The following is a 288,358-nucleotide window of genomic DNA, read 5'->3' on the forward strand; positions in this document are numbered from 1 at the left end:
TTGAGTGGGAAAACTTGCCCTATTGGTGGCTGACTAAATACTTTTTTTCCCCACAGTATCATCCGTGATACTGAAGCTAATTCAATAGAGTTTGATCATATACACAGACCCTTGGGCCCCAAGCCATTATCAGAGACACGCCCTAGAGACATTATTTGCAGAGTTCATTACTATAAAGTCAAAGATGCCATCATGAATGCTGCAAGACAAAAAGGGATTATAAAATATGCTGACCAGCAAATCTTATTGCTCCCAGATCTGTCTAGGCTTACACTACAACTATGAAGAGCCCAAAAACCACTATTATCAGACCTAAAAGAAAAAAGACAACCCCTACACGTGGGGTTACCCCTTTCAATTAATAGCTTTTAAGGGAGGGAAAACAGACATATTTCGACAAATTGGAGATCTGGTCTACTTCCTCGGAACTTTTGAACACCCAATGATAGATCTCCCCGAATGGCCGCAAACTCCACATCTCCCAGATGCACCTCCAAAATGGCACAAAGTTCAACAGGCTAAAAAACAGAAAAGACACGGAACGCCTACCAATTCAACCTGAAGAGAGATCTTTCCGTCTATTAATGTTATTCTCCTTCTATTTTGCCTCCCCTTTGACTTGTATTTTTCGTTAAAAGAAGGGGATAGTGGTGATCGAGCACTGAAATGCTCGGGTCGAGCACATTGGAATACTCGGGTGCTCGACCCAAGCAACGAGCTCAATGTAAGTCTATGGGAAACTCGAGCATTTTTCAGGCGGCTCCCCCCGGCGGTCTGCAGTTGGCCTAAAAATTGCCCAAATCGATGGGAACAGTGCTCAAATGACATGGGGACAGCATGGGGAACACTCCTGGAAGCATTTCTGACTCCCAGGCCACTTTTGTCAACAATGTTGTCAGAGTATTACGCCACTTTTACTGACTCACAATGAAACATACCAAAATGGATTTTCCTGGGAAATATGTTAAGGAACATCCTTTCCAGGGTAATGACTTGTATATAAAGCAAAATAAATAACCAAAAACAAAAATACTCTTCCATACCTTGGGCTATGTTCACACGTAGTGTTATTGATGCGTTTTTTCACTTTTGCATTGCTTTCAACCGTGACAAATGCATTCACCAGGAAATGTCATTTTAAAATTTTACAACCTTATCTGGCCATGTGGTGTGTGAGATATCATCAGACACATTGTGTTTCATTTATGAAGGAGGGACTCTGAAAGTCACAAAGCCTATTTTTATAGGGCCATCAGGCGGCCTTTACTATTCTTAAAGGACCAGCAGTCGGCCCTCACTATTCTTAGATAGCCATCAGCTGGCTATGTTTTATTGTTCCCATTACTAAAGAGTGGGTCTCCTATACTGTTATTGCGTATGCAGTGAGTGCCAGGGCTGCCCAAAATTTGGACGCACCCCAATACCACTTTTAAAATTTGAATGCACCCCAATACCCCTTTGAAGAGACTTAGAGGAGTGCCTCCTCAAAACAATGTTCCCATTATTAGGAAGTGGGTCTCCGTCTCCCATAGTGCTGGCCTATGCAGTGAATGCAAGGGTTGCCAAAAAATTGGAGGCACTCCAATGCCCCTTGGAAGAGACGTGGAGGAGGGCCTCATAAAAAAATGTTCCCATTAGAAAGGAGCGGGCATACATACCGTATAAAAAAATTTTTTTACGGGCCTTGCCTGCCTTCTGTCTGCGGCCACCACACTGCTTCTTCCTGCCTGTTGGGGTGCTCTGCCTCCCTCCCCCTGTGTGCTGCTGTTCTCGCTCTGCATGTCCTCCTGCCAGGTTGGGTCAGTTACTATATCATCCACCACCTCGTCTTCCACTTCCGCACTCTGGTCCTCCTCCTGACTTTCTGTGACCGTGGCTGCTCAAATATTTGGGCATCGCTACACGCGATCTCCTCTTGCCCCACTTCAAGTGGACCGGGCGAGAGGCCTGAATCTATAAATGGAAAAGTGAACAGCTCTTCAGAGTGTCCAAGGGTGGGATCAGTTGTCTCCGGGCACTCGGCATGGTGGGAGGAAGGAGGATCAGGGTGAGGAATATGCAGTCCAGACTCACGGCTACTGAGACTTGACCGTGTGGAAGAGAGGGTGGCGGTGGAGGTGGTGGCAAAGTGACTGGAAGCATTATCCGCTCTCCAACCAACAACCTTTTGACACTGCTCTGGGTTCAATAGTGGTGTGCTGTGGTTCCCTAGGAATTGGGACAGGAAGGTCAGGCAAGAAGATGTGGGTGTTTGTTGTGACACAATTTCAGCTTGCCCACGGCATGGGCCTCGGTCTCTGCATGCACCATCACCATCACGTCCAGTTCTCCGTCACTTGCCACGCGTCTTGCCCATTTTAAATGTAGGACAATATATTCCACGCTCACAAAAAATGGCTGAATTTGAAGTGAAGTTATATGTGATCTGTGTGACAGACAAACCACAGTGTTAAATACCTGGCCTGTAGGTAACTATTTTGAACAGCAAACCGGTGTCAAAAACTTCGCTGACACACTGAAAAATTTTTTTTATGGAGGCCAGAAATGGCAGAATTTTCTGAAAACGTGTATGTGATCCGTGTGACCGAGAAACCACAGTTTTAAATAGCTGGCCTGTAGGTAACTATTTTTAACATCAAACTGGTGTCAATAGCTTCACTGACACACTGCAACAAAATTTTAATGGAGGCCAGAAATGGCAATATTTTCAGCGCAATTATATGTGATCCATGTGACGGACAAACCACAGTTTTAAATAGCTAGATTTTTAGCGCTGTAATATGGAAAGGACCTGGCTGTATTCTGCAGCGCCAACAAGCAAATGGCGCAGATAAACGGTGTTCTCTGGATTGCTTTTTAAGCAAATAATGATGATTATGATTATGACTTTCGTGTTTTCATTGGCTGTAAGCCATAATCATCAACATTAACAGAAATAAACACTTGAAATAGATCACTCTGTTTATAATTAGTGTTGAGCCACCCCTGTAGTGTTCGGTTCGGTTCGGTTTGTCGAACACCTTAGAACACCGTCAAACACCGTTAAAACCAATGGCAGGCAAACAAAAACACATAGAAACACATAGAAAACACCTTCAAATGTGTCCAAAAGCTGACAAACTGCTCAGAAGACACTCTCTTTAAAAAAGCCGGCCGGCAATTCAGCAGCGGCATACAACGGTACCCGACAATTTAGAAAAGAAGGAATAGAGCATCACACATAGATTAGATAGATAGAAACATGTCAGTCACATATATAAGAAGTACAGTGACAGTGTTGGTTACTGTACTTGTCATTTAGTGTAAAGGATTTATTAAAAAAAATAATAGTGTTTTCATGCACCGTCTCTTTAAAAAAGCCGGCCGGCAATTCAGCAGCGGTACCCAACAATTTATAACACAAAGAATAGAGCATCACACATAGATTAGATAGATAGAAACATGTCAGTCACATATATAATAAGTACAGTGATAGTGTTGGTTACTGTACTTGTCATTTAGTGTAAAGGATTTATTTAAAAAAATAATAGTGTTTTCATGCACTGTCTCTTTAAAAAAGCCGGCCGGCAATTCAGCAGCGGTACCCGACAATTTATAACAGAAAGATAGAGCATCACACATAGATTAGATAGATAGAAACATGTCAGTCACATATATAAGAAGTACAGTGATAGTGTTGATTACTGTACTTGTCATTTAGTGTTAAAATAAAGGATTTATAAAAAAAAAAAAATTGGCGTGGGGTTCCCCATAATTTTAGTCTCTAGCGGAGGTTAAGCAGACGGCTGGGGCAGATGTTTGAAGCCTGGGAAGGGGGTAATACCCACGGAGCTTCCCAGGCTACTAATATCATCCCCCAGCAGAATACCTAGGCTTTACTAGCTATTAAAATGGGGGACCATATCAAAAAATTACGTGGGGTCCCCCCTATTTTAATAGCTAGCAAAGGCTAGGCAGACAGCTGGGGGCTGATATTAATAGCCCAGGAAGGGTGCTATGAATATTGGCCCCCTCCCAGGCTAGAAACACCAGCCGTCAGCCGCCCCAGAAATGGCGCATCCATAGGATGCGCCAATTCTGGCACCTAGCCTCGCTCTTCCCACTGCCCTGTAGCGGTGGCAGTGGGGTAATAGGGCTGGGGTTGATGTCAGCTTATAATGCCAGCTGACATCAAGCCCAGGTTAGTAATGCAGAGGCGTCTATAAGACACCCCCATTACAAACCCCATAGTCAAAGTTAAAAAAGACACAAACACCCAGAATAAAGTCCTTTAATTGAAATAAACACACAATTCTTTATTGTTCTAAATTAAACCATACTTACCATCACGCCCATTCCAGCTGAAGCCAACGATCTCCTGCAATAAAAGTAAAATAATAAAGCAGCATCATCCTTACCTTTCCATGGTTCCCAGGACAGCTTCAGCTCTGCTACATCGAGATGACAGGCTGGACCGCAGCAGAACGCTGCCATCCAGCCTGTCATCCCGCAGACACTGAGAAGCGCAGGCATGCTTGTGCTCCTCAGTGTCTGGCTGTGACGGCATAAAGATGAGCCGAGGTCATGTCCAATGAACTCGGCTCACCTCATGCACGTCACTGACAGCGTGGGAGAATTCTCCTGCACTCAGCGCTTCAGCGTGAGAATTTTCCCACGCTGTCAGTGACGTGCATGAGTAGCACAGTAGTGTTTAACTTTGGCGGCAAGGTCAGTGATTGGTCGCGGGTCAATCACCATGGTGTTACAAAGGTCCGGACATTTGTGTTAAAAATCGCTGATTGGTCGCTGGCGCTGCCCGCGACCAATCACCGATTTGGGCGCCAAATTTAAATATCGGCCGCGACCAATCACCCATCTTGGCTCCACATTTAAACACCGTTGTACTGATTGGTCGCGAACGCTATTTAAATGTGGCGCCAAAATCGGTGATTGGTCGCGGCCGATATTTAAATTTGGCGCACAAATCGGTGATTGGTCGCGGGCAGCGTCCGCGACCAATCAGCACAGTAGTGTTTAACTTTGGCGGCAAGATCAGTGATTGGCCGCGACCAATCACCGATTTGTGCGTCACATTTAAATAGCGGCCGCGACCAATTGGATGTCAGCGCCGCTCCCTGGTCCTCCCTTCACACCCTAGCCGCATCGATGTCAGCGGCGCTGCCTGTGCGGATACTTCCGCTGCGAGAACCCGGGACATGAGCGGGCGCTCGGAGCAGAAGTATCCCCACCCGCAGCACCGCTCCCCGGTCCTCCCTTCACACCCTAGCCGCTGATGTCCGCACAGTATCCGCATGGTGTTACAAAGGTCCGGACATTTGTGTTAAAAATCGCTGATTGGTCGCGGGCGCTGCCCGCGACCAATCACCGATTTGGGCGCCAAAATTAAATATCGGCCGCGACCAATCACCCATCTTGGCTCCACATTTAAACACCGCTGTACTGATTGGTCGCGGACGCTATTTAAATGTGGCGCCAAAATCGGTGATTGGTCACGCCCAGCGTCGGCGACCAATCAGCACAGCGGTGTTTAAATGTGGAGCCAAGATCGGTGATTGGTCGCGGCCGATATTTAAATTTGGCGCCCAAATCGGTGATTGGTCGCGGGCAGCGCCAGCGACCAATCAGCGATTTTTAACACAAATGTCTGGACCTTTGTAACACCAAGCGAATACTGTGGGGACATCAGCGGCTAGGGTGTCAAGGGAGGACCGGGGAGCGGCGCTGCGGGTCCAGATACTTCTGCTGCGAGCGCCCGCTCATCTCCCGGCTTCTCGCAGCGAAAGTATGCGACCAGGCAGCGGCGCTCCCCGGTCCTCAACAATACGATTCGCTGATTGGTCGCGCTCTCCGCACGCGACCAATCAGTGATCTTGGCGCTAAAGTTAACCACCGCTCTGCTGATTGGTCGCGGACGCTGCCCGCGACCAATCACCGATTTGGGCGCCACATTTAAATAGCGGACGCGACCAATCAGCGAGCTTGGCGCCAAATTTAAACAACGCTCTGCTGATTGGTCGCGGACTCCAGCCGCGACCAATCAGCGAGATTGGCGCCAAATTTAAACCCCGCTCTGCTAATTGGTCGCGGATGCCGGCCGCGACTAATCAGCATTATTGGCGCCAAATTTAAACACCGCTCTGCTGATTGATCGCGGTCGCTGGCCGAGATCAATCAGCAATATTGCCGCAAAATTTAAACACCGCTCTGCAGATTGGTCGCGGTTGCCGGTCGCGACCAATCAGCAGTATTGGCGCCAAATTTAAACCCCGCTCTGCTGACTGGTCACGGTTGCCGGCCGCGACCAATTAGCTATTTTGGCGCCAAATTTAAACACCGCTCTGCTGATTAGTCGCGGCCGGCGATTGCGACCAATCAGCATTATTGGCGCCAAATTTAAACCCCACTCTGCTGATTGGTCAAGACCGCCGGCCGCGACTAATCAACATTATTGCCGCCAAATTTAAACACCGCTCTGCTGAATGGTCGCGGCCGTGACCAATCAGCGATATAGTCTCCAAATTTCAACACCGCTTTGCTGATTGGTCGCGGTTGCTGGCCGCGACCAGTCAGCGATTTTGGCGCCAAATTTAAACACCGCTCTGCTGATTGCGCCGGGTCTGCCGCATACATATTCTAGAATACCCGATGCGTTAGAATCGGGCCACCATCTAGTTTCATGAAATAATTTTAAAAAAAATTGACGTGGGGCTTCGCACTATATTTGTGTCCAGCCAGGTACAGCAGGCAGGAACAGGCTGCCCCCAACCACCAGCTGCCTATTTGTACCTGGCCGGACACAACAATATAGGGAAGCCCTTTTTTCTTAATTATTTCCTGAATTTCATGAAATAATTTAAAAAAAAAATACGTGGGGCTTCGCCCTATTTTTGGGTCCAGCCAGGTACAACTAAGCAGCTGGGGGCTGAAATCTGCAGCGCAGGGAGGCCCAAGCTTTCTGGGCCCTACCCGCTGCAAATTGCAGTCCGCAGCCACCCCGGAAAATGGCGCGTTCATAGAAGCGCCATCTTCTGGCGCTGTACCCAACTCATCCAGGGCCCTGGTGCGGTGGCTCACTGGGTAATAAGGGGGTTAGGGCCAGCTTAGCATTATCAGCTGGCCCTAAGCCCGAAATTCATGGGGTCACGCCAATATTAGACATGACCGCCATGAATTTCTAGTAAAGTATTTAAAAAAAACACAACACCCAGAAAAAAGTCCTTTAATTGAAAAAAACACACAATTCTTTATTGTTCTAAATTAAACCATACTTACCATCACGCCCATTCCAGCTGAAGCCAACGATCTCTTGCAATAAAAGAAAAATAATAAAGCAACATCATCCTTACCTTTCCATGGTTCCCAGGACAGCTCCAGCTCTGCTACATCGAGATGACAGGCTGGACCGCAGCAGAAAGCTGCCATCCAGCCTGTCATCCCGCAGACACTGAGAAGCGCAGGCATGCTTGCGCTCCTCAGTGTCTGGCTGTGACGGCATAAAGATGAGCCGAGGTCATGTCCGATGAACTCGGCTCACCTCATGCACGTCACTGACAGCGTGGGAAAATTCTCCTGCACTCAGCGCTTCAGCGTGAGAATTTTCCCACGCTGTCAGTGACGTGCATGAGGTGAGCCGAGTTCATTGGACATGACCTCGGCTCATCTTTATGCCGTCACAGCCAGACACTGAGGAGCGCAAGCATGCCTGCGCTTCTCAGTGTCTGCGGGATGACAGGCTGGATGGCAGCTTTCTGCTGCGGTCCAGCCTGTCATCTCGATGTAGCGGAGCTGGAGCTGTCCTGGGAACCATGGAAAGGTAAGGATGATGTTGCTTTATTATTTTTCTTTTATTGCAGGAGATCGTTGGCTTCAGCTGGAATGGGTGTGATGGTAAGTATGGCTTAATTTAGAACAATAAAGAATTGTGTGTTTATTTCAATTAAAGGACTTTATTCTGGGTGTTTGTGTTTTCTTTTAACTTTGACTATGGGGTTAGTAATGGGGGTGTCTTATAGACGCCTCTCCATTACTAACCTGGGCTTGATGTCAGCTGGCATTATAAGCTGACATCAACCCCAGCTCTATTACCCCACTGCCACTGCTACAGGGCAGTGGGAAGAGCGAGGCTAAGTGCCAAAATTGGCGCATCCTATGAATGTGCCATTTCTGGGGCGGCTGACGGCTGGTGTTTCTAGCCTGGGAGGGGGCCAATATTCATGGCACCCTTCCTGGGCTATTAATATCAGTCCCCAGCTGTCTGCCTAGCCTTTGCTAGCTATTAAAATAGGGGGGACCCCACGTCATTTTCTTGGGGGGTCCCCCATTTTAATGGCTAGTAAAGGTTAGATATTCAGCTGGGGGCTGATATTAGTAGCCTGGGAAGCTCCGTGGGTATTACCCCCTTCCCTGGCTTCAAACATCTGCCCCAGCCGTCTGCTTAACCTCCGCTAGAGACTAAAATGAAGGGGAACCCCACGCCAATTTTTTTTTAAATAAATCCTTTATTTTAACACTAAATGACAAGTACAGTAATCAAGACTGTCACTGTACTTCATATATATGTGACTGACATGTTTCTATCTATCTAATCTATGTGTGATTCTTTATTTCTTCTATTCTAAATTGTCGGGTACCGCTGCTGAATTGCCGGCCGGCTTTTTTAAAGAGACAGTGCATGAAAACACTATTATTTTTTTTAATAAATCCTTTACACTAAATGACAAGTACAGTAAGCAACACTGTCACTGTACTTCATATATATGTGACTGACATGTTTCTATCTATCTAATGTATGTGTGATTCTCTATTCCTTCTATTCTAAATTGTCGGGTACCGCTGCTGAATTGCCGGCCGGCTTTTTTAAAGAGACAGTGCATGAAAACACTATTATTTTTTTTAATAAATCCTTTACACTAAATGACAAGTACAGTAAGCAACACTATCACTGTACTTATTATATATGTGACTGACATGTTTCTATCTATCTAATCTATGTGTGAAGCTCTATTCTTTCGGTTCTAAATTGTCGGGTACCGGTGTACGGCGCTGCTGAATTGCCGGCTTTTCATGTTTCACTGTGAGCACACTTCCCATCGATTTGGGCAATCACTCTAATGCCACAACCACCATGGCTGTGGCATTACAGTGAGTGGCAGACAATCCCTGCATGATTGGTGCTCTAAATAGCGCCAGACATGCAGGACACGCTTTTGGTGCACGAACAGTTATCGAACATAACCTCGAACAGCTGAATTTTTTGCAAATCGTTCGGGTTCGTCGAACAACTCGAACACCGCCCAAAACAGCTCGAATTTGAGATTGGCGAACAGTTCTAGTCGAACACCGCTCGAACACCGCTCATCTCTATTTATAATGACTCTATATAATTTATGAGTTTCACTTTTTGTATTGAAAACCTGAAATAAATTAACTTTTTGATGATATTCTAATTTAGTGAGATGCACCTGTATGTAATGTCCCAAAGCCATTGGCTGGGGACGTAATAGCAAGTGCGCGCGCTGGCCGTTTTAGAGGGCTGGAGCACTTGCATGCCCTAAGGACAGAGCTCAGAGAAGGGAAACGACGGCCGCAGCATGGGTGAGTGAAGTGACACGCCGGAAACCATGTCTGTCAGTGCGGGGATCCAGCATGGCGCTAACAGTACCCCCCCCCCTTTACACCCTCTCTACTTCAGGACATCGAGGAAGTTCCGGAGGAGAATCGGAGCTTGAATGTTCTCCTTAGGCTCACAGGACCTCTCTTTGGGACCAAATCCCTTCCAGTCAACAAGGAAGAAAGTCTTGCCTCTCACTTTCTTCATGGCCAAGATGTTCACCTCAAAAACATAATCTAAGGAGGTTAGCGCGGGCGTGGTATCAGGATCCTTGAATAATGAGCTCAGGACGACCGGCTTCAGCAGAGATACATGGAGAGCATTCGGAATCCTTAATGAAGAAGGCAACAAAATATGTTTGATGAAGCTATTACACTGTGTTTCAAATTATTATGCAAATAATATTTTCTCAGATTTTCCCAAATTACCTATATGAATTGCAGTCATTGTAATTTTCCAGTCAAATAACTATTAGAGTACAATTGAAAGGTTTTTGTACAAACTGCCTATGATAACAGTATATTTTTAAAAAAAATAAAAAACTCAAACTGCACTCAAAATGCATGTTCCAAATTATTATGCACAGCAGAGTTTTCAACCTTTTCATTTTAATAAAGAACAAAAAAATGGTCATTTTTGAAATTATAAGCATTAGCAGGTTATTACAAACTGAAATCAGTTTTCAACTCAAAACTTTATTCTAGGTGATGTTACATTTGCACATAGGACCCCTTGTTCGAAAGGAGCTTCTGAACTCTCTCATCCATTGAATTTGTCAGGTTTTGGATGGTTTCTGCTTTAATTGTTTTGCATGAGGACAGAATACCCTCCCAGAGCTGTTGCTTAGATGTGAACTGCCTCCCTCCTTTTGATGATGCTCCAGAGGTTCTCAATGGGGTTGAGGTCAGGGGAGCATGGGTGCCACACCATAAGTTTGTCCCCTTTAATGCCCATAGCAGCCAGAGATGCAGATGTGTTATGTGCAGCATGAGACGGGGCATTATCATGCATGAAATGATCTCGATGGTCCAGATGGATGGAGTGGAGGATGGCTGGTTGATGGACACCCCATGCAAACACGGCTACGGCGCTAACAAGCAGGAGGAGTAATGTTTTGGGCTGGAATCATAGGGAGAGAGATTGTCGGCCCTTTTAGGATCCCTGAAGGGGTAAAGATGAACTCCATAATGTATGTTGAGTTTCTCAAACAGCACTTCCTTCCATGGTTCAAGAAGAAGAACCGTGCATTCCGCAGCAAGATCATTTTCATGCATGATAATGCCCCGTCTCATTCTGCACATAACACATCTGCATCTCTGGCTGCTATGGGCATAAAAGGGGACAAACTTATGGTGTGGCACCCATGCTCCCCTGACCTCAACCCCATTGAGAACCTCTGGAGCATCATGAAAAGGAGTGTCTATGATGGCGGGAGGCAGTTCACATCTAAGCAACAGCTCTGGGAGGGTATTCTGTCCTCATACAAAACAATTAAAGCAGAAACCATCCAAAACCTGACAAATTCAATGGACGAGAGAGTTCAGAAGCTCCTTTCGAACAAGGGGTCCTATGTGCAAAAGTAACATCACCTAGAATAAAGTTTTGAGTTTAAAAATTTTTGATTTCAGTTTGTAATAACCTGCTAATGCTTATAATTTCAAAAATGACCATTTTTTTGTTCTTTATTAAAATGAAAAGGTTGAAAACTCTGCTGTGCATAATAATTTGGAACATGCATTTTGAGTGTAGTTTAAGTTTTTTATTTTTTAAAAAATATACTGTTATAGGCAGTTTGTACAAAAACCTTTCAATTGTACTCTAATAGTTATTTGACTGGAAAATTACAATGACTGCAATTCATATAGGTAATTTGGGAAAATCTGAGAAAATATTATTTGCATAATAATTTGGAACACAGTGTAGTCAGTTCGGGAGCAAATGGAAGAGCAGACAACGGGGTAAAATGCGCCCTTTTGGAGAAGCGATCTACTACTACCCAGATGACGGTGCAGCCCTCGGATATTGGCAAATCCGTAATGAAGTCCATTGCTCTGTGCTGCCACAGATCAGACGGTACGGGTAAGCGCAGGAGAGAACTGGTAGGAAGTCGTCTGGGAACTTTATTGTGAGCGCAAATCGCACAAACAGCCACATAGGCATGGATCTCCCTCCTCATAAATGGCCACCAGTAGTGACGAGAAATCAATTGTAGTGTCTTCCGTTGTCCGGCGTGACCAGCCACCTTGGATGAGGGGCCACATGACAAAACTCGCCCCCTCTCGAATTTGGCCACAAGGGTTTTTCCTGAGGGAATTCGTGACAGGCTGACTGGAGCGACAGTAACCATCTTGGACTGTTCGATGAAAAATTGAGGATCTTCCTCTTGGTCCCTGGATAGAAATGAGCTAGAGAGGGCATCAGCTCTGACATTGTTTTCACTGGACCTGAAATGTAACAAAAAGTTAAAGCGGGCAAAAAACAAAGACCACCTGGCATGGTCTGGATTAAGTCTCTGGATGGACTGAAGATACGCCAGGTTCTTATGATCCGTGTAGATAACCACCGGTACACTGAGCTCTCCAGCAGGTATCACCACTCTTCCAAAGCCATCTTAATGGCGAGTAACTGACAGTCACCGATGGATTAGTTACTCTCTGGAGCGGAGAGTGCCTTAGAGAAGAAACCGCAGGACTCTCGGCAACCTTCGGAAGACTTTTGAGTGAGCTCATCCCCGCCCCTAACGAGGATGCGTCCACCTCTAGGAAGAACTGTTTGTTCAAATCCTGACAATGCAGAATGGGAGTGGTGGAGAAGGACTGTTTCAGAGAGCAGAAGGCCTCCTCAGCCTCAGAGGACCAGTTCTTTGGATCTTCTCCTCTTCGGTTCATGGCAGAGATGGGAGCGTTAAGAGTGGTGAAGTGAGGAATGAATTGTCGATAATGGTTAGCAAAGCCAAGAAATCTCTGAATAGCTTTGACTCCAATGGGCAGAGGCCAGTTAAGAATGGAAGAGACTTTCTCAGGATCCATCCTGAGTCCGGTATCCAAGATAACGTAACCCAAGAAGGGAAAGGCGGACTGTTAAAATACACATTTCTCATACTTGGCATAGAGTCAATTCTCCCTAAGATGCTGAAGAACTTGCTGAACTGCTCGTCTGTGGGAGGCCACATCCGGGGAAAATACCAAATTATCATCCAGATACACAACAACGCAGGAATAAAGCAGATTTCGGAAGATGTCATTGACGAACTCTTGAAAAATTGATGGTGCGTTACTGGGACCGACGGGCATCACTCTGTATTCATAATGCCTGTCCCTGGTGTTGAAGGTCGTCTTCCACTCGTCTCCCCGGTGAATGCGGATTAGATTGTAAGCGCCTCTTAAATCTAATTTGGTGAAGATCCTGGCACCCCTTAATCGATCAAATAACTCAGGGATTAGTGGGATAGGGTATTTATTCTTCACTGTGATCTGGTTGAGACCCTGATAGTCTATACAGGGTTGGAGAAATCCGTCTTTCTTCTTGACGAAGAAGAACCCGGCACCGGTGAGAGAGGAGGACTTCTGAATGAACCCTATGGCCAAATTCTCCTGAATGTATTCCGACATAGCTTTAGGCTCAGCTGGGGATAGTGGATAAATTCGGCCTCTAGGGGGTGTAGATCCGGGAATCAAATCGATAGGGCAGTCATACGACCTGTGAGGCAACAAAGTCTCTGCTTCCTTTTAACCTAATACATCAGCAAAGGACCAGTAGGTGGCCGTCAAACTGGCCAGCAATGCTGGAGAAGACAGGGCCTTAACTGGACATACGGGGGTCAGACAATTATCATGACAGGAATGTCCCCAGAGGAGCACCTCTCCAGTCCCCCAAATCAACATAGGTTCATATTGTCGTAGCCATGGTAGTCCTAAGAGAAAGGCATGAGACATGCGGGTAAGGACATAGAAGACAATGTTCTCAGTATGAAGCATCCCGATACGGACCTTGAGTGGCTCAGTGATCAGGCGAACTGTCTCCCGAAGAGTTCTCCCATCGACAGATGTTATTGCCAGAGGGTTTTGGAGCAGACAAACTGGGATTTGGAAGCGATTCACTACAGCCTGGAGGATAAAATTTCCTGCTGCCCCAGAATACGCAGTCTCAATAAACTGAGATTCACTGGTTGTCATGACAGTAAGGGTCAGGGGAAGAGACGTGTCTATTCCTTCTAGGGAGACCTCTCCTACCAACCCTACACGCTGGAGTTTTCTGGCCTCACTGGACAGGCACCAATGAAGTGACCCATGTCTCCACAATACAGGCACTGGCCTTTAGCGCAACTATCCCTCTGTCGCTGACTGGCGAGGGCAAAGCGGTCGACCTGCATGTGTTCAGGTGAGGCCTCGACAGGGGATGCCGGAGGAACAAGCAGCCTTTGGAAGGACAGAACCAGGCTCCGCAATCCTCTCTCACTTACCACCTCTCGGGAACGCTCTCGGAAACAAAGGTCTATATGGATGGCGAGGGAGATCAGGTCCTCGATGGTAGTTGGTAGGTCTCGACCAGCTAGGTCATCCTTAACATTTCCGGAAAGCCCCTCCCAGAACGTTGCCACCAAAGCTTTGGTATTCCATATGAGTTCGGATGCTAGGGTGTGGAAACGTACCTCATATTGTCCCATAGAAGAATTGGACTGACGTAGACGGAGAAGAGCGGAAGCCGAAGAGGCGGTTCGCCCAGGTTCATCGAATACTTTGCGAAAAGCCTCCAAGAATACTGGTAAATTGGAAATGATTGGGTCCTCTCTTACCCATGCCAGGGCTTCACCTCCAAGGTGCGACATCAGGAATGCTATTCTTGTTTGGTCCGATGGGAAGAGGTGAGGAAGAAGTTCAAAATGTAGCCGGCACTGATTGATGAACCCGCTGCAGAGCTTCAAGTTGCCATCAAAATTTGGTGGAGCGACGAGTCGAGGGCATGAACCTTGAACCAAGCAAACAGACTGAGAAGATCCCAAAGAAGACACGGCTGCTTGAGCATGAGGGGACTCTGGAGAGATGTTTAAGACTTCCAACTTGGTAGTCAGTGACTATAACTGCATCAACAACTTTCCCTGCACATTTTTCTGCCAGCAGAGCTCTTGATACATGGTTTAATCAGACAGGATAAGGGGCCAAGTGGAGACCATGGCCTGAGCAAACTGTCACGGAAGTGTTTTGTGGAACCACTGTGCCACGGACCACAGAGAGCCTAGAGGGGTGTGACTAAGCGAGCACCGGACTGTTCGCTAGATTCTCTGACGATGAGGTTAGACTTGGCTCCCAATGAATGCCAGGTGCCACTCCAGGACAGACCAATGGACGCACAACAGCTGGACCCAGTAGGATAGACTGGATGGTGCAGCAGGCTGGGTTTGTACCAAGGACTGGTACTCAACCTTAACAACATAGACTGCAGAACAGGAAGGTTGCTCAGGCACCTCCCCAGTTGGGAGGATGCAATATATATGTAATGTCCCAAAGTCAATGGCTGGGGACGTAATAGCAAGTACGCATGCTGGCCCTTTAAGAGGGCAGGAGCTCGCGCGCGTGTGCAATAAGGCCATGACTGGAAGCCCTGTTGGAAGCAGGCTGAGCAAGGGGGAGGGAAGCATTGGCCGCAGCGCGGGTGAGTGAAGTGATATGCCAGAAACCCTGCGTGTCAGAGAGGGGATCCGGCATGGCACTAACACTGGAGCAGGTAATGACTCATAGAGCCAAAGATACTCAGGGGTGCCTCAGTATGAACAATGGTGTGGGGGCCTCGGTATGGTGAATGTGATGGTCCTTTAGCATGGAGAATGGGCAGGGCTTACTATGGAGAATAGAGAGTAGTGCTTGATATGGAGAAGGGGTAGCATGAGGGGGCTCAGTATGGAGAAGGGGTAGCATGAGAGGGCTCAGTATGGTGAAGGGGTAGCATGGGAGGCTCAGAATAGAGAATGGGATAGCATGGGGAGGCTCAGCATGAAGAATGGGGTAGCGTTGGGGCCTCAGTGTGGAGAATGATGTCGCATGAGGAGGCTTGGTATGGAGAATAGGGTAGCATGTGGGCTTGGTATGGAGAAGAGGTAGCATGAGATGAGAAGGCTTGGTATGGAGAAGGGATATCATGGTGGGGTTCGTCATGGAGAATGTGGTAGCATGAGGAGGCTCGAGATGAAGAATGGGGTAGCATGAGAGGGCTCAGTATGGAGTATAGAGTTGCATGAGGGGGCTCATATGGAAAATGGGGTAGCATGAGGATTCGGTATGGAGAGTGGGATAGCATGAGGGGGCTTGGTATGGAGAGTGGCGTAGCAGGGGTAATATTCAGGTGGTAATATAAAGACAATGTTATTTTTAATGGCATATTTTAATGCTATATGAAGCTGATCGGCAGTCACATAATAATAATCTGTTTACACAGGATGTCACTTTGCTTTCATGTGCACAGAACAATTATTAACATAATCGTCCTGTGCACAAAGAAAATCATTGTTCTCAGCAGTACATGTGTACAAATGACATTTAAAGGGAGTCTTTCACTCCTAAAATGCCAATTAATTTGCATGCATATTTATATTGGGGATATAACCCAGGTGTTAATTTAATATTTCAATTTTTAGATGCAAATGAGGGCGCTTATGTGCACCCTTGGCTTGGCCTATGTCTTGGTGGACCGTTACACCCTACCATTTTCTGATTAAAGTCAGTCCCTTGTCTTGATTGACAGAGGTCCTTTGGTAATGCTGCAATATCGTACTTAATGTCCAGAAACTCTCTGAATAATATCCTTTGCTTCTACGATCAAAAAGTTGAATAAATTCCGCATCTCCTTAATACACGGAAAGTGTAAATGTGACTACTCCGTGCTTCAGAGAGATGAACCCTTTGAATATTTTTAGTCACCGCCAGAAACAATAAGACTGCACATGAGGTTTTTACAGTGCTCCTCTAATAAGCTCACGTTTATTACGTTTTCTCCAATCAGATTGATATATTGATGGGCATAAACAATTTGACCTTTCATCTTTTCTCCCAAAAACTGCAGGATTTCTAAAGTAGACCAATGTGTATCCGGGTGCCCGTGGAGCAGATGCCAAGAAGCCGACAGGACCTTGTCAAGTTGTTGAGTGGAAAATGCTCCAAGAATGTAATTTGGGAGATCACTGAGGCCTCCAATATACAAATTCAGTCCATGTAACTCTTCTAACAGTATGTAGGGAAGCTGAGCTTTCATGTGCTCATAGGGATGAGCTAGTGAACTTTCTGTCTGTTTTGAGGAATCCTTAAACCTGTATAAAAATACTTAATGTAGAATCTTTGTGCACTGGTTTCTGATTTCTTCAGCCTCATTGTGAATGTTATTTACTTGTCCAAAGTCAAAAGAAACAGGCTTTGCTTATCTTTCAGGTGCATTTGTTTTTTTGCCACAGCAATCCAAACAGGAGACTGGTGGCTTCCACAAGGGAAGTCCCAGTCACCCACTGAAAGCCAAAAACCTCTACCTTCGTCTGGGATGGATCAAGCTTCAATAAGAGCCTCTGTAAGCAGCCAGCCAGCACCTTTTAAAGAGATCTAGTGCTAATCAGTCCAGAATCCTAAAGGACCAACTGTGGATGCATCTACAATAGTGACGAGCGAGCGTGCGCCCGAGCATCTCACTGTTTGAGATGCTTGATGAGTACTTTCTGGATGCTCGGACAGGAGCTCGAGTCCCCGCCCCGCATGTTTGGCTCTGTTTACACAGCGAGTAAACATACAGGGATTGCCTGCCAGTCACTGAAATGCTGCAGCCATGTTGGTTGTGGCATTACAGTGATTGGCTGGCCGCATAGTGTCATCAGGTCTATATAAGAACCGCTGACCCTATGCTCGTCACAGTCTACCCTTCAGACAGGCAAAGTAGGGAGATCTGCAGCTGAGTGAGGGAGAGAATTGGCGGTTTATTTAGTGAAGCATTCCACAGCAATATATATCTAAACTAACAGTCCTTCTAATAACTAATCCGGATGCATATCAATCCTGGTGATAGCAGGAGTTAGGCAGGCATAGTTTGTGGAGAGTGTATATGTGGCGCCCATGAGGGTTCGGTCGCCACAGAGGTATTGCATCTCACCCAGAGGTGTGGTATCTCACTCTCAGGTAAGGAAGGAGTATGGCTCAGGACCCTAACACTAATCCACTACACCACATTTCCGGGGGACAGGGTGAGAATGCTCCTATGGGAGAGCACAAGTGTCCCTGATCCCTGGCTGGAGTAGGGAGGAACCACTTAGAGAGGGGGAACTAAGTAGTGGATGGGTGGAGGACGTAGATCCTGGGTGCACTGAGTAGGAGCATATAAAAGAGAGTAGCCATCTTAGATCAGATTTCAGTCAGAGGAGGAGAGTGTAGGAGCAGGGTCTCTGTAGGAGCTCTGCTCCACAGGCGGGCCAAGTCACGAGGCCTGAGCCTGGGAGAGAGGAGAGGGAGCAGGACGGCTCCAGGAACGAGGAGAGAAGGGACCCTAGGGGTACGGGCCGTGCAGCAAGCCACCCGTACGCCCGCCACTGCCAGGAGGTAGGGGGGTCAGGCCGAAGAAGGGGAACCGGGTCCCCCAGCCAGCAGAGACTACAAGACTCAACTGGGAACCGGAGACTGCAGCACTTCAAGTACAGCAGGCCGTCCACACCAGCCACAAGGAAAGTAGCCACATAGGGCCAGGGGACGGAACACATGTCGCCCGCCAAGGCCTGAGAACACTGGACAGAGGTGCCGCTAGGTGTGAGGTACAAGGAGAGAGGCCAGAGAGAACACACAGAAGGGGGTCCTGCTAAATGCTCCAGAGATACCTGAGGGTCGACCAAGCCCCTTACTGCGTGAGCACAGGACGCCGTGGGCTCTTACACTGGCCCTGTAAGTGGAACTGCTTAAATCGTGAGTAAAGGATCTGGGACTGCATCGTGTGGACTCTGTGATTATTCTTGCACTGTGTCACCTTGCACCATCACCACCATCATCCCTACACGCTGCCCTGAAGCTACACTCTTCCTGTGGGGAGTCACATCACCTCGCTGCACATACCACCAGCTTCAGCAGACTGCTCCGCAGCGGCGGTTCCCAATAACCGCATTCCACAGGTGGCGTAGTCGGACTATATATAACAGACAGACATAGACTACCCTGGTTTGACCGCCCTGGGTCACGGACTGGGTCGCCGCCACGGTGACTACAACCCCCAGCATCTACAAGGCCCGGCTCCGGGTTCCTCCACGGCCCAGGGGGCGCGTCATATAGAACAGAATAGGGTCCATTGCACATTCTGTCTGCTGCTATTACTGATATCCATAGCCCTAGATATCACGGCTAATATTGCTTTTGCTCTGAATCCTGATTATTTGCTTGAAAAGCAATATAATACACCATATTTACTGCTCAATTTGCTTGTTAGCAGTATACAGACAGATTTGTTTGATTTTTTTTTTAATATATAATTTTTGTTAGCTTTTTTAAAAAGAAACAAAACATACCAGATTAAGGTGATAATCAGATAACTGTTCGCAGACAGGGTATAAAGTGATATTTCTTACATATTTGATTGGTAAAGCAAAACAATATAATATAAGAACTTAATAACAATGTAACTTACATCAGTTTAATTAACATGCAATCCAGTTGATACTCTGATTTTTTGAAGCCATCTTGTTAGATTAGACCACCTATGTTAGTATTATAGACCTTCACAAAATTATCCCTCTATTCCACTCTCTCCTCCACCCCTCAATCCAGGCGTAATGGACCTAGGCTATCCCCAAGATCTTCCAGAATGTACCACATTGTGGAAGTGAAGGGTTCCACCATTTTCCTTTTTTCATTTAATAAGCAGCAATTTACAATAAACTGTTTCCATTTCGGAAGAAATTTGCCAGCTTGCGTTTCCTTATTGCTAAGGGCGTCTTGTTGCTCTACTCCCATAAAATGTTTCATTTGAGCTGTTAACTCTTCAATGGGGGAGGGGGGGTGTTGGGTTCTAACCAATATTTAAGTAATTGTTGTTTTGCCAGGATAATTAGGGTGTGGAGCATTTTCGGAGGGTTTCCCCTCTTCCCCTCAGGGTTTTCTGTGTTGTTACAAAAATGTAACAAGGCTAGATAAGGGGAAAGAGTTTAACCCGGACCCCGTATGGTGTCGATCATAGCTGATACTTATCCCCAATATGAAACTGAAGCCGGGCATGACCATAGGCCGTGCATGAGGTCGGATAGTGGAAGGTGGCATTTAGGGCAAGCTGTTAGGCTGGGTGCCCACGTAGCGTTTTTCAAGCGTTTATGCTGCGGAATTTCCGCAGCGTAAACGCTAGTTAAACGCTAGGTAATCCGCACCCCATGGTCCCCAAGGGGATTCCACATGTTCTATGCACATGCTGCGGATTTTTCCGCAGAGTTTATGCTGCGTACAAAAATCCGCAGCATGTCATTTAATTTTGCGGAAGCGCAGCGGAACTCCCGCCATTGACTTGCATTGAGACGCATAGAAACCGCGACTGTACATTTGTACAAGCGGCTTCTAGGCGTCTCTATGTGCGGATGGTACCCAGTTCTGGAGGAGAGGAGACTCTCCTCCAGACCTGGGTACCATTGTACCTGTAAAAAAAGAATAAAATAACAAATAAAGTTATATTCACCTGTCCGGCGGCTTCTCTCTGAATGCCGGCATCGCTTGAGGACCTGCGGTGACGTCACAGTCATGTGACCGCAGGCCCTTCACCGCTCTGTCTCGCGATATGCCGGCAGCCGGGAACCAGCCAGGAAGCAGCGCTGCAGCCACGCTGGGGCCTCGGGGGTGAGTATAGCTTTATTTGTTTTCATTTTTACGGTTCACACTGTATAAATCCATGCTGTTTGCATGGATTTATACAGTGTGACCTAGTTGTCAAGCACTTTCCAAGTGATGCTATCGCCTGGAAAGCGCTTGTCAATCTGCATGCGGAAACGCATGTGAATCCGCATGTGGATCCGCATGTATTCTGCAGGAAAAACGCATGCACAATCTGCATGTACAATCTGCATGCGTTTTTTCTGCCAGGGAGATGCAGAAATGCTGCAGAAATTTTCTGCTTCATTTCTGCATCGGGGGCACGTAGCCTAAGCCTATTTGAAAGCGGATCTTTTTTAGGTATGTTAAATGCATAAATGGCACCATGCATGATTTTATATTGCGTCTCTTTCCATGCTTCATTTATAATGTGTTTTCTTATTAAATTCCAGCCTGACCTGATCTTATCAGAGATTTCCACATCCTCCAACTGTTGTCTCCAATATTTGAAGAAAGTATCTGGGTGAACTCCTAGTAGATTGGATCTCATTACAGAATAAAGGACAGAAATTGAAGGGGTACCCATTGGAGACAACAGAATGACATCCAAGACATTTTGGGAGACGTCAAAGGTCACATCTTTTAAATTGTCCATAATGGATAGTTTGATTTGTTCATATTGGAAATAATGTTGGGGAGGTAGATTGTACATGTCATCCATCTTTGCTCACTTGAGTGGAGAAGATGGGATGCATTGTCTACACCTGTGTGTCACCATTTCAGAAATAGTTTATTTTCATACCCTGGGGGAATTCTGGGTTTTGCCATATCGAGAGGTGCTTTGAAATCCTGAAAGAAAGACCGTATTTTTTTTTCTGACTGCCTTCCATGCGGAAATGGTGTCCCTAATGATTGTTGACTTTTTACCTCCCTTCCCTTGGCAGGTAAATTGAGAATGAAGGACGGCAACCAGGGTATGCATAATCTGCTTCAAACGTGTAGTCATAATATGTACGTCTCTTATGGAACCAGTCTATTATAGATTTGTTTGATTTTAATAGCATTGCTGTATTGTGGAAGCAGAGAAATTTGTCCATCATCTCAGGTGATCCGATAATACTGCGGTAATAATCCTGACATTTTTGGGAACGTGACAAATATTATACTCCTTTGAAAGTCTGCCAGTTATTATTATTATTATTTATTATTATAGCGCCATTTATTCCATGGAGCTTTACATGTAAAAAAGTGGGTATATACCAAAACCAATTACAAAAATCTTGAACAAAAACGCAACGACAAACTGGTACAGGAGGAGAGAGGACCCTTCTCGCAAGGGCTCACAGTCTACAAGGGATGAGTGAGTATACAGAAGGTGAGGTTAGAGCTGGTAGTGCAGCGGTGTGGTGGAGCAATGGTTACTGCAGGTTGTAGGCTTGTCGGAAGAGGTGGGTCTTCAGGTTCCTTTTGAAGGTTTCCACGGTAGGTGAGTCTGATGCTTTGGGGTAGAGAGTTCCAGAGAAAGGGGGATGCATGTGAGAAATCTTGTATGCGATTGTGGGAAGAGGAGATAAGAGGGGAGTAGAGAAGGAGATCTTGTGAGGGTCATAGGTTGCGTGCTGGTATGTTATGGGCTACTAGGTCACAGATCTATGGAGGAGACAGGATGTGAAAGGCTTTGTATGCCATGGTTAGGGTTTTGAACTGGAGTCTCTGGGCAATGGGGAGCCAGTGAAGGGATTGACAGAGGGGAGAGGCCAGGGAATAGCGAGGGGACAAGTGGATTAGTTGGGCAACAGAGTTTAGGATAGATTGGAGGGGTGCGAGAGTGTTAGAGGGGAGGCCACAGAGCAGGAGGTTGCAGTAGTCGAGGCGGGAGATAATGAGGGCGTACACTAGTGTTTTTGCAGATTTGTGGTTGAAGAATGTGCGGATCCGGTTGATGTTTTTGAGTTTGAGTTGGCAGGAAGTGAAAAGGGCTAGGATATGTGGTTTGAAGGATAGAGCAGAGTCCAGGATTACCCCGAGGCAGTGAGTTTGCGGGACTGGGGAAAGTGAGCAGCCATTAATTTTGTTGGATCGGTCAGATGGGGGGGGGGCTGAGTAAGATGGGGGAAAGATGATGAATTCAGTTTTAGAAATCTAGCAGAGAAGAAGGATGAGATAGCGGACATACATTATGGGATTCTAGTTAGTAATGAGGTGATATCAGGACCAGAGAGGTAAATCTGTGTGTCGCCAGCATAGAGATGATACTGAAAGCCGTGGGACTCTATGAACTGTCCCAGGCTGTGGGTGTAGATAGAGAAGAGCAGCGCTCCTAGGATTGAACCTTGGGGGACACCGACAGATAGGGGACGAGATGAATAGGTGGTGTGTGAGTGAGAAACACTGAAGGTCTTGTTTGTTAAGTATGAAGAGTTCCAAGATAAGGCCAAGTCTCTGATGAGATGAGAGAATCTGTAGTAAGAGGGAATGGTCCACTGTGTCAAAGGGAGATAACAGGTCCAGGAGGAGAAGGACAGAATAGTGTTGCTTGGATTTGGCGGTTAGTAGGTCGTTGTTGACTTTAGTCGGGGCTGTTTCAGTAGAATGGCGCTGTCAGAAGTCAGATTGTAAGTGGTCAAAGAGGGAGCAGGAGGAGAGGTGGGCGGATAGTTCAAGATGGACGTGTTGTTTGAGTAGATTTGAGGCAGAGGGGAGAAGTGATATGGGGTGATAGCTAGTCAGAGAGGATAGGTCAAGGAGGGGTTTTTGATGATGGATGTGATCGAGGCATGTTTGCAGCATGAGGGAAGACATTAGTTGTTAGTGACAGGATGAAGAGGTGGGTTAGAATTGGGATGAAGACTGTAGCAAGGTTAGATATGAGGTGGGACGGGATAGGCGGGGAAGCTGGTTTTGGAGGTGGATGATTGAGTAGATATGAGAAGGGGCTGTGGGAACTTTAGGCAAAAGCTTTGTCTGATGGTATCAATCTTCTGTTTGAAGAATGAGGCAAAGTCCTAGTCTGAGATGAGAGGAGAGGGAGGAGGTGCTGGGGGACGGAGGAGAGAATTGAAAGTGTTGAATAACTGTTTAGGGTTGTGTGACAGGGAGGATATGAGAAATAAGAAGTATGTTTGTTTTGCTGCAGTGAGTATGGACTTGAAGGTAGTGAGGGATTGTTTGAATGTGATGAAGTGCCCGTTGGAGTGGGACTTTCTCCATCTCTGCTCAGCAACCCTAGAGGTTCGTCTCAGTTCTTTAATCAGCCTGGTGTGCCAGGGTTGCCTGTTGATTGTGCGAGCATTGGTATGTGTGAGGGGGGGCGACCGAATTGAGGGCTGCAGCTGTTGTGGTGTTATATAAAGTGCCAGCAAAATCTCTATCATGTAAGGAGCTTATGTCTCTAAGAGGGAGAAGGAATTCAGAGAGTGAGTGTAGGTCGAGGTGTTTTAGATTTCTACAAGGGTATGCAAGTTTGTGAAGTGAGGATTGTTCACCTGGGGAAGAGAGTGTCACGCCAGGTGTGATTGCAACACAGAGAGTCACACCAGGTGTGAGTGCAACACAGAGGGGAAAGGGAGCCCAGACACTAGGGAAAGGGGGAAGAAGTAACCTCCTAATCTGGACTAGCGTCACCCTGTCTCCCCGTAACGTCCCTATACAGCCTCCGCAGCTGTCGCCGATCACGTGCCTCGCCCTACTATCCCTGGTGTAAGGCTATAGCTGGGGGTGGAAGGAGATGAGCACTAGTCTACCTCCGCTAGCACTCTAAAGACAAAACGGGAAGACAACACAAGGGAATAACAACTTAGCTTTCGAAGAAACTCCAACAGGGCACACGACCTAAAGACCCCCAGAGAGGATGTGCTGCTGCTTCAGCCAAGTAGAAATGGGTATAACCGGCGACGCCCACCTAGACTCACCATGTATATATACACCCAGACTAAAGGTAGGTAGTCGCTGGGTCCTAAACACAGCCTCCTATCTAGGCAGCTGTCTGCATTGCCAAACGTGGAGATCTCCTGCAAACCACAGCATGGTGACTGTCTGTCACCTCTGACACACCAGTGACAGAGAGGGAAGAGAATGTGAGTAGGTTGTGGTCAGATAGAGGGAGAGGTGAGTTGGAGAGGTTAGATAGGGAACAGAGGCGGATGAAGATGAGGTCGAGAGTGTGGCCATCTTTGTGAGTGGCTGCGGAAGACCATTGAGCAAGGCTGAAGGAGGAAGTGAGGGATAGAAGCTTAGAGACAGATGAGTGAGAAGTGTCAAAGGGGATGTTGAAGTCGCCCATGATGATAATGGGGATGTCAGCGGAAAGGAAGTGAAGCAGCCAGGTGGTGAAGTTGTCAGAGAAAGTGGTGGCTGGCCCTGGGGGGCGAAAATGACAGCTAGCTGGAGGTTAGGGGGGAGTAGATGTGCACACAGTGTGCCGCAAAAGTGGGGAAAGTAACAGAGGGCGGCAATAGAATTGGGGAGAAGGAGCAATTATCTTTCAGGGGGATACCACCTCCTCCGCCATGCTTGCCACTGGAGGGGGGTGTGTGGGAAAGATGGAATCCACCATAGGAAAGTGCAGCTGGAGAAGCTGCCTCGGAGGGGATGAGCCAGGTTTCTGTGATGCCGAGGAAGGAGAGTTTGTTAGTAATGAAAAGATCATGTATGTAGGAAAGTTTGTTGCAGACAAAGTGTCGCGCCCAGGGGATGGGGAGGACTCGGAGCCCGGGCCTAGTTGTCAGCTTTGGGGGATATCGCGGCGGTCGGCTCCCGGGCCCGTACCCTGGGCCTCTCTTTTAAAAGGGTGGTTAATTATATGGAAGTTCGTGACGCCACCTGTGGTGTCTGGTGAGGATCACCAGGGCTGCGGCAGCCCTCTGAGGCCGGTGTTAAGGCAGCTTGATGGTACAGCTCCCCACAGGTGGACCTAGGCCTCAGGGCAGCGCATGTAGAGGGGATGCAGGACAGAGGTGACCCAGCCGGGACTATGGAAGGATAGGCAAACACACAGTTCTCTTCAGTACCTTTTACTGATGGAAGTTCAGGCACATCAGCACTGTAGGGTGAAGGGTGCATTTCAGGATTCTCCCCAGGGAGCGGGTATAGGGCCTCCTGTTTCTTTCCTTTGCGTAGTAAGTTTCTGACCTGCCTGGAGCTAGGCCTAACTTTGTCTCTGTCCTGCACCGGCTGACTTTGTGGTAGGGCCTTCTCTTGGAGAACACGCTCCCAGCTTGCGGGGCCTCTGTGACTCCTGGCTCTGGTACGTATCAGCGCTTGGGCGATCCTGGGACCTGAAGTCTTCCAGGGGTCTCCGGTTGTCTCTACATGGGGGTATACGGCCCTGTAGACGCGGACCCGGTGTCCGGTATACGTTTTCTGGGGTGAGCTTGTACAGCTCCTCTGTCCCCAATGCTACTCACTCCTCTAGCCTTCGACCTCACTCGAGGCCCTAACTAGGCTAAACACACTAGGGGCAGCTTGCCGCGCTTCACTGCTCTTATGGCGTCGGCACGCCTTGGCTCACTAACCTGAGCTAGGTGAGTCTGGACTGTGCTGCACTGCAGGCTAACAATTGCAGGAGCTGGAACTGGCTCTGTCCCCTGAGGTAACTCTTCTCAGACTGAGCTCGACTCTGTATTCAGACCTATACTTGCTGAACTCTCCAGAGGAACTGAACTGCCTAGCTCCACCTTCCCTATTTATATCCCTAACGGGCTCCCTCTGGTGGTCTGAGGTGGAAGGTGGAGGTGTGTGAATGTTTATGAGGGCCTCTTGTGGAGGAATCCGTTCATGCACCCTTCTAGGATCTGTGGTACCAAGTGCAGCTGGGCGCCACAAAAGCGTGCGTTCCAGAGAGCTTCTGTTAGTGGGACTAGGGAAGCGGGGGCTGGGCGGATGGGTATAAGATTAGAGAGATTACGGAAATTTGTGTTAGATAGTGGATGAGAGGCAGAAGGGATTGTGGGGATGTGGCAAGGAGGGCCAGGATTTGGAGAGATATCGCCAGCAGTGAGGAGAAGAGAAAGTGTTAGTAGGTGGGAGCAGGAGAGAGCTTGAGGTGGCTGTCTGTGTTTTGGAGACAGAGGATTGAATATTAAAGAACAATTCTGAGGTGGTGAGATGGAGGGGTAGGATAGATGGAGAGATGAACAGTTCATTACGAGGTGTAGGGGTTAGTAGAAAGTGGAGGACTATAGGGGAGGGAGTGAAAACATATAGAAACATTGCTTAGTCTGAATGTGTACTATCTTTTCGGTGCGTAGTTAAAAATGGTATAACGTATGATTACCTTACTCCTGCAATGACTAACTGCCAAATGAAATAACTGCCCACACTTGGCTCCAATGACACTTAGCGCAAGAAGACACATGCATGCAACCCACACACATGCACCTCTTAAGCAGCTTCTGAATTTATAGGAGAGACTAAATCATCAGATGAGGGGCGTTGTGGGAGCTGCTTGTGGATGAATTAGCAGCTGGTCAGATCTCCAGGAGATGGCCAGTTGATCAAAGACAGAACTAACACCATGCCCCGCTGTACAGTATAACACCTTCCACCATCAGATAGTGTCTGCAATGAGGGGGGGGACAGACAGTGAGTATTGAATGGAATGTAAAAGGTGACATACAATATAGCAAAGATCCATAAAGCAGAGATATTGTACCTGTGTGAAGATAGAAGATGGGTGTCCAATTGCTAAATGAAATAACTGCCACCACTTGGCATCAATGACACTAGTTATGACACACAGTTGTGTGTTGTTCAAACCTATTCACACTTAGTCGCTAACCAATGCCATACTATAAGGCCACTGCCTAAAACCGTGGTAATCCGACGTGATCCGATATTACTGCGGTAATAATGCTGACATTTTTTGGAGCATGCCAAATATTTTACTCCATTCAAAGTCTGCCAGTTGTGTGTTGTTCAAACCTATTCACACTAGCTCGCTGACCAATACCATGCCTTAAGGCCATTGCCTAAAACCGTGGCCATCAGACATGATCCGATATTACTGCGGTGATAATCCTGACATTTTTGGGAATGTGACAAATATTATACTCCATTTAAAATGGGCAAGGCATGTGGTAAGGGACTGGGAAGTGAACGTGATGGTGATGGAGAACGCAGAGGCCAAGGCGGTGGGGAAGCTGAAATTGTGCCTGCTCAGGGAGCACAACAAGCACCCACATCATGTCGCTCTATCCTTCTGTACTACTTTGTAGGGGGCCGTGGAACAACACTATTGAAGCCAAAGCAGTGTGAAAAAGCTGTTGGTTGGATAGCAGATAACGTTTCCACTCAGTTTGCCACCACCACCACCCTGTCTTCCACACGGTCCAGTCTCAGTAGTCGTGAGTCTGGAACACATATTCCTCACCCCTATCCTCCTTCCTCCCACCATGCCCAGTGCCCGGAGACAAGTGATCCCACACTTGGTCACTCCGAAGAGCTGTTCACTTTCCCATTTATAGATTCGCCCAGCCCGCTTCAAGCCGGGCAAGAGGAGATAGTATGTAGCAATGCCCAAATATCTCAGCAGCCACGGTCACACGACTGTGGGAAAGTGCAATTAATGCTGCAAACGGTGGATGATGATGATGAGACACAATTGCCAGCAAGTCAGGAGAAGACCCAGGGTGCGTACGTGGAAGACGAGCCGGTGGACAATGAAGTCATTGACCCAACCTGGCAAGATTACGTGCATAGCGAGCACAGCAGCACAGAGGGGGAGGGAGGTGAAGCACCACAACAGGCAGGAAGAAACAGTGGCGTGGCCACAGGCACAAGGCAGGCAACTGTTCCCCAGAACACCAACTCGAGGGAAGTTGCCAGCCCAGCTGTTAGGTCTTCCAGAGTCTGGATCTTTTTCAAAGACTGTCAAGTTAACCCCAAAAAGGCCAATTGCAACATCTGCCATGACAACCAACAGCAGGGGCAGCAAAACTACCAGCCTGACCACCACCAGCATGCTCAGGTACTTGACAGCAAAGCACTGGACTAGTTGGGTCCAGAAATAGTGTATGATGGTGACACCACTGCCTGTTGCGCTGTTGTGCGTGCACGCCAATCCTCTGTCCATGGCACATTCGAATATGCCTCCCGCCCTGCACCTGTCTTTGCACGCTTGTAATCACCATCATCAGCAACCACGCCCACGTCCTTGTCCCAGTGCAGCGTCTCTAAAAATATTTTCTATGGGCATCATAAACACCGTTAAAATTATGTGGTTGTTGCATCACGGTCACCCTGGTGACGCCCTCTGCTTCCTGCCCGACGCTTTCTCCCTGACACAGGCACGCACGGCTTGATGATGTCAGCATGCAGCGCGTGCCTGTGTTAGAGTAAAAGTTACAGGCAACAAGGGTCGTTGATGATGATTTTTATTCCATCTAATATCTCTCTAGTAGCGCAATTACCCACAGCAATGAATGGTAGTTAAACGAAAACAGAATATGAATATTTTAATATAATATTCTTCCTCTATCCGATTCTAAACAGTTGACTAGTTTCCCACATTTTTCCTAAGAGGGTTAGACAAAATGGAGAACCAGGGAATGGTGATGTCTTTGCCACCGAGTAAGATCAATGTGCAGGAACTTCAAGTAAAATTATTTTATTCACACTAATATAAAAAAAATAAAATAAAATAAAAACTATACTTGGTTGCTTGCAGCCTTCTTTAGGTGAATGGAGAAAATTAATTCCACCCTTCTTATATAGCCCTTTCCCAGAGTAAGAGAGGGAGGGTACACCTTATCCGAGCACGTTCGCTCAACACTAATAGTTTTCTGAAGGTCTTTTGCAGTTAAGCGGGGGTTTTAATTTGCCTCTCTAGCAATCCTACGAGCAGCTCTCACTGAAATTTTGCTTGGTCTTCCGGACCTTATCTTAATCTCCACTATTCCTGTTAACTGCCATTTCTTAATTTCATTTCAAACTGAGGAAAGGGCAACTTGAAAACGCGTTGCTATTTTCTTATGGTCGTCTCCTGCTTTGTGGGCCTCCATCATTTTCAGTTTCAGAGTGCTAGGCAGCTGCTTAGAATATCCCCTTGGTGCTGTTTTTTGGCACAAAGTTAGAGGAGACTCAGGGTTTTTTAAAGCTGTGAAATTTACATCACCTGGCCTTTCCTAACAATGATAGTGAACAAGCCATAACCCTAATGGTCTAATTAAGGTTTGAAACCTTGGCCAAAGGTATCTTAGCACACAAATCTCCAAGGGGGTGCAAAATGTTGCATGCCACTGTATGCAATATGGCAAATGATTAAAAAGTAGAGTATTAATTTGAATTTTCTGACTTTATGATAACTCAGTGTTAGTAAAGGTTCAATTCTGCAATGAAATATAAACCTTTCAGGATACGTTCCCACAATGAGCTTTTGGTGAATTTTTGATGTTGCAGAAATTCTGCACCATTTCTGTACCCATTAAGTAAATTGGGTTACTTGCATTTTTTCAAAAATACACAGAGTAAAGAACTCACCAAAAACTCTTTGTGGGATTGTAGCCTTAATCTTCAGTAGTTTACTTTTCTCTGACAGACTGAAAAAACAGTGCTATAAAAAAAGCTTGTAGAATAACATATAGCCAACTTTAGACATTTTGCACTGATAATTTTTAAACAGTATATGTGGTCATGGCAATCTCTTATGTTACACCTGTAGTGTTCACATAGTTGATAGATAAGTTTTCTCTTTAAACACGCTTGATAAATTGATTGGTTTCTACCAGGTCACATGTTATTATGAAGTGTACTATATTTTTGAAGTTTGGTGAATCACGATTCATCATTACGGAAATGATACAACATAGGGTTACAATTGCCTTGCTCTTTGTGTGTCTACTACTATGCTGCGAGGTTGCTCAATCTGGACTCCTGTTCAATCTGGTAAAGTTCATTATATTTTAGATTTTGTATCCTGCCTTCTTTATTTTAATTATTTAGATAGCTCGGGCCTCTTTAGTACAGTGTATAAATGTATATATATGACTCGCCCCCTGGGCCAGTGCTGTAGTGCGGCGCGCGTGCGCGCGGGGGATACCCGGAGCCGGATCCGATGGGGGTAGTAGTCTTCGTGTGGCGGTGACCCAGTCCGCGCCCAGGGTGGTCAAACTAAGTGGCAGTTATTGGTATGATGGTATTAGTGTCCGACTACGCCACCCGTTGAATGCGGTTATGAAACCGCCGCTGCAGGGCAGACCGCTAAGGCCGGTGGTATAGGTGTGCAGCAATGTTGATATAACCCCCAACGGGAGAGGTATGGCCTCAGGGCAGCGGATGTGGGTGATGTTGGGAGTGATGGTGTGGATGTCCCGGCACTAACGGTGCGACAAGGAAGCACGGAGACGCGAGGGTACAGTTCAGGGCCTTTACTGATGGTACAAGGCAAATTCCCCCGGGAGTACTGGCTAGTAGTTGGGGCCTGGTTAGTCTGCGAGTAAGCCGGAGTTCCCCTGGCCAGGTGGAGTTGTAGGCCTTCCCGTTAGTCTGTACCCTTCCTGGCTACCCTGCTTTCAGCGGTTACAAGTAGCCCACGTCCCTGGGTATACCGTGTGGTGCTCACCCGTATGGCTGGTGACCTGGGGCCTCCTGTTAGCCTCCGCTCCGGGATGGCGGTGCTGGTCCCTTCGTTGTGACTGAGCCTCCGGGCTTTTATGGCCAGAGGACCTGGAATCCCCTGCCGGATGGATTCTGCTGCTGGGTATATCTTAGTCCCCACAGCCTCGGACTCCTGTGTCCGGTTTTAGTACCTTCTCCCAGGGCGAGCTCTGCACAGCTCCAGCCCCTGGCGCTTCTCCTTGGCTCCTACAGAGCTCCTGATGTCTATCTGTCCCTGTTTCTGCGTGTCCAGACCAGACTCCGTCTCTGTCTGGAACTCCTCTCTCTAACCCTGCCTCAGCCCCAGTTTTTATAGGGGAAGTTCTTCCCCTCCCAGGACTGGGCAGGAGGTGTGGCATGCTTAGGATTCCTGCCCAGGAGACCTCCCACCTGCTCACAGACGTAATACTGCTATTACTGTGGAAACCAGACCCCTGGGGTGCCACATTCCCCCCTAGTGAAATTTAGTACTCCCGGACTAAACATATTTTTTTTTTTTTTTCAAAACATAACAGGGTATAAACAATAACAATTAAATACATGAGATGGTCACGGCGTGTCCGTAACCGGGAAGCAATAAGGGTGTCCATTTCACCAAAGAACAGGGAGCCGTAACCAGGTAGGGGTCTGTTCTGCCCCGAGTCTTAAACAGTCTTTAGTCCATTCCTGGGTTACGCTCCAAACATATTTACAACATAGTTCCGGTTACTCACTGTCCATAACCTGTCAGTCCATATAAAGAAATCTGTAACTGAAAAACATAATTAGCAACGGCTACAACAAAACAGGTAAACATAAAATAGTTAAAGCAACTAGCCAACTTAGATTCTCCAACGTACGGGCATCTGGCCTCTGGTAACCCTAGTGGACCTACGGAGCTCACTAACTGGTCCTGCACTACAGGGTGTAGGAGGTGTTATGGGCAGGCTGGGCAGCTTTCTGCGCACTCTTTGGCTCACTAGGGGCACGGCAGGCTCACTACTAGCAGAGGGTTGATCCTCCTGTACTGCTGGTGTGGACTCTTCTGCCTCTTGGGCCGGCTGCTCTTCCAGCTCTACTGGTTCTTCTGTAGGCACTTGCGGGGCTGGCTGGAGAAAGGTGAGGACGGGTACCACGACAGCACCGTTTACTTGTGTCCAAGACCGGGGGAAGTCTCCGAGTACAGTCCTGATCATTTCTTCCCTTTCCTCTGCGGGTCGAGGGTTTTCTTGATCCTCTTCTTCAGGGTTTTGCAGCTGTTCGGGACACTTCTTCAGGTGGTCTCTGGAGACAACAGCTGTGGTTTCTCCCCCATCCTTACTGATCACGCAAATCTTTGGGTTCTCATGGCTTGATGGCAGTACGGTGTACGGGTCCTTCTCCCACTGGTCGTCCAACTTGTGGAGCCGTCTTTTCCTCTTCAAGACCTGCTCTCCAGGTACCAGGGGAACAGCGGGAGCATACTGATTATAAGCCCTCTCTTGCCTTTCTCTAGCTTGAGACAGACTTCGCTCGACGCTCTCCTGCACTTTCCGATACTGCTGCTGCCGTCCTGTATCCCAGTCTGCCTCTGGCGAGGTGTCCTCGGGCGTCAGGACTCCCATATCCAGGTCGATAGGCAGCTTACCAGGTCTCGCTCTCATTAGGTAAGCCGGGGTACAGTTGGTAGAACCTACAGGGATGTGGTTGTATAGGTCCACCAGATCAGGCAGCTTCTCAGGCCACATACTGCGTTCTTCCAGGGGCAATGTTTTCAGGAGGTCTATCACCACCTGGTTCATCTTCTCGCAGAGTCCATTAGTTTGTGGGTGATAGGGCGTTGTTCTTATCTTCGTGCAGCCATACAGGTTGCAGAACTCCTGGAAGACTTCCGCTTCGAAGGCTGGCCCTTGGTCTGTCAGCACTTGGTCCGGGTACCCGTGTGGATGGCAGAAGTGCTGCTGGAAGGCTCTAGCTGCTGTTTGAGCCGTTAAGTCCTTGACCGGGACCACCACCAGGAACCGGGAGTAATGATCTACGATTGTGAGGGCGTAGACATACCCAGATCTGCTTGGAGCCAGTTTCACATGGTCCAGGGCTACCAGTTCCAGTGGCTGTCTGGTGATGATGGGCTGCAGGGGAGTCTTCTGGCTGGCTCGGTCTTTTCTTCTCAGGTGGCACGGGCCACAGTCTCTGCACGACCTCTCAATGGCTCCTCTCATGCCTACCCAGTAGAACCGTTCACGCAACAAGAACTCCAGCTTCTTGCATCCGAAATGCCCTGCTCCGTTGTGGTATGCCTCCAGAACCATAGCCGCGTCTCGTCTTGGGACCACTACCTGCCAGGTCAACTCATGTGTTCGAGAGTTAACCATTCTCCGGCACAACTTCTCCCTGTAGAGGAACAGCCTACTTTTCTCCTTCCACAGTTGCTTAGTCTCTTCTGGGGCGTCTGGGTCCAGACTGGCATCGGCTTGGGTCAGCATTTCCTTCACCAGACGGACTGCAGGATCACTGTCTTGCATCTCCGCCCAGTTGTAGTGGGGCAAGGGATTGAACGTCGCGGAGCGCCTGTCCTTCACACGGTGGGAATACAGGGTAATCCCATGACGGTGGAACGCATGGAGCTCAACTTCTTCCAGATCTTCTGGATCTTCCCCTATGTCCGGTAAGTTCGGCATTCTAGACAGGGCATCCGCGTTGGCATTTGAGCGTCCTGCCCGGTATTTGATGGTGAATTCAAAGTTGGACAGGCGAGCCATCCATCTCTGTTCCAGAGCACCGAGCCTTGCAGTGTCCAGGTGTGTCAACGGGTTGCTATCCGTGTACACAATGAATTTGGAGGAGGCAAGGTAATGCTTGAAACGTTCGGTCACTGCCCACACTACTGCCAGGAACTCCAGCTTGAATGAGCTATAATTCTCAGGGTTCCTCTCGGTGGGTCGTAGCTTTCGGCTAGCGTAAGCGATTACTCGTTCTTTTCCTTGCTGGATCTGGGACAGCACGGCTCCTAGCCCGATGTTACTTGCGTCCGTGTGGAGGATAAAGGGCTGGCTGTAGTCTGGATATGCCAGGATTTCATCCCCCGTGAGGGCCATCTTCAGCTGGCAAAAGGACTCCTCTTCCAGCTTTTCCCACCTGAAGGGCGGCTTCTGGTTTTTGGCTTTTCGAGATTGACCTATCAGGAGGTCCTGCATAGGGGCTGCCATTTTGGTGAAACCGGGAATGAATCTTCGGTAGTAGCCTACCAACCCGAGGAACTGCCGCACTTCCTTTATGCTGGAGGGTCTTGGCCAGTCCTTAATCACGGTGATCTTATCAGGGTCAGGAGCCACTCCGTCAGCACTCACCACGTGTCCCAGGTATTGCACCTTTGATTTCAGGAGGTGACACTTGGAGGGTTTCACCTTTAGGCCGTAGTTTGCCAGAGCTTCGAACACTTCTGCCAGGTGTTTCAGGTGGTCCTCGTAGGTCTTGGAATAGACGATGACATCGTCCAGGTATAACAGGACCGTCTCGAAGTTCCGGTGTCCCAGACAGCATTCCATCAACCGTTGGAAGGTTCCTGGTGCGTTGCAGAGCCCGAACGGCATGCAGTTAAATTCGCTGAGACCCATCAGGGTGGTGAATGCGGTCTTCTCCCGGTCTGCCTCTGCTACAGGAACCTGCCAGTACCCGCTAGTGAGATCCAAAGTAGAGAAGAAGTTAGCAGATTTTAATGCAGCTAAGGACTCTTCTATCCTTGGTAACGGGTACGCATCTTTGTGTGTGATACGGTTGACCTTCCTGTAGTCTACACACATTCTCATAGTGTTGTCCTTCTTTTTCACTAAGACTAGTGGAGCTGCCCAGGGGCTACAGCTGTCCCTGATTACCCCAGCCTCCTTCATGTCTCTAAGCATCCCCTTGGCGTGTTGGTAGTGTGCAGGGGGTACGGGTCGGTATCTCTCCTTTATGGGAGGATGGTCTCCCGTGGGGATGTGGTGTTCTACCCCCTTTACTCGCCCGAAGTCTAACGGGTGTTTACTAAACACTCTCTCGTACTCTTGAACCACCCGATAGACTCCTTGTTTCTGGTGTGAGGGAGTGGAGTCAGTACCCAGATGTAGTTGTTGACACCAGTCCTCCACTGGATTCTTAGAGCCGTTACCTTCCTCTGGTTGAGATGGAGGCAAGGGTTCCACAGCCTGTACAGAATTCTGGTTTATGGTGAACAATTTAGCTAGCGTGGCATACCGGGGCAGGTGTACTTCTCTCTCACCGATATTTATGATGCGAACGGGCACCCTCCCATGGCGTACATCGACCACCCCCCGTGCTGTCAAAATGGTGGGCCTACTGTCTGAGTAGACGGGTTCTACCATTGCTTGGTAGTCTCTACCTCTTAGACCAATAGCTGCCCGGCACCAAATCATCATCTCACTTTTTGGGGGCATGGCAATAGGGAACGGGTCACACATTCTCACGCTACCTATCTCACCACCAGATAGTTCCACCTGTTGCCGCTTCATCAGTGCCCGGATCTCTTTTTGGAGCACACGCTGCTGGCCGGAACTGGCGTTCTTGGCAACCTGCTGTAAAATGAGAATCACCTCTGCAAGACAATTTTCAATTACATTGGTTCCCAGGGTGATTCTAGGGTGACTCTCATGACGGTCTATGTCCACTATAATCAGTCCTTGTGCCGCCAGTTCGACTTTACCGATTTTAATGGTCACCTCCTTGAATCCCACCTGCGGCACGGGCTGACCATTGCTGGCGATGATACTCAGGTCGTCGTCTGGGTAGCGGGTTATGTCCAAATCATTCCAGTACTGCTTGAAGAGCACGTACGGGATGGTGGTGACCTGTGACCCAGTGTCTAGTAGGGCACTCATAGGAATGCCATCCAGTACCACAGGCAAGATTGGACGTCCCCCTACGTATTTATCACGCCAGTTTGATGGGCCTGATGGTCTTATGCCTGGGGGTTGGCCCTCTACCCCAGGTTGTGCCCGTTTAAATGACAGTACCTTGCCACATGTCCGGGTTGATAGCAGCGGCGGCAAATAGGTCGTCCGTCCCCGTTGTATCGATCGCTGGGTCTTCCTCTGGCCGGTGGGGTCCTCCTTGGTCGGCGCCACGGGATGTCCTCCGGTCCGGATGCCAGCTCGATCTTCCCTGCAGTAGAAACCTGTAAAGACTGCACAGTTCGGGTTAGCGCGGCAACGCTTTTAGTTAGCTCTTGGACCTGATGGTGCAGGTCTGTAGCCGGGTCACTGTTTAAAGCCTGCGCATCAGCTCCCACAGGCCCTGCAGACAAGGGCGCCGTCTCCTGGTGATAAGTGATAGCAGGGCGCCTGTGGGTCACAGCGCCACCTGGTGCCGGTTCTCGGAGCACCCGGATGGCTCTGTCCTTGAACTGTGCAAAGTCCAGGTCAGGGTCCTGTAAGGCCATTGCCCGCAACTGGGTTCGGTGGGCATTGCACAGTAGACCCTCAATGAATTGTTCAGTCAACAGCTTATCTTCATTTCCCACGCTGTCAGGGTCTGCCTGCTTAATGGCTCTCAGGGCCTCTTGTAGGTTTAGAGCATAGTCTCTTATACTCTCATGTGCCCGTTGTTTGCACCCATAAAATCTTAGTTTTATTTCGGCTGAGGTGCGGGTGTCAAATGTGTCTTTCAGCCGGGTTAGTATGTCTCTGACAGTCCTCTTCCTCCCAGGTGGCCAGGACTTTACCTCCCTTTGGGCTGCCCCGATTAATTGGGCCACCAGGATGCTCACTTTTTGCGCCTCCGTGAGGGGATACACCTGGAAGAGGCTATCCAGCCTTTCTCTGAAGTCATTTAGGGTATGTGACTCCCCTGAGTACTGGGGTAGCCAGGCTGCCCCCGGGATATAGGGCATGGTGAAAGGCATGACCGCAGCAGCGGTGGCGCTGGCGGCGGCTGTGGCGGTGAAGCTCTCCTCCGTATCCGACATCCTCCTCCCCCCTAGTGGACCGTGGCCTACCTTGCGATGATCCTCTTCCGTAGGCCGCGGCTCCGCAGTGGATCGTCAGGGTTGAGGACCTTCCGTCGCGCTCCTGTGACGTCGGCGTCTGCTGGGCTCCTTCCAGGACCTTACGCAACGTCCGGACGTGAGGCGGGGCTTCAGTTCTCGCGGGCTTTCGGAGTCCACGCCCCTCTTCTTCCCACGCGGCGCCCTCAGGATGGCGTCCAATGGCGGGAAAACTCCACGGATGGCGGGAAGAAGGCAGCAGATGGCGTCGGATGGCGGGAATCGGCTCCAGATGGCGGGAAACGACTCCGGACGGCGGGAAACTTCACCACAGGTAAGTATAAAAGTCTCTTTTTCAGGCACGCAGTACCCGGTGGTTGCGGGCACGAAATCCTGCCGACTACGCCAAAGTTGACTCGCCCCCTGGGCCAGTGCTGTAGTGCGGCACGCGTGCGCGCGGGGGATACCCGGAGCCGGATCCGATGGGGTAGTAGTCTTCGTGTGGCGGTGATCCGGTCCGCGCCCAGGGTGGTCAAACTAAGTGGCAGTTATTGGTATGATGGTATTATTGTCCGACTACGCCACCCGTTGAATGCGGTTATGAAACCGCCGCTGCAGGGCAGACCGCTGAGGCCGGTGGTATAGGTGTGCAGCAATGTTGATATAACCCCCAACGGGAGAGGTATGGCCTCAGGGCAGCGGATGTGGGTGATGTTGGGAGTGATGGTGTGGATGTCCCGGCACTAACGGTGCGACAAGGAAGCACGGAGACGCGAGGGTACAGTTCAGGGCCTTTACTGATGGTACAAGGCAAATTCCCCCGGGAGTACTGGCTAGTAGTTGGGGCCTGGTTAGTCTGCGAGTAAGCCGGAGTTCCCCTGGCCAGGTGGAGTTGTAGGCCTTCCCGTTAGTCTGTACCCTTCCTGGCTACCCTGCTTTCAGCGGTTACAAGTAGCCCACGTCCCTGGGTATACCGTGTGGTGCTCACCCGTATGGCTGGTGACCTGGGGCCTCCTGTTAGCCTCTGCTCCGGGATGGCGGTGCTGGTCCCTTCGTTGTGACTGAGCCTCCGGGCTTTTATGGCCAGAGGACCTGGAATCCCCTGCCGGATGGATTCTGCTGCTGGGTATATCTTAGTCCCCACAGCCTCGGACTCCTGTGTCCGGTTTTAGTACCTTCTCCCAGGGCGAGCTCTGCACAGCTCCAGCCCCTGGCGCTTCTCCTTGGCTCCTACAGAGCTCCTGATGTCTATCTGTCCCTGTTTCTGCGTGTCCAGACCAGACTCCGTCTCTGTCTGGAACTCCTCTCTCTAACCCTGCCTCAGCCCCAGTTTTTATAGGGGAAGTTCTTCCCCTCCCAGGACTGGGCAGGAGGTGTGGCATGCTTAGGATTCCTGCCCAGGAGACCTCCCACCTGCTCACAGACGTAATACTGCTATTACTGTGGAAACCAGACCCCTGGGGTGCCACATATACACTGTATATTATTTATATATATTTATTTTCCTGCACAAATATAATAGAATTTTCAGCAACCTAATTGCACGTGTTAATTGTACAATCTAGCCAATTGTTGTGCAGTGCAATCATCTAACAATATGTCTGCCCAAAATGAATATCCTACACTTCATTCTTTCTTATCTTTTTACAAATACCCGGAAGGGTGTAAGGCGGAAGACCGGGGTGTAAGTGCTTTCAGATCAAGGGATCCTGAACTGCCGGGGCCGTACCTCTTGTTGCAGGGGGAAGACAGACTGCAAGCAGAGGAGTCATGTGACAGGGAAGCAGGGGGTGTGTTGAGAGAGAGAGCTGGGAGGTCAGGTGACAGATAGACTCCTGGTGTGACGAGAGAGAGGGAGAGACGAGGACGTTTGTGCGGGAAAGCGGAGCTGAGTCCTGCGGAGCAGAGTAATGTGAGAGGGTCCAGGCTCCTGGCTAGAGGACTTGGAGCAAGGGATCCGAGGGCAGTGGACCGGAGGAGTCAAGCTGACTGTAGGGAGAAGAGACGCAGGGTCCGTGGAGCTGAGCACGTGAGGTGCCGTGTTGTGGACTAGGGGCTCAGAGGGTAAAACCGGAGACCGCCCGCTGCCGCCAGAAGACGGAGCATTGTTTGGACGGGAAAGCCTGAAGACAGCGTCACCAGCACCAGCTGGCAACTGCCTTGTAGAGGATACAAGTCAGCTAAGTGAAAAAACTGTCGTTTGTTACCGGTTTGACTCTGCTACATCTAGTGAAACTGTAAACTGTCAGTTACAGACTAATACCTGCTATTTCCCCATATTTTCCCCTGTTACTTCCTGCGTGGAGATTCATCTTGTTATCATAAACTTTCCCTGTTTATTAACCCTGTATTGGCTGCTCTGTGCTACTGTGTCACTGCATCTAAAGTACCTGTGTTACATTTGGCGTAGTAGGCAGGATGCAGTCGTTAGACACAGACACTGCAGAGCAGTCCATCCTGGGAGCCCCTAAATCTAGCTTGCCGCTGGGAGCTATGCTCAGCAATCTCCCAAAGTTCACCGGGGACAATATGATGCTGTGGGACTGGATTGAAAGAGTTAGGTGTATGTTATGTATGTGACGCGCCCCCTGGGCCATATTCTTTAGGGGAATACCCGGAGCCGGATCAGATGGGGGTTGTAGTCTCCGAGTGGCTGTGACCCGGTCCGTGCCCAGGGTGTCAAGCTCAGTGTGTGGCAGTCCTTACTGATGTTACTAAAGTTCTTTATGTCGACTACGCCACCCGTTGTATTGCGGTCACTACGGCCGCCGCTGCAGCAGGGTCCGCTGAGGCTGATGGTGTTGGTGCAGCTTTTGATAGTATAACCCCCAACGGGTGGGGTATAGCCTCAGGGGGTCAGGTGCAGAGGATGGGGGTTGTGGTGGTGCAGCATAGATGGTAATTAAAGACAGAGTCGGGTTGTGCAGTTTAGGGTATTTACTTACTGCTGATGTTCCGGTCACTCCAGCTTCAAGTGACCACCCGAGCCGTGCTGCGTCCACCAGGTCCTGGATTCAGCCAACCCCCAAGCAAGTCCGGAGCGTGACCCTGAGCCCTCCTTCCTGTCCTGTCTTCTGGCCGTCCCCACCAGGGATCCACCTAGGTCCAGCTCCCTCGGGCCTTCTGTTGGGAGACCCTTGGCCTTGGGTTCCCTGACCCTACACGTGGTTTGCCTTCAGGGTGGATGTGGTGGGTGGCCGTGGCAGATCCTGCCCACGGCCTCCGGTCTCTGGCTAGGGTGTGCTTTAGCCCCCACCAGTTTGGGATCCGGTACCCAGTTGCCAACTCTTCACCCGGTGATGGACTTTGGGTTCTCAGAGTCCTTTTCTTTCACCCCCTCTGGGTCTTTCTTCCTTTCTCCTCTCTCACTCTCTTGGCCTGGGGCTTCTCTGCTCCTCTGCTTTCCTCCACTGCTCTGCAAAAGACTGACAGACTGACTGACCAGCCTCCTACAAAGACTCCTCTGCAAAGACTCACAGACTGACCCTGATCTTAGATGGTGCCCACCTTAAATACTCCCTCTATGTGTGAGCTCAGGTGACCAGCACCCAATGAGCTCCTATCTTTACCCAGGCTGCTCCCCCTATCTGCCCCTACACTACTGGGATGTACCACCCCCCTCCCACTCCAGCCAGGAACAGACTCGGTCGTACCTGCACATTTCTAAGTGGGAGTACCGTTGGTCTGTTCCTCGGAAATGGGATGTGTGTAGTGCATGCAGCTCTCCGGGCTCAGATCCACACTCCATCCTTACCCGGGAGTGGAATATCACACCTCTGGGTTGAGGTGCAATACCCCTGTAGCAGCCGAATCCTCAGGGTGCTACATTCCCCCCTGGTAAATCACAGCACGTCCTCGGGCTGTAAAAGATAAAACACCACAAAACATACAATTTTTGCATAAACATATAAAACATATAAAACATTATATATATATATATCAATAAAACTTTTCATATAAAACATTCTTGTAGACTTTTCCTCGCTTCTGTTCCTCCTCCGGTCACTGTGCAACTGGTGACCGGGCAAAGCGCGACAGTCTCTTTTCTTGGAAGTGGTTTTCCTGTAAAACCAGTAGGGGGCGCTTTAGGAAGCGCAACTATATACAAAAGGGAAGGTGGCCGCTCTCAGTCCTCGGCCAGGTATTAGGGAGGAATGACCGCTCTCAGTCCTCGGTCAGTGGGAATGGGGACACACGGGGTTAACAGTTTAGTTCTCTGGTCCCAACGGGTACTATATTAGCAGCAACGGTTCACTGTGCCCCGACGGGCAACTATATACAGTCTCTCTCTACCGTACTTCAACGACGGCGTCCTCCTGCTCTTTCTTTGTGGACAGTTTCAGTTTCAGACCCGTCCGGGCACGTATGCTGGGCAAATAGATCCTCACCCAGGTGCGGTACTCTTGGTTTTATGGGCGCGGTGGTGGTAGCGGCGCCCGGGTTAACCAGGCCTTGCGGCCAGGCCTGGGGCACCTGGAAAGTGAAGGGCACCGTAAGGACGGCGGCGCCCTGGGCTACTTGGCCCTGCGACCAGGCCGGTGGCTCCGCGGAGGTCGGGGGCGCTGTTGGTATTGCGGTGCCCGGGGGTACTAGGCCTTGCGACCAGGCCGATGGTACTTCCTGCTTGGTCACGCTCGGGGTCGAGGCGTATGACGTCACAGGGGTCGCGGCTCCCGTTTGAGGCCTAGTCTGCGGCGGTGACGTTGCGGTTACGGGCACGGCAGGGGGTACTTCGGGCTCTGCGACGGGGAGCTGGGGCAGGCAAGCGGTTTCCCGGTTTGGGGTAAAGACGTCCCCTTTACCTGCCATCTTTCGTTTGGCTCCCTTCTCGGCGCCGTCTCCGGCCTTCAGTCCTCCTGCGCCATCCTCAGAGGCGGTCTGTCTCCTCGTCTCGGGTGGCGTGCTCCGCTGACGAGTCTCGGTCTGCTGGGCCATCTCTCGGCTCCACTCCGCCAACGTCTCTCGCTGCACCCGGGCCATCCTCCGTGCGAGGCCCTCCAGCGCGGTCTGTGCACACTCCCGATCTCGGGGGAGCTGTGCAAGGACCTCCACTAGGCCTAGTGGGGTCGTTACTTCTAGCAGGCTCCTGACCAACGGGTCGGTGCTGCTCTGCTCTCCTTCTGCTGTTTCCGGCAGGCTCCTGGCCAGCGGGCCGGTGCTGCTCTGCTCTCCTTCCATCTCCGGGTAAGCTTCTTCTGGACTCAGCTCTAGGCTTCTTGTCTCCGGGTGCGCTCTCTCCAGACTGCTCCAGGCGACACCCATCTTTGCTCTCTTGTTCTCAGTCCTCCCACTTCGAGGGCGGTCCCGGGGCAACTTGGTGATTGTCAGCTCCAGGGGCAGTTCTTTCACGCTGACAGACACCTCTAGCATCACAGTCTCTGTTGGTGGGGGCGGTTTCCACTTTTGGCGCCATTTTCGGTCTTGGCCCACGATGGGAGGCGGCCTCTTGCCACCCTCTGGCACGCCCATAATGGCGTCCGCTCTTCCAAGGCGGGAAATCTTCGGAAATGGCGGGAATCGTCTCCCAGTGGCGGGAAACTCTGCAGATGGCGGGAAAAAGCTGTTGATGGCGGACAACCGGCGGGAATCGACTGGTGATGGGGTCCGATGGCGGGGACCCTCCGGAACCGGCAGGAGACTTCTTTTTGAGGTAAACTTGTTCTTTTCTTCAGGCACGCAGTACCCGGGTGTTGCGGGCACGTAATCCTGCCGACTACGCCAAAGTTGACGCGCCCCCTGGGCCATATTCTTTAGGGGAATACCCGGAGCCGGATCAGATGGGGGTTGTAGTCTCCGAGTGGCTGTGACCCGGTCCGTGCCCAGGGTGTCAAGCTCAGTGTGTGGCAGTCCTTACTGATGTTACTAAAGTTCTTTATGTCGACTACGCCACCCGTTGTATTGCGGTCACTACGGCCGCCGCTGCAGCAGGGTCCGCTGAGGCTGATGGTGTTGGTGCAGCTTTTGATAGTATAACCCCCAACGGGTGGGGTATAGCCTCAGGGGGTCAGGTGCAGAGGATGGGGGTTGTGGTGGTGCAGCATAGATGGTAATTAAAGACAGAGTCGGGTTGTGCAGTTTAGGGTATTTACTTACTGCTGATGTTCCGGTCACTCCAGCTTCAAGTGACCACCCGAGCCGTGCTGCGTCCACCAGGTCCTGGATTCAGCCAACCCCCAAGCAAGTCCGGAGCGTGACCCTGAGCCCTCCTTCCTGTCCTGTCTTCTGGCCGTCCCCACCAGGGATCCACCTAGGTCCAGCTCCCTCGGGCCTTCTGTTGGGAGACCCTTGGCCTTGGGTTCCCTGACCCTACACGTGGTTTGCCTTCAGGGTGGATGTGGTGGGTGGCCGTGGCAGATCCTGCCCACGGCCTCCGGTCTCTGGCTAGGGTGTGCTTTAGCCCCCACCAGTTTGGGATCCGGTACCCAGTTGCCAACTCTTCACCCGGTGATGGACTTTGGGTTCTCAGAGTCCTTTTCTTTCACCCCCTCTGGGTCTTTCTTCCTTTCTCCTCTCTCACTCTCTTGGCCTGGGGCTTCTCTGCTCCTCTGCTTTCCTCCACTGCTCTGCAAAAGACTGACAGACTGACTGACCAGCCTCCTACAAAGACTCCTCTGCAAAGACTCACAGACTGACCCTGATCTTAGATGGTGCCCACCTTAAATACTCCCTCTATGTGTGAGCTCAGGTGACCAGCACCCAATGAGCTCCTATCTTTACCCAGGCTGCTCCCCCTATCTGCCCCTACACTACTGGGATGTACCACCCCCCTCCCACTCCAGCCAGGAACAGACTCGGTCGTACCTGCACATTTCTAAGTGGGAGTACCGTTGGTCTGTTCCTCGGAAATGGGATGTGTGTAGTGCATGCAGCTCTCCGGGCTCAGATCCACACTCCATCCTTACCCGGGAGTGGAATATCACACCTCTGGGTTGAGGTGCAATACCCCTGTAGCAGCCGAATCCTCAGGGTGCTACATATGCACCTGATGACCCCAGCTATGCAAGCCGAAATAGCCTTACTGGCCCTGGACGGCGAGGCCTGACAGTCTGTGATGTACCGCCCTCCCCATGACCGGGATACTGTAGAAAAAGTGGTGCGGCTACTGGAGAAAATGCATGAGGATCCCACCAATGTAGGAGAGCTGAGGATACGACTGTTTCACCAAGTGCAGCAGGAGGGGGAGACTGTGACACAGCATGTTAATGCCTTACAGAGGGTGCAGGCCTATATCACTTGAAAAGAAGACATGGGGAATTTGGGAATGGGCCCCCCTGACGTGATCTTAAGGGACCAGTTTGTGGCAGGCCTCAGGGATGTGCAGCTGAAGCAGGCCTTGTGGGAGCGCCTGTGCACCAACCCACGTATGACTTTTCTAGTAGTGGGGGCGGAGGCACGTGTGAGAGAGCAGGAGATGGGGGTGACTGCCCTGGCAGGGATGGTCCGGAGTAATGAGGTACCCACCCCACCTGCAGCTGAACCGGAATGGGCTCGAGAGATGCGGAAGGAGATACAGGAGATGCGGGATGAATGGTCCAGTCTCAAGAAGACCCCTGCCCCGACACCAGAGATACCCAGATCGATTGCCCCAGTTATGGAAAGAATTGAATTCAGGACCCCCCCCTGCAGGAGAGTTCCATAGAGGAGGGAGGCAGCCCTACACAGACAGAGACACGACCTGCTGGAAGTGTGGAGGCGCAGGACATTACGCCAGGGGCTGTGCTAGCCGAGGGTGGCCCCTATCGCGACAGCCATTAAACTAGCGGGCTCCGTGTTCGGGGGACACAGCACGGAGCCTGAGGAAGGGGAAAGAAAAAAAGTAAGTCCCAAGGACCTAGTTTCCAGCAGCCCGACTGTCTGGGCCGTAATAAGCGGTCGGGCTGTTCATTGCCTGGTTGACACGGGATCCCAGGTGACTACGATGACAGAAGCCTACTTTCAACAGCGATTTCCAGAGATAGCGCGGCCTGAATAGGGACCAGTAATTAGACTCACGGCAGCTAATCAATTACCCATCCCGGTCGCAGGGGTGGTGTGGATGAAGATACGAGTGTGTGGAAAAGATGTGGGAAAAAAAGGAGTCGTCCTGGTCGCAGGGGGAACGGGAAGTGGACCCCCGGTGACCCTCGGAATGAATGTGCTGAAAGAGATAGGGCAAATTCTGCTTAGTGAGCCAAAGGAGATTCCTCTAGACCAGTGGGACCCGTGAACTCCCCAAAGGAGGGTCTTTCAACAACTAATCCGAGCTGCCCAGGCTAAGGAGACGTCGAGTGAAGGGAAGATCCTGGCGAAAATAATAGTGCCAGCAGCTACGGCGCTCACCTTACCGCCCGGACAAACTGTACTCACATTACCCACATGGGCCTGCACACCTCTTGAGGGGGTCGAAGTTCAGATAGAACCAACATCGATGGACAAAGTACCCCCCGGACTCTTGGTGGCTTGGACACTGGCCACCGTCCAGGGTGGCAATGTTATAGTGCGGTGTGTTAATCTGGGCGAAGATGATCTCACACTCCCTCCCAGGGCGGAAATAGCCCAGATTCTGGGAATGCCAGAGAAATTGGTGCGACCTGATGTGGTACAGCTGTCCGCTGTACGAGGAGATCCCTGAACTCTGGCGGTCACCGTGCCGCCGGAACCCCACCGGGCTAGTGCGAAGGGGGGACGAGAATCCTAGAACGAATGCGGGCTGAATTGATGGGACTTACACCTTGACAGGTGCAGCAGGTTGAGGATGTGCTGGAGCGGTACCAGGAAGTCTTTGCTCGCCATGAGGATGATTTTGGTTGCACCGAAGCCATTACCCACGAGATTTCTACTGGGAGCGCTGCCCCAGTGTGGGAGAGATACCAGCAGATACCTCCCCAGATGTATAAAGAGGTTAAGGAGATGCTAGCCCACATGTTACAGAATGGTGTGATACGGGAGAGTCAGAGTCCGTGGGCAGCCCCGATTGTCCTGGTCCGGAAGAAAGATGGGACCCTGCGGTTCTGTGTGGACTATAGACGACTGAATGCCTGTACAGTACGGGACTCTTACCCACTACCCCGAATCGAAGAGTCCCTGTCGGCCTTAGAGAAGGCAAGATACTTCTCCTCCTTGGATCTGGCCAGTGGGTACTGGCAGATGCCCGTGGCCGAACATGACCGTGCTAAGACGGCATTCATATTACCCATGGGACTGTTCCAGTTCAATCGGATGCCCTTCGGCCTGACTAACGCCCCCGGGACGTTCCAGCGTCTGATGGAGAGGTGCCTGGGCGATTTGAACTTCGAGGCGACACTGATTTACCTTGACGACATAATTGTCTATGCCGCCACCTTCGAGGAGCACCTCCAGCGACTGGAGCAAGTACTGAGTCGCCTACAGAGTCATGGCCTAAAGGTGAAGCCCCAGAAGTGCCACCTGTTCCGCAAACAGATCGAATATCTCGGTCATACTGTGTCCAGTGAAGGAGTCAGGCCCACCCAGGAAAAGGTGGCCGCCGTACAGGAGTGGCCTAACCCGAAGACAGTGAAGGACGTTCGGGCCTTCCTGGAACTTGCCGGATACTACCGAAGATTCGTGAAGAACTTCACCCGCATAGCCAACCTATTGCTGGAGCTACTTAAGGGAGTGCCGGTGGGCTCCAAGAATCAGGCGATTTGGTGGGGAAGCAGCCAGGAAGAGGCCTTCCATGCCCTAAAAATGGCCCTGACCGAGGCCCCAATACTTGCCTATGCGGATTTCTCCCAACCCTTCATACTCCACACTGATGGGAGCCTACATGGTCTGGGAGCCGTGTTATCCCAAGTACAGGAGGGGAAAGAGTGCGTGATTGCGTACACCAGCCGCTCCCTTCACGACTCCGAGAGGAACCCAGATAATTATAGCTCTTTCAAATTAGAGTTGCTGGCTCTGGTTTGGGCAATGACCGAGAAGTTTGAGGAGTATTTGTCCGGGTCCGAAGTACTGGTGAGAACAGATAACAACCCGCTGGCCCACATGGAGAATGCGAAATTGGGGGCCCTGGAGCAGTGGTGGGTGGCCCGCATGGCATGGTACCGGTATAAGATCGCCTACCGGCCTAAGGCAGAGAATACTCACGCCGACGACCTCTCCAGAGTGACATATGAACGGCCTGATCATGACCGCGATGAAGATTTGGAGGCGGATGAGACCCCTAGCTTCCGAAGTTTTGTGGGACCCCTGACCGCGGCGCAGGTACAGATCGGAGAGACGTCTGAAGAACAAGTACTAGGGTGGCCAAGAGATGACTGGATCCGACTTCAACAGACTGACAGAGAAGTTGCTCCATTACGTCAATGGGTGGCTTTGCGGCAAGTCCCCAGTCGAGAAGAGAGGAGTACCCTGTCCTCGGGAGCACTGAAAATGCTGGGACAATGGGAGAGACTGTGTTTGCGAGAAGGGCTGCTGTACCGATGGGTGCAGCTACTGTGAGAGTTCGGAACCACCTGGCAAGTGGTGATCCCAGAGAAGTTGGTCGGAGTAGTGGGTAAGGAGGCTCATGAACGAGGGGCTCACTTCGGACCAGAGAAGACGTTTCAGTGGTTGCAGAGGCTGGTGTATCATCCCCGACTGCAAGCAACAATAGAAGACACTTGTCGAAGATGTCGGAGCTGTGAGCTGGTAAAGCCCGCGGAGCAGAGGGTCCCCATACAAACTAGTGTGACTTCTGCCCCCTTGGAGGTGCTGATGATCGACTATTTGACTGTTGGACCGGCGCATCTTGGGTATGAACATTGCCTGGTAATGACAGACCACTTCACCAAGTTTGCGGTAGTGACCCCGACCAGAGACCAGACCGCCGAGTCAGCTGCGCAGGCCATCTGCCGAGACTTCATTCGGGTGTACGGCTGCCCAAAGAGGATTCATTCCGATCAAGGCACCTGCTTCCAAGGCCGGGTGATGGAAGAGCTGCACCGGTTGTACAAGACTGAAAAGTCACGGACTACTCCTTACCACCCTCTAGGAAATGGGGCCTGTGAACGCTTTAATCGGATACTGATCCAAATGCTCCGCACGTTGGAGGAAGATCGGAAGGTACGATGGCCTGAGTTTGTGGCCGAACTGGTGTGGGTCTACAACAACCGAGTGAATAGTACGACGGGGTTCACTCCTTATACCTTGCTGTTTGGACGAAATGGGCGAGAGATCACCGAGTTAGAGCTGGACCCCGAGGAGGACTACCCACGGACGGGGGTGTCTTCCTGGGTCCGAGAACATCGGCATCGACTGCAGACCCTCCGACGGTTGGTACAACAAAAGTTTCAGGAGCTCAAACAACATTGCCTCTTCGAGGGACAGCTCTGAGGCCCAGGGAGCGGGTGTTGGTTCGGGACAGGTGGCTCCGGGGCAAATTGAGTAGGCGGTGGGAACGGACCCCGCACCGAGTGAAGCGCAGGATTGGCGCTGAAGGACCTGTGTATGAAGTTCAACCCGAGGGGGCTGAAGGAGCCCCTACCAGAGTGGTTCATCGTAGTATGCTGCGACCCTGTCTGTCTAAAGATGATGAGGGTGGAGAAGAATCACCTGCTTTTAGAGAGGGGCCTGTCACAGTTGCCCCAAGCCATGATGTGGACGAAGAAGAGTTGTTGAGTCTACCTCCGAGCCCCAGCACTCGATTAACTGCAGTCCCCAGTGCAGGCGGCGAGGGAACAACATCGGTTGAAGCCACCGGGCAGGCGGAGATTGGAAATCCAAGTGACCCTGCACCACCCCATCGGTCAAACTGAGTTACGCCGGTCAGAACGGACAACAGCAGGAGTGCCTCCTCACCGTTACGAACAAGATCAATTCATATGGTACCGTATCGTTCAGGAAGTCCAAGAATGTGAACGTTTGATGAAGGAACTCTCGTCCGTGGAATGGCGAGTTAAAGGAGAGCGGGAGTGTAAGGGGGAAGATCGGGGTGTAAGTGCTTTCAGAGCAAGGGATCCAGAACGGCCGAGGCCGTACATCTTGTTGCAGGGGGAAGACAGACTGCAAGCAGAGGAGTCATGTGACAGGGAAGCAGGGGGTGTGTTGAGAGAGAGAGCTGGGAGGTCAGGTGACAGAGAGACTACTGGTGTGACGAGCAGAGCAGTGTGAGAGGGTTCAGGCTCCTGGCTACAGGACTTGGAGCAAGGGATCCGAGGGCAGTGGACCGGAGGAGTCAAGCTGACTGTAGGGAGAAGAGATGCAGGGTCCGTGGAGCTGAGCACGTGAGGTGCTGTCTTATGGACTAGGGGCTCAGTGGGTAAAACCGGAGACCGCCCGCTACCGCCAGAAGACGGAGCATTGTTTGGGCGGGAAAGCCTGAAGACAGCGTCACCAGCACCAGCTGGAAACTGCCTTGTAGAGGATACAAGTCAGCTAAGTGAAAAAACTGTCGTTTGTTACCGGTTTGACTCTGCTACATCTAGTGAAACTGTAAACTGTCAGTTACAGACTAATACCTGCTATTTCTCCATATTTTCCCCTGTTACTCCCTGCGTGGAGATTCATCTTGTTATCATAAACTTTCCCTGTTTATTAACCCTGTATTGGCTGCTCTGTGCTTCTGTGTCACTGCATCTAAAGTACCTGTGTTACAAGGGGAGGAGAGGAGCAATGTCACACATGTAAGCAGATCCAGCCCACATATACTGCAGTCGTAATGTGAGCAAGTTGTACACTAGGTTTTCATGGCAAATTTCAACAGCTGCTCCCCCTAGTGTTTAAAGTGGGAATAGCAAACCTTATAACAGTATAGCAAAGATCCATAAAGCAGAGATATTGTACCATTTACATTGTTTCAAGGGAAGTAGCAGAAGATGACAGACAGCAAGCAGACATACTGTACCTGTGTGAACATAGAAGATGGGTGTCCAATTGCCAAATGAAATAACTGCCCACACTTGGCATCGATGACACTAGTTATGACACACAGTTGTGTGTTGTTCAAACCTATTCACACTTGCTCGCTGACCAATACCATGCCATAAGGCCATTGCCTAAAACCGTGGCCATCAGACATGATCCGATATTACTGCGGTGATAATCCTGACATTTTTGGGAATGTGACAAATATTATACTCCATTTAAAATGGGCAAGGCATGTGGTAAGGGACTGGGAAGTGAACGTGATGGTGATGGAGAACACAGAGGCCAAGGCGGTGGGGAAGCTGAAACTGTGCCTGCTCAGGGAGCTCAACAAGCACCCACATCATGTCGCTCTATCCTTCTGTACTACTTTGTAGGGGGCCGTGGAACAACACTATTGAAGCCAGAGCAGTGTGAAAAAGTTGTTGGTTGGATAGCAGATAATGTTTCCACTCAGTTTGCCACCACCACCACCCTGTCTTCCACACGGTCCATTCTCAGTAGTCGTGAGTCTGGAACACATATTCCTCACCCTTATCCTCCTTCCTCCCACCATGCCCAGTGCCCGGAGACAAGTGATCCCACACTTGGACACTCCGAAGAGCTGTTCACTTTTCCATTTATAGATTCGCCCAGCCCGCTTCCAGCCGGGCAAGAGGAGATAGTATGTAGCAATGCCCAAATATCTGAGCAGCCACGGTCACACGACTGTGGGAAAGTGCAATTAATGCCGCAAGCGGTGGGTGATGATGATGAGACACAATTGGCTGCAAGTCAGGAGAAGACCCAGGGTGCATAAGTGGAAGACGAGCCGGAGGACAATGAAGTCATTGACCCAACCTGGCAAGATTACATGCATAGCGAGGACAGCAGCACAGAGGGGGAGGGAGGTGAAGCACCACAACAGGCAGAAAGAAACAGTGGGGTGGCCACAGGCACAAGGCAGGCAACTGTTCCCCAGAACACCAACTCGAGGGAAGTTGCCAGCCCTACTGTTAGGTCTTCCAGAGTCTGGCTCTTTTTCAAAGACTGTCAAGTTAACCTCAAAAAGGCCAATTGCAACATCTGACATGACAAGCAACAGCAGGGGCAGCAAAACTACCAGCCTGACCACCACCAGCATGCTCAGGCACATGACAGCAAAGCACCGGACTAGTTTGGTCCAGAAATAGTGTATGATGGTGACACCACTGCCTGTTGCGCTGTTGTGCGTGCACGCCAATCCTCTGTCCATGGCACATGCGAATATGCCTCCCGCCCTGCACCTGTCTTTGCACGCTTGTAACCACCATCATCAGCAACCACGCCCACGTCCTTGTCCCAGTGCAGCGTCTCTAAAAATATTTTCTATGGGCATCATAAACACCGTTTATGTGGTTGTTGCATCACGGTCACCCTGGTGACGCCCTCTGCTTCCTGCCCGACGCTTTCTCCCTGACACAGGCACGCACGGCTTGATGATGTCAGCATGCAGCGCGTGCCTGTGTTAGAGTAAAAGTTACAGGCAACAAGGGTCGTTGATGATGATTTTTATTCCATCTAATATCTCTCTAGTAGCGCAATTACCCACAGCAATGAATGGTTGTTAAAGGAAAACAGAATATGAATATTTTAATATAATATTCTTCCTCTATCCAATTCTAAACAGTTGACTAGTTTCCCACATTTTTCCTAAGAGGGTTAGACAAAATGGAGAACCAGGGAATGGTGATGTCTTTGCCACCGAGTAAGATCAATGTGCAGGAACTTCAAGTAAAATTATTTTATTTACACTGATATAAAAAAAATGAAATAAAATAAAAACTATACTTGGTTGCTTGCAGCCTTCTTTAGGTGTATGGAGAAAATTAATTCCACCCTTCTTATATAGCCCTTTCCCAGAGTAAGAGAGGGAGGGGACACCTTATCCGAGCACGTTCGCTCAACACTAATAGTTTTCTGAAGGTCTTTTGCAGTTAAGTGGGGGTTTTAATTTGCCTCTCTAGCAATCCTACGAGCAGCTCTCACTGAAATTTTGCTTGGTCTTCCGGACCTTATCTTAATCTCCACTATTCCTGTTAACTGCCATTTCTTAATTTCATTTCAAACTGAGGAAAGGGCAACTTGAAAACGCGTTGCTATCTTCTTATAGTCGTCTCCTGCTTAGTGGGCCTCCACCAATTTCAGTTTCAGAGTGCTAGGCAGCTGCTTAGAATATCCCTTTGGTGCTGTTTTTTGGCACAAAGTTAGAGGAGACTCAGGGTTTTTTAAAGCTGGGAAATTTACATCACCTGGCCTTTCCTAACAATGATAGTGAACAAGCCATAACCCTAATGGTCTAATTAAGGTTTGAAACCTTGGCCAAAGGTATCTGAGAACACAAATCTTTAAGGGTGCGCAAAATTTTGCATGCCACTGTATGCGATATGGAAAATGACATTTTCCCTTTTGTCATTTTTAAAATGTAAAACTTGAAAAGTATATATATTTTGCCTAAAATGCAAAGGAAATGTGTCATCTTTAACTTTAGGCCTTTTAGAGATCATTTCATCTTCATCTTAACTGTTCACAATAATTTTGACCCGGGGTGCCCAAACTTTTACATGCCACTGTATGCGATATGGCAAATGATTAAAAAGTAGAGTGTTAATTTGAATTTTCTGACTTTATGATAACTCAGTGTTAGTAAAGGTGCAAGTCTGCAATGAAATATAAACCTTTCAGGATACGTTCCCACAATGAGCTTTTGGTGAATTTTTGATGTTGCAGAAATTCTGCACCATTTCTGTACCCATTAAGTAAATTGGGTTACTTGCATTTTTTCAAAAATACGCAGAGTAAAGAACTCACCAAAAACTCTTTGTGGGATTGTAGCCTTAATCTTCAGTAGTTTACTTTTCTCTGACAGACTGAAAACACAGTGCTATAAAAAAAAGCTTGTAGAATAACATATAGCCAACTTTAGACATTTTGCACTGATAATTTTTAAATAGTGTATGTGGTCATGGCAATCTCTTATGTTACACCTGTAGTGTTCACATAGTTGATAGATAAGTTTTCTCTTTAAACACGCTTGATAAATTGATTGGTTTCTACCAGGTCACATGTTATTATGAAGTGTACTATATTTTTGAAGTTTGGTGAATCAGGATTCATTCATTACAGAAATGATACAACATAGGTTTACAATTGCCTTGCTCTTTGTGTGTCTACTACTATGCTGCGATGTTGCTCAATCTGGACTCCTGTTCAATCTGGTAAAGTTCATTATATTTTAGATTTTGTATCCTGCCTTCTTTATTTTAATTATTTAGATAGCTCGGACCTCTTTAGTACAATGTATAAATGTATATATACACTGTATATTATTTATATATATTTGTTTTCCTGCACAAATATAATAGAATTTTCAGCAACCTAATTGCACATGTTAATTGTACAATCTAGCCAATTGTTGTGCAGTGCAATCATCTAACAATATGTCTGCCCAAAATGAATATCCACCAGTTTTTCTTAATCTAAATAGACCTATAAATGTGTTCTTAAATATTATATAATACATTTTTATGCCGGTCAACACCTTTTTTGTTGCACAGCTCCAAGTTTCACGCCTTGGTAGAATTAAATAATACTATTTTAACTGCATGCAGCCACCTTGAAGATTATTAGGTTTGTACCTAGATGTACCTAGATGAGAAGTTATCCCCTACCTGCATGACAGGGGATAACTTCCTGATTTCTTAAGGTACAATTAATGTGATCGCTATCTACACAGAGATTGGAATAAGGTTCCAGTATAGCATGCACATTTCCACTGAATTAATACTTAATAAGAGTGCCAGAGATAGCTGTACGCTGCACTTGACTTTCTACATTTCTGTTTTTTTTTCAGTCAAGATGGGGTGTAGAGTGTACTCTAATGAGAAAAACAAATAACTTTTTAGAATTTACAAAATGGCTGCAATGAAACAAAGAGTGAAAAATTTAAAGGGTTCTGAATACTTTCCGTACCCACTGTATATTCCATGTATCCATGATACTGGTGTATCTAATCGCGTTATCATGTGCGATACTCCCCAGACCGATGTATCTAATCCCTTCATCATGTGCGATACCCCCCAAACCTGTGTATCTAATCCCGTCATCATGTGCGGTACTTCTAAGACCGGTGTACCTAATCCCATCATCATGTGCGATACTCCGCAGACTGGTGTATCTAATTCCGTCATCATTTGCGATATTCCCCAGACCAGTGTATCTAATCCCGTCATCATGTGTGATACTCTCCAGACTGGTGTATCTAATCCCATCATGCGATACATTACACTGAGCCCTGTATCTAGACATGTGTAGTGTATCATGTGCTGTGAATAATCCCAGTGTGTGATACATTCCATGCATCTAACCTCAGTGTATGATACAACTAGCAGCACCATCTCGGTGACACTGTATTTGTCAGTATCACTGGCAGTCACCAACAAAATGGCTCCTCTCTGTGATCCTACACTTCATTCTTTCTTATCTTTTTACAAACACCCGGAAGGGGAGGAGAGGAGCGATGTCACACACATGTAAGCTGATCCAGCCCACATATACTGCAGTCGTAATGTGAGCTAGTTGTACACTAGGTTTTCATGGCAAATTTCAGCAGCTGCTCCCCCTAGTGTTTAAAGTGGAAAGAGCAAACCTTTTAAAATTATTTTTCATATTTTACTTCATTAAAAACAAATGATAATATTTAAAAAAAAAATCAAAACGTCAATACTTTACATTTTTTAAATTGTTGAAAAAAAAATGTTGTTTGATGGCACCTTCACTTTAACCGCTTCCCGAATGCCCACAGTAGATAAACGTTGGCGCTTGCTGGGCTCTGTGCAGCACTGCCGTTTATAAAGGCTTGGTGGTCCCGCAGCGCTCATGACCCCCAGGGTCCTGCAAGCGCTGCGGTTGCGGTGCAGAGCGATAGCTCTGACAGGTAACGTCATCAGGACCTGATTGAATCTGGTCCCAATGATTTTAACCCTTAGCTATCTTCTAGATGTTGCGATCCATAGTGATCGCGACATTTACACTGTGTGCAGAATTATTAGGCAAGTTGTATTTTAGAGGATTATTTTTATTATTGATCAACAACTATGTTCTCAATCAACCCAAAAGACTCATAAATATCCAAGCTTAATATTTTTGGAAGTTGGAGTGGTTTTTTTTTAGATTTGGCTATCTTAGGAGGATATCTGTTTGTGCACGTAACTATTACTGTGCAGAATTATTAGGCAACTTAATAAAAACCAAATATAATCCCATCTCACTTGTTTATTTTCACGAGGTAAACCAATATCAGTGCACAAAATTTAGAAATAAACATTTCTGACATGCAAAAACAAAAACCAAAAAAATTAGTGATCAATATAGCCACCTTTCTTTATGATGACACTCAACAGCCTTCCATCCATAGATTCTGTCAGTTGCTTGATCTGTTTTCGATTAACATTGCGTGCAGCAGCCACCACTGCCTCCTAGACACTGTTCCGAGAGGTGTACTGTTTTCCCTCCCTGTAGATCTCACATTTTATGATGGACCACAGGTTCTCTATGGCAGTGGTCGGCAAACTTTTTTGCACCAGGGACCGGCTTTAAGCAAGACCAGTTTTCAATGGCCCGGTGGGGGTGGGGGCGGGGCTTTGGTCATATGTGGGTGGGGTTATGGAGGGGTGGAGCTTAGTGCATACTTATCATATAATTATGACATTTATAATGAGAATGTGATTCAACTTACCATAGTTTCAGAATGAGTGGGAGCACCAGGCTTGTTTCCCTGGATCAGTGGGAGCACTGGGCTTGTTTTCCTGCAACAAGACGGCCCCATCTAGGTCCCATCTGATGATGATGACCACTACTGCTGCTACTGGACACAGCCACTGCTGCTATGAATTTTCACTGTTATTTGCTTTTTTCACTTTAACCAGAAAATCTGCTGCTGGGCCGCACGACACCAGAACACAGCTACAGGATTCATAAGGGTGGGACACCTGACGTCATATCTAGCTGCCCATTAGCATCCAGAGCCCCTCCCCCTCCAACTCGCAGCTAGCAGGAGGGGAAGGAGCGCTGGACACACATGACCTGCTTGTCCCTGCTCCTGCCTGAGCACATTCTGCGAGTAGGGCCGCATGGCTAATTATCTATTCACTGCCAGTCCCTCCTCCTCTTTTCTTATAGGCTACTGATCACATGCTGGCTTTCTCCCTGCTGATTCTCTACAACTGTCAGCGGCGCCGCGGACCGGCTGAAAAACCCCAACGGCCCGGTCCTGCTCCGCGGACCGGCGGTTGGGGACCTCTGCTCTATGGGGTTCAGATCAGGTGAACAAGGGGGCCATGTCATTATTTTTTCTTCTTTTAGACCTTTACTGGCCAGCCACACTATGGAGTAGTTGGATGCATGTGATGGAGCATTGTCCTGCATGAAAATCATGTTTTTATTGAACGATACCGACTTCTTCGTGCACCACTGCTTGAAGAAGTTGTCTTCCAGAATCTGGCAGTAGGTCTGGGAGTTGAGCTTCACTCCATCCTCAACCCGAAAAGGTCCCACAAGTTCATCTTTGATGATACCAGCCCATACCAGTACCCCACCTCCACCTTGCTGGCGTCTGAGTCGGAGTGGAGCTCTCTGCCCTTTACTGATCCAGCCTCTGGCCCATCCATCTGGCCCATCAAGAGTCACTCTCATTTCATCAGTCCATAAAACCTTTGAAAAATCAGTCTTAAGATATTTCTTGGCCTATTCTTGACATTTTATCTTATGTTTCTTGTTCAAAGGTGGTCGTTTTTCAGCCTTCCTTACCTTGGCCATGTCCGTGAGTATCGCACACCTTGTGCTTTTTGATACTCCAGTAACGTTGCAGCTCTGAAATATGGCAAAACTGGTGGCGAATGTCATCTTGGCAGCTTCACGCTTGATTTCCCTCAATTCATGGGCAGTTATTTTGCGCCTTTTTTGGCCAACACGCTTCTTGCGACCCTGTTTGCCATGAAACGCTTGATTGTTCGGTGATCACGCTTCAAAAGTTTGGGAATTTCAAGACTACTGCATCCCTCTGCAAGACATCTCACAATTTTGGACTTTTCAGAGCCTGTCAAATATCTCTTCTGACCCATTTTGCCAAAGGAAAGGAGGTTGCCTAATAATTAAGCACACCTTATATAGGGTGTTGATGTCATTAGTCAACACTCCTCCTCATTACAGAGATGCACATCACCAGATTTACTTAATTGGTAGTGGCTCTCATGCCTATGCAGCTTGGAGTAGGACAACATGTATAAAAAGTATCATGTGATCAAAATACTCATTTGCCTAATAATTCTGCACACAGTGTAGGAGATAGTGAGAGGGAGAGTGGGTCGTTCACTCACCTTTCCGACGGCCCCGTGATAGGACCTGGCGTTGTCATGGCAGCTGGAGGTCATATGATGACTTCCTGGGTCTGCCAGCAGCTGAGTCTAACGAGATCTAACAGTGTAAAACTGTTAGCTCTCACGCAATGCAATGCATGTCTATTGCATTGCATGAGAACAGTGATCAGAAAAATAAAAATTGAAGTCCCATACAGGGACTAAGTAAAAATGTAAAAAAAAGTCTAAAAGTATTTTCAAACTGTTAAAAAAAATTACAGAAAAAAAAAATATATTAAACCAATAAATCCGTATATTTATGCAAAAACAAAAAAAGTACACATATTTGGTATTGCCGTGTCCGGAACAGCCCGATCTATAAAACTGTCACACTAATTAACCCCTTCTGTGTACAAAGTAAAAAAAAAAGAAAAACAGAGCAAAAAACTATGCTTTTTCATCATACCGCCAAACAAAAAGTGGAATAAAATGTGATCAAAAGCCAAATGGAAATAAAAATGGTACTGCTAAAAACGTCATCTTGTCTCTCAAAAAAAAAGCAGCTCCATCAGCCAAAAAATAAAAAAGTTATAGCTCTCAGGACAAAGTGATGCAAACATTTATTTTTCCTATAAAATAGTTTTTATTGTGTAAAAGCGCCAAAACATAAAAAAACTATATAAGTGTAGTATTGCTGTAAACGTACTGTCCAGAAGAATAAAGCTGCCTTATCACTTTTACCACATGCGGAACAGTATTAAAAAAACAACTCAAAAAAGAAATCCTGAATTGCTGTTTTTTGTTCATTCTATCTCCCAAAAAATGGAATAGAAAGCGATCAAAAAATGTCATGTGCCCAAAAATGTTACCAATAAAACGTCAACTCATCCCGCAAAAAACAAGCCCTAATATGACTCTGTCGACCGAAATATGGAAAAATTATAGCTCTCAAAATATGGCAATGCAAAAACTAGATTTTGCCAAAAAAGGGTCTTTTAGTGTGTGACAGCAGCCAAACATAAAAACCAAATATAAATCTGGTATCGCTGTAAACGCACCAACCTGAAGAATAAAGTCATCTACTCACTTATAACGCACAAGGAACGGCGTAAAAAATAAATAAAACCAATTCTTCACTTGCAGCTAATTTGTTCATTTTGCTTTTCACCAGGGTTTCTCGGTAACTCTGCTGCCTCACTATAGTGAATGGATCCTGCGGGGTTTTCATCTGAATTACATCACTTGGAGATTTAGATGAAAAACCCCGATGTAAGTACTCAGCCTAGAGTGCCGGATAAACGTGATGTAAAATGTTCCCAATAAAAGCTTCAACTCAATCCACAAAAAAAGCAAGTCCCCACTCAGGTCTGTCATCTGTTAACAAAAATATAAGGGGCTTCCAAGTTACTGGTAGCACAAAGGCTCTGGAAAAGCGAAATGACCCTTGGCCCCCAAAAGAAATTCAGAAAATTCTGTTCTCCCAAATCCAAATGCCCCCCTCCCTTCTGAGCCCCACAATGTGCCTAAACTACATTTAGGGTCCACATGTTTAGCATTCCTGTAGTGATGAGAGCCCGCCTAATTTACAGGTGCTTGTCTCCAGAAGCATGAGCTTGGCACAACTTACTGGTCACTACAATGTACTGGTCAGTACAACGTACTGTTCATTTCAACGGCAGTTTGAAATTTTCACTCAGCAGCATCCACTGCTGCTTGTTTCTGGAAAACATCCATGAAGTCAAAATTGTCACTACACCTGAAGATAAATTCCCAAAAGGTATATTTTCCAAAATGGGATCACTTGAGGGGGGATTCTGCTCTTCTAGCACTTAGGGGCTCTGTATATGGAGTCTGCAAACTTGTTTTCCAAGAATCAAGTAGCGTTCCGTCCCTCCTGGGTCTCGCCGTATGGCTAAGCGGTACTGTACAGACACATATGGGGTATTGCCATGTTTAAAAGAAATTGTGTGACACATTTCGACACCATTTTTACCCATTGCCCTGTGTGAAAATGTAAAATCTGTGGTAAAAATATAATTATTTTTTCTTCACTGCCCAATTTCTGTGACTCACATGTGGTGTCAATATGATCACTGCACCCCTAGATGAATTCATTGAGAGGTGTAGTTTGAAAAATGGGGTCACTTATGGGGGGGGTTCTGCTGTCCTGGGACCTCACGGGCTCTTCCAGTGGGTCATGTCATCTGCAAACCACAACAGTAAAATCTGCACTGTAATATGACACTCCTTCCTAATGAGCTTTGCATTGTGCCTGAAACGTAGTTTTCGACCACTTATGGGGTATTGATGTACTTAAGAAAAGTTGTGTAACATTTTCTCTTATTACCCCTTTTGAAAACGGCAAACTTGGGGTCAAAGCAACATTTAATTGGAAATTTTTTTTATTTAGTAATATTTCATTTACTCAGCCCAATGTTATACAAGTTTGTGTATCGCCTGAGAGTTAAAAAATACTTACTACTCCCCTAGATGAATTCCTTGAGAGGTGTAGTTTACAAAATGGGGTCACTTGTGGGGGGTTTCTGCTGTATCGGCATGTCAGCTACTCTTCAAATGTGATATAGTGTCTGCAACCTATCCCAGCCAACATACCGCTTCTTTCTCTTTCAAGCCATGCCGTGCACCAAAGAAGTAGTTTTCCACCACATATGGGGTATCAGCGTACTCAGGAGTAATTGCACAACAGTTTTTGGGGTCCATTTTCTCCCCTTACTCTTGTGAAAATAAAAAATTTGGGGCTAATATATCATATTTATTTAAAAAGTTCGATTTTATTATTTTCACGGCTCTACATTATAAACTTCTGTGAAGCACCTGGGGTTTCAGGGTGCTCACCACACATCTAGATAAATTCCTTGAGGGGTCTAGTTTCCAAAATGGGATCACTTGTGGGGGGTTTCCACTGTTTAAGCACATCAGGGGCTCCCCAAACGTGACATGGCGTCCGCTAATTATTTAAGCAAATTTTACATTCAAAAAGTCAAATGGCGCGCCTTCCCTTCCGAGCCCTGCTGTGCGCCCAAACAGTGCTTTATCCCCACATATGGGGCATCGGCGTATTCAGGAGAAATTGCAAAACAAATTTCATGGTGCAATTTCTCCTGTTACCCTTATGAAAATGCAAAATTGGGGGCTGAAAAACATTTTTGTGGGAAAAATGTGAAAATTTAATTTTTACGGCTCAATGTTATCAACTTCTGTGAAGCACCTGGGGGTTCAAGGTGCTCACCACACATCTAGATAAGTTCCCTGAGGGGTCTAGTTTTCAAAATGGTGTCACTTGTGGGGGTATCCACTGTTTAAGCACATCAGGGGCTCCCCAAATGCGACATGGCGTCTGCTAATTATTCAAGCAAATTTTACATTCAAAAAGTCAAATGGCGCTCCTTCCCTTCCAAGCCCTGCTGTGCGCCCCAACAGTGGTTTTCCCTCACATATGACATATCAGTGTGTTCAAGAGAAATTGCACAACACATTTTGTAGTCCATCTTTTCCTGTTACCCTTGTGAAAATAAAAAAAAAATTGGTCTAAATTAACATTTTTGTGAAAAAAAGTGAAAATGTTCATTGTTTTCTTCTACATCTTCCAAAAATTCCTGTGATCCACCTGAAAGGTTAATAAACTTTTTGAATGTGGTATTGAGCACCTTGAGGGGTGCAGTTTTTAGAATAATGTCACTTTTGGGTATTTTATGTTATAAAGGCCCCTCAAAGTGACTTCAAATAAGATTTGGTCCCTAAAAAAATGGTTTTGTAAATTTTGTTGGAAAAATGAGAAATCAATAGTCAAATTTTAACCCCTATAACTTACAAACAAAAAAAAATTTGGTTCCAAAATTGTGCTGATGTAAAGGAGACATGTGGGAAATGTTATTTATTAACTATTTTGTGTGACATATCTCTCTGATTTAAGGGCATGAAAATTCAAGTTTGAAAATTGCTAAATTTTCGCCAAATTTCAGATTTTTTCACAAATTAACGCAAGTCATATCGAAGACATTTTACCACTGTCATGAAGTACAATATGTCACAAAAAAACATTCTCAGAATCAGTGGGATCCGTTGAAGCGTTCCAGAGTTATTACCTCATAAAGTGACACTTGTCAGAATTTAAAAATTGGCCTGGTCACGAAGGTGAAAACAGGCTCTGTCGCGAAAGGGTTAAGCACCGACACAATGATTAAGGTCCTGGATAGGACCATAATGTCTGTATTAGAGTTGTGGAATATCGTCACAAATTCTTATTTAGGTCTACGGACTGTAATAAAGCAAGATGTGCATCACAATAAAATTGCATCATATCTTTTTGAGAGAGTGCGGAGAACTTAATCTATACATTGTCCAGGGATACCCACCCCCTTACACCAGCACCTAGCTCCAAGCTTATGTGCACACTAATTAGCCTAGTCAGTATACAAATACTTACCAGGCAGCGGACATCAGGCAGATACTGTCTAAAGATAGTGAGGTCTAAAGCCCCCTTCTCACATAGCGAGATCGCTAGCGAGATCGCTGCTGTGTCACGGTTTTGGTGACGCAACAGCGACCTCACCAGCGATGTCGCTATGTGTGACACTTTGCAGCGATCAGGCCCCTGCTGTGAGGTCGCTGATCGCTGCAAAGTGTCCTGGACCATTTTTTGGTCGTTGCTCTCCCGCTGGTCAGCACACATCGCTGTGTGTGACCACGGGAGCAGCGATCAGGCTGGTAACCATGATAAACATCGGGTTACTAGGGGCACACGAGCACCTAGTAACCCGTTGTTTATCATGGTTACGAGCCTGCTAAAGTGAGCGGTAACCTCCCGCTCACTGTAGCAGAGTGGTAACCATGATAAACAACGGGTTACTAGGTGCGCGTGTGCCCCTAGTAACCCGATGTTTACCATAGTTACCAGCCTGCTCCTGCTTCAGCAGGCTCGTAACCAGGAGCAGGACATCGTGGAACGATTCTTTCCATGATGTCGCTGCTCCCCTGATCGTTGGTGAGCCTGCCTGTTTGACAGCTCACCAGCGACCACATAGCGACGCAGCAACGATCCCTGACCGGTCGTATCGTTGTTGGGATCGTTGCAGCATCGCTAAGTGTGATGGGGCCTTTACAGAACCCTCATCAAAGTACATGTTGGTGGACACAGACCCTCAGGTTTGTTGAAAATACCAAATGAAAATCTTTTTCTCGTAAATTATAATCTAACAGGTAACCAAACCATATGAAACTGTCTAAGCTCTCCCCCTACTATCCTCCCTCCACACAAAGTGCCAATTTACTATTACAGCAGCGGTGTCCTTCTCCATCCTTGTATTCTATTTGGTAGTGTTTTAATTTTGATAATGTTATTCATAATTCAGTTAATGTGCTGTGGCATCCTATTCATTTTGTTATAGTATTATTTCCACTTTGTTTATGTGTTATGGAATCTCTATTGTTCTTTTTTGATAGCATTATTGGTCATATACAGTGGGGAAAATAAATATTTAATACACTGCTGATTTTACAAGTTTTCCCACCTACAAAGAATGGAGAGGTCTGTAATTGTTATCGTAGGTATACTTCACCTGTGAGAGACAGAATCTTTAAAAAAATCCAGAGAATCACATTGTATGATTTTTACATAATTAATTTGCTTTTCATTGCATTAAATAAGTATTTGATACAATAGAAAAACAGTAATTTTTGTTACAGAAGCCTTTGTTTGTAATTAGAGAGGTCAGACGTTATCCTGTAGTTCTTCACCAAGTTTGCACACAGGGATTTTGGCCCACTTCTCCATACAGATCTTCTGCAGACCTTTCAGGTTTCAGGGCTTTCACTGGGCAACTGTCACAGCTCTGAAGTCGGGTATCCCAAGACCAGTGGCTCCTTCCCAGTCCCCAACGCTAGGCACGCCCTAACTGGCCCTGTTCCCCAGATTACTTCTGAAGGTGAAGACACCAGGGCAACGTACCTTGTCTGAGCTCCTGAATCTGTTCTCAGTCTGTTCCCTCTCCCCACCCAGGGAAGAGGGGAGTCATAGTGTATGACAGTACACCAACCTGACCAACAAGGTAATACAAACAGGGATAAAGAAACCTACCAATCATACAATTATATGCACCCAAACAACAGAGGATAACACCGGGGAGTGGAGAATGAGGGAAAACCAAAGTAGGGGAAGGTGGGGATAAACAAACAATTAAAACCATGCAACAGTCTTAGCTAAATGCATCAAATGCCTTCTCAAACAACAACAAACCACCAAACTACTAACCATGCAGCAATGAAGCTAGCTTTGACAATGACTGCTTACCAGAGCCCAGAATATATAGGAGATGAGAGTGACTAAAAATGAACAGTTGCAAACATCAAGGCAGGTAAGCTTCATGGAGCTCACAGCTAAACAGATTAACCACTGCACTGCTAAAAGAAACCTGCACCTTTTAATATGAAGATAAAAGACTTCTAATGAGTGCAGGAGTAGGAGGAATCAGAAGCTGAGGTCTTCTGGCTTCTCTCTTTCACGGTAAACCTGTGACGGTACCCCCCATTCTATGAGGGACCTCCGGAACCTTAGAACCGGGTTTATCAGGGTGTGCCACATAAAAAGACAGGATTAACCTGGACACATGGATGTCAGATTTTGGTACCCATATCCTTTCTTCAGGACCATAACCCTTTCATTGTACCAGATACTGAAGCGATCGACAAACTAAGCGAGAATCAATGATCTTAGCTATTTGAAATTCAAAATTTCCATTCACAATGACCAGAGATGGCAGTAGCGGTGATGGTACAGAGGATGCAACGTATTTTTTTGAGTAGAGACTGATGAAACACATTATGAATCCTAAAGGTGAGTGGCAATGTAAGGTGGAATGCTACAGGATTGATGACGGCCACTATCTTATAAGGACCGATGAACCTGGGACCCAGTTTCCAAGAGAGAACCTTCAACTTAATGTTCCTGAGGACAACCAAATCAAGTCACCAATACCTAGGTCTGGATCCACCACACGTCTCCGATCAGCCATGCTCTTATATTTGGATCACATCTTCCTCAGGCTAGAACCCCTTGCCACACAGATGTAATTGAAGATGAAAACAGTTCCTCTTCAGGTATTCCTGAAGAACGACTCCCACTAAATGAGCTGAACTGAGGATGAAACCCATATGCCCTGAAAAACGGGGACTTACCAATAGATTAATGACAATGATTATTGACCGCGAATTCAGCTAGAGGTAAGTAAGTAACCCAATCTTCCTGATTCTCAGACATAAAACACCTAAGATAAGTCTCAAGATTTTGGTTAACACATTCAGTTTGCCCATTAGACTGTGGGTGAAATGCTGAAGAGAACAACAGATGGATCCCCAAATGAGTGCAAAACGCCCTTCAAAATTTGGAAATAAATTGCATCCCCCAATCAGAAAAAATATCGGTAGGGATCCCATGTAATTTTACGATCTCTCTGATAAAAATCTGTGCCAAAGTCTTGACGTTAGGTAAAGTGGTTAGCGCAATGAAATGTGACATCTTACTGAATCTGTCCACCACTACCAAAATTACAGTATTACCTGTCGATACATGTAAATCAGTGATAAAATCAACCGATAAATGAGTCCACGGTCTACTGGGAAGCGCTAATGGTTAGAGAGACCCATGTGGACGAGTATGAGAGGTCGAAGAACGCGCACAGACACTGCAGGCAGCTACATACTTCCGAACATCCGGAACATTCTTTTCTTTCCAGGGTAATGACTTTTATATAGGGCCAAATAAATAACCAAAAACAAAAATGCTCCTCCACACCTTGGGCTATGTTCACACTTAGTGTTTTGATTCGTTTTGCACTTTTGCATTGCTTTCAGCGGTGAAAAATACATTCACCAGTAAATGTCATTTTGACATCTTACTACATTATCTGGCCATGTGGTGTGTGAGACATGATCAGACACATCCTGGTTCATAGATGAAGGAGGGACTCTGAAAGTCACAAAGCCTATTTTTACAGGGCCATCATACTATTGTAAAAGGGCCAGCAGTCATCCCTCACTATTGTTAGAGGGCCATCAGCCGGCTATGCTTTGTTGTTCCCATTATTAAGGAATGGTTCTTCTATGCTGTCATTGCATATGCAGTGACTGAAAGGGCTGCCAAAAATTTGGACGCACCCCAATACCCTTTTGAAGAGACATAGAGGAGGGCTTCAGTAAAAAAAATGTTCCCATTATAAAAGAGTGGGTCTCCTATACTGTTATTGTGCATGCAGTGACTGCAAGGGCTGCAAAAAATTTTGACGCACTCCAATATATAATATTAAGGAGTGGGTCTTCTATACTGGTAATGCCCATGCACTAAGTGCATGGGCTGAAAAACATTTACCCCTGGGGGCAGGGCCGGCTCCAGGTTTTTCTGGGCCCCGGGCGAAAGAGTCTCAGTGGGCCCCTTTAACACATACCACGATTCACAGATACCACAGAGAAATCTAGGTATACTACAATGCAAAGATTTCACTTCTTATATTACATGAGTGATATCTATTGTAAATTCCACAATAGCTCAGAAACTGGCGAATCGCTCCACACAGTATACTGGCCCCCATAAAATTCTCCATACAGAATACTGGCCCCCATAAAACGCTCCATACAGGATACTGGCCCCCATATAACGCTCCATACAGGATACTGGCACCCATATAATGCTCCATGCAGGCTGTTCTCACCATATAATGCCCTATGCAGGCTGTTCTCCCCTTATAACGCCCCATGCAGGATGTCACCCCCCATATAATGCCCCATGCAGGAGAACACCCCCCATATAATGCCCCATGCAGGATGTCACCCCCCCTCTTTATAACTCTTTATAATGACCCATGCAGGATGTCAACCCCCCATATAATGCCTCATCCAGGATGTCACCCTCCCATATAATGCCCCATGCAGGATGTCACCCCCATATAATGCCCCATGCAGGATGTCACCCCACCATATAATGCCTCATGCCTCCAACTATTAAAAAAAATAAATAAATCAAATACTCACCTCACATCTCCTCACCTGCTGCCACTGCTCAGGTCCAGACTCCAGCGTCGCCGGCATCATCCCACTCTGCGCTGCCTGTGATGGCTCAGGGGAGGGCGCGGTGGAAAGACATCACCGCGACCTCTGACTTGAGACGTCACAGGGAGCGCGCAGCAGGAAGACAGCGGATCTGCGGAGGCACGGGGAGAAGTAAGTATCCGGCTACCGGGACCCTGAGCAAGCGGGGGAGAAGGGCGGGCACTGGCACCGCTTTCCTCTGCCCATAGCACGGCGGGGTGCCCGACCGCAAGTGGGTTCCCCCCCTGCTCAGGGCCCCGGTACTTGCCCGGGTACGCCGGGTGCTGACGCTGGCCCTGCCTGGGGGTATACATGAACATACTGTATAACATACAGAATGTTAGAGGTAGGTATGTAAAAAAATGTCCTATGTGCACAATAAACACCCTTAAAAAAATTATGTGGGTGTTGCATGATTGTCACCCTGTTGACATGGTGGTAGAGGCTGAGAAGGAGGAGGGTAACATAAAATAGACAAAATCAGGAAGCGTATACCCATAACTGGATGTGAAGAGGTGAATGGGAATAGACCCCCCAAAAACAAACACTGGATTTGACTTTATGTTCTGCTGCTATCATCTGGTGGTGTCGAGAAGTATGGCCCAATCCAGCAGTTGTTCATTTTGAGACGAGTCAGCCTGTCAGCATTTTTAACTGACAGGGGATGCGCCTATCAGTTATAATGCCCCCGGCGGCACTAAAAACCCGCTTGAACAAAACGCTAGCGGCAGGGCAGGCCAAGACCTTCAAGGCGTAGAGAGATAGTTCTTGCCACGTGTCCAGCTTGGATACTCAGTAGTTATAAGGCACAGAGGAATCACGGAGGATGTTGGTACGGTCGGCAAGGTACTCCTTCAGCATCTTCCAAAACTTTTCCCTCTTTGTCAGAGTACCCCATGTAGCAGGGTCTGGGCACTGGGAGGGGCTGAGAAACCTTTGACAGTGTTCCTCTGCCTGTGCTGCATCGTATTTGTGTCTCCCTTGCCTGTACTCCTTGGTTATCCAACTCGCTGTGACCTCTGCGGCCAGCATTTCCAGATGGGAATTTTTTTAATAATTCTACAACAAGGGCCTCCTGGTACTGCAACATTTTATTAGACCTCTCTGCCACGGAAAGGAGAGATAAAAAGTTTTCCTTGTAGTGTGGGTCTAGAAGTGTGACCAACCAGTAATTACTATAATTTAAAAAACTTGGCACTCTGCGGTATATTTCATGAATTTTAATAGCAGCTAAAATGGAGTGTTAAATACTAGACGTTTTGGTCCCTTAGACCTTCATCAGTACTCTCTATAATGATACAATTAGAATTTACTATAAGTACAAAATGCATTATCAAAACAAGAAACAAATAAATTGAACATTACAGTCAAAATAAATATAAATAAGTGAACAAAGCTATCTAAAGCCTCCATCATCATTGCATAATTGTATAATTGTACATTTGTATAATTGTATCGTTATAGAGTGTACTAATGAAGGTCCAAGGGACCGAAACGTCTACTATTTAACAACCCTATTTTGGCTACTATTAAAATTCATGAAATATACCGCAGAGTGCCAAGTTTTTTACATTATACTAATTTTGGAATTGGACCCTACTCAAGCACCCATTTAGGACGTGCAGTGATTCTTTATATTATTGACATACAACCAGTAATTATTGTCGCCGAAAATGTGTACAATGCGAGGGTCACGGGAAAGGCAGTGGAACATAAAGTCATCCATGTGTATCAGACTGCTAACAGCTAAGACTTCTCTGTCCTGACCAAGAGGACGACTGTCCATGATCTCCTCCACATCCTCCTCCTCGTTCTCCCTCTCCCCAGGTCATCCACGCTCAATAGACGGTATGACTGTTGTGTGGGTAGTACTGTCTTTAGTGCAGAAAAACAGCTCCTGTTCCTCCTCCTTTTCCTCTTCTGCCTCCTCATTATCACCCAATCCGCTTTGAGATGAGATGAGGCTGGGCTGTGTGGCATAACCCTGTATGGTTCCTTGCTCCTTCTTATCGTGCTCTGCCTGTAATGCCTCCTTTTTAATTGTGAGCAGCGAGCATTTCAGTAGACAGAGAAGAGGGATGGTGACGCTAATTATGGAGTCATCGCTGCACACGATCTTGGTGCAATCCTCAAAGTTTTGTAGGATGGCACAGATGTCAGACATCCATGCCCACTCATCAGCTCTTATATGCGGAGGCTGACCTGAACACCGATGGGCGTGTTAAAGCTGGTACTCAACAACTGCCCTCGACAGCTCACAAATCCTTCCCAACATTTGCAACGTTGAGTTCCAACATGTGGTGACATCGCACACCAGTCGGTGAGCTGGAAGCTGCAAACGTTGTGGGAGCGATAACAGCCATAGGTGACTTTCTGAAATGGGCACACACGCAGTGTAGTTTCACAAACAGCTCAGGCAGATCCGGGTAGGTTTTGAGAAACCACTGAACCACTAGGTTGAGCACATGGGCCAGGCATGGCTCATGTGTGAGGTTGCAAAGCTTCAGAACCGCCATCAGGGTCTGGCTATTGTTACACACGACCATGCCTGGCTGTAGGTTTAACGGTCACAGCCACAGATCTGCTTGCTTGGCTACTATGAACAACTCTGCAGCGGTGTGCGGTTTGTCACCTAAGCATATTAGCTTCAACACAGCCTGTTGCCACTTGGCCCAGTTAGTGCTGCAGTCCTTCCAGCTTCTGACTGATGTGGTCATTTTGGAGATGGAGGCTGAAGAGGAGGAGGATGAGATGCAGAAGCTGTAGAATGTGGGGGCAACCCTGATTGACCCAGGGCCCACTATCCTCGGCATCGAGATAACGTGTTCTGTCCCAGGGTCCAACTGGGTCCCGGGTTCCACTATATTATCTCAGTGTGCCATCAGTGAAATGTATCATCCCTGGCCACAAGCACTTGTCCACGTGTCTGTGGTTAGGTGGACCTTCCCAGTAACTGCCTTGTTGAGGGCACAGGTAATGTTTTGGGACACGTGCTTGTGTAAAGTGAGGACGGCACACCGGAAGAAATAGAGGTGGCTGGGAATTGTGTACTGAGGGGTGGCCGCTACCATGAGGTTGCGGAAAGAGTCCACGAGGCTAAAAGACATCATTTCAAGTGCAAGCATTCGAGAAATGTGGCAGTTTAGTACTGTGGCCTGTGGGTGTATAGCTGCGTATTTGCGCTTGCGTTCAAAGGACTGGGGTAGGGACAACTGAACGCTGACCCGGGATAAGAATGTGGCTGCTGATGGTGATGGCTGCAAGTGTGCAATGACAGGTGCAGAGCGGGAGGCATTTTGGCCTGCGCCATGGACAGGGGATTGGCGTGCACGCAGAACTACAGAGGGACAGGCAGTGGTGTTACCCGCGGACATTGTTTGTGGACCCTGGCGTTCGGCCCAACTAGTCAGGTGCTTGACCAGTATTCTGTATGGAGCATTATATGGGGGTCAGTATTCTGTATGGAGCATTATATGGGGGCCAGTATTCTGTATGGAGCGTTATATGGGGGCCAGTATTCTGTATGAAGTGTTATATGGGGGCCAGTATTCTGAATGTTGCGTTATATGGGGGCCAGTGTTCTGCATGGAGCATTTTATGGGGGCCAGTATCCTGTATGGAGCATTATATGGGGTCCATTATTCTGTATGGAGAATTATATGGGATTCATTATTCTGTATTGAGCAATATATGGGGCCCATAATACTGTATGGAGGACTTAGTGGTGCCCATAATACTGTATGGAGGACTACAATTTACAATAGATATCACTCATGTAATGTAAGAAGTGAAATCTTTGGCACTGTACTATATTTCTCTGCGGTATCCGTGCATCATGAATCGTGGTATGTGTTAAAGAGATCCACTGAGACTTTTTCGCCCAGGACCCACAAAAACCTGGAGCCGGCCCTGATATTACTGAACCTATGTACTACCACCAAAACCACCGTTTTGCCTGCAGAAACTGATATGTCAGTAATAAAATCCATGGACAAGTGTGTCCATGGCCTACTAGGGATAGGTAGCGGAAGAAGAGTACCAGACGGACGGGTATGCGAAAACTTATAACGTGCGCAAATACTACAAGCAGCTACGTGTTCAATCAAATCCCAGTGCAACCCCGGCCACCAAAACCAACAATGGAGGAGGTCTGCGGTTGCCTTACCACCTGGATGCCCAGCAAGCACAGAGTTATGATGTTCCTTAATTACTTTGCGGTGCAGATCAGATGGTACAAATAACCTTCCTGAAGGGCAGGAGGCAGGGGTGTCCCCCTGAGCCTCCAACATCTCACCCTCCAATTCAGGAAACAGTGCCAAAATGACTACTCCTTTCTTTAATATCGGGGCAGGGTTGTCATGGTCACCACCACCAGGGAAGCTCCAGGACAAAGCATCAGCATTGACATTTTTGACTCCTGGATGAAAAGTGACAACAAAATTGAACCAAGTGAAAAAACAGGGACCATCTGGCTTGCTTAGGGTAGAGACGTTTAGCTGACAGTAGGTATGACAGGTTCTTATGGTCAGTAATAACGTTCCCTATTACCCACGTCATAATTTCTTTCAGCCGAAGACAATATTTTAGAAAAGAAGGGGCACGGACACCATTTACCAGGGGACGAACCCTGAGACAACACAGCCCCAACCGCAACATCCGATGCATCAACCTCCACAAAAAAGGGTTGGGAAAAATCGGGTTGAATGAGTATAGGTGGAATGGCAAAATGATTCTTTAAGGAAGAGAAAGCCTAGACGGAAGCATCCGACCATTTGGAAAAATCAGACCCCATCTTAGTCATGTCAGTAAGGGGTTTCACAATAACAGAGTAATTTTGGATGAATTTCTGCTAAAAATTAGTAAAGCCCAGAAAACATTGTAGAGCCTTTAGGTTCTCGGGATGTTCCCAATCAAGGACTGTACGGATCTTCTCCGGATCCATATGAAAACCTGAAGATGACAACAACTACCCCAAAAACTGCACATCCTGAACAGCGAAAACACATTTTGGCATAAAGCTTGTTATCCTTTAATATCTGGAGCACCTGCTTAACATGCCCCCAATGTGTCTTAAAATCAGGTGAGTAAACCAAAATATCGTCCAGATAGACCACCACAAACCTTCCCACCAAATGATGGAAAATATAATTTATGAAATGCTGGAGTACCGCAGGTGCATTGGACAAACCAAAATGCATAACCAGATAATGTCCTTCCCGGGTATTGAACACTGTTTTCCATTCGTCCCCCTCTCTGATGCTAACCAGATTGTAGGCTCTCCTTTAATCCAGCTTGGAGAATACCTTAGCTTCTACAACCTGGCTGAACAAATCAGGAATCAGAGGAAGAGGGTATGGATCACGGATGGTAATTTGATTTAATTCCCAGAAATCTAAACAGGGACCTAGACTGCCATCTTTTTTCTTCACAAAGGAGAACCCTGCCACCACAGGCGAAGATGAGGGTCCAATATGTCCCTTCTCCAGACTTTCCGCAATTAAATCCTTCATGGCTTGTCTCTCAGGGCCAGAAAGGTTATACAGTCTGGATTTCGGTAGTTTAGCTCCAAGGGTCAGGTTAATAGGACAGTCATAAGCACGATGAGGAGGCAAATCTTGACACCCCCTCTCAGAAAAAATGTCCTCAAAACCAAACAGAAAAGCTGGTAATATTTCCATAGAGACTGTAGCAAGGGAAATATTTAAACAATTCTCATAGCAGTAATCTCCTCATTCAATAATCTCCCTGGTTTGCTAATCCACCATCGGATTATGTTTAACAATCCAAGGAATACCCAAAACAATAGGTGCGTGAAGATTGTCCAGGACAGTGATTTTCAACCTTTTTTGAGCCGCTGCACACTTTTTATACTTAGAAAATCCTGGGGCACACCACCAACCAAAATAGCACAAAATGACACTAAAACAGTCATATTATACATATAGTTAATAATATAGATTCTAAATTTATTTTACTCACTCAGTGTGAAACCTGGGCCTGTTTCGATAAACACAAAAGGGATATCCTGGCAGGAATGGTGGAAAGACACACACGAAGCTCTTCCTTAACAGTTCTCAGTTTCTCCCTGTTTTTAGTTTTTATCGCAGTCAAGCTTGAGAAGCCCAGCTCACATAGATATGTGGTTGAAAATGGGAGCAATGCCAAAATAGCTTTGTTGGCCAGAATGGGGAACTCCTTGGCAACAGATAACCAAAAACTGTCCAAAGGAAGATCAGCAAACTTTAGCTTTAAACCGCGATCTTGCTTCAGTTCAACGAGTTCCTCTTGCTCCTTTAAAGTCATGTCCTTTCCAGCAACGGATAATGAGCTGTATGGGTCCCTAACCCAGTCAAGGCATTCTGTGAAGGCTGAAGAGAAATAGAACGATAACTTCTCCTCAAGAGTTTTCAAATGTCTGCCAATCGCTTCGCACATTGCAGCAGTATTGTCATCATGCAGTTTCTCGGTGAGTGGGAACATCTGAAGGTTGCCACCCTGCACATGTTGCCAGAGCTGCACCTTTAAACGGAATCCGTTCATTTTATCAGTGCTTGTAAGCAGGTTTTCATTTCGACCTTGCATCCGTGTGTTTAGTTCATTCAGATATTGAAATATATCAGCCAGGTATGCCAGCTTTGCACACCACTCATCACTTGCAAGCAGCTTTGAATAATCGGACCTCTCGTTTGTAAGAAATATTTTAAGTTCCTCTCGCAACTCATACACACAGGCCAGCACTTTGCCGCGTGACAGCCACCTGACCTCCGTGTGGAGCAATAAGATTTTATGTTCCGCTCCCATTTCTGTACACAAAGACGCAAATAAGCGACATCTCAAAGGTCGTGTCTTCACAAAGTTCACTATGCGCACAACATCATCCAACACAGGAGCTAGATCTGCTGGTAAGGTCTTTGCAACGAGGGCCTCATGGTGCAAGAAACAGTGGGTAGCAAGAACATCTGGGTTTCTTTCTTTAACCCTTCTTACAAAGCCTTTGATGCACCCGACCATGGCTGTGGCTCCATCAGTGCAGACACCTGTGCAGTTTTCCCATGTAAGTCCACTTTTATCAAGATATTCCGATGTGACTTGGAATATTGCCTCTCCTGTTGATTTTTCTGTCAGTGCCTTGCAAAATAGGAAGTTTTCTCTAATGGCTTCACCATCCACAAAACGCACATTGGCCAACAACTGACAATGTCCACTGATATCCGTCGACTCATCAAGTTGCAAGGCAAATTTCTTACTGATGCGCACCTTTTCCAAAACAACTCTTTCAATGTCCGCAGACAAGTCATCAATCCGTCTGGCAATTGTGTTATCAGAGAGAGGCACTTTAGCTATCTCTTTAGCTGCTTCAGGGCCAAGCATCTCATTTACAATAGCTTTACAAGCTGGTAGTATTAATGTTTCTGCCACAGTGTGGGACTTTTTTGATTTAGCTATGAGTTCAGCAACAAGGTAGCTAGCTTTGAGGGCTCTCTCATTTACCTTTGTGCTTTTTCTCAAAAAAGTTGCCCCTTTCTCATTGTTTGTACGTAAGCGTACAAAATACTCCATCGGTTTATTTTGAACGGAAGGGTGTTTCGTTTGGAGATGGCGTTAAAGTTTGCTTGGCACCATAGCGCTATTGGAAAGCTTCTCACCACACACCAAGCACAGTGGTGTTGGTGCTGTCGCATCCCCAGTGGAAGTAAATCCAAATGAAAGATAGCTTTCACTGTATTGCCTTGAGCTTACCGTCTTGTCTTTTTTCTTTTGTCGAACTCTCATACTAGGGCCTTCATTTGAGTTAGAATTGTGTCCAGGGTCCTGTTCGGCATTTGCCTTTTCCATTCTCAAATACTTCTCCATCACTGCTGAGATAGTGTGCGCAGCCACACACTAAAATAGAAGAGTAGTACATTATCTGCCACACTTAAAGGACCTCTGCTAGGCATATTTCATTCCTGAGGGCTTAAAAAGCAGCTCTCGTGGTGACAAGAAGCTGATTTAAACCCCCCAAGAGTGAACTTCGCGAGAGCTGTATGTGTGTGATAATAACTTATATTACTACAGCCTGCATTTCCTGCTTGAATTGACACTAGTGACGTAGCACTCAGCTTTCTCTATAAGTAGAATAGAGCCGGCTGCCAAGTGCTACGCCACTAGAGTCAATTCAAGCAGGACATGACTGCTGAAGAACGTTACTAATATCATTTATTATTCCATACATACAACTCTCACGGAGTTCACTCTTGGGGGTTTTAAATCAGCTTCTTACCACCACTTCTTACCGCTACTTTTTTAGCCCTCAAGAGTGAAATATGCCTGGCAGAGGTCCTTTCAATAAATTGTTTATTTTAAAAAAGTGAAATAAAAAAGGATAACCCCCTCATATATTCAACCCCATGTAACCTCATAAATACAGTCCCACGTATATGAGCACATGATTATCAGCATCATATACTGTGGTGATGTGCACTGTACAGCGCCACAGTATATGGTGCTGATTATTATGTGGCTCATATACTGCAATATAAAGGGGTACAATGAGAAGTACTATGGCCATGAGGCCAGAGTACAAGTGCCAGCTCATATACTCAGCATATGAGCTGGTACTTGTAGTACTCCAGCCTCATGACTATAGTATTTCTCATTTTACATTTCTCATTGTTATATGCAGTATACTGCTGGAGTACTAAAAGTACCAGCTCATATGCTGAGTATTCTGCCAACAGTTCATATACTCAGGCAAAAGCTCATATAGTCAGCATTATTGGCGGGCATTACCTTGGCGGCGGGCAAATGCGAGAGTCTCTCCGCTCTCAGGATGACGCGCCGGCCTCTGTGACGTCATTAAGTCGCGCGAGGTTCAAAGATTGCGCATGTGTTATTGTACACGTCTCCTACATTGTAAGAAGGCGTGACTGCGCATCGAGCGCATTGCCGGGAAACAAAACACAGGGGGCACCATAGTTTGGGGAACTTTCCCCGCGGCACACCCGACCATGTGTCGCGGCACACTAGTGTGCCGCGGAACACTGGTTGAAAATCACTGGTCCAGGACATAGTATGGGATTATTTCACAATGAACTGACCTCACCCTCAGTTTTACATTTTGTACAATCTGAGTAAATACTTTCTGTACAAGTGGCGCTGAGTCAATGGCAAAGATGGAAATAGGTTCAGCTAAAGCACAGCAAGCAAGACCATGAGTTTTCACAAGCTCAGCATCAACCATGCTGACTCCGGCTCCACTGTCAACAAACACAGACATTTTCTCGGTTTTGCTCTCTAGCACCACCTCTGCTGACAGGACAATGCGGGAACTGCAGGTTGGTAACAAATGAACTCCTTGTTTATCCAACTCCAGACTACCAAGAGTTAATCAAGTCTCCTTTTGTTTAGAAATTGAAAGACAGGTCCCAACAAAATGTCCCTTTTTCCCACAAAAAAAACATATGCCTTTTTTCCTGTGAATCTCCGGGAAAATGTATGATGTAGAGACACCCCGTAACTGCATGGGTTCCTCCACTTCCCCGTGTACTGGTTCACCTCTAGACTGCTTCCCCGGCAGAGGTACACAACCTTGACAAGAAGGCCCTGGAGAAGGTGGTCTATCAAGACGTATGGCCAATGACATGGCAGCCTCCAAGTACTGAGGGTTTTCATATACTGCCAATGCATCTTTCAGCCTTTCAGTAAGCCCCTCACAAAATTGACTTCTAAGGGCTGAGTCATTCCATTTGGAATCCGTTGCCCATCTACGAAATTTCGAACTGTACGTCTCCACTGACCGATTCCTCTGCTGAAGGGGACGTAGCCTAGACTCAGCCAAGGCGACTCGGTCAGGGTCATCATAGATGAGGGCCAGAGCCCTGAAAAACCTCTTCACAGACCGGAGACAAACAGAGTCCTGCGGTTATGAAAACGCCCACGACTGAGGATCTTCCTTCAATAGAGAGATTACAATACCAACCTGTTGCTCCTCATTTCCGGAGGAGCAAGGACGAAGTTTAAAATACAATTTGCATGCCTCCTTAACCCTAGAACGCATACCTGGGGCCTCACAGGCCTGTCCTGTTAATTGTTTTCTATTTTCTGCAAGATTACTTTAGTTAGAATTTTGAAACTCTAGGTATTCCTCAGGTATATAGTTGTTTGTCATTTTTGTTTGAGTTATTCCATGTTATTTGCACACGGGTCTAAAAGTATGTGAAAAAGTAGATTTCATGGTCATGCGTTCTAGGGTTAAATACAAAAAACTTGTCCCTACCTCCTGAAAACCTGTCTGGGAGGGCAACCTTGGATTCAGCTTGGACAGGCCTACCTGCAGAGACCCCCACATTGGCAACCTGTTACTGCTGATGCGGCTGAATCTCACAGCGGAGGTCATTCACCTCCAGAGACAGACGGTAGAACTGCTCTGCGAGCTCTGAAACTGAACCCATACCAAGGGAGAAAGGAAAAAAAAAAAAGGTCCAAGCCCAAAAACACAGAGAAAATAAAAACCCAGTGTCAGTTTTTTTTTCCTTTTCAAAATGTGCTCAGCCGGCAATAATGTCACGCAAAGTGTGGGAAAGACTTTGTGCAACACAAAGAGAAAAGGGAAAGGGAACCCAGACTCTAGGGAAAGGGGGGGAAAGTGGAGACCTCCTTAGTTAATTTAGCGTCACCCTGTCTCCCCTAACGTCCCTGTATTGGCTCTTAACTAAATGCCGCATGCATACCTTGCCCTGTCTTTCCCTGGTGTTTGGCTCAAGCTAGGGAAGGGAGGAGATGAGCACTAGTTGATCTCCACTAAACATTATAGACAACAAGGAAGGACAAACAGGGGATAAGTGCTTAGCTTTAGATGACTCCAGACAAATGAACAAACACGTCCTCAAGCTCCAGAGAGGAAAAGGTACTGCTCTTGCTGAGCCTTCACAAGGAATAATGAATATCGCCCGCCCCTCCCTCTAGAACCCACCAGCTATTTATACACCCAGGCCAGGGAGTTAGCCTCTAAGAAGATGTCTGTAATGCCAAATGTAGAGATCTCCTGCAACCAACTGCAGGGCGGCTGTCTGACACACCTGTGACATCATGTGCCTGAGCATGTTGGTGGTGGTCAGGCTGGTAGTTTTGCTGCCCCTGCTGATGCTGGCTTGGCAGATGTTGCAAATGGCCTTTTTGGGGTTAACTGGACAGTCTTTAAAAAAAGCCAGACTCGTGAAGATCTAACAGTTGGACTGGCAACTTCCCTCGTGTTGGTGTTCCGGGGAACAGTTGCCTACCTTATGTCTGTGGCCACCCCTCTGCTTGTTCCTGCCAGTTTTGGTGCCATGCCTTCCTCCCCTGTGTGCTTCTGTCCTTGCTATGTATGTCACATTGCCAGGTTGGGTCAGTGACTTCATCGTCCACCATCTCGTCTTCCACGTACGGACCCTGGGCCTCCTCCTGACTTGCTGGAAATTATGTCTCATCATCATCAACCACCTCTTGCGACAGTAATTGCACTTTCCCACTGTCACCTTCATGTGACCGTGGCTGTTCAAATATATGGGCATCGCTACATGCGATCTCCTCTTGCCCCGATTGAAGCGAGCCGGGCGAGATGCCCGAATCTATAAATGGAAAAGTGAGCTCTTTGGAGTGTCCAAGTGTGGGATCAGTTGTCTCCGGGCACTCGGCATGGTGGGAGGAAGGAGCATCAGGGTGAGGAATGTGTGGTCCAGACTCACGGCTACTGAGACTGGACTGTGTGGAGACAGGGTTGCAAAGTGACTGGAAGCATTATCTGCTATCCAACCAACAACCTTTTCACACTGCTCTGGCTTCAATAGTAGTGTTCCGAGGCACCCTACAAGGTGGGACAGGGAGGTAGGGCGACATGATGCAGGTGCTTGGTGTACTCCCTCAGCAGGCACAATTTCAGCTTGCCCACGGCCTCGGTCTCTGCGTGCACCATCACCATCACGTCCACTTCCCCGTCCCTTGCCATGCATCTTGCTCATTTTAAATGGAGTATAATATTTGGCACGCTCCCCAAAATGTCAGGATTATTACTGCAGTAATATCTGATCACGTCTGATGACCACGGTTTTAGGCAATGGCCTTGTAGTATGGTATTGGTCAGCGACCAAGTGTGAATAGGTTAAACAACACACAACTGGCGGACTTTAAATAGAGTATAATACAGGTGCATCTCACAAAATTAGAATATCATCAAAAAGTTAATTTATTTCAGTTCTACAATACAAAAAGTGAAACTCATATATTACACACGTGGTCAAAATTGTTGGTACCCCTCGTTTAATGAAAGAAAAACCCACAATGGTCACAGAAATAACTTGAATCTGACAAAAGTAATAATAAATTAAAAATCTATGTAAATGAACAAATGAAAGTCAGACATTGCTTTTCAACACTGCTTCCACAGAATTTTTAAAAAAATTATACTCCTAAAATAGGTCTGGACAAAATGATGGTACCCCTGAAAATAATGTGACAAAAGGGACATGTTACATCAAGTTGTGTCCACTAATTAGCATCACAGGTGTCTACAATCTTGTAATCAGTCAGTGGGCCTGTATATAGGGCTACAGATACTCACTGTGCTGTTTGGTGACATGGTGTGTACCACACTCAACATGGACCAGAGGAAGCAAAGGAAAGAGTTGTTTCAGGAGATTAGAAAGAAAATTATAGACAATCATTTTAAAGGTAAAGGTTATAAGCCATCTCCAAGCAGCTAGATGTTCCTGTGACTACAGCTGCACATATTATTAAAAAATTTAAGATCCATGGGACTGTAGCGAACCTCCCTGGACGTGGCCGCAGTAGGAAAATTGCAACAGGATAATGACCCAAAACACACAGCTAAAAACACCCAAGAATGGCTAAGAGGAAAACATTGGACTATTCTGAAGTGGCCTTCTATGAGCCCTGACCTAAATCCTGTTGAGCATCTTTGGAAAGAGCTGAAAAATGCCACCTGGAAAAGGCAACCTTCAAACATGAGACTATTGTAGCAGTTTGCTCATGAGGAGTGGGCCAAAATACCTGTCGAGAGGTGCAGAAGTCTCATTGACAGTTAAAGGAATCATTTGATTGCAGTGATTGCCTCAAAAGGTTGTTCAACAAAATATTAAGTTAAGAGTACCATCATTTCTGTCCAGGCCTATTTTAGGAGTTAAATTTTTTTTAAATTCTGTGGAAGCAGGGTTGAAAAGCAATGTCTGACTTTCATTTCTTCATTTTCAAAGATTTTTAATTAATTATTACTTTTGTCAAATTCAAGTTATTTCTGTGACCATTGTGGGTTTTTCTTTCATTAAACGAGGGGTACCAACAATTTTGACCACGTGTGTATATAGAGTCATTACTAGTGATGAGCGAATGTGCTCGCCACTACTCGGTACTCGCATCATGGTTCTCGACAAGCTCGGCGAGTATTTCCGGGTTGCTCGGGCGGGAACTCGGGTCCCCTCCCTGCATGTTTGGCGCTCTTTAGAGAGCCAATAAACATGCAGGGTTTGCCTGCCATGCCTTGTAATGCCGTAGCCATGTTGGTTGTGGGCATTACAGTAATTGGCTGGCCACACAGCATCATCAGGTGTATATCAGACCTGGCGCCGCCATGCTAGTCACAGTCACTCCGGATCAGACAGTGTAGGGAGAGGTGCTGCTGCTGTGTCAGGCAGAGATTTGCTTGTGTATTAGGTAGTGTAGGGAGAAAAACCATACATTACACATATCCATCTTAACAAACAGTCCTTTTGAGGACTAACTAATCCATCTGCAGAGATATCAGGCAAGCAGTGTATATAGGCAGGCAGGCAGTGTATATAGCAGACTGCAGTGCACATAGCACAAGAGGGTCCACTCCAGTTCTGTCGGCTGCTGCTGTTAGATATTTCTGGAAATAGGCCCAGGTCTCAGGGGCCAGGAATAATTTTTTTTGCATCTTAATCCTCATTTGCTTAAAAAGCAATGCAGAGAACACCGTTTTTCTGTGCCATTTGCTTGTTGGCACTGCAGAATACAGCCAGGTCCTTCCCATATTACAGCGCTAAAAATCCATCTATTCAAAACTGTGTTTTCTCTGTCACACGGATTACATATACGTTTTCAGAAAATACTGCCATTTCTGGCCTCCGTTAAAAAAAATTTTCAGTGTGTCAGTGAAGCAATTCACAGCAGTTTGCTGGTCAAACTACTTACCTACAGGCCAGGCATTTAAAACTCTGTTTTCTCCGTCACACGGATCACATATAAATTTGCTTCAAACTCAGTCATTTGTAGTGAGCGTGGAAGATACTGTCCTCCATTTAAAATGGGCAAGGCACGTGGCAAGGGACGGGAAACTGGACGTGATGGTAATGGTGCATGCAGAGGTCGAGGACAAGGCCGTGGGCAAGCCGAAATTGTGCCACAACAAACACCCACATTTTCTCGCCTGACCTTCCTGTCCCAATTTCTAGGGGACTGCAGCACACCACTATTGAACCCAGAGCAGTGTCAAAAGGTTGTTGGTTGGATAGCGGATAATGCTTCCAGTTACTTAGCCACCACCACCACCACCCTGTCTTATACACGGTCAAGTCTCAGTAGACGTGAGTCTGGACCGCATATTCCTCACCCTGATTCTCCTTCCTCCCACCATGCCGAGTACCCAGAGACAACTGATCCCACACTTGGACACTCTGAAGAGCTGTTCACTTTCCCATTTATAGATTCGGGCCTCTTGCCAAGTCCACTTGAAGCGGGGCAAGAGGAGATCGCGTGTAGCGATGCCCAAATATTTGAGCAGCCACGGTCACACGAAGGCGACGGTGGAAAAGTGTCACAAGAGGTGGACGATGATGAGACACAATTGCCAGAAAGTCAGGAGGAGGACCAGTGGGCGGAAGTGGAAGACGAGGTGGTGGATGACATAGTAACTGACCCAACCTGGCAGGAGGACATGCAGAGCGTGGACAGCAACACACAGGGGAGGGAGGCAGAGCACCCCAACAGGCAGGAAGAAGCAATGTGGTGGCCGCAGACAGAAGGCAGACAACTTTTCCCCGTATCACCAACACGAAGGAAGTTGCCAGTACAACTGTTAGGTCTTCCCAAGTCTGAATGTTTTTTAAAGACTCTGCCAATAACCCCAAAAAGGCCATTTGCAACACCTGCCAGGCCAGCATCAGCAGGGGTGGCAAAACGACCAGCCTGACCAGCACCAGCATGATCAGGCACATGGCAGCAAAGAACTCGACTTTGTGGGCCGAACCCCAGGGTCCAGGAACAGTGTCTGCGGGTGGCACCATTGCTTCTTCCGCTGTTGTGCATGCAATCCAATCCCCTGTCCATGGTGCATACGAACATGCCTCCTGCCCTGGACCTGTCGTTATGTCGTGCCCCCAGGGCAATGGGGTACTCGGAGTCCGGGCTGATAGATGCTGGGGGAAAGGGATATGTCACAGTGGCTGGCCCGGTCCGTGGCTCAGGGCGGTCAACTAATAGGGGGGGAGCTGGGATGGAACAGCTCCCGACAGGTGGAGCGGGCCTCAGGGCAGGGTAGAGTTTGATGGTGGGTGGTGTTGCTGGGACCTGTAGTGCAGGCGGAATGGCGCAGCAGAAGTAACTGACGAGACAGGGGATTTGCTTCAATACCTTTACTGGTGCGGATGTCAGGTACGGTCCAGGGTACTCAGTAGGATGGTTGCACTTCAGGACTTCTCCCCAGTGAGCGTGTATAAGGCCTCCTGGTCCATGTCTGCCTCTCTGTATGCTCCTGGCCAGCCTGCAACTGGGCCTAGCTTATGTGTCGTGCTGTTCCTTCACCTGTTGCTTGGTAGTAGGACCTTCTGCTGGCAACCACTATCCCTGGTAACGCTGGGGCCTTTGTGGTTCCTGATCCTGTTAAGGGTTTAGCTTCAGGTGAGCCAGGGACTTATAGTCCTCCTGGTATGCCGGTGATTCCTACTGGGTATAAAGGACTCTGTAGGCGCGGACCCGGTGTCCGGTTTGTATATTCGGGGTGAGCCTATGATGCTCCTCTGCCCCCTCAACTCCTCTCTCCTCTCCTCCTTGCCTTCGGCTTCACTCGGGGCCCTCAGAACACAGCAGCAGACGTGCTGCGTCTTCACTGGTCTCAGCGCCAGCACACTCTCAGACTCTCTGACTCTGTCTGACTGACTGAACTGCCTGGCTCCACCCTCCATATATATACCTCCCTCTGGTGGTATGAGGTGGAAGGGTGGAGGTGTTTGTATGTAGTGAGGGCCTCTTGTGGAGAAGTCCATCCATGCACCCTGGGTCCTGTGGTACCTGTGAACAGCAGGGTGCCACATTCCCCCCTAGTACAATTCAGTACTCCTGGACTGAAGCATTTTGCAAAACAGGTTAACAACAATAACAATAATAATAATAATGTTACAGTAAGTCCCGTAACCCGGTGTCCATTTCACCGAAGAAAATGCAAAATGAGTAACATGAGGGACCCGCCTGAAAACCCTCAACGTAGGCCCTGGGCGTGGCTGCAGGGCATAAGTGATCCAGGTGTTGGACCACGTCTTCGGCCACGCCAAACGGGTTTTTGTTCTGTGGTCTTATAAGGGGGCACTTTTGATGAGTGCAACTATTTACAAGGACAGTTTTTGGCTGCTCACAGTCCTCAGCCTACAAGTCTTTATACCCTTACGGGTAACTAAATGCACATATTATTTCAGTTCATACAATAAACAATAGGCAATACCCAACTGGGTAAGTATTTAAAATGTAGGCACTTTGTGCTATTCCCTAAACTTGGCTGGAGTTTGTCCTTGTGTGCTGCGTCTGGACATTCGTGTTACTAGTGTCTGTGCATGCACTTTCTGTTAATCCAGCAGGTGTATGTGCTGGTAGATTATAAAACTGCCTTAATCTCTCTATGGGACTGGCAAGTGCACGGTCCACTGGGCCTTCAGGCTCTGCTTCAACGGGTGATCCTCCTCTGACTGGGGACTCTTCATGTTCCTGAGCAGGTTCTTCCAGAGCGCTCACAGGTTCTTCTTGTGGCTGATAGAAGTGTATTACGGGTATAATAACTGCTCCATCTAGTTGAGGCCAGTCCGCAGGGAAATCTCCTAGAACTGTGTGAAGCACTTCTTCCTTGGGTTCTTCCGGTGCTATAGGAGGTACTTCTTCCTCCGTTGTCTTCAGTAGACCTGGGCACACTTTCAAATGGTCTCTTGAGACTGTTGCGGTTGTTTTACCTCCATCTTTACTGATCAGGCAGGTTTTACTGTTGTCAAATCTGGAGTTTAGCACAGTGTAGGGCTCTCTTTCCCACTGGTCATCGAGCTTGTGACCTCTTCTTTTCCGCTTTAGCACTATCTCTCCAGGTGCCAAGGGTTCTGCTGGTGCATGTTTATTGTACTGTTCTTCTTGTTTTTCCCTTACTCTGTTTAGACTGTCTTCGACACAGGCCTGTACTCTCCTATACTGCTCTTGCCGATTTGTATCCCAGTCTTCAGTGGACATATCTGCTGCAGATTCTACCGCTCCGAGTTCCAGGTCCATGGGCAACTTTCCTGGTCTTGCTCTCATGAGGTACGCTGGGGTTCAATTAGTAGAACTCACAGGTATGTGATTGTACAGATCTACCATGTCAGGTAGCTTGTCTGGCCACTGATTTCTTTCTTCCAAGGGTAAGGTTTTCAGCCGGTCTATGACGATGTTGTTCATTTTCTCACACAAACCATTGGTCTGAGGGTGGTACGGCGTAGTCCGGATCTTTTTGCACCCGTACAGGTGGCAGAATTCGACTTCAAAGGCAGGGCCTTGATCCGTCAGCACTTTGTCCGGGTATCCATAGGGCCTGCAGAAGTATGCTTGGAACGTTCTTGCTGCAGTTTCTGCTGTCAGATCCTTGACAGGGGCTACCACCAGGAACCGGGAATAATGATCCACCATAGTCAGTGCATAGGAATAGCCTGACCTGCTGGGTGACAGCTTGACGTGATCCAGAGCGACAATCTCCAGGGGCTGGGTTGTTTTGATGGACTGCAAGGGTGCTTTTTGGCTGCCGTAGTCTTTGCTTCTGAGGCTACAGGGCCCACAATTCCGGCACCACCTCTCTATGGAACTCCGCATTCCAACCCAATAGAACCGGTCCTTCAGCAGGGTTTCCAGCTTCTTCCAGCCAAAGTGACCTGCTTGATCGTGGTAGTCCTCTAACACCATCTGGATATCTGTCCTGGGTACAACAATCTGCCACACCATTTCATGGGTCTTGGGGTTGACATATCTTCTGCACAGCTTCTCTCTGTAGATGAACAGCCGGCTTCTTTCATTCAACAGTTGCTTGGCTTGTGGAGGAGCATCCTTCTCCAAGTGAGAACCTTCCTGGGTGATCAGTCTTTTGATAAGGCTGACAACCGGGTCACTGTCCTGGGTCTCCTTCCAACTGTGGTGGGGTAGAAGATTCAGCGTCCTTCCCTGACGTCTTCTGGTGATGTGTTGCTCATGGACCACTCTGCTTCGGTGGAAAGCAGGTAATTCAACTTCCTCTAAATCATCCACTTCATCCTCGGTGTCTGACTGGTGAGGCATCCTTGACAGGGCATCAGCATTGGTGTTCTTGTGACCTGCCCGGTACTTGATGGTGAATTGATAATTTGACAGTCTGGCTACCCAACGCTGTTCCATGGCTCCCAACCTGGCTGTCTCCAGGTGTGTCAAGGGATTGTTGTCAGTAAAGGCTGTGAATTTCGTTGAGGCTAGGTAATGCTTGAATCGTTCAGTGATAGCCCAGACCAAGGTCAAGAACTCCAGCTTGAAGGAGCTGTTATTCTCCGGGTTCCTCTCAGTAGGGCGAAGCTTCCTACTGGCATACGCAATTACCTTCTCTCTGCCATTTTGCTTCTAGGACAACACAGCTCCCAGTCCCTCGTTACTGGCGTCGGTGTATGACGCGCCCCCTGGGCCTGTGTTGTGCAGGGGAACCCGGAACCTGGCCTGTTGTAGAATGCTGGGGGTTGTAGTCTCCATGTGGCGGTGACCCGGTCCGTGCCCAGGGTGGTCAAACCAGTGGCAGTCTTAATGTATAGCAAATGTCCGACTACGCCACCCGTGGATTGCGGTCAGTGGGGACCGCCGCTGCGCTGCCGACCGCTGAGGCTGATGTTGTTTGCGCAGCCGAGTATGGGATAACTCCCCACGGGAGAAGTATTGCCTCAGGGCAGCTAATGTGAGAGATGATGGGAGTGATGGTGTGAGGGTCCCAGTGCTAATGGTGCTGGTGCGGCAAGGAATCACAGAGACGTGAGGTGCAGTTCAGAGTCTTTACTGATGGTACAAGGCAGACCCTCCCGGGAGTACTGGCTAGTATAAGGGGCCTGGTCAGTCTGCGAGCAAGCAGGAGTTCCCCTGGCCAGGTGGAGTTGTAGGCCTCCCCGTTTATCTGCACTCTTCCTGGCTACCTTGCTGTCAGCGGTTACAAGTAGCCCACGTCCCTGAGTATACCGTGTGGTGCTCACCCGTATGACTGGTGACTTGGGGCCTTCTGTTAGCCTCCGCTCCTGGATGGCGGCGCTGGTCCCTTCTTTGTGACTGAGCCTCCGGGCTTCTATGGCCAGGGGACCTGGAATCCCCTGCCGGCTGGTTTCTGCTGCTGGGTATATATCAGTCCCCACAGCCTCGGACTCCTGTGTCCGGTTTTAGTAACTTCAGCCAGGGCGAGCTATATCTCTGCTCACAGCCCCTGGCCTTCTGCCTCTGCTCCTACAGAGCTCCTGTTGTCACTTTCCCTCTCCAGGCTCTGACTGCTCTGCTTGTTCTGCAGGCTCTGTCTAACCTAATCCCGCCCCAGACCCAGTTTATAAGGGCAGATTCCTCCCCTCCCAGGTCTGGGCGGCCAGTGTTGCATGCTTAGGGCTCCTGACCAGAGAAACCTCCCACTTGCTCTCAGACATAATATCTCTATTACTGTGGCAATCAGACCCCTGGGGTGTCACATTCCCCCCTAGTAAATTTTAGTACTCCGGGACTAAACACATTTTTTAAAGAAACATAAATACAGGGTATAACAATAACACAATAACATATTTACAAGAAGCTTTAGTTCTTTAAAGGTCACGCCGTGTCCGCAACCGGGTGTCCATATTACCCAAGGTGAAGTTTTTGAAACAAGAGGGTGTCCATGTCACCCAAGGTGAAACTTTAAGCGAAGTAGGGGACCTGTCCAAAGCAAACCCCTTGCGTTGGCCTTGGGCGTGGCTGCAAGAGTAGACTAACTACTTTGGGCCGCAAGGAGGCCACGCCAGACAGGTTTTCTCTTCCGCGGCCGTCTTCGCAAGAGGCACCAAGGTGCAACTATCTACAAAACTGTTCCGGTTATCCAGCGTCCATAACCTGTTAGTCCATAAAAATCTGCAGGGTAACTGAGAAGCATAATTAATAACAGACAACAAACATAAACCATAAACAGTTAACAGTTAAATTCACAGTGCATTAGTTTAGATTCTCCAGCGAGCGGGCATCTGACCTCTAGTGACTCTAGTGGACCTACGGAGCTCACTAACTGGTTCTGCACTACAGGGTGTAGGAGGTGTTATGGGTAAGCTGGGCAGCTGTCTGCGCACTCTTTGGCTCACTAGGGGCACGGCAGGCTCACTACTAGCAGAGGGTTGATCCTCCTGTACTGCTGGTGTGGACTTTTCTGCCTCTTGGGCCGGCTGCTCTTCCAGCTCTACTGGTTCCTCTGTAGGCACTTGCGGGGCTGGCTGGAGAAAGGTGAGGACGGGTACCACGACAGCGCCGTTTACTTGTGTCCAAGACCGGGGGAAGTCTCCGAGTACGGTACTGATCATTTCTTCCCTTTCCTCTGCGGGTTGAGGGTTTCCTTGATCTTCTTCAGGGCTTTGCTGCTGCTCGGGACACTTCTTCAGGTGGTCTCTGGAGACAATGGTTGTGGTTTCTCCTCCATCCTTACTGATTACGCAGATTTTTGGGTTCTCATGGCTTGATGGCAGTACGGTGTACGGGTCCTTCTCCCACTGGTCTTCCAACTTGTGGAGCCGCCTCTTCCTCTTCAAGACCTGCTCTCCAGGTACCAGGGGAACAGCGGGAGCATACTGGTTATAAGCCTTCTCTTGCCTTTCTCTAGCTTGAGACAGACTTCGCTCGACGCTGTCCTGTACTTTCCGATACTGCTGCTGCCGTTCTGTATCCCAGTCTGCCTCTGGCGAGGTGTGCTCGGGCGTCAGGACTCCCATATCCAGGTCAATAGGCAGCTTACCAGGTCTTGCTCTCATTTGGTAAGCCGGGGTACAGTTGGTGGAACCTACAGGGATGTGGTTATACAGGTCCACCAGATCGGGCAGTTTCTCAGGCCACAGACTGCGTTCTTCCAGGGGCAATGTTTTTAGCAGATCTATCACCACCTGGTTCATCTTCTCGCAGAGTACATTGGTTTGAGGGTGATAGGGCGTTGTTCTTATCTTCTTGCAGCCATACAGGTTGCAGAACTCCTGGAAGACCTCCGCCTCCAAGGCTTGTCCTTGGTCTGTCAACACTTGGTCCGGGTACCCGTGTGGACGGCAGAAGTGCTGCTGGAAGGCTCTAGCTGCTGTTTGAGCCGTTAAGTCCTTGACCGGGACCACCACCAGGAACCGGGAGTAATGATCTACGATTGTGAGGGCGTAGACATACCCAGATCTGCTTGGAGCCAGTTTCACATGGTCCAGGGCTACCAGTTCCAGTGGCTGTCTGGTGATGATGGGCTGCAGGGGAGTCTTCTGGCTGGCTCGGTCTTTTCTTCTCAGGTGGCACGGGCCACAGTCTCTGCACCACCTCTCAATGGCTCCTCTCATGCCTACCCAGTAGAACCGTTCACGCAACAAGAACTCCAGCTTCTTGCATCCGAAATGCCCTGCTCCGTTGTGGTATGCCTCCAGAACCATAGCCGCGTCTCGTCTTGGGACCACTACCTGCCAGGTCAACTCATGTGTTCGAGAGTTAACCATTCTCCGGCACAGCTTCTCCCTGTAGAGGAACAGCTTACTTTTCTCCTTCCACAGTTGCTTGGTCTCCTCCGGAGCATCTGGGTCAAGACGGGCATCGGCCTGGGTCAGCATTTCCTTCACCAAATGGACTTCGGGATCACTGTCTTGCGTCTCCGCCCAGTTGTAGTGGGGCAAGGGATTGAACGTCACGGAGCGCTTGTCCTTCACACGGTGGGAATACAGGGTAATCCCATGATGGTGGAACGCAGGGAGCTCAACTTTTTCCAGATCTTCTGGATCTTCCCCTACGTCCGGTAAGTTCGGCATTCTAGACAGGGCATCCGCATTGGCATTTGAGCGTCCTGCCCGGTATTTGATGGTGAATTCAAAGTTGGACAGGCGGGCCATCCATCTCTGTTCCAGGGCACCGAGCCTTGCAGTGTCCAGGTGTGTCAACGGGTTGTTATCCGTGTACACGGTGAATTTGGAGGAGGCAAGGTAATGCTTGAAACGTTCGGTCACTGCCCACACTACTGCCAGGAACTCCAGCTTGAATGAGCTATAATTCTCAGGGTTCCTCTCCGTGGGCCGTAGCTTTCGGCTCACGTAAGCAATTACCCGTTCTTTCCCTTGCTGGATCTGGGACAGTACGGCTCCTAGCCCGATGTTGCTTGCGTACGTGTGGAGGATAAAGGGCTGGCTGTAGTCTGGATATGCCAGGATTTCATCCCCCGTGAGGGCCATCTTCAGCTGGCAGAAGGACTCCTCTTCCAGCTTTTCCCACCTAAAGGGCGGCTTCTGGTTTTTGGCTTTCCGAGATTGACCTATCAGGAGGTCCTGCATAGGGGCTGCCATTTTGGTGAAACCGGGAATGAATCTTCGGTAGTAGCCTACCAACCCGAGGAACTGCCGCACTTCCTTAATGCTGGAGGGTCTTGGCCAGTCCTTAATCACGGTGATCTTATCAGGGTCAGGAGCTACTCCGTCAGCACTCACCAAGTGTCCCAGGTATTGCACCTTTGGTTTCAGGAGGTGACACTTGTAGGGTTTCACCTTTAGGCCGTAGTTTGCCAGAGCTTCGAACACTTCTGCCAGGTGTTTCAGGTGGTCCTCGTAGGTCTTGGAATAGACGATGACATCGTCCAGGTATAACAGGACCGTCTCGAAGTTCCGGTGTCCCAGACAGCATTCCATCAACCGTTGGAAGGTTCCTGGTGCGTTGCAGAGCCCGAACGGCATACAGTTAAATTCGCTGAGACCCATCGGGGTGGTGAATGCGGTCTTCTCCCGGTCCGCCTCTGCTACAGGAACCTGCCAGTACCCGCTAGTGAGATCCAAAGTAGAGAAGAAGTTAGCAGATTTTAATGCAGCTAAGGACTCTTCTATCCTTGGTAACGGGTACGCATCTTTGTGTGTGATACGGTTGACCTTCCTGTAGTCTACACACATTCTCATGGTGTTGTCTTTCTTTTTCACTAAGACTAGTGGAGCTGCCCAGGGGCTACAGCTGTCCCTGATTACCCCAGCCTCCTTCATGTCTCTAAGCATCCCCTTGGCGTGTTGGTAGTGTGCCGGGGGTACGGGTCGGTATCTCTCCTTTATGGGAGGATGGTCTCCCGTGGGGATGTGGTGTTCTACCCCCTTTACTCACCCGAAGTCTAGCGGGTGTTTACTAAACACTCTCTCGTACTCTCGAACCACCCGATAGACTCCCTGTTTCTGGTGTGAGGGAGTGGAGTCAGTACCCAAATGCAGTTGCTGACACCAGTCTTCCATTGGTTTCTTAGAGCCGTTACCTTCCTCTGGTTGAGATGGAGGCAAGGGTTCCACGGCCATTACAGAATTCTGGTTTATGGTGAACAATTTGGCTAGCGTGGCATACCGGGGCAGGTATACTTCTCTCTCCCCGATATTTATGATGCGAACGGGCACACTCCCATGGCGTACATCGACCACCCCCCGTGCTGTCAAAATGGAGGGCCTACTGTCTGAGTAGACGGGTTCTACCATTGCTTGGTAGTCTCTACCTCTTAGACCAACAGCTGCCCGGCACCAAATCATTATCTCACTTTTTGGGGGCATGGCATTAGGGAACGGGTCACACATTCTCACGCTACCTATCTCACCACCAGATAGTTCCACCTGTTGCCGCTTCATCAGTGCCCGGATCTCTTTTTGGAGCACACGCTGCTGGCTGGAACTGGCGTTCTTGGCAACCTGCTGTAAAATGAGAATCACCTCTGCAAGACAATTTTCAATCACATTAGTTCCCAAGGTTATTCTAGGGTGACTCTCATGACGGTCTATGTCCACTATAATCAGTCCTTGTGCCGCCAGTTCGACTTTACCGATCTTAATGGTCACCTCTTTGAATCCCACCTGCGGCACGGGCTGACCATTGCTGGCGATGATACTCAGGTCGTCATCTGGGTAGCGGGTTATGTCCGAGTCATTCCAGTACTGTTTAAAGAGCACGTACGGGATGGTGGTCACCTGTGACCCAGTGTCTAGTAGGGCACTCATAGGAATGCCATCCAGTACCACAGGCAAGATTGGACGTCCCCCTACGTATTTATCACGCCAGTTTGATGGGCCTGATGGTCTTATGCCTGGGGGTTGGCCCTCTACCCCAGGTTGTGCCCGTTTAAATGACAGTACCTTGCCACATGTCCGGGTTGATTGCAGCGGCGGCAGATGGGTCGTCCGTCCTCGTTGTATCTGTCGCTGGGTCTTCCTCTGGCCGGTGGGGTCCTCCTCAGTCGGCGCCACGGGACGTCCTCCGGTCCGGATGCCAGCTGGATCTTTCCTGGAGAAGAGACCTGTAAAGACTGCACAGTTCTGGTTAGCGCGGCAACGCTCTTAGTCAGCTCTTGGACCTGATGGTGCAGGTCTGTAGCCGGGTCACTGTTTAAAGCCTGCGCATCAGCTCCCACAGGCCCTGCAGACAAGGGCGCCGTCTCCTGGTGGTAAGTGATAGCAGGGGGCCTGTGGGTCACAGCGCCACCTGGTGCCGGTTCTCGGAGCACCCGGATGGCTCTGTCCTTGAACTGTGCAAAGTCCAGGTCAGGGTCCTGTAAGGCCATTGCCCGCAACTGGGTTCGGTGGGCATTGCACAGTAGACCCTCAATAAATTGTTCAGTCAACAGCTTATCTTCATTTCCCACGCTGTCAGGGTCTGCCTGCTTAATGGCTCTCAGGGCCTCTTGTAGGTTTAGAGCATAGTCTCTTATACTCTCATATGCCCGCTGTTTACACCCGTAAAATCTGAGCTTTATTTCGGCTGAGGTGCGGGTATCAAATGTGTCTTTCAGCCGGGCTAGTATTTCTCTGACAGTCCTCTTCCTCCCAGGTGGCCAGGACTTTACCTCCCTTTGGGCTGCCCCGATTAATTGGGCCACCAGGATGCTCACTTTTTGCTCTTCTGTGAGGGGGTACACCTGGAAGAGGCTATCCAGTCTTTCTCTAAAGTCATTTAGAGTATGTGACTCCCTTGAGTACTGGGGTAGCCAGGTTGCCCCCGGGATATAGGGCATGGTGAATGGCATGACTGCTGCAGCGGTTGCGCTGGCGGTGGCTGTGGCAGTGGAGCTCCCCTCGGTATTCGGCATCCTCCTCCCCCCTAGTGGACCGTGGCCTACCTTGCGATGCTCTTCTTCCGTAGGCCGCGGCTCCGCAGTCGATCGTCGGGGTTGAGGACCTGGCGTCGCGCTCCGATGACGTCAGCGTCGCTCTTCCTCCCTTCCAGGACCTTGTGCAGCGTCAGAGCGTGGGGCGGAGCTTCGGATCTCGCGCGCTTTTGGCGTCCACGCCCCTCTTCTTCCCGTGCGGCGTCCCGAAGATGGCGTCCGAAGGCGGGAAGCAGCTGCGGATGGCGAGAAGAAGGCAGAAGACGGCGGGAAACGGTCCAAGATGGCGTCTGATGGCGGGAATCGGCTCCGGATGGCGGGAAACGACTCCGGACGGCGGGAAACTTCACCACAGGTAAGCATAAAAGTCTCTTTTTCAGGCACGCAGTACCCGGTGGTTGCGGGCACGAAATCCTGCCGACCGGGCCTGTTGTAGAATGCTGGGGATTGTAGTCTCCGTGTGGCGGTGACCCGGTCCGTGCCCAGGGTGGTCAAACCAGTGGCAGTCTTAATGTATAGCAAATGTCCGACTACGCCACCCGTGGATTGCGGTCAGTGGGGACCGCCGCTGCGCTGCCGACCGCTGAGGCTGATGTTGTTTGCGCAGCCGAGTATGGGATAACTCCCCACGGGAGAAGTATTGCCTCAGGACAGCTAATGTGAGAGATGATGGGAGTGATGGTGTGAGGGTCCCAGTGCTAATGGTGCTGGTGCGGCAAGGAATCACAGAGACGTGAGGTGCAGTTCAGGGTCTTTACTGATGGTACAAGGCAGACCCTCCTGGGAGTACTGGCTAGTATAAGGGGCCTGGTCAGTCTGCGAGCAAGCAGGAGTTCCCCTGGCCAGGTGGAGTTGTAGGCCTCCCCGTTTATCTGCACTCTTCCTGGCTACCTTGCTGTCAGCGGTTACAAGTAGCCCACGTCCCTGAGTATACCGTGTGGTGCTCACCCGTATGGCTGGTGACTTGGGGCCTTCTGTTAGCCTCCGCTCCTGGATGGCGGCGCTGGTCCCTTCTTTGTGACTGAGCCTCCGGGCTTCTATGGCCAGAGGACCTGGAATCCCCTGCCGGCTGGTTTCTGCTGCTGGGTATATATCAGTCCCCACAGCCTCGGACTCCTGTGTCCGGTTTTAGTAACTTCAGCCAGGGCGAGCTATATCTCTGCTCACAGCCCCTGGCCTTCTGCCTCTGCTCCTACAGAGCTCCTGTTGTCACTTTCCCTCTCCAGGCTCTGACTGCTCTGCTTGTTCTGCAGGCTCTGTCTAACCTAATCCCGCCCCAGACCCAGTTTATAAGGGCAGATTCCTCCCCTCCCAGGTCTGGGCGGCCAGTGTTGCATGCTTAGGGCTCCTGACCAGAGAAACCTCCCACTTGCTCTCAGACATAATATCTCTATTACTGTGGCAACCAGACCCCTGGGGTGTCACATGTACAGCAGAAAAGGCTGGCTGTAGTCAGGGTAAGCCAGGATTTCTTCACCAGTCAGGATTTCCTTCATTACTGCAAAGGATTCAGCCTGTTCTTTGCCCCACTGGAATGGGGGACACTTTCCTCTTTTGGACTGTCCTACCAGGAGGTCTTGTAGAGGTGCTACCTTTTTGGTATAGTCCTTTATGAACCTCCCGTAGTACCCGACCAGTTCCAGGAATTGCCGTACTTCTTTGATGCTTCTCGACTCAGGCCACTTCTGGATGGCAGTGACCTTCTCCGGGTCTGGTGCTACTCCCTCCGAGCTGACTACGTGCCCCAAGTACTGAACCTTCTGCTTGAGCAAGTGGCATTTAGAAGGCTTTAGTTTCATCCCATACCGGGACAATGCTTCAAATACCTCCGCCATGTGCTTCAGATGGTCCTCATACGTCCTCGAGTACACAATAACGTCATCCAGGTACAGCAGCACTGTCTCGAAGTTCTGATGTCCCAAGCAACACTCCATCAGCAACTGGAACGTTCCGGGTGCATTGCAGAGTCCAAACGGCATATTTTTGAACTCGCACAATCCCATCGGGGTGGTGAAGGCTGTCTTCTCCCGGTCTTCCTCAGCAACAGAGACTTGCCAGTACCCGCTAGTGAGATCCAGTGTAGAGAAGTAATTGGCAGATTTTAGTGCAGCCAGGGATTCCTCTATACGGGGCAAAGGTTATGCATCTGTGGCGCCCCTGCTGCGCATGGTGCCACAGAACCCAGAAGGGTGCATGGATGGATTTCTCCACAAGAGGCCCTCACTACATTCACACACCTCCACCTTCCACCTCACACCAGCAGAGGGAGCCCTGATAGGGATATATAAAGGGAAGGTGGAGCCAGGCAGCTCAGATTAGTGTTGCAGCGTGCTCAGAGAGACAGCAGCATGCAGGCTGCTGTGTGAGGCAAGTTAGGCCTCCAGCAACACTGAAGCCTAGTGAGGGCCCCGAGCGTGGTCGAAGGCGAGAGGAAGGAAGGAGTGACAAAAGGGGGCAGAGGAGCATAGTAAGCTCACCCCGATATATATACCGGACACCGGGTCCTCACCTACAGGGATTCCTTATACCTAGTAGGAACCACCGGAACCCCTGGAGAACTACAGGTCCCAGGTTACCAAACGCTGACTGCATTACCAGGACTAGGAGTCACGGAGGCCCCAGCGTCCAGGGACAGTGATTCCAAGGAGAAAGCCCTACCACCAGGTCAGCAGGTGCAAGAGGAAGAGACAGTAGTCAAGCCAGGCCTAGCTTCAGGCAGGTCAGAGCATAGCAAGTGGAGGCAGACAATCAGGAGGCCCTATACCCGCTCACTGGGGAGAAGTCCAGAAGTGCGCCCTTCACCTGGAGTACCCTGGACCGTGCCTGTATCATCATCAGTAAAGGTACTGAAGTGCACCCCCGTGTGAGTGTCTGTCCTTTTCTCCAGAACCGTCCTGCCGTCTCTCCCCTGCACCACCATCCATCTACCCCCACGCTGTCCTGAGGCCCGCTCCACCTGTGGGGAGCCGTTCTATCCCAAGCTGCCATAACATCTGCCTCAGAGGACTGCTGCAGCGCTGGTGATCCTCATCAGGCACCACAGGTGGCGTCACGAATAATCCCAAAAACCCCATATAATAGAAGTTTCCCTTTTCACTGACCGCCCTGGGTCACAGACCAGGCCAGCCACCGTGATATCCCCCGGCAACCAGAGGCCCGGCTGCCGAGCACCCCACGGCCCTGGGGGCGAGTCACATCTTTATGTGTTATGCGATTAATCTGTCTATAATCTACACACATCCTCATGCTACCGTCCTTTTTCCTGACCAGGACCAGGGGAGCTGCCCAAGGGCTACAGCTATCCCTTACTACCCCTGCCTTTTTCATGTCACGCAACATTTCCTTGGCTTTCTGATAATGTGCTGGTGGTATGGGTCTGTAACGCTCCTTAATGAGTGGATGGTTACCAGTGGGTATGTGATGTTGTACCCCTTTAACTCTTCCAAAATCAAGTGGGTGCTTACTAAACACCTGTTCATATTCCTGAACCACTCTGTAAACACCGTGTTTTTGATGGACAGGAGTGGCGTCAGTTCCTACATGGAGCTGTTGACACCATTCATCCAGCTGAGCTTCGGAGTCATTGTCCTCCAATGTATCTGGTGGGGTCAAGGATTCCACTGTGTGTATGGCATCATTATTTACAGTATACAATCTGGCAACAGTGGCGTATCGTGGCAATTTAACTTCCTCCTCCCCACAATTTAGGAGACGTACAGGTACTCTTCCATCAACTACCCCTCTAGCAGTTAAGAGTGTAGGTCTGTGCTCTGAGCTAAGGGGCTCCACTACCTCCTGGTAGTTCTGTCCCTTGAGACCTATTGCTGCCCTACACCAAATCAGCATTTCACTCATTGGGGGAATCACAATGGGTATCGGGTCTGTCACCCGTACATTACCAATTTCACCACCTGTTAGCTTTACCTGTTGCTGGTACAGGAGGGCTCAAATCTCTCTCTGGAGCACCTTACTCTGCCCTGGTTTGGCAGTGTCAGCAATCTGTTGCAGTAAAAACAACACTTCTCCGAAACAGTTACCAACAATATTTGTACCAATGAGAGAAAAACTGGCCAAATGCATAATATAGGATGAACCCCGGAGCTGAAAACAATGATTCAGACTCCAGGTTCGTATTGCCTACTCATAGATCAAATGTAAAGAAGGAGAACAAAAGAGCGATATGGCAAAACAGACAGAATTTTTATTCATAATACATTAACAAAGTGTTAAAAGTTATGCAGAGATAGCAAGGCAACGAGGTAAAGAGAGGTTCCAGAGATAAGGCATATCCTGGCAATCATACCGTGGGCCATCCAACTCTGACAGGTACATGTAAACGAAGGACAATGAGTCCAGAAATGGGTGCATAAATAGGTCAATCAGGGACCATCCATAAACAGGGGAGCAACCCCATTATGGGGCAGAGAATCCAATACAGTCAATGTAAAAGTATATCGAATATAGTGCAATGATCCATGACTGACTGGTGGCGCACGTGCCTCCTGGTCCCTCGCTGTCCTGCGCACGTGTCCAGCTGTCTCCCCATCCCTGGCACGCATCTGGGGGCGTTCCTAGGCGCGCCTCCGGATGCCTGTCCGGGACCTGACGGCTGTGACGCGTGTAGCAGGGGGCGGGGCTCCGGACGCACGCGCCGCTGTACACCAATGAGCTCCACTTCCAGTCGATCACGTGACTGGATTGGGGGCGTATATAGTCAGGTCCTTTTAGGTGCACCACACAGCACCTCTTGAGAAAGAAGAAGCGAAACGCGCGTCGGGGCGCGTCCTTCACTGTTTGCACTTTCTGTGGCTCTCCTGGGATCTCGTCGGCTGTCTCCTATTTAGGTTTCTCCCCTTCTCTTTGTTTGGTTGAGTACTATATATTAGACTCTGGGTACTCCTTGGACACTGTAATTTACTACATGTTGGTGCCTGATATGGGTGCATTCTTTACCTGTTGGCTTAAAGTCCTTGTCAGTCATGGATCATTGCACTATATTCTATATACTTTTACATTGACTGTATTGGATTCTCTGCCCCATAATGGGGTTGCTCCCCTGTTTATGGATGGTCCCTGATTGACCTATTTATGCACCCATTTCTGGACTCATTGTCCTTCGTTTACATGTACCTGTCAGAGTTGGATGGCCCACGGTATGATTGCCAGGATATGCCTTATCTCTGGAACCTCTCTTTACCTCGTTGCCTTGCTATCTCTGCATAACTTTTAACACTTTGTTAATGTATTATGAATAAAAATGCTGTCTGTTTTGCCATATTGCTCTTTTGTTCTCCTTCTTTACATAATATTTGTACCAAGTATCATATACAAGTCTGTATCACCAGGGTTAGATTCTATGACAATTAGTCCTTGGTCCTTTAGTTCCACTCTCCCCACCTTCACTGTCACGTCCTTAACCCCTACTAGGTTAAGAGGAAGGCTGTTAGAGGCATACACAGAGAGGTTCAGGGCTGGCTGGTGGAGTTCATCTATGGACCAGTACCTTTTGTAGAGGACCTGTGAGCCGGTGTCCAGTAACACAGGTGTTGCTATGCCATCTAGCACGATGGACAGGAAAGGCCTTCCTCCTACGAACCGGTGGTACCAGCTTGATGGGCCTGGTTGATTTACTCCTGGGTGTCGGCCCTCGGCCCCAGGGTTTGCCCGTTTAAAGGACAGTTCCGCGCGGTGTGGCCTGCCTTTTGGTAACGGTAGCCGATGAATTCTCCTGGAGGGCGACGTTGGTCGTTGGTCCTCCCACGGGGTGGCGTTGTCCTCCTACGGGGTGGCGTTGTCCTCCTTCTTCTCCTCATCCAGGGGACATCCTCAGGACTGTCGGCGAGTAGGATCCTTCCTTCTGGCTCAGGCTCCGTCTGTAGCTGCAGGGTGCTCAGGACAGTGGCCAGGGTTTTACTTAGCTGACGCACTTCAGAGCGCAGGCTGTCTAGCTCGCTAGGGGGCACTGTTTGCATTTTTGTTTCAGCCATTAATGAAGGAGCAGTGGGTGCTGCGGGCACTAGGGTGGCCCCACCCTGGTAATGCTGGATAGCAGTATCTGATGGTTCCAGGGGCTGCAGACCCTTAATAGCCATGTCCTTCAGGGCGTCAAAGGTGGCATTTGGATGATCTAAGGCCCACCACCGTATGGTTCTGCTCTCCTCCTGACACCTCAACCCCCGGATGAACTGTTCTGTCAGCATTTTGTCCTCACCATGTATGCTGGCTGGACTAACCTGTTTCAGGGCCCGCAGGGCTTCCTGTAAGCGCCAGGCATAGTCCCGGATACTGTCCTCAGGTTTCTGGGTACAGTGGTAAAACCTCATCCGGAGATCTGTCTCAGTGCGGTTTTCAAAGACAGTTTGCAGTCTCTTAAAGATAATGGATACTGATTCCTGGTCTGCGGCTGGCCAGGTTTCAACTTCCCGCTCTGCGGCACCAGTCAATTATCCGAGCACAACAGCGGCTCTCTGTTTACCAGTCATTGAGTACATATCCAGTATACCATATATTTTCCTTTTGAATCTAGACAGGGTGTCTGGTTTGCCATCATACTGGGGAAGCCATTTTGCTCCAGGGATATACGGCAAGGCCATGGGTATCAACCGAGTCACGACCCCTGCTGGTGGGGCAGCAGCTCCGGCCTGAGCAGCACCGGGTGCAAGTTGAGCATCAGGAGCGTTATCCGGTGCTCCAGAGTCTCGCTGGTCGTCGGCCATGGTTGCGCCCCCCTAGTGAACCGTAGCCTACCTCCTGTTTCTTTAATTGGGTAGGCCGCTGCTCCGCAGATGACGGTCTCCTTCCAGGACCTGACGCTTCCAGGTGCTGCGTCAGAGCGTGAGGAGGGGCTTGAGCTTCGCACGCTTCCAGCAGTCACACCTCTCCTATTCCCGCGGTTACGCCCCTGTTCTTCCCGCGCAGGCGATGCGGTAATGGCAGCGATGTTCACCACAGTTAAAACACAGTCCAATACGGCACACAGTACCCGGTGGCAACGGGCACGAAATCCTGTTCGAGACGCCAGAAGTTGTCGCGCCCCCAGGGCAATGGGGTACTCGGAGTCCAGGCCGATAGATGCTGGGGGAAAGGGATATGTCACAGTGGCTCGCCCGGTCCGTGGCCCAGGGCAGTCAACTAAAAGGGGGGGAAAGTTTATATGGGATTTATACTGCAGTTCGATTGTGACGCCACCTGTGGTTTCTGGTAATTTGTACCAGCACTGCTGCAGACCTCTGAGGCAGTTGATAAGGCCGCTGGGATGGAACGGCTCCCCACAGGTGGAGCGGGCCTCAGGGCAGGGTAGAGTTTGATGGTGGGTGGTGTTGCTGGGATCTGTAGTGCAGGCGGAATGGCGCAGCAGGAGTAACTGACAGAGACAGGGGATTCGCTTCAATACCTTTACTGGTGCGGATGTCAGGTACGGTCTAGGGTACTCAGTAGGATGGGTGCACTTCAGGACTTCTCCCCAGTGAGCGGGTATAAGGCCTCCTGGTCCATGTCTGTGTGGCACCCCTAACTGCCTCTCTGTATGCTCCTGGCCAGCCTGCAACTGGGCCTAGATTATGTGTTGTGCTGTTCCTTCACCTGTCGCTTGTTAGTAGGACCTTCTGCTGGCAACCACTATCCCTGGTAATGCTGGGGCCTTTGTGGTTCCTGATCCTGCTAAGGGTTTAGCTTCAGGTCGGCCAGGGACTTGTAGTCCTCCTGGTATGCTGGTGATCCCTACTGGGTATAAAGGACCCTGTAGGCGCGGACCCGGTGTCCGGTTTGTATATTCGGGGTGAGCCTATGATGCTCCTCTGCCCCCTCAACTCCTCTCTCCTCTCCTCCTCGCCTTCGGCCTCACTCGGGGCCCTCAGAACACAGCAGCAGACGTGCTGCGTCTTCACTGGTCTCAGCGCCAGCACGCTCTCAGACTCTCTGACTCTGTCTGACTGACTGAACTGCCTGTCTCCACCCTCCATATATATATCCCTAGCGGGCTCCCTCTGGTGGTATGAGGTGGAAGGGTGGAGGTGTTTGTATGTAGTGACGGCTTCTTGTGGAGAAGTCCATCCATGCACCCTGGGTCCTGTGGTACCTGTGAACAGCAGGGTGCCACAGTTACACACTCTCAAGTAGCAGCATCAGGAAGCACGTCCATGTCCTTGTCCCAGCTCAGCGCTCAGTTGTCCATACCCCAGTCATTGGAATGCAAGGGAAAATATGCAGCCAACGCCCCACAGGCCACACTACTAAATTCTCACATATCACGACTGCTTGCGCTCGAAATGTTGTCTTTTAGGCTCGTGGAGACGGAAGCATTCCGTAACCTAATGGCGGCAGCCATCCCTCGGTACTCGGTCCCCAGCCGCCACTATTTCTCCCCGTGCGCCGTCCCCGCATTACACAAGCATGTGTCCCAAAACATTAGCCGTGCTCTTAACAACGCAGTTACCGGTAAAGTCCACCTAACCACGGACAAGTGCTTGTGGGCAGGGACGGTACATCTCGCTGACGGCACACTGGGTTAACATAGTGGAAGCCGGGACCCAGTCGAACCTTGGGACGGAACACGTCCTAAGGATGCCAAGGATTGCGGTCCCTAGGTCAATCAGGGTTGCCCCCACTGTCTACAGCTCCTGCACCTCATCCTCCTCCTCCTCCTCTTCAGCCTCCACCTCTGAAATGACCACATCAGTCACAAGCTGGAAGCACTGCAGCACTTCCTCGGCCAAGCGGCAACAGGCTGAGCTGAAGCTAATATGCTTAGGTGAAACATCGCACAATGCTGAAGAGTTGTGGACAGCTCTGAAAGAGCAGGCAGATCTGTGGCTCACACCCCTGAACCTACAGCCAGGCATGGTCATGTGTGACAATGGCCGGAACCTGGTGGCGGCTCTGAGGCGAGGCGAGCTCACACACGTACCATGCCTGGCCAATGTGCTTAACCTCGTGGTTCAGCAGTTTCTCAAATCCTACCTGGAGCTGCCGGATATGCTTGTTAAAGTACGCCGCCTGTGTGCCCATTTTAGAAAGTCAGCTACAGCTTCTGCCGCCCTTGCCGTGTTTCAGCAGCATTTGCAGCTTCCGGCTCACAGACTGGTGTGTGATGTTCCCACGCATTGGAACTCTACACTGCAGATGTTGTGAACGATTTGTGAGCAGAAGAGGGCAGTTGTTGAGTACCAGCATCAACAAGGCCGTCGGTATTCAGTTCAGACTCCACACATAAGACCTCAGTAGTGGAGATGGATGTCAGACAAATGTACCATCCTCCAAAACTTTGAGGACTCCACCAAGATGGTGAGAGGCGATGAAGCCATAATTAGCGTCACCATCCCGCTTCTCTGTCTTCTGAAACGCTCTCTGCTCACAATCAAAGAGGATGCATTGCAGGTGGAGCACGATGAGATGGAGCAATGAACCATACAGGGTGATTACACACAGCCAAGCCTCATCTCATCCCAACGTGGATTGGGTGACAATGAGGAAGAGGAGGAGGAGGAGGAAGGACAGGAGCTAGTTTCATGCACTAGAGACAGTACTACCTGTACAGCTGTCATACCGTCTGTTCAGCGTGGATGGCCAGAAGACAGAGAGGAGGAGGAGGAGGAGAGCATGGTCAGTCATCCTCTTGGTGAAGACACGGAAGTCTTGCCTGTTAGTAGTCTGGCACGCATGGCCGAGTTTATGTTACGCTGCCTTTCCCATGACCCTCGCGTTCTCAAAATTTTGGGTGACGGTTATTACTGGTTGGTGACACTTCTAGACCCACGCTACAAGGAGAACTTTATATCTCTTATTCCTGAGGCGGACAGGTCTACAAAAATGGCCCTTGTTGCGGAACTATTAAAAAAATTCCCATCTGAAAACGCTGGCGGCAGAGGGCACACTTCATTGGACAACCAAGGAGTACAGGCGAGAGAGACACAACTTCAATCCAACAGAGGCAGGGGAACACTGTCAAAGTTCTGGGAGAGTTTTCTCAGACCCTCCCATCGCACAGGCCCTGAGGCGCTGGTTACTCTCACAAGGAGTGCAAAGTTTGGGAAGATGCTGAGGGAGTACCTTGCCGACCGTACCAACGTCCTCCGTGATTCTGCTGTGCCTTATAATTATTGGGTGTCCAAGCTGGATACGTGGAATGAACTGGCTCTCTATGCCTTGGAGGTCCTAACCTGCCCTGCCGCTAGCATTTTATCAGAGCGGGTTTTTAGTGCCGCCGGTGGAATTATAATTGATAAGCGCATCCGCCTGTCAACTGAAAATGCTGACAGGCTGACTCTTATAAAAATGAACAAGGGCTGGATTGGGCCAGACTTCTCAACACCACCGAATGATAGCAGCGTAACATAAACTCCAATCGAGTGTCTTTTCTTGGGAGGTGTATTCCCTTGCACCTTTTCGCACCCACACATGGGTATACGCTTCCTGATTTTGGCTATTTGGTTTTTCCTAAAATTGTCAGCGTTTGGACTCACTGCATACCCTATAACTGTATAGCAGACCCTCTCCTTTCTAATGGGAACATGTCGTACCTTGTTACTGTGGCCCTGCTCCGTGTGTCTTTAAATTCTTAGTGGGGTTTTTCCTAAAATTGTCAGCCGTTGGACTCACTGCATACCCTATAAATGTATAGCAGACCCTCTCATTTCTAATGGGCCGTCTGATGTCCATATAAAAATAGGCTTTATTACTTTCAGAGTCCCTCCATCATAAATAAAAAAGGATGTGTCCGATGATGTGTCACACACCACATTGCCAGATAAGGTTGTAAAATGTTAAAATGACATTTCCCGGTGAATGCATTTGTCTTAAAAAAAAACGTAAAAAAAACAAAACAATAGGATCTTTCTTTAGTATAAAAAACAGCGTCACCAATTTAACAATAATGTAATCACATTGTTCAGCTCATGCACCTCCTCCTCCATCTCCGAAACGACCACATCAGTCACAAGCTGACAGCACTACAGCACTGCCTTGGCCAAGCGGCAACAGGCTGTGCTGAAGATAACATGCTTAATGCTTAATTGACAAACCGCCCAGCACTGCAGAGTTGTTGAAAGCTGTAACACAGCAGCTTGATCTGTGGCTCTCACCGCTGAACATACAGCCAGGCATGGTTGTGTGTGACAATGGGCGGAACCTGGTGACGGAGAAATGACAGCCGGAGTAGATACGGTTTCCCTCTATGCCAGTCCTTTCACCGAGCTAAAGAATATGGCTGTGGTGAAATACAACTCCCACTGAGAAGCTGTTTCAGATTGAAAAACATTGTGCCCACCAGAGGATTTGATTCTGAGGGCTAACCTTTCTCCCCCACTCAAGAGCCCCATAGCAGCTGCATAGTGTGCGCTATCATGAACTCTCCTGAGGTAGAAGCCAAGGCACACCAGAGGATTCTCTGGTGGGACCGTCCACCCCTGCCAAGAAGCAGTCCTGGCTAAGAAAAGTGAGTGGAAAGGTTCCTGGACACTCTATGGCTGCTTTTCTACTGAGGAGGAAGCACACGCAAACACGGGGAGAACAAACAAAGTCCTTGCAGATGTTGTCCTTGCTGGGATTTGAACCCAGGATCCCAGGGCTGCAAGTCTTCAGTGCTAACCACTGATCCAACGTGCTACCGTTCACCCTCTAATATCTAACAAGCTGGAGAAACTTGCACCTACTGCCACTCTATCTTCAGCTCCTTTGTGAGAAAATTCATTTGGGCAGCCACTCAGTCTACCAAATAAAACTTCTGAGAAGGAAATTGGGGATGGCTTCGCTACTGGTACTGGGGGCAGTGCTAATACCATGGCGTCGTACCATAGTTTGCTGGAAATATTCCAGGCTGGTAGGAGGCAAGCAAATTCCCCCAGAAAAGTACCAGCTGTAATGTTCAGGGACCCGCGGGTCAACACCGGGAGAAATATCGGCTGGGGACCGAGTATGGACACGAGGCATGAGGAATGTGGTTGTGAAAAAGCTTCCACCTCCCAGAGCCTAAAAGGCCACATTTCAAGTGAAAGCAGCTTTACAGGACTTCCTGTGAGAAATGACACGCAGGGTAGATAGGGTTTCCGTCTATGCCAGTCCTTTCACCGAGCTAAATACAACTGTCAGCAAAAAAAGTTGTGGACTGGCTCCGTACTGTCCCTGGCCACATTCACCTGTCCACATGTTTGTGGTTAGGCGGTCCTTCCCAGTAAGTGCACTGGGGAGGGTACTGGTAATGTTGTGGGACCCGTGCTTGTGGAAGGCGGAGGCGATACCGGGAAATATAGTGGCGGCTGGGGACCGAGTATGGACACCCGGCCGCCGCCGGCAGGAGGTTGTGAAAAGCTTCCGCCTCCACGAGCTTAAAAGGCCATATTTCAAGTGCAAAAAGCTGCCCAGAAATCTGGCAGTTTAGTGTTGCAGCCTGTGTGTGGGTGGGTGGCTGGCTGCATATTTGCACTTGCATTCCAAGTAACAGAAAACTAAGCAGATGGTGGCCTCTATCATCATCATGGCCTCACCTCGGCACTATGAACTCTCCTGAAGGAGATGCCAGGGCCCGCCGGAGGAGTCTCCGGTTCTCTGGTGGGCCCGTCCAACCCTGCCAAAAAGCAGCCCTGGCTATGAAAAGTGTGGGGGAAGGTTCCCGGACATTCTATGGCTGCTTTTTTAATGTGTATCGGCCATGATTACGCATGTTATTTCTCAAACCGCATTACAGATCAGGCCATTGTCCAACTCTGTATTCAAGAAATTAAATGCGCAAAGAAAGATGTGTGTGTGTCAAAGCACCACTGACAAGGGCGAGTTGATTTTGGATGGGCTGCCATTGCTTCTGCAACAAGCTGCATTACAGGACTTCCTGTGAGAAATGACATGCAGGGTAGATAGGGTTTCCCTCTATGCCAGTCCTTTCACTGAGCTAAATACAACTCTCAGCAAAAAAAGTTGTGGACTGGCTCCATACCGTCCCTGGCCACATTCACCTGTCCACGTGTTTGTGGTTAGGCGGTCCTTCCCAGTAAGTGCACTGGGGAGGGCACGGGTAATCTTGTGGTGTTGTGGGACCCGTGCTTGTGAAAGGCGGAGGCGATACCGGGAAATATAGTGGTGGCTGGGGACCGAGTATGGACACCCGGCTGCTGCCGGCATGAAGTTATGAAAAGCTTCCGCCTCCACGAGCCTAAAAGGCCACATTTCAAGTGTAAGCAGCTGTCAAAAATTTGGCAGTATAGTATTGCAGCCTGTGGGTGGGTGGGTGGCTGGCTGCCTGCATACTTGCGCTTGCATTCCAAGGAATGGGGTAGGGACAACGGAAAGCTGCAGTGGACAAGGACGTGGACGGTGATTGTTGCAAGTCTTAAACGACAGGTTCATGGCGGGAGGCATTCGTCGCATGCGCCAAGGATCACTTATGATAGGCACACTTTTAGGCAGTGACCTGAGAGTCAGAGATGCTTCCAGAGGTCTTCCCCATGCTGTTCCCATGACTTTTCAGCATTGTATGCATGTGTCTGATGATGTGTCACACACCACTTGGCCAGATAAGGTTGTAAAATGTTAAAATGACATTTCCTGGTGAATGCATTTGTCTTGGTTGAAAGCAATGCAAAAGTGCAAAAATGCATCAAAAATGCGACGTGTGAACATAGCTTAAGTTGTGGAGGAGTATTTTTGTTTTTGGTTATTTATTTTGCTTGATATACATTGTACGTGTCATGGAAAGGATGTTCCTTAACATATTCCCCAGGAAAATCCATTTTGGTTTCGTTTTGGTATGTTTTATTGTGAGTCCGTAAAAGTGGCGCAATACCTCTGACAACGTTGTTGACAGAAGTGACCTGGGAGTCAGAAATGCTTCCAGGGGTCTTCCCCATGCTGTCCCCATGTTGTTTTAGCACTGTTCCCATCGATTTGGCCAATTTTTAGGCCCTCTGCAGACTGCCGGGGTGAGCCGCCTGAAAAATGCACGAGTTTCCCATAGACTTACTTTGGGCTCGTTGCTCGGGTCGAGCACCCGAGTATTCCAATTTGCTCGACCAAAGCAACGAGTACCCGAGCATTTTAGTGCTCGCTCATCACTAGTCATTACAAACAGAGTGATCTATTTCAAGTGTTTATTTCTGTTAATGTTGATGATTATGGCTTACAACCAATGAAAACACAAAAGTCATTATCTCAGTAGATTAGAATACTTTATAGCTACAGCTTGAAAAATGATTTTAAAATCCGAAATGTTGGCCTACTGAAATATATGTTCAGTAAATGCATTCAATACTTGGTCTGGGCTCCTTTTGCATCAATTACTGCATCAATGCAGCGTGGCATGGCATGGATCTACACCAGCAGATGACATGGCTCCCCAAACCATCACTGATTGTAGAAACTTCACACTAGACCTCAAGCAGCTTGGATTGTGTGCATCTTCACTCTTCCTCCAGACTCTGGGACCTTGATTTCCAAATGAAAATTGGAACTCTGGAACTTTGTGAAGTGTGTCAATGACTGCCTTCTGGACATCTGTCAAGTCAGCAGTCTTTCCCATGATTGTGGCGCCTACTGAAACAGGCTAAGGGACATTTTTAAATGCTTAGGAAGCCTTTGCAGATGTTTTTTGTTAATCATTTTAGTTTACTGAAATAATGACTTTTGTGTTTTCATTGGTTGTAATCCATAATTATCAACATTAACAGAAATAAACACTTGAAATAGATCACTCTGTAATGACTTTATAATATATGAAGTATGAAATATGAATAGCATTACTGCTGTGGAAAATAGAAATAAATGATAAATTTTAGCGCATGTAAATATGAAGTATGAAATATGAATAGCATTACTGCTGTGGAATATAGAAATAAATGAGAAATCTTAGCGCATAAATTGGCCAATTCATGTGTACCTGACAGCCGTGATAAGGCGTTTCTCGATGTCAGGACCCTACCAATGTGAATACCTCTCTAAGGGACATCCGTCTGCTTATGTGTGGGAAAGTAAGATCCTACTGCAATTAAAACCTCCTGTGGCATCAGGGTGGAGTGCTCAGTCAAAGCTGAAATATAGAAGTAGAAAAAACTGACGCCACTTTAAATACAAGAAATAGGTGTGAACAGGTGCTTACTAAGGGGAGCTACCTCTATATACAATTAACAAACAAAGTAGCACTCTGTAACTCTTAGTATATAATTATGAAGTATGAAATATGAATAGCATTACTGCTGTGGAAAATAGAAATAAATGATAAATTTTAGCACATGCAAATATGAAGTATGAAATATGAATTGCATTACTGCTGTGAAATATAGAAATAAATGAGAAATCTTAGCGCATAAATTGGCCAATTCATGTGTACCTGATAGCCGCGATAAGGCGCTTCTCAATGTCAGGACCCTACCAATGTGAATACCTCTCTAAGGGACATCTGTCTGCTTATGTGTGGGAAAGTAAGATTTTTCTTATTGAAAAAACAAAATAAATTCACTTTTTGATGATGTTCTAATGTTGTGAGATGCACCTGTATTTAGCACGCTCCCCAAAATGTCAGGATTATTACAGCAGTAATATTGGATCACGTCTGATGACCACGGTTTTAGGCAGTGGCCTTGTAGTATGGTATTGGTCAGTGACCAAGTGTCAATAGATTGAACAACACACAACTGGCAGACTTTAAATGGAGTATAATATTTGGCATGCTCCCAAAAATGTCACTATTATTACCGCAGTAATATAGGATCACGTCTGATGATGGGCAAGTTTCTCTGCTTCCACAATACGGCAATGCTATTAAAATCAAACAAGTCTGGCTGTATGCTGCTAACAAGCAAATGCAAATGGTTTCAAGCAAATAATCAGGATTAAGAGCAAAAAGAATATTAGCAGGGAGGTGGTGGTGGTTGCAAACTCACTGGAAGCATTATCTATTTATCTGCTATCCAACCAACAACTTTTTCACACAGGTCTGACATCAAGATTGGTATTCTGCGGCCCCCTAGAAAGTGGGACAGGAAGCTATGTTGACATGATGTGGGTGCTTGTTGTGCTCCCTCAGCAGGCACAGTTTCATCTTGCCCATGGCCTCAGCCTCTTCGTTCACCATCACCATTACGTCCACTTCCCCGTCCCTTGCCACGCGCCTTGCCCATTTTAAATAGAGTTTAATATTTGTCACGTTGCCAAAAATGTCTGTATTATTACCGCAGTAATATAGGATCACATCTGATGACCACGGTTTTAGGCAGTGACCCGGAATGCAGAGGTGCTTCCAGGGGTCTTCTCCATGTTGCTTTCGTGTAATTTCAGCACTGTATGGATGTGTCTGATCATGTCTCACACACCACATGACCAGATAAGGTAGTAAAATGTTAAAATTACATTTACTGATGAACGTATTTTTCACTGAGGATAGAAATGCGAAAATGCAAAAACGCATCAAAAACACTACGTGTGAACATAGCCCAAGGTGTGGAGGAGCATTTTTTTTTGCCTTATATACAAGTCATTGCCCTGGAAAGAATGTTCCTCAACATTTTTTCCAGGAAAATCCATTTTGGCTGTGTTTTGTATGTTTTATTGTCAATCCATAAAAGTGGAGTAATACTGTTGTATTGTTCACTGCAGTGACCTGGGAGTCAGAGATGCTTCCAGGGATCTTCCCCATGCTGTTCCCATGTCATTTCAGCACTGTTTCCATTGATTTGGGCAATTTTTAGGCTCCCTGCAGACCTCCGGGAGGCCGCCGTAAAAATTCTGTGTTTCCCATTGACATTGGTCTCGTTGCTCCGGTCAAGAACCTGAGCATTACGATTTACTCGACCCGAGTAACGAGCACCTGAGCATTTTAGTGCTTGTTCATCACTAAGCCTGACATTTTTAAGAAGGTGACAAATATTATACTCCATTTAAAGTCTGCCAGTTGTGTGTTAAAACCTATTCACACTTGGTCGCTGACCAATAGCATATCTATTAGGCCACTGCCTAAAACCGTGGTCATCAGACATGATCCTATATTGCTGTAGTAATAATCCTGACATTTTTACCAACGTGACAAATATTATTCTACATTTAAAGTCTGCCAGTTGTGTGTTCAAACCTATTCACACTTGCTTTCTGACCAATAGCGTATCTGTGAACAATGTTGTCATAGTATTACGCCACTTTTACGGACTGACAATAAAACATACAAAAACTAAGCTAAAATGGATTTTCCTGGAAGAAATGTTAAGAAACATTCTTTTTACAGGGTCATGACTTGTACACTGCACAAAAAAATAAAGGGAACACTTAAACAACAGAATATCAAACTGTCCACTTAGGAAGCAAAACTGATTGACAATCAATTTCTCATGCTGTTGTGCAAATGAAATAGACAATAGATGGAAATTATTGGCAATTATCAAGACACACTCAATAAAGGAGTGGTTCTGCAGGTGGGGACCACAGACCACATCTCAGTACCAATGCTTTCTGGTTGATGTTTTGGTCACTTTTGAATGTTGGTTGTGCTTTCACACTTGTGATAGCATGAGACGGACTCTACAACCCACAGAAGTTGCTCAGGAAGTGCAGCTCATCCAGGATGGCACATCAAGGCGAGCTGTGGCAAGAAGGTTTGCTGTGCCTGTCAGCGTAGTGTCCAGAGGCAGGAGGCGCTGCCAGGAGACAGGCCAGTACACCAGGAGATGTGGAAGGGACTGTAGGAGAGCAACAACCCAGCAGCAGGACTTCTACCTCCGCCTTTGTGCAAGGAGGAACAGGAGGAGCACTGCCAGAGCCCTGCAAAATGACCTCCAGCAGGCCACAAATGTGCATGTGTCTGCACAAACGGTTATTAACTGACTCCATGAGGGTGGTATGAGGGCCCGACGTCCACAGATGGGGGTTGTGCTCACAGCCCAACAACGTGCAGGACGCTTGGCATTTGCCACAGAACACCAGGATTTACAAAGTCGCCACTGGCGCCATGTGCTCTTCACAGATGAAAGCAGGTTCACACTGAGCATGTTACAACTCTCCTGTTAGGTTTTTTTTAGTTTGCTGGTCACATGACCATTTTGCCTATTTAATCCGGCTCCGCCCTCCTGGCTTTGCTGGACTTCATTTGTATTTACTACTATTGAGCTAGCTTGTTGCTCTATTGCCGTTCTCTGTTAGTTTTGCTAGGTCTTCGGACCTCTATGCTTTTTGTTGTGTGTTTGTCTTTGACTGCTACTATTTCTGCTAGGAGGTGTCCAACTTGTCCCAGTCCCTAGATCTTGTAGGGATCCCTCCCCCACATCTATAGGTCTGCGTTCAGACTAGCCGAGGACTTTAGCGGGTCTGATCGCAGGATCAGGTTCCCCGTTACATCGTAGGGATCTAGTTTAGTTCTATTGTAGGGACAGATCTCCTGCCTTTCCTTAGTCTCTGTAGCAGATCATAACAGTAAGTCCAGCCATAAAAAAAAAATAAATAAAAAGGAAAGGATTTTCTCTGGGGAAAGACCTCCAGTTTTCCATCATGATCTCGGTGCAAGATTTGGCTCAACTCTTGCAGGGACTCTCTCTGGAGGTGACCAAGCTCCAACAACACGTGAGTAGCTGTTCTGGAGCGCATTTTGTGGAACCAAAGGTACGTCTGCCTGATCTATTTTTTGGCGAACAACAAGATTTTTTTTCTTTTAAAAATGCTTGTCTATTATATTTTCGTTTGAGACCCGGATTCTCTGGTGATGAATCACAGCGCATAGGGTTCATAATGTCACTTTTGCGCAAAGATCCTCAGGGATGGGCCTTCTCTCTCCAACCTAGTGATCCGTGCTTTAGTTCAGTGGATAGTTTTTTTTCTGCTTTGGGTTTGTTGTACGATGATCCTGATCGTGTCTCATCTGCTGAGTCTGAATTAAGACGTTTGAGGCAGGGATCAGGTAATGTGGAAAAATATTGTTCTCACTTCCGTCGGTGGTCTGCCCAGGTAGGGTGGAACGATTCAGCTTTGAAAAGCTTGTTTCTGGCAGGGCTAGGTGAAAGGGTTAAGGATTTACTGATTGCTTATCCCACACCTGGAAACTTGCAGGAGGCAATGCAATTAACTATACGGGTGGACAGGAGACTGCGTGCAAGGGTTAATGAGAGCAAATCCTCTGCTATGTCAGCTTCGAGTCCTGAGAGGTTCTGTGCTGACAATGGAGAGCCGATGGAAATTGGGGCGATGGCACCCCGCTCTCAGGAAAAAGACCGCCGACTTTCTGAAGGCTTGTGTTTCTATTGCGGAAGCTCTGGTCATTTTATTAAGAGCTGTGTGCTTCGTAAGAAGAAAGAAAAAAAAATGGTCAGTCATGCTCGTATTGCCTGTTTAAATTCTAAGGGGGTATTCCTATCTGCCACTACTGCTGCTCAAGATGAATTAATTGAATTTCGGGTATTTGTGGATTGTGGATCTACTCTGAATGTGATTGATGGGGGATTCTGGGAAAAACTTAGATTAGAACCTAAAACTCTGTCATCCCCTATTGCTGTGGTTTCTGTCGATGGCTCTCCCTTGAAGAGTATTACTCACAAGGTCTGTGAATTTCCCCTCACTATTAATGGTATTCACCAAGAAAAGTTGGATTTGGTGGTATTGGATAATTTGCCTTCTCCAGTAATATTGGGGTTACCCTGGTTAAAATTGCACAATCCTGTACTGGATTGGTCTACCAATGAAATTAAGTCCAGGAGCCCTAAGTGTTATGACAAGTGTTGTAACGGACGCATTGCTGCTGTGGATAGAGGGGAATTGCCTGTACCTATTCAGGATTTTTGGAGAGTTTTTTCTGAGGAGGAGTCGCAGGCTTTGCCTCCCCATAGAGACTATGATTGTACCATTGAATTTGTCCCTGGAGCGACTGTTCCTAAGAGTCGTTTATTTAATCTTACTATTCCTGAGAGAAAGGCTTTGGAGGAATACATACAGACAAGCTTGGCCGCTGGTCACATTAGGCCTTCCAAGTCTCCTGTGGCTGTTGTTTTTTTTTTTGTGAAAAAAAAAGATGGCGGTTTACGTCCTTGTCTGGACTTTCGTGAGATTAATAAAATTACTGTACGCAATCCTTACCCACTGCCATTGATTCCCGATTTATTTAACCAGTTAGTGGGGGCCAAGTGGTTCTCTAAAATTGATCTCCGGGGGGCATACAATTTATTGCGCATGAAGGAGGGTGATGAATGGAAGACTGCTTTTAACACTCCTGTGGGTCATTTTGAGGATCTGGTTATGCCTTTTGGTCTCACCAATGCTCCAGCATTTTTTCAGAATCTTATTAATGATATCATTAGACCTTTAATCGGCAAAGATGTGGTGGTGTATTTGGATGACATTTTGATTTATTCGCCGGATCTGGAGTCTCATTGGCGGAGCGTACGTGATGTATTACAGTTATTAATGGACAATTCGCTTTTTGCTAAGCTGGAGAAATGTGAGTTCGCTGTACAGAGAATTAGTTTTTTGGGCTACATTATCTCCAGTGAAGGTTTTGAGATGGACCCGGTTAAAGTTCAAGCTGTGCAGGAATGGCCTAGGCCTATTGGTTTGAAATCGATACAGAGGTTTTTGGGTTTCGCCAATTATTACAGAAAATTCATAAAAAATTTTTCTATTATTGTCAAACCGCTGACCGATCTCAGCAGGAAAGGTGCTAATGCGGTTCAGTGGACTTCTGAGGCCATTGAAGCTTTTGTGTTTTTAAAGGAGAGGTTCACCTCTGCTCCCATCCTTATGCAGCCTGATGTGACTAAGCCTTTTTTGGTTGAGGTTGATGCTTCTTCGGTGGGGGTTGGTGCGGTGTTGTCTCAGGAAAACAAGGATGGAGTACATCCCTGTGCCTTCTTTTCAAAAAAATTTTCCGAGACTGAACTTAATTACGATATTGGTAATCGGGAATTGCTGGCTATTAAACTCGCATTTGAACACTGGCGTCATCTCTTGGAAGGTGCTGAATTTCCCGTTCAGGTTTTCACTGATCATAAAAATCTGATCTATCTTGATGCTGCCAAGCGCTTGAATGCCCGTCAGGCTAGGTGGGTACTTTTTTTCTCGCGGTTTAATTTTTCCGTTACTTACATCCCGGGTACCAAGAATGTTAAAGCGGATGCTTTGTCTCGCAGCTTTTCTCCCATGGTCGGTGTTGAGGAGGAAGAGGAGACCATTTTACAAGAAGGTGTTGTGATTGCTGCTTTGGACTACGTTTTGGAGGATGAGATTCTTAAAGCACAGGAGAATGCCCCATCTAACACTCCCCATGGGAGGTTGTTTGTGCCTAGGACCTTTAGGAGAGATTTGTTTGTTGAGTGTCATGAGTCTCGGTTGGCAGGTCATCCAGGAATTTCTGAGACCAAGAGACTTGTGGGTCGCAGTTTTTGGTGGCCTGGATGGCAGAAGGAAGTCATTAAGTGGGTGCGCCAATGTACTGTGTGTGCTAGATCCAAGTCTTCGCATGCTCCTGCTGCGGGGTTGCTTTGTCCTCTGGAGGTTCCTAGTGCACCTTGGACACATCTGGCTATGGACTTTATTACTGACCTTCCTCCCTCTGAAGGTTTCACGGTCACCTGGCTGGTCGTGGACCGTTTTAGCAAGATGTGTCACTTGGTTCCCTTCATCAAACTACCTTGCGCTAAGACACTCACCAAGGCCTTTGTCAAGGAAATTGTCAGACTACATGGTGTTCCTACTGACATTGTTTCTGATAGGGGACCTCAGTTCGTGGCTCGTTTTTGGCGTGCCTTTTGTGACAGGTTGGGAGTTCATTTGTCGTTTTCATCCGGATATCATCCTGAGTCTAATGGCCAGACAGAAAGAAAGAACCAGGATGTTGAGCAGTTCTTGCGTTGTTTTGTGGCAGACAATCAAGAGGGGTGGTCTGAGTTTCTGCCACTTGCTGAATTTGCTCTTAACAACCATACATCCTCTTCTGCTGGGTGTTCGCCTTTTTTTTGTTGTTCTGGGAGACATCCGTCTTTTGGGTCATTCTCCAAATTGGTTTCGGCTGTGCCTGAGGAGGAGAGTTTTTCCGGTGATTTGGAGAGAGTTTGGACGGATGTGCGTGGTAATCTTCAGGAGGCTAACAAAAAATCTAAGAGGTACTTTGATAGGAAACGGCAAGAGCTTTTGTTTGCTGTTGGTGACATGGTTTGGTTGTCCTCTAAGAATCTGCGATTGAGGATTCCTTCTAAAAAATTGGGTCCCAAGTTCGTAGGGCCCTTTAAGGTACTTCAGATAGATAACCAATCTGCTGTTAGGCTGGAGGTTCCTACGTCCTGGAGGATTAATCCGGTGTTTCATGTTTCTCTGTTGAAAAAAGCTGATGTGTCGGATGGTGACGCCTCTGCCACTGTTCCTCCGGTGGTGGAGGACGGGGAATATGAAATTTCCCGCATCCTAAATTCTAGACGGTATAGAGGGAGTTTGCAGTATCTCGTCGCTTGGAAGGGTTTCGGACCTGAGGATAACTCATGGGTGAGGGCGGATGATGTTTCTGCCCCCAGACTTGTCCGAGCGTTTTACAGGAGGTTTCCTGGTAAGCCTGGGCCTAGGGGATCCGGAGGATCCTCTTAGAAGAGGGGGTACTGTTACAACTCTCCTGTTAGGTTTTTTTTAGTTTGCTGGTCACATGACCATTTTGCCTATTTAATCCGGCTCCGCCCTCCTGGCTTTGCTGGACTTCATTTGTATTTACTACTGTTGAGCTAGCTTGTTGCTCTATTGCCGTTCTCTGTTAGTTTTGCTAGGTCTTCGGACCTCTATGCTTTTTGTTGTGTGCTTGTCTTTGACTGCTACTATTTCTGCTAGGAGGTGTCCAACTTGTCCCAGTCCCTAGATCTTGTAGGGATCCCTCCCCCACATCTATAGGTCTGCGTTCAGACTAGCCGAGGACTTTAGCGGGTCTGATCGCAGGATCAGGTTCCCCGTTACATCGTAGGGATCTAGTTTAGTTCTATTGTAGGGACAGATCTCCTGCCTTTCCTTAGTCTCTGTAGCAGATCATAACAGAGCACATATGACAGACGTGACAGAGTTTGGAGACGCCGTGGAGAGCGATCTGCTGCCTGCAACATCCTTAAGCATGACCGGTTTGGCAGTGGGTCAGTAATGATGTGGGGTGGCATTTCTTTGGAGGGCCGCACAGCCCTCCATGTGCTCCCCAGAGGTAGTCTGACTGCCAGTAGGTACCGAGATGAGATCCTCAGATCCCTTGTGAGACCATATGCTGGTGCGGTTGGCCCTGGGTTCCTCCTAATGCAGGACAATGCCAGACCTCATGTGTCTGGAGTGTGTCAGCTGTTCCTGCAAGATAAAGGCATTGAAGCTATGGACTGGCCTGCCCGTTCTCCAGACCTGAATCCAATTGAGCACATCTGGGACATCATGTCTCGCTCCATCCACCAATGTCACGTTGCACCACAGACTGTCCAGGAGTTGGCGGATGCTTTAGTCTTTAGTCCAGGTCTGGGAGGAGATCCCACAGGAGACCATCCGCAACCTCATCAGGAGCATGCCCAGGCATTGTAGGGAGGTCATACAGGCATGTGGAGGCCACTCACAATACTGAGCCTCACTTTGACTTGTTTTAAGGACATTACATCAAAGTTGGATCATCCTGTAGTGTGTTTTTCCACTTTAATTTTGGGGGTGACTCCAAATTCTTGCCTCTATTGGTTAATACATTTGATTTCCATTGATGATTTTTGTGTGATTTTGTTGTCAGCACATTTAACTTTGTACAGAACAAAGTATTCAATGAGAAGATTTCATTCATTCAGATCTAGGATGTGTTATTTGAGTGTTACCTTTATTTTTTTGAGCCAAATAAATAACAAAAAAACAAAAATTCTCCTCCACACCTTGGGCTATGTTCACACTTAGTGTTTTTGGTGCATTTTTGCACTTTCGCATTGCTTTCAATAGTGAAAAATACATTCACCAGTAAATGTAATTTTAACATTTATCTACTGTGGTAAAGCGGCTTACTTGGCTGAATGCAGAGGTAGACAAAGAACACTGTCCCTTTCAATTTCGGGTTGATTTATTAAACATCATACATCAACCGGGAGTCCATAAAGTAAACATGGCCCATTTTGCAAAACGGCAAAACAAAATACAAAGATGCAGCCCAGTCTGTATATCGGCTGGGATCCTGCCACTCAGGGTTAGGCACACACGGTTCAGCACAACACATGCGAGCTCCTCTTTGAAGCAGGTTTCTCCAGACACTGAACACATCTGAGTGTAAAGGCTGGCTATTTAAACCCAGGCCACTCCCTGGAGTGGAGATGTGATGGATGGCTTCCCGCTCTAAACTTAGCCATCCACATAAAACATGCCCTTGTAAACCTGGCTCATTAACCCTCTCTGCACCTAATATGCAGGAGAGACCTTCATGTTTCACATCACTGAAGCTAATAGCCTCACTGAAACATATCTGCCCTCCAACACTCTGCCAGTGACTTTGCCACACTACCTTATCTGGCCATGTGGTGTGTGAGACATGATCAAACACATCCTGTTTCATATATGAAGGAGGGACTCTGAAAGTCACAAAGCCTATTTTTACAGGGCCATCAGGCGGCCCTTACTATTGTTAAAGGACCAGAAGTCAGCCCTCACTATTGTTAGAGGGTCATCAATCAGCTATGCTTTCCATAGCCGCATATTGCTACTGCAATATAACGTATCCATCTGAGGAGGTCATGTTTTCTTTTTCATATATATTCTGTCAAGTTTGAAATGTGGATGTCCATCAAGCGGCCCTCACAGTTTATGGATGTCCAGCATGCGGCCCTCACAATTTATAGAGTACCCGCAGCCGTCCGCCACTATTTTTAGAGGGCTAGCAGGCATCTTGGGGACATATGAGACCAAGATAAAGCTTTATGGTAAAGCACATCATTCAACTTTTTACTGTAATTGGAATGAGACCTACAAATAAAAGAAAATAGTACTTACAGTCAAATATGGTGGAGTTTCAAAGATATTAAGGGTAGTTTTGCTGCCTCTGGCACAAGCTACCTTGACTATGTGCAAGGCTTCATGAAATGTGAAGATTCCCAAAGGATTTTGGGTCACAATGTAGTGCCCAGTGTCATAAAGCAGGGTTTGCATTCTAGGTCTTCCAGCAAGACAATTACCCCAAACATACTTTAAGAAGCACCCAAAAATGGATGGAAATAAAGCAATGGAAAGTTCTGTACTGATAATTCCAGCTCCAATAGCTTCAATTCTCCCACCACAAAATATTACATTCAGAAGCTAGAAAAAAACTGTGAATGGACACATTAAATCAGTAAAAAATATTTAACTTTGATTAATCTTTGTCAAATTTGAAAAATGTCTGCCAACTTCGATTTTTCTGACAACTCTGATACATTTCTGTCAAACTGTCATTAAATCGGTCAATGAGTGCATGGAAAAAAATCAACTTATGGAATGTGGAAGAGATGTATGTGACTAGAATGAACACTCATCTCCAGCTGATGATACCACCTAGCACCTGTCCCTATTGTAAATGCAGCTAACAGAGGTATCAATAGGGAATAGAAGTAATTTTTATTTTTTTCTGCAGCACCAGTGTTAGTGATCCCACTAGACCATGAACCGAGGAGTGCCTGGAGGGGCGTAACTAAGTATCAACCCGGTCCGACCAAGGTCGCACGGCGGCTCAGTCGACTCCGTGAAACAGGGAGGAACCGAGCAGAGGGACCAGGTGCTACTCCAGGTCAGACCCCGGTCACAGCTGTTGACCCACACCGGGAAATGCAGGAACAGGCAGGTTAGACTGGCATATAGACAGGTGGGTACTGGCAGGCACGGGTGGTATGTAGACAGGTGGGTATGGGCAGGCACGGCTGGCATGCAGACAGGTGGGTACTGGCAGGTAGGAACGCAGGCAGGATAGGGACCAGTACAGACTGGTATACAAGAACGGAGCCACAGGTGCGGTAGACAAGCAGAGCAGAACAAAACCCGCAGATGCGGTAAACAAGCAGAGCAGAGCAAAACCCGCAGGCGCGGTAGACAAGCAGAGCAGAGCAAAACCCGCAGGTGCGGTAGACAAGCAGAGCAGAGCAAAACCCGCAGGTGCGGAAGACAAGCAGAGCAGAGCAAAACCTGCAGGCGCGGTTGACAAGCCGAGCAGAGCAAAACCCGCAGGTGCGGTAGAGAAGCAGAGTAGAGGAAAACCCGCAGATGCGGTAGACAAGCAGAGCAGAGCAAAACACGCAGGTGTGGTAGACAAGCAGAGCAGAGCAAAACCCGCAGGTGCGGTAAACAAGCAGAGCAGAGCAAAACCCACAGGTGCGGAAGACAAGCAGAGCAGAGCAAAACCCGCAGTTGCGGTAAACAAGCAGAGCAGAGCAAAACCTGCAGGTGCGATAAACAAGCAGAGCAGAGCGAAACCGCAGGTGCGGTGAACAAGCAGAAAAGAGCGAAACCACAGGTGCGGTGAACAAGCAGAGCAGAGCGAAACCGCCGGTGCGGTGAACAAGCAGAGCGGAGCAGAGCGAAACCGCCGGTGCGGTGAACAAGCAGAGCAGAGCAAAACCGCAGGTGCAGTGAACAAGAAAAGCAGAGCGAAACCGCCGGTGCGGTGAACAAGCAGAGCAGAGTGAAACCACAGGTGCGGTGAACAAGCAGAGCAGAGCGAAACCGCAGGTGCGGTGAACAAGCAGAGCAGAGCAAAACCGCAGGTGCGGTGAATAAGCAGAACCAGATACACACAAGGTACTTACAATGAAGTAGCGAGTGTACACAAAACTCACAAACAGAAGTTCAGAGACAATGAGTTGGAGCTAGGTGCAGGTTCAGACACCACAGGAAAAGGGAAGGATCAGACAAAGAGACAAACAGGTAACGGGCTAGGACATAGTTCAGACAGGAACTGAACCAGGGACAAAATACAGGAACGAGCCTGGTAACTCAGCCCCCAGGGTGGCGGAGACAGACTATAAGTCACAGATACAGGTAACAGGCCTGGGTATACAGCCCCCAGGGGTCGAACAGACAAGATACAGGACAGGACCTGGCAACTCAATTGCAAGGAAAACACTGAAGAAAAGTGTTGCTCAGGCACCCCCTACTGGGTGGAGGGGGTTTAAGTATCCAGTGACTCACAGCAATAGGCTGGGGAGGCATTAGGAGTGCGCACACAGTAACTATAAGAATCAGGCAGTCATCGCGCCGCCGCCCTAAGAAATCAGACAAGAGACACAGCAGGTACCGGAGCAAAGTGTGCAGCCTGGATTGATAGGTAAGATGGCAGTCTTGCATGGTGAGAGGTGGTAAGCCATGCAAGCACGCCGCTAGGGATGTTACAACCAGCAGCTCACAGTATAAGGCAATAATACCTGGCTGGATCTGTGTAATACTCCTTCAATACTGCGATAGCTCACCCGTAAATGAATTTCTTATAAGAGAGGTAAAATTGTAGAATATAGAATCAATTTGAATTGGCCTTCCCATTATTAAGGAGTGGGTCTTCTCTACTGTTATTCCATATATGTTATAATACCCCCGATGGCACTAAAAACCCACTCTCACCAAATGCTGTTGGCCAAGACATCCAAGGCGTAGAGAGACAGCTCATGCCACGTGTCCAGCTTTGAAACCCAATAATTGTAAAGCACAGGGGAATCACAAAAGACACTGGTACAGTCGCAAAGTACTCCTACAGCATCTTACAAAACGTTTCCCTCCTTGTCAGAGTAACCCGTGGATCAGGGTCTTGCACCTAGCAGGGTCTGAGAAAACTTTCCCAGACCTTTCATAGCATTCCCCTGCTTCTGCTTCATCTGCTTTATTTCTCCCTCGCCTGTACGCCTTGGTTGTCCAAGAAACTGTGACCTCTGCCATCAGCGTTGTCAGATGGGAATTTTTATAATAAATCTTCAACAAGGGCCATCTGGTACTGCAACATACAACATAGGAGTGGGTCTCCTATACTGTTATTGCGTATGCAGCAAGTTCAAAGGCTGCCAAAAATTAGGACGCACTCCAATGCCAATTTGAAGAGACGTAATAGAGGGCCTCAGTTAAAAAAATATTTTCTATTATTAAGGAGTGGTTCTCCTATACTGTTATTATGTATGCAGCTAGTTCAAGTGCTGCCAAAAATGAGGAAGCAGTCAAATACCAATTTGAAGAAACGTAGTGAAGGGTGTCATAAAAATTGTTTTTAAAATTATTAAAGAGGGGTCTCCTTTACTGCTATTCCATATGCAACAAGTTCAATGGCTGCCAAAAATTAGGATGCACTCCAATACCAATTTGAAGTGACAAATTCCTCCAATAGACATGTAATGGTGCATGGGCTAAAAAAACATTGAGCCCTGTGGGGTATACATATGTATTGTATATACGTAAAATTAGAGGCAGGCCTCTAAAAATAGTGTCTATGGGCACCATAAACACCCTTAAAAAAATTATGTGGGTGTTGTATGATTGTCACCCAAGTTATATGGTGATGGAGGATGTGGAGAAGGAGAAGGGATAAGGGCGACAGAAAATAGAAAAAATCCTGAAACGTATACCCATGTCTGGTTGTGAAGGGGTGCATGGAAACACTTGGATTTGACTTTGACAATGGATTTGACTTTATGTTCCGCGGCTATCATCCGGTGGTGTCCCTTATTCATTTTGATAAGAGTCAGCCTGTCAGCATTTTCAGTGGACAGCTATCAGTTATAATGCCCTCGGTGGCACTAAAAATCCACTCTGACAAAACGCTAGCGGCAGGGCAGGCCAGGATCTTAAAGGCGTAGAGAGACAGTTCATGCCACATGTCCAGCTTGGATACCCAATAGTTATAAGGCACAAAGGAATCACAGAAGGCGCTGGTACAGTCGCCAAGGTACTCCTTCAGCATCTTCCAAAACTTTTCCTGCCTTGTCAGAGTACCCCGTCCATCAGGGCCTGGGCGCTGGGAGGGTCTGATAAAACTGTCCCAGACCTTTGACAGTGTTCCCCTGCCTCTGCTACATATGGTTTGTGTCTTTGTGTCTCCCTCACCTGTATTCCTTGGTTGTCCAACAAACTGTGACCTCTGCCGCCAACGTTGTCAACTGAGAATTTTTTAAATAATTCTTCAACAAGGGCCTTCTGTCAGCTGTCAGCATGATCCCCGCAAGTGTGGCAGTGACCCGCGGGAATCGGGCTGTGACCAGCGGTAATATTGCTACCACCGGTCACAGCGCTGCGGGGATCATGCTGTCAGCTGTCAAGGGGGAGTGGAGACCCCTAGGCAGATCTAATATCACCCTGTCTAGCCTACCGCCCCAATACTATTGGTAGAAAAATGTAAGGATAGTAACACAGATAGTTGACTGAAAGTAAGTGCAGGCCTGCTGGTCTGGGAGTCCTTCTTCTACAGGAAACACACTACATGGAGTCTTTCTGTTTCAAAAAATTAGAGGCAGACACCACCACAGTGGCATCAAATTCACCAGAGTATAAATAGTATAATGGGGACCGACACCCCTTCCACTACAGGAAATACACCAGAAGGAGACACAACCAGGAGCTTCCACATTTCAAACAATTAAGGGCTGACACCACCAAATGAGTTCCAAATTTCGTGGATTGTTGATTCCCGTCTCCAGCATCGTTCCCTACAGTACTTGGTGCACTGGAAGGGTTATGGTCAAGAGGAAAGGATGTGGGTTTCAGCATCAGAGGTGAATGCCTCTAGGCTGGTTAATTCGTTCCATGCATCTTATCCTGAGAAACCTGGTCCTGAGGGTCCGGAGGCTACTCATAGAAGGGGGGGAGGGTACTGGCATAGGTGTGTCAGGTGTGACAGACAGTCTTCCTGGATCCAGATGTAGAAGGTCATTGCTCTTGGTTCTGCAGGCACCTTCTTGATTTTTTCATCTCTGTAGTGTAGTGATATCCTTCTATCTCTAGGACCTAGCAGTGACCTCCGTCTTCTGCTGCTAATTGACACACCCTTGCTGGATGTGTAAATACCTTCAGTCTCTCCAGAGAGTCACCAGTGATAGCTCTATTTTCCTCTGTCCAGGCTGAAGAACTAGTGGTTGACTAGTGTTTTTTTGGAGTTCTCTTGGAGGATAGTTGGCGTGATCTCTCTGGTGTCTTCTCAAGCTAAGTGTATTCCCTTGTCTGTTTACCTTTTTGTCTTTAGCTTCAGTGGGGGCTGACTAGTGCTCATCCCATCCCCTCCCTATCTAGGGCCTATCACTAGGGGCAGTCAGGGGTTAGTTTCCTGCTCGGTGATAGGTGCGGAACCTATTTAGGGATGTTAGGGTAGTCAGGGTATAGTCAGATCTGCCTAGGGTTCTCCACTTCGCCTTTTCCTAGTGTTTGGGCTTCCTTCCCTTCCTCCTGTTGTTGTGCACTTAGTCTTTCCCTCACCTTGTGTGACACCTGCTTTATGTAGCATGGTAGTAACAGAAAAAAAATAGAGTTTCTAATGTGGAGCCATGGATACAGTAGAATCTCAGCGGTAAACTATTACAAGCTCAGATGTGGCCTGTTTTATGTAGCATGGTAGTAACAGAAAAAAATTGAGTTTCTAATGTTGAGCCCTGAATACAGCAGAATCTCAGTGCAAAACTTTTACAAGCTCAGATGTGACCAGCTTTACGTAGCACAGTACTAGTAACAGAAAAAAATTGGTTTCCTACTGTGGAGCCCTAGATATACCAGAATCTCAGCGCAAACAAATTATAATCTCAGACGTGGCCTGCTTTATGTAGCACAGTAGTAATAGAAAAAAATTAATTTTCTACTGTGGAGCCCTAGATACAGCAGAATCTCAGCACAAACCAATTACAAGCTCAGATGTGGCCTTGTTTATGTTGCACGGTAGTAACAGAAAAAATTGATTTTCTACTGTAGAGCCCTAGATACACCAGAATCTAAGTGCAAACCAATTACAAGCTTAGATGTGGCCTTGTTTATGTTGCACGGTAGTAACAGAAAAATTTGATTTTCTACTGTAGAGTTCTAGATACAGCAGAATCTGAGCGAAAACCAATTACAAGCTCAGATGTGGCCTGCTTTATATAGAACAGTAGTAACAGAAAAAAAAATGATTTTGTACTGTGTAGCCCTGGGTACAGCAGAATCTCAGCACAAATCAATTACAAGCTCAGATGTGGTCTTGTGTAGCATGGTAGTAACAGAAAAAATGAGATTTTCTACTGTGGTGTGGAGCCCTAGATACAGCAGAATCTCAAAGCAAACCAATTACAAGCACAGATGTGGCCTTGTTTATGTAGCACGGTAGTAACAAAAAAATTTGATTTTCTACTCTAAAGCCCTAGATACACCAGACTTTGAGCACAAACCAATTACAAGCTCAGATGTGGTCTGCTTTATATAGCACAGTAATAACAGAGAAATTTTGATTTTGTACTGTGTAGCCCTGGATACATCAGAATCTCAGCACAAACCAATTACAAGCTCAGATGTATCCTTGTGTAGCATGGTAGAAACAGAAAAAAATACCGTATTTTTCGGACTATAAGACGCACCGGACCATAAGATGCACCTAGGTTTTAAAGGAGGAAAATAGGAAAAAAATGTAACCAAAAAATGTGGTTATGATGCCCTGTTATGGGGGAGGGGGTTTGCTGCTGACACTGTTATTGGGGTAATGTCCCCCAATTCTGTAAATATCATTCATCCTGGTATGTATGGCCCCTCCTTTCTGGTATAAGTGGCCCCCATCCCATCCTGGTATACCTGGCCCTCATCCCCATCCTGGTATGCATGGTACCCCTTGATCCCCCATCCTGGTATGCATGGCACCCCTTTATCCCCCATCCTGGTATGCATGGCACCCTTTGAGCCCCCATCTTGGTACGCATGGCACCCTCTGAGCCCCCATCCTGGTATGCATGGCACCCTCTGAGCCCCCATCCTGGTATGCATGGCACCCCTTGAGCCCCCATCCTGGTATGCATGGCACCCTCTGAGCCCTCATCCTGGTATGCATGGCACCCCTTGATACCCCATCCTGACATGCATGGCAATCCTTCATACCCCATTCTGGTATGTATGGCACTCCTTGAGCCCCCATCCTGGTATGCATGGCACCTCTTGAGCCCCCATCCTTGTGTGCATGGCACCCCTTGAGCCCCCATCCTGGTATGCATGGCACCTCTTGAGCCCCCATCCTGGTGTGCATGGCACCCCTTGAGCCCCATCCTGGTATGCATGGCACCCCTTGAGCCCCCATCCTGGTATGCATGGCACCCCTTGAGCCCCCATCCTGACATGCATGGCACCCAACCCTTGAGCCCCCATCCTGGTATGCATGGCACCCTCTGAGCCCCCATCCTGGTATGCATGGCACCCCTTGAGCCCCCATCCTGGTATGCATGGCACCCCTTGAGCCCCCATCCTGGTATGTATGGCACCCCTTTATACCCCATCCTGGTATGTATTGCACCCCTTGAGCCCCCATCCTGGTATGCATGGCACCCATTGAGCCCCCATCCTGGTATGCATGGCACCCCTTGAGCCCCCATCTTGGTATGCATGGCACCCTCTGAGCCCCCATCCTGGTATGCATGGCACCCTCTGAGCCCCCATCACGCTGCCTACAAAAAAAATAAACAATCAAAATCACCTCCACTCTCCTCCAGCGCTGTCCCGCTCTGCTGCCAACATTCTCACTATGTGAGCCGCGCATGGCAGTGCGAGACGCTGTGCTGGAATATTCACTCTCCGCGCTGGGTCATGGGGAGCAGTGACCATTCAGTCTGTTCAATAGCCAGCACACTGTACCGCAGCACGGCTCCTGCTGCCGCTCTGCGGTCAGTGTGCCTGCTATTAAAGACCATGGATATTCACTACAACCCATGGGAGTGGGTTGTAGCGAATATTCATGAGCTTTAATAGCGGGCACACAGACCGCAGAGAGGCAGCAGGAGCCACGCTACGGTACAGTGTGCCGGCTATTAAGAAAAATGAATATTGATTGCTCTCCACGCCCATGGGCGTGGGGAGTGGGGAATATTAATTTTCTTCAGTAGCGGGCACAGCATAGGCTGCAGCTGGCGGCTGCTGTCTCCTGTGCCATGCTGATCCCCCGCTGCCGCTACCCCACACCCACCACCACTCACAGCCATGTATATAGTATTCGGACTATAAGATGCACCCCCCACTTTCCTCCAAAATTTTGGAGGAAAAAAGTACGTCTTACAGCCCTAGATACAGCAGAATCTCAGTGCAAACCAATTATAAGCTCAGATGTGGCCTTGTTTTTGTAGCACGATAAAAACAGAAAAAAATAGATTTTGTACTGTGGAGCCCTAGAAACAGCAGAATCTCAGCGCAAAACAATTACAAGCTCAGATGTGGACTGCTTTATGTATTAACAGAAAAAAATTGAGTTTCAAAGGTATACTCCTGCATGGGGCACAATATCAGCACAACAGAGTTCTATGCTGAAATATGGACTGGTATCTTTTTCTGGACCACACTCATAGCATAAACGATTGATCTGCCTGAAGGTCGATTTCACAGCCACACAAGATCCTATCTATCTAAACTATCTGACTTACAAACAACCGCCTAGCTAACTATCTCACTCTTTCACTATCCAGTAGCAGCAACAGGAGCAGCCTCTCTACGCTATTACACTGACAAAATGGCGCTAAAATAACATATTCGCTCTTTATATGAAGAAGGACATGTGACTTCAGCAGCAAATGACACAAGCCCTTATGTCTGGACGTTGTGGATGGTTCCTGATTGGCTTGCCAGAATCTCCACACATTAAGTTAAGAAAAAAATCAAACACGTCTTCCCCGCTCATCATACAGAACCACTATCCTAGTCAAAGTCTTTAAAAAATACACTAGTGGAAACGTGATCATTTACAGAACTTTTGGCGAATTTTGCTGATTTTGAGTAAAAACACTCGGGGGTCCGATCACGAATCCTGAATGTGCAATGTTCATGCCGAATTTGAAAGAACCAAACGTTTTCCGAACTTGTTTGTTCATCTCTAACAAGGAGGAACCTAATGATGGCCCAGGGACAGATGAGAGGAATGGAGATGTTGTGTCCATCAAATGGTTGGAATGTCCCATGTAATTTCTGCGATCTTGTCGCCCCCCATCTAGTTCTGTTAGTTATTCTCCATGAAAATGTACCTCTTCCTCTACTCAGATCAGCCCTGCTTTCATCTAAATCAGAGAGTTCCTGATCTGAGGAGGAAATATCAGTCATCTCCTGGATTTGTCTAGTTTCGTGTAGAAAAGAGTATGCCCTTTTCTCCTTGAAGTCGTTAGAATCTCTAACAAACTTTTTGTATTTACGGTCCTGAAACAAAATAAAATGGGTATTTAGGAGGTGGGTGGGTGATCACATCGGGGACATCTTATATTCAAGGGATACCCCAAATTCAAGACACGTGAGGGAACAACATGGGGCAGTCTTGACCGCTTCAGAGTCAGCATGATAGAGGTGGTCACATCCTCCTGGAGGGGGGGAGATTGGGATCCGAGGATCCTCCAGAAGGAGGCTCAGTGGTTATATATTTACACCACTTCCCCCTTTTTCCTGTTCCTTCCTCTCCCCCTCCCTTCCTTACTGTGTCCTTTTTCTGGACATTTAGCCAATATCCCTTTCATGTCCCTTATTTGAGATGTCACTTTGATATGTGTTTCCCCTTTGATTTATAAAACATGTTGCTACCGAGATATTCTGCATTAAGTATACCACTTCTTGATATCATCCTATTACTCCCATGTGGGTGACTGCTGGAAGTGCTTTGATGTGTTTGTCCCGTCTGACTAATGAGAAACACATTGCTACCAAGATGTCCTACGTTATTCATACCCTTTCCTTTTTTTTCCACTCCCAAGTGGACGGTATTAGGAGCGGAGGCTTGAGGCACACCTCCTTGTTTCGTCCTATTCACTTGACCACTTGAGGCTACTGCGCAGGCACCTATTGTGTCCACCCGGATCTTGGACACTGATCTATGGCTCGGAAGTGGCACTTTATCAATAGTGCCATTACTATCTTCAGCATTCTCGAGGCACCTTATCATTAATGCCATCATTATCTTCACAAGCTAAGTGACCTAATGTTTACATATATTCTCTGTTTGGTGTATATATATAATATGTATATTTATACACGTTATCCATATTACTGCTTATACGAGGACTAGTTGACACATCGTTATAGACATAATGCAGAAGAGGGAGGCTGAAAAGCCTGAAACGACGATATAGAAAGTCCATAGGAGTGTTAGAAATGTAGAAAACTTTATTAGCAAAATTGTACAAACAGGTAGGAGTAAATACACAAAGACACACGTACAATCTGAACAAAATGGTAAAAGTGATTACCAAGGGCAAGTGCCAAACATTGCAGGTACTCCAGATGGATGCGCAACCCAACGTGTGCTTCTGACCAGCCTTCATCGGGGGCATAGAGGGACAATGATACTGGGTTTAAAAAGGCGGTATCGGTCTCAAGGTATAAACCATCGACCTTCCGTAAGAGGTCACCTCACCAGTGTCTTTGAGGAAGGAAGGCAGTTTCTCAGCTAATTGTTGGAGCTTAGAGTCAATCCATCTATTGACATACTCCAAGTAGTTCCACCCGCTCGAAATAATATGACGTCTTGGGGGTACCTCTGTGTTTTTTATGAAGTGTAGGAAGTAGGTATAGTGTCGAGATGGTGGGTTCAGAAACTACCAATGCAGAGGCTAGATCTTTAGTAATTACTCCACCTTAGCCTTACTGAGGATGGATTATAGTTGCTGTTTAAAGGCAGACAAGGGGTTGTATGTAAGTTTTTTGCAACATACTTTATTATTCCATTGGCGAAAAGCCTCCCTTTCATACATCATTTTCGGCCTATGTGGTTCCCGACGTCAGGTCACATGTTTCCATGTGATTCTGATGTTGCTGATCACATGACGCTGACGCACGCTGGCTTCACGGGTTACCACAGTGACGCATGTGTCACTTCCGGTTCACGGTTTCACTTCCATTCCGCGGCAATTGGTGTTAAACCCCATATCATTATCCCTCTATGCACCCTGACGAATCGTGCATCGGGGTGGATGCGCACGCATCTGGATTACCTGCAGTGTTTGGCACTTGCCCAAGGTAATCACTATTGATTTTACCATTGGTTATTGCTCTAGGTTATACTATTCTCATTTTGGTCCATATGGACATTTGATACCTATTGCTTAACTGTCACTGCAGGATTTGCTTATTTATCTATATCTATGTATCTACAGTTGTGCTCAAAAGTTTACATATCTCAGCAGAATTTTTGCTTTCTTGGCCTTGTTTCAGAGAATATGAATGATAACAAAAAAACTTTTTCGCCACTCATGGTTATTGGTTGGGTGAAGCCATTTATTGTAGTTGAACTGTATAACACAGGAAAGGGATACAAAAAGATATCCAAGGAATTGATAATGCCAGTCAGCAGCGTTCAAACTGTGATTAACAAATGGAAAATCAGGGGCTCTGTTAAAACCAAACCACGGTCAGGTAGACCAACAAAAATTTCGGCCACAACAGCCAGGAAAATTGTTCAGGATGCAAAGAAAAACCCACAAATAACATCAGCTGAAATTCAGGACTCTTTGAAAACTAGCGGTGTGGCTGTTTCAAGATGCACAATAAGGAGGCACTTGAAGAAAAATGGGCTGCATGGTCGAGTCGCCAGAAGAAAGCCATTACTGCACAAATGCCACAAAGTATCTTGCCTACAATACTCCAAACAGCACAGAGACAAGCCTCAAAACTTCTGGAACAAGGTAATTTGGAGTGATGAGACCAAAATTTAACTTTTTGGCCACAACCATAAACGTTGGAGAGAGGTCAACAAGGCCTATGATGAAAGGAACACCATTCCTACTGTAAAGCACGGAGGTGCTTCGCTGATGTTTTGGTGATGTGTGAGCTACAAAGGCACAGGAAACTTGGTAAAGGTTGAAGGAAAGATGAATGCAGCACGTTATCAGCAAATACTGCAGGCAAATTTGCACTCATCAGCCCGGAAGCTGCGCATGGGACGTATTTGGACAATTCAACATGACAATGATCCAAAACACAAGGCCAAGTTGATCTGTCATTGGCTACAGCAGAACAAAGTGAAGGTTCTGGAGTGGCCATCTCAGTCTGCTGACCTCAATATCATTGAGCCACTGGGGAGATCTCAAGTGTGCAGTTCATGACAGCCCAGGAATTTACAGGAACTGGAGGCTTTTTGCCAAGAAGAATGGGCAGCTTTACCATTTGAGAAAATAAAGAACCTCATCCACAACTACCACAAAAGACTTCAAGCTGTCACTGATGTTAAAGGGGGCAATACACGGTATTAAGAAATGGGGTATGTGAACTTTTGATCAGGGTCATTTGGATGTTTTTGGTTGTCATTGAGATTTAAAAAGAGAAAACACAGTAGTTTGACAATAAATGGCTTCACCCAACCAATAACCATGAGTGGAGAAAAAGTTTTTTGTTATCATTCATATTCTCTGAAACAAGGCCAAAAAAAGTAAATTTCTGCCGGGGTACATATATATTGTGAGGCAGTGATGGGAATTATATGCGAGGGACGATATGTATCCCCCAGAATGCGCACAGAAGCATATTGAACTCGATGGAGTACATTGCTGTCAGTCACAGAGATAGCTGTTGTTGCAGTGCAGGATAAAAGTAAGTTTGGACTTGGTCAAACTATTTGACCGAGGCAGATTTGGTAAAACCCAGCATGTGCTTTTATTCTTGGAGTGGCCTACAGGATGGCAGTGGGGTGGTACACTCCCTCCAGCTCGGGTCTTGCATGTGGCTCATGTCCACAGTCTTCATTTAAAAACCTGCAGCAAAGGTTTTGGGTGTGTCAGTGTTGGGATTGCTAACAGCAAAGCAGGGAAGCTCTGCAAGCTTGTGTAAGGCTGAACACAGGCCTGTGAAGGCAAAGTATCTGATTCACCCTAAGTGACATGGTGCAGTCATCTCTCACGGCAACAGGGTTATATGGACTGTGTGGATATCCTGGCTGCAATCCGGAGGACAGCTTTTGCTTTGGAGTTTTTGCTGAATAAAGCTATTTAAGTTGGACTTTCCTTGGGTCACTGCCTCATTAATGCACAGTGTGAACACAGCCGCATTAAAGTATGGTGGAGAATGCGGGCACTGTGAACTGAGGCATACTCCAACGACAACTGCATGTTCATGATCAAGCCTGCTAAACTTCAGCTCAGGCCTGCCGACAATATGGAGGAGCTACTGAAACAGTTGGTGCTCACCCATCAGCAGCAGCTGCATCTCCAGTGGCAACAGCAGGAACAGCACCAGCAGCAGCGCACTAATGAACTGATTATGCAGCAGATTGTGGCTTTGCAAGAGACGCCACCATCACCGACCCCGAAACGTCGTGAGGCTCGAGACAAGGTCCATTCAGCACTGAGAAAGATGAGTCCAGAGGACAACATGGAAGCTTTACTCACAGTGTTTGAATGCACAGCTGAGCGAGAGAGCTTGCCAATTGCTCAGTGGGCTAAGGTTATGGCCCCGTTCCTGATGGGAGATGCCGAGAAGGCGTACTTTGACCTCACCTGGGAGGATGCCTTGAACTACGGGAAGCTGAAAGGTGAGATCTTTGCCCGACTAGGGATTAACAGTTATGTGCGGGCACAACGCGTGTACCAGTGGTCCTTTGCGGAGTCCAGGCCCACTAGGTCTCAGGCATATGACTTGTTACAGTTGGTCAAAAAGTGGCTCCAGCCTGAGACCTTGGGCCCAGCCCAAATGGTAGAGAGGGTGGTGGTGGACTGGCTGGTGCGAATTCTACCAGCAGCCATACAGCGTTGGGTGGGGCAAGGGGACCCGGTAACCTGGACCAGGTGGTTAGCCTGATCGAGCGGTATACAACCACCCAGGACTTTGTATGGGACTTTGCCCCAATGCGAATGGCACACTGGCCCCTGCAAGGCCCGGAGCCTGGGAAAGGGTCACATCCCTCTGCTGGGGACAGTAAGAACCAAGCCCACACTGAGGGGGAAACCCAGAGTGAGGGTGGCAGGAGACCAGTTTCCCATAAATCGGTCTCGAGGACTGGCTGTGCCACCACTATTAGGTGCTGGTGATGCCAAGGGCCAGGACATGTGGAAGCCAACTTCCACCTGACTGCTGAGCCATTGGACTGTGGGTTTAACCGCTGGGTGTCTAAGTATGCTCCGATCGTCTACACCGCGGACGCTGTCGGTCCAACAGGTGAACCCCATCTGTGCCAGGTGCGCGTCAATGGACATCAAGCTCAGGCTCTCTTGGACTCAGGGAGCCTAGTGACCTTCATCCATGGGTCATTGATCTCTGGGTTAGAACCCACTGGGGGTAAAGTCGGGGTCGTGTGCATACATCAAGGTGAACTCTGCGAGTATCCGACGGCGGATGTTACCTTTTCCACTCCGTGTGGAGAGGTTAAACATGTGGTGGGAGTGGTAAAGACTCTTCCTTATGGGACTGTGCTGGGAACAGATTTGCCACTGTTTTGGTCCTTGTGGGAGAGTAAGATTAACCCAGAATAAAGATGTGTCCGGGTACAGAACTTGAAGATCCCGAGTCAGGGATACCTGCCGTAGGGGTCGACAACCTAGGGGCAGAGTGTGAACCCGATAGGTTTCCCCTAGAGGTATTGGCAGGAGAGGTCGAGGAGACCCATTGATTCCAGAGCTGCAAGTGTCCTGGGGAGCGTTTGGGACAGCTCAGCTGCAGGATCCTACCCTGATTCGGGCACTGGAAAGGGTAATAGAGGTAAATGGGGTGGCTCAGCAACCGAGTGCAGAGACTGTCTTTCCGCGCATGGCGTTCAACCAAGATTTACTCTATAGGATTGACAAGATCAGGGATGAGGTCGTGGAACAGCTAGTAGTGCCTCAGTCACACCGTCGGGAGGTTCTCGAGATGGCCCACACACACTTGCTGGGGGGACATCTAGGGGTTAAAAAGACGCAAAAGCGCATCTTGAAGTAGTTCTTTTGGCCTGGAATTTACGCTGATGTACAGAGGTATTGTGAATCTTGCCCTGAATGTCAGCTGACCACACCCATCGCATGTTTCCGTAGCCCATTGGTACCTCTGCCGGTTATAGAGGTACCTTTTGAACGGATTGCGATGGATTTGGTGGGACCCATTGTAAAGTCAGCTCGGGGTCATCAACACATACTTGTGGTCGTTGACTATGCTGCCCGTTACCCAGAGGCCATTCCGCTATGCCACACCTCGCTAAACTTATTGCCCGGCAGCTCTTTGCCATGTTCTGTCGCCTTGGACTGCCTAAGGAGATCCTGACAGATCAGGGGACTCCTTTTATGTCCAAGGTGACGAAGGAACTGTGCAAACTGATGAAAATAAAACAATTGCGCATGTCGGTGTACCATCCACAGCCCGACAGGTTAGTCGAGCGATTTAATAAAACCCTCAAGCCCATGCTAAAAAAAGGTGATTTCCAAGGATGGGAGCGATTGGGACATGTTACTGCCCTATTTAATGTTTGCCATCCGTGAGGTACCGCAGACTTCCACGGGGTTCTCACCCTTTGAGCTACTATACGGCAGGCATCCTAGAGGGTTGCTGGATGTAGCCAAAGAGACGTGAGAACAGGAGCCGACTCCGCATAAGAGTGTAATAGAACATGTGGCAAGTATGCAGGAACGGATCGCGGCGGTCGTGCCAATAGTAAAGGAACACCTCCTGGATGCCCGGGTAGTGCAGAGTCGCACGTATAATTAGAGGGCCACAGTCAGGTTCTTTAAAAAAGGGGATCGGGCATTCATATTGGTGCTTACTGCAGAGAGTAAGCTCTTGGCCAAATGGCAAGGGCCATATGAAGTTTGGGAAAAGGTGGAGGAGGTAAATTATAGAGTGTACCAACCCGGGAAGAGAAAACCCGAACAGTAATATCATGGCAATTAGCTTAAAGACTGGAAAGACCGGGAATGTATGATTACGGCGGCAACTCTGGTTGTATCAGTTGTGGACTCTCTGACAGTGGCCCGGGAGGAGCCTGGAGGAGAGGTAAAAATAAGTGACGCTCTCACTAAATATCAGTGGTGGGGCGCTCGGAAATTAGTGCAGCAGAATGTGGACGTATTCTCTGAACTGCCTGGCCGTACTTCTGTCATCCAACATGACATTGTCACTGAGCCTAGGGTGAGGGTGCGAATTAAACCGTACCGTGTACTAGAAGCCCGAAGGCAAGCCATTGCGGCAGAAGTAAAACAAATGCTCAAACTAGGAGTAATTGAGTAATCCCGGAGTGAGTGGGCTAGCCCCATTGTGCTGATTCCGAAGCCGGACAGATCGCTGCGATTCTGTAATGACTTTCAAAAATGGAATGAGGTGTCAAAATTTGACCTTTATTCAATGCCCCGGGTGGACGAGCTGATTGAGAGACTGGGGCAGGCCCAGTACTTCACCACGCTCGATCTGATGAAGGGTTACTGGCAGGTGCCTCTGACAGAATCAGCGAAAGAGGAGACCGCCTTTATAACACCAGAGGGCCTCTATCACTATGGTGTCTTGACTTTTGGGTTACATGGGGCCCCGGCTACATTCCAGAGGCTGATGGACATAGTGTTGGAGCCCCATCAGAAGTACACATCCGCATATTTGGATGATATTATCATCTTTAGTACTGATTGACAGACCCACTTGTCCTAGGTACAAGCAGTAGTGGATTCGCCTGACAGCGAACCCAAAAAAATGTGCGATAGGTCTTGAGGAAGCCCGGTACTTGGAGTACTTGATTGGCGGCGGGACTATCAAACCCCAAATAAATAAGATCGAGGCCATTCAAAACTGGCCCAAGCCTGTGACTACTAAACAGGTGAGAGCGCCGGGTACTACCGATGATTTATACCTAAATTTTCTGGGAGAACGGCGCCCCTGACCGATCTGTTAAAGGGTAAGAAGTCGATTAGGGTGTGGTGGAACCCTCAAGCGGAGGAAGCGTTCCAGTCCATGAAGTTGGCGTTGTGTGGACAGCCGGTCCTCATCAGCCCCAACTTCAAGAAAACCTTCATCATGCAATGCCTCAGAGGTAGGCCTAGGTGAGGTACTAGGTGAATGGAGATGAACATCCAGTCACCTACTTGAGCAGGAAACTTACCCCGGCAGAGAAAAATTATAGCGTAGTGGAGAAGGAGTGCTTGGCTATTAAATGGGCCTTGGAGTCTCTACATTATTATTTGCTCGGGCGACATTTTCGTTTGGTAATGGACAATTCATCCATCGTCTGGTTGAGAAGTGCAAAGGAGAGGAATGCTCGGGTCGTATGGTAACCTGGTTTCTTCTCCAAGATCTTCTCTGCCCCTGAAAAAAACTACTCGATTCGTGACCAAGAGTTGCAAGCAATCAAGATTGCTCTGAAAGAATGATGTTATTTACTCGAAGGAGCAGTCCATCCAGTCATCACATACACCAACCATAAGAATCTGGCCTACCGACAGTCTGCTAAAAGGCTAAATCCGCCCCAAGCTAGGTGGTTGCTGTTCTTTGCCTGCTTTGACTTTGTCCTAAATTTTCGCACGGCTGACAAGAATGTCAAGGCAGATGCACTTGACGCGCCCCCTGGCCCTAGTGTGGACGTGTGTGGGATACCCGGAGCCGGGTTTCTGGGGGTTGTAGTATCCGTGGCGGTGACCCGGTCCCATGGCTCAGGGTGGTCAGGCCAATGGCGGTATTTTGTGGGGGGTTTTAGGTTAATTGTCCGACTACGCCACCCGTGGATTGCGGTCAGTGCGGACCGCCGCTGCAAGGCAGACCGCTGGGGCTGATGGTGTATGCAGCTGAGGTAGTGTGACTCCCCACGGGAAGAGTGCAACCCCAGGGCAGTGTAGTTGATGGTGAGGGTGATAGTGCACGGGAGTCCCAGCACTAGTAGTGCTGGTGCGGCGATGAAGCAGGAACGACTCAGAGTCTTTGCAGTGCAGTTCAGCGTCTTTGCAGTGCAGTTCAGCGTCTTTACTGGTGATATTAAGGCAGACCCTCCCGGGAGTACTGGCTAGCATAAGGGGCTTGGTCAGTCTGCGAGCAAACAGGAGTTCCCCTGGCCCGGTGGAGTTGTAGGCCTCCCCGTCTATCTGCACTCTTCCTGGCTACCTTGCTGTAAGCGGGTAGAAGTAGCCCACGTCCCTGAGTATACCGTGTGGTGCTCACCCATATGGCTGGTGACTTGGGGCCTTCAGTTAGCCCCGCTCCTCGATGGCGGTGCTGGTCCCTTCCTTGTGACAGAGCCTCCGGGCTTCTATGGCCAGAGGACCTGGAATCCCCTGCCGGCTGGTTTCTGCTGCTGGGTGAATATACGTCCCCACAGCCTCGGACTCCGTTGTCCGGTAGTAATCTCTTCTGCCAGGGCGAGCTATATCTCTGCTTAGCTTCCAGCCCCTGGTCTTCTGCTCCTAGCTCCTACAGAGCTCCTTGCTGACACTTTCCCTGTGTCTGAAACTGTCTCCAGGCTCTGACTCAACTCACTAATCCCGCCCCAGACCCAGTTTATAAGGGCAGATTCCTCTCCTCCCAGGTCTGGGCAGGAAGTGTTGCATGATTAAGGGCTCCTGACCAAAGAAAGCTCTCACCTACTCTCAGACGTAATATTTCTATTACTGTGGCAACCAGACCCCTGGGGTGCCACATTTCCCCCCTAGTAAATTTTAGTACTCCGGGACTAAACACATTTTTAAGAAAACACAAATACTGGGTGTAAACAGTAATACAACAACATATATACAAGAAGCTTTAGTCTTTAAAGATCACGGCGTGTCCGTGACCGGGTGTCCATATCATCCAACAAGGTGAAGTCTTGGCACAGAGTAGGGGACCTGTCCAAAGCAAACCCCAAGCGTTGGCCCTGGGCGTGGCTGCAAGGCAGAGGCTAGCTACTTTGGGCCACAAGGAGGCCACGCCAGACAGGTTTTCTCTTCTGCGGCCATCTTCGCAAGAGGCACCAAGGTGCAACTATCTACATGTAGTTCCGGTTACTCAGCGTCCTTAACCTGTCAGTCCAAATAAACCTGAAGGGTAACTAGAGAAACATAATTAGTAACCAGGTAACAAAAACATAAACTATTTTCAACATTTGCAAGTTACAGATGACATTTTAGATTCTCCAGCGAGCGGGCATCTGTCCTCTAGTGCTCCTGGTGGACCTACGTAACCCACTATCTGGTTCTGCACTACAGGGTGTAGGAGGTGTTACGGGTAGGTCTGGCAGCTTTCTGCGTACTCTTTGGCTCACTAGGGGCACGGCAGGCTCACTACTAGCAGAGGGTTGACTCTCCTGGGCTGCTGATATGGATTCTTCTGCCTCCTGGGCCGGCTGCTCTTCTGACACTACCTGTTCTTCTGTAGGCCCTTGAGGGGCTGGCTGGAGAAAGGTGAGGACGGGTACCACGACTGCGTTGTTGATCTGAGTCCAGGACCGGGGAAAGTCTCCAAGTACGGTACTGATCATTTCTTCCCTTTCCTCTGCGGGTTGGGGGTTTCCTTGATCTTCTTCAGGGCTTTGCAGCTGCTCGGGACACTTCTTCAGGTGGTCTCTGGAGACAATGGCTGTGGTCTCTCCTCCGTCCTTACTGATGATACATACTTTTGGGTTCTCATGACTTGAGGGCAGTACGGTGTACGGGTCCTTCTCCCACTGGTCGTCCAACTTGTGGAGCCGCCTCTTTCTCTTCAAGACCTGCTCTCCAGGTACCAGGGGAACAGCGGACTGGTTATAAGCCTTCTCTTGCCCTTCTCTTGCTTGAGACAGACTTCGCTCGACGCTCTCCTGTACTTTCCGGTACTGCTGCTGCCGTTCTGTATCCCAGTCTGCCTCTGGCGAGGTGTCCTCAGGTGTCAGGACTCCCATATCCAGGTCCATAGGCAGCTTACCAGGTCTTGCTCTCATTAGGTAAGCCGGGGTACAGTTGGTGGAACCTACAGGGATGTGAGTATATAAGTCCACCAGATCAGGCAGTTTTTCAGGCCAGAGACTGCGTTCTTCCAGGGGCAACGTTTTTAGCAAGTCTATCACCACCTGGTTCATTTTCTCACATAGTCCGTTAGTCTGAGGGTGATAGGGCGTTGTTCTTATCTTCCTGCAGCCATACAGATTACAGAACTCCTGGAAGACCTCCGTTTCGAAGGCTGGTCCTTGGTCCGTCAGCACTTGCTCCGGATACCCGTGTGGATGCCAGAAGTGCAGTTGGAAGGCTCTGGCTGCTGTTTGGGCCGTTAAGTCCTTGACAGGGACCACCACTAGGAACCGGGAGTAGTGATCTACGATGGTAAGGGCGTAGACTTACCCAGATTTGTTTGAAGCCAGTTTCACATGGTCCAGGGCTACCAATTCCAATGGCTGCCTGGTGATGATGGGCTGCAGGGGACTCTTCTGGCTGGCACGGTCCTTTCTTCTTAGGTTGCACGGGCCATAGTCTCTGCACCACCTCTCGATGGCTCCTCTCATGCCTACCCAGTAGAACCGTTCACGCAACAAGAACTCCAGCTTCTTCCATCCGAAATGTCCTGCTCCGTCGTGGTATGCCTCCAGAACCATAGCCGCGTCTCGTCTTGGGACCACTACCTGCCAGGTCAGCTCATGTGTTCTAGAGTTGACCATTCTCCGGCACAGCTTCTCCTTGTAAAGAAACAGCCTGCTTTTCTCCTTCCACAGTTGCTTGGTCTCTTCCGGAGCGTCCGGGTCAAGACGGGCATCAGCCTGTGTCAGCATTTCCTTCACCAGACGGACTGCGGGATCACTGTCTTGTGTCTCTGCCCAGCTGTAGTGGGGTAAGGGATTGAATGTAGCAGAGCGCCTGTCCCTCACACGGTGGGAATACAGGGTAATCCCATGGCGGTGGAACGCGGGGAGTTCGATTTCTTCCAGTTCTTCTGGACCTTCTCCTACGTCCGGTAGGTTTGGCATTCTCGACAGGGCATCCGCGTTAGCATTTGAGCGTCCCGCCCGGTATTTGATGGTGAATTCATAGTTGGACAGGCGGGCCATCCATCTCTGCTCCAGGGCACTAAGTTTTGCAGTGTCCAGGTGTGTCAACGGGTTGTTATCCGTGTACACGGTGAACTTGGAAGAGGCAAGGTAATGCTTGAAACGTTCGGTCACTGCCCACACCACTGCCAGGAACTCTAGCTTGAATGAGCTATAATTCTCAGGGTTTCTTTCCGTGGGCCGTAGTTTTCGGCTGGCGTAAGCAATTACCCGTTCTTTCCCCTGCTGGATCTGGGACAGTACGGCTTCTAGCCCGATGTTGCTCACGTCCGTGTGGAGGATAAAGGGCTGGCTGTAGTCAGGGTGCGCCAGGATTTCATCCCCCTTGAGGGCCACCTTCAGCTGGCAGAAGGAGTCCTCTTCCAGCTTTTCCCATCTGAAGGGTGGCTTCTGGTTTTTGGCCTTCCTGGATTGGTGTATCAGGAGGTCCTGCATAGGGGCTGCCATTTTGGTGAAACCGCGAATGAATCTTCGGTAGTAGCCTACTAACCCGAGGAACTGCCGCACTTCCTTTATGCTGGAGGGTCTTGACCAGTCCTTAATCACGGTGATCTTATCGGGGTCGGGAGCCACTCCATCAGCACTCACCACGTGTCCCAGGTACTGCACCTTTGGTTTCAGGAGGTGACACTTGAAGGGTTTCACCTTTAGGCCGTAGCTTGCCAGGGCGTCAAACACTTCTGCCTGGTGTTTCAGATGGTCCTCGTAGGTTTTGGAATAAACGATGATATCGTCCAGGTACAACAGGACCATCTCGAAATTCCGGTGTCCCAGACAGCATTCCATCAACCGCTGGAAGGTTCCTGGTGCGTTGCAGAGCCCGAACAGCATACAGTTGAATTCGCTGAGACTCATCGGGGTGGTGAATGCAGTCTTCTCCTTGTCTGCCTCTGGTACATGAACCTGCCAGTACCCGCTAGTAAGATCCAAAGTGGAGAAGAAGTTAGCAGATTTTAATGCAGCTAAAGATTCTTCTATTCTAGGTAACGGGTACGCATCTTTGTGTGTGATACGGTTGACCTTTCTGTAGTCTACACACATTCTCATTGTGTTGTCCTTCTTTTTCACTAGAACTAGTGGAGCTGCCCAGGGGCTACAGCTGTCCCTGATTACCCCAGCCTCCTTCATGTCTCACAACATCCCCTTTGCATGCTGATAGTGTGCAGGGGGCACAGGTCGGTATCTTTCCTTTATGGGTGCATGGTCTCCTGTGGGGATGTGATGTTCTACCCCCTTTACTCGCCCGAAGTCTAGCGGGTGTTTACTAAAGACTCTCTCGTACTCCTGAACCACCCGGTAGACTCCCTGTTTTTGGTGTGAGGGAGTGGAGTCAGTACCCAAATGCAGTTGCTGACACCAGTCCTCCATTTGTTTCTTAGAGCCGTTACCTTCCTCTGGTTGAGATGGAGGCAAGGGTTCCATGGCCATTACAGAATTTTGGTTTATGGTGAACAATTTGGCTAGCGTGGCATACCTGGGCAGGTATACTTCTCTCTCCCCAATATTTATGATGCGGATGGGCACCCTCCCATGGCATACATCGACCACCCCCCGTGCTGTCAAAATGGTGGGCCTACTGTCTGAGTAGACGGGTTCTACCATTGCTTGGTAGTCTCTACCTCTTAGACCAATAGCTGCCCGGCACCAGATCATCATTTCACTTTTCAGGGGCATGGCAATAGGGAACGGGTCACACATTCTCACGCTACCTATCTCACCACCAGATAGTTCCACTTGTTGCCGCTTCATCAGTGCCCGGATCTCTTTTTGGAGCACACGCTGCTGGCTGGAACTGGCGTTCTTGGCAACCTGCTGTAAAATGAGAATCACCTCTGCAAGACATTTTCAATCACGTTAGTTCCCAAGGTTATTCTAGGGTGACTCTCATGACGGTCAATGTCCACAATGATCAGTCCTTGTGCCGCCAGTTCGACCTTACCGACCTAAATGGTCACCTCTTTGAACCCCACCTGCGGCACGGGCTGACCATTGCTGGCGATGATACTCAGGTCATCATCTGGGTAGCGGGTTATGTCCGAGTCATTCCAGTACCGCTTAAAGAGCACGTACGGGATGGTAGTCACTTGTGACCCAGTGTCCAGTAGGGCACTCATAGGAATGCCATCCAGTACCACAGGCAAGACCGGACATCCCCCTACGTATTTATCATGCCAGTTCGATGGGCCTGATGATCTTATGCCTGTGGGTTGGCCCTCTACCCCAGGTTGTGCCCGTTTAAATGACAGTACCTTGCCATGAGTCCGGGTTGATAGCAGCGGCGGCAGATGGGTTGTCCGTCCTCGTTGTATCTGTCGCTAGGTCTTCCTCTGGACATTGGGATCCTCCTCTGTCGGCGCCACGGGACGTCCTCCGGTCCGGATGCCAGCTGGATCATCCCTGGAGGGGAAACCTGTAAAGACTGCACAGTTCTGGTTAGCGCGGCTACGCTTTTGGTTAACTCTCGGACCTGATGGTGCAGGTCTGTAGCCGGGTTGTTATCCAAAGCCTGTGCACCAGCTCCTACAGACTCTGTAGACAAGGGCGCCGCCTCCTGGTGATAGGTAATAGCAGGACGCCAGTGGGTTACAGCGCTACCCGGTGCCGGTTCTCGGAGCACCCAGATGGCCCTGTCTTTGAACTTTGCAAAGTCTAAACCAGGGTTCTGCAAGGCCATTGCACGTAACTGGGTTCGGTGGGCGTTGGACAGCAGACCCTCAATGAATTGCTCAGTTAACAGTTCATCTGCATTCCGCACACTGTCAGGGTCTGCCTGTTTAATGGCTCCCAGGGCCTCTTGCAAGTTCAAAGCGTAGTCTCTTATACTGTCTTGGGCCCGCTGCTTGCACCCATAGAATTATATTTTGATCTCTGCTGAGGTACGGGTATCAAAAGTGTCCCTCAGACGGGTTAAGATTTCTTTTACAGTCTCCTTGTCCCGGACTGACCAGGACTTTACTTCACGTTGGGCTGCCCCGGTTAGCTGGCCTACCAGTATGCTCACTTTTTGTCCCTCTGTCAGGGGATACACCTTAAACAGGCTGTACAGTCTCTCTTTAAAGTCGCTTAGGGTATGCGAATCCCCTGAGAATTGGGGCAGCCAGGCCGCTCCGGGGGTATATAGGGCATTGTAAATGGCATTACTGCGGCAGCGGCCGCGCTGTTGGTAGAGGGTCCCTCCGTGTCCGTCATCTTCCTCCCCCCTAGTTAAGTGTGGCCTACCTTCTGTAGCTTCTGATGATCGTCAGAGTGGAGGACCTTGCGTCGCGCTCTGGTGACGTCAGCGTCGCTCTCTCTCCCTTCCAGGACTTTGCGCAGCGTCGATGCGTGGGGCGGAGCTTCGGGTCTCGCGCGCTTTCGGCGTCCACGCCCCTCTTCTTCCCGCGCGGCATCCCGAAGATGGCGTCCGATGGCGGGAAAACGACTGCGGATTGCGGGAAACTTTTGAAGATGGCGGGAAACTTTTGAAGATGGCGGGAAACGGCTCCGGATGGCGGGAACCTTCACCACGGCAGGTATGACAGTCTTTTGAAGGCGCGCAGTACCCGGTGGTTGCGGGCACGAAATCCTGCCGACTATGCCAAAGCTGACGCGCCCCCTGGGCCTAGTGTGGACGTGTGTGGGATACCCGGAGCCGGGTCTCTGGGGGTTGTGGTATCCGTGGCGGTGACCCGGTCCCATGGCTCAGGGTGGTCAGGCCAATGGCGGTATTTTGTGGGAGGTTTTAGGTTAATTGTCCGACTACGCCACCCGTGGATTGCGGTCAGTGCGGACCGCCGCTGCAAGGCAGACCGCTGGGGCTGATGGTGTATGCAGCTGAGGTAGTGTGACTCCCCACGGGAAGAGTGCAACCCCAGGGCAGTGTAGTTGATGGTGAGGGTGATAGTGCACGGGAGTCCCAGCACTAGCAGTGCTGGTGCGGCGATGAAGCAGGAACCACTCAAGAGTATTTGCAGTGCAGTTCAGGGTCTTTACTGGTGATATTAAGGCAGACCCTCCCGGGAGTACTGGCTAGCATAAGGGGCTTGGTCAGTCTGCGAGCAAACAGGAGTTCCCCTGGCCAGGTGGAGTTGTAGGCCTCCCCGTCTATCTGCACTCTTCCTGGCTACCTTGCTGTAAGCGGGTAGAAGTAGCCCACGTCCCTGAGTATACCGTGTGGTGCTCACCCGTATGGCTGGTGACTTGGGGCCTTCAGTTAGCCCCGCTCCTCGATGGCGGTGCTGGTCCCTTCCTTGTGACTGAGCCTCCGGGCTTCTATGGCCAGAGGACCTGGAATCCCCTGCCGGCTGGTTTCTGCTGCTGGGTGAATATACATCCCCACAGTCTCGGACTCCGTTGTCCGGTAGTAATCTCTTCTGCCAGGGCGATCTATATCTCTGCTTAGCTTCCAGCCCCTGGTCTTCTGCTCCTAGCTCCTACAGAGCTCCTTGCTGACACTTTCCCTGTGTTTGGAACTGTCTCCAGGCTCTGACTCAACTCACTAATCCCGCCCCAGACCCAGTTTATAAGGGCAGATTCCTCCCCTCCCAGGTCTGGGCAGGAAGTGTTGCATGATTAAGGGCTCCTGACCAGAGAAACCTCCCACCTGCTCTAAGACGTAATATTTCTATTACTGTGGCAACCAGACCCCTGGGGTGCCACACACTCTTTACGTCCTTTCTTCCCTATGATCAGGACAAGAACCCCAGTATATTATTGAACCCCCCATAATGGTGACTGTGGCTCCTGTGAACTTGTCTCAGATTCCTCCTGGTAAGACACGTGAAGATTTGAGTTTGTGGGGTTTTAAAAAAAAACAAACTTGCCACGTATCCGATGAGAACCAAACTTGTATCCATTGCAATCAACCCCAGAATGCTGGCCCACAACTAGGGGGATGGTCACTTGGTGGCCAAGTAAATAGTGTTCTTTGAGAACAATATCTGGGCTGATCAGGGTGATGGTAGAACCAGTGTCCTGAAGTCTCTGGGACTCCTCCCTGATGTAATTTACCTCCCCAGGTCACATTCCTTCATGGTAACAGTCATTGCCTTTTGTGTATTACTCACCGCTGTCAGGGGTTTAGTCATGGCGTGTTGAAATTGCTCCTTTCCCTCTCAGCTGATGCAGTGTGAACCAGTCCTTGGGTTATACCATTAGCCCAGTGGCACACCAATCCTGCTCCCAGATTGTGATGTGGGCTAGAACCTTCCCGGCATTCCCTGGCAAAATATCCCATGCATCCACAGATATGGCAGCTTAACCCTCTATTCTCTGATGCGGGCCATATTTGGGGGCTTGAAAAACCTCCCCCTGTTTGTGAAGTTCGAAATCCCCACAGTTCCTCCTCTGGCCGGTCCATGGGTCTCGCTGGCCTCCTTGTAAGCTCCTGTTCCCGACTCGCTCTGGCTGTACTTCCATGTAGCCCTGGTTGATTAGCAGACCAATCACCAGCCAATATTGCAGCCTCATCCAGGGTGAGTGGTTTTCTATCCACCACCCATTCTTTTAAGTCACCTGGCAGTTTGAACATAAATTGTTCCAGCATGAAAATATCCACTACATGATCTGCTTCCCGAGCCCTCAGTCCTTCTATCCACTGAGTGCATGCCGTACATAGTGTGTTGGCAAACTCCTGATGTGTGTGTGCAGCGGGCGTGTCAGTCTCCCGAAACTTCCTCCGGTGGGTTTCTGGCATGACGGCATACCTGTCTGGTAATGCGCTTTGAATGGTATAGTAACATCTCTGATCCCCAGAAGACAAGTTATTAAAAGCTTCTCTTGCTTTTCCGGTCACACCAACGCTCAAAAATCTGGGCTGATCACTGACTGAAACCTCATGCAGTAGGCAGAGGTTCTCAAATAACCGGAGATTTTCAGCAATATCTGTGGTGTCCTCATTGAACTGAGGTATATCCAGGTACCTTAAATATGCGGGCCCCTCTTTCCTGTTATCTACTGTCCTCTGCACTGGGGCGGGTGGGGGCACTGCTACATGCACCCCCAGATATTAGCTTAACACTGCTGCCCACTCTATTTCCATGGCCTGCTCTCCTAGCGCGTCCAGCATCCGCCTCAACTCAGTCGTTCCATCTTCTGCCATCTGGATGACAGCCATTGGCTGTTGTCCCTCATCCACGTCGAAAATGACCTCCTCATGTGGTTGTTCATGGTCCCAGTTGTCCAAGCGCTGCATTAGGGTCGCCCGATTATCCTCCGGCAACCACTCTAGTTTTCTTTCAGAAGAAAGGGCTCTCAGCTCCTCCTTCTGGAGTCTCTTGTAGATGGAGTCTTCCATCTCTTATGCCAAGTCACATCTCAGTAACTTTCCCTGGTATGCTGTGCAGAGATAGGCGATCCCACTGCTTGCCACCACTTGTGAAGATCTGAGTTTGTGGGTTTTTAATAATCACCTAGGCAGGTTAACGATGCAACAATATTTTATTCCTTACATCCAAGGTAATACAGCAATTCCAGGTAAATGTCCAAAATACAATTGTCTCAGTCCACAATCCTCTATATGACAAATAAAACGATGGAAGTGCAGGTATCCAGTAACACAGTCATACTGTGCTAAGAAAGTGTTAATCCCAACGACATATCTCCCAACTTTAGCAGGTTTATCCAGCACAGTCGGTACTGATCTCCATATCCCATTGTTCCATCCATCATCTAGAACATCAGTCTCGCTCCCATTCTTTCGATGTCCTTCCACACAACTCCTACTAAACTTGTCTCCTCTATCATCTGGGCTCAGCCCCCTCAAAGGTCAGCAGTGATGACACCCTCCCCCTTAAGCATTTTCTTTCAGCTGAAACAATGAAGAATATTCGAGGAGCCTTCACCTGAGACTGCATATAAGACCACCTGTGGTGATGGCTCCACTGTGTCTACAATCAACACTCACGCAATGGGCCTAATCGCTGTTTGGACAATGATGTAAGGCTCCTGAGATACTGATGAGATTACTGGAATGCTGGACAATTTACAAGTAGAACTAGTGTACATAAACTGACGAGCAAGCAGAACATTAATAAAACACAGCCAGCAAATCTCTAATAAAACACAATAACACAACACCACACTACAACAGCTGCAGCTCTCAATTCGGTCACCCCAACACAACACCACACTACAACTGCTGCAGCTCTCAATTCGGTCGCCCCCCTCACACATACCAAAGCTTGCTCAATTAAAAGGCAACCCAGGCACACCAGCCTGACTAAAGAACTGAGACGGGCTTCCAGAGTTGCTGAACGGAGATGGAAAAGGTCCCACTCCAACAAGCACTTCATCGCATTCAAACAGTCCCTCACTACTTTCAAGTCCACACTAACTGCAGCAAAACAAACCTACTTCTCATCGCTCATATCCTCCCTGTCCCACAACCCTAAACAGCTAGTCAGTACTTTCAATTTTCTCCTCCATCCCCCAGCTCACCCTCCATCCCCACTCATTTCAGCTGAAGATTTTGCCTCATTCTTCAAGCAGAAGATTGACAACATAAGGCAAAGCTCTGGCCATAAGTCTCCACAGCCCCTTCTCATAATTACTCGACTCTCCGCCTCCAAAAGCAGCTTCTCCGCCATCACGGAAGATCAACTTTCCTCTTTACTCTCCAAGTCACATCTCACCACCTGTGAATTTGACCCAATCCCGTCCCACCTCAACCCAAACCTCACCGCAGTCTTCATCCCAACCCTAACCCACCTCTTCAGCCTGTCATTAACGACTGGCTTCTTTCCCTCATGCTTCAAACATGCCTCGATCACACCCATCCTCAAAAAGCCCTCCCTTGACCCATCCTCTCTGTCTTGCTATAGCCCCATCTCACTTCTCCCCTATGCCTCAAAACTACTGGAACAACACGTCCATTTTGAACTATCCTCGCACCTGTCCTCCTACTCCTTCTTTGACCACTTACAATCTGACTTCCGACCGCTTCACTCCACTGAAACTGCCCTGACTAAAGTCACCAACGACCTACTGACCGCCAAATCCAAGCGACATTACTCAATCCTCCTCTTCCTGGACCTGTCCTCTGCTTTTGACACAGTGGACCATTTCCTCTTACTACAGACTTTCTTATCTCTCGGCATCACAGACTTGGCCCTATCTTTGATCTCCTCATACCTAACAGACCGGACATTCAGCATCTCCTACTCACACCACCTCTTCATCTCGCCCCCTATCTGTTGGTGTCCCCCAAGGCTTAGTTCTAGGACCCCTCCTCTTCTCCATCTACACCTTCGGCCTGGTACACCTCTATGCTGATGACACACAGATCTACCTCTCTGGACCTTATATCACCTCCTTACTAACCAGAATCCCATAATGTCTGTCCGCTATTTCATCTTTCTTCTCTGCTAGATTCCTAAAACTTAATATGGATAAAATTGAATTCATCATCTTTCCACCATCTCACTCAACCCACCCACCTGACCTATCTATCAAAATCAATGGCTATCCACTCTCCCGAGTCCCGCAAGCTCTCTGCCTCGGGGTAACCCATGACTCTGATCTCTCCATCAAACCTCATATCCAAGCCCCTTCCACTTCATGCCGACTCCAACTCAAAAATATTTTCCAGATCCGCACATTCCTCAACCATGAATCCGCAGAAACACTAGTGCATGCCCTCATCATCTCTCGCCTCGACTACTGCAACCTCCTGCTCTGTGACCTCCCTTCTACCACTCTCACGCCCCTGCAATCTATCCTAAACTCTGCTGCCTGACTAATCCACCTGCCCCCCCCCCCGCTATTCCCCGACCTCTCCCCTCTGTCAATCCCTGAACTGGCTCCCCATTTCCCAGAGACTCAAATTCAAGACCCTAACCTTGGCATACAAAACCATCCACAAGCTGTCTCCTCCATACATCTGTGATCTAGTCTCCCGGTACATACCTGCACACAACCTTATCTTATCTCCTCTTCCCACAATCGCATACAAGTTTTCTCCCGTGCATCCCCCCTACTCTGGAACTCTCTACCCCAACACGTCAGACTTTCGCCTACCGTGGAAACCTTCAAAAACAACCTGAAGACCCACCTCTTCCAACAAGCCTACAACCTGCAGTAATCCTCGCCAGCTGTTCCCTCACCTACTGTATCCTCAAGAAGTGCTAAGCATCTCTGGGAACTCCTTCAAGATTGTTGGAAGACCATTTCTGGTAACTACCTCTTGAAGCTCATCAAGAGAATTCCAAGAGTGTGCAAAGCAGTCATCAAAGCAAAAGGTGGCTACTTTGAAGAACCTAGAATATAAGACATATTTTCAGTTGTTTCACACTTTTTTGTTAAGTATATAATTCCACATGTGTTAATTCATAGTTTTGATGCCTTCAGTGTAAATGTACAATTTTCAAAGTCATGAAAATACAGAAAAATCTTTAAATGAGAAGGTGTGTCCAAACTTTTGGTCTGTACTGTATATATCTAGCATTATTTAATGATTACAAATATATATAACATACACTTTAGTTCCTCCAGCGGGCAGGGAGCTGACCTTTAGTACTCCGGGTCGATCTACGTAGTACATTTGTTGTCACTGACCTACCCTGGTCCCTAGTGTCTACCCCTGGTGTGGTGGGTTCAGTGTGAACTACACTACGGGTAGTCTGAGGTAACACCGGTAGGCTGGGTAATCTCCTACGAATTCTTTGACTCACCCTGGGTACGACAGGTTCACTGCTAGCAGAGGGTAGATTCTTCTGGTCTGCTGCTGATGAAGCATCTGTCTCTGAGGCTGATTGGTCTCTCTGCTGTTTTGGAGCCTCTGCAGCTTCCGGTGAGGCCGCTTGGAGAAAGGTCAGGACCGGTACCACAATTGCTCTGTTCACCTGCGTCCAAGACCGGGGAAATGCTCTTAGGACTGTCTGGACAGTTTCTTCCACTTTTTCTGTGGGCTGAGGGTTGTCGTGGTCTTCTTTGTGTTTCAATGGTCAGGGCATTTCTTCAGGTGGTCTCTTGAGACTGCCGCTGAAGTTTCCCCTCCATCTTTACTGATGAGGCACACTTTGGTGTTATCGTAATTCGAGGGTAGGATGGTGTATGGCTCAACCTCCCACTGGTCATCTAATTTATGGACTTTTCTCTTCCTCTTAAGTACCTGTTCTCCAGGTGATAAGGGAACTGCAGGTGCGTGCTGATTGTAAGTTTTCTCCTGCTCCTGTCTTGCCTGGGACAAACGTCTCTCCACACATTCTTGCACCTTGCGGTATTGTTGCTGCCGCTCTGTATCCCAATCTGCATCTGGTGATGTCGTCTCTGGTGTTAAAACTCCCACGTCTAAGTCAATGGGTAGCTTACCAGGTCTTGCTCTCATCAGGTAAGCGGGTGTACAGTTGGTGGAGTTCACCGGGATGTGGTTATATAAATCCACCAAATCTGGTAACCTCTCTGGCCACAGGCTACGTTCTTCAAGGGGCAACGTATTCAACAGGTCTATTACCACCAAGTTCATTTTCTCACACAACCCGTTGGTCTGAGGATGATACGGTGTCGTCCTTATTTTCTTGCAGCCGTACAAGTTACAGAAATCGTGGAACACTTCTGCTTCAAAGACTGGACCTTGGTCGGTGAGCACTCGTTCAGGGTAACCGTGCGGGCGACAAAAGTGTTGTTGAAACGCTTTGGCTGTCGTATGAGCCTTCTGATCTTTTACTGGCACTACAACCAAAAACTGGGAGTAGCGGTCTACAATGGTGAGAGCACAGACATAGCCTGACCGGCTTGGGGCTAGCTTCACGTGGTCCAAGGCTACCAGTTCAAGTGGTTGTTTGGTGATTATGGGCTGCAAGGGAGCCCTCTGTCTGTCACGGTCTTTCCGTCTCAGGTTGCATGGACCACATTCTTGACACCATCTCTCGATTGCTTTCCTCATGCCAGCCCAGTAGAATCGCTCACGTAGCAGGGCTTCCAACTTCTTCCACTCGAAGTGTCCTGCTCCATCATGGTACGCTTCTAAGACCATTGGCGCATCCCGCCTCGGGACTACCACCTGCCAGATCAGTTCGTGTGTCCGGGAGTTGATACTTCTTCGACACAGCTTTCCCTCGTAGATGAACAGTTTGCCCTTCTCCTTCCACAACTGTTGGGTCTCCTGTGGAGCATCTGGATCAGGGTGCAAGTCAGCTTGTGTCAGCAACTCCTTTACCAGGCGGACAGCCGGGTCGCTATCCTGCGTCTCTGCCCATCCATGGTGGGGCAATGGGTTGAATGTGGCCTCTCTGCTGGCGGAGTGCTTGTCCCTCACACAGTGGGAACACTGGGTCACCCCGTGACGATGGAAAGTGGGTAGATCTATCTCCTCCAGATCTTCTGGGTCTTCTCCCCCATCTGACAAGTTGGGCTGCCTTGACAGCGCATCAGCATTGGTGTTTTTATGCCCCGCCCGATACTTGATGGTAAACTCGTAGTTAGACAGTCGGGCCATCCATCGTTGTTCTAGGGCTCCAAGCTTCGCAGTCTCCAGGTGCATCAGCGGGTTGTTATCCGTGAAGACTGTACATCTGGAGGAGGCGAGGTAATGTTTGAAGTGCTGTGTTACAGCCCAGAATATGCCTTAAAACTCCAACTTGGAGGAACTATAGTTGTCGGGATTCCTTTCCGTGGGCCAGAGCTTCCTGCTGGCGTAGGCAATCACTCTCTCTCTGCCCTGCTGTACCTGGGACAGCACTGCTCCCAAACCCATGTTGCTGGCATCCGTGTGAAGTATAAAGGGTTGGCCATAGCCGGGGTAGGCCAGGACTTCGTCTCCAGTAAGAGCCATTTTCAGTTGAGTGAAAGATTCGTCTTCTGGTTTACCCCATTTGAACGGAGGTTTCAGGTTCTTGGCCTTCTTGTACTGGCCCACTAAGAGGTCCTGCATGGGTGCCGCTATCTTGGTGAAACCCTTGATGAATCTCCTGTAGTAGCCCACCAACCCGTGGAACTGCCGCACCTCCTTGATAGTGGAGGGTCTTGATCAGTCCTTGATCACGGTGACTTTTTCAGGGTCTGGTGCTACACCTTCGGCGCTTACCACATGACCTAGGTACTGCACCTTGGGCTTTAACAGGTGGCACTTGGACGACTTTACTTTCAAGCCATAACCAGATAGGGCTTTGTGCTCAACTGGGCCTTCAGTGCCCCACAACCTTGGACTCCGGCGTCCGGTTCTTCTGCGCTCCTCTCTGGGGTGAGCTGCCGTGCAGCTCCACTCCCCAGGTCTTTCCTCTTCTCTCTCCTGACTTCAATTCCTCTCACTAACTCTTGCTAACCCCACCTCCAGATTCCAGTTACTAAGGGGAGGAGCTCCCCTTGCTGGTCTGGAGCCAGGAAAGTGTTGCATGCTAGTATACCTGACTAGGGGACCCCTGCTTGCTTCCAGGCATGGCATCACCCCTTGTGAGGGAGGCAATTCCACTGTGGCAACCGGACCCCTGGGGTGCCACATTTCTCCATGTCCTACCTGTGCCCGAAACAAAACCCCTAAGCATCTTCTGTCTGCGCGTCTTTGCACTTCCTGTTACTTCTGCTGCCTGATAATGATAGGGGGTGAGGATAGCCAGAGCTCATGCTTTTGGAGGGTAGCATGGTTGTAACTTATTATTTAAAAGAGTAGCAAAACGGCAGTATATAAAAGAGTCTTTCCGCAAAACAACAGCAAAAAGTACAATTGAGCTCATTAGGATAGTAGTCTCTGTTCCTATGTAATGCTGATCTCAAATGGGTCTGTAAAAGCCTAATAAGAGACCATCATTAAAATGCAGATATCAATTATGTGTGAATGAAGCCTCTTTATTTCTTACTCGTTGCTGTTTTCAATAATATTAGTAAAACTTAAGCAAATTAACAAAAACATTTTTGTTCTATTTACAATTTAGGACAATGGAGAATTATGTCTTCAAAGCGCACAATGTAAGAGCAACTGCTGCCACAGGGAGAGTGGAGTGAGCCTTTCTAGATGTGCACCTAAAGCAGCAGAAACTCAAAAATGTTCTCCTCTGGTGAGTACCCACAAACTGCTGTTGGACTAGTTTTTCTATAGCACTTATACAGTTAGCGTGAAACTTAACAGTAACATAAAGTTACCATACATTCGAGACACAGACATGATACGGATGCATCATGACGCAAGGGTTGTCAAATAGATGATAGGGAAATTAATCTAAATTGAATATTATAGTTAAAGAGGTCTACCCACTGTCTTATACAGATTATAAATATCAATTTTATTTACAGGTTCCTGCTCCAGTGCCATCTCTCTGACAGTGGCTTCGGAGTATGGAGTGGTGCATGGGCACGACTACATGGCGGTGACATCACCACTGTAGAGCCAAATGCATCAGCAGAGAGCCAGCACTGGAGCAGAGTGAAAAATTAAAGGGGTTGTCTCATATTTTTTTTCCTTGAGTGGAAGGCACCCAAGCATTTTGGATTTCTGATTGCTTGAGTGGCAATAGGCTTGTGATTGACTGTCCATTCAGACCAGCTAACAGTGTGCTTCAGTGATCTGGCAAGGTCTACAGAAAAAAACCTTAGAAACACTGCACTGTTTGCCAAGGAGACCTGCCACTGGTGATAGAAGACAGTGGCGTCCTAGCCTCGACAATATAGAGTAAGCAATAAAATGAAAAAATCTTCCTATCCCTCCATCCCACCAAGTAAATTGCTCGTTTTTATATGCAGTTTGCAATTTTACATATTTAAAATAATGAGAATAACAATGTAAAGTTCTGTTTGCTATATTTAACCTGTGGAAACCTATGGAATGCAAAACCCCTTTAATAGCCAACTAATTGTGTGGAAAAAATCAGCAGCCATTAACAACATTTATTTCCCTAAAATATGTTTGACAAAAACTGCAACTGTCAGGACGCAGACATATCATGGCCACACCTTAGCCAAGTAGTACCAGTAATGTGGGAACTCAGAGTCCTAAAATAAACCTGTTATACCTACTAAAATATCTGTTTGAATATATATTTGCCTTGCCTAAAATAAAAATTGTGGGGCATCTTATCTCTGCACTTAGCTGTTTCTTTGTGGAAATAAAAAAAATAATAATTTTGGGTGCATGCCATGTATAGCATAGATTTCAAACATCCTGAATCCAGTGGGACTGTTCCAATTTGGCGGAGCCGTCCCACTCTCCCAGGAGACCAGGGTTGTATCAACTTCCACTTTGTGCAATGTCATCCTTCTCTATCAGAGAGATGCAACTAATTCCTTCAGGAAAAGAGAAGTTTCATGGCACTCACCATGTGAAACTTCTTCCAAAGTTTCCGTTTATTTATATAAAGTGCTATGAATATGCCTCTTATCACGATGGATTCAATAACATAAATAATCCATCTCTTTTCTTGAGTTCTAGTCTCCCAGGAATTCAAATCCCCACCTCGTATCATTGTAGGCAAAAGCAAATGACATTAGCCACAGCCTGCACTTATAAGTATAGGAACATTTTCTATTCTTGAATGTGCACTGTAAGCTCCAAATTACATACAGATTGTACAGTTACATTAAAATACATATTTTATTCTTCCTGTAAAATTACTAAAAAATACTGAAAAATAATTACAATAATGACATTTTTAATACACTTTAAAAATAAAAATCACAAATCAGAAAATAAGAGACATATTTGCTATATCTGAAAAAATAACCCGCACAACACAGAGAACAGATTATTTATGTAAAATGACAGTTTTTTTTTCTCCAATAGACCCACAAAAAATAATTAACATGTAACTCTGAGGCTGTCTTCACATGCCACATAAGTCAGCATTTCTTCTGCAACTTTTTATCTGCATATTTTCTACAGGTGCCTGCACAAAACTACTTAATAACAATTTCTGATTATTGTATTTAGCTGCATTTTATATGCTTTTCTTTCTTTTTTAGGCTATGTGCCCACGATGCAGAAATGCTCAGGATTTTTTCCTGAGCGTTTCTGCATCTCCCTGGCAGAAAAAACACATGCGGATTGTGCATGCGGATTGTACATGCGGATTGTACATGCAGATTGTACATGCGGATTGCACATGCGGATTGCACATGCGGATTGTACATGCGGATTGCACATGCGGATTGCACATGCGGATTATACATGCGTTTTTCCTGCCAGGGACATGCGGATGTGAAGCGTTCTTCACATGCATTTCTGCATGCAGGTTGACAAGCGTTTTCCAAGCGATTTTAGCATCACTTGGAAAGTGCCTGACAACTTGGTCACACTATACAGCCTGCATTTATATAGTGTGACCCGAGAGAATGGTAAAAAATAAAAAATAAATCTATACTTACCTTCTGATAGCCCCCGGTGTCCTTGTCTCGGCTTGCCGGCAGCTCGCGATGGATTTTTAAGGACCTGCCGATGTCAGCGGTCCTTAAATGACTAAATGACGTCAGCGCAGGTCCTTTAATCTACTGCGAGCTGCCGGCAAGCTGAGACAAGGACTCCGGAGGCCATCAGAAGGTAAGTATAATATTTATTTTTATTTTATTCTATTTTTACAGTTTCTATGGTACCTGGGTCTGGATGAGAGTCTCCTGTCCTCCACACCCGGGTACCATCCGCACATTGGAACGCATGGAATGCGCATCTACATATACAGTGATGCGGATTCCATGCGTTCTAATGCAAGTCAATGGCGGCAATTTATGCAAAATAATTGGTAGTGCTGCGGATTTTTCCGCAATGATAATCCACAGCGGAAATTTCCGCAGCACGTGCACAGCACATGCGGATTATCATTGGGGAACATGGCAGACCTACTAACAAGCGTTTTTTAAGCGTTTCTGCGGCGGAGTTGCCGCTACGGAAACGCTTAAAAAACGCATAGTGGACACACAGCCTTATGCATTGTGGTGCAGATTTGAAGCTGCATTTTTAATGTTTTTTTAATAGTTCATAAAAAATTTGACTCTGCACTTAAAAATGTAACAGCATTGTTTTACATGTATTTTTTTAATACACCTCATAGAAGAATAAAGAGAAAAAAATCACCCAATATGCACAATTCAATGGTGTCTTTAGACTCACATTGGTCAAGAGATTTCTTGAAATCCAATTCACTTTGATTGAACAGTTAGGCCACGGCCTCACTATCAGTATTTAGTCAGTATTCGGTCAGTATTTTTTCTCAGGAGTGGAAGCCAAAATCAGGAGTGGAACAATCAGAGAAAAGGTATAATAGAAACAAGTCACCAATTCTGCATTTATCACCCTCTCCTGGTTTTGACTCTCACTCTTGAGAAAAAATACTGACTGAATACTGACCAAATACTGATAGTGTGGCCATGAACTTAGGCTGTTTATTTTTTTCTTATTTTTACAGTTGGACCCTGCGAGAGCAGTTACTACTACTGCCATCATTGTCCCTGCTGGTGCTGATCTTGTGAGCGCAGCTTCTGACTGGCCAGAAGTCAGAAGCTACTTCACAAGAGCGCAATGAAAGTCTATGAGAGCCAGAACGAGACTATCATAGACATGTATTCTAAAGTGACCTCTGCTCAGCTCCATGAAACAATGGAGCTACAAGCAGGTCACTTTTTTCGCCGGAGACCAACGGAGGGTCTGCGAAAACAGATGAAAACATCAGAAGTTAAATATCAGACAGGGGTTAGAGGCTTACATTTAAAGTACCACTCCAGCGGTGCAGTAAAAAGAAAACACTGGAGTGGTGCTTTAAGTTTCAACTGGAGATGGAATTAGCAATAATTAGTATTTTTGATAACCATATCATTTTTTTCTCTAGCATCTTTATGGGGTGTACTATTACTGCCCGTGTGAAAGTGGGCTTACGTGTGAAGTGGACAGATCTATAATCGGAACCATTACAAACACAGATTTTGGATACTGCAAGGATCCTAATGATGCATATTAATGAACCTCATTGCTAAGAAAGTGTACACCGGAACCCACACAGCATCTTCCAGTCTTTCAGAGGTTGCTAGTCTTACATAAATAAAGATTTTTATCTTGCATATAAAAAGTGATACTTTCAAAACTATTTTGTGTTTCATTTTCACATCTTAAAATTTTGACTTACCTTCGATAAATAAACATTTACAATCTAGAAGAGCAGACAAATGTGGCTCAGACATATTCTGTTTCTTTTGGTCAGAATCAATCACAAGAGTAACAAGTGTGCTCCTGACGCCTTTAACTCGCAGAAGATTACCAAAATGGATATGGAAATCATATTTAAAGCCATGTTTGTTGAGAAGGGGGAAGCATAACTACTGGGGTGGCAGAGGATGCAGCTGCCCTGGGCTCCGAGCTTTGAGGGGCCCTCTACGCCACTTTTAACTGTGTGCATCTTTGTTAAACTCTCCGGCAGAGCCGGTAGACATGATCTCCCTTTACTGCATCTGTGGGCCTGTGAGTTGGGGGGCCTGAGGCCAACGCCACTCCAACTCTGTCAGCATCCTAGATTCCACTATAGTTGTAAGCAATGATGAAGGAACTAGCGTCAGTTGACACGCCCTCCCCCATCATTCTTCCTGGGGTCTGACGTCTCAGTGAAGTGGGTGCAATGATGTCACTACATGGCGCCTGCTATGCTGAGATTTAGAATGCTCGCTGCAGAGACCGGAGAAGCAGGGGAACAAGGAGGAGAGGTCAGTATTGTATTCTTTTTTTTAAAAAAAACTTTGTGGTATCTACAATACCGTATGGAGGACTATGACATGCATTATGCTATACAGAGGATTATGGGATGCATTACACTGTATGAATTATGGGGTGCATCATACTATACAGAGGACTATGAAGTACATTATACAACAGAGGACTATGTGGTGCATTATACTGTACAGAATATGGGGTGTTTTATACTATACAGGTGACTATGGGGTGAATTATACTATACAGAGGACAATGGCGTGCATCATACTATACAGCAGGGGTCTCAAACACGCGGCCCGCGGGCCGCATGCGGCCCCTGAGACTGCTTTATGCGGCCCGCAGGCACAGACCCCTTGACGATCCCGACCTGGTCCAGGAGGAGCCGCCGACAGCAGCGCTGAATTGCCACACAGAGACTGTTTCCCAGCACTGCATTTCCAATGACAGCCGCTGACCAATCAGAGGCCAGCAGCTGATATCTGCGTGTCGGCGCAGTGAGTATGACGTCATTGCCATATGCAGATGTCAGCTGCTGGCCTCTGATTGGCCGGCGGCTGACATTGAAAATGCTGTGCTGGGAGACAGTCTCTGTGCGGCAATGCAGCGCTGCTGTCGGCGGCTCCTCCTGGACCAGGTCGGGATCGTCAAGGGGTCGGACTCTGTGGTGCCTGCGGGCCACATCTGCAGGAAGGCCGCCGAGGGAACGGAGGACAGGTGAGAATCATCTTTTTTTTTTTTCTATTTTATGTGTGTGAAGAACAGCACAGGGGGCACAGAGCCACAACATGGGGACCTGGATGGGGCACATAGCCACAGGACGGGGACCTGGATGGGGCACATAGCCACAAGATGGGGACCTGGATGGGGCACATAGCCACAGGACGGGGACCTGGATGGGGCACATAGCCACAGGATGGGGACCTGGATGGGGCACAGAGCCTCAAGATGTGGACCTGGATGGGGCACATAGCCACAAGATGGGGACCTGGATGGGGCACAGAGCCACAAGAGGGGACCTGGATGGGGCACATAGCCACAAGAGGGGACCTGGATGGGGCACATAGCCACAAGAGGGGACCTGGATGGGGCACATAGCCACAAGAGGGGACCTGGATGGGGCACATAGCCACAGGATGGGGACCTGGATGGGGCACAGAGCCTCAAGATGTGGACCTGGATGGGGCACATAGCCACAAGATGGGGACCTGGATGGGGCACATAGCCACAGGATGGGGACCTGGATGGGGCACAGAGCCTCAAGATGTGGACCTGGATGGGGCACATAGCCACAAGATGGGGACCTGGATGGGGCACATAGCCACAAGATGGGGACCTGGATGGGGCACATAGCCACAAGAGGGGACCTGGATGGGGCACATAGCCACAAGAGGGGACCTGGATGGGGCACATAGCCACAGGATGGGGACCTGGATGGGGCACAGAGCCTCAAGATGTGGTCCTGGATGGGGCACAGAGTCACAAGATGGGGACCTGGATGGGGCACAGAGCAACAAGATGGGGACCTGGATGGGGCACAGAGCCACAAGATGGGGACCTGGATGGGGCACATAGCCACAAGATGGGGACCTGGATGGGGCACATAGCCACAAGATGGGGACCTGGATGGGGCACATAGCCACAAGATGGGGACCTGGATGGGGCACATAGCGACAAGATGGGGACCTGGATGGGGCACATAGCCACAAGATGGGGACCTGGATGGGGAACATTGCCACAGGATGGGGACCTGGATGAGGCACATTAGTACAAGATGGGCGCCAGGATGGGGAACGTTGCCACAGGATGGGGACCTGGATGGGGCACATAGCCACAGGATTGGGACCTGGATGGGGCACATTAGTACAAGATGGGGACTTGGATGGGGAACATTACTACAAGATGTTTTCCATTATTACTATATGATGCTAATTGTAAGACAATATTACTGTATGTGGCCAATTGGGGGAAATAAAATTGTAAAAAAAATAAAAAATAAAATAAAGCATGAAAAAATATTGGGCACTAAAAATGCTGTTTATATATGTAAACTAATGTAAACACAAAAAAGTGCACGTTTATTATCGCCACATCCATAATGACCCAAGCCATAAAAAAATAAACACGGCAAAAATGTTCAAAAGGTGTATACAAAAAAAATGGTATCACTAAAAATGTCACATTGAACAAACAATGCGGCCCCCCAAATTCAAATTTTTTCCATGTGCGGCCCATATACCCAGCCGAGTTTGAGACCCCTGCTATACAGCAATGAAATACTACACAATTAAAAACATTTTAAAAGCCCACATTGGGTAAAAATATTCATCTACAAGATCCACATAAGGACCTACAATCCTTCTCCAATGTGTCACACATGAAAATGACAGGTGAGTAGTTAAAGCATATTCTTCCAAATATAATGTATAGGCCCCTATCACTATGTGTATAGCTCTATAATACTGTAACAAACAGCAGAGAAAAATACTCGGGGAAATGGTAATGTTAGATGATGTTACATAAGCAATGCAAAAAGGTCAAGACAGAGACAATAAAGTATGTGATCTAATAATACATACTATGAATGGCTTATAAATAATATAGGGTTTTCCTATCTAGCCAAATATCCACATCAAAGTGAGAGGAGTGACATAATGCCTAAAAAATGAGAGCGAGGTCAGTCAAGATGAAACCTGTCCATAGTGTGGGATTGGAGGGAAGGACCCCACGTGTATCGCCACTTATTGGCGTGGCTTCCTCAGGGGAGAAGATGAGTGCAAATAGTAAAGACATCGTTCAATATAAAGTATATAGAAGTTAGTGAAATAATAATTACCAGATGCGGGCTACATTTGGATCCATGTGCAGCAGCGTCAGGATGTGCGAATTGCACTTCCAGGACTGGAAACACTCTATTCCAAGCCTCGTTGTGAAGCTGCAATCTCAGCGCATGCGCAAGAGGCCCAAGTCTCGTTATCAGGTATCGCTCATAGCACACGCGTGCTACAGTGGTGCATTGCCTCACGTGCGCTCTTGACATAGGTGTTTACTTCGATAACGATTGTTGCTTATAGCGCCTGTGACTCGCCCCCTGGGCCGAGGGGCACCCGGAACCGGGCTTCTGGGGGTTGTAGTATCCGTGGCGGTGACCCGGTCCCGTGGCTCAGGGTGGTCAGGCCAATGGTGGTATTTTGTGGGGGTTCTAGGTTAATTGTCCGACTACGCCACCCGTGGATTGCGGTCAGTGTGAACCGCCGCTGCCAGGGCAGACCACTGGGGCTGATGGTGTATGCAGCTAAGGTAGTGTGACTCCACATGGGAAGAGTGCAGCCCCAGGGCAGTGTAGTTGACGATGGGAGTGATGATGCACAGGCGTCCCAGCACTAGTAGTGCTGGTGCGGCGATGAAGCACAGAGACGTGGGGTTGCAGTTCAAGTTCTTTACTTACAGTTCTTTATATTCCAAGTCACTCCGCCGACAATGACTGCCCGAGCCGTGCTGTGTCCACCAGATGCGGGGCTCGGTCAACCCCCAGGCAATTCCAGAGTGTGTCACAGGACTCCCTTCTATTCCTTTCTCTGGCCGTGCCCCACCAGTGACACTACGTCTGTCCAGCTCCCGCGGGCCTTCTCTTGGGAGGGCTTCGTGCTCACCTCCCTGACCCTATGTGGTGTGCCTTTCTAGTAGGTGTAGCGAGGGGTCGCACCAAGATGTGATCACGACCGCCGGTCCTTGGCTGAGGATTAGTCGCCTCCACCAACTTGGGATCCGGTACCCTGTTCTGCCAACCCGTCACCCGCAATCTCCTGGGCCTTTGGGGTTCCTTCTGCCCTCGTGTCTCTGGGTCTCTCTGGGTGTTCTGTTCCTTTCTGTATCTGTCCTCTCTGCTGGTTCTGGCCTCCACTCCAGGCCTGCCTCGTGGAGCTGGGCCCAGACTGAGCCACGGCTTCCTGTCAGCCCTCTCTGGCTGAACTCCTTCTCTCACTCCACACTGAACTGAACTCAGAACTAAGATGGTGCCCACCTCTTATACCTCCCTTTAGTGTATGAGCCCAGGTGACTTGCAACCAATGGGCTCCTACCTATGCCCAGAAACCATCCCCTCCTGCTCCTACATCACTGGGTTTTCCTCCCCCCTCCCCACTCCAGTCACGGACAGATTCTGACATGCCAGCATTACTGTCTAATGGGAGCACCGTTGAGCTGTCCCCCGGAAATGGGGTGTGTGTGATGCATGCAGCTTACTGAGTCTTGGTCCACACTCCATCCTCACTCGGGAGTGGGATATCACACCTCTGGTTGAGGTGCAATACCTCTGTAGCGACCGAACCCTCGGGGCGCTACATTCCCCCCTGGTAAACCACAGCACGTCCTCGGGCTGGAAAAGAGCAAAGACAATTTAAAACGTACAAAATTTTAGAATGCATTCGCATATAAGACAATAACTATTAACCCATCCCTTTATGGGGGGGGGGCACTTTTCTCTTCCAACGTTACTGGTACACTTTTTCTCTTTTAACAAATATTACATGACTTTCTTCGCACACATAAAATACTATAAAACTTCTTTTAGCAGCATATAAAACTTTTCATTATAAAACATCTTTAAGTAAACATATTCTTGGGTACTGGCCGCGGTGCAACTTGCGACCAGGTGTTCTTTCTTCTTAAAGGTGCAACAGTCCAATAAATTTGTCTTGAGGTAGACGTTGCAGTCTTTTTATAAAACCAATAGGGGGCGCTTTAGGAAGCGCAACTATTTACAGGAATGGCCGCTCTCAGTCCTCGGCCAGGTAGGGAAAGGGATGGCTGTTCTCAGTCCCCAGCCAGGTAACTTAGGGGATGGGGCAACTATTCAAACGGGTAACAGTCCCACAACAGTTCTGATACCCAGACGGGTAACTATATACAGTCACACTTTACCGTTTACTGGTAACGGTGTCCTCCTGATGCTCCTTGCTCCTCCGGGTAGTCTTCAGGCCCGTCCGGACCCTCTTGGTACTCGGTGTCTGAGCGGTACTGCAATTCCTCCTCAGTTAGCCGGTGGACGTGAAGGGCGTACAGTCCTTTGGCGCCCTTGTGCCGGGTGTAGGTGACCATGTCACCAGGGTACAGGTCACGTCCGTGATGTCCCTCTGGCAGGTGGCTCTCGACGTCCCTTCTTGTCACAAAGACATCGTTCGCGGCCTCCGGGTCTCTAAGGAAGCCCCAGCCGTGCTCCAGCTGAAACTTTACTACGGTCCCGGTGGCTCGGGGACCGCGGGCGGCTTGGGGATTCTGACGAGCTCTCCGTTTCTGTTCTGCGCTCCGGGCTTGGAGTCGCTCCTCCCTGATACGCCTCTCCCGCCGCTCTCTCTCGAAGGTCGCCAGCTGCTGACGGCAGGACTCCAGGCAACGGGCTGCGTCCGCCCGGGTTTCCTGGGGGAACCCCATTAGGTTTTCGCCAGTGGGGTCCCACTCAAACTGGACGTCCTGTAGTGAGGGCGGGGTGACTTCCACAGGCTCCGAAGCAGGTATCAGGGGCTCGCGCGGGGGTTGAGCTCTCCATGGGTGGCCGCTGGTCAGCTCGGCCGTCCACACCAGGGGCAGTCCATCCGGGCCGGTGTGCTGAGCGAATAGATCCGCACCCAGGGGTGGTATGGCAGGGGACCCCAGTTGGGGAGCAGCGCCCAGGGGCACTCGGCCTTGTGACCAGGCCGGTGGTCGTCTGCTGGTCGTGCCCGGGAGTGGCGCAGCCAAGGTAGGGGGCGCTGGTGAGGCAGCGGAGCCCGGGTGCATTAGGCCTTGCGTCCCGGCCTGTGACGTCTCCCTCTTTACTGCGCCCAGGGTTAAAGGGCACGGCGCGGAGCGGGGCGTAGCTGCGGCTCTTGCCGCCTGAGGCCTAGCTGGGAGTAGCGGAGGCGTGGTGACAGGTACGGTTCCCGGGGCTTCGGGTCCCGCAACGGGAGGCGGGGGCAGGCTTGCGGCCTCAGGGCTTGGGGTGATGACGTCCCCGTTACCTGCCTTGGTCTCTGTGGCCTCCTCCGCGGCGTCGTCTTCGGCCTCCGGTCCACCTTCACCGCCCTCGGAGGCAGGCGTGCTGCTTGGCAGTGGTAGCGCCTCCTGCGGTCGGATCACGGCTTGCCGGGCCAACTCCTCCTTCCACCCGGCGATCACGTCCCGCTGTGCCCGGACCATCCTCCGGTCCAGGTCTTTTAGTGCAGCTCGCGCACGCTCCGGGTCTCTGGGGAGCTGTGTCAGCAACTCTGCCAGACTGCATGGCGGTTTAGCCTGCAACAGGCTACGGGCCAGGGTGCTGGTGGGGTTCGTCGCTCCTTCCATTCTCGGGTGCGGCCTGTCCAGACTGATCCAGACTGCACCCTGCCCCACGGTTTTCTTTCCTGTCCTCCCCCATTGGGGGTGGTCCTGGGGCCATCTGCTGACAATCACCTTCAGGGGCAGCCCCCCCACGTTGATGGACATCTCCACAGCAGCACTCATGGTTGTTGGGGGAGGGCTCCTTCTTTGGCGCCATTCTGGGACCTGGCCCACGATGGGAGGTGGCTTCCTGCTGTCTTTTGGCGCGCACATTATGGCGTCCGTTCTGCTGGGGCGGGCACCATTTTTCAACATAGTCAATTTCAATTAAACAGTCTCTTTCTCTTCAGGCGCGCAATACCCTTTTGCGGCGGGCTGGCAACTATCCTGCCGACTACGCCAAAGCTGACTCCGCCCCCTGGGCCGAGGGGCACCCGGAACTGGGCTTCTAGGGGTTGTAGTATCCGTGGCGGTGACCTGGTCCCGTGGCTCAGGGTGGTCAGGCCAATGGCAGTATTTTGTGGGGGTTCTAGGTTAATTGTCCGACTACGCCACCCGTGGATTGCGGTCAGTGTGAACCGCCGCTGCCAGGGCAGACTGCTGGGGCTGATGGTGTATGCAGCTAAGGTAGTGTGACTCCCCACGGGAAGAGTGCAGCCCCAGGGAAGTGTAGTTGATGATGGGAGTGATGGTGCGCGGGCGTCCCAGCACTAGTAGTGCTGGTGCGGCGATGAAGCACAGAGACGTGGGGTTGCAGTTCAAGTTCTTTACTTACAGTTCTTTATATTCCAAGTCACTCCGCCGACAATGACTGCCCGAGCCGTGCTGCGTCCACCAGATGCGGGGCTCGGTCAACCCCAGGCAATTCCAGAGTGTGTCACAGGACTCCCTTCTATTCCTTTCTCTGGCCGTGCCCCACCAGCGACACTACGTCTGTCCAGCTCCCGCGGGCCTTCTCTTGGGAGGGCTTCGTGCTCACCTCCCTGACCCTATGTGGTGTGCCTTTCTAGTAGGTGTAGCGAGGGATCGCACCAAGATGTGATCACGACCGCCGGTCCTTGGCTGAGGATTAGTCGCCTCCACCAACTTGGGATCCGGTACCCTGTTCTGCCAACCCATCACCCGCAATCTCCTGGGCCTTTGGGGTTCCTTCTGCCCTCGTGTCTCTGGGCCTCTCTGGGTGTTCTGTTCCTTTCTGTATCTGTCCTCTCTGCTGGTTCTGGTCTCCACTCCAGGCCTGCCTCGTGGAGCTGGGCCCAGACTGAGCCACGGCTCCCTGTCAGCCCTCTCTGGCTGAACTCCTTCTCTCACTCCACACTGAACTGAACTCAGAACTAAGATGGTGCCCACCTCTTATACCTCCCTCTAATGTATGAGCCCAGGTGACTTGCAACCAATGGGCTCCTACCTATGCCCAGAAACCGTCCCCTCCTGCTCCTACATCACTGGGTTTTCCTCCCCCCTCCCCACTCCAGCCAGGGAGAGATTCTGTCGTGCCTGCATTACTGTCTAATGGGAGCACCGTTGAGCTGTCCCCTGGAAATGGGGTGTGTGTGATGCATGCAGCTTACTGAGTCTTGGTCCACACTCCATCCTCACCCGGGAGAGGGATATCACACCTCTGGTTGAGGTGCAATACCTCTGTAGCGACCGAACCCTCGGGGCGCTACACCTGCGCACTACAAAGGATCATTAAGCCAGCACTGCATAAGAGGATATTTACAGCACACGAATGAATGTCAAATCCTGGCCCCAGGGGCATACATAGGAAATATGGGGCCCCATAGCAGAAGCTCTAATGCCCCCCCCCCCCCCAAAAAAAATTAATACATATTTGTCTGTGTCACAGAAGAGCAGATCTCACAACTTTCCGGCCTTTACTTAGTAATTTTCCTCCTGCTGAAGTCCTAGATTCCTCTTTCATTGCCCCCATGAAGTATGATGCCAATAAAAGTGCCCCCCAAACACAGTATCATACCCCCATGGTGCATTCCTCCACATTAACCTCCACATGAACAGTATAATGACCCTATTGTACCCCACTTCAACTACCAAGGCAAAGTATGGTGACCCTAACACAGTATGATCCCCCAACTGTGACTCCCACTCAGCCCTCCACACAGTATAATTTGCCTACATACAGTGTAATGGCCCGCACTAGCCCTCCAAACAGTATAATGGCCCCCACACAGCCCTCCAAACAGTATGATGGACCCCACACAAACCTTCACACCATATAATTGCTTTCATACAGTATAATGGCCCCCCGCATAGCCCTCAAAATATTATAATGGCCCCACATAGCCTTCCATATAGTATAACACGCCACCCATAATCCTCCATATAGTATAATGCACCCCCCATAATCCTCCATATAGTTTAATGCGTCCCCCATAATCCTTCATATAGTATAATGAACTTCCCATGGTCCTCCATAGAATATAATATAATCCCCATAGTCCTCCATACAGTATATTACACACCCCATAGTGTAAAATGCAGCCCCCATATAGTATAATGCACCCCACAGTCCTGCAGTATTGTGGGCACCACGTACTCACTGATTTTAAACTACCGTATATTTTAAATAAGCCGACCCAAGTATAAGCCAAGGCCCCGAATTTTACCACAAAAAACTGGGAAAATGTATTGACTCAGGTATAAGCGTAAGGGGGGAAATGCAGCAGCTATTGGTAAATTTCCCCATCCTGGTATGTATGGCACCCTCATCCCCCAATCCAGGTACGTATGGCACCCCTCATTCCCCAATCTTGCTACGTATGGCACCCCTCATTCATCAATCCTGGTACATATGGCACCCCTCATCCCCCAATCCTGGTACGTATGGCATCCCTCATCCCGTAATCCGGGTACGTATGGCACTCCTCATCCCCTAATCCTGGTATGTATGGCACGCCTCATCCCCCAATCCTGGTATGCATGGCCTCCTCATCCCCCAATCCTGGTATGTATGGCCCCCTCATCCCCCAATCCTTGTATGTATGGCCCCCTCATCCCCCAATCCTGGTATGTATGTCCTCCTCATCCCCCAATTCTGGTATGCATTGCCCCCCTCATCCGCCAATCCTGGAATGTGTGGCCCCTCTCATACCCCAATCCTGGTATGTGTGGCCCCCTCATCCCTCAATCCTGGTATGCCTGGCCACCTCACCCCCCAATCCTGATATGTGTGGCCTCCTCACCCCCCCAATCCTGGTATGTGTGGCCCCATCACTGCACACACAAAAAAATAAACACATACTCACCTTCCTTCCTCACCTCTGCTCCAGCGCTGCTGTGACCTGTCTGCCAGCAGCTCATGTCGGCATCTGAGCAGCGCGCGCTTTCAGATGCAGAGGTGAGCTGCTGCTGCCGACATATTCACTCCTCTCCATGCCGGGACCATGGACGTGGAGAAGAGTGAATATGTATTCTCTTTAGTAGCAGGCACTGTCAGCAGGAGCCACGGCTCAGTGCTCCTCCGTGCCTGCTACTAAAGAGAATGAAAATTGTCTCTTCTCCATGCCCATGGGAGTGGATAAGAGGGAATATTCATGTGCATTTAGCAGCGGGCACATGTGGTAGATGCTGCAGCCGCTACTGCGTGTGCCCCACTCATCCGCCATTGCAACCTCCCTCCCCCCCAATACTCACCTATCTTCCTTGTTCCCCCGCTGCTTCAGGGCCCTCCCGGCTCACGGGCCTCATAGAAGTGGCGTGGCCTGCCACCATTGGCGGTACGCCACTGCTTGGCCTGCCACCATTGGCGGTACGCCACTGCTTGGCCCTCCTCACCACATCCCCACAGTCAGTTGCACCTCCTATCCACAATCTATCACAAACTCTCGTAACCCTTCTAACCCATCTGCCCAGCCCCCGCTTCCCCAGTCCCTCGAACAGGAGGTCTATGGAACCCTCCTCCCTCTGCAACAAACTTTCCTACATCCATTATCTTTTCATTACTAACAAACTTTCCTTCCTTGGCATTACTGAAACCTGACACAGCTGCACTTTCGTACGGTGGATTCCATCTTTCTCACACACCCCGCCCCATTGGCAAGCATGGTGAAGGAATAGGTTTTCTCCTGTCAGATAACTGCTCCTTCACCCAAATCCCACTGCCACTCTCCGTTACTCTCCCTTCTTTTAAGGCGCACTGTGTGCGCATCTACTCCCCCTCCAACTGGCTGTCATTTACCGCCCCCCAGGACCAGCCCCACCACCTTCTTTGACCATTTCACCACCTGGCTACATCATTTCCTTTTTGCTGACATCTCCACTATCATCATGGGCAACTTCAACATCCCCATTGACACTTCCCTCTCAGCTGTCTCTAAGCTTCTATCCCTCACTTCCTCTTTCGGCCTCACTCAATGGTCCTCTGCAGCCACTCACAAAGATGGCCACACTCTGGACCTCATCTTCACCCGTCTCTGTTCCCTACCTAACCTCTCTAACTCACCTCATCCTGTGTCTGACCACAACCTACTTATATTTTCTACACTCTCCTCCCCAGGGCCACAATCCTCACTCCACAAACTTGCACACCCTCGCAAAAGTCTTAAACACATTGACTTACACTCACTCTCTGAATCCCTTCTCCCTCTTACAGGCATTAGTTCCTTACTTGATACAGATGTTGCTGCCGCTTTAAACAACACCACAACAGCTGCAGCTCTCAATTTGGTCACCCCCCTCACACATACTAAAGCTCGCACAATCAACAGGCAACCCTGGCACACCAACCCAACTAAAGGACTGCGACGGGCTCCAGGGTTGCTGAGCGTAGATGGAAAAGGTCCCATTCCAATGAGCACTTCATCGCATTCAAACAGTCCCTCACTACCTTCAAGTCCACACTCACTGCAGCAAAACAAACATATTTCTCTTCTCTCATTTCCTCCCTGTATCACAACCCTAAACAGCTATTCAACACCTTCAATTCTCTCCTCTGTCCCCCAGCACCTCCTCCCTCTCCTCTTATCTCAGCAGAAGACTTTGCCTCATTCTTCAAGCAGAAGATTGACACCATCAGACAAAGCTTTTGCCTAAAGTCATCACAGCCTCTCCTCATATCTACTCAATCCTCCTCCTCCAAAACCAGCTTCTCCACCATTACGAAAGATCAACTTTCCTGTTTATTCTCCAAGTCACACCTCATCACCTGTGAATTTGACCCAATCCCATCCCACCTGATCCCCAACCTTACCACAGTCTTCATCCCAACACTATCCCACCTTTTCTACCTGTCACTAACAACTGATGTCTTCCCCTCATGCTTCAAACATGCCTCGATCACACCCATCCTCAAAAAGCCCTCCCTTGACCCATCCTCTCTGACTAGCTATTGCCCCATATCACTTCTCCCCTATGCCTCAAAACTACTGGAACAACATGTTCATTTTGAACTGTCCTCCCACGTCTCCTCCTGCTCCCTCTTTGACCGCTTACAATCTGGCTTCTGACCGCACCATTCTACTGAAACTGCCCTAAAACTGCACTAAAGTAACCAACGACCTACTAATCGCCAAATCAAAGCGGAACCACTCTGTCCTCCTCCTCCTGGACCTGTCATCTGTCTTTGACATAGTGCACCATTCCCTCTTACTACAGACTCTCATCTCTCGGCTCTATCTTAGATCTCCTCATACCTAACAGACAGGACATTCAGTGTCTCCCACTCACACGCCACCTCCTCATCTCGCCCCCTATATGTCGGTGTCCCCCACGGTTCAGTTCTAGTGCCCCTGCTCTTCTCCATTTAAACCTTTGGCCTGGGACAGTTCATAGAGTCTCACCGCTTTCAGTATCACCTCTATGCTGATGACACACAGATATACCTCTCTGGACCCGATATCTCCTCCCTACTAACCAGAATCCCACAATGTCTGTCCACTATTTCATCCTTCTTCTTTGCTAGATTTCTAAAACATAACATGGATAAAACAGAATTCATCATCTTTCCACAATCTCATTCATCAACTCCCCCACATCTGACCTATCTATCATTGTCAATGGCTGTCCACTCTCCCCAGTCCAGCAAGCTCGCTGACTTGGTTTAACCCTGTACTCTAATCTCTCCTTGAAACCATATTTCTAAGCCCTTTCCACTTCCTGCCGACTACAACTCAAAAATAATTCCCGGATCTGCACATTCCTCAACCAGGAATCTGCAAAAACACTAGTGCACACCCTCATCATCTCCTGTCTCAACTACTGCAACCTCCTGCTCTGTGGCCTCCCTTCTAACACTCTCGCACCCCTCCAATCTATCCTATTTCATCCTTTTTCTCTGCTAGATTTCTAAAATGTAACATGGATAAAACAGAATTCATCATCTTTCCACCATCAAATTCAACCCCCCCATCTGACCTATTTATCAATGTCAATAGCTGTCCATTCTCTCCAGTACCGCAAGCTCACTGCCTTGGTGTAGCCCTGGACTCTAATCTCTCCTTGAAACCACATACTCAAGCCCTTTCCACTTCCAGCTGACTACAACTCAAAAATATCTCCTGGATTCGCACATTCCTCAACCAGAAAACAACCTCAAAAACACTAGTGCATGCCTTCATAATCTCCTGCCTCGATTACTGCTACCTCCTGCTCTGTGGCCTCCCTTCTAACACTCTCACTCCCCTCCAATCTATCCTATTCTCTGCTGTCCTACTAATCCACCTGTCCCCCCGCTATTCCCCCGTCTCTGCCCTCTATCAATCCCTTCACTGGCTTCCCATTGCCCAGAGACACCTGTTCAAAACCCAAACCTTGGCATACAAAGCCATTCACATCCTGTCTCCACCATACATCTGTGACCTAGTTTCCCAGTACTTACCAACACGCAACTTCCGATCCTCATAAGATCTCCTTCTTTACTCCCCTCTTATCTCCTCTTCCCACAATCTCATACAAAATGTCTCATGAGCATCCCCCTACTCTGGAACTCTCTACCTCAACATATCAGGCACTCGCCTACCGTGGGAACATTCTAAAGGAACCTGAAGACCCACCTCTTCCGACAAGCCTACAACTAGCAGTAACCACTGCTCCACCATACCACTGCGTAACCTGCTCTACCCTCACCTACTGTATCCTCACCCATCCCCTGTACACTGTGAGCCTTTCGAGGGCAGGGCCCTCTTTCCTCCTTTACCGGTTGCCGTCATGTTTTGTTCAAGATTATTGTAATTGTTTTTGCTATGTATACCACTTTTTCACATGTAAAGCGCCATGGAATTAATAATAATAACTAATAATAATAAATGGAATGGTAATAGAGTTATTCAGATTATGCAACATATGTGCTTGATGTATGTTCACAGTCTGCCCAAAGAATGTTGATACACATTAGGGAATCCTTGAGTTTTCACTTATTGAGCAAGGCAATATGCATAAGTGAATACAGCATAAACTATCAAGATGGAAGCCTACCGTTATAGATGTTATAGATGAAATATCAAATATAGGATGTTAAGTGTGCAATTCATGGCACTGTAATAAGTAATACATTTTAAGCCATGACACATTGGAGGAGGTGTCTACATAATATAGGAAGAAAGAACACATTGGTTATACAGCTTGGTATAAACGTATCATAGTTGACCATGTTGACTTATAGCAATACGGAAAAAGACATGTTGTCATCCTAAGGAGGGAAGGAGAAGGGAAGATGTTAGTATAAAGTCATATGTGGCTATGCAAAGATGTACAGTACAGACCAAAAGTTTGGACACAACTTCTCATTTAAAGATTTTTCTGTATTTTCTTGACTATGAAAATTGTACATTCACACTAAAGGCATCAAAACTATGCATTAACACATGTGGAATTATATACTTAACAAAAACTGAAAATATGTGTTATATTCTAGGTTCTTCAAAGTAGCCACCTTTTGCTTTGATGAATGCTTTGCACACTCTTGGCATTCTCTTGATGAGCTTCAAGAGGTAGTCACCGGAAATGGTCTTCCAAAAATCTTGAAGGAGTTCCCAGAGATGCTTAGCACTTGTTGGCTCTTTTGCCTTCACTCTGCGGTCCAGCTCACCCCAAACCATCTAGATTGGGTTCAGGTCTGGTGACTGTGGAGGCCAGGTCATCTGGCGTAGCACCCCATCACTCTCCTTCTTGGTCAAATAGCCCTTACACAGCCTGGAGGTGTGTTTGGGGTCATTGTCCTGTTGAAAAATAAATGATGGTCCAACTAAACGCAAACCGGATGGAATAGCATGCCGCTGCAAGATGCTGTGGTAGCCATGCTGATTCAGTATGCCTTCAATTTTGAATAAATCCCCAACAGTGTCACCAGCAAAGCACCCTCACACCATCACACCTCCTCCTCCATGCTCACGGTGGGAACCAGGCATGTAGAGTCCATCCGTTCACCTTTTCTGCGTCACACAAAGACATGGTGGTTGGAACCAAAGATCTCAAATTTGGACTCATCAGACCAAAGCACAGATTTCCACTGGTCTAATGTCTATTCCTTGTGTTCTTTAGCCCAAATAAGTCTCTTCTGCTTGTTGCCTGTCCTTAGCAGTGGTTTCCTAGCAGCTATTTTACCATGCAGGCCTGGTGCACAAAGTCTCCTCTTAACAGTTGTTGAAGAGATGTGTCTGCTGCTAGAACTCTGTGTGGCATTGACCTGGTCTCTAATCTGAGCTACTGTTAACCTGCGATTTCGGAGGCTGGTGACTAGGATAAACTTATCCTCAGAAGCAGAGGTAGGACTCTTGGTCTTCCTTTCCTGGTGAGGTCCTCATGTGAGCCAGTTTCTTTGTAGCGCTTGATGGTTTTTGCAACTGCACTTGGGGACACTTTCAAAGTTTGCCCAATTTTTCGCACTGACTGACCATCATTTCTTAAAATAATGATGGCCACTCATTTTTCTTTACTTAGCTGCTTTTTTCTTGCCATAATACAAATTCTAACAGTCTATTCAGTAGGACAATCAGCTGTGTATCCACCAGACTTCTGCACAACACAACTGATGGTCCCAACCCCATTTATAAGGCAAGAAATCCCACTTATTAAACCTGACAGGGCACACCTGTGAAGTGAAAACCATTTCCGGTGACTACCTCTTGAAGCTCATCAAAAGAATGCCAAGAGTGTGCAAAGCAGTCATCAAAGCAAAAGGTGGCTACGTTGAAGAAACTAGAATATAAGACATATTTTCAGCTGTTTCACACTTTTTTGTTAAGTATATAATTCCACATCTGTTAATTCATAGTTTTGATGCCTTCAGTGTGAATGTACAATTTTCATAGTCATGAAAATACAGAAAAATCTTTAAATGAGAAGGTGTGTCCAAACTTTTGGTCTGTACTGTATGTCTGACAGAGAACCACGGTTTTAAATAGCAGGCTTGTAATTTACTAATACTATACTTCACAGAGACCTAGTGTGAATAGCTTGATCGACACAATGCAACGAAATGGAAGGCAGAAAAGGCTGATTTTGGAACGCTGTTATATGTGATATGTCTGACAGAGAACCACGGTTTTAAATAGCAGGCCTGTAATTTACTAATACTATTCTTCACAGAGACCTAGTGTGAATAGCATGACCGACACACTGCAACAGAATGGAAAAGGAGGCCAATATTTTCCATGTTCAGTTCAAATTTCTGGATTTTTATCGCTGAAATATAGAACAGATCTGGCTGTATTCTGCAGTGCTAACAAGCAAATGGAGCAGAAAATGGTGTACTCTAGATTGCTTTTTAAGCAAATAACCAGGATTAAAATGAAAAGTGGGCTATGTCTACAAATACCTGTAAGAACAGCAGCAGCAGGAACGTGCTATGGACCCTCTTGCACTATATGCACTGCAGTCTGCCACATACACTGCCAATCTGCCTAACTCCTGATATCACCACTGAATATATGCAGCTGGATTAGTCCTCAGAAGGACTGTTAGTTCAGATAGATATATAGATATGCTGTGGAATACTTTTACAAACTATAAACAAGCAAATCTCTCTCTGACTCAGCAGCAGCTCAACCTACTCTGCCTGGTTCCGGGGTAGAAGGTGACGAGTATAGCGGCGCCAGGTCTTATATAGACCTGATGACACTGTGCGGCCAGCCAATCGCTGTAATGCCCACAACCAATATGGCTACGGCATTACAATACGTGGCAATCAATCCCTGAATGTTTATTGGCTCTCTAAAGAGTGCCAAACATGCAGGATGGGGACCCAAGTTCCCACCCGAGCAACCGGGAAATACTCGCCGAGAGCCAAGATTATCGAGCACCGTGATGCTTGGGCGAGTACCGAGCAGTGGCGAGCACGTTTGCTCATCACTATTTAGGGTAGATTGAAGGGGTGCAAGAGTGGTAGAAGGGAGGCCACAGAGCAGGAGTTTGCACTAGTCAAGGCGGGAGATGGTGAGGGTGTGCACTGGTGTTTTGGTAGATTCATGGTTGAGGAATGTGTGGATACCGGAGATATTTTGGAGTTGGAGTCGGAAGCCAGTGAAAAGGGCTTGGATCTGACGTTTGAAGGACAGATCAGAGTGAGCACCCATTGACTTTGATGGATGGGTTAGTTGGAGGTGGGGTGAATGAGATGGTGGAAAGATGATCAATTCGGCTTTATCCATGTTAAGTTTTACAAATCTAGCAGAGAAGAAAGATAAAATAGCGGACATATATTGTGGGATTCTGGTTAGTAAGGAGGTGATTTCAGATCCAGAGAGGTAGATCTGTGTGTCATCAGCATAGGTGATACTGAAAGCCGTGAGACTTTACGAGCTCTCCCAGTACAAAGGTGTAGATGGAGAAGAGCAGGGATCCTAGAACTGAATCTTGGGGGACACCAACACATACCGGTGGAGATGAGCAGGTGGTGTGTGAGTGGGAGACACAATGTCGGGTCAATTAGGTATGAAGAGATCCAAGATAGGGCAAAGTCAGTAATGCCGAGATATCGGTACGCTTTGTAGATGAGGACCAGAAAGAACATGTGCTCCAGTAGATGACAAGCGCTGCATCAAGTGACCTCTTCTCCTCTTCCTCCACCATAACATCACACACAGTGGCAGTAGGTGTGCAAGTTTCTCCAGCATGACCTGTTTGTTATTGTTAGATATCAGAGGGAGAACTGAATTGGGCTTTGCCGAGGTGCCAGACTGCATCTTAAGTCTTATAGATCCTGGCTTCGTGGGCTTACATTCTGCAGGATGGTGGGGAAGGAGACAGTAGGTTGGGGGGTTGCAGTAGCTCCAGTGGTGTTGAGGTGGCAGCAAGGTAATGGCAGGCTGTAGGCTGTTTTGAAGAGATGGGTTTTCAGGTTCCGTCTGAAGGATCCGAATGTGGTGGCTAATCGGACGTGTTGAGGCACAAAATTCCAGAGGATGGGGGATATTCTGGAAAAGTCTTGGAGGTGATTGGGTGAGGAACGAATAAGTGTAGAGGAGAGAAGGAGGTCTTGGGAGGACTGGAGATTACATAAGGGAATATATTGGGAGATTAGTTCAGATGTACGGATGACAAAGGTTATGGATGGCTTTGTAGGTCTGTGTTAGTAGTTTGAACTGGATATGCTGGGAAACAGGGAGCCAGTGAAGGGATCATATAGATTGCTGGAGCCAATCCACAGTAAAAAAGCAGCCATAGAGTGTCCGGGAACCTTCACACAGACTTTTCTTAGGCAGGGTTGCTTCTCGGCAGGGTTGGACGGGCCCACCAGAGAACCGGAGACTCCTCCAGTGGGCCCTGGATTCTCCTTCAGGAGAGTTCATAGTGAAAACCTTGCAGTTCCTATGGTGCTCTTGAGCGGGGAGAAAGGTGGGCCCTCAGAATAAAATCCTCTGGTGGGCCCAATGTTCTTCAGTCTGACACTGCTTCTCAGTGAGAGTTGTATTTCACCACAGCCATATTCTTTAGCTCGGTGAAAGGACTGGCATAGAGAGAAACCGTATCTACTCAAGCAGTCATTTCTCCCAGGAAGTACTCTAATGCAGCTTGTTCCGTAAGCAATGGCAGCCCGTCCAACATAATCTCACACTACTCGGTGGTGGTTAGTCACACACAAAGATATTTCTTCACACCTTGAATTTCATGGCTAAAGAGATGGGCAATGGACTGATCTTCAATGTGTTTTGAGAAATAACATGCATAAGCATGTCCAATCCACAGCAAAAAAGAAGCCACAGAGTGTCCGGGAACCTTGACACAGACTTTTCTTAGCCAGGGCTTCTTCTCGGCAGGGTTGGATGGGCCCATCAGAGAACTGGAGAATCCTCTCGTGGGCCCTGGCTTCTCCTTCAGGAGAGTTCATAGTGCAAACCTTGCAGGATGATGATAGATTCTAGACCACTATCTCCTTAGCTTACTTCTGGTGCTTTTCTGTGGGAATGAGCTTGCCTCCAGCCAGCCTGGAATATTTCCAGTGGTTTGGTATTGGCACCCAGCACGAGAAGCGAAACCATCCACAATTTCCTTCTCAGGAATTTTATTTGGTAGACCGAGTGGCTGCCCAAACATTAGTTTCTCACAAAGGAGCTGAAGATACTAGTGGCAGTAGGTGCAAGTTTCTCCATCATGTTAGATATCAGAGGGAGAACAGAGAGGGTAACTCAGTGGCCCAGTGGTTAGCACTGCAGCCTTGCAGCGCTGGGGTGCTGAGTTCAAATCCCACCAAGGACAACATCTGCAAGGAGTTTGTATGTTCTCCCCATGTTTGTGTGGGTTTCCCCCAGGTTCTCCAGTTTCCTCCTCAGTAAAAAGCAGCCATAGAGTGCCCAGGAACCTTCACACAGACCTTTGTTAGCCAGGGCTGCTTCTTGGCAGGGTTGGACCGGCCCTCCTAAGAACCGGAGAATCCTCCTGTGTTCCCTGGCTTCTCCTTCAGGAGAGTTCATAGTGCAATCCTTGCAGGTCGTGATGATGATAAAGGCCACCATCTCCTTAGCTTGTTTCTGGTACTTTTCTGTGGGAATGAGCTTGTCTTCAACCAGCCTGAAATATTTCCACTGGTTTGGTATTGGCACCCAGTACCAGAAGCGAAGCCATCTACAATTTCCTTCTCAGGAATTTTATTTGGTAGAGCGAGTGGCTGCCCAAAAATTTCTCACACAGGAGCTGAAGATACTGAGTGGCAGTAAGTGCAAGTTTCTCCAGCATGTTAGATATCAGAGTGAGAACAAAGAGGTCAGCACGGTGGCTCAGTGGTTAGTGCTAGGTTCCTTGGTTCAAATTCCACCAAGGACAACATCTGCAAGGAGTTTGTATGTTCTCTCCATGTTTGCGTGGGTTTCCCCCAGGTTCTCCGGTTTCCTCCTCAGTAAAAAAGCAGCCATAGAGTGTCTGGGAACCTTCACACAGACTTTTCTTAGCCAGGGCTGCTTCTCGGCAGGGTTGGACGGGCCCACCAGAGAACCGGAGAATCCTCCTGTGGGCCCTAGCTTCTCCTCCAGGAGAGTTCATAGCTCAAACATTGCAGCTGCTATTGTTGTTATGATCTGCTACAAGCACTAAGGAAAGAAAGGAGATCTGTCCCTACAATAGAACTAAGCTAGATCCCTACGATGTAACGGGGAACCTGATCCTGCGATCAGACCCGCTAAAGTCCTCGGCTAGTCTGTACGAAGACTTATAGATGCAAGGGAGGGATCCCTACAAGAACTAGGGACTGGGATAAAGTTGGGCACCTCCTAGCAGAAATTGTAGCAGTAAAAGACAAACACACAACATAGAACATAAAGGCCCGAAGACCAAGCTAAACTGACTGAGAAAGGTAACTAAGCACCAGGCTAACTTAAGAGTAGAAATTACAATGAAGTCCAGCAAGGCCAGGAGGGCAGAGCAGGATTAAATAGGCAAACAAGGTCATGTGACCAGCAAGATAGAAAAAAACTAACAGGAGAGTTCTAACAGTACCCCCTCTTCTTTGAGGATCCTCCGGATCCCCTAGGCCCAGGCTTATCAGGAAACCTCTTGTGAAACGCTCTGACAAGTCTGGAAGCAGAAACATCATCCGCCCTCACCCATGAGTTATCCTCGGGTCCGAAACCCTTCCAAGCGACGAGAAACTGCAAACTCCCTCTATACCGTCTAGAATTTAGGATGCTGGAAATTTCGTATTCCCCATCCTCCACCACCGGGGGAACAGTGGCAGAGACGTCTCCATTCGACACATAAGCTCTTTTCAACAGAGAAACATGAAACACCGGATTAATCTTCCAGGAGGTAGGAACCTCCAACCTAACAGCAGATTGGTTAATTACCTGAAGCACCTTAAAGGGCCCTACAAACTTGGGACCCAATTTTTTAGAAGGAATCCTCAACCGCAGATTCTTAGAGCACAACCAAACCATGTCACCAATAGCAAACAAAACCTCTTGCCGTTTCCTATCAAAGTACCTCTTAGATTTTTTGTTAGCCTCCTGAAGATTACCACGCACATCCGTCCAAACTCTCTCCAAGTCACCGGAAAAACTCTCCTCCTCAGGCACAGCCGATACCAATTTGGAGAATGACCCAAAAGACGGATGTCTCCCAGAACAACAACAAAAAAGGCGAACAACCAGCAGAAGAGGATGTATGGTTATTAAGAGCAAACTCAGCAAGTGGCAGAAACTCAGACCACCCCTCCAGATTGTCTGCCACAAAACAATGCAAGAACTGCTCAACATCCTGATTCTTCCTTTCTGTCTGGCCATTAGACTCAGGATGATATCTGGATGAAAACGACAAATGAACTCCCAACCTGTCACAAAAAGCATGCCAAAAACGAGCCACGAACTGAGGTCCCCTATCTGAAACAATGTCAGTAGGAACGCCATGTAGTCTGACAATTTCCTTGACAAAGGCCTTAGCGAGTGTCTTAGCGCAGGGCAGTTTGATGAAAGGAACCAAGTGACACATCTTGCTAAAACGGTCCACGACCACCCAGATGACTGTGAAACCCTCAGAGGGGGGAAGGTCAGTAATAAAGTCCATAGCCAGATGTGTCCAAGGTGCACTAGGAACCTCCAGAGGGCAAAGCAACCCCGCTGCAGGAGTATGTGAAGACTTAGATCTAGCACACACCGTACATTGACGCACCCACTTAATGACTTCCTTCTGCCATCCAGGCCACCAAAAACTGCGACCCACAAGTCTCTTGGTCTCAGAAATTCCTGGATGACCTGCCAACCAAGACTCATGACACTCAACAAACAAATCTCTCCTAAAGGTCCTAGGCACAAACAACCTCCCATGGGGAGTGTTAGATGGGGCATTCTCCTGTGCTTTAAGAATCTCATCTTCCAAAACGGAGTCCAATGCAGCAATCACAACACCTTCTTGTAAAATGCTCCCCTCCTCCTCAGCACCGACCATGGGAGAAAAGCTGCGAGACAAAGCATCAGCTTTAACATTCTTGGTACCCGGGATGTAAGTAACGGAAAAATTAAACCGCGAGAAAAAAAGTGCTCACCTAGCCTGACGGGCATTCAAGCGCTTGGCAGCATCAAGATAGATCAGATTTTTATGATCAGTGAAAACCTGAATGGGAAATTCAGCACCTTCCAAGAAATGACACCAGTGTTCAAATGCGAGTTTAATAGCCAGCAATTCCCGATTACCAATATCGTAATTAAGTTCAGTCTCAGAAAATTTTTTTGAAAAAAAAGCACAGGGATGTACTCCATCCTTGTTTTTCTGAGACAATACCGCACCGACCCCCACCCAAGAAGCATCAACCTCAACCAAAAATGGCTTAGTCACATCAGGCTGCATAAGGATGGGAGCAGAGCTGAACCTCTCCTTTAGAAACATAAAAGCTTCGATGGCCTCAGTAGTCCACTGAACCGCATTAGCACCTTTCCTGGTGAGATCGGTCAGTGGTTTGACAATAATAAAAATTTTTTTAATGAATTTTCTGTAATAATTGGCAAAACCCAAAAACCTCTGTATCGATTTCAAACCAATAGGCCTATGCCATTCCGGAACCGCCTGAACCTTCACAGGGTCCATCTCAAAGCCCTCGCTGGATATAATGTAGCCCAAAAAACTAATTCTCTGTACAGCAAACTCACATTTCTCCAGCTTAGCAAAAAGCGAATTGTCAATTAATAACTGTAATACCTCACGTACGCTCCGCCAATGAGACTCCAGATCAGGCGAATAAATCAAAATGTCATCCAAATATACAACCACATTTTTGCCGATCAAAGGTCTAAGGATGTCATTAATAAGATTCTGAAAAAATGCAGGAGCATTGGTAAGACCAAAAGGCATAACCAGATTCTCAAAATGACCCACAGGAGTGTTAAAAGCAGTCTTCCATTCATCATCCTCCTTCATGCGCAACAAATTGTATGCCCCCCGGAGATCAATTTTAGAGAACCACTTGGCCCCCACTAACTGGTTAAACAAATCAGGAATCAATGACAGTGGGTAAGGATTGCGTACAGTAATTTTATTAATCTCACGAAAATCCAGACAAGGACGTAAACCGCCGTCCTTTTTTTTAACAAAAAAAAATCCAACAGCCACAGGAGACTTGGAAGGCCTAATGTGACCGGCGGCCAAGCTTGTCTGTATGTATTCCTCCAAAGCCTTTCTCTCAGGAATAGTCAGATTAAATAAACGACTTTTAGGAAGAGTCGCTCCAGGGACAAATTCAATGGTAAAATCATAGTCTCTATGGGGAGGCAATATTTGTGACTCCTCCTCAGAAAAAACTCTCCAAAAATCCTGAATAGGTGCAGGTAATTCCCCTTTTTCCACCGCAGCAATACGTCCGTTACAACACTTGTCATAACACTTAGGGCTCCAGGACTTAATTTCATTGGTAGACCAATCCAGTACAGGATTGTACAATTTTAACCAGGGTAACCCCAAAATTACTGGAGAAGGCAAATTATTTAATACCACCAAATCCAAATTTTCTTGGTGAATACCATTAATAGTGAGGGGAAATTCACAGACCTTGTGAGTAACACTCTTCAAGGGGGAGCCATCGACAGAAACCACAGCAATAGGGGATGACAAAGGTTTGGGTTTTAATTTAAGTTTTTTCAAGAATCCCCCATCAATCACATTCAGAGTCGAACCACAATCCACAAATATCCGAAATTCAATTAATTCTTCCTGAGCAGCAGTAGTAGCAGAAAGAAATACCCCCTTAGAATTTAAACAGGCAATACGGGCGTAACTGACCTTTTTTTTTTCTTTGTTCATACGAAGCACACAGTTCTTAATAAAATGGTCAGATTTCCCGCAATAAAAGCACAAACCTTCAGAAGATCTGCGGTCTTTTTCCTGAGAGCGGGATGCCATCGCCCCAATCTCCATCGGCTCTCCAATGTCAGTACAGACCCTCTCAAGACTCGGAGCTGACATGGCAGAGGATTTACTTTCATTAACCCTTGCACGCAGTCTCCTGTCCACCCGTATAGCTAATTGCATAGCCTCCTGCAAGTTTCCAGGTGTGGGATAAGCAATCAGCAAATCCTTAACTCTTTCACCTAGCCCCACAAGAAACAAACTTTTCAAAGCTGAATCGTTCCACCCCACCTGGGCAGACCACCGACGGAAGTGAGAACAATATTTTTCCACATTACCTGATCCCTGCCTCAAACGTCTCAATTCAGTCTCAGCTGATGAGACACGATCAGGATCATCATACAACAAACCCAAAGCAGAAAAAAAACTATCCACTGATCTAAAGCATGGATCACTAGGTTGGAGAGAAAAGGCCCATCCCTGAGGTTCTTTGCGCAAAAGTGACATTATGAACCCTATGCGCTGTCATTCATCACCAGAGGATCTGGGTCTCAAACGAAAATACAATAAACAAGCATTTTTAAAGGAAAAAAATTCCTGTTGATCACCAAAGAATAAATCAGGCAAACGTACCTTTGGCTCCACAAAATGTGCTCCAGAACAGCTACTCACGTGTTGTTGGAGCTCGGCCACCTCCAGAGAGAGTCCCTGCAGGCGTTGAGCCAAATCCTGAACCGACACCGTGATGGAAACTGGAAGTCTTTCCTTAGAGATATTTTTGGGCTGGACTTACTGTTATGATCTGCTACAAGCACTAAGGAAAGAAAGGAGATCTGTCCCTACAATAGAACTAAGCTAGATCCCTACGATGTAATGGTCAACCTGATCCTGCGATCAGACCCGCTAAAGTCCTCGGCTAGTCTGTACGAAGACCTATAGATGCAAGGGAGGGATCCCTACAAGAACTAGGGACTGGGATAAAGTTGGGCACCTCCTAGCAGAAATTGTAGCAGTAAAAGACAAACACACAACATAGAACATAAAGGTCCGAAGACCTAGCTAAACTGACTGAGAAAGGTAACTAAGCACCAGGCTAACTTAAGAGTAGAAATTACAATGAAGTCCAGCAAGGCCAGGAGGGCGGAGCAGGATTAAATAGGCAAACAAGGTCATGTGACCAGCAAGATAGAAAAAACCTAACAGGAGAGTTCTAACAATTGTGGCTCTTGGGTGGGGGAGAAATGTGGGCCCTCAGAATCAAATCCTCTGCTGGGCCCAATGTTCTTCAGTCTGACACTGCTTTCCGGTGAGAGTTGTATTTCACCAAAGCCATATTCTTTGGCTCGGTGAAAGGACTGGCATAGAGTGAAATCGTATCTACCCCAGCTGTCATTTCTCCCAGAAAGTCCTTTAATGCAGCTTGTTCCATAAGCAATGGCAGCTCGTCCAACATCAGCTCATACTTCTCGGTGGTGCTTAGTCACACACAAAGATCTTTCTTTACGCCTTGAATTTCATGACTACAGAGTTGGGCAATGGCCTTGATCTGCAATGTGTTTTGAGAAATAACGTGCATAAGCAAAGCCACGGTTTAGGCCACTGAAGGTCATCATTAAGCAAAACTCATACAGCTTTCCCACAGACTGAAAGAGGGGTATCAAGTCTTACAAGACAGCCAAGACTTCCCTGTCCTCACTAAGAGGATGACTTTCCATGTTCTCCTCCTCCTACTCATTATCACCCAATCCGCGTTGAGATTGGATGAGGCTAGGCTGTGTAGCATCACTCTGTATATTTCCTTGCTCCGCCTACAATGCCTCCTCTTTAATTGTGAGCAGCGAGCATTTCAGTAGAAAGAGAAGCAGGATGCTGATGATAATTATTTTGTCATCGCTGTTCACCATCTTGGTGGAGTCCTCAAAGTTTTGGTGGATGCCACAGATGTCAGACATCCATGCCCACTCATTAGCTGTTGTGTGCAGAAGCTGACCTGAATTCCAACGGGTGTGTTGAAGCTGTTACTAAACAACTGCCCTTTGCTGCTCACAAATCCTTCCCAACATCTGCAACATTGATTTCCAACGTGTGGTCACATTGAACACCAGTCAGTGAGCTGGAAGCTGCAACCACTGCTGAAGCACTGCCAGGATGGCGTCGGCTGTAGCTGACTTTCTGAAATGGTCACACACGCGGCATACTTTCACAAGCAGCTCTGGCAGATCTGGGTAGGTTTTGAGAAGCCGCTGAACCACTAAGTTGAACATATTTAGTGCTCGCTCATCACTAATGTGTACCCCTGTATAGAGAACAATATCAGCACCAAAGAATAAAAATATGAACTGTAGCTTGCTTTATATACCACGGTAGTAATAAAATCAATTTTGTTTATATCATGTGTACCCCTGTGACAACAATATCTGCACCAAAGAATTAATTTCGCTAGAGTAGAACTAGTATAATGGGGACTGTAATGCAGCGACTTGCGGCATTACTGTAATGGTCCAGGGTGTGTTTTGGCCGACCATGTACCTCCCCCAGGTGACTGGTCACATGACTGTGACAGCGCACAGGTCCTGTGCACACAGAAGGTCTGATCACATGACTGTGACATCAGCACAGGTCCTGTGTGTGCACTAGAAGATATATAAACCCTGGTAGATTTAAGACAGGTGTGTAAGGCGTGAGGCCTGTTCCCGTGTGTGGGACACCGTTAGCCTGGAGAGGCTTAGGGAGGCCTAGTGAGGCCTAGTGAAGCCTGGCGAAGCCTGAAAGACAGAGGCTGGATCCTTAGGTGTAAGCGATACCAGTAGCCTTGGAGGGCCAGAGGCTTGGAAGGCAAGAGTCCTGGAAGGCAAAGGCTGGATGTTAGGTGAGACAACATACCAGTAGCCTTTGAAGGAGCGAGGGCTGGAGACCCCCATCTGGGAAGCCGTAAAGCCACAGTGGTGGCAGAGAAAAACTGACTGAAGCAGCCAAAACCCGGCAAAGGTAAAACACTGCATTATATGGACGTTGATATAAGTGACTTTGCTGAAGGCTGTATCTGGAGCCAAGTGGGCTTGTCTGCCACTTGAAAGGCTCCTGGACATTATATGTGTATGTCGGCGAGCCACTGAGTTGGACTTGGTGATAAGCAGTAGTGAAGTGTAATAAACTGCTGGATTGTGAAATACTGGAAAACGTGGCTGGTGTGCTTTAATTGACCCGGTGCAGCGAGTGTCCCTCAGCATGATGACTAGCGCTGCCTTACAGGACCGATAACTCTTCCACTACAGCCAACCCAGCAGATGGAGACGGCACCAGGAGTGTTCACATTTCAAAAAATTATGGCCTGACACCACCATTTCCGTGGCCAACAGATTGGAGATGGTGGAGTTCAATCTCTTATCTTTGTCATGTGTAGAAGGAAAGAATCTTTTATGTGACCACAAATATGGGACCAAGGGCTGGCAGCTCTGTTGAGAGAGGACGAAGTAAGGTGAACCGGACAAACTGCTGGGCTGTGAGTGAGATGCAGGCTGAGATGTTATGATGGATTGATAGAGTTGTGGTGTGCTCGTTTTTTGAGATCGGTCAAAAACAGCAGGCATGTCCGCCTCCATTACAGCTGACGGGCTCTCACTCAGCCTGCCTGTAGCAGGTAAAGAACCGGAGGTTCTGTGGTGGGAGTCCTGCGTGACAATACTTGGCACGGTAACAGAGGAGGAGGAAGAAGCAGCAGATGCGGTTGATGGGGTGGCTGATGGTTGTTGAGGTCTGCATTTTATTGCAGTGAGATTGGCAGAGTAACGCATGTTGATTGCGCATGTGAAGGTTCATGCATGTAGTAGTCAAATTATTGCAGTTTTTCTCTCTACTGAGTTCTTCTTTTGCAAAGTTGCCAGATAACGTGAGTTGGCTTATCTTTTGCAGTGTCAAAAAAGGCCCAGGCTAGACAACCCTTGCCGCCCCTGTGAGCTGCAGACACGTGACCTGTGCTAGTCACTGCCATGGTTGTGGCTAAAGAAGCAGTGCTCGTCACGGTTGCATCACTCAGTGTCTGCGTCTTAGGACGCAACGTAACCTCCTCATCTTCCTCCTCCTCCACCTCCTCAGATGAGCTACTCAGCTGTGTGCCTCTGGCTTCACACCAAGTGGGATCTATAACCTCATCATTATCCAATGTGTTATCCCATTTCTCACCCTGAGAGTCACCCTCCTCCTCTTCTTCCCCTGACAGCACAGTACAGTCGAGGGTCAGGAAGCTGCTCGGACCCAACCTTTTTTTTCCCCCTGTATGGAGAACAATATCTGACCCAAATATTTTTAAGCTGAGCTGTAGTCTGCTTTATATACCAATTTTCAGTTTATCATGTCTGGGTACCCCAGTGTGGAGAACAATATCTGCCTCAAAGAATTTTAAGCAGAGATGTAGTCTGCTTTATATACCATAGTACTTTTATTATTTTCATGCACTATTGCGATTTATTTACTGCAGGGTATTTGTGTATTGTATTTCTGTCTTTGCTTTGTTTCTGTTTAATGGCCATGTGTGAACATGCTCTTTCATGCTGTATGCACACCAATTTACATTCCTGTTCAGGTCTCTTGGTTTTTTAATTCTAATGTGTACAAGCACATATAAGCGTGTGGCTGCCCTTTCTTTGAATTGGAAAGCTTATTCATCTTGCTTCCCATGTCTCTGTGTCCACTGTTTTGATTCAGTCTCTCTGCCCTTATCCACATGTATGTCACTTGACAAACGATAAGGTTTTAAATATTAGAGTTAGGACTGTCCCATAAGGGTTGCCGTGACGAAGCGGGATGGCTTTCACATTATTTTGATCAAAATTATGTTAACTAAGTACCCTTTATTATTTTCATGCACTATTGCGATTTATTTATTTACTGCAGGGTATTTATGTATTGTATTTCTGTCTTTGCTTTTTTTCTGTTTAGTGGCCATGTGTGAACATGCTCTTACATGCTGCATGCACACCAATTTATATTCCAGTTCAGGTCTCTTGGTTTTTTCAGTCTAATGTGTACATACACATATAAGGGTGTGGCCGCCCTTTCTTTGAGCTGCAAAGCTTATTCATCTTGCTCCCCATGTCTCTGTGTCCACTGTTTTGGTTCAGTCTCTCTGCCCTTATCCACTTGTATGTCACTTGACAAATGGTAAGGTTTTAAATATTAGAGTTAGGACTGTCCCATAAGGGTCGCCGTGACGAGGAGGGATGGCTTTCGCATTATTTTGATCAAAATTATGTTAACTAGGTACACTTTATTATTTTCATGCACTATTGTGATTTATTTATCTACTGCAGGGTATTTGTGTATTGTATTTCTGTCTTTGTTTTTTTTTATATACCATGGTAGAAAGAAAACCAATTTTTATTTTAGCATGTGTTCACCTGTGAGAACAATATCTGCACCAAACAATTAATTTCAATAGAGTATAAGTATTATAAGGGGGACCGACACCTCTTCCACTACAGCCAACCCAGCAGAAGTGTTCACATTTAGAAAAATTAGGGCCTAAAACCACCATTTCAGTGGCCAACAGATTGGAGATGGTGGGGTTCAACCTCATAGCTTTGTAATGTGTAGAGGAAACCATCTTTTATGTGACCACAACTGCGGGACCGAGGGCTGGCTGCAGTGCTGAGAGAGGATGGAGTAAGGTGAACTGGACAAACTGGTGGACCGTGAGTGAGGTGCAGGTTGAGATGTTACGATGGATTGAGAATAATATGATGTGCTCAGTGAAACAAACTCAGCAGGAATGTCCGCTTCCGGTACAGCTGACGGGCTCTTACTCAGCCTAACTGGAGCGGGTAAAGAACCGGAGGTTCTGCGGTGGGAGACCTGCATAATAATACTTGGCATGGTAACAGAGAAGGAGGAAGATGGGGCAGCTGATGGTTGTTGAGGTCCGCTTGTCCGCATTTCATTGCAGTGAGATTGCCAGCATAATGCATGTTGATTGCACATGTGAAGGTTCATCCATGTAGTAGTCAAATTATTGCACTTTTTCCCTCTACTGAGTTTTTTCTTGCAAAGTTTGCAGATAACGTGAGTTGACTCATCCTTTACAGTGTCAAAAAAGGCAGGGGCAACCATTGCCACCCCTGCGAGCTGCAGACCCATGACTGCTGCTGGCCACAGCCACAGTCGTGGCTAAGGATGCAGAGCTCCTCATGCTTATATCATTCCGTGTCGGCGCCATAGTGCGAAACGTAACCTCCTCGTCTTCCTCCTCCACCTCCTCAGGTGAGCTACTTGGCTGCGTGACTCTGGGTTCACACCAAGTAGGATCTTCAACCTCGTCATCATCCAATGTGTTATCCCATTCCTCGCCCTGAGAGTGACCCTCTCCTCTTGTTGCTCTGACAGCACAGTACCATCAGCATGAGCCTCAGGTATCTGAGTCTCATCAGGATCACCTCCCTCCCTGGTAGTTAATGTTTGGTAACGAGGGCAAGAACCTGCTTGGATCCTACTTCATCCTGCCCCGAATCCAACAGAAAAAAATTTTGTGCATCGGTGCAGATGATTTCCTCCTCTTGATTCTGAATGTTTGGAGTACACTTCTGATGCCAATGGTATAGAATGAGTGAACAGTTATACAGACTCACCCATCTGTGGTTCCCTATAGTCAGTTGGGCAGTTGGACAGTTGTGACACGGGGGGAAGCAATGGTAATTGGGGTGCCACGTCTGTGGACTGTACTGTTTGGGATGTTGAGGTGGAGGAAGAAGAGTAGAGGCTACTTGAAGCAGCACTTGCCATCCTCCGGAGCACCTGCTTTTTCTGGTCCTTATCAACAAGGCGTATTTCTGTGCAGCTGCTAAAGAAAGGGAGTGGAGTAGCCCGTCCAGTAACATAAATTGTTAGTTGTCTTTGGACAGGATGTGACAGTGTTGGTTCACTAGTGCTTTCACTAATATTACCACCTACCCCACGTATACCTTGAACACCAAGCCTATTCCCCCTTCCACCACGAGCTCTATTTTCCCCACTCATGTTGCTTAGATAGTTACATAGTAATGACTCGCCCCCTGGGCCGTGGGGTACCCGGAACCGGGCTTCTGTACGATGCTGGGGGTAGTAGTGGCAACCCGATCCCGTGGCTCAGGGTGGTCAGACCAAATTGTGTGGCAGTCTATTTATCAGTGTTTTGAATGTCCGACTACGCCACCCGTGGATTGCGGTCAGGGGTAACCACCGCTGCAAGGCAGACCGCTGAGGCTGGCGTTGGTGTGCAGCACAGGGATAAGATAACTCCCCACGGGAAGAGTGTAGCCTCAAGGCAGAGTAAGTGGATGTTAGGGGTGATGGTGCAGGCGCAGCAGAAATCACACAGAGTCTAATGATGCAGTCCAGGGTCTTTACTCACAGTTGTTATCTCAGTCACTTCCATTGGCGAGGACCGCCCGAGCCGTGCTGCGTCCACCAGGCGAGGAGCTCGGTCAACCCCCAGGCAATTCAGGAGTATGGCACAGGACCCCCTTATTTCCTTTCTCTTGCCTCTCGTGCCCCACCAGTGACCGCGTTTCTTTCCGGCTGCCTCAGGCCATCTCTGGTAAAACTTGGCGCCAGTTTCCCTGACCCTATGTGGTGCCTTCCTAGCGGGTGTAGCGAGGGGTCGCACCAATAAATGATCACGACCTCCGGTTCTTGGCTGAGGGATGATTTACCTCCACCAACTTGGGAATCTGGTACTCTTCCACGGCCTGACCCTTCACCTGATATAACGCGGGTTTGCAACGGTTGCTGTCCGTTCTGCTCTCTTAGGGTCCCTTCTGCCTTCTTGTTTCTGGAGCCTTTCTACGCCTCTGTCTCCTCTCCTTCCTTCCTTCTCCTTCTTCTCTCTGGCCCTGGCCTTCTCTCTAGGCCTGCCTCGTGGAGCCGAGCTCAGGCTGAGCCTCAGCTTCCTGTCAGCCCTCTCTCCTCCTCTACACAACTCTGTTCTCCCTCTACATAAGATCATTCCCACCTTTTATCTACTTCTCTGTGCTGAGCTCAGGTGACCTGCACCCAATGAGCTTCTTCCTACGCTCCAGAAACCGTCCCCTACTGCTCCTACATCACTGGGTTCTCTCTCCCCTCCCCACTCCAGCCAAGGACATGGTCAGTTGTGCCTGCATAAATGGGAGCACCGTCGAGCTGTCCGAGGACATAGTCAGTTGTGCCTGCATAAATGGGAGCACCGTTGAGCTGTGCCCCGGAAATGGGGTGAGTGTGTGTATGCAGCTAACTGAGCCCTGGTCCACACTCCATCCTTACCTGGGAGTGGCATATCACACCTCCGGTTGAGGTGCAATACCCGTGTGGCAACCAAACCCTCGGGGCGCCACAGTAACATAGTAACAGTTTTTAAGGTTGAAGGAAGACTAAGTCCATCGAGTTCAACCCATAGCCTAACATGTTGATCCAGAGGAAGGCAAAAAAAAAACATGTTGCAAACACTAAGCTCCACATTGGGGAAAAAAAATTCCTTCCTGACTCCACATACGGCAATCAAACTAGTTCCCTGGATCAACGCCCTATCAAGGAATCTAGTATATATAACCTGTAATATTATACTTTTCAAGAAAGGCATCCAGGCCCTTCTTAAATTTTAGTAGTGAATCACTCATTACAACATCATGCGGCAGAGAGTTCCATAGTCTCACTGCTCTTACAGTAAAGAATCCGCATATGTGATTATGATTAAACCTTCTTTCCTCCAGACGTAGAAGATGCTCCCTTGTCACCGTCTCAGGCCTCAGAGTAAAAAGATCAGTAGAAAGGTCTTTGTACTGTCTCCTCATATACTTGTGCATAGTAATAAGGTCACCCCTAAGCCTTTGTTTTTCTAAATTAAATAACCCCAAGTGTAATAACCTGTCTTGGTATTGCAGACCCCCCAGTCCTCTAATAACCTTGGTCGCTCTTCTCTGCACTGGCTCTAGTTCAGCTATGTCTTTCTTATACACCATTATTTTATTTGCCTTTGCAGCAGCTGCCTGGTGGTAGGGGACTCTATAATTAGGCAGACAGATAGGATAATCTGCCAACGAGACCATGAATGCCGAATAGTGTGTTGTCTGCAGAGTGCTCGGGTTCAACATATTCGGATAGACAGATTGCTGGGTGGGGCTGGGGAAAACCAAGTGGTCATGGTACACATTGGTTCCAATGACAAAGTTAGAGGAAGATGGAAGGTCCTTAAAAATGATTACAGGGAGCTAAGAGAGAAGATAGAGGCCAGGATCTCCGGGGTGGTGTTTTTAGAAATACTGCCAGTGCCACGAGCATCAGTAGACAGTGGCAGCATAGGGAGATAGATAAGTGGCTTAGAAATTGGTGCAGAAAGGAAGGGTTTGGGTTCATGGAGAATTGAGCCAACTTCTTTGTCGGCTACAGGCCCTATGGTAGGTATGGGCTGCACCTCAAGGGGGAGGGTGCAGCTGTGCTGGGGGAAAAATGGTCAGACAGATGGAGGAGCTTTTAACCTAGGATCAGGGGGAGGGAGGGTACTTGTGCAAATTAGGGAATAGATAGAGTAGACAGAGAGAGGGAGGAAGTAGTGGTTCATGAGGATCTAGGCTTTGATATGCAAGGAAAGTATAGAGGGGATTAGGAGTAATACATCTACTAATAGTGTTAAATTTCTGCTAGCAAATGCAAGAAGTCTTGCAAACAAAATTAATGAACTGGAGACTATTATGTCGGTCATAGAATACGATGTGGTGGGCATTACGGAAACCTGGCTGGATGAAACCCATGACTGCGTGACAAATGTAGAGAGTTACAGGGTCTGGAGCAGCAGTAGCAGGTGAGAAGTGAGGTGAGTATTTGATTTTTTTTTATATGTATAGAGGCATGGGGCATTATATGGTGGGGGGGACAATGACATCCAGCATGGGGCATTATATGGGGGAGGAGGGGAACAAGTGACATCCAGCATGGGGCATTATATGGGAGGGAACAAGTGACATCCTGCATGGGGCATTATATGGGGGGAACAAGTGACATACTGCATGGGGCATTATATGGGGGGGACAAGTGACATCCTGCATGGGACATTATATGGGGGGGAGACAAGTGACATCCTGCATTTGGCATTATATAGGGAGTGAACAAGTGACATCCCGCATGGGGCATTATATGGGTGGAGAGGTGACATCCTGCATGGGGCATTATATGGGGGGGGAGAAATGACATTCTGCATGGGGAATTATAAGGGGGGTGATATCCTGCATGGAGCATTATGTGGGGGCCAGTATTCTGTATGGAGCGTTATAAGGGGGCAAGTATCCTCTATGGAGCATTATATGGGGGCCAGTATCCTGTATGGATCATTATGTGGGGACCAGTATCCTGTATGGGGCATTATATGGGGACCAGTATCCTGTATGGAGCATTATATGAGGACCAGTATACTGCATGGAACAAAATATGGGGCCCATAATACCGTATGGATGACTATACTGCCCGGTCTGCACTGTGCGTTGAGAGAATTCACTGGTTTCTGAGCTATTGTAGAATTTACAATAGATATCGCTCATGTAATGTAAGAAGTGAAATCTTCGGCATTGTACTATATATATATTTCTCTGCAATATCTGGGCATCATGAATCGTGGTATGTGTTAAAGGGGCCCACTGAGACTCTTTAGCCCAGGGCCCACAAAAACCTGGAGCCGGCCCTGCCCTCAGCATCTTCCCAAACTTTGCACTTCTTGTGAGAGTACCCCGCGCCTCAGGGCCTGTGCAATGGGAGAGGCTGGGAAAATTCTCCAGAACTTTCACAGTGTTCCCCTGCCTCTGCTGTATTGGAGTTGTGTCTCTCTCGCCTGTAGTCCTTGGTTGTCCAACGAACTGCCGCTAGCGTTTTCAGATGGGAATTTTTTTAATAGTTCCGCAACAAGGGCCATCTGGTACTGCCCCAGTTTTGTAGACCTGTCCGCCTCAGGAATAAGAGATATAAAGTTCTCCTTGCAGCGTGGGTCTAGAAGTGTCACCAACCAGCAATGACTGTCAGCCAAAATTTTGAGAACGCGAGGGTCATGGGAAAGGCAGCGTAATATAAACTCAGCCATGCGTGCCAGACTGCTAACAGGCAAGACTTCCGTGTCCTCACCAATAGGATGACTGACCATGCTTTCCTCCTCCTCTCTGTCCTCAGGCCATCCACGCTGAACAGACAGTATAACCGTTGTGTAGGTAGTACCGTCTATAGCGCATTAAACTATCTCCTGTTCTTCCTCCTCCTCTTCCTCTTCCTCATTGTCACCCAATCCACGTTGGGATGAGATGAGGCTGGGCTGTGTGTAATCACCCTGTATGGTTCTTGCTCCATCTCATTGTTCTCCGCCTGCAATGCATCCTCTTTGATTGTGAGCAGAGAGCATTTCAGAAGACAGAGAAGTGGGATGGTGATGCTAATTATGGCATCATTGCCGCTCACCATCTTGGTGGAGTCCTCAAAGTTTTGGAGGATGGTACAGATTTTAGACATCCATGTCCACTCCTGAGGTCTTATGTGTGGAGTCTGAACTGAATACCGATGGCCTTGTTGATGCTGGTGACACGTCCCCTGGGCCGTGGGGTACTCGGTAGCCGGGCCGGCCGTTGCTAGGGGAGATGTCACAGTGGCGGTGACCCAGGGCGGTCAATAAAAGGGGAATTTGTGAAAGGGGATTATAGTTTTTATATAATGTTCGTGATGCCACCTGTGGTATGCGGCTATATGGAGCTGCAGCTGCGGTGCAGAACCTCTGGAGCCGATGATGACGCAGCAGAGTTGGTTCAGCTCTCCACAGGCACAGCTTAGCTCCAGGGCAGGAAGTAGTGATTTTATAGATGTTGCTGTGCGGTGTAGTGCAGAGGATGGCGCAGTTAATAATCAGCCAAAACTTAATGGCAGTTTCCTCTTATCTTTACTTGCGGTGGTTAGGCAAACCGGGCATGGGTACTAGCTGGTAGTAGAGGTCCGGGCGGCCTGGAAGCAAGTTGGCAATCCACGTCGCCAGGTGAACTTGTAGGCCTTCCCTTTGCGCTAATCTCTTTGGCCCTGCTGCTTGTAGCTATGCTGTGGCCCTCGTCCCTGAGTAAAACATCTTTGTGCTCACCCGTATAGCAGGCAGCTCGGGCCTTCCTGGAGTGTCGCCCCTACGTGGCGGTGCTGGGCCCTATCGTGCTGATGAGCCTTCGGGCGTCTGATGGGGCCAGGAGACCTGCAGTCACCTGCCCTCCGGTTTGTGCTGCTGGGCCTTCAGTGCCCCACAACCTCGGACTCCGGTGTCCGGTTCTTCTGCGCTTCTCTCCTCTGGGGTGAACTGCTGTGCAGCTCCACTCCCTAGGTCTTTCCTCGTCGACGTCCTGACTTCAACTCCTCTCACTAACTCTTGCTAACCCCGCCTCCAGATTCCAGTTGCTAAGGGGAGGAGCTCCCCTTGCTGGTCTGGAGCCAGGAAAGTGTTGTATGCTAGTAAACCTGATTAGGGGACCCCTCCTTGCTTCCAGGCATGGCATCACCCCTTGTGAGGGAGGCAATGCCACTGTGGCAACCGGACTACTGGGGTGCCACATTCCCCTTTAGTTAAATTCAGTACTCCAGGACTGAGTATACCTTTTTGAATTAACAATCAACAATAACAATTCACATTACAAAATAATTCACAAAGTCAAAAATTACAAAAACCCAACAAAAATTGGTAGCAGTCACTGCGGCGCTTAGTCTTTACGCCACAACTGAAATTTGGCTAGTGGGAACCGCATCAACCCACTTTGTGTATCATCCCTGGGTGTGGCTTCAGGGCACTCTTTCGGTGGGCCTGGTCTTCGGCCACGCCTGCGGTTTATTTTCAAGGCCACTTACTAACTATTTTCAATATTGTCCTGACCACACCTAGTTCTGTGGTCCAATTGTCCATAAATTTAACAACTATATATATCCAAGATTATTTAACAGTTACAACTATATATAACATACTCTTTAGTTCTCTTACACTTTAGTTTCTCCAGCGGGCAGGGAGCTGACCTTTAGTACTCTGGGTCGATCTACGTAGTACATTTGTTGTCATTGACCTACCCTGGTCCCTAGTGTCTACCCCTGGTGTGGTGGGTTCAGTGTGAACTACACTACGGGTAGTCTGAGGTAACACCGGTAGGCTGGGTAATCTCCTACGAATTCTTTGACTCACCCTGGGTACGACAGGTTCACTGCTAGCAGAGGGTAGATTCTCCTGATCTGCTGCTGATGAAGCATCTGTCTCTGAGGCAGATTGGTCTCTCTGCTGTTCTGGAGCCTCTGCAGCTTCTGGTGAGGCCGCTTGGAGAAAGGTCAGGACCGGTACCACAATTGCTCTGTTCACCTGCGTCCAAAACAGGGGAAATGCTCCAAGGACTGTCTGGACTGTTTCCTCCACTTTTTCTGTGGACTGAGGGCTGTCTTGGTCTTCTTCTTTGTGTTTCAACTGTTCAGGGCATTTCTTCAGGTGGTCTCTTGAGACTGCCGCTGAAGTTTCTCCTCCATCTTTACTGATGAGGCACACCTTGGTGTTATCGAAATTTGAAGGTAAGATGGTGTATGGCTCAACCTTCCACTGGTCATCTAATTTGTGGACTCGTCTCTTCCTTTTGAGTACTTGTTCTCCAGGTGACAAGGGAACTGCAGGTGCGTGCTGATTGTAAGTTTTCTCCTGCTTCTGTCTCGCCTGGGACAAACTTCTCTACACAGATTCTTGCACCTTGCGGTATTGTTTCTGCCGCTCTGTATCCCAATCTGCATCTGGTGATGTCATCTCTGGTGTTAAAACTGCCATGTCTAAATCAATGGGTAGCTTACCAGGTCTTGCTCTCATCAGGTAAGTGGGTGTACAGTTGGTGGAGTTCACCGGGATGTGGTTATATAGGTCCACCAAATCTGGTAACCTCTCTGACCACAGGCTACGTTCTTCAACAGGTCTATCAACACCAGGTTCATTTTCTCGCACAACACGTTGGTCTGGGGATGATACGGCGTCGTCCTTATTTTCTTGCAGCCGTACAAGTTACAGAATTCCTGGAACACTTCTGCTTCAAAGGCTGGACCTTGGTCGGTTAGCACTCGTTCAGGGTAACCGTGCAGATGACAAAAGTGTTGTTGAAACGCTTTGGCTGCCGTTTGAGCGATCTGATCTTTCACTGGCACTACTACCAAGAACCTGGAGTAGTGGTCTACTATGGTGAGAGCATAGACATAGCCTGACCGGCTTGAGGCTAGCTTCACGTGGTCCAAGGCTACCAGTTCAAGTGGTTGTTTGGTGATTATGGGCTGCAGGGGAGCCCTCTGGCTATCACGGTCTTTCCGTCTCAGGTTGCATGGACCACATTCTCGACACCATCTCTCGATTGCTTTCCTCATGTCAACCCAGTAGAATCGCTCACGTAGCAGGACTTCCAACTTCTTCAACCCGAAGTGTCCTGCTCCATCGTGGTACGCTTCTAAGACCATTGGCGCATCCCGCCTTGGAACTACCACCTGCCAGACCAGTTTGTGTGTCCGGGAGTTGATACTTCTTCGACACAGCTTTCCCTCGTAGATGAACAGTTTGCCCTTCTCCTTCCACAACTGTTGGGTCTCCTGTGGAGCAACTGGATCAGGGTGCAAGTCAGCTTGTGTCAGCAATTCCTTAACAGGCGGACAGCCGAGTCGCTATCCTGCGTCTCTGCCCATCCATGGTGGGGCAATGGGTTGAACGTGGTCTCTCTGTTGGTGGAGCGCTTGTCCCTCACACAGTGGGAGCACGGGGTCACCTCGTTACGATGGAAAGCGGGTAGATCTATCTCCTCCAGCTCTTACGGGTCTCCCCCCCCATCTGGCAAGTTGGGCATCCTGGACAGCGCATCAGCATTTGTGTTTTTATGCCCCGCTCGATACTTGATGGTAAACTCGTAGTTAGACAGTCGGACCATCCATCGTTGTTCTAGGGCACCAAGCTTCGCAGTCTCCAGGTGCGTCAGCGGGTTGTTGTCCGAGAAGACTGTAAATCTGGAGGAGGTGAGGTAGTGTTTGAAGAGCTCTGTTACAGCCCAGACTATGGCTAAAAACTCCAACTTGAAGGAACTATAGTTGTCAAGCTTCCTTTCTGTGGGCCGGAGCTTCCTGCTGGCGTAGGCAATCACTCTCTCTCTGCCCTGCTGTACCTGGGAAAGCACTGCTCCCAATCCCAAGTTGCTGGCATCCGTATGAAGTATAAAGGGTCGGCCATAGTCGGGGTAGGCCAGGACTTCATCTCCAGTAAGAGCCATTTTCAGTCAAGTGAAAGATTCGTCTTCTGGTTTACCACATTTGAATGGAGGTTTCGGGTTCTTGGCCTTCTTGGACTGGCCCACTAAGAGGTCCTGCATGGGTGCCGCTATCTTGGTGAAACACTTGATGAATCTCCTGTAGTAGCCTACCAGCCCGAGGAACTTCCGCACTTCCTTGATAGTGGAGGGTCTTGGCCAGTCCTTGCTCACGGTGAGTTTTCAGGATCTGGTGCTATACCTTCGGTGCTTACCACATGACCTAGGTACTTCACCTTGGGCTTTAACAGGTGGCACTTGGACAGCTTTACCTTCAGGCCATAACCAGATAGGGCTTCGAACACCTCGACCAGGTGCTCCAGGTGGTCTTCATATGTCTTTGAGTAGACAATTACGTCATCTAGGTACAGCAGGACGGTTTCAAAGCTTTTGTGTCCTAGGCTACACTCCATTAACCGCTGGAAGGTTCCTGGGGCATTGCAGAGTCCGAATGGCATGCAGTTGTACTCGCTGAGGCCCATTGGTGTTGTAAACCCGGTATTTTCTCTGTCCGCCTCTGCCACAGGAACCTGCCAGTACCCACTGGTGAGATCCAAAGTGGAGAAATAATTAGCTGATCTCAATGCTGCTAATGATTCCTCAATTCTTGGTAATGGGTAGGCGTCCTTATGTGTAATGTGGTTAATCTGCCTGTAATCAACACACATCCTCATTGTACCATCCTTCTTTCTAACGAGAACTAATGGAGCTGCCCAGGGGCTACAACTATCTCTGATCACCCCAGCCTCCTTCATCTCCCGTAACATTCCTTTGGCACATTGATAGTGAGCTGGGGGTACAGGCCGGTACCTCTCTTTAATGGGCGGATGATCTCCCGTGGGGATATGATGTTGGACCCCTTTAACCTGCCCAAAGTCTAGTGGGTGTTTGCTGAAGACTCGCTCATATTCTTGGACCACCGGTATACTCCATGCTTTTGGTTCAAAGGAGTGGAGTCAGCACCCACTTGTAGCTTCTGACACCAATCCTCCATCTTCCCCTTGGAGCCATTATCCTCCGCCGGTTTGGATGGAGGCAAGGGTTCCACTGCCTTTATTGCGTTGTTACTGACAGTGAACAGCTTAGCAAGGGTAGCATACCGGGGTAAATGGACCTCTTTCTCCCCACAATTCAGGATGCGTATCGGTACTCTCCCCTTGTGGACATCGACTACCCCCCTGGCCGTCAAGATCGTGGGCCTACTATCAGAGTACAAGGGTTCTACCAGGGCCTGATAATCTTGACCCATGAGACCTATTGCTGCTCGACACCATATTAACATTTCACTCCTAGGGGGCACTGCAATGGGGAATGGATCACTCATTCTGACACTGCCGACTTCTCAACCAGACAGCTCTACCTGTTGTCTTTTCATCAGGGCTCTGATTTCCTTCTGCAGAACTCGTTGCTGACTGGAACTGGCAGTCTCTGCGACCTGTTGCAACAAAACAATAATTTCTCCAAGACAATTTTCTATCACATTGGTGCCTAAGGTTATCATAGGATGACCTTCTCGGCGATCATTATCAACAATAATCATTCCTTGTGATGGCAATTCTACTCGGCCAACCTTTATGGTCACCTCTTTAAATCCCACCTGATACAAGGGCTGACCATTGCTGGCAAAGATGTTAATATGTTCATCTGGACTGTGGGTAATGTCTGAGTCAGTCCAGTATCGTTTATAAAGGATATATGGCATTGTTGTCACCTGGGAACCAGTGTCCAGCAATGCCCGTTTTAAATTGCAGAATCTTGCGAGGTGCCGCGCCTTTTGACAGCGGCGACAGATGGGTTGTCCGTTCTGGTCGTTGCGATCGCTGTTTCTCCATCTGGTCGGTGGAATGTTTCTCTGCCATTGCACGGGACGTCATTTGGACTGGAAGCCAGCTGGATCCTTTCCTTTGGAGACACTTGCATGGCCTGCACGGTTTTGGTTAGTGTAGCCATACTTTTGGTCAGCTCCTGGACCTGAAGGCATAGGTGTGCAGAGGGGTCATTATCTAGGGTCTGCGCGTCAGCCTCCACAGGTGCTGGGGAAAAGGACGCCACCTCGAGGTGGTATGTGATAGCTTGGCGCCGGAGGGGTGCAGTGCCACCTGGGGTTGGTTCTCGTAGCAACCGGATGGCTTGGTCTTTAAATTGCGCAAAGTCTAGATCAGGGTTTTGCAGAGCCATAATGCGCAGCTGTGTCCGGTGAGCATTAGACAGTAGCCCCTCAATAAACTGCTCAGTTAGCAATCTGTCCTCATCTCGCACACTGTCGGGGTCCACCTGTTTAATGGCCCGCAGCGCCTCCTGCAGGTTTAGAGCATAGTCCCGTACACTGTCCTGCACCTTTTGTTTTCACCCGTAGAACTTAATTTTAATCTCTGCTGTGATGCGGGTGTCAAAGGTATCCTTCAACTGGGCCAGTATTTCCTTAACAGTGCCTTTGTCCCTGCCCAGCTAGGACTTCACCTCCCTCTGGGCTGCACCGCCTATAAGGATGCTGACTTTTTGCTCCTCAGACAGGGGGTACACTTTAAACAAACTGTGCAATCTCTCCTCAAAGTCGCTCAGGGTATGCGATTCCCTTGAGTACTGGGGCAACCACGCCGCCCCTTGGCATTGATAACGCCATCACAGTGGCGGCGTCCGCACCCACGGCTGAATCCTCTCCCAGGTTGGGCATCTTCCTGCCCCCTAGTGAACCTCAGCCAGGTCCTGGGTTTCTGCTGACATACCAGTCTGCTGCTCTGCAGGTCACTGTACAGCTGCACTCTTGCTGCACAACTTCTCACACTTGTATTGTATTCACAGAGCTGCAGCAGCTGGGTGGATGGGATCACACAGCACAGAGCTTCAGCAGCTGGGATGGATGGATGGGATCACACAGCCCTCTGCAGGGGGAGGCAACAATCTCCCCCCTCAATCTGATGCAAAGGGGAATGCTGGCACCTTTCAGCCTGAGTGATAGACAACTCTGGTACAGTCTATGCAAGTGGGAGGGGCCTATTTTGGCACCAATTCCGAGGCTCCACCCATGATGGGTCACCCCGCATATCATTAACTCCACATGTGCTACTGTAATGACTGCAGTTTATACAGTTATACACAGTCTTTGTGGCACACAGGACCCGGTTTTACCAGGCTTCGTGAATCCTGTTCGTGACTCCAAGTTGACGCACCTGGGTCGTGGGGTACTCGGTAGCCGGGCCGGTTGTTGCTAGGGGAGATGTCACAGTGGCGGTGACCCGGTCCGTGACCCAGGGCGGTCAATAAAAGGAGAATTTGGGAAAGGAGATTATAGTTTTTATATAATGTTCGTGACGCCACTTGTGGTATGCGGCTATATGGAGCCGCCGCTGCGGTGCAGAACCTCTGGAGCCGATGATGACGCAGCAGAGTTGGTTCAGCTCTCCACAGGCACAGCTTAGCTCCAGGGCAGGAAGTAGTGATTTTATAGATGTTGCTGTGCAGAGGATGGCGCAGTTAATAATCAGTCCACAACTTAATGGCGGTTTCCTCTTATCTTTACTTGCGGTGGTTAGGCTAACCGGGGCATGGGTACTAGCTGGTAGTAGAGGTCCGGGTGGCCTGGAAGCAAGTTGGGAATCCACCTTGCCAGGAGAACTTGTAGACCTTCCCTTTGCGCTAATCTCTTTGGCCCTGATGCTTGTAGCTATGCTGTGGCCCTCGTCCCTGAGTAAAATATCTTTGTGCTCAACCGTATAGCAGGCAGCTCGGGCCTTCCTGGAGTGTCGCCCCCATGTGGCGGTGCTGGGCCCTATCATGCTGCTGAGCCTTCGGGCGTCTGATGGGGCCAGGAGACCTGCAGTCTCCTGTCCTCCGGTTTGTGCTGCTGGGCCTTCAGTGCCCCACAACCTCAGACTCCAGTGTCCGGTTCTTCTGCGATTTTCTCCTCTGAGGTGAACTTCCGTTCAGCTCCACTCCCTAGGTCTTTCCTTGTTGACGTCCTGACTTCAACTCCTCTCACTCACTAACTCTTGCTAACCCCGCCTCCAGATTCCAGTTGCTAAGGGGAGGAGCTCCCCTTGCTGGTCTGGAGCCAGGAAAGTGTTGTATGCTAGTAAACCAGATTAGGGGACCCCTCCTTGCTTCCAGGCATGGCATCACCCCTTGTGAGGGAGGCAATGCCACTCTGGCAACCGGACACCTGGGGTGCCACACCTGTACTCAACAACTGCCCTTTTCTGCTCACAAATCCTTCCTAACATTGGCAGTGTAGAGTTCCAATGCGTGAGGACATCACACACCAGTCTGTGAGCCGGAAGCTGCAAACGCTGCTGAAATACGGCAAGGGTGGTGGAAGCTGTAGATGACTTTCTAAAATGGGCACACAGGTGGCGTACTTTAACAAGCAGATCCGGCAGCTCCGGGTAGGATTTGAGAAATCGCTGAACCACAAGGTTAAGCACATGGGCCAGGCATTGTACGTGTGTGAGCTTGTCTCGCCTCAGAGCCAGTGCTGCAGTGCTTCCAGCTTGTGACTGATGTGGTCATTTCGGAGATGGAGGCTGAAGAGGAGGGGGAGGCTGAGGAGGATGAGGTGCAGGAGCTGTAGACTGTGGGGGCAACCCTGATTGACCTAGGGCCCGCAATCCTTGGCGTTGGGAGGACGTGTTCCATCCCAAGGTCTGACTGTGTCTCGGCTTCCACTATGTTAACCCAGTATGCCGTCAGCGAGATATACCGTCCCTGCCCACAAGCACTTGTCCACGTGTCCGTGGTTAGGTGGACTTTCCCGGTAACTGCATTGTTGATGGCAAAGCTAATGTTGTGGGATACGTGCTTGTGTAATACAGGGACGGTACACCAGGAGAAATAGTGGCGGCTGGGGACGCCGCTGCCATCAGGTTGCTGAAAGCATCCATCTCCATGAGCCTAAAAGGCTTTTTAAACAGGGTTCCAGTTCACTGTCCCTCAGACCATTGGAGGGCCGGAATATAGTTTTTAACAAAAAACTATTAACAAATTCCTATGCACACTGCACATATCTTTTTAAATACAATATTTAAAATGAAGAACAAGTAAAGTTAAATCAACAAACTTATCGGTATTTCAATGGGAACTATGGGCCTGCTTTTGGCTAATGAGATGGTCAATGTCCGGTTCCATATTCATCTCTGCTAGTCGTAACAAGTGATGCAAGTGTGCATTAGTTAGGATGGATCTGGTTGGAGATTTCAAATGTTTCATTCTGGAAAAAGTCTGTTCACAGATATAAGTGCTGCCAATGATGGTTGTCATTTTGAGTGTTGAGGGCACGGCTAATGTTTTGGGACACGTGCTTGTGCAATACCGGGATGGCATACCGGGAGAAATAGTGGCGGCTGGGGACCTAATACCGAGAGACGGCCGCCGCCATCAGGTTGCGGAATGCTTCCGTCTCCACGAGCCTAAAAGGCAACATTTCGAGCGCAAGCAGTCGCGAAATGTGGGAATTTAGTAGTGTGGCCTGTGGGGCGTTGGCTGCGTATTTGCGCTTGCGTTCCAAGGACTGGGGATTGGACAACTAAACGCTGCGCTGGGACAAGGACGTGAACGTGCTTCCTGATGCTGCTACTTGAGAGTGTGCAACGAAAGGTGCAGGGCAGGATGCATCTTCGCATGCACCATGGACAGAGGATTGACTTGCATGCACAACAGCGGAAGAAGCAGTGGTGCCAGCCACAGACACTGTTCCTGGACCCTGGTGCTTTGCTGCCATGTGCCTGATCATGCTGGTGGTGGTCTGGCTGGTCGTTTTGCCACCCCTGCTGATGCTGGCCTGGCAGGTGGTGCAAATGGCCTTTTTGGGGTTATCGGCAGAGTCTTTAAAAAACAACCAGACTCGGGAAGACCTAACATTTGTACTGGCAACTTCCTTTGTGTTGGTGTTACGGGGAACGGTTGCCTGCCTTCTGTCTGCGGCCACCACACTGCTTCTTCCTGCCTGCCGAATCTACAAATGGAAAAGTGAACAGCACTTCGGAGTTTCCAAGTGTGGGATCAGTTGTCTCCGGACACTCAGCATGGTGAGAAGAAGGAGGATCAGGGTGAGGAATATGCAGTCCAGACTCACGGCTACTGAGACTTGACCATGTGGAAGACAGGGTGGTGGTGGTGGCAAATTGACTGGAAGCACTATCCACTATCCAACCAACAACCTTTTGACACTGCTCTGGGTTCAACAGTGGTGTGCTGCGGTCCCCTAGAAATTGGGACAGGAAGGTCGGGCGAGAAGATGTGGGTGTTTGTTGTGGCACAATTCCAGCTTGCCCACGGCCTCGGCCTCTGCATGTACCATCACCATCGCTATCAAGTCCAGTTCCCCGTCCCTTGCCACGCACCTTGCCCATTTTAAATGGAGGACAATATATTCCATGCTCACTACAAATGGTTGAATTTGGAGCAAAGTTATATGTGATCCGTGAGACAGAGAAACCACAGTTTTAAATACCTGGCCTGTAGGTAACTATTTTTAACAGCAAACTGGTGTCAATAACTTCACTGACACACTGAAACAAAATTTTAATGGAGGCCAGAAATGGCAATATTTTCAGAGCAATTATATGTGATCTGTGTAACGGACAAACCACAGTTTTAAATAGCTGGATTTTTAGCGCTGTAATATGGAAGGAACCTGGCTGTATTCTGCAGTGCCGAAAAGCAAATGGCACAGATAAACGGTGTTCTCTGGATTGCTTTTTAAGTAAATAATGAGGATTAAGATCCAAAAAAAAAATTATTCCTGGCCCCTGAGACCTGGGCCTATGTCTATAAATGTCTAACAGCAGCATCAGACAGAACTGGAATGGAGCTTGTGCTATATGCACTGAAGTCTGCTATATACACTGCCTGCCTATATACACTGCCTGCCTGATATCTCTGCAGATGGATTAGTCCTGAGAAGGACTGTTTGTTGAGATGGATATGTGTAATATACCTCTGTTCTACATACACTACCTAATAAACAAGCAAATCTCTCCCTAGCTCAGCAGCACCTCTCCCTACACTATCTGATTGCAGAGAAGACTGACGAGCACGGCGGCGCCAGGTCTGATATAGACCTGATGTCGCTGTGCGGCCAGCCAATCATTGTAATGCCACAACCAACATGGCTGCGGCATCACACTGAGTGGCAGGCAATCCCTGCATGTTCATTGGCTCTGTAAAGAGTGCCAAACATGCAAGGAGGGGACTCGAGCGACTACCGAGTACTTGCGAGTATGCTCACTCATCACTAGACCTCAGTAATAGCGCAAGAAAAAAAAAATCTGCTGGAAGGTTGATTTCACAAACACACAAGACACGAGTTATCTAAACTATATGACTTACAAGCAACCGCCTATCTATCTAAAATCTCTCAGTACACAGGAGCAGGGTCCAGCAGCAGCGGCTGTGACCAGTTACGTGCATAAAATGGCTCTCAGAGAACATGTCCGCTCTTTATATAGAACTCTACTACACATGGATAGAATGGCGCTGAGGGAATATGGCTGCTTTTTATATGGAGAGGACATGTGATTTCAGCAGCCAATTGCAGAAGTCCTTGTGTCTTGACAGTGTGCATGCTTCCTGCGCTCTTATTGGCTAGCCGCGATTTGAACACAAAGTTAAAAAAAAAAAAATTAGAAGCACAGCGCTACTCTCAGCTTCTGTCTGCTTTCCCCCAGCCCCTCCCATCATCAAACACATCTCCCCACTTATCATACACAAGTATGCTAGGCAAAGTGTTAAAAACTAGTGATGAGCGAACGTGCTTGCCACTACTTGGTACTTACCTGAGCATCACGTTTCTTGACAAGCTTGACGCTTGGTGAGTATTTCCGGGTTGCTCAGGCGGGAGCTCGGGTCCTCACCCTGCATGTTTGGCGCTCTCTAGAGAGCCAATGAACATGCAGGGATTGCTTGCCACGTACTGGAGTTAGGCAGGGAGGCAGAGTATGTGGCAGACAGCAGTGCATGCAGCACAAGAGGGTCCGTAGTACCTTCTGTCTGTTGCTGCTGTGACAGATATTTGTAGACATAGCCCCAGATATCAGGGGCCAGGGCTAATTTTTTTTTATCTTAATCCTGGTTATTTGCTTAAAAAGCAATCCAGAGTACACCATTTTTCTGCTCCATTTGCTTGTTAGCACTGCAGAATACAGACAAGTCTCAGTAGCCCTGAGTCTAGACCGCATATCCCTCACCCTGATCCTCCTTACTCCCACCATGCCGAGTGCCCGAAGACAACTGATCCCACACTTGGACACTCAGAAAAGCTGTTCACTTTTCCATTTGTAGATTCAGGCCTCTCACCCTGCCAACTTCAAGCGAGTCAAGAGGAGAATACGTGTAGCGATACCCAAATATTGGAGCAGCCACGGTCACACGAAGGCAATGGTGGGAAAGTGCAATTACTGTCGCAAGAGGTGGATGATGATGTTGAGACACAATTGCCAGAAAGTCAGGAGGAGTACCAGGGTGCAGAAGTGGAAGACGAGGTGGTGGATGATATAGTAACTGACCCAACCTGGCAGGGGGACATACAGAGCGGCGACAGCAGCACACAGGGGGAAGGTGGCGTAGCACCACAACAGGCAGGAAGAAGAAGTTTGGTGGCCGCAGACACAAGGCGGGAAAGCATTCCTCGCAACACCAACTCGACGCCAGTACAATTGTTAGGTATTCCCGAGTCTGGTTATTTTTTAAAGACTCTGCAGACAACCCCAAAAAGGCCATTTGCACACCTGCTAGGCCAGCATTAGCAGGGGTAGCAAAACTAACAGCCTGTACGTCACCAGCATGATCAGACACATGACAGCAAAGCACCCGACTAAGTGGGCCGAACCCCAGGGTCCAGCAACAGTGTCTGCGGGTGACACCACTGATTGTTCCGCTGTTATGCGTGCACACCAATCCCCTGTCCATGGCGCATGCCAAGATGCTTTCCGCCCTGTACCTGTCGCTAACCACTCTCAACTAGCACCATCAGCAAGCAGGTCCACGTCCTTGTCCCAGCACAGCGTTCAGTTGTCCCTACCCCAGTTTTTGGAATGCAAGCGCAAGTACACAGCCAACGCCCTACAGGCCACAATACTAAATTCGCTAATGCTTACTCTCGAAATTTTGCTTTTTAGGCTTGTGGAGATGGAAGGTTTCTACAACCCGATGGCGGCGGCCATCCCTTGGTACTCAGTCCCCAGCCACCACTATTTCTCCCGGTGTGCCATCCCCTCATTACACGAGCACGTGTCCCACAACATTAGACATGCCCTCAACAATGCAGTTACTAGTAAAGTCCACCTAACCATGGACACGTGGACAAGTGCTTGTGGGCAGGGACGGTACATCTCGCTGACGGCATATTGGGTTAATATAGTGAAAGCCGGGACCCAGTCGGACCTTGGGACGGAACACGTCCTCCCGACGTCGAGGATTGCGGGCCCTAAGTCAATTAGGTTTGCCCCCACATTCTACAGCTCCTGCACCCCATCCTCCTCTTCAGCCTCCATCTCTGAAATGACCACATCAGTCACAAGCTGTAAGCCCTGAAGCTCTGCCTCGGCCAAGCGGCAACACGCTGTGCTGAAGGTAATAAGCTTAGGTGACAAACCACACAACGCTGAAGAGTTGTGGACAACTCTGAAAGAGCAGGCAGATCTGTGGCTGACACCACTGACCCTACAGCCAGGCATGGTCATGCGTGACAATGACCGGACCTTGGTGGTGGCTCTGAGGTGAGGCGAGCTCACACAGGTACCATGCCTGGCCCATGTGCTTAACCTTGCTCTTCAGCGGTTTCTCAAAACCTACCCGGATATGCCAGATCTGCTTGTCAAAGTATGCCGCCTGTGTGCCCATTTTAGAAAGTCAGCTACAGCTTCCGCCACACTTGCCGTGCTTCAGCAGTGTTTGCAGCTTCCAGCTCACCGACTGATTTGCGATGTCCCCACGCGTTGGGACTCTACATTGCAGATGTTGGGAAGGATTTGTGAGCAGAAGAGGGCAGTTATTGACTACCAGCATCAACAAGGCGTCGGTATTCACTTCAGACTCCACACATAAGACCTCAGGAGTGGACATGTCAGACATATGTACCATCTTCCAAAACTTCGAGGACTCCACCAAGATGGTGAGCGGTGATGACGCCATAATTAGCGACACCATCCCACTCCCTGTCTTCTGAAATGCACTCTGCTCACAATTAAAGAAGATGCATTGCAGGTGGAGCACAATGAGTTGGAGCAAGGAACCATACACGGTGATTCTACAAAGTCCAGCCTCATCTCGTCCCAACGTGGATTGGATGACAATGAGGAAGAGGAGGAGGAAGAACAGGAGCTAGTTTCCTGCGCTATAGACGGTACTACCTGCACAACCGTCATACCATCTGTTCAGCGTGGATGGTCTGAGGACAGGGAGGAGGAGGAAGAGGAAGAGGAGGTGAGCATGGTCAGTCGTCCTTTTGATGAGAACATGGAACATGGAAGTCTTGCCTCTTTGCAGTCTGGCACACATGGCTGAGTTTATTTTACGCTGCCTTTCCTGTGACCTTCGCATCGTCCAAATTTTGGGTGACAGTCATTACTGGTTGGTGACACTTCTAGACCCACACTGCAAGGAAAACTTTCTGTCTCTTATTCTCACGCTGGACAGGCCTAATAACATGGGGCAGTATCAGAATGCCCTTGATGCGGAATTATTAAAAAAATTCCCATCTGAAAACGCTGGCAGAAGAGGCCACAGTTTGTTGGACAACCAAGGAGTACAGGCGACAGAGACACAAATGCAATCTAGCAGAGGTAGGGGAACACTGTCAGAGTTCTGGGACAGTTTTCTCAGACTCTCCCATTGCACAGGCCCTGAGGCGCAGGGTACTTTCCCAAGGAGGGAAACGTTTCGGAAGATGATGAGGGAGTACCTTGCCGACCGTACCAACATCCTCCGTGATTCCTCTGTGCCTTTTAAATATTGGGTATCCAAGCTGGACACGTGGCATGAACTGGCTCTCTACGCCTTGGAGGTCCTGGCGTGCCCTGCTGCTAGCGTTTTGTCAGAGCGAGTTTTTAGTGCTGCTGGTGGGATTATAACCAATAGGGGCAGACAGGCTGACTCTTATAAAAATGAACAAGAACTGGATTGGGCGTGACTTCTCAACACCACTGAATGATAGCAGCGTAACATAAACTCAAATACAGTGTCTTTTTTTGGGAGGTCTAACTCTATTCCCATGCACCTCTGTCTTCACACCCAGACATGGGTATACGCTTCCTGATTTTGTCTATTTGCTGTTGTCCTCCTCCTTCTTCACATCCTCATCCTCCAACATGTCACCACCATATGTACCATATCAACATATCTACGTCTCTTGCAAGGGGAATTGGAATACCTCCAAATTTTTGACAGCCATTGCAGTCACTGCATAGGCAAACAGTATGAGAGACCCTCTCCTTTCTAATGAGAATATGTTGTTACTGAGGCCCAGCTCTATGTGTCTTTAAATTGTTGGTAGGGTTTGTCCTAAATTTTGGCAGCCGTTGGACTCACTGCATACCCTATAACTGAAAAGCAGGCCCTCTCCTTTCTAATGGGAACATGTCGTTACTGAGGCCCACCTCTATTTGTCTTTAAATTGTTATTGGTCTTTTTCTTAAATTTTCGCAGCCCTTGTACTCAATGCATACCCTATAACTGGATAGCAGAACCGCTAATTTCTAATGGCAACATGTCGTTACTGAGGCCCACCTCTATGTGTCTTTAAATTTTGACTGGGGATTTTCCTAATTTTTGGCAGCACTTGCAGTCACTGCATGGGCATTACCACTATAGGAGACCCACTCCTTTATATTGGGAACATTTTTTTTACTGAGGCCCTCCTCTATGTCTCTTCAAAAGGGTATTGGGGTGCGTCCAAATTTTTGCCAGCCTTTGCAGTCACTGCATATGCAATAACAGTATAGGAGACCCACTCTTTAATAATGGGAACAACAAAGCATAGCCGGCTGATGGCCCTCTAGCAATAGTGATGGCCGACTGCTGGTCCTTTAAGAATAGTAATATAAAAATAGGCTTTGTGACTTTCAGAGTCCCTCCATCATCAATGAAACAGGATGTGTCTAATGAAGTGTCACACACCACATGGCCACATAAGGTTGTAAAATGTTAAAATTACATTTCCTGGTGAATGCATTTGTCTTGGTTGAAAGTAATGCAAAAGTGCTAAAATGCATCAAAAATGCTACGTGTAAACATAGCCCAAGGTGTGGAGGGGCATTTTTGTCTTTGTATATTTATTTTGCTTTATATACAAGTCATTACCCTGGCCAGGGGGACTCTATGCTTGCTCCCAGACCGACCGGACCCTTATTACTAGACAGTACTCCCGTTGGGGCCTGTATAATTGCCACGAGTAAAGACCCTGGGACAGCACGATCTGACTCCGCGTCATTAATGACTACCTGCACCATAACCACCATCATCTACACTCGCTGCCCTGGAGCTGCGAAGTTCCTCGGGTTGGTGGGCTACTACCGAAGATTTATCCAAGGCTTCACCAAGATGGCGGCACCCATGCAGGACCTCCTAGTAGGCCAGTCCAGGAAGGCCAAAAACCCGAAGCCTCCATTCAAATAGGATAAGCTGGAAGATGAATCCTTCAGCATGCTGAAGAGATCCTGGCCTACCCTGACTATGGCCAACCCTTCATACTCCATACAGACGCGAGCAACGTGGGGCTGGGAGCGGTGTTGTCCCAGATACAGCAGGGCACAGAAAGAGTAATTGCCTATGCCAGCAGGAAGCTCCGGCCCACAGAAAGGAACCCTGATAACTACAGCTCCTTCAAGTTGGAGTTCCTCGCCGTAGTCTGGGCCGTGACAGAGCGCTGCAAGCATTATCTCGCCTCCTCCAAATTCACCGTCTTCACTGATAATAACCTGCTGACGCACCTGGACACTGCGAAACTTGGTGCCCTGGAACAAAGATGGATGGCCTGGCTGTCTAATTATGAGTTCACCATCAAGTACTGGGCTGGGCGCAAGAATGCAAATGCTGATGCGCTGTCCAGGATGCCTAACCTGCCAGATGGGGGAGAAGACCCGGAAGAGCTGGAGGAGATAGAGCTTTCCACCGTCATGGGATAACCCAGTGCTCCCACTATGTAAAGAACAGGTGCTCCACCAACAGAGAGGCCACGTTCAATCCATTGCCGCACCATGAATGGGCAGAGACACAAGATAGTGACCCGGCTGTCCGCCTAGTCAAAGAGTTGCTGACACAAGCTGACGTGCACCCTGATCCAGATGCTCCTGAGGAGACCAAGCAGCTGTGGAAAGAAAAAGGCAAGCTGTTCATCTATGAAAGAAAGCTGTGTCGAAGAGCCATCAACTCCCGGACACATGAGCTGGTCTGGCAGGTGGTAGTCCCGAGGCGGGATGCGTCAATGGTCTTGGAAGCGTACCACAATGGAGCAGGACACTTCAGATGGAAGAAGCTGGAAGTCCTGCTACGTGAATGGTTCTATTGGGCTGGCATGAGGAAAGCAAACGAGAGGTGGTGTCGAGAATGCGGACCATGCAACCTGAGAAGAAAAGACTGTGACAGCCAGAGGGCTCCCCTGCAGCCCATCGTCACCAAACAGCCACTTGAACTGGTAGCCTTGGACCATGTGAAGCTAGCCCCAAGCAGGTCAGGCTATGTCTACGCTCTCACCATCGTAGACCACTACTCCCGGTTCCTGGTAGTAGTGCCAGTAAAGGACCAGACGGCTCAGACAGCAGCCAGAGCTTTCCAGCAGCATTTCTGTCGCCCGCACGGTTACCCTGACCGTGTGCTGACTGAAAAAGGTCCAGCCTTCGAAGCGGAGGTGTTCCAGGAATTCTGCAACCTGTATGGCTGCAAGAAAATCAGGACAACGCCTTATCACCCCCAGACCAACGAGTTGTGTGAAAAGATGAACCAGGTGGTGATATACCTGTTGAAGACGTTACCCCTGGAAGAACGCTGCCTGTGGCCAGAGAAGTTGCCAGACCAACTATATCCCGGTGAACTCTACCAACTGCACGCTTGCTTACCTGATGAGAGCAAGACCTGGTAAGCTGCCCATCGACTTAGACATGTGAGTCCTAACACCAAAGACAACCTCACCAGATGCAGATTGAGATACCGAGAGGCAGCAACAGTACCGCAAAGTACAAGAGAGTGTTGAAAGAAGTCTGTCCCAAGCAAGACAAAGACAAGATGAGACTTACAATCAACATGCACCTACTGTTCCCCTGTCACCTGGAGAGCAAGTCCTTAAGAGGAAGAGGCGACTCCACAAATTGGATGACCAGTGGGAGGAAGAGCCGTACACCGTCCTGCCCTCGAGTCATGATAACACCAAGGTGTGCCTCATTAGTAAGGATAGAGGAGAAACATCAGCAACAGTTTCCAGAGATCACTTGAAGAAATGTCCTGAGCAACTGCAACACCCTAAAGAAGACCAATAAAGCCTTCAACCCACAGAGGAAGTGGAAGAAATGGTCAAGACGGTACTCTGAGAATTTCCCCAGTCGTGGACACAAGTGAACAATGCTATTGTTGTGCCAGTCCTTACCTTTCTCCAACCAGCCCCTCAGGAAGCTGCAGAAGTCCCAGAAGAACAATTGGCCCCCGAGGCAGAAGTTTCATCAACAGCAGACCAAGAGAATCTACCCTCTGCTAATAGTGAACCTGTCGTACCCATGGTAAGCCAAAGAATCCGTAGGAAGTTGCCCAACCTACCAGTGTCACCTCAAAATACTAGTAGTGCAGTTCACACTGAACCCACCACACCAGGGGTAGACACAAAGGACCAGGGTAGAACACTGACAGATAGTGTACTCCGTAGATCTACCAGAGCTACAAAGGGTCAGCCCCCTGCTCATTGGAGAATTTAAAAATGTAAAGTTTAAAGTATAAGAGAACTAAATTGTATGCTGTATATAGTTACCTGCAAAGATATAACAGAGATATTGCTGATTTTGAAATGTTTTATATGAGTACATTTAACCTGTTTATCCCGTTACCCGAAAAGGGCCCAAAGACTTTTAGGTTATGGACAGTGAATAACCAAAAACTTTGCCTGTGAATAGTTGCACCTGCAAAAGTGCCCCTTTGTGCCAGACCACAGAACAAAAACCTGTGGAGGTGGCTGAAGACGTGGTCCAACATCCGGATCATCAATGCCCTGCAGCCACCCCAGGGCCTCCATGGAGGATTTGGGAAGGGTCCCTCAAGAAGTACACCTTGTTTCAGTGGAATGGACATCTGGTTGCAGACTATGCTGTGACCTGAAAAAAGACAGTAATACTTGTAAATATTCCTAATGTACCTTTATTGCCATTGTTATTGCTACCTGTTGTATTCTTTGTAAAATATGCTCAGTCCCAGAGTACTGAAATTAACTAGGGGGGAATGTGGCACCCCAGAGGGTCTGGTTGCCACAGTGGTGTTGCTTCCCTTAAAAGAGGTAATACCATGTCTGGAGGCAAGTGGGGGGTTCCCTGGTCAGGAACCTAATACATGCAACACATCCTGGCTCCAGACCAAAAAGGGGAGGTTCCTGCCCTATATAACTGCGTCTGGAGGCGGGGTTAGGAGAGTTCAGTGTGAGGAGTCGAGTTGTGGACATGAAGTAGCAAGGAGCCAGGGACTGTAGCTGGAGATAGCTCGTCCTGGCCAGTATACACAGAGTACCGAACACCGGAGTCCGAGGCTTTGGGGATTGCAAACCCAGTAGCAGATACCGCAGGGCAGGAGATTTCAGGTCTCCTGGCCCCATCAGAAGCCCGGAGGCTCAGCCCGGGGACCAGTACCGCCACAGAGGAGCGAGGAATCCGAGTTGCCAGCCATACGGGTGAGCACAGCACATTACACTCAGGGACGTGGGCTACAACACAGCTATAAGCAGGATAGCCAAAGAGCATAGTAAGAACGGCAGGCCTACAACTCCACCTAGCCAGGGGGACTCTATGCTTGCTCCCAGACCGACCAGACCCTTATTACTAGACAGTACTCCCGTTGGGGCCTGTATAATTGCCACGAGTAAAGACCCTGGGACTGCGTGATCTGACTTCGTGTCATTACTGACTACCTGCACCATAACCACCATCATCTACACTCGCTGCCCTGGAGCTACACTCTTCCTGTGGGGAGTTACATTATCTTAGCTGCTATACCACCAGTTTCAGAGGACTGTTCCATAGCGGCGGTTCCTATTGACCGCATTCCACAGGTGGCGTAGTCGGACATTAAACACCTTTACACATAGACTACCCCTGGATTGACCGCCCTGGGTCACGGACCGGGTCACCGCCACAGTGACTACAACCCCCAGCGTCTACCGGCCCGGCTCCGGGTACCCCACGGCCCAGGTGGCGCATCACAAGCGCATGTATGTAGTAGTGGCTAGGCCTGAGGTGGTCAGCGTTTTGGCGCATATCCTACCTCCTCCGAGGATTGCTGGATGTTTTCCTGCTCCTATCCCAGTTCTATGACTCCCGTTAAAACAAAGCTTGAGGTGATGAATGATGGATGAGGTGGTGGCAAAGGAGAAAGAGCAGGAGGAACAGGAACCATTCACATCAATATCAGGCCAGTCAACCACACATGTCTGGTAGGATATGTTTCTGTGCCAAAAGGAGCGGTTCGGCTAAACAGTTATAGGGCATGCAGTGAGTGCAATGCCTACCAAAAATTTCGAGGCACTCCAATGCCCCTTGGAAGTGACATGGAGGTCAGAGGGCCTTAACTAAACTGTTTTTTCCATTTAAAGCAACTGGGTCTTTTGTGCACTGTTGGCCTAAGCAGTGAATGGAAGGCTTTCCAAAAATTATGAGGAACTGCAATGCCCCTTGAAACAGACATGGATTACAGCATACTAAAAAGATTCTACCCATTATTGGGGAGTGGGTCTCCCTTATTGTTCGCCTATGCATTGAAAAGCAAAAGCTCACTAAAATTAGGAGGAAATGCAATTCCCGTTGGAAGAATGGTGGAAGTCGCAGTGGAATAAAAAGACAATATCAATGCCCCTTGGAAAAGTGGTGGAGGTCGCATTAGCTTAACAAGATGGTTTTAATGCCCCTTGGAAGAGATGTAGAGATCGCAGTAGCTTAACAAGATGGTTTTAATGCCCCTTGGAAGAGACGTGGAGGTCACAGTAGCTTAACAAGATGGTTTTAATGCCCCTTGGAAAAGTGGTGGAGGTCGCAGTAGCTGAACAAGACGGTTTTAATGCCCCTTGGAAGAATGGTGGAGGTCGCAGTGGAATAAAAAGACAATATCAATGCCCCTTGGAAAAGTGGTGGAGGTCGCAGTAGCTTAACAAGACGGTTTTAATGCCCTTTGGAAGAGACGTGGAGGTTGCAGTAGCTTAACAAGATGGTTTTAATGCCCCTTGGAAGAGACTTGGAGGTCACAGTAGCTTAACTAGATGGTTTTAATGCCCCTTGGAAGAGACGTGGAGGTTGCAGTATCTTAGCAAGACGGTTTTAATGCCCCTTGGAAGAATGGTGGAGGTCTCAGTGGAATAAAAATACAATATCAATGCCCCTTGGAAAAGTGGTGGAGGTCGCAATAGCTTAACAAGACGGTTTTAATGCCCCTTGGTAAAGTGGTGGAGGTCGCAGTAGTATAACAAGACGGTTTTAATGCCCCTTGGAAAAATAGTGGAAGTCGCAGTGGAATAAAAAGACAATATCAATGCCCCTTGGAATAGTGGTGGAGGTCGCAGTAGCTTAACAAGACGGTTTTAATGCCCCTTGGAAGAATGGTGGAGGTCGCAGTGGAATAAAAAGACAATATCAATGCCCCTTGGAAAAGTGGTGGAGGTCGCAGTAGCTTATCAAGACGGTTTTAATGCCCCTTGGTAAAGTGGTGGAGGTCGCAGTAGTTTAACAAGACGGTTTTAATGCCCCTTAAAAGAGACGTGGAGGTCGCAGTAGCTTAACTAGACAGTTTTAATGCCCCTTGGAAGAGACGTGGAGGTCGCAGTATCTTAACAAGACGGTTTTAATGCCCCTTGGAAGAATGGTGGAGGTCGCAGTGGAATAAAAAGACAATATCAATGCCCCTTGGAAAAGTGGTGGAGGTCGCAGTAGCTTAACAAGATGGTTTTAATGCCCCTTGGAAGAAACGTGGAGGTTGCAGTAGCTTAACAAGATGGTTTTAATGCCCCTTGAAAGATACGTGGAGGTCAAAGTATCTTAACAAGACAGTTTTAATACCCCTTGGAAGAATAGTGGAGGTCGCAGTGGAATAAAAAGACAATATCAATGCCCCTTGGAAAAGTGGTGGAGGTCGCAGTAGCTTAACAAGACGGTTTTCATGCCCCTTACAAGAGCCATGCAGTACAGCATATTAAAAACATTATTCCCATTATTGGGGAGTGGGTCTCCCATAGTCTTTGCCAATGCCTTCCAAGCAAAAGCTGCCAAAAATTAGGATGGAAGAACTTGCAATGCTGGCAACACGGACCACGGTCACCCTGGTGGTATAGTGGTGGTGGAGGCTGAGGATAAGGAGAAGAGCAAAATACAGCCGAAATGAGGAAGCGTATACCCATGTGTGGGTGTGAAGCGGTGCAAGGGAATACACCTCCCGAAATAACACAGTGGATTTGATTTTATGTTACTCTGCTGTCATTTGGTGGTGATGAGAAGTCTGGCCCAATAAAGCCCTTGTTCATTTTGATAAGGGTCAGCTTGTCAGTATTGTCAGTTGACAGGCGAGTGCGCTTATCAGTTATAATTCCCCCAGCGGCAATAAAAACACGCTTCGATAACATGCTAGCGGCAGGGCAGGCCAGAACCTCCAAGGCGTACAGAGCGAGTTCATTCCAAGTGTCCAGCTTGGATACCCAATAATTAAAAGGCACAGAGGAATCACGGAGGATGCTGGTATGGTCGGCAAGGTACTCCCTCACCATCTTTTGAAACTTTCCACTCCTTGTGAGAGTACCCCGCGCCTCAGGGCCTGTAAGCTGGGCGGGTCTCAGAAAACTGTCCCAGAATGTTGACAGTGTTCCCCTGCCTCTGCTGGATTGGAATTGCGTCTCTCTCGCCTGTATACCTTGGTTGGTCAACGAACTGTGACCTCTGCCGCTAGCGTGTTCAGATGGGAATTTTTTTGACAGTTCTGCAGCAAGGGCCTTCTGGTACTGCCACATTTTTGTAGACCTTCACCTCAGGAATAAGAGAGTGAAAGTTCTCCTTGTAGCGGGGGTCTAAAAGTGTCACCAACCAGTAATGACTGTCACCCAACATTTTGACAACGCGAGGGTCACAGTTAAGGCAGCGTAACATAAAGTCAGCCATACGTGCTAGACTGGTAACGGGCAAGACTTCCGTGTCCTCACCAAGATGACGACTGACCATGCTCTCCTCCTCCACCTCCCCCCCCCCCTGTCCTCAGGCCACCCAGGCTGAACCGACTGTATTACAGTTGTACAGGTACTACCGTATGATACCAGCTACGGTTCTTCCTCCTCCTCCTCCTCCTATCCCTCATTGTCCCCCAATGCACGTTGGGATGAGATGAGGCTGGGCTGTGTGTAATCGCCCATTACAGCTTCTTGATCCATCTCATCATACTCTGGCTGCAATGCCTACTCTTTAATTCTCTGCAGAGAGCATTGCAAAAGACAGACAAGTGGGATGCTGACGCTAATGATGGCGTCATCGCCACTCACCATCTTGGTGGACTCCTCAAAGTTTGTCAGGATGGTACATATGTCAGACATCCAGGTCCACTCCTGAGGTCTTGTGTGTGGAGTCTGACCTGAATATCGACGGCCTTGTTGTAGCTGATACTCCACAACTGCTCTCTTCTGCTCACAAATCCTTTGCAAGATGTGGAAGGTAGAGTTCCAACGTGTGGGGACATCACACACCAGTCGGTGTGCCGGAAACTGCAAACGCTGCTGCAACACAGCAAGTGCGGCGGAAGCTGTAGCCAACTTCTGAAAATGAGCTGACAGGCGGCGTACTTTGACGAGCAGATCTGGCAACTCAGGGTGCGATTTAAGAAACCGCTGAACCACAAGGTTAAGCCCATGAGCCAGGCATGGTACCTGTGTGATCTCGCCTCAGAGCCGCCACCAGGTTACGGCCATTGTCACACACGACCATGCCTGGATGTAGGTTCAGCGGTCTCAGTCACAGATCTGCCTGCTCTTTTACAGCTGTCCACAACTCACAAGCAGTGTGAGGTTTATCACCTAAGCTTATGAGTTTCAGCACAGCCTGTTGTCGCTTGGCTGAGGCAGTACTGCAGTGCTTCCAGCTTGTAACTGATGTGGTGATATCTGAGATGGAGGCTGAACATGAGGAGGAGGAGGAGGATGATGCGCAGGAGCTGTACACTGTGGGGGCAACTCTGACTGACATAGGGCACGCAATCCTTGGCGTGGGGAGGATGTTTTCCGTCCCAAGGTCCGACTGGGTCCTGGCTTCCACTATGTTTACCCAGTGTGCCGTCAGGGAGATGTACCGTCCCTGGCCACAAGCACTTGTCCACGTGTCCGTTGTCAGGTGGACTCTCCCAGTAACTGCGTTGTTGAGGGCATGGCAGATGTTTTGGGATACGTGCTTGTGTAGTGCGGGGATGGCACACTGGGCAAAATAGTGTCGGTTGGAGACCGAGTACCCAGGGACGGCCACCGCCATAAGGTTGCGGAAGGATTCCATCTCCACCAGGCTAAAAGGCAGCATTTCCAATGCAATCAGTCATGAAATGTGTGAATTTAGGACTGTGGCCTGTGGGGCGTTGGCTGAGAATTTCCGCTTTCATTCAAAGCTCTGGGATATGGACAATTGAACTCTGCGGTGGGACGTGGACGTGGACGTTGATGCTGTTTCTTGAGAAACTGCCATAACAAGTGAAGACTGAGAGGAGGGGGCTTCTTTGCATGCAGTATGGACAGGGAATTGCCTTGCACGCACAACAGGGGGTTCTATTACACGCACAACAGCGGAAGAAGCAGTGGTGACACCCGCTGACACTGGTCATGGACCCTGGGGTTTGCCCCACAAAGTTGGGTGCTTTGCTGACATGTGCCTGATCATGCTGGTGGTGGTCAGGCTGGTAGTTTTGTTACCCCTGCTGATGCTGGCATGGCAGGTGGTACAAATGGCCTTTTTGGGGTTATCAGCAGAGTCTTTAAAAAAATTCCAGACTCTGGAAGACCTACCGGTTGTACTTGCAACGTCCCTCGTGTTGGTGTTACGGGGAACTGTTGCCCGCCTTCTGTGTGTGGCCACCACACTGCTTCTTCCTGCCTGTTGGGGTACTCTGCCTCCCTCCCCCTGTGTGCTGCTGGCCTCGCTCTGCGTTTCCTCCTGCCACGTTGGGTCAGTTACTAGATCATCCACCACCTCGTCCTCTTTAGAGATGAGCGGTGTTCGACTAGAACTGTTCGCCAATCTCAAATTTGAGCTGTTTTGGGCGGTGTTCGAGTTGTTCGATGAACCCGAACGATTTGCAAAAAATTCGGCTGTTCGAGGTTATGTTCGATAACTGTTCATGCACCAAAAGCGTGTCCTGCATGTCTGGCGCTATTTAGAGCACCAATCATGCAGGGATTGTCTACCACTCACTGTAATGCCACAGCCACGGTGGTTGTGGCATTAGAGTGATTGCCCAAATCGATGGGAACTGTGCTCACAGTGAAACATGAAAAGCCGGCAATTCAGCAGCGGCATACACCGGTACCCGACAATTTAGAACCGAAAGAATAGAGCATCACACATAGATTAGATAGATAGAAACATGTCAGTCACATATATAAGAAGTACAGTGACATTGTTGATTACTGTATTTGCCATTTAGTGTAAAGGATTTATTAAAAAAAATATTAGTGTTTTCATGCACCGTCTCTTTTAAAAAGCCGGCGGCAATTCAGCAGCGGTACCCGACAATTTAGAATGGAAGGAATAGAGAATCACACATAGATTAGATAGATAGAAACATGTCAGTCACATATATATGAAGTACAGTGACAGTGTTGATCACTGTACTTGTCATTTAGTGTTAAAATAAAGGATTTATTTAAAAAAAAATTGGTGTGGGGTTCCCCATAATTTTAGGCTCTAGCGGAGGTTAAGCAGACAGCTGGGGCAGATGTTTGAAGCCTGGGAAGGGGTAATACCCACGGAGCTTCCCAGGCTACTAATATCAGCCCCCAGCTGAATGCCTAGCCTTTACTAGCTATTAAAATGGGGGACCCCCCAAAAAATTGACGTGCGGTCCCCCCTATTTTAATAGCTGGCAAAGGCTAGGCAGACAGCTGGGGGCTGATATTAATAGCCCAGGAAGGGTGCCATGAATATTGGCCCCCTCCCAGGCTAGAAACACCAGCCGTCAGCCGCCCCAGAAATGGCACATCCATAGGATGCGCCAATTCTGGCACTTAGCCTCGCTCTTCCCACTGCCCTGTAGCGGTGGCAGTGGGGTAATAGGGCTGGGGTTGATGTCAGCTTATAATGCCAGCTGACATCAAGCCCAGGATAGTAATGGAGAGGCGTCTATAAGACACCCCCATTACTAACCCCATAGTCAAAGTTAAAAAAAAACACAAATACCCAGAATAAAGTCCTTTAATTGAAATAAAGACACAATTCTTTATTGTTCTAAATTAAACCATACTTACAATCACGCCCATTCCAGCTGAAGCCAACGATCCCCTGCAATAAAAGAAAAATAATAAAGCAACATAATCCTTACCTTTCCATGGTTCCCACGACAGCTTCAGCTCTGCTACATCGAGATGACAGACTGGACCGCAGCAGAAAGCTGCCATCCAGCCTGTCATCCCGCAGACACTGAGAAGCGCAGGCTTGCTTGCGCTCCTCAGCGTCTCTCTGTGACGGCATCCAGATGAGCCGAGTTCATGTCCAATGAACTCGGCTCACCTCATGCACATCACTGACAGCGTGGGAAAATTCTCCTGCACTCAGCGCTTCAGAGTGAGAATTCTCCCACGCTGAAGCGCTGAGTGCATGAGAATTTTCCCACGCTGTCAGTGACGTGCATGAGGTGAGCCGAGTTCATTGGACATTAACTCGGCTCATTTGGATGCCCTCACAGAGAGACACTGTGGAGCGCAAGCAAGCCTGCGCTTCTCAGTGTCTGCGGGATGACAGGCTGGATGGCAGCGTTCTGCTGCGGTCCAGCCTGTCATCTCGATGTAGCAGAGCTGAAGCTGTCATGGGAACCATGGAAAGGTAAGGATGATGTTGGTTTATTATTTTTCTTTTATTTCAGTAGATCGTTGGCTTCAGCTGGAATGGGCATGACGGTAAGTATGGTTTAATTTTGAACAATAAAGAATTGTGTGTTTATTTCAATTAAAGGACTTTATTCTGGGTGTTGTGTTTTTTTTAAATACTTTACTAGAAATTCATGGTGGTCATGTCTAATATTGGCGTGACCCCATGAATTTCGGGCTTAGGGCCAGCTGATAATGCCAAGCTGGCCCTAACCCCTTTATTACCCAGTGAGCCACCGCATCAGGGCCCTGGATGAGTTGGGTACAGCGCCAGAAGATGGCGCTTCTATGAACGCGCCATTTTCCGGGGTGGCTGCGGACTGCAATTTGCAGCGGGGGTGGCCCAGAAAGCTTGGGCCTCCCAGCGCTGCGAATTCCAGCCCCCAGCTGCCTAGTTGTACCTGGCTGGACACAAAAACAGGGCGAAGCCCCACGTCAATTTTCTTTAAATTATTTCATGAAATAATTAAGAAAAAAAGGGCTTCCCTATATTGTTGCGTCCGGCCAGGGACAAATAGGCAGCTGTTGGTTGGGGGCAGCCCGTTCCTGCCTGCTGTACCTGGCTGGACACAAATATAGTGCGAAGCCCCACGTCAATTTTTTTTTAATTATTTCATGAAATAATTTTAAAAAAAAAGGGCTTCCCTATATTGTTGTGTCCGGCCAGGTACAAATAGGCAGCTGGTGGTTGGGGGCAGCCCGTTCCTGCCTGCTGTACCTGGCTGGACACAAATATAGTGCGAAGCCCCACGTCAATTTTTTTGTAATTATTTCATGAATTTCCTGAAATAATTTAAAAAAATTGAAGTGGGGCTTCGCACTATATTTGTGTCCAGCCAGGTACAGCAGGCAGGAACGGGCTGCCCCCAACCACCAGCTGCCTATTTGTACCTGGCCGGACACAACAATATAGGGAAGGCCTTTTTTTCTTAATTATTTCATGAATTTCATGAAATAATAAAAAAAAAAAATACGTGGGGCTTTGCCCTATTTTTGTGTCCAGCCAGGTACAACTAGGCAGCTGGGGGCTGGAATCTGCAGCGCTGGGAGGCCCAAGCTTTCTGGGCCCCCCCCATCCCGCTGCAAATTGCAGTCCGCAGCCACCTCGGAAAATGGCGCGTTCATAGAAGCGCCATCTTCTGGCGCTGTACCCAACTCATCCAGGGCCCTGGTGCGGTGGCTCACTGGGTAATAAAGGGGTTAGGGCCAGCTTGGTATTATCAGCTGGCCCTAAGTCCAAAATTCATGGGGTCACGCCAGTATTAGACATGACCGCCATGAATTTCTAGTAAAGTATTTAAAAAAAACACAACACCCAGAATAAAGTCCTTTAATTGAAATAAACACACAATTCTTTATTGTTCTAAATTAAACCATACTTACAATCACGCCCATTCCAGCTGAAGCCAACGATCTCCTGCAATAAAAGAAAAATAATAAACCAACATCATCCTTACCTTTCCATGGTTCCCACGACAGCTTCAGCTCTGCTACATCGAGATGACAGGCTTGACCGCAGCAGAACGCTGCCATCCAGCCTGTCATCCCGCAGACACTGAGAAGAGCAGGCTTGCTCGCGCTCCCCTGTGTCTCGCTGTGTCCGCATCCAGATGAGCCGAGTTCATGTCCAATGAACTCGGCTCACCTCATGCACGTCACTGACAGCGTGGGAAAATTCATACGCTGAAGCGCTGAGTGCAGGAGAATTCTCCCACGCTGTCAGTGACGTGCATGAGGTGAGCTCATGTCCAATGAACTCAGCTCACCTCATGCACGTCACTGACAGCGTGGGAAAATTCTCCTGCACTCAGCGCTACAGCGTGAGAATTCTCCCACGCTGTAAGTGACGTGCATGAGGTGAGCTGAGATCATTGGACATGAGCTCACCTCATGCACGTCACTGACAGCGTGGGAAAATTCTCACGCTGAAGCGCTGAGTGCAGGAGAATTTTCCCACGCTGTCAGTGACGTGCATGAGGTGAGCTGAGTTCATTGGACATGAGCTCACCTCATGCACGTCACTGACAGCGTGGGAGAATTCTCCTGCACTCAGCGGTTCAGCGTGAGAATTTTCCCACGCTGTCAGTGACGTGCATGAGGTGAGTTCATGTCCAATGATCTCAGCTCACCTCATGCACGTCACTGACAGCGTGGGAAAATTCTCCTGCACTCAGCGCTTCAGCGTGAGAATTCTCCCACGCTGAAGCGCTGAGTGCAGGAGAATTTTCCCACGCTGTCAGTGACGTGCATGAGGTGAGCCGAGTTCATTGGACATGACCTCGGCTCATCTGGATGCCGTCACAGCGAGACACTGAGGAGCGCAAGCAAGCCTGCTCTTCTCAGTGTCTGCGGGTCGACAGGCTGGATGGCAGCGTTCTGCTGCGGTCCAGCCTGTCATCTCGATGTAGCAGAGCTGGAGCTGTCCTGGGAACCATCGAAAGGTAAGGATGATGTTGGTTTATTATTTTATTTTTATTGCAGGAGATCGTTGGCTTCAGCTGGAATGGGCGTGATGGTAAGTATGAATTAATTTAGAACAATAAAGAATTGTGTGTTTATTTCAATTAAAGGACTTTATTCTGGGTGTTTGTGTTTTTTTTAACTTTCACTATGGGGTTAGTAATGGGGGTGTCTTATAGACGCCTCTCCATTACTAACCTGGGCTTGATGTCAGCTGGCATTATAAGCTGACATCAACCCCAGCCCTATTACCCCACTGCCACCGCTACAGGGCAGTGGGAAGAGCGAGGCTAAGTGCCAGAATTGGCGCATCCTATGGATGTGCCATTTCTGGGGCGGCTGACGGCTGGTATTTCTAGCCTGGGAGGGAGCCAATATTCATGGCACCCTTCCTGAGCTATTAATATCAGCCCCCAGCTGTCTGCCTAGCCCTTGCTAGCTATTAAAATAGGGGGGACCCCATGTCATTTTTTTGGGGAGGTCCCCATTTTAATAGCTAGTAAAGGCTAGGTATTCAGCTGGGGGCTGATATTAGTAGCCTGGGAAGCTCCATGGGTATTACCCCTTCCCAGGCTTCAAACATCTGCCCCAGCCGTCTGCTTAACCTCCGCTAGAGACTAAAATTACGGGGAACCCCACGCTAATTTTTTTTTTTAATAAATCCTTTATTTTAACACTAAATGACAAGTACAGTAACCAACACTATCACTGTACTTATTATATATCTGACTGACATGTTTCTATCTATCTAATCTATGTGTGATGCTCTATCTTTCTGTTTTAAATTGTCGGGTACAGATGCTGAATTGCCAGCCGGCTTTTTTAAAGAGATGGTGCATGAAAACACTATTATTTTTTTAAATAAATCCTTTACACTAAATGACAAGTACAGTAAGCAACACTGTCACTGTACTTATTATATATGTGACTGACATGTTTCTATCTATCTAATCTATGTGTGATGCTCTATTCTTTCTGTTCTAAATTGTCGGGTACCGCTGCTGAATTGCCGGCCGGCTTTTTTAAAGAGACGGTGCATGAAAACACTAATATTTTTTTTAATAAATCCTTTACACTAAATGACAAGTGCAGTAACCAACACTGTCACTGTGCTTCTTATATGTGTGACTGACATGTTTCTATCTATCTAATCTATGTGTGATGCTCTATTCCTTCTTGTCTAAATTGTCGGGTACCGGTGTATGCCGCTACTGAATTTGCCGGCCGGCTTTTATAAAAAGAGTGTCTTCTGAGCAGTTTGTCAGCTTTTGGACACCTTTGAAGGTGTTTTCTATGTGTTTCTATGTGTTTTTGTTTGCCTGCCATTGGTTTTAACGGTGTTCGACGGTGTTCTAAGGTGTTCGACGAACAGTTCGACGAACAGTTCCTCGAACATCCCGGTGTTCGGGAACCGAACCCGAACACTACGGGGGTGGCTCAACACTAGTCCTCTTCCACTTGCGCACCATGATCCTCCTCCTCACTTCATGGCAATTGTGTCTCGTCATCGTCCACCTCTTGTGACAAATTGCCAGCGTCGACTTCCTGTGGCCGTGGCTATTCAAATATTTGGGCATTGCTACATGGGATCTCCTCTTCCACCACTTCAAGCGGAGCAGGCGAGGGGCCCAAATATGGAAATGGACCAGTGAACAGCTCTTCAGAGTGTCCAAGTGTGGGATCAGTTGCTGTCTGATGACACTCGGCATGGTGGGAGGAAGGAGCGTCAGGGTGAGAAGGAGTATGCGGTCGAGACTCACGGCTACTAAAACTTGATCGTGTGGAAGACAGACCGGAGGTGGTAGTGCCCAGGTAACTGGAAGTATTATCTGCTATCCAATTAATAACCTGTTCACACTAATCAGTTCGCAATACTGGTGTTGTAGTGTGCTTCCCTAGTAATTCGGTCAAGAAGTGGAAGCGAGAAGATGTGGCTGTTGGTTGTGGCACATTTTCACCTTGGCCATGGCCCCGTCCTCTACACGCACCATCACCAGAACGTCCAGTTCCTGTTATGATCTGCTACAGAGACTAAGGAAAGGCAGGAGATCTGTCCCTACAATAGAACTAAACTAGATCCCTACGATGTAACGGGGAACCTGATCCTGCGATCAGACCCGCTAAAGTCCTCGGCTAGTCTGAACGCAGACCTATAGATGTGGGGGAGGGATCCCTACAAGATCTAGGGACTGGAATTAGTTGGACACCTCCTAGCAGAAATAGTAGCAGTCAAAGACAAACACACAACAAAAAGCGTAGAGGTCAGAAGACCTAGCAAAACTAACAGAGAACGGCAATAGAGTTACAAGCTAGCTCAACAGTAGTAAATACAAATGAAGTCCAGCAAAGCCAGGAGGGCGGAGCCGGATTAAATAGGCAAAATGGTCATGTGACCAGCAAACTAAAAAAAACCTAACAGGAGAGTTGTAACTGTATCCCCTCTTCTAAGAGGATCCTCCGGATCCCCTAGGCCCAGGCTTACCAGGAAACCTCCTGTGAAACGCTCGGACAAGTCTGGGAGCAGAAACATCATCCGCCCTCACCCATGAGTTATCCTCAGGTCCGAAACCCTTCCAAGCGACGAGATACTGCAAACTCCCTCTATACCGTCTAGAATTTAGGATGCGGGAAATTTCATATTCCCCGTCCTCCACCACCGGAGGAACAGTGGCAGAGGCGTCACCATCCGACACATCAGCTTTTTTCAACAGAGAAACATGAAACACCGGATTAATCCTCCAGGACGTAGGAACCTCCAGCCTAACAGCAGATTGGTTAATTATCTGAAGTACCTTAAAGGGCCCTACGAACTTGGGACCCAATTTTTTAGAAGGAATCCTCAATCGCAGATTCTTAGAGGACAACCAAACCATGTCACCAACAGCAAACAAAACCTCTTGCCGTTTCCTATTAAAGTACCTCTTAGATTTTTTGTTAGCCTCCTGAAGATTACCACGCACATCCGTCCAAACTCTCTCCAAATCACCGGAAAAACTCTCCTCCTCAGGCACAGCCGAAACCAATTTGGAAAATGACCCAAAAGACGGATGTCTCCCAGAACAACAAAAAAAAGGCGAACACCCAGCAGAAGAGGATGTATGGTTGTTAAGAGCAAATTCAGCAAGTGGCAGAAACTCAGACCACCCCTCTTGATTGTCTGCCACAAAAAAGAACTGCTCAACATCCTCGTTCTTCCTTTCTGTCTGGCCATTAGACTCAGGATGATATCCGGATGAAAACGACAAATGAACTCTCAACCTGTCACAAAAGGCACGCCAGAAACGAGCCACGAACTGGGTCCCCTATCAGAAACAATGTCAGTAGGAACACCATGTAGTCTGACAATCTCCTTGACAAAGGCCTTAGCGAGTGTCTTAGCGCAAGGCAGTTTGATGAAGGGAACCAAGTGACACATCTTGCTAAAACGGTCCACGACCACCCAGATGACCATGAAACCTTCAGAGGGAGGAAGGTCAGTAATAAAGTCCATAGCCAGATGTGTCCAAGGTGCACTAGGAACCTCCAGAGGGCAAAGCAACCCTGCAGCAGGAGCATGCGAAGACTTGGATCTTGCACACACAGTACATTCGCGCACCCACTTAATGACTTCCTTCTGCCATCCAGGCCACCAAAAACTGCGACCCACAAGTCTCTTGGTCTCAGAAATTCCTGGATGACCTGCCAACCGAGACTCATGACACTCAACAAACAAATCTCTCCTAAAGGTCCTAGGCACAAACAACCTCCCATGGGGAGTGTTAGATGGGGTATTCTCCTGTGCTTTAAGAATCTCATCCTCCAAAACGGAGTCCAAAGCAGCAATCACAACACCTTCTTGTAAAATGGTCTCCTCCTCCTCCTCAGCACCGACCATGGGAGAAAAGCTGCGAGACAAAGCATCCGCTTTAACATTCTTGGTACCCGGGATGTAAGTAACGGAAAAATTAAACCGCGAGAAAAAAAGTGCCCACCTAGCCTGACGGGCATTCAAGCGCTTGGCAGCATCAACATAGATCAGATTTTTATGATCAGTGAAAACCTGAACGGGAAATTCAGCACCTTCCAAGAGGTGACGCCAGTGTTCAAATGCGAGTTTAATCGCCAGCAATTCCCGATTACCAATATCGTAATTAAGTTCAGTCTCGGAAAATTTTTTTGAAAAAAAGGCACAGGGATGTACTCCATCCTTGTTTTCCTGAGACAACACCGCACCAACCCCCACCGAAGAAGCATCAACCTCAACCAAAAACGGCTTAGTCACATCAGGCTGCATAAGGATGGGAGCAGAGGTGAACCTCTCCTTTAAAAACACAAAAGCTTCAATGGCCTCAGAAGTCCACTGAACCGCATTGGCACCTTTCCTGGTGAGATCGGTCAGCGGTTTTTAACAATAATAGAAAAATTTTTTATGAATTTTCTGTAATAATTGGCGAAACCCAAAAACCTCTGTATCGATTTCAAACCAATAGGCCTAGGCCATTCCTGTACAGCCTGAACTTTAACCGGGTCCATCTCAAAACCTTCACTGGAGACAATGTAGCCCAAAAAACTAATTCTCTGTACAGCGAACTCACATTTCTCCAGCTTAGCAAAAAGCGAATTATCCATTAATAACTGTAATACCTCACGTACGCTCCGCCAATGAGACTCCAGATCCGGCGAATAAATCAAAATGTCATCCAAATACACAACCACATCTTTGCCGATTAAAGGTCTAAGGATGTCATTAATAAGATTCTGAAAAAATGCTGGAGCATTGGTGAGACCAAAAGGCATAACCAGATTCTCAAAATGACCCACAGGAGTGTTAAAAGCAGTCTTCCATTCATCACCCTCCTTCATGCGCAACAAATTGTATGCCCCCCGGAGATCAATTTTAGAGAACCACTTGGCCCCCACTAACTGGTTAAATAAATCGGGAATCAATGGCAGTGGGTAAGGATTGCGTACAGTAATTTTATTAATCTCACGAAAGTCCAGACAAGGACGTAAACCGCCATCTTTTTTTTTCACAAAAAAAAAACCAACAGCCACAGAAGACTTGGAAGGCCTAATGTGACCAGCGGCCAAGCTTGTCTGTATGTATTCCTCTAAAGCCTTTCTCTCAGGAATAGTAAGATTAAATAAACGACTCTTAGGAAGAGTCGCTCCAGGGACAAATTCAATGGTACAATCATAGTCTCTATGGGGAGGCAAAACCTGCGACTCCTCCTCAGAAAAAACTCTCCAAAAATCCTGAATAGGTACAGGCAATTCCCCTCTATCCACAGCAGCAATGCGCCCGTTACAACACTTGTCATAACACTTAGGGCTCCAGGACTTAATTTCATTGGTAGACCAATCCAGTACAGGATTGTGCAATTTTAACCAGGGTAACCCCAATATTACTGGAGAAGGCAAATTATCCAATACCACCAAATCCAAATTCTCTTGATGAATACCATTAATAGTGAGGGGAAATTCACAGACCTTGTGAGTAACACTCTTCAAGGGAGAGCCATCGACAGAAACCACAGCAATAGGGGATGACAAAGTTTTAGGTTCTAATCTAAGTTTTTCCAAGAATCCCCCATCAATCACATTCAGAGTAGATCCACAATCCACAAATACCCGAAATTCAATTAATTCATCCTGAGCAGCAGTAGTGGCAGATAGGAATACCCCCTTAGAATTTAAACAGGCAATACGAGCATGACTGACCATTTTTTTTTCTTTCTTCTTACGAAGCACACAGCTCTTAATAAAATGACCAGAACTTCCGCAATAGAAGCACAAGCCTTCAGAAAGACGGCGGTCTTTTTCCTGAGAGCGGGGTGCCATCGCCCCAATTTCCATCGGCTCTCCATTGTCAGCACAGAACCTCTCAGGACTCGAAGCTGACATAGCAGAGGATTTGCTCTCATTAACCCTTGCACGCAGTCTCCTGTCCACCCGTATAGCTAATTGCATTGCCTCCTGCAAGTTTCCAGGTGTGGGATAAGCAATCAGTAAATCTTTAGCCCTTTCACCTAGGCCTGCAAGAAACAAGCTTTTCAAGGCTGAATCGTTCCACCCAACCTGGGCAGACCACCGACGGAAGTGAGAACAATATTTTTCCACATTACCTGATCCCTGCCTCAAACGTCTTAATTCAGACTCAGCAGATGAGACACGATCAGGATCATTGTACAACAAACCCAAAGCAGAAAAAAAACTATCCACTGAACTAAAGCACGGATCACTAGGATGGAGAGAGAAAGCCCATCCCTGAGGATCTTTGCGCAAAAGTGACATTATGAACCCTATGCGCTGTGATTCATCACCAGAGGATCCGGGTCTCAAACGAAAATATAATAGACAAGCATTTTTAAAAGAAAAAAAATCTTGTTGTTCGCCAAAAAATAAATCAGGCAGACGTACCTTTGGTTCCACAAAATGCGCTCCAGAACAGCTACTCACGTGTTGTTGGAGCTTGGTCACCTCCAGAGAGAGTCCCTGCAAGCGTTGAGCCAAATCTTGCACCGAGATCATGATGGAAAACTGGAGGTCTTTCCCCAGAGAAAATCCTTTCCCTTTTTTTTTTTTTTTTTTTTTATGGCTGGACTTACTGTTATGATCTGCTACAGAGACTAAGGAAAGGCAGGAGATCTGTCCCTACAATAGAACTAAACTAGATCCCTACGATGTAACGGGGAACCTGATCCTGCGATCAGACCCGCTAAAGTCCTCGGCTAGTCTGAACGCAGACCTATAGATGTGGGGGAGGGATCCCTACAAGATCTAGGGACTGGAATTAGTTGGACACCTCCTAGCAGAAATAGTAGCAGTCAAAGACAAACACACAACAAAAAGCGTAGAGGTCAGAAGACCTAGCAAAACTAACAGAGAACGGCAATAGAGTTACAAGCTAGCTCAACAGTAGTAAATACAAATGAAGTCCAGCAAAGCCAGGAGGGCGGAGCCGGATTAAATAGGCAAAATGGTCATGTGACCAGCAAACTAAAAAAAAACTAACAGGAGAGTTGTAACAGTTCCACGTCCCTTGCCACGCGCCTTGCCCATTGTAAATTAAGTAAAATAGCTGGTTGACCTTGTAGGTGACATCACTCAACTTTTCGACCACCTCGTATAGCCCTTGCCACTTGGCAAGGAACTTACTTTTCACCGTGGGGATCACCAATACCTCGTCTACAGGGCAAACTGTCCCAGTCTCGCAGACCGATTGTAGACCTTGGCTTGGGCCTCATGGGATTGAAGGAGGATCTCCCTTACAATTGGCATCACCTTCACGCTACAGTCCTGCATCTGGGCCACATACTCAATGATGCTCCGGTGGGGTGTTATCTTGCGGCTTTCCAGGTCTCTTTTGCAATGTCCAGAAGTCCCCGAGTGTGCCGTCCATATAGCAGCTCGAACAGCGAGAATCCCATAGAGCCCTGGGGATCTTCCCTTATAGAGAATAGCAAGTAGGGGAGTAGGCAATCCCAGTCTCGGCTATCTTTCTCCATAGGCCATCCGTTTGCAGATGGTACACTGACTTCCTTAGTTGTGTAATCTGGAGAGCCTTACACAATGCCCTCATCACTTTGTACTTAAAAGGAGTTCCTTGGTCTGACAGGATCTCCTTTGGCAGGCCCGTCTGGGAGAAAATATGTACCAGCTGTACTCCTGGCAGAGGAGTTTCTCAGTGGTACTGCCTCCGGGTACCTTGTTGCGTAGTTCATTACCACTAGGATGTATTGGTGCCCCCTGGCTGACTTAACTAGGGGCCCAACAAGGTTCATGGCAATCTGGTCAAATGGGACCTCTATAATGGGCAACAGCACTAGCTAGCTTCAGTGATTTGAAACCTAGAAGTTTTCTCCAGCACATTATGTGTTGAGAGGGGTTAATCGACCAATTTAAAGGCCCCATTTTTTTGTGAATGACCATAGAGCGGGTGGGAGGTTGTTTACCATATCTCCACCCCAGGGCATGATCTGGGATTTAAATAGTTGGCATTCTGAGGCATTCGGTGGTTAGTGAGTCTGGAGAGCCTAGCTCCAGAGAGGTGCTTTTGTTGGTGCTAAACTGAACCGTATATTTTGCTAACCCTGAGCGGACGGATCCGCACAGATACAGATACTGTATACCATTTTGTTTTGTTTTTCCTGTTTTTCCAAAGGGCAGTGTTTAGTTTTACTTCCCAATGGTTCATGCTGCATGTAAATAATAAACCAGTGAAGGACTTAAAGAGACAGTGTTTCTACTTCTGTGTGCAGCTGAGTGAGCCGATCTACCACAGGTGATGTTTCGAATGCGGGCAACGTTCCAGGGACACATGTAGCAGTTGTGGACAAACCGCATGTCCTGGGTAAAGGTGTTACTGAGGTGTTGCCAAAGGCTTCTGGGAAAGACTTGCTCTGCCAGAGAGATGTTAGGGTCCCAACACATAGCCGCTCGCTCCCCTATGTCCTCCGAGCAGATGGACTGCAGCCTAGGGAGGCACTTTGCTTGTTCTGGGACTTATGACAGAAAGCGGAGGTACCAAAGTACTCAGACAAGAGCCGGTTCCACCATGATGAATCCCCATCGCAATCGGAGGCGGATGAGTTCCCACTGTGTGTCCTTGCTGGTGTCGAGGGCGAGACGGTGACCCATGATGCTAAGATTTCGGAGTTGGGGATTTCTGAGGGGAATTTTGGTACTGCTTAAATGCAGGATCTTACATTGAAAGGTGCATTTGATAATGTGACTGTGATAAATGGGGTTGCTCAAGAGCCGGGAGTAGTGATGAGCGAACGCGCTCGCCACTACTCAGTACTCGCTCGAACATCATGGTGCTCGACAAGCTCGGCGCGTATTTCCGGGTTGCTCGGGCGGGAACTCGGGTCCCCTCCCAGCATGTTTGGCACTCTTTAGAGAGCCAATGAACATGCAGGGATTGCCTGCCATGCACTGTAATGCCGTAGCCATGTTGGTTGTGGGCATTACAGTGATTGGCTGGCCGCACAGCGTCATCAGGTCTATATAAGACCTGGCGCCGCCATGCTCATCACAGTCACTCCGGATCAGAGAGTGTAGGGAGAGCTGCTGCTGTGTCAGGGAGAGATTTAATCGTGTATTAGGTAGTGTAGGGAGAAAAACCGTACATTACACATATCTATCTTAACAAACAGTCCTTTTGAGGACTAACGAATCCATCTGCAGAGATATCAGGCAGGCAGTATATATATATATAGGTAGGCAGGCAGAGTATATAACAGACTGCAGTGCACATACGACAAGAGGCTCCATTCCAGTTCAAACTTCTGCTGCTGTTATATTTCTAGAAATAGGCCCAGGTCTCAGGGGCCAGGAATATTTTTTTTTGCATCTTAATCCTCATAATTTGCTTAAAAAGCAATCCAGAGAACACCGTTTTTCTGCTCCATTTGCTTGTTGGCACTGCAGAATACAGCCAGGTCCTTTCCATATTACGGCGCTAAAAATCCAGCTATTTCAAAATGTGTTTTCTCCGTCACACGGATCACATATACGTTTTCAGAAAATGCTGCCATTTCTGGCCTGCATTAAATTTTTTTTTCAGTGTGTCAGCAAAGTTTTTGACACTGGTTTGCCGTTCAAAACAGTTACCTACAGGCCGAGTATTTAAAACTGTGTTTTCTTCATCACACGGATCACATATACGTTGTCAGAAAATACTGCCATTTCTGGCCTCCATTAAAAAATGTTTTCAGTGTGTCAGTGAAGCAATTCACAGCAGTTTGCTGTTCAAACTACTTACCTACAGACCAGGTATTTAAAACTGTGTTTTCTCCGTCAAACGGCTTACATATACGTTCGCTCCGAGCTCAGTTATTTGTAGTGAGCGTGGAAGATACTGTCCTCCATTTAAAATGGGCAAGGCACGTGGCAAGGGACGGGGAACTGGACGTGATGGTAATGGTGCATGCAGAGGCCGAGGACAAGGCCGTGGGCAAGCCGAAATTGTGCCACAACAAACATCCACATCTTCTCGCCTGACCTTCTTGTCCCAATTTCTAGGGGACCGCAGCACACCACTATTGAACCCAGAGCAGTGTCAAAAGGTTGTTGGTTGGATAGCAGATAATGCTTCCAGTCACTTAGCCACCACCACCACCACCCTGTCTTCCACACGGTCAAGTCTTAGTAGCCGTGAGTCTGGACTGCATATTCCTCACCCTGATCCTCTTTCCTCCCACCATGCCGAGTACCCAGAGACAACTGATCCCACACTTGGACACTCTAAAGAGTTGTTCACTTTTCCATTTATACATTCGGGCCTCTCGCCCAGTCCACTTGAAGCGGGGCAAGAGGAGATCGCGTGTAGCGATGCCCAAATATTTGAGCAGCCACGGTCACACGAAGGCGACAGTGGAAAAGTGTCACAAGAGGTGGACGATAATGAGACACAATTGCCAGAAAGTCAGGAGGAGTACCAGGGTGCGGAAGTGGAAGACGAGGTGGTGGACGATATAGTAACTGACCCAACCTGGCAGGAGGACATGCAGAGCGAGGACAGCAGAACACAGGGGGAGGGAGGCAGAGCACCCCAACAGGCAGAAAGAAGCAGTGTGCTGGCCACAGACAGAAGGCAGGCAACCGTTCCCCGTAACACCAACAAGAAGGAAGTTGCCAGTACATCTGTTATGTCTTCCCGAGTCTGGTTGTTTTTTAAAGACTCTGCCGATAACCCCAAAAAGGCCATTTGCACCACCTGCCAGGCCATCATCAGCAGGGGTGGCAAAACGACCAGCCTGACTACCACCAGCATGATCAGGCACATGGCAGCAAAGCACCCGACTTTGTGGGCCGAACCCCAGGGTCCAGGAACAGTGTCTGCGGGTGGCACCATTGCTTCTTCCGCTGTTGTGGATGCAAGCCAATCCCCTGTCCATGGTGCATGTGAAGATGCCTCCTGCCCTGCACCTGTCGTTGCACACTCTCAAGTAGCAGCATCAGGAAGCACGTCCATGTCCTTGTCCCAGTGCAGCGTTCAGTTGTCCATACCCCAGTCCTTGGAACGCAAGCGCAAATATACAGCCAACGCCCCACAGGCCACACTACTAAATTATCACATTTCACGACTGCTTGCACTCGAAATGTTGCCTTTTAGGCTCGAGGAGACGGAAGCATTCCGCAACCTGATGGCGGCAGCCGTCCCTCTTTATTCGGTCCCCAGCCGCCACTATTTCTCCCGATGTGCCGTCTCCGCATTACACAAGCACGTGTCCCAAAACATTAGACGTGCTCTCAATAACACAGTTACCAGTAAAGTCCACCTAACCACGGACACATGGACAAGTGCTTGTGGGCAGGGATGATACATCTCGCTGACGGCACACTGAGTTAACATAGTGGAAGCCCGGACCCAGTCAGACCTTGGGACGGAACACGTCCTTCCGACGCCAAGGATTGCGGGCGCTAGGTCAATTAGGGTTGCCCCCACGGTCTACAGCTCCTGCACCTCATCCTCCTCAGCCTTCTCCTTCTCTTCAGCCTCCATCTCCAAAATGACCACATCAGTAACAAGCTGGAAGCACTGCAGCACTACCTCAGCCAAGCGGCAAAAGGCAGTGCTGAAGCTAATAAGCTTAGGTGAAAAACCGCACAAAGCTGAAGAGTTGTGGACAGCTCTGAAAGAGCAGGCAGATCTGTGGCTCACACCGCTGAACCTACAGCTAGGCATGGTCGTGTATGACAATGGCCGGAATCTGGTGGCGGCTCTGAGGTGAGGTGAGCTCACACACGTACCATGCCTGGCCCATGTGCTTAACCTCGTGGTTCAGCGGTTTCTCAAATCCTACCCGGAGCTGCCAGATCTGCTTGTTAAAGTACACCGCCTGTGTGCCCGTTTTAGAATGTCAGCTAAGCTACAGCTTCCGCCGCCCTTGCAGTGTTTCAGCAGTATTTGCAGCTTCCGGCTCACAGACTGGTGTGTGATGTCCCCACGCGTTGAAACTCTACACTGCAGATGTTGGGAAGTATTTATGAGCAGAAGAGGGCAGTTGTTGAGTACCAGCATCAACAAGGCCATCGGTATTCAGTTCAGACTCCACACATAAGACCTCAGGAGTGGACATGGATGTCAGACATATGCACCATCCTCCAAAACTTTGAGGACTCCACCAAGCTGGTGAGCGGCGATGAAGCCATAATTAGCGTCACCATCCCGCTTCTCTATCTTCTGAAACGCTCTCTGCTCACAATCAAAGAGGATGCATTGCAGGCGGAACACGATGAGATGGAGCAAGGAACAAAACAGGGTTATTACGCACAGCCAAGCCTCATCTCATCCCAACGTGGAATGGGTGACAATGAGGAAGAGAAGGAGGAGGAAGGACAGGAGCTAATTTTATGCACTATAGACGGTACTACCTGCGCAGCTGTCATACCGTCTGTTCAGCGTGGATGGCCAGAGGACAGAGAGGGGGAGGAGGAGGAGTAGAGCATGGTCAGTCATCCTCTTGGTGAGGACACGGAAGTCTTGCCTGTTAGTAGTCTGGCACGCATGGCTGAGTTTATGTTACTCTGCCTTTCCCATGACCCTCGCCTTCTCAAAATTTTGGGTGACAGCCATTACTGATTGGTGACACTTCTAGACCCACGCTACAAGGAGAACTTTATATCTCTTATTCCTGAGGCGGACAGGTCTAAAAAAATGGGGCTGTACCAGAAGGCCCTTGTTGGGGAACTATTAAAAAAATTCCTATCTTAAAACACTGGCGGCAGAGGGCACACTTCGTTGGACAACCAAGGAGTTCAGGCAATAGAGACACAACTTCAATCCAGCAGATCAAGGGGAACACTGTCAAAGTTCTGGGAGAGTTTTCTCAGACCCTCCCATCGGACAGGCCCTGAGGCGCGGGGTACTCTCTGCCTTGGAGGTCCTGGACTGCCCTGCCGCCACCGTTTTATCAGAGCGGGTTTTTAGTGGCACTGGTGGAATAATAACTGATAAGCGCATCCACCTGTCAACTGAAAATGCTGACAGGCTGACTCTTATAAAAATGAACAAGGGCTGGATTGAGCCAGACTTCTCAACACCACCGAATGATAGCAGAGTACTATAAACTCCAATACAGTGTCTTTTCTTGAGAGGTGTATTCCCATGCACCTTTTCACATCCACACATGGGTATATGCTTCCTGATTTTGGCTATTTGCTCTTGTCCTCCTCCTTCTCCTCATCCTCCACCACCATATCACCAGGGTGACCGTGGTCCGTGATGCAACACCCTCCTAATTTTTTTAAAGGGTGTTTATGATGCCCTTAAAATTTTTTATTGATACAGTATGTTCATGTATACCCCCCAGGGGTAAATGTTTGTCAGCCCATACACTTAGTGCATGGGCATTACAAGTATAGGAGGCCCGCTCCTTTCTAATGGGAACATTTTTTTATGAGGCCCTCCTCCACGTCTCTTCCAAGGGGCATTGAAGTGCCTCCAAATTTTTGGCAGCCCTTGCATTCACTGCATAGGCCAACACTATGGGAGACGCTCTCCTTTCTAATGGGAATTTGTTGTTACTGTGGCCCTGCTCTGTGTGTCTTTAAATTCTTAGTGGGGTCTTTCCTAAAATTGGTCAGCCGTTGGACTCACTGCATACCTTATAACTGTATAGCAGACTCTCTCCTTTCTAATGGGAACATGTCGTACCTTGTTACTGTGGCCCTGATTTGTGTGTCTTTAAATTCTTAGTGGGGTTTTTCCTAAAATTGTCAGCCGTTGGACTCACTGCATACCCTATAACTGTATAGCAGACTCTCTCCTTTCTAATGGGAACATGTCGTACTTGTTACTGTGGCCCTGCTCCATGTGCCTTTAAATTCTTAGTGGGGTTTTTCCTAAAATTGTCAGCCGTTGGACTCACTGCATACCCTATAACTATATAGCAGACCCTCTCCTTTCTAATGGGAACATGTCGTACTTTGTTACTGTGGCCCTGCTCTATGTGTCTTTAAATTCTTAGTGGGGTTTTTCCCAAATTTTGGCAGCCCTTGCAGTCACAGCATGGGCATTACCACTTATAGGAGACCCACTCTTTTATAATAGGAACAATTTTTTACTGAGACCCTCCTCTATGTCTCTTCAAAGGGGTATTGGGTTGCGTCCAAAGTTTTGGCAGCCCTTGCAGTCACTGGATACACAATAACAGTATAGGAGACCCACTTGTTAATAATGGGAACAACAAAGCATAGCCGGCTGATGGCTCTCTAACAATATCTAGGGCCGACTGCTGGCCTTTTAAGAATAGTAAGGGCCGTCTGATGTCTCTATAAAAATAGGCTTTATGACTTTCAGAGTCCCTCCATCATAAATAAAACAGGAAGTGTCTGATGATGTGTCACACACCACATTGCCAGATAAGGTTGTAAAATGTTAAAATGACATTTCCCGGTGAATGCATTTGTCTTAAAAAAAAACAAAACAATAGGATCTTTCTTTAGTATAAAAACCAGCGTCACCAATTTAACAACAATGTGATCACATTGTTCAGCTCATGCACCTCCTCCTCCATCTCCGAAATGACCACATCAGTCACAAGCTGACAGCACTGCAGCACAGTCTTGGCCAAGCGACAACAGGCTGTGCTGAAATAACATGCTTAATGCTTAATTGACAAACCGCCCAGCGCTGCAGAGTTGTTGAAAGCTGTAACACAGCAGCCTGATCTGTGGCTCTCACCGCTGAACATACAGCCAGGCATGGTCGTGTGTGACAATGGGCGGAACCTGGTGACGGAGAAATGACAGCCGGGGTAGATACGGTTTCCCTCTATGCCAGTCCTTTCACCGAGCTAAAGAATATGGCTGTGGTGAAATACAACTCCCACTGAGAAGCTGTTTGAGATTGAAAATCATTGTGCCCACCAGAGGATTTGATTCTGAGGGCTAACCTTTCTCCCCCATTCAAGAGCCCCATAGCAGCTGCAAAGTTAGCGCTATCATGAACTTTCCTGAGGTAGAAGCCAAGGCACACCAAAGGATTCTCTGGTGGGGTCGTCTAACCCTGCCGAGAAGCAGTCCTGACTAAGAAAAGTGTGTGGAAAGGTTCCCGGACACTCTATTGCTGCTTTTTTACTGAGGTGGAAACCCATGCAAACATGGGGAGAACATACAAAGTCCTTGCAGATGTTGTCCTTGCTGGGATTTGAACTCAGGATCCCAGCGCTGCAAGTCTTCAGTGCTAACCACTGATCCAATGTACTGCCATTCACCCTCTTATATCTAACAGGCTGGAGAAACTTGCACCTGCTGCCACTCTATCTTACAGCTCCTTTGTGAGAAAATGTATTTGGGCAGCTACTCGGTCTACCAAATAAAATTCCTGAGAAGGAAATTGGGGATGGCTTCGCTACTGGCACTGGGGACAGTGCTAATACCATGGCGTCGTTCCATAGTTTGCTGGAAATATTCCAGGCTGGTAAGAGGCAAGCAAATTCCCCCAGAAAAGTACCAGCAGTAATGTTCAGGGACCCGCGCTTGTAGAAGACGGAGACAACACCAGGAGAAATAGTGACGGCTGGGGACCGAGTATGGACATGAGGCATGAGGCATGTGGTTGTGAAAAGCTTCCGCCTCCACGAGCCTAAAAGGCAACATTTCAAGTGCAAGCAGCTGTACGGGACTTCCTGTGAGAAATGACATGCAGGCTAGATAGGGTTTCCCTCTATGCCAGTCCTTTCACCAAGCTAAATACAACTGTCAGCAAAAAAAGTTGTGGACTGGGTCGGTACCGTCCCTGGCCACATTCACCTGTCCACGTGTTTGTGGTCAGGCGGTCCTTCCCAGTAAGTGCACTGGGGAGGGCACGGGTAATGTTGTGGGACCCGTGCTTGTGGAAGGCAGAGGCGATACCCGGAAATATACTGGTGGCTGGGGACCGAGTATGGACACCCGGCCGCCGCTGGGATGAAGTTGTGAAAAGCTTCCGCCTCCACGAGCTTATTAGGCCACATTTCAAGTGCAAGCAGCTGTCAAAAATTTGGCAGTATAGTATTGCAGCCTGTGGGTGGGTGGGTGGGTGGCTGGCTGCATACTTGCGCTTGCATTCCAAGGAATGGGGTAGGGACAACTTAACTCTGCAGTGGGACAAGGATGTGGACTGTGATTGTTGCAAGTCTGCAACGACAGATGCATGGCTGGAGGCATCTTTGCATGCGCCAAGGATCACTTATGATGGGCAGTGACCTGGAAGTCAGAGATGCTTCCAGAGGTCTTCCCCATGCTGTTCCCATGTCCTTTCAGCACTGCATGTGTCTTATGATGTGTCACACACCTCATGGCCAGATAAGGTTGTAAAATGTTAAAATGACATTTCCTGGTGAATGCATTTGTCTTGGTTGAAAGCAATGCAAAAGTGCAAAAACGCATCAAAAACGCAATGTGTGAACATAGCCCAAGGTGTGGAGGAGTGTTTTTGGTTTTGGTTATTTATTTTGCCTTCTATACAAGTCATTACCCTGGAAAGCTGTCATCAAAGCAAAAGGTGGTTACTTTGAAGAACCTAGAATATAAGACATATTTCAGTTGTTTCACACTTTTTTTTGTTAAGTATATAATTCAACATGTGTTAATTCATAGTTTTGATACCTTCAGTGTGAATGTACAATTTTCAAAGTCATGAAAATACAGAAAAATCTTTAAATGAGAAGGTGTGTCCAAACTTTTGGTCTGTACTGTACATCTCATAGAATACTCACTCAGCTGCGGTTGAGGTAGACACAGGAAAATGATTTCATTAAAATGTCCAAGCAGGGTTATTAGAACTTCATAAACCGCTCAGTATAAGCAAACAAAAAGACAGCCTTTTCCACCACAAAGCGAAATACAGAGCGTAAATAGTCCACACAGTATTGCGGTTTCGCCCGCTCAGGTCAGGGTCCTTTAGCAAACACACTGGAGGTCTCCACACCTCCAGTCACAAACACTGAATGAGACACCTGGTCTCCATTTTATCTGCCTTACCAAGTCCCCGGGGTGGAGATTAGTGATGATTGAGTATGCTCAAAATGTGATCTCCAAACTTAAGTTCTGCACAAATGTGGCACATTCGGATTCGTGATCGGAAAGGCGAGCATTTTTTCTTAAATTCGGGAAAATCGGCACCGTTTGGCGAATAAGTGTGGGTATGAGATTGTGGGGCAACTACAGTGTTTTTAACAGTTTTGCTAGCATAGTGCTTGTGTATGATGAGCAGGGTGACGTGTTAGATGAGTGGGGGGGTGCTTGTGATAGCTCAGAACAGGTCAGATCAGCGGCGCGCTTGTAATCATTTTTTTTTTCTCTGTAACTTTAAGTGAGGAAAGTGTGGCTAGCCAATCACAGAGCAGAAAGTATCCACACAGTCCTGACACAAGGGCTTCTGCCATTGGCTGATGAAATCATATGTCCTCTCTACATGAAAAGCAGTCATGTTCCCTCAGCGCCATATTATCCATGTCACTGCTGGTGATAGACTCTGCTGCTCAGTGTGCTCCTGTGTAATGAGAGATATTAGCTAGATAGATGGGCACTTGTTTGGAAGTCACATGGTGTAGATAACTCCTTTGCTTTGTGATCCTGTGAAATCGACCTTGCAGCACATTTTTTTTCTTGTGCAATTACTGACATTCAGACAGAAATTGCAGGGCCCATGCCATAGGACTGTATTGTGCACCGGTTGTATTATGCTGTATGTATGAGAGTACCTTCAGTCTATTTTTGCACTTGTTAATGTAATAAAGCAAGCAAGCCCTTGTAGCTCACCTTTTGATTTTGTGAGGTTGAAATTCAGCTGTCTGCAGACTCTGCAGAGCTTCTCAGGGCAGAGCACAAAAAACTTTTATTTTTTCATTTGCTAATGTGATAGTGCAAGCTGTGGTAGCCCACTTTGTCATTTTTTTGGTAGGTGAAATTCATCTGTATGCACAGTAAAAAAATATATTTTTTCTGTTGGCAGGCAGAGTCCACAAAAGACTTTTTTGTGTTGCAAACATGATACACTCTGCTATAAGCCACCTAGTACTTTAGTGGTGGTGAAATTCAGCTGTATGCAGAGCTTATGCAGAGTATAAAAATCTATTTTTTGCTGTTCCTAACGTGATACAGCAGGCTACATCTGAGTTTCAAATATCTTGGAGCATATATTCTATGTTATACAGGCCTCAGCCACAGTAAAAAATACTTGTTCAGTTCCTGACGTTATACAACAGGGGACATCTCAGTTTGAAATAGTTTGTAGAATATCTTGTATGTTATACAGGCCTCATCCACAGTAAAAAAAATACTTTGTTCGGTTCCTAATGTTATACAGCCGGGGACATCTCAGTTTGAAATAGTTTGGAGAATATTTTGTATGTTATATAGGCCTCATCCACACTAAAAAATACTTTCTTCTGTTAGTAACATTATACAGCACGGGACATCTCCGTTTGAAATAGTTTGGAGAATATCTTTTATGTTATATAGGCCTCATCCACACAGAAAAAATACTTTCTTCTGTTAGTAACGTTAAACAGCAAGCCATATCTTACCTTGTCATTTAGTGCCGCTGAAATTCAGGTGTGTGCAGAGCTGTTGCAGAGAAAAAAATCAAATTTTGTTTTGCTAATAGCGTGCTCCTACCACACTATCTGAGCAACATGAGTGGAAAAAGAGAGGTCGCAGTGGAAGGGGGAATAGGCCTGGTGTTTAAGGTATATGTGGGGTAGGTGGTAATGTTAGTGAAAGCACTAGTGAACCAACACCGTCATGTCCTATCCAAAGATAACTGACAACTTCTGTTAGTGGATGGGTTACTCCACTCCCTTTCTGTGGCAGCCGCACAGCGATATCCCTTGATGATAAGGGTCAGAAAGAGCAGGTGCTCCAGTGGATGGCAATCGCTGCTTCAAGTGGCCTCTCCTCTTCCTCCTCAACATCACACACAGTACAGTCCACAGAGGTGGCACCTCAATTACCCTTGCTTCCCACCCGCATCACAACTGTCCAAGTGCCCAACTGACTGTAGCGAACCACAGATGGGTGAGTCCGTAGAACTGTTCACCCATTCTATACCATGGGCATCAGAAGTGTACTCCAAACCAGGGCCGCCATCAGGGCATTACTGTCTTTACTGCTGTATGGGACCTGGTGAGCAGCAGTACAGAGGTGAGGCCCTGGCCCAGTCAGCGTCTCCCCTCTTGTGCTTCTGCTCAGTGGGCCCCATGCTGTAACAAAGTGCTGAGCACCGGGGCGCCGCCAAAGGCGGCACTCACCTTGGCGCTAAGTGCCTTAGTAGAGCTCCGCAGCGGCGCAGCTCCAGCATCTCCCTCATATTTCTCCGGACTTCTGGTCAGGTGACAGCGCGTATGCTCCAATCTGTTGGACACGGAAATGCTGCCTTTCGGCATGGTAGATACAAATGGTTTCCGAAAGCTGAGGGCCATCGCAGTCCCCCAGCACCAGTTGCCCAGTCGCCATTACTTCTCTAAGAAAGCTGTGGCTGCACTACACCAGCATGTCGCAGACAACATCACCCGTTCCTTGAGCAAATCTTTGTCGGCCAGGGTGCATTTCACCACAGACACCTGGACGAATAAGCATGGTCAAGGGCGTTACAGAGGTCTTTGTCCATGCCAGAAAACAGGCTGATATGTGATGTGCCGACACGGTGGAATTCCACTCTGCACATGTTGCAGCGACTGTGGCAGCAGCAACGAGCCCTGACGCGGTATGTCATGTCGTATAGCCTGGGCCAACGCAGTACAGACGTGGGTCATATCAAGTTTACGGAGTGGAGACAGATTTAGGACCTCTGCACCCTTCTGCACAGTTTTGAAATGACTACTAAAATAGTTAGCGCTGATGATGCCGTCATCAGCATCACTATAACGTGTAGAAAGGACAGTTTCCTAGCACCTCCTATCGCGGGCCAGGCTCCCCCATGGCGCCAAAAGAGCAGACCGCCCCTTCCATCAGAGACTATCCGTGGTGTAGTGCCCGTCAAAACGGATGGGATGTCCGGAGGCGTGCCTGTCAGCCCACCGCCCTGGAGCCGTCCGGAAAAAGAGGAGGGATCGGAAAAACAACAAGGTGCGGCCATAACAGTCGGAGACTTACCATCCTCAGGAGCAGATATGGACGCTGCTGAGGGGAGTCTACCGGAGCCTTCCGAACCCGGCCCAGGTCCTTCTCCCATCGGTGAGGAGGGTGGCATGTCCCTGACCTCGGGAGATATTGAGTTTCTCCACCAGGAAACCCCGGACCTTGCTCGAAGGGTAGCTGAGGCCCAGCAAGCGGCGTCCGCTGCGTGGCGGGAAGAAATGCTGCAGCGCATCCGTGCCCGCCGCCAAGAAGCAGCAACTCAGAAGGAGGCAGCAACAGAGGTCGAGTGCAGCCCAGGAGCGGGTGAGTGTGATACCCCCGTCCCGGCTGCTGAGCCCACCGTGCCCCTCCTGGACCTCATGACTGAGTACCTGCTACCTGGCATGGTAACCTGGGAGCAGGTCTTTGCCCCGGAGCTAGAGGCCTCCGCCATCGGCGGGGACCTGCATTGCCTCCCGTCTCCCGTCTCGGAAGAACTTGAGTCTGCTGGGGTATCCATCGACCCCAACCCAGACTGGTCCGCACTCCCTGAGGACCTGCAGCAGCCCCTGCTGTCACTGCTGCCCGCACCTACAGTTACCTGGCCGGCAGCTGAGGAGTGGGCCTTTGACAACCAGGGGGGGGACCTGATGGGCTTCCCCCGGGAGACCCGGGCTGAAGCGCGGAGGAGGAGCGAGCAGTGTCGGCAGCAAATTCTCCATCTCGATCGGTAGCAACGGCAGAGGGAGGTCCGCTGCGAGCGCCTCGAGGTGCGCGCCAAGGCTGCAAAGTCCAGGACCCGCCAGGAGGAGGCCACCCATCCAAGCCCCCGTGAGGAAGGGCAAGTTGTCCACTTCCACCACGAGGCGGAATGGGGCTTCATCAGGAGTCCCCAGTTCGAGCAAGACGTCTTTGTCAGCCGGCGGGACGTCGAGCTGCGGCTGAAGAAGGGACACCCTGGCCGGAACCTCTTACCGGGTGACTTTGTGTCGTACACTCGCCACCACGGGGTGCGGGGGTGGTACGCCCTGGATGTACACAAGGTGTCCATGAGTGATGCCCCCTCGCACTCGGCAGTAGAGGACCGGTCAGTCTCCGTTGGGAGGAATGAGCCTTTTCCCCGGTGGGGACCCGTGGATTAAGCGGCCCCGGCGGCTGTAACCTCTTTGCAGTTATGTTGTTATGTTTTCAGTTTACCATGTTTTCCTCCCGGATTCTAGAGACACTTGTCCCTGCGGACTTGCAGTAGGCAGACTCTTCCATTGTATATAGTTGCATCTCTTTAGGTGCTACTTATTGGTTTTATGAAAAACCATGGCTACTTCTACCTCAGAAGAAAAACCTGTATGGCGTGGCTCTCCTGGAGGTCCAACTCGGGATCTCCATGCCCTGAAGCCACCCCAGGGCCTACGTTGAGGGTTTGGGACAGGTCCCTCGCGCTTCTGAAGTGACACTTCCTCGTTGCACTTTAACCCGTCTCTCTATGCATAATGTCTCTTGATGGTTTTATATTTTTATACTTTTATAATATTTACAGTTTGTAACGTTAAAGGAAAAGTGCCTCCCATGTTGGGAAGATTGTTAAACTGTTATCAAAAATATAAAAAGGCTGTACCAGGTTTTGCTCTCTTTGCAGCCCGCGGATGTGCTGTGTTTCACCAGGGGGGAATGTGGCGCCCTTGGGGGTTCGATCGCCACAAGGATACTGCACCTCTTTAATGGGGTGAGGTATCTCTCCTTCGAGGTAAGGATGGTGCAATTGTCAGGGCCCCACCTCTACATCCAACACCACACTTCTCCCACCTGTAGGGGGGCTAATAGGCACCAGTGTGCTGCCCCAGCCGGGATAATAGGAGATTGGGGAACCAAAAGCTAAGGGGAACCATGTAGTGGGTGAGGGTGGAGGACGCACATGTAGGTTACACTTAATAATTCATATTTAATAAACAGCCATCTTGGGCTTAAGGTCTTTTGATTGTGATCTTCATGACTGAACGTGGCTTTCTGTGTGAACCTGCAGTTGATGAGGACACAGTCCTCGTACTCTGGCCTTGAGTCGAGGAGCGGGTTGAGTTAACGGCTGTCTCAACCCAGTCAAGGTCCTTACCCAAGAAGGCCTGGGGCTTAGGAGTCTAGCTCCACCGCAAAAGGATCCCAGGGGGATGCAGACTGAGCAGTATATGCCACCTGTCCTCGCTATTCTGGCCTAGTCAGAGGGATTCCGGCTGCAAGAGGGGTACCGGCCCCCGACTCTGCTACTTCACGTCCTAGTCAGGAAAACCCGGAAGGCTCAGTTGATCCCACCGAGTAACGGACGGAGCGGAGTTGCCAACCGTACCCTTGTTCTGTGCATAGTCCAGAGGGAGACCCGGCCTTTCTACACACACACGGACAGGAGAGGACTCAGCTTGAAGTCTAAGAACACTCTGGTGTGGGGTCCTGACTAAAGCACCTGAACTGCTCGGAGGTTGTCGGACCCCCGGTCCTGGTGGCCGCAGAGACCCATGAGGAGCAGGGAGAAGCCTTGCAGCTGTATGCTCTACCGTGAGTAAAAACCCTGGAAGTCAACCCCTATGGCCTCCGGTCTCTTCATTTCTGCACCGCGCCGCCTCAGCACCAGAGCTCCTCTACTACGACTCCCTCCATCCGCGTCTCTGCCCTGAGGCTCTGCTCCGCCTGTGGGGAGTAGGTTCAACTCCGGCTGCCACAACATCCCGCCTCAGAGGACTGCAGCAGCGCTGGTGGCCATCACCAGGTACCACAGGTGGCGTAGTCGATAGCAACCACTCAATCCTAATAGCCCATAAACTTTTATGTGAAGGCCCTGGGCAACGACTGCCTTCTGAAACATCTGACCCGGCTCCAAGTACCCCATTTCCCAGGGAGGGCTGTGAGCGTCACAGTGTCCTGACGGATAAGCACAGCTGGCTGTCCCATGAAAGTGTAGACTGCCTAACTTTCATCAAGATGAACAAGTCATGGATCTCCAAGGACTTTTGAACTCCAATTGCAGACTTTACAGACTAGGCGATGTTGTAGTTTTTAGTGTGCTGCATTGATCTTGCGGAATTGCAATCTGTGATATGGCTTCTGTGCCTGTTCTTGCTGCTGATGCAGGTTTTAGGCCCTAATTTTTTTAAATGTGAACACTCCTGATTTTGTCTCCGTCTGCTGGGTTGGCTGTAGTGGAAGATGTGTTGGTTACCATTATACTGCCTATACTCTAGTGAAATTGATGGCACTTTGGTAGTTTTAGGCCCTAATTTTTTAAAATGTGAGCACTCCTGATTGAGTGGCATCTTATACTGATTGAGTGACATATTATACTGATTCAGTGGCACTACTTACAGTACAGACCAAAAGTTTGGACAGACATTCTCATTTAAAGATTTTTCTGTATTTTAATTGCCAAGAGTGTGCAAAGCAGTCATCAAAGCAAAAGGTGGCTACTTTGAAGAACCTAGAATATAAGACATATTTTCAGTTGTTTCACACTTTTTTGTTAAGTATATAATTCCACATGTGTTAATTCATAGTTTTGATGCCTTCAGTGTGAATGTACAATTTTCAAAGTCATGAAAATACAGAAAAATCTTTAAATGAGAAGGTGTGTCCAAACTTTTGGTCTGTAATGTATACTATAGTGAAATTGATGCCACTTTGGTGGTTTTGGGCACTACATTTTTAAAATGTGAACACTCCTGATACAGTGGAATCTATTGGGTTGGCTGCAGTGGAAGAGGTGTCGTTCCTAATTACACTATTTCTACTGTAGTGAAATTAATGCCACTTTGCTGGTGTCTGCCACCATTTTTTTAAATGTGGAGAATCCTGATTGCCGCTAAGTGCGTTACCGGAGCTCCGCAGCGGCACAGCTCCAGCATCTCCCTCATATTTCTCCGGACTTCTGGTCAGGCGACAGCGCGTATGCTCCAATCTGTTGGACACGGAAATGCTGCCTTTCGGCATGCTAGATACAAATGGTTTCCGAAAGCTGAGGGCCATTGCAGTCCCCCCAGTGAAATTAATACAACTTTGCTGGTGTGTGCCACCATTTTTTTTAAATGTGGAGAATCCTGATTGGGCCTCCATCTACTAGGTTGGCTGTAGTGGAAGAGGTGTCGGTTCCCATTATACTACTTCTACTGTAGTGAAATTGATGCCACTTCGGTGGTATTAGGTCCTAAGTTAGGGAAATGTGAACACTCCTGGTTAGGTTTCCACCTCCTGGGTTGGCTGTACTGGAAGAGGTGTATACTGTAGTGAAATTGATGCCACTTTGCTGGTGTCTGACACTATTTTTTGGAAATGTGGAGAATCCTGATTGGGCCTTCATCAACTGGGTTGGAGGTAGTGGAATAGGTGTTGGTCCCCAATATAATAGTTATACTCTATTGAAATTAACTCTTTGGTGTAGATATTGTTCTCACAGGGGAACACATGATAAAATAGAAACTGTTTTTCTTGCTTCCGTGGAATATAAAAAAGGCTATATTTTACCTTTTAATTCTTTGGTGTAGATATTGTTCTCCACACAGGGGGACACAGACATGATAAACTCAAAATTAGTATAGAAAGCAGACTACATCAGAGCTTAAACTTCTTTGGGGAAAATATTGTTTTCCATACAGGGGGAAAAAAAAAGTTAGGTCCGAGCAGCTTCCTGACCATTGTCCCCAGACATTAACCCCTGGGTGGGGGAAGGTGATCTTGAAGAGACTCAAGTACCTGAGGGTCATGCGGATTGTACTGTGCTGTCAGGAAAAGAAGAGGAGGAGGGTAACTGTCAAGACGAGGACTGGGATAACACATTGGATGATGATGAGGTTATAGATCCCACTTGGTGTGAACCCAGAGATATGCAGCTAAGTAGCTCATGTGAGAAGGTGGAGGAGAAAGACGAGGAGGTTACGTTGCTTCTTACGGCGGACACACGGAGTGATGCAACTGCGACGAGCACTGTATCCTTAGCCACAACTGTGGTTGTAGCCAGGAGCAGCCGCGGATCTGCAGCTCGCAGGGACGGCAAGGGTTGCCTAGCCTGGGTCTTTTTTGAGACCGCATAGGATGAGCCAACTCATGTTAACTGCAAACTTTGCGATACAAAACTCAGTGTAGGGAAAAACAGCAATAATTTGACTACTACATGCATGAACCTTTACATACACAATCAACATGCCTTACTCTGGTAATCTAACTGCGATAAAATGCAGACTTCCAGAACCATCCGCCACCCTATCAACCACATCTGCTGCTTCTTCTTTCTCCTCTGTTACCGTGCGAAGTATTATCACGGAGGTCTCTCACCGCAGAATCTCCGGTTCTTTACCCGTTCCAGTCAGGCTGAGTGAGAGCCCATCAGCTGTAACGGAAGCGGACATGCCAGCTGTTTTTGACCGATCTCAGAAAACGAATACACCACAACTCTATCAATCCATCGTAACACCTCCGCCTGCATCTCATTCACGGTCCAGCAGTTTGTCCGGTTCACCATACTCCGCCCTCTCTCAGCACAGCAGCCAGCCCTCGGTCCCGCAAAAGATTGTTTCCTCCTACACATGTCAAAGCTAAGAGGTTGAACTCCACTATCTCCAATCTGTTGGCCACGGAAATGGTGGTATTAGGCCCTAATTTTTTGAACTGTGAACACTCCTGTATGGCTGCTTTTTTACTGAGGAGGAAATCGGAGAACCTGGGGGAAACCCCCGCAAACACGGGGAAAACATACATACATAACACATCTACCTTGTGAACATTGTGTTGAAGCTTGCAAGATGTCACAGGTTTACTGTGACAGACAAGAGCCAGAAGACTGCAGCTTCTGATTGCTCCCACTCCTGCAGTTATTAGAAGCCTTTCACCTTCATATCAATCGTTGCAGGTGTGGCAGCCCAGGGGTCCAGTTGTCACAGTGGCATTGCCTCCCTCACAAGGTGATGCCATGCCTGGAAGCAAGTAGGGGTCCCCTAATCAGGTTATACTAAGCATGCAACACTTTCCTGGCTCCAGACCAGCAAGGGGAGTTCCTCCCCTTGGCAACTGGGATCTGGAGGCGGGGTTAGTTAGACTTAGTGTGAGGAGTTGAAGTCAGGACGTTGAGGAGAGAGGAGCTGGGGACTGGAGCTGCGCGACAGCTCACCCCAGAAGAACTAGCACAGAAGAACCGGACAAGGGAGTCTGAGGATGTGGGGCGACGAAGGCCCAGCAGTAGAAACCGGAGGGCAGGAGACTGCAGGTCTCCTGGCCCCATCAGACGCCCAGAGGCCAAGCAGCACAGAGGGCCCAGCACCGCCACATGGGAGCAACGCACCAGCAAAGCCCAAGCTGCCTGCCATACAGGTGAGCACAGAAACGTTGCACTCAGGGACGAGGGCCACCGCACAGCTACAAGCAGCAGGGCCAAAGAGTTTAGTGGAAAGGGAAGGCCTCCAACTTCACCTGGCAAGGAGGATCCTTTACTTGCTTCCAGGCTGCCCGAACTTCCACCTCTGGCCAGTACCCTAGTCCCGGTTTGCCTAATCTCCACCAGTAAAGCTAAGAGGAAACCACCATTAAGTTGTGGACTGATTATTGCTGCGCCATCAAACCCTGCACTGCAACTCCCAGCATAACCCATAACATCTACACTGCCCTGGAGCTAAGCTCTACCTGTGGAGAGCCGCACCATCCCTGCTGCATTAGCAACAGCTCCAGAGGACCTGCTCCGCAGTGGCGGCTCCCCTAGCCGCATACCACAGGTGACATCCCCCAGCATTTACCGGCCCGGCACCGGGTACCCCACGGCCCAGGGGGCGCGTCAACTTGGCGTCACGAACAGGATTCACAAAGCCCGGTATAACCGGGTCCTGTGTGCCATAGACTTTATTGAACTGTGTTATCACATGGTTTGGCACTCGCCGAGGGGGAAGAAAGAAGCCCCGATCCGGAACCGCCGGGTAAGAGATCCCTCCGCCTGCAGAGCAGCATACTGATATGTCAGCAGATGCCCAGGACCTGGCTGAGGTTCACTAGGGGGGGGGGATGTCCAACATGGAGGAGGGTTCAGCCGCAGGCGCGGCCGCTGCCACTGTGATGCCGTTATCAATGCCATATATACGGGGGGCGGCGTGGTTGTACTCAGTACTCAGGGGAGTCGCACACTCTGAACGACTTTGAGGAGAGACTGCGAAGTTTGTTTAAAGTATACCCCCTGTCTGAGGAGCGAAAAGTCAGCATCCTCATAGGCCAGCTAATCGGTGCAGTCCAGAGAGAGGTGAAGTCCTGGCCGGGCAGAGACAAAGGCACTGTAAAAGAAATACTGGCCCGATTGAAGGATACCTTTGACACCCGCACCGCAGCAGAAATTAAAATGAAGTTTTACGGGTGCAAACAAAGGGTGCAGGACAGTATACAGGACTATGCTCTAAACCTGCAGGAGGCGCTGCGGGCCATCAAACAAGTAGACCCTGACAGTGTGCATGATGAGGACAGATTGCTAACTGAGCAGTTTATTGAGGGGCTCCTGTCCAGTGCTCACAGGACACAGCTGCGCATTATGGCTCTGCAAAATCCTCATCTGAGCAATTTAAAGACAGAGCCATCCGGGTGCTGCGGGAATCAACACCAGGAGGCGCTGCATCCCACCGGCTCCCAGCTATCACCTACCACCAGGAGGTGGCATCCTTTTCCCCAGAACCTGTGGAGGCTGACGCGCAGACCCTAGATAATGATCCATCTGCAGACCTTCAGGAGCTGACCAAAAGTGTGGCTACACTAACTAAAACCATGCAGGCCATGCAAGTGTCTCCCAAGGAAAAGATCCAGCTAACTTCCAGTCCAGATGACGTCCCGTGGCGACAACAGAGAAGGATTCCACCGATCAGAGGGAGGAACAGCGATCGCTACGACCAGGACGGACAACCCATCTGCCGCCGCTGTCAGAAGGCAAGGCACTACGCAAGGTTCTGTAATTTAAATGAGCAACCCCTGGGGCAGAGGGCCAACCCCCAGGAGTAAGACGACCAGGCCCACAAAGCTGGCGAGACAAGTACGTGGGAGGATGCCCGTCCCTACCTGTCGTGCATGATGGTATCCCAATGAACATGTTGATGGACACTGGGTCCCAGGTGACCACGATGCCATATATCCTTTATAAACAATACTGGACTGATTCAGACATTACCCGCTGTCCAGATGAACATCTTAGCATCTATGCCAGCAATGGTCAGCCCTAGCCTCAGGTGGGGTATAAAGAGGTGACCATAAAAGTTGGCAAAGTAGAATTGCCATCACAAGGAATGATTATTGTTGATATTGATCACCGAGAAAGTCATCCCATGATAACCTTAGGCACTAATGTGATAGAAAATTGTCTTGGAGAAATTATTGTTTTGTTGCAACAGGTCGCAGAGACTGCCAGTTCCAGTCAGCAGCAAGTTCTGCAGAAGGAGATCAGAGCCCTGATGAAAAGACAACAGGTAGATGTTATGATCTGCTACAAGCGCTAAGGAAAGACAGGAGATCTGTCCCTACAATAGAACCAAGCTAGATCCCCACGATGTAACGGGGAAACTGATCCCGCGATCAGACCCGCCAAAGTCCTCAGCCAGTCCGAATGAAGACCCACAAACGTGAGGGAGGGATCCCTACAAGAACCAGGGACCGAGAGAAAGATGGACACCTCCTAGCAGAAATTGTAGCAGTAAAAGACAAACAAACAACATAGAACATAAAGGTCAAAAGACCAAGCTAAACTGACTGAGAAAGGCAACAAAGCACCTGGCTAGCTTAAGAGTAGAAATTACAATGAAGCCCAGCAAGGCCAGAAGGGCGGAGCAGGATTAAATAGGCACAAACGGTCATGTGACCAGCATAATAGAAAAACCTAACAGGAGAGTTCTAACAGTACCCCCTCTTCTATAAGGATCCTCCGAATCCCCTAGGCCCAGGCTTATCAGGAAACCTCTTGTGAAACGCTCTGACAAGTCTGGAAGCAGAAACATCATCTGCCCTCATCCATGAATTATCCTCGGGACCGAAACCCTTCCAAGCGACGAGATACTGCAAACTCCCTCTATACCATCTAGAATTAAGGATGCGGGAAATTTCATATTCCCCGTCCTCCACCACCGGAGGAACAGTGGCAGTGGCGTCTCTATCTGATACATAAGCTTTTTTCAATAGAGAAACATGAAACACCGGACTAATCTTCCAGGAGGTAGGAACCTCCAACCTAACAGCAGATTGGTTAACTAACTAAAGCACCTTAAAGGGCCCTACAAACTTGGGACCCAATTTTTTAGAAGGAATCCTCAACCGCAGATTCTTAGAGGACAACCAAACCGTGTCACCAACCGTAAACAAAACCTCTTGATGTTTCCTGTCAAAGTACCTCTTAGATTTTTTGTTAGCCTCCTGAAGATTACCACGCACATCAGTCCAAACTCTTTCCAAATCACCGGAAAAACTCTCCTCCTCAGGCACAGCCGATACTAATTTGGAGAATGACCCAAAAGACGGATGTCTCCCAGAACAACAAAAAAAAGGCGAACACCCAGCAGAAGAGGATGTATGGTTGTTAAGAGCAAATTCAGCAAGCGGCAGAAACTCAGACCACCCCTCTTGATTGTCTGCCACAAAACAACGCAAGAACTGCTCAACATCCTGGTTCTTCCTTTCTGTCTGGCCATTAGACTCAGGATGATATCCAGATGAAAATGACAAATGAACTCCCAACCTGTCACAAAAGGCACACCAAAAACGAGCCACGAACTGAGGTCCCCTATCAGAAACAATGTCAGTAGGAACACCATGGCGTCTGACAATCTCCTTGACAAAGGCCTTAGCGAGTGTCTTAGCGCAGGGCAGTTTGATGAAGGGAACCAAGTGACACATCTTGCTAAAATGGTCCACGACCACCCAGATGACCGTGAAACCCTCAGAGGGGGGAAGGTCAGTAATAAAGTCCATAGCTAGATGTGTCCAAGGTGCACTAGGAACCTCCAGAGGGCAAAGCAACCCTGCAGCAGGAGTATGTGAAGACTTAGATCTAGCACACACAGTACATTGACGCACCCACTTAATGACCTCCTTCTGCCATCCAGGCCACCAAAAACTGCGACCCACAAGTCTCTTGGTCTCAGAAATTCCAGGATGACCTGCCAACCGAGACTCATGACACTCAACAAACAAATCTCTCCTAAAGGTCCTAGGCACAAACAACCTCCCATGGGGAGTGTTAGATGGGGCATTCTCCTGTGCTTTAAGAATCTCATCTTCCAAAACGGAGTCCAATGCAGCAATCACAACACCTTCTTGTAAAATGCTCTCCTCCTCCTCAGCACCGACCATGGGAGAAAAGCTGCGTGACAATGCATCAGCTTTAACATTCTTTGTACCCGGGATGTAAGTAACGGAAAAATTAAACCGCGAAAAAAAAAGTGCCCACCTAGCCTGACGGGCATTCAAGCGCTTGGCAGCATCAACATAGTTCAGATTTTTATGATCAGTGAAAACCTGAATGGGAAAATCAGCACCTTCCAAGAGATGACGCCAGTGTTCAAATGCGCAGGGATGTAATCCATCCTTGTTTTCCTGAGACAACACCGCACCGACCCCCACAGAAGAAGCATCAACCTCAACCAAAAACGGCTTAGTCACATCAGGCTGCATAAGGATGGGGGCAGAGCTGAACCTCTCCTTTAGAAACACAAAAGCTTCAATGGCCTCAGTAGTCCACTGAACCGTATTAGAACCTTTCCTGGTGATATCGGTCAGTGGTTTAACAATAATGGAAACATTTTTAATGAATTTTCTGTAATAATTGGCGAAACCCAAAAACCTCTGTATCGATTTCAAACCAATAGGCCTAGGCCATTCCTACACAGCTTGAACTTTCACCGGGTCCATCTCAAAGCCCTCGCTGGAGATAATGTAGCCCAAAAAACTAATTCTCTGTACAGCGAACTCACATTTCTCTAGCTTAGCAAAAAGCGAATTGTCAATCAATAACTGCAATACCTCACGTACGCTCCGCCAATGAGACTCCAGGTCAGGCGAATAAATCAAAATGTCATCCAAATACACAACCACATTTTTGCCGATCAAAGGTCTAAGGATGTCATTAATAAGATTCTGAAAAAATGCTGGTGCATTGGTAAGACCAAAAGGCATAACCAAATTCTCAAAATGACCCACAGGAGTGTTAAAAGCAGTCTTCCATTCATCACCCTCCTTCATGCGCAACAAATTGTATGCCCCCCGGAGATCAATTTTAGAGAACCACTTGGCCCCCACTAACTGGTTAAACAAATCAGGAATCAATGGCAGTGGGTAGGGATTGCATACAGTAATTTTATTAATCTCGCAAAAGTCCAAACAAGGACGTAAACCGCCGTCCTTTTTTTAACAAAAAAAAATCCATCAGCCACAGGTGACTTAGAGGGTCTGATATGACCGGCGGCCAAGCTCGTCTGTATGTATTCCTCCAAAGCCTTTCTCTCAGGAATAGTCAGATTAAATAAACGACTTTTAAGAATAGTCGCTCCAGGGACAAATTCAATAGTACAATCGTAGTCTCTATGGGGAGGCAAAATTTGCGACTCCTCCTCAGAAAAAACTTTCCAAAAATCCTGAATAGGTACAGGTAATTCCCCTTTATCCACAGCAGCAATGCACCCGTTACAACACTTGTCATAACACTTAGGGCTCCAGGACTTAATTTCATTGGTAGACCAATCCAGTACAGGATTGTGCAATTTTAACCAGGGCAACCCCAAAACTACTGGAGAAGGCAAATTATTTAATACCACCAAATCCAAATTTTCTTGGTGAATACCATTAGTAGTAAGGGGAAATTCATAAACCTTGTGAGTAACACATTTCAAGGGAGTGCCATCGACAGAAACCACGGCAATAGGGGATGACAAAGGTTTGGGTTTTAAATTAAGTTTTTCCAAGAATCCCCCATCAATCACATTCAGAGTAGAACCACAATCCACAAATACCTGAAATTCAATTAATTCTTCCTGAGCTGCGGTAGTAGCAGAAAAAAATACACCCTTAGTGTTTAAACAGGCTATACGGGCGTAACTGACCTTTTTTTTTCTTTGTTCATACGAAGCACACAGTTCTTAATGAAATGGTCAGATTTGCCGCAATAGAAGCACAAACCTTCAGAAAACCTGCGGTCTTTTTCCTGAGAGCGGGGTGACATCGCCTCAATCTCCATCAGCTCTCCAGTGTCAGTACAGACCCTCTCAAGACTCGGAGCTGACATGGCAGAGGATTTACTCTCATTAACCCTTGCACGCAATCTCCTGTCCACCCGTATAGCTAATTGCATAGCCTCCTGCAAGTTTCCAGGTGTAGGATAAGCAATCAGCAGATCCTTAACCCTTTCACCTAGCCCAGCAAGAAACAAACTTTTCAGAGCTGAATCGTTCCACCCCACCTGAGCAGACCACCGACGGAAGTGAGTACAATAATTTTCCACATTACCTGATCCTTGCCTCAAATGTCTCAATTCCGTCTCAGCTGATGAGACACGATCAGGATCATCATACAACAACCCCAAAGCAGAAAAAAAACTATCCACTGATCTAAAGCATGGATCACTAGGTTGGAGAGAAAAGACCCATCCCTGAGGTTCTTTGCGCAAAAGTGACATTATGAACCCTATGCGCTGTGATTCATCACCAGAGGATCTGGGTCTTAAACGAAAATACAATAAACAAGCATTTTTAAAGGAAAAAAAATCTTGTTGTTCACCAAAAAATAAATCAGGCAATCGTACCTTTGGCTCCACAAAATGCGGTCCAGAACAGCTACTCACGTGTTGTTGGAGCTCGGCCACCTCCAGAGAGAGTCCCTGCAGGCGTTGAGCCAAATCCTGAACCGACACCATGATGGAAACTGGAGGTCTTTCCTTAGAGAATTTTTTTGGGCTGGACTTACTGTTATGATCTGCTACAAGCACTAAGGAAAGACAGGAGATCTGTCCCTACAATAGAACCAAGCTAGATCCCCACGATGTAAAGTCCTCAGCCAGTCCGAACGAAGACCCACAGATGTGAGGGAGGGATCCCTACAAGAACCAGGGACCGGGAGAAAGATGGACACCTCCTAGCAGAAATTGTAGCAGTAAAAGACAAACAAACAACATAGAACATGGTCATGTGACCAGCATAATAGAAAAAACCTAACAGGAGAGTTCTAACAGTAGAGCTGTCTGGAGGGGAAATTGGCAGTGTCAGGATGAGTGATCCGTTCCCCATTGCAATGCCCCCTAGGAGTGAAATGTTGATATGGTGTCGAGCAGCAATCGGAGTCAGGGGTCAAGATTCTCAGGCCCTGGTAGAACCCGTGTACTCTGAAAGTAGGCCCACCATCTTGACAGCCAGGGGGTGGTCGATGTCCGCAAGGGGAGAGTACCGATACTCATCCTGAATTGTGGTGAGAAAGAGGTCCATTTACCCCGGTATGCTACCCTTGCTAAGCTGTTCACTGTCAGTAACAACTCAATAAAGACAATGGAACCCTTGCTCCCGTCCAAACCAGCGGAGGATAATGGCTCCAAGGGGCAGATGGAGGATTGGTGTCAGAAGCTACAAGTGGGCACTGACTCCACCCCTTTGCACCAAAAGCATGGAGTATACCAGGTGGTCCAAGAGTATGAGTAGTCTTCAGCAAACATCCACTAGACTTTAAAAGGTAAAAGGGGTCCAACATCATATCTCCACAGGAGATCATCCGCCAATTAAAGAGAGGTACCGGCCTGTACCCCCAGCTCACTATCAATGTGCCAAAGGAATATTACGGGAGATGAAGGAGGCTGGGGTGATCAGAGATAGTTGTAGCCCCTGGGAAGCTCCATTAGTTCTCGTCAGAAAGAAAGATGGTACAATGAGGATGTGTGTTGATTACAGGCAGATTAACCGCATTACACATAAGGACGCCTACCCATTACCCAGGATTGAGGAGTCATTAGCTGCACTAAGATCTGCTAATTATTTCTCCACTTTGGATCTCACCAGTGGGTACTGGCAGGTTCCTGTTGCAGAGGCAGACAAAGAAAAGATCGCGTTTACAACACCAATGGGCCTCAGCGAGTTCAACTGCATGCCATTCAGGCTCTGCAACATCCCAGGAACCTTCCAGCGGTTAATGGAGTGCTGCCTAGGACATAAGAACTTCAAAACTGTCCTGCTGTACCTGGACGAGGTAATTGTCTACTCGAAGACATATGAAGACCACCTGGAGCACCTGGCCGAGGTGTTTGAAGTCCTATCTGGTTTTGGCCTGAAGGTAAAGCCGTCCAAATGCCACCTGTTGAAGCCCAAGGTGAAGTACCTAGGTCATGTTGTAAGCTCCCGCCCATGGAAAGGAACACCGACAACTACAGTTCCTTGAAGTTGGAGTTTCACGCCATAGTCTGGGCTGTAACGGAGCGCTTCAAGCACTATCTCGCCTCCTCCAAATTTACAGTCTTCACAGATAACAACCCGCTGATGCACCTGGAGACTGCGAAGCTTGGTGCCCTAGAGCAACGATGGATGGCCCGACTGTCTAACTACGAGTTTACCATCAAGTATCAGGCGGGGCATAAAAATGCAAATGCTGATGCGCTGTCCAGAATGCTCAACTTGGGGAGAAGACCCGGAAGAGCTGGAGGAGATAGAGATACCCTCTTTCTATCGTCATGGGGTGACCCAGTGCTCCCACTGTGTAAGGGACAAGCGCTCCAGCAACAGAGTGGCCACGTTCAACCCTTTGCCCCACCATGGATGGGCAGAAACGCAGGATAGCGACCCGGCTGTCCGCCTAGTCAAGGAGTTGCTGATGCAAGCTGACTCATACCCTGATCCAGATGCCTCACAGGAGACCCAACAGTTGTGGAAGGAGAAGGGCAAACTGTTCATCTACGAAGGAATGCTGTGTCGAAGAAGCATCAACTCCCGGACACATGAACTGGTCTGGCAGGTGGTAGTCCCAAGGCGGGATGCGTCAATGGTCTTAGAAGCGTACCACGATGGAGCAGGACACTTCGGGTGGAAGAAGTTGGAAGTCCTGCTACGTGAGCGATTCTACTGGGCTGGCATGAGGAAAGCAATCGAGAGATGGTGTCGAGAATGTGGTCCACGCAACCTGAGACGAAAAGACCGTGGCAGCCAGAGGGCTCCCCTGCAGCCCATCATCACCAAACAGCCACTAGAACTGGTAGCCTTGGACCCCGTGAAGCTAGCCTCAAGCCGGTCAGGCTATGTCTACGCTCTCACCATAGTAGACCACTACTCCAGGTTCCTGGTAGTAGTGCCAGTGAAAGACCAGACGGCTCAGATGGCAGCCAAAGCGTTCCAACAGCACTTTTGTCGTCCACACGGTTACCCTGAATGGGTGCTTACTGATCAAGGTCCAGCCTTTGAAGCAGAGGTGTTCCAGGAATTCTGTAACTTGTACGGCTGCAAGAAAATAAGGACAACGTCGTATCATCCCCAGACCAACGAGTTGTGTGAAAAGATGAACCAGGTGGTGATAGACTTGTTGAAGACGTTGCCCCTTGAAGAGCGCAGCCTGTGGCCAGAGAAGTTACCAGACTTGGTGGACCTGTATAACCACATCCCGCTGAACTCCACCAACTGTACACCCGCTTACCTGATGAGAGCAAGACCTGGTAAGCTACCCATTGACTTGGACATGGGAGTACTAACACCAGAGATGACTTCACCAGATGCGGATTGGGATACGAAGCGGCAGCAACAATACCGCTGTGTTGAGAGAAGTTTGTCCCAGGCGAGACAGAAGCAAGAGAAAACTTACAATCAGCACGCACCTGCCATTCCCTTATCACCTGGAGAACAGATACTTAAGAGGAAGAGACGAGTCCACAAGTTAGATGACCAGTGGGAGGTTGAGCCATACAGTGTCCTACCCTCAAATTACGACAACACCAAAGTGTGCCTCATCAGCAAAGATGGAGGGGAAACTTCAGCGGCAGTCTCAAGAGACCACTTGAAGATCTCTACAGTTGAAACACACAGAAGAAGATCAAGACAACTCTCAGCCCACAGAAGGAGTGGAGGAAGTGGTCCAAACATTACTCGGAGAATTTCCCCGGTCTTGGATGCAGGTGAACAAAGCGATTGTGGTACTGGTCTTGACCCTTCTCCATGCGGCCTCACCGGAAGCTGCAGAAGTCCCAGAACAGCTAGAAGACCAGTCGGCCCCAGAGACAGAGGTTTCATCATCAGCAGACCAGGAGAATCGACCCTCTGCTAGCAGTGAACCTGTCGTACCTATGGTGAGCCAAAGAATTCGTAGGAGATTACCCAGCTTACCGGTGTTACCTCAGACTGCCTGTAGTGTAGTTCACACTGAACCCACCGTACCAGGGGTAGACACTAGGGACCAGGGTAGGACGGTGACAACTAACGTACTCGTAGATCAACCAGGAGTACAAAAGGTCAGCTCCCTGCTCGCTGGAGAAACTAAAGTATAACGTATAAGAGAACTAAAGTGTATGTTGTTTATAGTTGTACCCATTAAATAGTCTTGGAAAAGTATATTTGTTGAATCTATGGACAATTGGACCACAGGACTAGGTGTGGTCAGGACGATATTGAATATAGTTACTAATAGGCCTAGAAAATAAACCGCAGACGTGGCTGAAGACCAGGCCCAACAAAAGAGTGCCCTGAAGCCACGCCCAGGGATGATGCACAAAGTGGGTTGATGCGGTTCCCACCAGCCAAATTACAGTTACCAGGATTGTGGCATTAGGACTAAGCGACGCAGTGACTGCTTTCAATTTTTGCTGGGTTTTTGTAATTTTTGACTTTGTGAACTATTTTGTAATGTGAATTGTTCTTGTCAATTGTTAATTTTAAAAGGTATCCTCAGTCCGGGAGTACTGAAGTTAACTAGGGGGGAATGTGGCACCCCAGGGATCCGGTTGCCACAGTGGCATTGCCTCCCTCACAAGAGGTGATGCCATGCCTGGAAGCAAGTAGGGGTCCCCTAATCACGTTATACTAAGCATGCAACACTTTCCTGGCACTTTCCTGGCTCCAGACCAGCAAGGGGAGTTCCTCCCCTTGCCAACTGGGATCTGGAGGCGGGGTTAGTTAGACTTAGTGTGAGGAGTTGAAGTCAGGACGTCTAGGAGAGAGGAGCTGGGGACTGGAGCTGCGCGGCAGCTCACCCCAGAAGAACCAGCACAGAAGAACCGGACAAGGGAGTCCGAGGCTGTGGGGCACCGAAGGCCCAGCAGTAGAAACCGGAGGGCAGGAGACTGCAGGTCTCCTGGCCCCATCAGATGCCCGGAGGCTCAGCAGCACCGCAGGGTCCAGCATCGACATGTGGGAGCGACACACCAGCAAGGCCCGAGCTGCCTGCCATACAGGTGAGTACAGAAACGTTGCACTCAGGGACGAGGGCCACCACACAGCTACAAGCAGCAGGGCCAAAGAGTTTATTGGAAAGGGAAGGCCTCCAACTTCACCTGGCAAGGAGGATCCTTTACTTGCTTCCAGGCTGCCCGGACTTCCACCTCTGGCCAGTACCCTAGTCCCAGTTTGGCTAATCACCGCCAGTAAAGATAAGAGGAAACCGCCATTAAGTTGTGGACTGATTATTGCTGCGTCATCAAACCCTGCACTACAACTCCCAGCATAACCCATAACATCTACACCGCCCTGGAGCTAAGCTCTACCTGTGGAGAGCCACACCATCCCTGTTGCATTAACGATGGCTCCAGAGGACCTGCTCCGCAGCGCCGGCTCCCCTAGCCGCATACCACAGGTGGCATCACAAACTTTATAAAATCACTATAAATTCCCTATCAATAACCCCTTTTTATTGACCGCCCTGGGTCACGGACCGGGTCTCCGCCACTGTGACATCCCCCAGCATTTATCGGCCCGGCACCGGGTACTCCACGGCCCAGGGGGCACGTCACAGGGGTTAATCTGCTCAGAATTAAAATAATCTTGAACAAAAATGTGGCAGTTACTGGTACAGGAGAGGAGAGAACCATGCCCACAAGGGCTCACAGTCTACAAGGGATGGATGAGAATACAGTAGCTCACCTACTGTAGATAGAGCTGGTCGTGCAGCGGTATGGTGGAGCAAGGGTTACTGCAGGTTGTACACATGTCGGAAGGTGTGGGTCTTCAGGTGCTTTTTGAAGGTTTCAACAGTAGGCGAGAGTCAGAAATGGTGGGATAGAGAGTTCCAGAGAAGAGGGGATGCACGGGAGAAATCTTGTATGCGATTGTGGGAAGAGGAGATAAGAGGGGAGTAGAGAAGGAAGTCTTGTGAGGATCGGAGGTTGCGAGCAGATAAGTACCGAGAGACTAGATCACAGATGTATGGAGGAGACAGGTCAGGGAATAACGAGGGGACAGGTGGATTAGTCGAGCAACAGAGTTTAGGATAGATTGGAGGAATGCGAGAGTGTTAGAAGGGAGGCCACAGAGCATGAGGTTGCAGTCGTCGAGAAGGGAGATGATGAGCGCATGCACTAGTGTTTTTGTAGACTCGTGGTTGAGGAATCTGCAGATCCGGGAGATTTTTTTTACTTGGAGTCGGCATCTTCCTCACCTTGATCCTCCTTCCTCCCATCATTACAAATGCCCTGAGACAACTGATCCCACACTTGGACACTCCAAAGAGCTGTTTTGTTCATCTTTCCATTTATAGATTCTGGCCTCTCGCTCGATCCGCCCGGAAGTGGAAAGAGCTTGGATATGTGGTTTGAAGGAGAGATTGGAGTCCAGGGTTACCCCAAGAGCTGTTCAATTTTCCATCGATAGATTTGGACGATCGGTGAGCTTCGAGCAGGGCAACAGAAGATCGCACGTAATGATTTGAGCAGCCATGGTCACCTGAAGGTGACGGTGAGAAAGTGCAATTACTGGCGCAAGAGGTGGATAATGATGAGACACAATGTACAGAAAGTTAGGAGGAGGACCAGGGTGCGAAGTGGAAGACAAAGTGGTGGACTGGCCCAACCTGGCAAGGGGACATGCAGAGTGAGGACAGCAGCATACCGGGGGAGGGAGGCATAGCACCACAACAGGCAGGAACAAGCAGTGTGGTGGCCACAGACACAAGGCGGGAAAAATAGTTCCCTGGAACACCAACACGACGGAAGTTGCCAGTAGAACTGTTAGTCTTCCCGAGTCTGGTTCTTTTTTAAAGACTGTTGTTTAGATAACCCAAAAAGGCCATTTGCAACATCTGTCAGGCCAACATCATCAAGAGCCCCAAAACTACTAGCCTGACCACCACTAGCATGCTCAGGTGCATGACAGCAAAGCACCCGACTAACTGGGCCGAACACCAAGGTCCAGAAACAGTGTCTACAGGTGACACCACTGCCCCTTCTGCTGTTTTGCATGCACGCCAATCCCCTGTCCATGGCGCATATGAAGATGCCTTACGCCCTACACCTGTCATTGCAGACTTGCAACCATCACCGTCCATGTCCTTGTCCCAGCACAGCGTTTAGTTGTCCATACCCCAGTCCTTGGAATGTAAGAGCACGTATGCAGCCAACCAACAACCCACCCACACACAGGCTGCAATAGTAAACTGACACATTTCTAGACTGCTTGCTTGGAATTGAAGTGTTACCTTTAAGGCTCGTGGAGGCGGAAGATTTCCACAACCTCATGGCGGCGGCGGCCGGGTGTCCATACTCGGCCTCCAGCCGCCACTGTTTCTCCCAGTGTAACATAGTAACATAGTTTGTAAAGCCGAATAAAGACTTGCGTCCATCAAGTTCGACCTGTTAGTTCTGTAATTGCTAAAGTTGATCCAGAGGAGGGCAAAAACCCCAAATGATTTGGCCAATCTTCACCTGAGGAAAAATTCCCTCCCGACTCTGAAACCAGCAGTCAGAATAAATCCCTGTATCAACCTACTATTTTATTTTATTTTTAAGTATACGCTGAAATCTGCCTGGTATCTAGAAATGCATCCAGTCCCCGCTTGAACTGGTTTAGTGAATCCGACATTACCGTCTCCTCACTCAGTGAATTCCATATTCTCACTGCTCTTACCGTAAAGAACCCCTTCCTATGCTGGTGCTGAAACCTTTTCTCTTCCAGTCTTAGTGAATGCCCTCTTGTTACCGTAATATCCCTCCTTTTGAACAAATCCCGGGCAAGATCTCTATACTGTCCCCTAACATATTTGTACACATTTATTATGTCCCCCCTCAACCTTCTCTTTTCCAGGCTGAATAGTTCTAGTTTTGCCAACCTCTCTGGGTAGTGCAGTCCCTCCATTCCCTTTATTAATTTTGCTGCCCTCCTTTGTACCTTTTCAAGCTCATTTATATCCTTTCTATATATTGGGGCCCATAACTGAGCACAGTATTCCAAGTGTGGTCTGACCAGTGCTTTGTACAGTGGAAGAACAATGTTCTCATCCTTTGCAGCTATACCTCTTCTGATACATCCCATTACCCTGTTTGCCCTTACAGCAGCGGCCTGACTTTGGGCACTCCAATTTAGTTTGCTATCAATCAAGATGCCCAAGTCCTTCTCCATCTCTGAATTCCCCAATGATTTCCCATTCAGTGAGTACTGGTGACTTCCATTTTTCCTTCCCATATGTATGACCTTACATTTCTCCTCGTTAAACCTCATTTGCCATTTAATGCTCCACCTACCCAGCTTATCCAAATCCCTCTGTAGGTCTGCACTGTCCTCTTTTGTATTAATTGTTTTACATAACTTTGCGTCATCTGCAAATATTGATATTTTACTATTTATCCCGTTGACTATGTCATTAATAAAGATATTAATTAACATTGGGCCTAGTACAAACCCCTGTGGTACCCCACTAGTGAAGCTTACCAAATCTGAGTATATTCCATTTATAACCACCCTCTGCCTTCTATCCTTTAGCCAGTTAGCTACCCACTTGCAGACATTTTCCCCCAGCCCCATCATTCTCATTTTGTATACCAACCTATTATGTGGCACGCTATCGAACGCTTTTGAGAAGTCGAGATACACGACATCCACTGGTTCCCCCTGATCTACTCGAGAGCTAACCTCCTCGTAGAAGTCAATCAGGTTTGTTTGGCAGGAGCGATTCCTCATGAATCCATGTTGGTTCGGGATTAAAAGATTATTAGCATCAAGATGCTCCATAATTGCCTCTTTAATGAAGCTTTCAAAAATTTTGCCCACAACGGACGTCAGACTCACCGGCCGATAGTTTCCGGCGTCACTTTTCGCTCCCTTTTTGAATATTGGCACTACATTCGCCTGTCGCCAATCAAGTGGCACAGACCCAGTCTCAACAGAGTCCTTAAATATAAGATATAACGGTCTGTCTATCACATTACTTAGTTCCCTTAGTACCCATGGGTGTATGCCATCAGGTCCTGGTGATTTGTTTATTTTAATGTTACTGAGGCGTTTCTGTACCCCAGCTTGGGTTAGATTTGTCATACTTAGTGGAGGATTAAGCTTGTCACTTCTCATTTCTCCTGTTAGTTCGATTTCCTTTGTGAAAGTTGTCGAAAAAAAATTATTTAATAGATTAGCTTTATCCTCATCTTTCTCTATGATTTTGCCTTCCTCACTTTTTATCGGTCCAATATTATCCGATTTAATCCTTTTACTATTTATATACGTAAAGAACAGTTTGGGATTTGATCTACTTTCCCTAGCAATACGTCTCTCTGTTTCCTCCTTCGCTATTTTTATTTGTTTTTTACAGGTTCTCGTTGTTTCCTTGTAACACATTAGTGCCTCCTTACTGTTTTCCTGTTTTAATCTCTTGAATTCCTCTTTTTTGCTATTTAACGCCCCTTTTACGTTCTTGCTCAACCATATTGGTTTCCTCTTATTTCTGGCCCTTTTATTCCCATACGGTATATACCTCTCGCACTGAGTATTCAGAATTCTTTTGAAGGTTTTCCATTTACTATTCGTATTCCTTTGATTAAGAATTTTGTCCCAGTCAATAAGTTGAAGGCTTTCTTTCAGCTGATCAAACTTCGCCCTCCTAAAGTTTAATGTTTTTGTTGTTCCCTTATTGATAACCCTACTGAAGGGCATTTTGAAGTCGATAATATTATGATCGCTATTACCTAGGTGCCCCCCTATCTGTACCTCAGTTATTCTATCAGGCCTATTAGTCAATATTAAGTCCAACACGGCCTTCCCTTTCGTTGGTTCCTGAACTAGTTGGGAGAGATAATTATCCTTAATATTTGTCAAGAACCTTTTTCCTTTCTGAGATCTACAGGTTTCTGTTTCCCAGTCAATATCCGGGTAGTTGAAATCCCCCATTACAATCACTTCATTATGTTTTGCTACTTTGTCTATTTGTCCTAATAGCAGATTCTCATTCTCCTCTGTTATATTGGGTGGCTTATAGCAGACCCCCAGTAATATTTTATTATTATTTTTAGTTCCCTCTATCTCTACCCACATGGACTCGACCCCCTCTTCTCCCTCTCCTATATCTTCCCTTAGTCTGGGTTTTAGACATGACTTTACATATAAGCAGACTCCTCCGCCTTTCCCCTGTTTCCGGTCCTTTCTAAATAAACTATAATCTAATAAATTTACCGCCCAGTCGTAGCTATCGTCTAGCCAAGTCTCTGTTATACCTGCGATGTCATACCTCTCCTCCGATATAAGCGCCCGCAGCTCATCCGCCTTATTGGTTAGGCTTCTTGCGTTGGTCAGCATGCAAGATAAAACTTTGGGGTTATTTAGCATCCTATTCTTCTCTAACGATCTAACTGTACTATCCCCACCCCCCTCTCCACCCTCATTATATTCACTTCTCCCCTTCCCCCTTGCTTGCCTCACATCCCACCTATTTCCTTGGTTCCCCCCCCCGTCTCTAGTTTAAAAACTCCTCCAACCTATTAGCCATCTTCTTCCCCAGCACCGCTGCACCCTCCCCATTGAGGTGCAGCCCGTCCCTACGGTAGAGCCTGTAGCCGACCGCGAAGTCGGCCCAGTTCTCCATGAACCCAAACCCTTCTGCCTTGCACCAACTCTTTAGCCACTTATTCACCTCCCTAACTTCCCGTGCATCCCGTGGTGTTGAGTGCTGTCCGACATCGAGAGCACCACCTTTGGATCAAGGCAACCTAACTTTTCTGCCTGCATCTTCCTCACAGACCGGCAGTTTGCCGGGGACACCCTACTCAACCCCGTCTAAGCACAACAGCCAGCCCTCGGTCCCTCAGATGTGGACAAGTAAAAGACCATTTCCTCCTAGCCATGACAAAGCTAAGAGGTTGAATTTCACCATCTGCAAGCTGTTGGCTACCGAAATGCTGCCTTTCCGCCTGGTGGACACAGAGGATTTTCGAGACCTTATGTCTGTCGCAGTGCCCCAGCACCAGATGCCCAGTCGGCACTACTTCTCAAAGAAAGGTGTGCCTGCGCTAAACCAGCATGTCGCACACAACATCACGGCTTCTTTGAGAAACTCTGTGTGTGACAGGGTGCATTTCACCACAGACACTTTGACGAGTAGGCATGGACAGGGGCGTTACATGTCGCTGACTGGGCACTGGCTAACTATGGTGACAGCAGGACAAGGGGCTGCTGTCCAAGTCTTGCAGTCCCCACGAGTTGTACATCAATCCTCTTTATCGAGAAGTTCCTCCACTGCTTCTGCCTCCTCAACCTCCTCTCGGTCCTCCACCTGCACCCAAAGCCTGTCTGGTAAGGCCACCCGCTTTCTAACTGCGCAGAAGGGATCCTGCACACCTCCTTACTATGCTGGCAGCAGGGCTCAACGGCATCAGGCGGTGTTTACTTTGAAATGTTTGGGAAATGTGAGTCACACAGCTGAGGAGTTGTGGTCAGCTCTGGAGACCCAGTTTCAAGAATGGTTGTCTCCACTGGACCTGCAACCAGGGAAGGCCATGTGCGACAATGCTGCAAACCTGGGTGCGGCCCTTCGCCGGGGCAATGTCACACACGTGCCTTGTATGGCTCACGAGTTGAACCTGGTTGTCCAGCAATTCTTAGCCCACTATCCCGGACTAGATGGCCTTGTGCAGAAGCCACGGTCGCTGTGTGCTCACTTCCGCAGTTCGCATCCCGCAGCTCAACGACTTACATCGCTACAGAAGTCGTTGGGCCTGCCAGTTCACCGGCTGAAATGTGATGTGCCGACTTGGTGGAATTCAACTCTGCACATGTTGCAGCGACTGTGGCAGCACCGACAAGCCCTGGTGCAATACGTTCTGACGTATAGCCTGGGCAAATCACGCTGCAGGAGTGGTCTCAGATCAGGGACCTATGAAGTTGACGTGCCCCCTGGGCCGTGGGGTACTTGGAGCCGGGCCGGTAGATGCTGGGGGTTGTAGTCACTGTGGCGGTGACCCGGTCCGTGACCCAGGGCGGTCAATCCAAGGGTAATTTGTATATATTGGTTTTATAATGTCCGACTACGCCACCTGTGGAGTGCGGCCAAAGGGGCTGCCACTGCGGAACAGTCCTCTGAAGCTGGTGGTTTTGCAGCAATGGTATTATTACTCCCCACTGGAAGAGTGTAGCTTCAGGGCAGTGTGGGTGGATGATGGTGGTTGTAGTGCAGGGAGTCAGTAATGAACACAGAGTCCGTGTGATGCAGTCCCAAGATCTTTACTCACAGTTGTTGCAGTCCAGATTACAGGTACCAGAGCAATCTCCCCCGTCGTGCTGTGCGTACTCAGTGAGGGGCTCAGTCCACCCCCAGATAGCCCCGGAGTACTTAGCAGGACCCCCTTCTGTGTGTCCTTTCTCTTTCCTTCTCCCTGCACCTCACACCCAGTGACACTTCTATCCGGTATCCTCGGGCCTTGGCGGGCGACGTGTGTTCCGTCCCCTGGGTCCTATGTGGCTACCTTCTTAGTGAGACTGGTGTGGACTTTGGCCTGCAGTACATGAAATGCTGCAGCCTCCGGTTTCTAGTTGAGCCTTGCTGTTTCTCCGCTAGTTGAGGGACCAGTTCCCATTATCTGGAATGACCCCTCTACCTCCTGGTAGCAGCGGGCGTACGGGTGGCCTTCTGCACGGCCCGTACCCCTAGGGTCCCTTCGGTTCCTGGAGCCTTCCTGCTCTCACTCCTCTCTTCTTTCCTTCAGTCCTGGGCCTCCCAGGCTAGGCCCGCCTCTGGAGCAGAGCTCATGTAGAGCCTCTGCTCCTGTCACTTCTCTTCCTCTGACTGACTTGCTTTTTCTAAGATGGCTTCCTATTTATACTCTCACTGTTATGTGCTCCCCTAAGCTGCTTTCTCCACCCACAACCACTACATAGGACCCTCCCGCCAGCTAGGGACCTGGGACTGTGCTCTCCCTTAGGAGCAATCTCGCCCTACTCCCACTGCGGGTATGTGTTGGATGCAGGTGTTAGGGTCCCGAGCCATACTCCTTCCTTACCTGAGGGTGAGATACCACACCTCTGGGTGAGATGCAGTACCTCTGTGGCGACTGAACCCTCAGGGGCGCCACACACCCTTCTGTTTTGAAATGGCGACGAAGATGTTTAGTGCTGACGATGCCATTATCAGCATGACTATTCCGGTGATTTACATGCTGGAGCACACGTTAAACAGAATTCAGAGTCAGGTGGTGGGACAAGAGGAGGTGGAGGAAGTAGAGGAGGAGTCGTATGCGGAAGGGATAACATCTCCAAGGTCCAGACGGTCGGCAGCACCAAGGCGGCAGGCATGAGAGGGTGGGGGAGAGGGATTAACCAGGGCGCATGGTAGCAGCCAAACTGTTGAGGAAGGTGCAGGAGCCGAGGAAGAAGTGGAGGACGAACTGGCGATGGGCATGTAAGACTCATCAGATGAGGGAGACCTTGATCACATTTCTGTTGTGTGAGGTTGGGGGGAGAGGGCAGAGGAAGGAAGCATGATTCTTACCTCGCAAGGTAAGAATCTTACACAACAAGGACTTGGTCCTCCTGGATGCGCAAGACACTTGAGTGCCTTCTTGCTGCACTACCTGCAACATGACCCTTGGATTGTCAGAATTCGAAGTAATCCCGACTACTGGGTTGCCACACTCTTAGATCCCCGGTACAAAAGTAAATTTGCCAAAATAATTCCTGCCATAGAAAGGGATTCACGCATACAGGAGTATCAGCAGAGGCTGTTGCAGAATCTCACATGTGCTTTTCCACAAAACACCAGTGGTGCACGTAGTGAATCTCACAGTTCTAACTTGCAAACCGTGGGACTGTCGAGTCTTCATCACTCAAACCGTAACAGTAACACAGTATCTGCTGGTAACAGCAATTTTGTGGAATCGTTTCACCACTTTTTTAGACCATCCTTTGCAAGGCCACAGGAGACAAGAAGTCTGACACATAGTCAACGCCTAGAGAGGATGGTACAGGAGTATCTCCAAGTGAACATCGAAGCCATGACTGTGTCACTGGACCCTTGCTCATTTTGGGATTCCAATCTGGAAAAATGTCCGGAGCTCGCCGCTCACGCCTTGGAGATCTTGTCATGCCCTGCAGCCAGCGTTCTCTCTGAATGTGTGTTCAGCGCTGCTGGCGGTTTGCTGACAGATAAGCGCACGCGGCTGTCCACTGAGAATGTAGATAGACTCGCGTTCATAAAGATGAACAAATCATGGATCCGCAAGGACTTTTCTACCCCTGTGTCATCCTGGGGAGACTAAAAGCTTGAGGATTTGGTAAAATCACCTCACCAACCGTTTTAAGCAACTCTGGGGCAATTGATGCCACTTACGTGGTGTCTGTGCCACAATTTTTGGAAAAAATGGAGACTCTTTGGAGTCCCCTTGCTGTGTTTTACGTGATGTTGGCATCGTCAATTCCAGGTGGGTTGGGTGGCCCCCCTTCCTTTTAACTGTAAGAAACTACATACACTATGGCTTGGGGTAACACAGATGGTTGAGTCTGAAGAGCTGTTTACTCAGAGGTCTGCTCCAAAGCTTCAGTGTCTGCTAGTCAGCGTAGAATTTTTAAATGCATCTAGCCTAGGCAGACTGTGGGGACCCCCAACCAAACCCAGTCACTGAGCCCCCCTACCGCCCCCCTTTGCTTGACAATACAATGATGTAACTCTTACAACTGGATGGGTGAGGATCGGTCACAGCTTTATTAACTCTTTATACTCATTCCATTAGAAAGGCATTTTATTTCTAAAATAATTCCGCTTGTTGCAGCATGCCCTGGGTCTCCACACCGGTAAGTTGGCCAACAAGTGTAACTCTCCAACATGTCCTTTCTATTTCCAGGCCACGTAGGATCCTGCTTACTCGTATGCAGGACTCTGACCCCTATCCATCACTCTTAACGCTTCTTACACTCCGTCCTGGAGTCCTGACAGGAATATGTCCAGTCCAATATCCATTAAGTGAACACCGTCTGGCCGTATGAGGCCTGCTTTATCTCCTTCCAGTTGTCGGTGTTGTATCACTACACCGCCTATGTCTCTTCTAAATTTTGCCATCTGAATATTTATTACCCGCCTTATCCGTTCGATGTCCGTTTTGTCTCACGCACCTTGCCATACAGCTATCGGCACAATCTCTGACCATATTATAGTTAGTTTTGTGAAAAATTCTCTGAAGCACTCAGTGTCTAGTTTCATTATTGCCATTAGTTATGCGCTCTTGTGATGACCTAGGTCGTTTCCCCCGGCCTGTATAACTAAGATGACCGGACCTCTTGCCTCTCTCCCTACCTTGATTACCTCCATTAGTACCTGTGGCCATAGCAGGCCTCTAATACCTCTCCAGTTGAAATATGTGTTATGAAACTCTAATTTCCTCCCGCCTGGGCGGACTTTCGCCCTTTTTTCTGCCCAATATATATACTAGTGGCCTATCACCCACACTGTTGGCTTAGCGTCACCTGTAAAAGAAACAAACCACGTTAGGATAACAAGTCCGGTCTTATGTATCTCGCCAAACACGTGGATCGCCATCTCCATATCCTCTGAACTTCCGTTTCTGACAGTCCTGCTCTTGCTGCTTCCGTTGCCGCGCCTATGCGGAATGAGTGTGTCCCATAATCTTTGGGGTGGTTCCCTGCCGATGTTATGCATTTATTAAATATAGCTTGGAACTGGTATCTTGATAATGGCATTCCATCAATGTGTGATAGGAAGAAATTACTTTGTGATCTGATGGTTATATATGTTTTTACTATTGTTACCTGACTCAGTGTACCGTTTGTGGGTTGTAGAAGTACCCAAGTGCCCCTGCCCGCTGGAACCGTTTTCTATTGGCGTATGCGTAGAAGTATTGCATTATTGGCTATGACTACGTCCTGGTGTAATAAGCCTCCACTGGTGGTAATTTTGGATTGCATAGCGCCCCGAAGAAGGCGATCGCAAATGCAGTAGACAGTAGTGTTGCTTCAAATTGCGAGTGTCATGTTAATGGTGTTAGGGATATGATGTGAGAAATCAGTTTTAGTGAAACGGGACGGGACGTCTACACTCCTGACTTGGCTGACCCCTTTTCCACCCTTTTATGGATTGTCTGATGATGAATCTCTTTGTCACATCTCCCCAATTCAGTAGTTGGAAGTGAAATGCTACTGTGTCACCCCAGGCCTGGATGCCACAAATATTAAAGGCTGTGTCTGAGAGCAGGAGGGAGGTTCCCTAGTTAGGGACCATTAGCATGCAGCACCTCCTGTCCCAGACCAGTAGGGAGAGCTGGCTGCCCCTATAAAAGCTGGAACTGGGGAAGAGTTAGAGAGAACTGAACTCACTTCTGAAGTGTCCAGAAGGGTTCTCAGAGAAGAGGGACAGGTCAGCAGCAGCTGAGGAGTCCGTGAGGCAGAGGAGAAACTGCAAGCCAGGGACAGAGGCAACGAGAGCCAGTCCTGGCTGAGGGAAGCTCACAACCGGACATTGGGGTCCGAGGCTGTCAGGGTTGCAAGCCCAGCAGCAGAGAACCAACCCGCAAGGGATTTCAGGTCCCTTGGCCTAAGAAGCCTGGAGGCTCCGCCACACAGAGGGACCAGTACAGCAAGGAGAAAGCAAAAGGTACACAAGGCCCGAGTCGCAAGTCATACAGGCGAGAAGTGCACGGCCAGCTCAGGGACGTGGGCTATTACACCACGAAGTGGGGGGATAGTCAGCAACAGCATAGAGAGAACTGTAGGCCTACACACTCACCCTGACCAGTGGGGCTCGCCCGAATGCTCTCAGATACCCAGGCCCATTCATAACCGGTACTCCTGTTGGGTCAGTAATAACATCTGCAATAAAGACCCAGAACTGTTTGAAACGGGCTCTGAACTTTTACTATTGCGGCCGGCACTATCACCCCCAGCATCCACCTACTCTGCCCTGAGGCTACACTCTTCCCGTGGGGAGTTATCCTACCCCTGTGCTGCACACCAACACCAGCCTCAGCGGTCTGCCTTGCAGCGGTGGTTATCTCTGACCGCAATCCACGGGTGGCGTAGTCGGACATTCCTAAATCTGTAAATAGACTGCCACAATTTGGTCTGACCACCCTGAGCCATGGGATCGGGTTGCTACTACTACCCCAGCATCGTACAGAGGCCCGGTTCCGGGTACCCCACGGCCCAGGGGGCGAGTCAGCTTTTTGGCGTAGTTGGCAGGATTGTGATCAACCCGCGACAGACGGGTATTGCGTGCCTGAAAAAGACTTTGTACGTACCTGAGTGAAGTTTTCCCGCCATTCGGGGCCGTTTCCCGCCAATCGGAGCCATTTCCCGCCATCGGGCGCCATCTTCGGGACGCCGCGCGGAAAGAAGAGGGGCGTGGACGTCAAAAATGCGCGAGACCTGAAGCTCCGCCCTACGCTGAGACGCTGCGCAAGGTACTGGAAGGAAAACCAGCGGACGCCAACGTCATCACCCTGCGACGCAAGGTCCTTACCCAGAGTATCGCGAGCGGAGCCGCGGCCTACAGAAGAGGATCGCCGGAAGGTAGGCCATGGTTAACTAGGGGGGAGGAAGATGTCGGACGCGGAGGGACCCTCTAACACCAGCGTAGCCGCTGCAGCTGTGATGCCGTTCTCCATGCCCTATATCCCCGGAGCGGCCTGGCTGCCACAGTATTCTGGCGAGTCGCATACCTTGGGCGACTTTAAAGAAAGGCTATATAGCCTGTTCAAAGTTTATCCCCTGACAGAAGAGCAGAAAGTAAGCATACTGATAGGGCAGTTAACTGGTGCGGCCCAGCGGGAGGTAAAGTCTTGGACAGCTGAGGAGAAAAGGACTGTAAGGGGGGTTCTGACCCATCTGCGGGACACCTTTGACACCTGTACCTCAGCAGAAATCAAAATGCGGTTCTATGGCTGTAAGCAGAGAGTCCAAGATAGTATCAGAGACTATGCCTTAAACCTGCAAGAAGCTCTCGGAGCAATCAAACAAGCTGACCCTGGCAGTGTGCAGGATACCGATAAACTGTTGACCGACCAGTTCATAGAAGGTCTGCTATCCAGCGCCCACAGGACTCAGCTGCGCCTCATGGCCCTACAGAACCCCGATTTGACTTTTGCACAGTTCAAAGATAGGGCCATCCGGATGCTCCGAGAACCCGCACCAGGTGGCGCTGTAGCTTCCCCCCAGGGGTCGGCGCCCTACCCCGCAGACCTTGTGGGGGCTGATGCGCAGGCCCTAAATCCATCCCAGCCTGCAAACCAGCACCATCAGATCCAAGAATTAACAAAGAGTGTGGCTGCATTGACCAGGACCGTACAGTCATTGCAGATGGAACAGTCAGGACCAATCAAGCTGGCTTCCAGCCCGGAGGATGTCCTGTGGCGTCAGCGGAGGAGGATCCCGTCGTTCAGAGGGAGGCCCGCCGACCGTTACACTGAGGATGGACAGCCTATTTGCCGCCGTTGCAGCCAGCCAGGACACATAGCCAGGTACTGTACTTTAAATGGGTCTGACCTGGGGCAGAGGGCCAACCCCCAGGCATAAGGTCACCAGGACCGTCTAATTGGCGCGATAAGTACGTGGGGGGATGCCCGGTCTTACCCGTAGTGCTGGACGGTATCCCCATGAGTGCACTGCTGGACACCGGGTCTCAAGTGACTACCATTCCCTACGTACTTTTCAAGCGGTACTGGAGTGACGCTGATATAACCCGTTATCCAGACAATGACTTAAGCATCATCGCCAGCAATGGCCAACCCGTGCCACAGGTGGGGTTCAGAGAGATGACCATCAAGATTGGTAAGGTTGAACTGCCGGCACAGGGAGTGATCATTGTGGACATTGACCGTCGAGAAAGTCACCCTAAAATAACCTTGGGTACTAACGTGATTGAAAACTGTCTTTCAGAAGTAATTGTAATTTTGCAGCAGGTGGCGATGAATGCGAGCTCCAGCCAACAGAGGGTCCTACAGAAAGAGATAAGGGCCCTGATGAGACGGCAACAGGTAGAACTGTCTGGTGGTGAGATCGGTAGAGTGAGGATGAGCGACCCGTTCCCCATTGCCATGCCTCCCAAAAGTGAAATGATGATCTGGTGTCGGACTGCAATCGGGTTAAGAGGGAGAGACTACCAAGCCCGGGGGGTGGTTAATATCCGCCATGGAAGGGTGCCCGTCCGGATCTTAAACATTGGGGAAAGGGAAGTACACTTGCCTCAGTACGCTACACGAGCCAAATTGTTTGCCGTCGAACACAATGCTGTCAGGGTTGTGGAACCCTTGCCTCCATCTCCCCCGGTGGAGGGTAATGGCTCCCAGAAACACAAGGAGGACTGGTGCCAGAAACTCCATGTGGGTGCGGACTCTACTCCCCTGCACCAAAAACAAGGAGTCTACCGGGTGGTTCAGGAGTACGAGAGAATCTTTAGTAAACACCCGCTAGACTTCGGCCGAGTAAAGGGAGTGGAACACCACATCCCCACGGGGAGCCACCCACCAATAAAAGAGAGACACAGACCTGTACCCCCTGCCCATTATCAGAATGCAAAGGGCATGCTGAGAGAAATGAAAGAAGCTGGGGTCATTAGAGATAGCTGTAGCCCCTGGGCAGCTCCCTTAGTTTTGGTAAAAAAGAAAGACGGTACCATGAGAATGTGCGTGGACTATAGAAAGGTCAATCGTATCACCCATAAAGACGCGTACCCGTTACCTAGGATAGAGGAGTCTTTGGCCGCACTAAAATCAGGTAATTTATTCTCTACTTTGGACCTTACTAGCGGGTACTGGCAGGTTCCTGTGGCAGAGGCTGACAAGGAGAAGACCGCCTTCACCACCCCGATGGGATTAAGCAAATTCAACTGTATGCCATTCGGGCTCTGCAACGCACCCGGGACCTTCCAGAGACTGATGGAATGCTGTCTAGGGCACCGAAACTTCGAGACGGTCCTACTTTACCTGGACGACGTGATTGTTTATTCAAAGACTTACGAGGACCATCTAAAGCACCTGGCCGAGGTGTTCGAGGCCCTGGCAGGCTTTGGCATGAAAGTGAAACCCTCCAAGTGCCATCTGTTAAAGCCGGAGGTACAGTACCTGGGACACGTGGTGAGTGCAGAAGGAGTAGCCCCCGACCCCGACAAGGTTACAGTAATTAATAGCTGGCCGAGCCCCTCTAACATCAAAGAGGTGAGGCAGTTCCTCGGGTTCGTAGGCTACTACCGAAGGTTCATCCCCGGGTTCAGCAAGATGGCAGCCCCTATGCAGGACCTCCTGATAGGACAATCTAAGACCAGAAGTCACAAGCCGCCCTTCAAGTGGTACAAATTGGAAGAGGATTCCTTCCGCCAGCTGAAAATGGCCCTCACGGGGGATGAAGTTCTGGCCTACCCTGATTATGGCCAGCCTTTTATCCTCCACACCGATGCCAGTAATGTGGGGCTAGGAGCCATACTGTCCCAAAACCAACAGGGCAGGGAATGAGTGATAGTGTATGCCAGCCGGAAGCTGAGGCCCACTGAAAGAAATCCGGAGAATTACAGCTCCTTCAAGCTAGAATTCTTGGCAGTGGTGTGGGCCGTCACAGAACAGTTTAAATATTACCTGGCCTCCGCAAAGTTCACTGCGTACATGGACAACAACCCGTTGACACACCTGGATAATGCAAGGTTGGGTGCCCTAGAACAGCGGTGGATGGCCCGGCTATCGAACTATGACTTCACAATCAAATACCGGGCAGGCAGAACCGACGCCAATGCAGACGCCCTATCAAGAATGCCTCACCTACCCGAAGGAGAAGAAGACTCGGAAGAGTTGGAGGAAGTAGAGGTCCCTGCGTTCCACCGGTATGGGGCCACTCAGTATTCTTACCGGGTAAGAGACAAAGACCTAACCACCGTCATGTTCAACCCTTTACCCCACCACGGCTGGGCTGAAACGCAAGATAGTGACCCTGCAATACGCCTGGTGAAAGACATGTTAACCCAGGCAGACGCTAGCCCTGGCCCGGACGCTCCAGAGGAAGCCAAGAAGTTATAGAAGGAGAAAAGCAGGCTATTCCTCTACAAAGGTAAGCTGTGCAGAAGGCTTGTCAACCACCAGACGCACGAGCTGACCTGGCAGGTAGTGGTCCCAAGACGAGATGCAGCAATGGTCCTGGAGGCCTACCATGACAGAGCGGGACACTTCGGGTGGAAGAAACTGGAGTTCCTACTGAGAGACCGGTTCTTTTGGGTCAGTATGAGAGGGGCCATAGAGAAGTGGTGCAGGGACTGCGGCCCATGTCACCTCAGAAGGAAGGACCGTACCAGCCAGAAGACACCCTTGAGGCCTATCGTCACCAGGCAGCCTCTTGAGCTGGTAGCTCTGGACCATGTGAAGTTGGCTCCAAGCCGGTCCGGCTACATCTATGCCCTCACGATAGCGGACCATTACTCCCGGTTCCTGGTGGTGGTTCCTGTTAAAGACTTGACAGCCCAAACAGCGGCCAGAGCCTTCCAACAACACTTTTGCCGTCCACACGGGTATCCGGAACAGGTCTTGACAGATCAAGGTCCGGCGTTTGAGGCTGAAGTATTGAGGCTGAAGTATTCCAGGAGTTCTGCAACCTCTACGGCTGTAGGAAGATTCGGACAACGCCTTACCACCCGCAAACCAACGGGCTGTGTGAGAAAATGAATAATATCGTCATTGATCTCCTCAAGATGTTGCCCCTGGAAGAACGCAGCCTGTGGCCGGAGAAGCTGCCAGACCTGATTGACTTGTACAACCATATCCCGGTGAATGCTACAAATTGCACCCCGGCTTACCTGATGCGACCAAGACCAGGTAAGCTGCCTATGGACCTGGAGATGGGAGTCCTGACACCCGAGGACACCTCCCCAGATGCGGACTGGGATACGGAACGGCGGCTACAGTACACGAAGGTACAGGAGAGTGTGGAGAGGAGTCTGGCTCAAGCGAGAGAAAAGCAAGAGAGGCTCTTCAACCAACATGCCCCTGCTGGTCCCCTGGAACCTGGAGAGCAGGTCCTGAAGCGGAAGAGAAGGCTACACAAGCTGGATGACCAGTGGGAGAGAGACCCGTACACAGTACTGCAGTCCGACCACAGCAACCCGAAGGTATGCGTGAATACCAAGGATGGAGGAGAAACCACTAGCGCAGTCTCCAGAGACCACCTAAAATGGTGCCCTGAGCAACTGCAGAGTCCAAGTGAAGATCAAGATGACCTTGAGCCCGCAGAGGACAAGGAAGAAATGATCAGCACAGTTCTCGGAGAGTTCCCCCGGACCTGGACTGGAATAAATGACACAATAGTGGTACCTGTCCTACACTTCCTTCAACCAACCCAGCAGGAGCCTACAGGAGAGCAGGAAGAACAAGAGGAACAAGCAGCCCCAGAGGCAGAAGAACCCATGCCTGCAGCCCAGGTGAGTCAACCCTCTCCTGACAGTGAGCCTGCCATGCCTGCGGTAAACCAAAGGACAGCTGCCTGCACTGCCTTTATCCCAGCTAGTAGCTGTACCCTAAATGCTAGTGGGGAAAGTCAGGTTAGACCACCACCAGACAGTGGGTTACGCAGGTCAACCCGGAGCACTAGGGGTCAAATACCAGCTCGCTGGAAAGTCTAAGTGCAAAGTGTATATTAACCTGTATATTGCAAGTGGTTTTATGTTTGTTACCTGATTATTAATACTGTTTTTCCAGTTTTTCCTAGTTCAATAGACTGACAGGTCATGGACACTGAATGGCCGGAACTGTCTTGTAGATAGTTGCACTTGGTGCCCTCTTGCGAAGATGGCCACAGAAGAAAAACCTGTCCGGTGTGGCCCCCTTGTGGCCCAAAGTAGGTAGCTCAGCCTTGTCGCCACGTCCAAGGCCAGGAACTTGGGGTTTATGGAGCCAGGTCCCCGCTTCGGTCAAAACTTCGCCTTGTTGGGTGATATGGACACCCGGTCACGGAAGCGCCGTGGCCTTAAGGATAAAATGTACTTTGTACATATGTTATGTTATTGTTTATACCCTGTATTTGTGTTCCCTAAAAATGTGTTTAGTCCGGAGTATTAAATTTTACTAGGGGGAAATGTGTCACCCTTGGCCTGGATGCCACAAATATTAAAGGCTGTGTCTGAGAGCAGGAGGGAGGTTCCCTAGTTAGGGACCATTAGCATGCAGCACCTCCTGTCCCAGGCCAGTAGGGGGAGCTGGCTGCCCCTATAAAAGCTGGAACTGGGGCAGGGTTAGAGAGACCAGAACCCACTTCTGAAGTGTCCAGAAGGGTTCTCAGAGAAGAGGGACAGGTCAGCAGCAGCTGAGGAGTCCGTGAGGCAGAGGAGAAACTGCAAGCCAGGGACAGAGGCGACGAGAGCCAGTCCTGGCTGAGGTAAGCTCACAACCGGACATTGAGGTCCGAGGCTGTCAGGGTTGCAAGCCCAGCAGCAGAGAACCAACCCGCAAGGGATTTCAGGTCCCTTGGCCTAAGAAGCCTGGAGGCTCCGCCACACAGAGGGACCAGTACAGCAAGGAGAAAGCAAAAGGTACACAAGGCCCGAGTCGCAAGTCATACAGGCGAGAAGTGCACGGCCAGCTCAGGGACGTGGGCTATTACACCACAAAGTGGGGGATAGTCAGCAAGAGCATAGAGAGAGCGGTAGGCCTACACACTCACTCTGACCAGTGGGGCTCGCCCGAATGCTCTCAGATACCCAGGCCCATTCATAACCGGTACTCCTGTTGGGTCAGTAATAACATCTGCAATAAAGACCCAGAACTGTTTGAAATGGGCTCTGAACTTTTACTATTGCGGCCGGCACTATCACCCCCAGCATACACCTACTCTGCCCTGAGGCTACACTCTTCCCGTGGGGAGTTATCCTAACCTTGTGCTGCACACCAACACCAGCCTCAGTGGTCTGCCTTGCAGCGGCGGTTATCTCTGACCGCAATCCACGGGTGGCGTAGTCGGACATTCCTAAATCTGTAAATAGACTGCCACAATTTGGTCTGACCACCCTGAGCCACGGGATCGGGTTGCCACTACTACCCCTAGCATCGTACAGAGGCCCGCTTCCGGGTACCCCACGGCCCAGGGGGTGAGTCACTACTCCAGTCAGACACCGTTGCGCTGACGCCCCCGATATGCCCCTCATCATTAGCTGGTGATGAAATTCTATGGTGACTTGTAATCTGGCTTGTTCACATTGGTCAACCCGTCTGCCTGCTAGTAGTCGTGTCCACTCTTCCCATGCCTTACCGTATGCTTGCCACGTCGACGGGGCAACTGACGTTCTGATTAATGGCATCAACTATTCGCCACTAGATCCCATAGGGAGGGTGGGCAACTGTTGCCCGATGGGTGGGCGTTGGGGAGGAGCTCTGTGAAAATCTGCCAATTGACTTGTGATAAAGCGTTAGCAGCAGCTTTAGACCCCTCAGCATCGTGGCTAGCGCGGACCCATACATTGTGTTTTAGGCACAGGAATGCTAGCCGGCGTAGTAGGCCTAGCACTGGGAGAGACGATGATGCCACCTTATTAATGCAGTGCGCTAGGCTGGTGTTTTTTGTTATGAAGCGTATATTTTTGTTAGCCAGGAGCGCGCCCCATATTTCTATTGCTACCACTATTGGGAAGAAAAAATTTTTTCCGGGCTAGATGCAGCTAAAAATTATTTTGAATTTGCAACCTGGTGTAGGTTAGTATAGATGGACTAATAGAACAAGTCCCACACACTGCTACAAGCCGAAGCCCAAATATTTTTTCAGAGCTAGATGCAGATAAAAATTATATTGAATTTGCAACCTGGTGGAGGTTGGTATAGATGGACTAATAGAACAAGTCCCACACACTGCTACAAGCCGAAGCCCAAATATTTTTTCAGAGCTAGATGCAGATAAAAATTATATTGAATTTGCAACCTGGTGGAGGTTAGTATAGATGGACTAATAGAACAAGTCCCACACACTGCTACAAGCCGAAGCCCAAATATTTTTTCAGAGCTAGATGCAGATAAAAATTATTTTGAATTTCCAACCTGGTGGAGGTTAGTATAGATGGACTAATAGAATGATGCTATGCCCAAAAGGTGTTACTTCACTAGGTGCAGTAAAAAAAATTGTATTCTATACACAGGTGGTGTAGCTTGCAACACAGATAGGCTACTCCACTGACTAACACACACTGCAAGAGGCCAAAAAAGATTTGCTTTGCTAGATTTAGCCAAATGCTGTGAAAAAATCTTGCACAGCACTGGCACAGACCTGCCTGGCAAAAAGTGATAGGAACTGATGTAACCTAGCCCTCAAAAGGACTGCAATTACAATTAGTCTTTACTCCCAACCTATCTATTTAAGAGCACAGACCTGCCTGATAAAAGTCGTAGGAAATAATGTGATTGCAGTCCTTTTGAGGACTAGGTTACAACTATTCCTTACTCCCAAGCTATCTGTAGATTTGTGCGAAAATTGGCTTGAAATTAACACTCAAAGTATAGCGCACACAGCAACAGTGGTGCCGTCTAACACGCAGCTGCAGCAGTGAGAAAATGGTGGCGACGGGGAAAATGGCTGGGTCTTATAGGGCAAGGACATGTGACATACACTGCCAATGACACATGCCCTTGCTTGTGTGAAAAAAAAGCAGTTTGCTCCGTGTGTGTGCTGCTGATAGGCTGACAGATTGCACCTCCCCACTGTAAATGCGGGAAAGAGGAAAAAAAATGGAGATCTTCATTATTTCGGCAGAGATCCATCCCCTGCCCCTCCCCCCGCTCACTGTACACTCAAACTGCGTATTAACATTAATTTTCAGCATTACTGAGAAAAAATCCAGTTATGATTTTGGTGCACGAACAGTTATCGAACATAACCTCGAACAGCCGAATTTTTTTCAAATTGTTCGTGTTCGCCGAATGGCTCGAACACCGCCCAAAACAGCTCGAATTTCAGATTGGCGAACAGTTCGAGTCGAACACCGCTCATCTCTACTCACCAGACAGCAGGAAGATGTTTTGGTCATGTGCAGTGCTTGACCAAAATATCTTCTCCCTGTGCAGCGCTGACAGTCTGTATAGCACAGGAATGGTGCTGCATTCCTGTGCTATACAGGCAATCAGAATAAAAAAAGTGATTGTCCCATAGTGGGACAAAGTATAAAATTAAAAAAAGATTGTACAAATATTAAAAAAAAATAATAATAATCCACCAAAATTAAAAATATAATGTACCCATCGATAAATATTATTATGAAAAAAAACACAAAAAAACAATAAAAGTACACATATTTGGTATCGCCGCGTCTGGAACGACCTGACCTATAAAACTGTCTCACTAGTTAACCCCTTTAGTGAACACGGTAAAAAAAAAAAAAAGAAGCAAACAACAATGCTTTATCATCATACCTCCAAACAAAAAATAAAATAACACGCGATCAAAAAGACGAATATAAATAAAAATGGTACCGCTGAAAATCTCATCTTGTCCTGCAAAAAACAAGCTGCCATACAGCTCCATCAGCAAAAAAATAAAAAAGTTATAGCTCTCAGAATAAAGCAATGCAAAAAAATATTTTTTTCTATAAAATAGCTTTTATTGTGTAAAAGTGCCAAAACATAGAAAAACGATATAAATGTGGTACCGCTGTAAACGTACTGACCCGAAGAATAAAGCTACCTTATAAATTTTACCACACGCGGAACAGCATAAAAAGAAAAAAAAAACAATTCCTGAATTGTTGGTTTTTGCTTATTCTGACTCCCAAAAATCGGAATAGACAGCGATCAAAAAATGTCACGTGCCTGAAAATGGCACCCATAAAAACGTCAACTCATCCCGCAAAAAAACAAGCCATCACATGACTCTGTCGGCCAAAATATGGAAAAATTATAGCTCTCAAAATATGGCGATGCAAAAACGAGATTTTACAAAAAAATGCGTCATTTAGTGTGTGACAGCTGTCAATCATAAAAACCCGATATGATTCTGGTATCGCTGTAATCGCACCGACCCAAAGAATAAAGTCATCTAATCACTTATACTGCACAAGGAACTGCGTAAAAAATAAACTCTCGGGTTAGATTTAAGGTTGTGTTAGTGTTAGGGTTGGGGTTAGGGTAGGGTTAGGGTTGGGGTTGGGCTAGGGTTGGGCTAGGGTTAGAGTTAGGGTTGGGCTAGGGTTAGGGTTGGACTAGGGTTAGGGTTGGGGTTAGGGTTGGGCTAGGGTTAGGGTTTGGGTTATGGTTGGGGTTAGTGTTAGGCTAGGGTTAGGGTTGGGGTTAGGGTTTGGCTAGGGTTAGGGTTGGGGTTGGGGTTAGGGTTGGGCTAAGGTTAGGGTTGGGCTTAGGTTGGGCTAGGGTTAGGGTTGGGCTATTGTTAGGGTTGGGATTTTTTTCAAAAGTAAAAAAAAAAAAGATGACGATATGGCGACTAGTGTTGAGAGCAAGTGCTCGCTACTTGAGTTTGCATCGGGTGCTCAGGTATGCACTGAGTATCGCGGGTGCTCAAGTGACATGCTCAAGTCTCCACCCCATATGCTTCGTGGCCAAAAAAACCTTGCGGGGATTGCCTGCCATGCACGAGCGATCCCCGCATGTTTTTTTTTGGGTGTCCAATAACCGTGAAACATGCGGGCGGGGACTCGAGCATGTCACTCGAGCACGCATGATTCATAGTGCATACCTGAGTACCCGATGCAAACTCAAGTAGCGAGCACTTGCACTCAAGAATAGTGACAACTTATTCAATATGATGACCTAATGTTATCAAATTATGTGTCATACCTCTGGGTTCAAAATGTTCACTATACCCCTTGATAAAATCCTTGAGGGGTGTAGTTTCCAAAATGGGATCACTTGTGGGGGGTTTCCACTATTTAGGCACATCAGGGGCTCTCCAAACGCAACATGATGTCCGCTCTCGATTCCAGCCGATTTTACGTTCAAAAAGTCACACAGTGCTCCTTCCCTTCTGAACTCTGTCGTGAGCGCAAACACTGTATTTTCCCCACATATGGGGTATTGGCGTACTCAGGAAAAAATGGACAAATGTTTTTGGGGTCCATTTCCTCCTCTTACCCTTGTGAAAATAAAAAAATCAGGGCTAAAACATAATTTTTGTGGAAAAGTTTGATATTTTTATTTCCACGGCTCCATGTTATAAACTTCTGTGAAGCACTTGGGGGTTCAGGGTGCTCACCACACATCTAGATAAGTTCCCTGAGGGGTCTAGTTTCCAAAATGGTGTCACTTGTGGGGGGTTTCCACTGTTTAGGCACATCAGGGGTACATCCGCTAATTATTCAAGCAAATTTTGCATTCAAAAACTCAAATGGTGCTCCTTCCCTTCCGAACCCTGCCGTGCGCCCAAGCAGTAGTTTTCCCCCACATATGGGGTATCTGCTTACTCTGCAGAAATTGCACAACAAACCGCATGGTGCAATTTCTCCTGTTACCTTTATGAAAATGCAAAATTGAGGGCTGAAAAACATTTTTGTGGGAAAAATGTGAAAATTTTATTTTTACGGCTCAATGTTCTAAACTTCTGTGAAGCACCTGAGGGTTCAAGGTGCTCACCACACATCTATATAAGTTCCCTGAGGGGTCTATTTTCCAAAATGGTGTCACTTGTGGGGGGTTTCCACTGTTTAGGCACATCAGGGGCTCTCCAAGCGCAACATGGCGTCTGCTAATTATTCAAGCAAATTTTACATTCAAAAAGTCAAATGGTGCTCCTTCCCTTCAGAACCCTGCCGTGCGCCCAAGCAGTGTTTTTTCTCCACATATGGGGTATCTGTGTGCTCAGTGGAAATTGCACAACAAATTTTGGGGTCCATTTTTTCCTGTTACCCCTGTGGTATTGAGCACCTTGATGGGTGCAGTTTTTAGAATGGTGTCACTTTTGGGTATTTTCTGTCATAAAGACCCATCAAAGTGACTTCAAATGAGATGTGGTCCCTAAAAAAATGGTTTTGTAAATTTTATTGGAAAAATGAGAAATCGCTGGTCAACTTTTAACCCTTATAGCTCCCTAATAAAAAAAAAATTGGTTCCAAAATTGTGCTGATGTAAAGTAGACATGTAGGAAATGTTATTTATTAACTTTTTTGTGTGACATACAGTACAGACCAAAAGTTTGGACACACCTTCTTATTTAAAGATTTTTCTGTATTTTCATGACTATGAAAATTGTACATTCACACTGAAGGCATCAAAACTATGAATTAAACTGAACTGCTGGTTCAGTATGCCTTCAATTTTGAATAAATCCCCAACAGTGTCACCAGCAAAGCACCTCCACACCATCACACCTCCTCCTCCATGCTTCTCGGTGGGAACCAGGTATGTAGAGTCCATAATTCACCTTTTCTGCATCACACATAGACACAGTGGTTGGAACCCAAGATTTCAAATTTGGACTCATCAGACCAAATCATAGATTCCCACTGGTCTAATGTCCATTCCTTGTGTTCTTTAGCCCAAACAAGTCTCTTCTGCTTGTTGCCTGTCCTTAGCAGTGGTTTCCTAGCAGCTATTTTACCATGAAGACCTGCTGCACAAAGTCTCCTCTTAACAGTTTTTGAAGAGATGTGTCTGCTGCTAGAACTCTGTGTGGCATTGACCTGGTCTCTAATCTGAGCTGCTGTTAACCTGCGATTTCTGAGGCTGGTGACTCGGATAAACTTATCCTCAGAAGCAGAGGTGACTCTTGGTCTTCCTTTCATGGAGCGGTCCTCATGTGAGCAAGTTTCTTTGTAGCGCTTGATGGTTTTTGCAACTGCACTTGGGGACACTTTCAAAGTTTTCCCAATTTTTCCGACTGACTGACCTTCATTTCTTAAAGTAATGATAGCCACTCGTTTTTCTTTACTTAGCTGCTTTTTTCTTGCCATAATACAAATTCTAACAGTCTATTCAGTAGGACTATCAGCTGTGTATCCACCTGACTTCTGCACAACACAACTGATGGTCCCAACCCCATTTATAAGGCAAGAAATCCCACTTATTAAACCTGACAGGGCACACCTGTGAAGTGAAAACCATTTCCGGTGACTACCTCTTGAAGCTCATCAAGAGAATGCCAAGAGTGTGCAAAACAGTCATCAAAGCAAAAGGTGGCTACTTTGAATAACCTAGAATATAAGACATATTTTCAGTTGTTTCACACTTTTTTGTTAAGTATATAATTCCACATGTGTTAATTCATAGTTTTGATGCCTTCAGTGTGAATGTACAATTTTCATAGTCATGAAAATACAGAAAAATCTTTAAATGAGAAGGTGTGTCCAAACTTTGGGGCATAAAAATACAAATTTTGAAAATTGCAAAACTTTCAAAATTTTCGCTAAATTTCAGTTTTTTTTCACAAATAAATGCAAGTGATATCAAATAAATTGTACCACAATCATGAAGTACAGTATGTCACGAAAAAACAATCTCAGAATTAGGGGGATCCGTTGAAGTGTTCCAGAGCAATTACCTCATAAAGTGACAGTGGTCAGAATTGTAAAAATTGACCGGGTCATTAACGTGCAAACCACCTTGGGTTGTAAAGGGGTTAATGAGAAAAAAAAATGAACTTTTTAGAATTTACCAAATGGCTGCAATGAAACAAAAATTTAAAGAGGTCTGAATACTTTCCGTATCCACTGTTGATAAGGAGAAAAAACAAGGGAGGGGGGGCTCTTGAGGCTTCTTAGTAACAGCAGTGATCACTTAATGAGGGTATTTTTCCTCCCCTGTAAGGACGCCTTCCTTTGCTGCGTGATGTACATATGGGGTTGGGGAGGGGGGGGGGGGGGTCAGGAGTTAGTTTTTGGTGACCTTTGATTTTACAACAGGACTATAAATTTGGGAATTCTCTGCCCCACTGCACAATTTGTCTGAGAATCTCTGCATCCTCCTCAGGGACATTAAGATACAAAGTAACATTTAGATACAAAATGAGGGAGGAAACAACTGTCACTGAAACCATTCATAGGGTCGGTGAACACTAGAATAACTTGTAGAGCTGCTTCTAATTCAGCTCTTTGGGCAGAAAAGTAACCTGGGAGTCTGTACTGCAGCAACAACTGTTTATCGGGAAACCATACAAAACCATACATCTTAACCTGTGGCACAGCGCCTGTTATACCAGTATCGAGCTCTGTTGATATAGGCACAAGGGACGCCCTCCTGAAAGTCTGCTCGGAAGGGGTAGGGATTATTATTATTTATTATTATTATTTATTATTATAGCGCAATTTATTCCATGGCGCTTTACATGTGAAAAACGGGTATAATACAAGAACAATTGCAATAATCTTGAACACAATGTGACAGCGACTGGTACAGGAGGAGCGAGGACCCTGCCCGCGAGGGCTTACAATCTACAAGGGATGGGTGAGCATACAGTAGGTGAGGGTAGAGTTGGTCGTGCAGCGGTATGGTGGAGCGGTGGTTACTGCAGGTTGTAGGCTTGTCGGAAAAGGTGGGTCTTCAGGTTCCTTTTGAACGTTTCCACGGTAGGCGAGAGTCCGATACGTTGGGGTAGAGAGTTCCAGAGTAGGGGGGAAGCACGGGAGAAATGTTGTATATGGTTGTGGGAGGAGGAGATAAGAGGGGAGTAGAGCAGGAGATCTTGTGAGGATCGGAGGTTGCGTGCAGGTATGTAACAGGAGACTAGGTCGGAGATATATGGAGGAGACAGGTTGTGAATGGCTTTGTATGTCATGGTTAGGGTTTTGAACTGGAGTCTCTGAGCAATGGGGAGCCAGTGAAGAGATTGACAGAGAGGAGAGGCCGGGGAATAGCAGGGAGGACAGGTTGATTAGTCGAGCAGCAGAGTTTAGGATAGATTGGAGGGGTGCGAGAGTGTTAGAGGGAAGGCCACAGAGCAGGAGGTTGCAGTAGTCAAGGCAGGAGATGATGAGGGCGTGCACTAGTGTTTGACTTTAGTGATTGATATTAGCGTGTTTAACTTGACAATCATGACATTTTCTTGTGTTCTGCACCATCTGGACTAAATTATATTTTTCACCCACTTCAACTAGTAAGTCTCTGATATCCTCTGATATCAAAGTCAATAATCCATTGAGCCATTTTCTGTGAATTTACCCCCAAGGCTTTTCCTTTCAACAGAGGTTTTAGAGTAACATGTGGGGTTTGTAGAATTAATGGAGCAAATCCCACTATGTGTCTTACTTGATTCATTGTCCAGTGCTTGCCCAGTAAGTGCTTCATGCATGGAGTGAAACCTTTCTCCACGGGGGTAAGCAACCTGGAGTAGTAACCCAGGGCATGCAATTGACTGGACAGTTCTGGACTATCTCTGGGCCATTTTTGAAAAAGCACCGAGGAAATAGCTATATCACCGGTGTGAGTTTGGATGTAAAAGGGCTGGGACGGGTCAGGACTGATTAACACAGTGGCTGCCGTAAGGGCATGCTTCATACCTTCAAAAGCCTGTAAGGCTTCTCCCTCTACAATGACATTATTTACAAATACAATGTCCACAACCATTTGAAAGCTACCATCTTCCTTTTTTACAAGTAAAATGGGACTGTTACATGGAGAATTACCTTTTACAACAACATCTTATTTTCCAATTCACTGACCGCAACCTCATGTAGGGAATTGCATCCTCAGGAATTCGATACTGATGCTGGATAGGTGGTAGCTCTTCATTATCAATTTTAACTTGAGTTCGCATTAACAGATAATCAGTTTTCTTTGAGATCCACAATTCAGGGAACTTTTGTTTCAATTCATTTTTTTTTTTTAAAACATCATTGTCAACATTGTCATCATTTTCATCAGTACATGAACTTAGACTGGCAATAGGTAATTTGCGACTCTCGAATTCCTCCTCCACAGGCACTGTTACAGAACAAATATTTGCTTCTTTGTTCCACCACAGAACTTTGTTACACAAATCAACAACAATCCCCATTGCTCCCAAAACATCGGTACCCAGAATAATGGAATCTAACTATTGATTCACCCAAAAAGTGCATTGAATACCCCTTTTCTTCGATCCCCCTGTTTCTGAATTCTCAGTTTCATTGGATGGCGTTTTACTGCTTGGATACAGGAGCCCTCAAATCCTACCAAAGTGGTAGTTTCAGGCAGTCCAAGGGATGACTGCAATTTGTGCCTGTTACTGAAACTGATGTATCGATGAGGATGTTTTCCCCCGGCAGCCCCTCTATTCTCCCTTTGACATAAGGTCTTCCATCCTTGCCAGGGAAAGCGGGACAAGGAAGGCAAAGGGAACACGGGAAGCACATTCTCAGTTGGTGTTACCTGCGGTGGGAAGCCTGAAAAATCCATCATCCTCATCTGAGAAAGTTTCCATCCTTCAGCTCCCACCTCTGCCCCAAATAGAACTTCAGTAAGAAAACGGTCCTCATGATCCCACAGCTCCTTCTTTAAAGGAGCATGGAGATGAGGAGGGTGACTCTTCCCTGAATAACATTGGTCTCTGTGCTGGACAGCTGGGGGCTGCTGGAGAGAAAGCAAGAGCAGAAGGCTCCTGAGAGACAGGGTTAACCATTTGAAGACTGTTATACTGCTGATACTGCCTAGGATCATTCACAACAGGATAAGGAGATCATTGGTTAACTACTTCTGTACAACATCATCAATAAATTAAGCATTCTGCAAGACTCCTGAATTGAAAGCCCCCTATAAGGGTACTTTCTATAAAAATTACATAAAATCTTTTCTAAACTGTTCATCAATGCTTTTGACTCGCCCCCTGGGCCGCGGGGCACTCGGATCCGGGCAATAGGGAGCAATGGGAGTAGTAGTGGCAACCCGGTTCCGTGGCTCAGGGTGGTCAGGCCAGTGGTAGTTCGTTATATTGATTATGTCCGACTACACCACCCATGGATTGCGGTTATTAGGAACCGCCGCTGCATGCAGACCGCTGGGGCTGATGATGTGTGCAGCTGGGATGGTGTGACTCCCCACGGGAAGAGTGCGGCCCCAGGGCAGTATAGTGGATGGTGGGAGTGATGGTAGTGAGAGTCCCAGTGATGATATTGCTGGAGGAGCAAGGAGCACACAGACAACAGGTTGCAGTCCAGGGTCTTTACTTGAACAGGTAAACTGACCCACAAACAGTCCCAGCTAGGAGGGGACCTGGATGTCTGAGAGCAACGGGGAAATTAGACCTGGTCAGGGTGAGGGTGTAGGCCTACCGTGCTTTCTGCGCTCCTTCTGGCTATCTCCTCCTGATAGGGTAACAGCCCACGTTTCCGAGCTTCCGTGCTTTCTCTCCTGTATGGCCTGCGACGTGGGTTCCTTTCTGCTCCCAGCCTTGTACGGCTTCACTGGTCCCTTCGGTTGTGGCAGGGCCTCCAGGCTTCTTAGGCCAAGGAATGTATAGTCCCTTGTGGACTGGTTCTCTGCTGGGGGATGTAGAATCCTTCCAGCCTCAGACACCAAAGTCTGGTAAAGTTAAGTCTTTCTCTGCCAAGACAGGCTCTCCTCGCCTCTTGTCTCTGGCTTGTGGCTCTCTCCTACTGCCACACTTCCTCTTAGGTGCAATCAACTTTCTGTCCCTGCTCTGCTCTGGGACACGTCTCAGAGCTGAGACAGGCAATCCAGTTCTCCCTAACCCTGTCCCCAGTACCAGCTTTTATAGGGGCAGCCTGCTCCCCCTACTGGCCTGAGACAGGAGGCATTGCATGCTAATGTTCCCCTAACCAGAGAACCTCCCCCTTGCTCTCAGACACAGCTTTATTACACTTGTGGCATCCAGGTAGGGTGACACACTTTCAAGATGTCCTTTCACCACATTCTGTTTCTTTAAATGTCTATTCTTCTATTCTATGTCTCCAGTCCTCAATCTTATCCCCGTCTGCCTCAACTCCTCTGCTACCCCTCCCATCTCATCAATGACTATTTGCAAAGCCCAGTATTCATACCCATCTTTCTTCTATCTCTGCTTGCTTTAGCGTTTCATCCAGCTTTTCTACTCTCTCTCTCTCTGAACACGGCCCCTCCATGGGTGATCATATTAACATGCTGTCTTGCAGGAAATCTATCAATGGACTGAAGAAAACAATAACTCTCTTACACAAAGCCACTGTTTGGCTACTATCTTTCCCTAATGCCCTTTTCTCATCTAGTTCCCTGCTTTCTTTTGTTAACCACTGCATACAATTTAGCAAAGTGGATTTAACATTATCCCCCTTCAGCTAGGGTGTGCCAGTATGCTTATCTGCCTGCTTTCTGTAACCACTCCATATTGGAGGATGCGTTTTCTCTTTTCTGGTATTAGCAAGTGCAATTTCAGCAAAAGTTAAATACTCACACCTTTCTGTTTGGAAGACCCTTTTCTGGCTGAGTTGACCAAAAGGGGTGTGGCCGCGTTTCCAGCCTTCTTTCTTACTCTTGCCAGGCGTCTTCCTCCGTCTTTTAAAGCCTCTTGCTACCATGCTCACAACATCTTCTTCACGCCCTTGTAGATAACTCAAGTAGAGGTTTTTTCTTGGTTGCACATACAGTATAGACCAAAAGTTTGGACACACCTTCTCATTTAAAGATTATTCTCTATTTTCATGACTTTGAAAATTGTACATTCACACTGAAGGCATCAAAACTATGAATTAAGACATGTGGAATTATATACTTAACAAAAAAGTGTGAAACAACTGAAAATATGTCTTATGCTCTAAGTTCTTCAAAGTAGCCACCTTTTGCTTTGATGACTGCTTTGTACACTCTTGGCATTCTCTTGATGAGCTTCAAGAGGTAGTCACCGGAAATAGTTTTCACTTCACAGGTGTGCCCTGTCAGGTTTAATAAGTGGGATTTCTTGCCTTATAAATGGGGTTGGGAACATCAGTTGTGTTGGGCAGAAGTCTGGTGGATACACAGCTGATAGTCCTACTGAATAGACTGTTAGAATTTGTATTATGGCAAGAAAAAAGCAGCTAAGTAAAGAAAAACGAGTGGCCATCATTACTTTAAGAAATGAAGGTCAGTCAGTCCGAAAAATTGGGAAAACTTTGAAAGTGTCCCCAAGTGCAGTTGCAAAAACCATCAAGCGCTACAAAGAAACTGGCTCACATGAGGATC

General features: G+C 48.3%; 1 protein-coding gene across 2 annotated transcripts; it reads left to right on the plus strand.

Moving 5' to 3' along the window:
• Window positions 1–30,198: 30,198 nt before the first annotated feature.
• CLPS (colipase) lies at window positions 30,199–154,845 on the plus strand. Of its 2 annotated transcripts, none has more exons than XM_073670658.1 (3): window positions 30,199–30,294; window positions 150,635–150,757; window positions 154,511–154,845. In XM_073670658.1, exons 1-3 carry the CDS (start codon window positions 30,205–30,207, stop codon window positions 154,637–154,639), a joined length of 342 nt encoding a protein of 113 aa, XP_073526759.1. In that variant the 5' UTR covers window positions 30,199–30,204; the 3' UTR covers window positions 154,640–154,845. The 2 variants fall into 2 exon arrangements, with proteins under 2 accessions (XP_073526759.1, XP_073526758.1); XM_073670657.1 differs by lacking the exon at window positions 30,199–30,294 and adding an exon at window positions 52,876–53,022.
• The last annotated feature ends 133,513 nt before the right edge of the window (window positions 154,846–288,358 follow it).

Source organism: Phyllobates terribilis, unplaced genomic scaffold (assembly GCF_046119375.1).
Source record: "Phyllobates terribilis strain yellow unplaced genomic scaffold, ASM4611937v1 Scaffold_2__4_contigs__length_985480577, whole genome shotgun sequence".
Taxonomy (NCBI): domain Eukaryota; kingdom Metazoa; phylum Chordata; class Amphibia; order Anura; family Dendrobatidae; genus Phyllobates; species Phyllobates terribilis.

Excerpts from the sequence above, each read along its gene's own strand:
- CLPS (XM_073670658.1), top strand. The coding sequence starts at position 30,205 with ATGATACAACATAGGGTTACAATTGCCTTGCTCTTTGTGTGTCTACTA. Across the intron at positions 30,295-150,634 it reads CTGGACTCCTGTTCAATCTG|GACAATGGAGAATTATGTCT; the intron begins GTAAAGTTCATT and ends TTTACAATTTAG. Across the intron at positions 150,758-154,510 it reads CTCAAAAATGTTCTCCTCTG|CATCTTTATGGGGTGTACTA; the intron begins GTGAGTACCCAC and ends TTTTTTCTCTAG.